General features: G+C 35.5%; 3 protein-coding genes across 3 annotated transcripts; 2 read left to right on the plus strand and 1 right to left on the minus strand.

Moving 5' to 3' along the window:
- Positions 1 to 2,553: 2,553 nt before the first annotated feature.
- On the plus strand, positions 2,554 to 207,596 carry LOC129237458 (uncharacterized). The gene is made up of 21 exons (XM_054872231.1): positions 2,554 to 4,236; positions 46,519 to 46,630; positions 77,290 to 77,521; positions 77,816 to 77,984; positions 100,639 to 100,760; positions 102,268 to 102,425; positions 117,916 to 118,008; positions 134,231 to 134,457; positions 147,220 to 147,880; positions 153,173 to 153,388; positions 155,928 to 156,697; positions 160,302 to 160,514; positions 172,860 to 173,025; positions 182,890 to 183,045; positions 183,840 to 184,025; positions 184,964 to 185,200; positions 188,087 to 188,281; positions 188,623 to 190,094; positions 195,044 to 195,236; positions 197,615 to 197,764; positions 202,664 to 207,596. The coding sequence occupies exons 1-21, from the start codon at positions 2,855 to 2,857 to the stop codon at positions 205,523 to 205,525; spliced, it is 9,972 nt and encodes a 3,323-aa protein (XP_054728206.1). The 5' UTR covers positions 2,554 to 2,854; the 3' UTR covers positions 205,526 to 207,596.
- A 15,950-nt stretch (positions 207,597 to 223,546) lies between these two features.
- On the minus strand, positions 223,547 to 224,992 carry LOC129237779 (alpha-ketoglutarate-dependent dioxygenase alkB homolog 7, mitochondrial). Its single transcript, XM_054872713.1, has 5 exons — positions 224,770 to 224,992; positions 224,526 to 224,701; positions 224,302 to 224,469; positions 223,957 to 224,234; positions 223,547 to 223,884 (listed from the first exon to the last, which is right to left on the minus strand). Exons 1-5 carry the CDS (start codon positions 224,924 to 224,926, stop codon positions 223,767 to 223,769), a joined length of 897 nt encoding a protein of 298 aa, XP_054728688.1. The 5' UTR covers positions 224,927 to 224,992; the 3' UTR covers positions 223,547 to 223,766.
- A 2,348-nt stretch (positions 224,993 to 227,340) lies between these two features.
- On the plus strand, positions 227,341 to 231,461 carry LOC129238468 (pyruvate dehydrogenase phosphatase regulatory subunit, mitochondrial). The gene is made up of 7 exons (XM_054873495.1): positions 227,341 to 228,620; positions 228,690 to 229,262; positions 229,368 to 229,665; positions 229,735 to 229,948; positions 230,011 to 230,164; positions 230,232 to 230,347; positions 230,413 to 231,461. The coding sequence occupies exons 1-7, from the start codon at positions 227,621 to 227,623 to the stop codon at positions 230,851 to 230,853; spliced, it is 2,796 nt and encodes a 931-aa protein (XP_054729470.1). The 5' UTR covers positions 227,341 to 227,620; the 3' UTR covers positions 230,854 to 231,461.
- Positions 231,462 to 248,526: the final 17,065 nt, after the last annotated feature.

Genomic DNA, 248,526 nt, shown 5'->3' on the forward strand with positions numbered 1-248,526 from the left:
AATCGAATGGTGAAACGTGCACTTTTTGTAGCATTAACAATATCTGGAGGAAATCAAATGGTTTCTATTCCAAAAACAAAAACCCAAATTCTTAATATAATTTGAGCACAAAAACCGCGTCTTGAATCCTTTATTAGTCGTAGTAGCTTCTTTAATATGTCACATTTTGAAATTCAGAAAAAATTGCGATATTAAAAATTAAACTCAGAAAAATTTTGATTCAGAAAACATTGAGGAAAACTTTTATCCAAAAAAAATATTTTCAGAAAAAAGTTAGTCACAAAAAATTTTAATTCAGAAAAACTTAATTCGAAAATTTTAAGTTAAGGAAAACAAAAATTAATTTATGAAAAACATTAGTTCGTAAGATATTAAATTTAGATCAAAAAACTGAATGTGGAAAAAAATAATGTTCTCAAAATTTAATTAAGAAAGGGAAATTCAGAAAGAAGTTATTGATGCAAAAATTTAATTCAGGAAAAATGAGTTCAGCGAACATTTAAATTAGGAAAATTATATAAATATTATAAAAAAATAAATTCTGCAAAAAATAAACTCAGAAAAAATGGTCATGGCTAAAAAATTAAGCTCAAAAAAAATTAAATTGGTTAAAGCATTTATTCAGGAAACTAAACTCCGAATTAATTAATTAAAATTAATGCTGTAATATTTGTACGAAAAAGGGGCATTCAGAAAAAATTTACTAATAAAAAAATGTAGTTCTGAAAAAATTAAGTTGAAGGAAAATTTAAATCAGAAATACTACAATTAATAAAACTTAGTTTTGAAAAATATAATTTAGAAAAACTTGGAATCGTTGAAAGTTAAATTCACAAAGAAATAAGTTGTGAAAATATTTAATTCAAATATTAATGAGAAACCAATTCGGAAAACTTACGTTCAGGAAAAATTCTATAAAAAAGCATCAAATTTTGAAATCCATTTATTCAGAAGATTTATTGTCTTCAGGAAAAAATTTTATAAAAGACGGAAAATTCAGAAAAAAATGTTAATAAAAAAATTAAGTTGAGAGAAGATTTGAATGAGAAATAATGTTATTGAAAAAAAATCTGGAAAAGGTAAATTCAGAAAGAAAAAATTGCGACTAAACGTAGCAAAAACTTAAATTCAGAAAAATAAATGTAAAAAAAAAAAACAATGGAGAAAAAATTAATTAAAAAAGAAAATTGTATGTAAAAAAATTGAGCTGAAAAAAGTAGTAAATTCAGAAAAACCAAGAAATAAAAAAAAAAAAAAAATTAAACGAACATTCAGTGAACAGTACACATATTCTGTTTATGTCTGCCAGAGCGTATGAGCAACATTTTAACTGATATGCATTAGAAACTCATTAACTCTGTAATATATGCGAAAGCCCAGGGCCAACGCTTGCCACGGAAGGTCATCAGATTTCAGCTGCTACATACCCATATGAGCGCCATTAATTACAAGTAGCAGAAAATGCAAACCCCAAACAAAAAAATTCAAAAATCCCAATTTTTTGCGGTTTAATGAGCAGTGGAAATGGAATCACGTTTTAGCAAAAATAATTTAAGATTCTTTTACTGCTATTTTTGCACTTTTGCCCAATGTAATTCCCTTATACCTTTAAAAAAACTTTCACTTTATGCAAAAAGAACGGAAATATACAGAATCATACGCAGGTGGCACGTTTTTGCCTACCTGAATGTGAATTGATTTTTAATACCATTTGCGACACAACAACGGCGCGACGCGTATTGCAATAAAAGAAGTATTAACGACAAATAACGCACATATGCCAAATAAAAAGGTGAGAAAAAAGTAGGACATCAACTACAAATGTGTGGCAAGGCTATGCAACTTTTTACAACTGCCACGCCTCATATATAAAACAGATGTGTGTGTGTGTGAGCACTGCATACGTGATTGGCAGACCCAACGCAGCAATACAATAACAATTCTCAAAGGCACGTACGTGCCTTGCAACAATAACAACAATAACGACGTTGAGCACGACAAAGTTAAAAACGATGTAGAAAATTGTTGGAAACGTTGCAAGAAATGTGTTGATGGAAAAGAAATAAAAAAAGAATAAAATAAAAAAATAAAAAAATACAAATAAATAAAGAAATATAAATACAAATACAATGAAACGGGCTGCGCCGGTATGTTTGGTATTTTTCTCCACTTTTTCTCCTTCGCTTTTACTTTTTGTTCAAGTTTTATTTGTTGACTTGCGGGTGTTGTAATTACCGACACATCAAAATCGAAAATTGTGCTGCTTGATTATTTGAGCTGTAGTGTGCTTGCTTGTGTGAATGTGCGTATTCAGCACGCTGAACATTTTTTTTCGGATGAAGCATAGCTAAAAAATTATAAAACGAGCTATTTCCTACGGTATTAAATAGAAAAAAAAGTCACTTAATTTAACTATTGAAAATTAAAAAAAATAAAGATTATAATTTTAGATATAAAATCTCACTTGCCATATTTAACGAACCCGACTTTAGCCTGATTTTTGTATCTCATGCAGCTTTTTTCTCTTTTTTTCTTTTCAGCTCTCCAAGCGCGTGAAATACTGGAAATTCTGATTTCCATATCCACTTTACACCACAAAAATTTCAACTAAAGTCAGATTTGATTTTGGCATACTTACTAAGCAAGCAGAGCTTAAGAAAAAACACTCAGAAATTGTCATCAAACTTCGACCGAAAATTTTCGTAGCAAATGCAAAAGAAGAATATCCCATTTTCAACTCTGTACAGAAACTCACACGTCGATATCTGCGGAAACTTTTCCTACTCTTAACACATTTTAGCCTCTCCGCACTAACCTCACTGGATAGCAGCTAATCATCAAGCACTCGCGTACAATGTTTCACAACTCCATACAGGAGTCGAGACTAAACAATGCGTATAGAAATAAAACGATATCCGCAACAACGACAACAACAATTACATCAACACCACGCACACATGGCAGCAATGCAAGCGGCGATCGAAATGCCTGTCAAACAATCGATATACGCAAGTTGGCAGCAACAGCGGCACAATTAGAAGCGGCCAGTAATGGGCAGCGCAACGAAGCAGCAGCAGCAGCAGCAGCGGAATCGACGTCTCGGGGAGCGTCGAATGCAAATACAACAAATAATTACATCAACAGAAGTGGCAGCAACAGCAGTGGCGGCTATGCAGCAGCAACACGATCAAGGTTGAAAACAGCAGCGCAAACAGCAACAACTACTAGAGCAACAACAGCTGAAACTGTAACAATAATACCAAATAATCTAGCAACAATAACAAGCACAGCAAACGACACAAGAATGGCATCAGCGGCGGCAGCGGCATCGGCAATGCGTCACCGAATGGCGGCGGCGGATAATGGCTTGGGTGGTAGCAGCAGCAATGCCGGTGGCGCGGTTGTGCTCAATATCGGCAATGCAGGCTACCAGCAGGATGCACTGCAGCGTCATGGTAGCGCGCACAGCAATAGCAGTGCCACCGGTGGTGGTCAGCATCGCACAGCACGTGGCAGTGGGAGCGGGCGCAGTCGGAATAAGCAAAGAAAACCAAGTTCCTCAAGTGCCAAGGGTGCTGTTGGCGACAGCACAACAAAAACTACAGCAAACTCAAAACCCATAACATCAACAAGCAGTAAAAATCCTACCAGCAATAAGTCAAGCGCGCCGCCATCAACAGAAGTAATCACAGCGGACAGGACGGTTCAGCGCTCGAGCAGCAAACGCAGCGCTGACAAGCCAGCCAGCAGTCAGCAACAGCAAAGCAGTGGTGCGACGACGTCGCAAAGCCGTTCACCGCAACCAAGTCGCCACACACGCCAATCGCAGTCGTCCTCGTCACGCGAACGTTCACGCTCACGTTCGCGTTCACAACAGCGCAGCGATGAAGAGCGCGTCCCGCGCAACGAAGTTCGAGACGATGCAGCAGTGAATAGCGCTCGACAGCGACGTCGTCACGGTGGTAGTCGCAATTCGTTGGCAAGCGTGGAGCAAGGCCTTACCGGGGATTCGGCTAAAAGGCGACGCCGTGATGTTGAAGAAGAAGGGGACTCCTATACCTCTTCGTCCGGGTCGAGTTGTAATGGCTCGTGCAGTTCAGATGATGGCGATTCGAATAGTTCGACGTCGAGTGGTGAACCGAATTTGCCGTATCCAGGATTTCCGGAATTCTCTTTCAGGTTTCTCACGCAGAACTGGGTGTTGCGCAACTGGTGCTTGCGGCTCATCACAAATCCATATCCTTTTCAAAGAAAATGTGCTGTATTTTATTTCTTTTTTACAGAGAACAGCTCTTTTTGCCACGCTGTAGTGCAAGCAAAGTAAGTGTGTTTTTGCCTCAAAGTATGCAATACCATTTTTGTAGTGATTTAATTTATACACTTGCACCCTAACACCGGTAACTGCAGTCATTTTGTTACCCCTAAAAAAACTTTCATATCTGCATGGCAAATATGCCAATTACTTTTGACCCTAGAAAAGGGCGCTGAGTCAAACAAAAGCCAATTCATTCACTCTTCGCTGCGTTAAGAAAATTTTGTGTGCGCAAATTTCGATCTAAAAGCGGCACTTATTTTCCCCCGTTTCTCCTCTGACCAAAACTAAACAAAGGCGGCGTAGGTAACAGCGAATAATGAAATTCAAAAAGAATGCCGAGGTGGAGAACCAGATTCTTTGCCCAATTTAGTTGATATGCCAAAACAAATTTGCTGAGCATTGCTTCACCACTTTTTTCGTTTGCACATCTGGGACGAGCAGTTGGAAAGAAAAGTGCACATAAATCAAATAAATTAAAAGTTAATCAAAAGCGATTTGAGGCAAGTGGCTGAGGTGGAGCAAAGAAATTGTTGGAAAATATGTGGAAACGAGTGAGTAGAAAGCAAAAATGAAGGCAAGAATTTCGTGAATAGAGTGGAGAGATAAAAGAAACGAAAGAACCCCGTAAACAATTTGACTGAGTGAATGTAGTAAGAATGCGTTTTCTGCTTATCAAATCAAAACCATTGGAGAAGAGAGGTAGGTAGGAGAAGAGAACAGTCCAGGGAAAATTATTGGGAAAGCTTTGGGTTTTAATAACAAATACTGAACGATGTGTATTTGGAAATTTTTAATATTTAATAAATGTACCTCTTCTTCTTGGCGATTGGCACGGAAACCGCTTACATGATTTTGGCAGAGTTTAACAAAGTGTGCCAGTCGTTTCTTTCTCGTGCTAACCGGCGCCTGTTGGACACGCCAAAATCCCTCTCTACCTGATCTTTCCTACGAAGAGGAGGGATTCCTCTTCATCTGCTACCACCAGCTGGTACCGCATCGAATACTTTCAGAGCCGGAGCCTTTACTTCCGTCTGCTAAAACTCGTTTAGAAATTTCGGGATTTTTCAAACTTTAAAAAGACGAAGATTGTGAAAAAAATTATTTTTTAATGCCAAATTTTCGGGACTACCTTATGAGATTTGGCAAGACCTCTCAAAATTTAGTAGCTAAAAGAGATTTCATTAAATAGTAAGATTTAAAAAATTTAAGAAAATTTTGCAAAAATTCCGAGAACCACTGGCTCTGCTGGCGTTAATAGAAAGTTTTTTTTAATTTTATTTATTTAATTTGTACGTAATATTTTGGAAAAAAAGTATTTTTTAATTATTACTTACGGGATTTTGTAAAACTTTTTAAAATTTAGCACCTAAGTGAGATTTTATTGAATAGTAAGATTTAAAAAAATTAAGAAGATTTTCCGAAAATCCCGAAAGCCACTGGCTCGGTTAGCGTTAATAAGAAAGTTGTCTCTTAATTTATTTCATTTAACTTCTACGTAACATTTTTTAATAATTTTCGGGACTACCTTACTGGATTTTGTAAAATCTCTCAAAATTTAGTAGCTGAGTGAGATTTCAAGAAATAGTAGAATATAAAAAAATTAGGGAAAATTTTCCAAAAATCTCGAAAAAAACTGGCTCTGCTGGCCTTAATAAGAACGTTTTTTTTAATTTATTTCTAATACTACGTTCAACGATAACTCTAAATTTTCCCAAAAATTCTAAAATTTCTAAAAGCAAGCTTTGTTACTGTCAGACTGCGCAGTACACTTTCGTTTTTGCGTAAATTTACACAAAAGTATTTTCGATTTACTCTGCTGAGGTGAGACGATTTTCGTGCAGAGTCTTGTTGTCTGGTTTGAGTTCGTCGGGAAATGTCGGTAAGTTTTGTTAAACCCACCAGCTGTGGCTGGAGTTGAGATATAACTAAAAACCCTCTTTGCGGTCCAATGTGCCACGTTTTCGGCATCGGCTACAAGAAAAGAAATATGCTTGCAAAAATATGTGGCTAACCTGCTAGGTGGCACTGGTTTCGAGTTGAAAGAGAACGTAGAAGAGAAAAATGAGATCCAAGGCTGTTAATAGGTTAGGTTGAAGCGGTTGTCCTGCAGGACACACTCAGGCTCATAGCTCATTGTGATGCCGCAAGGGGAACTTGAATAAGATTCTCAAGTATCTGCATAATACATTACGCACAAAAATAGCTCCTCTCTTATGTCTCATCTCATCTAATCTATCTTTACTCGCAGGAACTCTAAGCAATACCGCCAAAATAGTCCGTAAATCGAACTGCGAGTAATCATCTTATTTCTCAAGGAAATGTTCATAGTACGATAATTTCTACTCAAAGGGATTTAAGAATGGTGTTTAAAGCCCTAAAGACGGTCCTAAAGAAGGCCCCAAAGCAAGGAGTGGCAGCCTTTTGAGTCGGAAGAGTAAAAAAACACAGTTGATAAAATTGCTTATTAATGACGATATTGCTTTGGAAATTGAAAATGAAGTAGTTTACCGCTCTGAATATCTTCTCCAAACAGAATAAATGCTTCCTAAACAAAAAAAAACAATTCTTCTATCAAAACATAGGCTTCCCTTTCCTTGTAGCTTTAGGTTCAGCGCATTTAATTTCGCAGCGATATCCACCATAAAGTAAAATTTTTGCAACCATTTGACGTTCTCTAATTCAGAGTAATTAACGCTTTTTTCGTTTAGGAATGAATGTATTTATTTCATTCAAGCGCACCTTACCTTTGGAAAGTCATTGCATTTTATTGTGAACAAATAGGTTGGAATACTTAGTCCCCATTTCGTTTAAGAATTCCTTGCAGTCGGTGACTGAAAGATAGAAACAGTGCATAATCCTCTTTAATCTATTCAGAATGATTTTTAAATGTAATTTTCCGTTTTTATAAAATAAATAATATTTGCGTATGGAACTGAAGAGCCACAGCTACACATCCAAAGACCAGTTTGTGGTCCGCGAAGAGTGGGTTGCCAACCCCTACTCTAAAGTAATCTATAACTGCCAAGCCACCTTGCCTCGTAAAAATCTCATAATAGTAAAATTGTTGGCACTAAAGGAAAGTAAGATTTCATCTCAAGAGCTGTAAAGCAGGAGAGAAATTGTCTTTAAAACGAACTAGGAATAGTCTTAAGAGTTTCAAACAGATTTCAAAACAACACGTAAGCCAAATTTATTTTTATTTATTTAATTGATTTAAGTTGGTAACAAATATTGTTTCTGGTTATGCGCTCTCCGAACAATCTTATTTGAAAAAAGTTTCACATCACATTCAAGCTTGAGCCACCATTTCTGGCGCATTATAGACTATTTTTTTCTCTTATGTTCCAGCGCCAACTTTCGACTTTGCAGCATTACACGCTTGACATATTTAATTGGTTAACGTAAGTCACTCATAGTTTGCAAGCCAAAAAGCTTAAAAAAGCGAAAAATGCAAAATGTTTGCGAAAATGAGAGGAAAAGTAAAAATAGCTACCAATGCAAAAAAAATTATATACAATATATTATGTGTATATGTATGTGTACCTAGGCAGCTAGACGCCTGAAAGATATACAAATTTTATGCTAACTATAAGAATACATACTTGTGTATGTATGTGTAGGTATGTAAGAGCAATGCCAGTAAAAAAATTTGTTGGTAAAGTGAAAAGCGAAAAATAGTAGCAGCTCAAAGGATATTTGTTGCATTTCAATAAAGTGAAAAACGCTTGCCAATGAACGGCCATGGCAACCACACGTACGCACACATATACACATATACAGTGGCGAGTGCATGATGATCTTTTTTTTTATATTTACAATGATTTACAAGTAAAGTTTTTTCTTACTTTGTATATTTTTTTTGGAAATATTGTTAATTATTTAGCCACTAAATAAGACTTTTAAACTTTATACAAAATTTTAAAAATATCAAAAAAATTATGAAAATTTCATTTAGACCATTTTCGTGAACGCAGTAATGTGACTCATGAAATTTTAGTCATCTCCATCATCTTGGCGTTACAGTCCGCCATTCTTCTCGACAGTCCGCTTTCGCTCTATGTTGTGAGATTTCAATATTTCGTATATCGTCTTCCACGTCTTGAAACCATCTGCTCCTTGGCCGGCCTCTCCTTCTTGCTCCTTTAAGGTTTGCTTCAAATACTTTTTTGGTCGTTCTTTCGCTGTTCATTCTTAAAATATTTGTGAATTTATAAAACGCGTTATATTTCCTCCCGCGATTAAAACACTGAGCGCGTGGTTATCCCGTATACGGCGTGTACCGTCTTTTAATCGTATAGAGCCGAATATTCTTCTAAGAATTTTTCTTTCAAATCGCATCACAAAATTCATGTCATTAACTTATTATCGACCTTGTTATAATTATGTACATCTGTCGTTTTTTTTTCTTTGATATCAATGAAGATTTCAAAAATTTGATATAGTCAAAATATGCTCTGTTAGCTGCCTCAATTCGGTCTTGTATAAATAAGGGCATATCGTTATTTATGCTGAGTACTTTGCCTAAGTATTTAAACTCTTGCGTGAACTCAAAAACATAACTTCTGATTCTGATGTGACTAATGAACGGATCGTGTCACGTACTTCGCCTTTTGTTCATTTATGAAATGTTAGTAAAATAAGTAAATTTTAGTAAAAGAAGCAGTCGCAAAAGCGTTTGAATTATTAATAATTTTTTAATTAGTTTCTTGTGAAGAAAAATGAGAAAAGAAAATTTAAAAGAATCAGCTCCACTTTTTATAAATCTTAAGACGACCGAACTAATAAATAAATACCAGCAATTACAAGTACACCTCATCTGGGTTGGCAAGTCGCTGAGCCTCAGAGTTGGTATTTTTTCGAGCGTTCGTTAAGTGTCATTGAGCTGTATACATCATCGATTACTAAAATGCGAAGGTAGCCGTTGTGCTATTTTTAGAGTCCGGAAGGTCAGATGCGAGAAGCACATAGAGTACAGGTCCAAGAATACTTCCTTGAGGAAGCCCGGAATTTATTGGCTTAAGGCTTAAATAAGTTCGATCGCGCTTGAAACATCTTTTGTTAAGATATGAAGCTAAAATGCCCAAAAATTCTTTCGGAAGCAAGATCTTTAGCTAATCGAGTAGTCCTGCACGCCATAACTTATCAAAGGCCTGAGCAACATCGAGAAATATGGAAGAGTATATTTCCTTCACTTCGATTGCGTCGCCTATTACGCTTGTGATGAAATTCAAGGAGTAAAAAAAATTACTTAGTGCCATACAGCAGGTGTAACTAATAAAGAAAGCCGCAAAAAAAAACAATTTCGAAATTCAGATGAAAATTTTGTGAATTTTTCAAAAAAATTGTGAAACGTTTCAAAGTTTTATTAAGATGGTTTTGGTTGAAAAAGTAAAAATATTTGAAAAACAAAACAAACAGTTTTTTTTTAATTTTAACTCGAAAAAATTTGAGTTGTTCAAAAAATTTTAGAACATATTAAGGTTTTATTAAAATGGTTTTGTTTGAAATAAAAAAAATGTTAGCTCGAAAAACATTGTAAATATTAAAAAAACAATCGTGCTGCCCACTGTCTATATATACATATATACGTATTGTACCAACACTTTTTTCGGTCATTTCATAAAAAAACTTACCAGCACTAACAATTTGTGTGGACAAACTAGCGAGCTGGTAACTGGTCACTGGCAAAGATAAGCGCTTATGCAGCTGTATGCGCTCATGTGTACTTGTTTGTGTATGTGTGTGTGGTTGTGTAGGAGTATGCGCGTCTGCTGACAATAAATGCCACTACCAGCTACTGATTTCCTTGCAATTTGTTGCTGCTTTTATTGCTTGCACCGTTGACTACTTGCTGCTGGCTGCTGGCTGCTGACTCCTGGGTACTCAAGTTAACTAAAATTAAGCAACAACAACAACAACAATATGCCTCACCATAAACTCCAGTTTTGGCTTGAACTGCTCTGCAGCCTGTTTGTGCTTTGTTACACATAACTGCTTCTACTTTTTATGTGGCGGAAGCGGAAATAAAAATCAGCCATAGTGGAACATATTCCTTTTTTTGTTTGCTGCTTGCGAGTGTGCAAGTTCACTACAGCGTAAATATTTTGCTAGCGACAGCACACAGATTTTTCAATACGTTCACATGAATATGCGAGGTGGCACCGCTTTTACTTACCTGTTTGCACTACGTACCTATGCAAGACACGACATGTTTGCTGTTGCATACATTTAGGATGCGAAATATTGTTCACGTATTTTTAACGAGAAGTTTTTGCCGTGGGTTTTATTTTATTATACCTTTTATTTATAGCATTTTCCAGCACATTTAGCTTACGCTTTCCGTTTTTTTCATTTTTCCACTTTTTTATTCATTTATTTTTCCTATTTTATGTTTTCTTTCATATGCTTCGCTTTTATTTAAATCGTGTTTTTCGGTTTATTTTATTTCAACCGTTTCCTGCCAAGGCCACTGCGTTAATTGGAGAATCTGTTGGGAATATTTGTTTACTCTTGGCATTCTTTTAGTTCATTTAATGATTTCATTCGTTATTTATTACAATTTTATCTTTGACGGCGCAGGATATTAAATTAATTTTTTTACACCCAGTGGTGGTAGAAAGTGTTGAGCGTTGAATGCAAAAGAAGAGTAATATTCTTAAAAACTAAATAAAAACTAAGTTAGTTTAAAATAAAGCATGCCCAGTGACGGGCATCTCAGCGTTCTCTGTCCAATTCACAAGAAAGGGGGCACACGACGGCGCAAACTACCGGGGGATAAGCCTCCTCAGCGTCGCATACAATGGAATGAATGGACGAAACACTCGTTAACAAACTGATTGAGCCTTATAAGTTTGGTTTTAGGGCTGGTAAATCTACCATCGACCACATATTCACATTACGCCAAATCCTGCAGTGGACCCAAGAGAATCAGATGAACACCGATTACATTTCGTCGATTACAAAGCTGCATTCGACAGTACGATAGGGAGACATGGAGTATGGAGTATGTCTCCATGTCTGAATTTTGTATTCCCGTAAAGTTCATCCGGCTTTGCAGGATAACCCTAACAAACACCACCAGCGCAGTGAGAATTGGCAATGATCTTTCGAAGCCATTTGAAATGAAGCGTGGTTTCAGACAAGGCGATCTCTTATCATGCGATGCTTTCAATTTCATGGTGGAGAAAATTGTTTGCGCCACAAACATCGACATCTCAGGCACTATTTTCTATAAAAATGTCACGTTGCACGCTCACGCTTATCATATCGACATTGTTGGCATTAGTCAGCGGGCAGTCATTGTAACTTTTCCCAGTCTTGAAAAATAATCCCATCTAGTGGGTCTGCGGCAAACGAGGGCAAGACAAAGTAGCTTGTGTCGACAACCAACAAGTCAACGCGTGTCGGACAGCTGGTTACGGTTAACAATTACAAGTTTGGTGTAGTCAAGGAACCAGCATAACACCAACAACAACGCCATCCAAGGGATCCAGCGAAGAATAACTCTTGCACACAGGTGTTACTGTGAACTGGGTAGGCAATAGAGAAGCAGAGCCCTCTCTCGATACACGAAAAAAAGCTCTACCAATCGCTCATCCTCTCGGTTTACTATACGGCGCTGAGTTCTGAACATTAACGAATACCAATGGATGGTTATTAGGAGCTTTCGAAAGAAAAATTCTTCACAAGATCTATGGTGCGATTTGCGTGAACGATGCATGTCGAATACGATGAAACCATGAGCTGTACGTGATCACGATATCGATTCGATCGATGTCGAAGGTTGCTCAGCAACGCTAACAGAAGATAACAGAAAATTTCCCAACAAAACGTCCAGTTTTTGGTCTGCCAGTATATCTCCCTTTTTCTCACCTCGACAGAATCAGTTTCTTGAAATCTTGTCGCCAATTTTTGAATTTTCGACGATTATTTCCTTCTCTGAAAGGCTCCCACAGCTTCTGGAATGAGGATTAAATCGTAAACTCAGCTTTTCTGCGTGTGTGCTGATCGTTCAATGACCGGTAAACAAGGCTGCCAGTATAGAAATTTAATGGTGAATTGAACTAATTTCCATAAGTTCAACTACTAAGCTTGTGAAGTCTGTACGAGCTTCCATAGGTACGAAAATTGAGATGCGTATTTGAAAGATTCATTTAACTAATATTTTATTGCATTTATGGTTCTGCGTTTCATTAGAAATTAGTGCTACTACCATAAAGTTAATAAAGAAATTTAAAAGAAAAATGTAAAAAACGAAATACTACCAAAATTTTAAATATTTTCATCCAAAAATGCTTACAAGCGTAAATTATGCATATTAAACTTCTCAACATCTCTTGCTCTAACTGACTTCCGTGATGCACTTTCGTAAATGAGTTATATACCAGAACACATACATGTACAGTGAGCGTCAAAATACAGTGTACACTATATGTTGATAAGTTTTGACTATATATGTCTTATATAGGGTTTTTCAGTAAGAGCGCTTCAACTTTTGAACTTTTTTGAATAAAACACAAACGGTTTGACTTTTTTAACTAATTTTTTTTTATTATCGAGTTTGAACATATACATTTAAGTATGAAATTCGATTTCTTTTGCATGACCACCGCGTGCACGTTTTACGAAGTCCAATCGTTGAACCCAATTTTCGACCACTCTTTTGCATAAATCGGCCGAAATTCCAGCACTTTCGCGTTCAATATTGGCTCTGAGCTCACAAATCGTCGCCGGCTTGTTACTGTAGACCAATGACTTCACATAACCCCAAAACGGGATGGCTTGTTAAATGGACCGTAAAATGGCCGTAATGCTCTTAAAGTAGCAGCAACAGAACGATTATTTTCATAAAAAATTTGCACGATTTGCAATCGTTGCTCAAGTGTGTAATGTTCCATGATGAAATGTATACTAATGAAGTTTACAAATGACAAGCGAAAAGTAAAAAATATTGCGTCGTTCGCCCTCCCTATCGGAAAAAAGTTGAAGCGCACCTATTGAATAACCCTATATTAATTTATTTTGTAATTTGAATTATCTTTTCATAAAAATATAGTTCATACTACAACAAGAACCATATAAAGCAAAGTTTTGAACTTTGTATAAACTTTGAAATTCGCCTAATTTAAAAATTGTAAACATTTTACACAAAAATTTTAGAAAAGTTTCAGGTGAGCAATTTTATAGCTCATGAAATTCCATTCAACGCCTTCAAATTTATTTTCATATGAAAGAAAGCATCCAACACCCTTAGCAGAAAAAAATGCCAAAAATTAACGCAATTTTAAAACTAGTTGAGACTGAAATTCAATGGGCTATAAAATTGCATACCTGAAATTTTTCTTAAAAAGTTGTATGTAAAAATGTTGAAATTTTCATGAAAATTTACCGAATTTTCATTTTATATAATATATTTTTTAAGTTTTTATAAAAAAAAATTTAAATTACAAAGTAAATAGTCAAAACTTATCCATATTTGGTGTATACTTTACTCTGTCGCTAACAGTAAATGTATATATAAGCACAACTACATTTCCTACATGTGGCAACATCATTTTGCCATTGCGGCACTATTATTCTAGCATCATGTTGCTTTATTATTACTGCTACAACGGAATTTTGGAAGTTGTCGGAATTGCATGTAAATATTTTCAAGCGTAATGCGCTGAGACTCACTCTCGCACACACACAAGCACAAACTTATTTACCGCTTCCAGCAGCGTATGTGGGCTTGTGCGCCTGTGTGCGGCTATTCTTAGCACACGTAATGTACAAAATTTCAATTTGCTTGCAACAGCTGTGTCACATGCAGCAACATACAGCATACAATCTCGTATTAACAACAATTTAAGTGGCAGGCGAGCGAGTGGATGAGGGAGAGCAGGAAAGATTTATGTGAAAGACAGTTGCATGCTAACGGTAATATGAGTAACTAAGCATGTGCTTAGATGGCAGCATAACAACAACAACATCACTTACATGTACCTATTTTACAATAAGTAAGTAGTGGTGCTCAAAGCTTTATGTAACAACAACAAATCAGCGACTAAGAAGAGCAACATTTGTGATTTGTGCTGCACTGGCGATGAAACCTTGTCGCTCTTTGCTAAGCGTTTAACTCGAAAGATAACAATAACAGTTTCGAGCAACAATTTCGTCCAGCATTTTCTAAGCAACATACAACAGTGAACAACTACAATAACAACAACACGCAAAAATCTCTTGAATGCCACTTGTGTCGCAAACAATCTGGCACAAATGAACTAAACGAAGTGCAACAATTGCACATTGTTGATTTTGTATTGTTTTGTTTTGTTGTTGTTGCTATTGTGAATTCATTCTCTTCAAATATATTACATTCATTGTGGGTCTCTGCTGCTTTGTCATTCTCTAACAATTCAAGCAATTTTTCTTATGATTTTTGCTTTGCTTGTTATTTTGTTACGTTTGATGTCTGTTGTTGCTTCATTTTTGGTACTAACTGAATTAGACTGATTAATTTGTTGGTATGCTGAACATATTTAAAAGAAAAAAATTTTGACAGATATTTAAAATTTAAAGAAATAAAAACAAAGTAAAAAGAAAAAGCACCTGCACTATTTTTCACGCGCCTCGCACGCGTTCTTCAATTCTCAACGGGATTATGATATATTTTTTTATTTGCCGGACGTTTCAAGCAAGTCAAACACATAAATAATAAAAAAACAATACATGCATAAGCGAGCCGGGCTATTAATTTGTGCATTCCTCCTCCATAATCACTGAAAATCTCAACTGTCTTCTGAAAAAATTAAAAAAAAATTTACATTTGAGTTTATTACGATAATAATCCTAATTATTAATACTATAATTAGGAATAGGCTGTAATTCTCAATAGTCTTCCGAAAAAATTCGGATTTTTGTTTATTATGAGCAGAATAGGCTAATTTTTTCATTCGCCTTCCATACCCATTGAATTCTGAACAGGCTTATGAAAAAAAAAATTTAGGAAATTTTATAAGTTTACTCGTATTATAATTTTTTCTGTTTTCATTTGTTTTCCCCAACCACTTGAATTCTCAATTGGCTTATGAAACACTTTCTTTTTATCAATAATGAAAAACTGCGAGCTGTGCTATTGCCTCTTCTTCGTCTTGCACAATCACCACAACTCTCAACCGGCTAATGAGTGAATTTTTCCATGCCGTAAATATATTAGTTTGGGGAATAAGTTCGTGGCGTTTTTACCGAAGACTTATTTAAACAAAAAAAAATAATCATATCAAGAAGTTAATCAATTATATATTCGACGTTGCTTTTTACAACCTCCTCCCACCTCCCGACCAATTTGTTGATGCAGTTCCATCAAAAATCGCTTGGTCTGGTGTCAAAAAAGTTGTTGCGCCAGTTTTAAAGACTTCTTTGTTATGGAAGATAACGCCCTTCAAATGTTTTGACAGGGAGCTGAAATGATGGTAATCGATCGATGCAGGGTCCGGAGAATACGGTGTATGCTGAAGGACCTCTCGGTCGAGCTCCTGGAGTGCGGCTTTAACGACTTGTGCAACATGGAGCCTGGCATTGTCGTGAAGGAGTATGATTGGACCATGTTGATCAGGTCTTTTCTGTCAAATTCGTCATTCCCGCGGTGTATCTGGGCAATGTAGAGCTCTTTGTTAGCCGTGACGTTCTTTGCGAGCATTTCCCAGTCCCACCAAACAAATATCATAATTTTCTTTGGATGAAAATCTTGCTAGTCTCTCGGCTTTGGCGTATCTCCTGGAGCCACCCACTTTCTCTGCTTCATACGGATATATAGGTATGATTTATTAACTCCCGTGGCGATTCGATACAAAAAGCGCCGTGTCGCTCGATGGCATAAGAGATGCTGAGGAGCAATTTGAAGGCGACTTTCTTTGTTTTTTTCGTTGAGCTCGTGAGGCACCTAAAATAAATAAATAATTGGCGCGTACACTTCTGTTAGGTGTTTGGCCGAGCTCCTCCTCCTATTTGTGGTGTGCGTCTTGATGTTGTTCCACAAATGGAGGGACCTACAGTTTCAAGCCGATTCCGAACGGCAGATATTTTTATGAGGAGCTTTTTCATGGCAGAAATACACTCGGAGGTTTGCCATTGCCTGCCGAGGGGCGACCGCTATTAGAAAAATGTTTTTATTAATTTTGCTTTCACCGAGATTCGAACTAACGACCTCTCTGTGAATTCCGAATGGTAATCACGCACCAACCCATTCGGCTACGGCGGCCGCCTCGTGAGGCACCTAGGCTCCCAATTTTTCGGTAAATCGCATTGAACGAAGGTGATTGAGATTCGTTTTATGATCGCAGTTTATTTTTTTCGTCAATTCATGACAGCTTTGGTGACCGTTCTCCTTCAAAAGTGATTTGAGACGTTCTTGATCGAATTAAGAAGGCCTTCCGCAGCGAGACGTGTCATCGATATCAAAGTCGCCATTTTTGAACTTTGCAAACCATTTCCGGGATGGAAACTCGCCTATGACATCTTCTTCATACACGTCGCAAATGTCCCGGGCTGCATCGAGAGCTTTTTGACCTCGAAGAGAAGCAAAGAAGAGCAGATGTGGAAAATGTTGATTTTTTCCCCCTGCACGAGTATATTCCATTTCTAAACCTCAAAATTAATCAGAAATAATAGGACTATGAATAAGTTCCTTGCGGTTTTACAACAGATGGCGTAACTTGATTATTATTCCATCGATCCACATTTCCAAACATTCATTGGAGAGCTACTGTCGTAAGGCACAAACGTCAGTATAAGTTTTTTATTTGAAGCGTAAACAACAATATTTTTACCACACTTGAAAATGTCGAATTTCGTGCCAAATAATGTGTTTTTGCGGGGAATTCTTCTTCATTATTTTAATATGAAGAAAAAAGCAGCCGAAAGTCATCGTATCTTGGTGGAAGTTTATGGTGAGCATGCTCTAGCTGAGCGAACGTGCCAGAAGTGGTTTGCACGCTTTAAAAGTGGTGATTTTGGCTTGGAAGACGAAGAACGCGAGGGTGCGCCGCCAAAGTTCATGGATACCGAATTGGAGGAATTGCTCGATCAAGATCCGGCTCAAACGCAAGAAGAGGTTGCAAAAACTTTGGGAGTTGATCAATCAACCATTTCCAAACGTTTAAAAGCCATGGGAATGATCCGAAAGGTAGGCCATTGGGTGCCGTATGAATTGAAGCCAAGAGACGTTGAACGCCGTTTTATGGCATGCGAACAACTGCTTCAACGGCACAAAAGAAAGGGTTTTTTGCATCGAATTGTGACTGGCGATGAAAAGTGGGTCCATTACGACAATCCAAAACGTCGGGCAACGTATGGATACCCTGGCCATGCTTCAACATCGACGTCGGCGCAGAATATTCATGGCCTGAAGGTTATGCTGTGTATCTGGTGGGACCAGCTGGGTGTTGTGTATTATGAGCTACTGAAACCGAATGAAACGATTACGGGGGATGTCTACCGACGACAATTGATGCGTTTGAGCCGAGCACTGCGAGAAAAACGGCCGCAATACGCCGATAGACACGACAAAGTTATTTTGCAACATGACAATGCTCGGCCACATGTTGCACAAGTGGTCAAAACATACTTAGAAACGCTCAAATGGGATGTCCTACCCCACCCGCCGTATAGTCCAGACCTTGCGCCATCCGATTACTATCTCTTTCGATCGATGCAACATGGCCTGGCTGACCAGCACTTCCGTAATTACGATGAAGTCAAAAAATGGATCGATTCGTGGATTGCGGCAAAACCGACCGAATTTTTCACAAAGGGAATCCGTGAATTGCCAGAAAGATGGGAAAAAGTAGTAGCAAGCGATGGACAATACTTTGAATATTAAATTTGTAACCATTTTACGTCAATAAAGTTTCAAATTTCGAAAAAAACCGCACGAACTTATTCATAGTCCTATAGAAATCCTGAGAAATACAAATAACATTGTTTTGTTGAGCAGAAAGAATTCTATCTCATTAATACTTACCCTTTGCCAAACAGCAAACAAATCGTTGTAAAATAAAAGAGAATATAAAAACGAACTTATTATATAAATATAAAAATGAACTTATTCCCCAACCCAATATATACTCGCCTGATTCACTCTACTATACTCCACCAATATATTTGGTAGGCAGTAACTCTTTCTACTTCTTTCCTTTGGACTTGCATGGTCGTAAAATTTGTAGCGCAAAAAATCAGTGAGCAGATGATGGAATATATTTTTTTATATTCCTTGTTATTTCAATACCTTTTTTGCTTTTAAGTCTACATTTTTTCAACCTAGATTTTTGTGTACACAATTTTAAGCTCTAATATTTTTCAATCCTTCGCCCCACAGTCCCCCCTATAAAAAAAAATATTCATCAATAGAAAATAGTTGTCTACAAAATGCATTTTAAATTGACCTGAAATTGGCTTAATTGCCCAGGCGCGTCAAACCACAAACGAGTTACGGAGAGTACGAAAACATCTGATGAGAATGAGAGTAGGCAAGGTGGAAGCAAGAGGATACTAATAGCAATATATAAGTACGTATGTATGTATGCATGCATGTGTGACAGCACTGAATACAAGTGAGGAATTTAGCGATAAATAGGAATTAAAGACAAACCAAGTAGCAGTGGAAATATTAAAATTAAAAATGCGAGTGAAAGCGTAAAAATTATATTGTCAAACGGACCTTTACCTCACTGAGCATGTCAGCTTTGTACGCCCATACATATGTATATAAGTACGGGTAATAAAATATCGATTTGCAACGGCATAGAAACAGAGTTTATATTTCGTATTCAAGTGTGAACACACACACACACACATATATATATATATGGGGCATTCTTCGCCAACCGGACACCCCCATCTGCCCAGAACAGTTTTTATAAAAAAAAAAGAGGTTGTCTGCAAAGTCGGTTTACTGACGATAGTTTAACGTGATAACGTCATAAGAAAATACTGATTGAATGGTTGCATTTTTCAAAAGAAAATTTTAATTTTATTTGTTTGATACATATTTTGTATGGATATAGAGAATGAGTTAACATTAACATAACATAAACTTTAACATAACATAACATAACATAACATAACATAACATGACATAACACAACACAACACAACACAACACAACACAACACAACACAACACAACACAACACAACACAACACAACACAACACAACACAACACAACACAACACAACACAACACAACACAACACAACACAACACAACATAACATAACATAACATAACATAACATAACATAACATAACATAACATAACATAACATAACATAACATAACATAACATAACATAACATAACATAACATAACATAACATAACATAACATAACATAACATAACATAACATAACATAACATAACATAACATAACATAACATAACATAACATAACATAACATAACATAACATAACATAACATAACATAACATAACATAACATAACATAACATAACATAACATAACATAACATAACATAACATAACATAACATAACATAACATAACATAACATAACATAACATAACATAACATAACATAACATAACACAACATAACATAACATAACATAACAAATTACCCCGTATTAAAGCACTTATCAACAGCTTTCATTTGATACCCATATTGTACATACACAACCAAAGGTTACCCGGGTCCACGTTTTGACCTATATCTCGAGACCCCAGTCACGGAGCGGCATGAAAAATATTCTGTACTAAAGCATTCAGCAACAGCTTTCATTTGATACCCATATTGTACATACACGTCCGAAGGTTACCCGGGTCCACGTTTTGACCTATATCTTGAGACCCTATCTACCAATAGGTATTCAAACTATGCGGAAGTCATCTTCAATACCTCCTTAACAATGTGTGTAAGTTTGGTTTAATTCGGTTCAAAGTCACGGTGGGTCCACGTTTTGGCATATATTTCGAGACCCTAGTCATCAATAGGTATGAAAATTACCCCGTATTAAAGCACTTATCAACAGCTTTCATTTGATATCCATATTGTACAAACACATTCTAGGGTCCACGTTTTGGTCTCTATCTCGAGACCCTAGTCACGGAGCGGATGGAAATACTCTGAACTAAAGCATTCACCAACAGCTTCCATTTGATACCCATATTGTACATACACGTCCGAAGGTTACCCGGGTCCACGTTTTGACCTATATCTTGAGACCCTATCTACCAATAGGTATTCAAACTATACGGAAATCATCTTCAATACCTACTTAACAATGTGTGTAAGTTTGGTTTAATTCGGTTCAAAGTCACGGTGGGTCCACGTTTTGGCATATATTTCGAGACCCTAGTCATCAATAGGTATGAAAATTACCCCGTATTAAAGCACTTATCAACAGCTTTCATTTGATATCCATATTGTACAAACACGTTCTAGGGTCCACGTTTTGGTCTCTATCTCGAGACCCTAGTCACGGAGCGGATGGAAATACTCTGAACTAAAGCATTCACCAACAGCTTCCATTTGATACCCATATTGTACATACACATCCGAAGGTTACCCGGGTCCACGTTTTGACCTATATCTCGAGACTCTATCTACCAATAGGTATCCAAACTATACGGAAATCATCTTCAATACCTACTTAACAATGTGTGTAAGTTTGGTTTAATTCGGTTCAAAGACACGGCGGGTCCACGTTTTGGCATATAATTCGAGACCCTAGTCATCAATAGGTATGAAAATTACCCCGTATTAAAGCACTTATCAACAGCTTTCATTTGATATCCATATTGTACAAACACATTCTAGGGTCCACGTTTTGGTCTCTATCTCGAGACCCTAGTCACGGAGCGGATGGAAATACTCTGAACTAAAGCATTCACCAACAGCTTCCATTTGATACCCATATTGTACATACACATCCGAAGGTTACCCGGGTCCACGTTTTGACCTATATCTCGAGACCCTATCTACCAATAGGTACCCAAACTATACGGAAACCATCTTCAATACCTCCTTAACAATGTGTGGAAGTTTGGTTTAATTCGGTGCAAAGACACGGCGGGTCCACGTTTTGGCATACATTTCCAGACCCTAGTCATCAATAGGTATGAAAATTACCCCGTATTAAAGCACTTATCAACAGCTTTCATTTGATACCCATATTGTACATACACATTCGAAGGTTACCCGGGTCCACGTTTTGACCTATATCTCGAGCCCTATTTCCAAAATAAAATATAATCCATGTTACTCGTGATGTAGCTTTCGAATGGTGAAAGAGTTTTTAAAATCGGTCCAGTAGTTTTTGAGCCTATTCATTACAACCAAACAAACAAAGTTTTCCTCTTTATAATATTAGTATAGATATGGTAAATATTACCATACATTTTTTCCTTCATATATAATAAAAAAATTAATAATAATAACATTAAAACAACAGGTATTATTAACAAACTTGGTTTTATTTTAAATTCTTCAAGTATATCAAATTAATAATAATCAATAAGAAGGCATATGCAAATACAAATACGTGAATTTATATATGTACATATGCGCATATACATACATATATACGCTCACTTGAGTAGGGGAGAGCAAGATGTCGAACGTTGCCGTTCGTTTGCTTTGTTTGCTTTGTCGTTCCTTCCGCGCTTTCGCTTGCAGTTCATTCAATGCAATGAGCAAGGTAACACTAATATGAGCAAGGTAACACTAATGAGCAAGGTAACACTAAAGAGCAAGGTAACACTAATATCAGCAAGGTAACACTAATGAGCAAGGTAACACTAAAGAGCAAGGTAACACTAATGAGCAAGGTAACACTAAAGAGCAAGGTAACACTAATATGAGCAAGGTAACACTAATATGAGCAAGGTAACACTAATATGAGCAAGGTAACTACATATGAACAGTAATGAGCAAGGTAACGACACATTTTTTTGTGCGTGCAGCCTGTTAAATCGAATTATAAGACGTTATCACGTCAAAATTTTTCCCTATGCCGAAATAAAAGCTTATGTCAGTACTTTAATTTGTCATGTGGCACTTTTTAAATATTCAAGATTGACCTACTTTTCTAAAGGGATTAATACATCGATCTCTTCTCGATTTTCCCGACATTTTTTAGGCGATAATAGTTCTGAAAAGAACTGTTTGACAGATTTATTTTTAATAGTTTATTCGTTTAGAATTTTCTATAATTTGTTCAAATTATTTCTGTACCGTTTGACATGTGAAATACATCAAGAACTAGTGCTGTTAATGAAACAGTCGAACGTTGCACCAGAATCTCTCTCTCTACTTTTCTTAACAAACTACTTCATTTTTTTTGGTGTTTTCCAACATATTTGTCAATATTCGTCGTCCATCTTGAATATTTAAAAAGTGCCACATGACAAATTAAAGTACATGACATAAGCTTTTATTTCGGCATAGGGAAACATTTTTTTATAAAAACTGTTCTGGGCAGATGTTGGTGTCCGGTTGGCGAAGAATGCCCCATATATATGTATATATATATAAACATGCGTACTTAGTTACACCCACATGCACACTTCTCAGCTAGCTGATATTGCATCAATCTCTTGTATATATACGAGCAAAACTGCTGCATTTACATGAGCTCAATATCGTTTGGATATTGTAAGCAATATGGGAATGGCATTGCCCTGCGGTTCACTGTGCATCAATGAATGTTTTTATTAGCGCCAGCATGACGGCGAAAATTTTATCGAAACGCACAAAGATAATAAGGTGGCATGGGTATGCACGTGTGTGGGTTTTCTGCTAGCATGTGTTTGATCTAATACAGGGTGCTTATGCACGCACATAGTGGAATAAAATATCTTCAACTACCTTAAGAAATCCAGAAAAGTAATTCGTGAAATAAAATAATAATATTATAAGAAAAGTATAGATGCATCTCAAAAATTTCTTGCACAAATTACTACACAGCATTATTTAGCTTTTACCTGCTGATTACCTACTCGAAGTTAAGCTTCTTGAAACTCCTATGTCGATTTGTTGCTATCCTATAAGTGCACCTGGCTACGATCAGAAAGGCCGCAAGGTACTTCAGGTCAAAATTTAACCAGAGGTGAATGCTATGCTCAACTTATCAGAACATCGTTCCTAAAAAGAGAAAATATCGCATAGGATTCCACGCAATCAGACCCAATACTATCCCTTTAGCATTTGTAAGGCATCTTGAAAGTAGAGAAGTTAGTAAAATTGAGTCAAAACATCAAATATTAGTCTGGGGGAAAAGAAATCTATTATTTTTGTGTAACATTTTTGCACAAATGGTTTATGGTCGATCTTTAGCTACTGGTTGATGCTACGACTACACTTCGATTATTTTTGTGATTTTGTTGACATTATCGACATTTTTTTTACATCAAAAATGCCAGAACTGAATCGACGAAATGGTTTTGGTCTTTCACACAATACGCTCGACAGAAACATGGAGGTAGTCACTGATTTTAAAAAGCTCTCACGGTTTTCATACAGAGTGTTATCTTGATCACCAGGAAACTCACTCACTTTTGCATATCCCAAGAACATCTCGTCCCGCTGATCTACAGCTAGCAGATGGCCTTGAGTTAGCAAAAACAATACAAGTACATATACAGTGATACGAGGCCCTTATCCGAGGCTGCTTTTGATTTTTCATTTGGGGAATTTTTCTGTGGTGGATCCCAAACTATACGAAGAACCATTTATGCCGGTTCCTTCGCCTTCTCACATTAGCTCACTCTCACACGCGGAGTTACCCAGAGGATACTCAGAGTAAGTCCGGAAGTTTCGAGCTGCTTGGATCATGTGAAGAAGAATCTACCTGGCCACTTCCAAGTGAATGGCGATCAGGAACTTTCTCCACTTACGTGGACTTCTGGAATCATCCTCCTGTGCGTATGTTCAGCGTACTCCAGTGTGGAGAAGGAAGCAGAAAAAGTGGGACTTACGGTGCCTGCTGTCAACATACAAAGACTCCTCTCGTTTTGGACAAGACGTCACTGTTGGCAACTGCGAATTTGATGTGGTGAAGGACTTTGTTTATCTAGAAACCAGTGTAAACAGCCAGAACGGCATTAGCATAGAGATTAGACGAAAGATAACTCTTGCCAACAGGTGTGACTTTGGGCCCAGTAGGTAATTGAGAAGTAGATCCCTCTCTCGAAACACGAAAACAACGCTGTACAAAAGCCTAATATCACCGTTCTTGTATACAGCGCAGAAGCTTGGACAATGACAACAACTGATGAGAGAGCACTGGGAGTGTGCGAGAGAGCAATTCTCCGAAACATCTTTGGTCCTCTTCGCGTAGGCGACGATTAGTTCCGTATCCGATGGAACAACGAGGTGTATGAGCTAAACCCAGACGTGGACATAGTGAAGTGTATTAAAATACAGCGGCTGCGCTGGTTTGGCCATGTGTCGAGGATGAACGAAATTGCTCCGAAAAAGTCCTTTGAGACCAAATCTCCGTTGGGGAGATCAAGTGAGGCATAACCTGGGAGCACTCGGTATCACCAACTGGCGCCAGCAAGCAGCGAACCAAGCTAGATGGCGCAATATTTTAGATTCGGTTGTAGTGCCATGTAAGTAAGTAAGTGCATATATAGCGAAACCCCCCTTCGGTAAACAGTCGCCATTGTTAGCTGCCCGTGAGAGGTGCCCACTCGAAAGACAGTGATTTAATCCGACAAGTACAATAGAATATGGTATAGCAAAATTGTTCGCCCACGGGAAGGGCCTATAAAGAGAAGTCGCATTGTAATGCTTCGTTAAATATTATCAGAATTTGATCGGTTCCATATTTGTGCAGTAAGGTGTATAAATAATCATACATTTCGACTTAAAGCATATCGGCTTAAATCCCTTGTAAAATTTCATATGTCATCGATGACGCTATTTTTCGTTGCTGGTTTCGATGTCATAAAAAGAGCCACCAACAAACCGATGAATTTATGTTTGTGCAGTCACAAAACAAGGAACAGATAAACAGACGGTTAGCTATACAATTTTATAAGGGTTATTATAGGCGCACACATACATATGCACACATTCATACACATAAGTGTATTTGGCTTCAATATTTTCCACCTTCCGCCGCCTATCTATCGTTTTATGTATTTGCGGGGGAGAAAGTAATCAATGTGTGTAATTATTAACTGGGCAAGCTTTGAGTGCCTGAGCAAACGACATACATACATATACACATGCGTATGTGTGCTTGGATTCGCATAAACTTAGCTTGTATGTGCGCACATTGCATTCACAATAAAGCCGTTGGGAAAAAACGCAAGCAGCGGTATAAATTGTATAGTTAGAACGCAGTCGGGCACGACGCGCAGATCATGACAAATCGGCATACGTATGTGGAATAGATAATGATGCATGGGGCTTGCGCAAGCAAAGTGGAAATACAGAAAACAAACAGCAGTATCTCCAGTTTTTCTGTTGCCAATATGCCAAGTGCTAACCAACATTGAAATGTGGACTGAAATCGTTGATTTTTAGCATGGGAAGGTAATTAGACGCTCCCTGGGGATCTGCTAATGGAGAGCATGAACATTTTTGCGAATTGTGAAATGTGCAATGTGAAATGTGTGCGTCACGGAAACCATGGAAAATTGGCTGAGTTGCTTATATTAGCTAATTGGCCCCCTAGACGTATACTTAATGGCAACTTAATTTCTTTGTGAAAAATATACAGAGTGACTAGAGTGCATAGAAAATGAAGGGAGGTCAAAAAGCTTAGGGAACGAGGAGAAAACAGGGTCGGAACTTTAAAACGAACCAATTTCCTTATTTCAGCCTTATTTCGTGCCAATATGCTTTGCAGAGATTATTTAAGATCTTTAATAAAACTATATGATGGTCACAAAAAAAAAATTATAAATAAAAATAAATACAATAAATGTTTAAAAATCGATAAAAATCATAGAAAAACAATTCAAGTTATTAATATCGATGGCTTAAATGATTATTTTCATTTTCGGAAACGACTAAAAAAAGTCTGAAGTTGTGTAGAGAAGGTGAATAAGAAAGGTGAATAAGAAATCTAGAAGAGAGGAAGTGAATAAACTTTCGTTTAATTTCAGTGTTGTTAATGGCAACGTTGACTGTCCAGTTTTACTTGAGTGGATAAGCCTTAATGTTCCACAAAGAAGCTTTTTTACAGGGAAAACTTTAATACTCAATTTGCAGATAAGGCGCCCAGTGCCAGCGTATTAAGAGGCGATAATTTATTATCCAATTCTTACTTGCTTGATTTTGCTCCATTTAAATCTAATTTTCTAAGAATTTTAAATTTAGTTGCTTAGTATTAAATAAGCAAAAAATAGATAAATGAAAATAAATAAATAAAATTAATTAAATACATAAATTAAAAATAAATAAAGGGAACGTTTAAAAATCAAAAGGAATCTTTATATAACTTCACATGCATATCTTTATCGCAAACATTTTATTTAAATAATTCAAAAGTTAAGTTTTTCATTATTTTCTAACATTTTGCATTTTACATTTTTTCAAATACACCTTTTTTAATTAATATTTTTTTCTTATAATTTCCAAAATAATTTTTTTAATTGATTTCAAAACTTTATTTTTAACATAATTTTGAAACAAAATTTTTTCTAATAATTTCCAAAACCGACTTTTTAAAAACTTTCAAAAAAAAATTAATTAATTTCAAAATTTTCGCTTCTTAAGTTTTTACATAGAGAAACTCATATATATAATTATTTTGAATAAAATGTTTCTTTGATTGCAAGATTTGGCTTTTTACATAATTGCTGGTTAAATAACTTCAAATACAATTCTTATGATCGTTTTTTTTCTTTTCGACGTATGTTTTCTGCCTTAAGCCTAATACAATTCTCAAGCCGCAGAGCAAAGTTAGTGGAAATCGTAAGCAAAAGAGGGTTTAAAAAAGAGAATTTTAAAATGATTTCCGATAGTCAATCAGTCCTCAAAGCCTTAAAAAGCTTTACATTCAATTCAAAGGTCTCTATAGAGACTGAACAAACTTAGACACCTATTCAGGTTTCCCTGATTTGGGTACCAGGACATGAGGAATACGAGAAGCGCATGAGAATGCAAACTTTTTTGCCAAAAAATGGGGTGGAAACGCCATTTATTGGGCCAACCCCATTTTTCAGGTTTAGCCAAAACAACCCAAAATAGGAAATAAAAAAATGGATTCAAATAAAAATCAAAGAATGCTGGAACGGCATTAACGACACCTCCTCAAAGTTCCTAAGCTTTAATAACAACCGAGCAAAATCTATTCTAAAACCTAGGCAAAAAGGGGCTCAAATTACTCTGTGGAGCATTTAGAGGCCACTTTGCCTGCAATAAACATTTCACTACAATTTCAAATCAAAGTGGAGTGATGAAGTGGAGTCCATGTAACCCTTAATAACCAATTGGGAAGTATTAGGTCATAGGAGGCACAGAAACCTAGGCTCGTACCTACTAGAGGACGAAGACTTACAAATGCTCCCTCCTAAGAAGTTGGTTCGATTCCTCGCAATACGAAATAATTAAAATTAGGCGCTTAGGGGCGCAGAATAGATTAATCTGGTAGCAGTGCGCAAAGGCTTTAGCCTAACCCGTGCAGCCATTACCATTACCATTCTCAGATCAAAAAAGTTAAGGTTTGTTCAAACCTTCAAAATAGATAGGCAAAGTCAGCCTTAAGTTTTCTCCCATAATTCGTTTTTCATTTTGGAAATAGTTAATAAACTGAAGGCTTTGAACTAAAAAATTAAATGCATGCTTGTCTTCAGGCAGTTCTAGTAAGTAATTTTTTATACCAAAAACTCTTGTATTTAACTGAATCATAATCTCTTTCTCCATGCAATCATTTCATGGACTAAATTGGCATTCATTTTTGTACCCTACCCTCGAAAATTTTACTTCTAACACCGTGAGTTGTGAATTTTTGAACTCCCCTCGCCCGCATACTCGATTGCCCTCATGCTTGTTAAAGCAGAAAGCGTGTTAGTTAATAGCGGAATGATGTATTTGTTATGGCCACATAAATATGTTGCTTTTCCGCAACACTTCACCACTGACCAATGGCGGCCAATTATTATTCCGGCCTGGAAACATTTTCACATATGTTAAAGTGCATGTATTACATAAAATGTGAGTAGCGCGCTGAAATGCCGCATATGTGTGTGTTGCATAAACCAAAACACATATTCTTCACGCAAATACTCAAAGCAATCGTACTCTCCACCACCAACTACCAGGCTCGATATTTTAACACTCAATTCGCTGTACAATGTAGTTTAATCACCAGGTTGGAAGAAGCAAAGCTATAAAAATGTGATAAATTCACATTGAGTTGATGAATTTGTTGGCGTAAAAACGCGCATGGTGCTGGTGGCAGCAATTGAGAGTAGATTATTTTTTATGCGAAGCGATATAAGAAGAAAGTCAACATCCCATACTTTAATGTGGTGGACCTCAAGCTCAGTGAGCAACCTAAATTTATGATTTTTACAATAGAAGGACAAATATTTACAAATATATGGCGATGCTCATATATTAAGAAAGACAACCGCATATAGCCGCATCTACGGCGGAATACCAATGAGCTCAATAAATCGGACTTCGCCTTCTCGATTTTAGCATAGCCTCAAAAAAATACAAAAGTCAAAGTGTAACGTGAAATTTAATGCTAAATATATAGCGCTATAAATTTAGTACCGCAACTTTACTGCTAAATCTAATAGCTTTAGAACCTGGTAGTGCAAGGCAGTATAAGTAATGTAGTGATGTACATCTGCGATGTATCATTAGTTGTTTTATTTAGAAATTGTGAAAGTACAAATGTAGGTAAAAGGTAAAATTTAGTTTGTATTCTTTAGAAAAAAACTGATTGATTTACCACTCGTCGCTTTCGTCTTCTTCGTTCGGCGGCGAAATGCAACTTCACTTTCCCTGTTGCTGTTCACCAACAGTGATGCCAGACCCCTTCCCACAGTTATACTGTTCCTTTACTTACTTTCTTTAAGAAATTGCTTGCGAACAAATCTAAAAATAAGCTCAAGGAAGTTCAAAAGTCGAAGTAAATAAATAATTTGTTCCAAAGTTTATATGCACTTAAAATTTAGCACTTAAAGGGATAGTACTTTAGAGGCGCTTCATTAGCGCTTACACCTTTTTTAGGTGGCCGATCTCCTATTTCTATTTGTGGCATGCGTCTTAATGTTGTTCTACAAATGGAGAGGCCTACGGTTTTAGGCCGACTCCGAACGGCAAATGGTTTTTTTTGAGGAGCTTTCTCATGGCAGAAATACATTCGGAGGTTTTTCATTGCTTGCCGAGAGGCGACAGCTATTAGCAAACACTTTTTGCTGATTTTTTACAACGGGCACACCCTAGAATAAATGCAAAGTATAGACCAAATTAGATTTAGTACCAAATATTTATTTCTAATTTTTTTTAGCGCAAATTCGGTGTCGGATGTGTTGAGGGAGAGAGACTCCGTCGCCAAGTACTGTCGTTCATTCCGGTGGACGAGCGTCTCGAAATAATCCGCTTCAAAGCGCGATTTTTCAACATTTCGCTAATTTGTGCCCACGCCCCGACGGAAGAGAAGGACGATGCGACCAAAGATTCTTTCTATGAGAGCCTGGAATATTCCTATGAGCGCTGCCCCCACCACGACATAAAAATCGTGCTTGGTGACTTCAACGCCAGGGTGGGCAAGGAGGGAATTTTTGGTCCCACAGTAGGAAAATTCAGCCTGCACAACGAAACATCCGGTAACGGACAGAGGCTGATCGACTTTGCCGGGGCCCAAAACATGGTAGTCTGCAGCACCAGATTCCAGCATAAAAAGATCCACTACTTGGCTGTCCCCTGATCGATCGGGCGCAACGCGAAACCAGATCGATAATGTTGTGATAGATGGAAGACACGCTTCTAGTGTATTAGATGTACGTACGATCCGAGGACCCAACATTGACTCGGATCATTACCTTGTTGCAGCCAAACTGCGCACACGTCTCTGTACAGCGAAAAACGTACATCTACCTACGCAAAGAATGTTCGACATCGAAAAGCTGCAATCACAACAGACAGCCAGAAGATTCGCCACTCGACTCTCACTCCTGCTCTCAGAGAGCACTGCCCAACAAACCGGCATGCGCGAGCAATGGAGCAACATTTCTTGTTCCCTACGTACCGCCGCCGATGAAGAAATCGGATTCCGGCGAGCCCGAAAAACAATTGGTACGACGAGGAATGTCATGCTGCCGCAGAAAGAAAGGATGCCGCCTATAGAGCCACACTGCGATCGGGCGCAACGCGAGCCATGTGGGATAGCTACAGAGAGCTAAAAAAGGAAGAGAGACGTATTATCCGAAAGAAGAAACGAGAGGCCGAAATACGTGAGTGCGAGGACCTTGAGATGCTGGCCAACAGAAACACCGCCCGAAAATTCTGTCAGAAAATTCGGCAGCTTACAGAAGGTTTCAAGACCGGGGCGTTTTCCTGTATGAACAAAGACACTGATGATGACTGGTGACTGACATCCAGAGCAATCTTAAATTATGGAGGGAACACTTCTCGAACCTGTTAAACGGTGACAGCTTCGCATGTCATAGAGAATGTGAAGATCCTGATACCCCAATCGTTGACGACAGAATTGTCGTTCCGTTACCCGACCATGACAAGGTGAGAATAGCAATATCACAGCTAAAGAACAACGAAGCCGCGGGCGCCGACGTACTGCCGGCTGAGCTATTCAAACATGGCGGCGAGGAGCTGGTCAGGCGCATGCATCAGCTCCTATGCAAAATATCGTCGGATGAAAGCATGCCTGCCGATTGGAATTTAAGTGTGCTCTGCCCAATCCATAAGAAGGGCGATCCTGCAATTTGTGCCAATTACCGCGGGATTAGTCTACTAAATATCGCCTATAAGGTTCTAGCGAGCGTATTGTGTGAAAGGCTGAAGCCCACCGTCAACCAACTGATTGGACCTTATCAGTGTGGCTTTAGACCTGGAAAGTCTACCATCGACCAAATATTCACAATACGCCAAATCTTGGAAAAGACCTACAAAAGGAGAATCGACGCACACAATCTTTTCGTCGATTTCAAAGCTGCATTCGACAGTACGAAGAGGAGTTACTTGTATGCCGTGATGTCTGAATTTGGTATCCCCACAAAACTAATACGGCTTTGCAAGATGGCATTGCTCAACACCAGCAGCGCCGTCAGAATTGGGAAGGACCTCTCCGAGCCGTTTAATACCAATTGAGGTTTCAGACAGGGTGACTCGCTGTCGTGTGACTTCTTTAACCTGATGTTGGAGAGCATCGTACGAACCGCAGAACTTAATCACTCAGGCACAATATTTTATAAGAGCGTACAATTGTTGGCGTATGCCGATGATATTGACATCATCGGCCTTAACAACCGCGCTGTTAGTTCTGCCTTCTCCAAACTGGATAAAGAGGCAAATCGAATGGGTCGGGTGGTGAACGAGGACAAAACGAAATACCTCCTGTCTTCAAGCAAACAGTTGGCGCACTCGCGTATCGGCCCCAACGCACTGTTGACAGCTATGATTTCGAGGTTATAAAAGACTTCGTGTATTTAGGAACCAGCGTTAACACCGATAACAATGTCAGCCTTGAAATCCAACGTAGAATCTCTCTTGCCAACAAGTGCTACTTTGGACTAAGTAGGCAACTGGGCAGTAAAGTTCTCTCTCGACGAACAAACCTAACACTCTACCAGGCTGTCATCATGCCCGTCCTAACGTATGGCGCAGAAGCTTGGACGATGACAACATGCAACAACTGCTTAAGATTTTTTGACCTTTGCACGTTGGCAACGGCGAATATCGCAGACGATGGAACGAAGAGCTGTATGAGCCTTACGACGACATAGACATGGCGCAGCGAATAAAGATCTAGCGGCTACGTTGGCTGGGTCATGTCGTCCGAATGGATACAAACGCTCCGGCTCTGAAAGTATTCGATGCGGTACCAGCTGGTGGTAGTAGAGGAAGAGGAAGGCCTCCTCTGCGTTGGAAAGATCAGGTGGAGAAGGACTTGGCTTCACTTGGTGTGTCCAATTGGCGGAGGTTAGCACGAGAAAGAAACGACTGGTGCGCTCTGTTAAACTCGGCCAAAATTGCGTAAGCGGTTATCGCGCCAATTAAGAGGAAGAAGAATATTTTTTCTTCTATAAATTTAGAACTCAAATTCGAAAAATTCGGGACTCAAAATTGTTGCATGTTTTAAATAAAATTTAGTACTAAGCAACTTTCTCCTAAACATTGAGTACTAAACATTATGTGGTACACATCCCCAACATAAGTTCAAATTATCGACTAAATTACATTTCTTACTAGATATTTAGTACTAAAATTTAAAACTAATAAAATGTTATCATAAATTTTGTACTAAAACCTCAGTACTAAAATTATATTTTCCTAAATTTAGTACTAAAACTTATTACATATTTTTTCACTAAAAATTTAGTACTAAATTCATAACCAAAACTTAATCTAATTTGCTTGTTCTAATAAGATTGTGCTAAGAGAGTTTGTTTTAAAAAGCCTGTTATGTAGGATATATTTTTACGGCATTTTTCTCAGTAAAAGGTTATTGGTAATGCAAAGTAAGTTGGAATATAGTAAAAAATTATATTTACTGCATTTATAATGTAAACTATTTCTCAAATCGATGTACTGCGAGTTTTTCCAAACAAGAAAGTACTCTCACTTAAATATCGAATAAAACTTCCATTTCAGCTACTCCGACAGAATTTTTACTACTACAGCTTTTCACAACCCACATTTAACTTCATGTCATTTCCTTACAAACTTGCATTTACGTGGCAATTCAAATGTTAATAACTGACAATGTGACTCTTTGCAAACGACTATTAACGTCACTCATACGCCCAGCCTGACCACCCCACTTGACAATGGCTGCGTGCAGTCGAGCACAAGTGACACATACGATTGTGTAAACATAAAATCGCCGCGTTTAAGTGGTGTTTCTGAGTTACGAGCCCTGCTATTTGCATGCGGTGGGTGGAAAGAAAACTATTAAAGAGAGAAAATTTTGGTTTGTGCAACAGCTGTAGCAAATTACAACTTTATTGCACACCAGCAGGACTATATGGAAGTGTGCACAAAGAAAGTGCATGTATGTACCTAAATATCGCCATATGTGTATGTATGCTTGAGTGCATGTAAAGTTCAAGCGTTGAAATGATTTGTTACTGCCGCCACAAAAGTCGGAATGCAAATGAACAGCCACAGACGAGCGCGTGCGGCGGAGGTATGCGTATGTGTATGTATTCCACGGGTGGATCTGGAACCGGGCGTTTGCCGCATACAAAATCAATATAAACAAATAAATGTTATAGATGATTGATAGCGTTGCATTCACATGCTACCACGCACACATCTACGTATAAGTACATGCAAATGGATGTGTGTACTACATACGTGCATATGTATGTTGTAGTTGTATGCCCATATATCTAAATACTTAACCTTTTTGTTTGTCAGCAACTTGTTTGTTGCTACTCGGGTGTCATGTTATGACATGTTCCTTCAGCAGCTGCTGCCAACCTTGGTGGTGGTAATTTGTATTGCATTTGCATATTAATTATGGCTGCCACTAAACGTGGCTAGCAGACAGCGGCACAGAGAGTGAGCTGAGGTTGACGTAATTTATAAACAGATTTAATGCATTTAAAATAGTTAATATGCTTTTGGATATTCGGAAGGTGACGAAGAACATTAAATGCAGCTGTCGAAACCGTAAAATTCATTAAAATAACTACGAAAATTCAATTAATGAAAATACTAATAAAAATATAAGCTCATTAAAACCATTTTATAAATTTGCTAACAAAGCAAAAATTTTCAATTTGGTACATTTTTAAATATGCACGTTAATAGCAAATTAGCAAAATAGGAAAGCTAATGGATGGTATTTCAGAGCAAAGTGCATACCTCTTCATAATATATTTTATTATTTTATTTATGTAGTATTGCTACAATTGAAGCGCAGTTTTTATATTTATTTTAAAACAGCCTCATTAGAATTCGTTTGAAAATTGGATTAATTAGATTTTTTTTTTAAATTTTGTACTTGTTTTGCATTTTAAGTTGTGCATGCGTTTTTTTCTTTTTGGCGGTGAGGTTGGGGTCAATATGTTTTCGGCCCATATAGTAACTGCCGTTGCTACGTGTGTGGTGAATCCATCAAAAACATCGTTCCTTTTTTCTTGGATGTTTTGCTCAACCCCAGGACTGCTTCGAGGTAGAGGTCCAAGACGGTATCCTAAGAATGGACACCTTCACTTACTACCCTGTATCCAGGACCGCAGGCTCTTCAGCATATGTATATAAATAATTGTCCCTTTGAATCTAATATTGCGTAACATAATAAAATAAAAATTAATATAATGTGATATAAGTTGTTTTTAGTACATTTTTTGCTTCTAGACAGAAGCCTTATATTTGCACAAATATTTTTAAAATAAGCTTTTCTTTCTAATGTTCGGGGTTGCTGTTATATTATTTTTCGCTGCTTATTATTATTACGAGAATTAAATAAAATTTCATAAGTATGTTAAGCAGAAATTTTGGTGCAAAAATTAAATATAAATCTATAGTACATATTTTTAGTACTAAATTTTAGTGAAAAAATCATATATCATACTGACTTACTTTTCTATGAACTCCCTTACTATGACACACTTGGCTATGTCCGATTTGGAGACCCTACCAAAAGTGTAAGTTGGGTGTGGATGTAAGTTTTATTAATTTTTAGTACTACATTTTTGGACTACTTTTTCGCTCATATTTTTATCACTCATTTTTTGTCAATTTTTGTTGGCAGTAATTTTTAGTAAAAACGCTGATTACTAATTTTTAGTCACATTTTGGGAACTACATTTTTAGCACTAATTTTTAGTTAGCATTTTTAGTACTACATTTTAGTGCTGATTTCACACGTCGTTTGTAGTAACACCAGTAAAGTAAAGTACGCTGAGCAGAAATTTTTGTAAAAAAATGTTCGTACTAATTTTTTTACTTATTTTAGGTACTGCGTTTTAGTACATATTTTTAGCGCATATTTTTTGTTAAAATTTTTTAGAACTAGTTTTTAGTACTACATTTTAATACTTGTTTAAACTCTTGTTTCTAATAATTTTTTTTTGTATATATTTTGAGTACCACGTTTTAGGATACACTTTTAAAAGTAATTTTTAGTACTAATTTTTAGTACTACATTTTATTACTAATTTTTAGTACTACATTTTAGTAATTTCAAACATCGTTTTTAGTAAGGCCAGTAAAGTAAAGTACGCTGAGCAGAAAATTTGAAAAAAACTACTAAATTTTATTAATATACTTATTTTAGATACTGCGTTTTAGTACATATTTTTAGCGCTAATTTTTGTTAAAACTTTTTAGAAGTAATTTTTAGTCCTACATTTTAATACTAGTTTTTTTAGTACTAATTTTTTTCACTATATTTTAGTACTAATTTCAATTGCAGTTTTTATTAGGACCAGTTTGTGTTAATTGAAATTCCGAACGTATGCTTAGGAGAAATGTTTGCAAGCATTTTTAGTACAAATTTTTAGTGCACATTTTTATTACAGCTTTTCAGTACAATTTTTTATTAACCTTTTACATGCAGCACTGATTTTTCGTGTTAATTTGAATTGCGTCTTCATTGATGATTTTTAGTAAAAATTTGATGTCTAATTTTTGTTCCCGATTTTTCGTACTAACTTCAAATAAATTTTCAGCAAAACCAGTCCTAATTAAATAAATAAAAAATAATAATAATAGGTCTATGAATAAGTTCGTGCGGTTTTACAACAGATGGCGTAACTTGATTATTATTCCATCGATCCACATTTCCAAACATTCATTGGAGAGCTACTTGTCATTCCCATGGCTTTTAAACGTTTGGAAATGGTTGATTGATCAACTCCCAAAGTTTTTGCAACCTCTTCTTGCGTTTGAGCCGGATCTTGATCGAGCAATTCCTCCAATTCGGTATCCATGAACTTTGGCGGCGCACCCTCGCGTTCTTCGTCTTCCAAGCCAAAATCACCACTTTTAAAGCGTGCAAACCACTTCTGGCACGTTCGCTCAGCTAGAGCATGCTCACCATAAACTTCCACCAAGATACGATGACTTTCGGCTGCTTTTTTCTTCATATTAAAATAATGAAGAAGAATTCCCCGCAAAAACACATTATTTGGCACGAAATTCGACATTTTCAAGTGTGGTAAAAATATTGTTGTTTACGCTTCAAATAAAAAACTTATACTGACGTTTGTGCCTTACGACAGTAGCTCTCCAATGAATGTTTGGAAATGTGGATCGATGGAATAATAATCAAGTTACGCCATCTGTTGTAAAACCGCACGAACTTATCCATAGACCTAATATTTCTTAATTTTTTTTTAAATGCTTAAAAATAGTTGCTATGCCATATTGAGTTTTCAATTTACTGTTCCATTTTGTTTAAATATTATATATCCTACTAACTGAAAACCTTGAACGTATTTAATTTAAATTTTATGTTCAGACTTCAGTACTACAAATTAATTAAAAATTAAAATTATTACTAAAAATTCAAACTTTAGATATCAAAATGTTTTTGAAAATTTACTAAAAATCACTTTTAATGCTTTCGAAATGTGCATTGAATGGGAACTTTTAAGTACTTTTGATTCCAACACAGATAGTGCACATTTAATACATATTTTAATAACAAAAAATGCTAAATATTTGCTTTCGAATTAAAAATCCTTAGAAAATGATAGTATTTAGTTCAACAGAAAAAGTATGCTAATTTTTAGTGCTTCACTTCAAATCAATAAATTTTGAAAAAAGTGTGAACCATCTATCATTAAAATGGTAGAAGCTTTTAGTACTTATTTTCAACGAAAGTCAATGCTTCCTTCATTCATAGCAAAGCTACCACAATTAAATCACATACTCACATAGCAATTTCTAGTTTGAATTTCTATGATTTCACTAGCGCAGGATCTCCTTTCCACACAGAAATAACAAAAAATGTATCGAAAATAAATTTCGTATGTTTCTATTGGTAGAAATGCTCAAAAAGTTCATTAAAAGTCTAATTGTTGTGCTCACCAATCAATAAGTGGCACACGCAGGGCACCAGCTATTAATAGGTCCATTCATAGCTACTGCCCCAGCTTGACAAAGCTAAGTAAGCTTAACATAAACATAATATAAGTTATTAGACAATTTTCTTATCTAATCAGCTGGCATAAAAATGACCTCCCATTGACATACGCCAAGGCAGTTACACTCAATTAAAGACGATTTACTGTAGATAAGGGCGATGACGGAACGCTACGCTGGCTATCCATCTTTGGCTGAGACTTTAAGAGGTTAACAGGCGCTTAAAGAGGTGAGAGGAGAAGAGAATGTATTGCATAAATTTGTTCAAGGGAGCGCTGAGAGAGTGATATAAATATATTTCAAGTTGAAATGTGTCTTCTCTTCAAAAAGTTCATTAGTGTAAAAATTATATTCTACTACTTCTGTTTGAAGCAAAAGTCAACACTGAGGGTTGAGGTCAATACATTTACGTGTCACACAAGACTAATACCCAATTGCCTGCTGGCTGGTGGCCGGTAGCTGATGCGCATATACAAACCACACATAAAATTTATACAAATTTACCCAAAGTGTTGAATGTTGCACTAATACATGGATTACTTAGCAGCTCATATCATTTTGTGGTAACCTAGAAAAGACACTTAGAAAGAAGCATGGAAAGGATATGGTGAGCGGAAGAAACTGTTAATTTGGGGAGAAAACGGAGCGCAATAGCACAAACTTCGCTACAAAATATTTGCTAGAAAATGTTGTTACAAACAAAAAAAACAACACACGATTACCCCAACCAACCACTTATACAAATACATGTAAATGGTTTAATGCCTTGTTAACAGGCAATCGAAAAAATTAAGAAAAGCTAAAAAGGAACTAGGGAAGCGAAGCATAAGTAATACAAGTGAAATACAAAGTAAGCGAAAATTCAAAGAAATGTGTGGTGTTAAAAGCAAAAATGGCAATGAAGCTGAGAGAAACATATTTACAACGTCCTTAATGGCAAAAGTGAACATTAATGGACCAATTAAGATGCTGATATACATTTTACAAGAAGGCAGTGCTAACGACGCATGCAACTACAGAATTAGTCACCGCACCGAGAAAAAATGGGTGCGCCTTAACTTTGCTGCCACGAGATAAAAGTGAAAGTAATTTGAATATATTTTCGAAATTGCTAAAGCAATGGTTAGAATTAGAAATGTTTGAGGTCCATCACGCTGACAGGACCGTAAAGGTCGTTGAGAAAGGAAAAACAACTATTTATATACTGTAGATACGCATTCGCCTCCTCCAAGGCGTCTCAAAGGGCGTTACACAATTGACTTAGTTACTTTTGCATATACAGCAAGAAAGAGGCCTATAATAAAACCGAAATTGCTGAGCACGCCTTGCTGCCCCTTTTTTCGCAGAATCTTTTACGACCGCTTGCTTATTGTCATTATTATTGCTTTAACCGCTGTTTTTTTTTTGTACTTGAGTTGTTATTCTTCTAGCTCTTGTTGTCACATTCCGCTACGCACTACGCACTTTTACTGTTAATGCGTTAATTAAGCGTGCGAGGTAGCGCTAATACGTACGTTCTTTATTACATATTTTGGCGCAATCAACATGGCGAGTACATAACTAATTGACTGTTGGCTAGACAATGAGCTTAGAGCGTTCGGGGCTTCTAAAGCTGCTTAGTGAGTTAATTAACCTCTGTTTTCTTCTCTATTGGGGTTCAGTGGGAAGGAAATCCGCAATTGGCATGCCTCAAATTAAAGGCGGGAAAATGTCGGCTGAATTATTCACAATCACACTACTTATAAAGTGGTGTATTTTTGTTTGCGGAAATGTGTTACCATAATATGATAATTTGTAGCACATGAAGTTTATTTTGAATTGCAATATTAAAAAGTGTACTAACAGTTGAACTTTGATTGTACTCAAGATTCGTAAAAGATGCGAAAACAAGGCTTAGTACTAAAATTCATGATGTTGAACTAATGAAAATGGTTTATTTAAAAAAAAACCTTACCCTAAAGCTATGTATTAAAAGTGTTTTAACGATGTACTAAAAATGTACTAAAGACTTAAAAAAAAAAAATAAAAATAATTAACTCTTGTAAGCAAGAATTCAAATTCACTCAAAATACCTTACACTTTGAAAATCGGCTCATGGTTTGGTAGAATTCCTCGAGTATTAAAATCATTTGCGCTTAAACTATGCTATAATTGATTTTTTAATGTAAATGAGTGCTTTAAAAATTTGTACTAAAAATGTACTAACGCTTTTTACAATGAACATTCAGGATAATTGCACTGAGTATATTTCTTCCTTGAGGGAGATTCCCCTGCGGGGACAGATATGCATGTGCTTAAAAGACAGTGCTAAAATTGTACGAAACATTTTTGTTTAAAATAATACTGAAAACAAGCACTTTTTGTGCTTCACTGGGCTCCACGCAGTTTTTTATTAAAAGTATATAATTAAACTTATGTACTAAACATGTTCTAAAAATGTACTAAACATTTTTTCTAAAAATCATCTTAAAAGCATTAAAAGTGTATACTCAAACATATATACTAAACATGTTCTAAAAACTTTTGTTCTAAAAAACAGGTAACAAGCATTAAAGATATACACTTAAACGTATGTACTAAATACAATATGTTCAAAAAATATACAAAAAATTGACTAAAAACTTTTGTTCTAAAAGGCATCGGTCTCCTAAGATTACTTACATCTGTATTTTGTGAAATATATATATTGAGCGCTAGCACTTTTTCATCATCCACTAGACTCCACGCAGTTTTTTATTAAAAATATATATTCAAACATAGGTATTAAACATGTTCTAAAAGTGGACTAAAAAAATTTGATCTAAAAAATCCCTAAAAATTATTCAAAATATATACTGTTTAGTAACATGTTCTAAAAATATAATAAATATGTACTAATATAAAAATCTTTGCTCTAAATTAAATCTGTGTTTTGTAAAAAATATATACACAGAAAAATAAAAATAAATTTGTTGAAAATGTGTACTTAAAACTTCTTGCTCAAGAAAAACAAAATTTTTTGTGTTCAATTCCATAAAATCTATCACTTATCTAACAAAACCATGTATCAAATCAAATGGTCTAAAAATGCTCTAAAAACATTTCTGTATGGATATCATGTACGGGCATTTTTTTGTTATTACCACAGTGAACAGATCATAGGGGAATCACTTGTAGCCGAAATAGCTTAAAAATTAAGTAAATACTTCGTAGTCCCCAAACGACAATAACAATTTTTTAAGCCTACTTTTCGAACTTGAAAAAGTTGTTTAGCTACTTTCGTTTTCCAGTTTTATTTCACTACAATTCGTTACTAAACTTCGTGTACTATTACTGTTGTTGTCGCAACTACAGTCAGCTATTGTTTTAGCTAGCAAGCTAGCAAAAGGGGATACGCATAAAAAAGAGAGCATTTTAGAAAAGTTTTACATTCAACAAATAGATTTTAAGCTACCACTTATAGTTGTTCTTCGTAGTTTCTCTTTCCCACTTTCGTCTTTGAAAATAGCGCAAAACTTTTGCAATACAGGTGTCAAGGGGAGAACGTAATTGAAAACTTGTTGCGCTCGACAAACAACAAAGCAGCAGCAACAAGGGCAGATAGTGGCTAACAGGGCAGCCGAGATAGCTGCTCGTACTACTTTGAAGTAGTTTGTAATTTAGTGAAATGGAAACAAAGAAAGTTAAGTGGAAAAGTGAAAGTAATGTGATAGCAAAAGAGATTGGCACTCGAGCAAAGTGGATTTGAGCGAAGAAATAGAAAAACTACTTAAACTGAGCTAAGACATCGAGTATTGAAAACAATGGAGAAGTGGAAAATAAAATAGCAAAAGCGACATATTTATTTGCTTAGCAACACAAAAACATACCAACCATACCATTAGGTAATTAGCGGCATTTGAAGACGCGCGTCGCATAAAGGATTATCCAGCTAACGTGACATACTCGTACAAGTGGCAGGTCAACACAAGCACAAAGAATGAGCGCTGCAAAAAAGCCACCAAGCAATTATGTAAGCAGTAAACAAAAACGACTTTATAGACAGGGAAATACGTGAATAGACCCAAAAGGTTGTTTTACAATATAAAATATTTCCGTCTTTCTTCACATGATAAAAATTTAAACAAGCAGTAAATTTTTTTACTGAGCTTTTGCTGAAAATATAAAGAAATCAAAGTCGATAAAATCAAATTTATGCCACCATTGCTGTGCTTTGTTTTGTTTTTTTGGTTCTTATTTTGATGAGCCGTGGGATGGAGCATAAAAACACACACGTGAAAAAGTGTGTGTATGTAGTGCAAAGACACACATTTATTTGTATGTATTTATAACTGTATACGTGTAGAAGTGTGTTGATTATTCGCAAATAATTGCTTTGAAAGTCAACAATTGCGTTGAACTGTCAATATCGACATCAATAAAATCAGATTTGCGGCAAGTAATAAAATAAGTGTGCAAAGCCTAAATGTATGGAATGAAATGGAAATTAACGCTCAAAAAATGTGCACCTAATTCTTTGCCAATCGAACTCTAATCGTTAAGAGTTTGAAAAGCAAATTAAAGCATTGAAGCAAAAGAATGTGCAAAGCAAATCTGTAAAGCAAAATGTGGAAAATTCATTTAAATTTTTTCCAAATTTTTAAATCTTAAAGCTGAAGTTTATACTGTAGTGAATTGGTACTAAAAAATTTGGTATCATTATGAGAAGCCCTTTCATGCCAAAAATACACTCGGAGGTTTGGCATTGCCAGCCGAGAGGCGACCGCTATTAGAATAAACTTTTCGTTTTGCTGGTTCATACACGGAGACTCCAACCAACGCATCAACCCATTCGGCTACAGCGGCCGCTATGAGGGTTTATTGTTCCATCATTTATATGATGGCACGGTTATGCCACTAAAGTGGTGTGTACCTGTCTTGCCTAATGCAGGACCTTCACAAAAAATGTGTTCTAAATTTTTAGTGTCCACTTTACAGAAACGACAGATGATGGTCTCAGAGCGACCAGTTTTATTTAAGCGGTATTTCAGGCTAAGTGATATCATAGCTTACTGACCTGTAAAGTAACCAGTTAAAAGCATTAAGTCAACTCTACTGAGCAAAAGTAGCTTATTAGAAATTCCTCTGTCCGGCTTTATGAATTATTTCGCTTGTCGCTGGCCGATAGAATTTCATCAGTGTTCAATTTCTTAGAAATTCGTTAATGTAAACCCACAGTAAGACTCAGGGCCAATAAGAGTGATATATATTACAATATGTACTTGATAACAGACCTCCACCCCATAAGAGTTTTACAGTTCCTAGAAAATTTTCTAGCGTTAGATTTATATAACAAGTCTTAGGTAAGCTACAACGCAGCTCGATTGAATACAAATCAGAACTGTAGACATTTCAGATTTGTACAGACTTAAATTCTAAGGGATATCCATTTAAATTCAAGTCGCTGAGAAAAGCGAATGCAAAAGCTTTACTTAGTAGTAAAGTTCAGTGATATCTTGCATCGGAGCAGCTAAAATGAAATCTATACAAACATTTACTGCCATCTCTCATCCGAGAAGCGAATGTAGAAATATATGCAGAAATCTACTGCAAGTTTCTAAAAACAATCTGTAAAATTTATCTCAGCCATGAACATATCTACCATATACGGTATCTGCGTCCATCGTTCATTTAATTTTGCTAAAAGCATTCATAACTCAGCGTTCAGTGAACTCTTAGCAGCCAATTTCCAGTGCTACGCCAGGATATTTGCATACATTGGCGCCATTCAAATGACACACATTTATAAACGGTAAAAAACAAATACCGTTACACATACATACATACTTATATACGAATATGTGTGCAAATGAAATTATTCCGTATCACATTTATTTGTTAAGCGACAACTTTATAACGCATAAATTACGAAATGCTCGTAAATAAATGAATCGTGATGCTGATATTTTGGCCAGAAAAGCCGTAAAAGATACACGAACAACGGAAGTGAGCAGTAAATTACGCACACATATAATAAAATAAGTCAATCATTTGTATATATGTGTGTGTGTACTGCTGGTATTCCTATATTTGAAGAACTCATCTGTGGCAGTCAAGCAAACCCAAAAATCATATTGAAACGATAAAAGCGTAAATGACACCAAGTCTCAGAGAGCTTTGAAGCATGGCGAACGAAGTGAAGAAGGCAAAGTGTGTACGGCGAGGTGTGGCTGAGAACTTGAGTGGTGCTAATAAGCAATCGAAGGAGCCTTATATGAAGCTAATGTGGTTACGGTATTTCTTGCTCTTTTTGTGTTTTGCTGTGCTGCTGATGGTTTTGCTACTTACTGGTGCTTGACGGTTTGTGGTATGATGGTTTTCTGACAAGACGGTTTTAGATGATATACCATTTTATATAAGTATTTTCTAACGTGGTTATTGTAGTTTGTCGCTTTGTTCTAATTGAGGCAGTTTGCGGATAGTCTTGAAAATATTAGCACAATGTACGAAATGTGGGTTTCTATGCCGAATTTGTTGGCCATGTTTTCCATGTGTGAATTTATCATAATTACTTGAAGTCCTGCACTAAAAATGTGTTATATTGTGTACTAATAAGAGCTTAAATATATTGACACTTAAAGTGTTACTAAAACTTACTGAAAAAAATAGTAATCAAAATTTAGATACATAAATTTTTCTTTTAATTAAATTGTTTAGTACTTTAGTACTAAATTAATAAAACCGGTTTTTATAACCTTTAGTACTAGATTTTTTAGGTCTTAATAATGATTTGATAAACATCAAGACGCACACCACAAATAGGAGAAGGAGCTCGGCCAAACACCCAAAAAGGGTGTACGCGCCAATTATATATATATATGTATCTATGTATGTAAGCATTGTTCTTATTTTAATATTGAAATGTTATAAAAAAAAAACTTCTCACTATTCAAGTACTAAACTCCCAAAAAAACACTGTGAACTGAAATTATCTATTATAACTTTTGCTGCTAAAACTTGGCTCTAGTACTCAACTGAAGTTTAGTACTCGAGTACTAAATCTGGCATCAATTTTTATCTGCGAGTACACCAAGTACTAAAATTTCTTTTATTTTACTACATTTTTAGTTACAAAAGCTTTGTACTAATATAAAAGTATTCGCTAAGTCCTTTTTTCTAAAATATTTATATGCAAAAAATTAGTACTGAAAGTGTATCTTAAAATATTGTATACTAAAATTTAGTCTAAGCACTTTAGTTATTCATGTTTGGGTACCAAGTTTTAAAGGTACTAAGAATTGGGGCCAAAAATGTGCACCTGGTATTCGTGCTGCATCTTTTAGTACTCAAGTACATACGAATAAAATATTCTGTTATTTCTCTTTTTTTTAATTTTTTTTTTTTTTGTTTTTGTTTGTAGTAAAATATTATATATGTACCTAAACGTAGGCAATATAAAGTTTTTTCATGCATTTTTTCTTAAAACCAAACCAAAAATAAATTAAGAAAAAATACACAATGCTCAGCATTCGAAAAATCCACTCCCAGCCACTCGGCGAACTCACAAAAACAACCTTGGGCAGCAAACATTTTAATCGAGAGCTGTACGAAGGAATCTGCGGTAGCAAAGTGAAAAATTTGTTGGAAAACTGGCATCAAAAAGAAATCTGCTACACTCAACAAAGCCCAGCGTACAACAGATTGCAACATGCCGCAGGTGATGCGTGTGCAACAAACTCATAAAGTAGTAAGAGAGGGCGGTGGGATAAGCACAAAGGAGGAGTGGGCAAATCAAGTGCAATGGAGGGAACGAATTGAGGAGGAGATTGAGCCGACAAGAAGACGAGAGAAATGTAAAAATGTGAAAATGTGGCAGCATTTAAAGTTAAAACAGCAGCACAAATAGAAAACCACAAATGGTTCGGGGGGAAAAATAGTTGCAACTTGCTACTGGCGCTTTTTGCTGCCTTATTGCAGCTGCAACTGTTGTTATTCCTTTTCTAGTTGCTCGCCACTTTTCGCTACTGCATTAGTTTCTGCTGAGTTGTTATTGTTGTGCGCCTACATGCAGTTTTCGAAAATGCATTAACCACAACGGAAGGAAACATGATGAAGGTTGTATTGCAGCGGCACTTCAAAACGACTACTCCTTCGCACTTCCGTCAGCCCCGTCTCCATGCCCACACAATGCTAGTTGCAGTTTTTTTATTATTCATCGTTTTTGCGCTTTATTGCGGTTATGTTGCAGCCATCCGTTGTTGCCATTAGCGGTCGAGAGTACAACGCAAAGCAAAAAACAACAATAAAAAAAGCATCTGCGATAATGCTTGATTATTTGCCCGCCGTAGCCTTTCAGCAGGCGTATGCAGTGCACAACAGCAAAATGTAACAAAAAATGTTTCGCTTCGTGCAGCTGTTCACACGGGCAACTTCGCCCGCGCGCATGGTGAAGAGTAAGAGAGCTTACTTTCGAGCGCACAACGCATTAGTCATGCCTCAAGACGATAATTACAGCCTGTACCGTCAAGTGGGCTTACGCAGCTGCTATGTGGGCGTATGAAATTTTTGAGCTTTTAATGGCCTCACAAGGTGAAAAAATCAATATGAGCGCAAGAAATCAAAAACCTTCGTTGCATACTTTTAGACACATCAGTTGGGCTCAATGCTGGAAACTGTAAGTAGTAACGGTATACCTGTAGTTGTGTACTAGGTGGCAAGTAGGAAAAATACAGCCTTGGAAGTGTTAAAACTCTTACACATTCTTTTTTGTAAACTAATATCTCTGTTGCATACTTTCAGGTGAAAAACACGCCACCCCAGCTGTTCCGAAGACGGCAAATATGGGCTGACATCAATAATTATTTATTTCTAATTGACAAACTCTTTATATCTTGATCCAAAAGTTTTCCTTAACTCAGTCAATTGCAATATTTTTTCGCTTGCTTTTGCGAATTTTTTCTTTTTTCAAAATTTTGCTGTTTTCCAACTATTTTCTGACGCCGCTACACATGGTTCGAGCGCATCTCCATACTGGTGATTCTCTTCAACTGCGTGACATTGGGCATGTATCAGCCATGCGAAGACAAAAAGTGCTTGAAACCACGTTGCCAGGTATTGCAGGTGAGTGTCGACCACTAGAAGTATTTACCAGTTTATTTGAAATACGAAATCTATATTATATTAATTATGAAATCACCATTGCCAAATCAAAGCAAAATATTGGTCATATATTGTACATATACACAGCTTTAATGGAAGTTAATTGAAAAATGTCATAATTAATGCAGCACATTTCGGAAATTAATTAGAGAATATTATATTTGTTATCGATCATCGAGTATTGTTTGCATATTGAAATAATCAATGGCCAATTTAATTGGAACATTTACAAAGACCAATGCGTATACATGCATACGTGCAGACCGCATTTTTACAACAACAAATAACTATCTCTGTGGGTTCTGTGAACTTTCACACAAATTTAAACTACAGCTGCCAGAATCGAATGAATGACCCGAAATGCGAATTGCAAATATCAAAAAGGCCTGCACACATACATGCATACATGCATGTCCATGTAAGAGTATTAGCAACTGCATTTGATGACCCTTTGGTTTGCATGCCAAATTAAATAATAGCCATGCCGCTATGTGGTGGGTTATTATGAAATTTATTGTACTTGTTGCGTTTGGAAATGGCCGTTTGAGCTGGCAGGGGGCAAAAAAACGGCAGGCGATTTGCAAATTTAAGCGTTGCAAAGGAGAAAGCCTTATGTTTCATGACCATATAGCAAATAGTGCAAAAGTCAAAACAGACTATCCGATTTCCATTAAACTTGCTTGTAGACCTACTTAGGCAAGGGCGATAAAGCACTCCACTCTTTAGTGCATAGAAACATTTTAAAAAATATTTGTGTTGAAAATTTAGATTTTTAATTCAAGGAACAATAATAATAGTTAGGAAAATAAATAAATTTTAGCAGACCAACCTCTTTGTTTTTCTTTCGAAGATCACAAGGCCCGCTGTTGAAATTTCTGAATACAGTGAATGCGTGTAAGAACTTTCACTTTACTCTCTTGGAAACTATACTCAAATCAAATACATATCCTACGCTTTGAGCGAGATATACTGAGGAAAATATTCTGATATTATAGACTTAAATTAAAAAAATTTAATAAAATAAAATACAGTAAGATAAAATAAAATAAAATATTTGGTCTAGTAGAAAAAGCTGATGGGGCTTATAGAATAATCGAAATCGAACAACTAATAACTACCAAAACATGGCGCGCTTTGCTAAGGCTCTGAGGTTTGTGCATCTACTCATTGATTGATTGATGAAATCCAAGAATATCTACAATGCATAAATGCTAGAAGGAGCCATGCAATGCACCGAGACATATGGATAAGTTATGGAAGCCCTGGGTCACATCGAGATGTAATTGGCGTGATGATGATGATAAAACGATATGAAATTAAGTAGCATATAATACCGAAAACTTCTACATTCAACAAAAATTTAGCTATAAGTCTTGCCTGTGAGTCATTTTAAAAATTCTTTTGGAAAATCTTTGTGAGAAAGATTTTTTTTTTCTTCTTTTCGGGCCAATTTTTGTAGATTTTCGATTCACAAATTATAAATTACAAATCAAATCCTCGAACATTTTAAGAACTTTTTTTATTTCTTTTTTTTTTTGTTTTTGTTCTTTTCAAAATTTTGTATTATTGGCTTTTGGCTTTTTTAATGATTTATTTTGGTTTTTTTTTAATTTAGTAGATGCCATTTTCCTAAATATTATTTACAATTTTTGTGAGGAAATAATTATCTTTTTCTTTGGAGATTTTCATTTTATAAATTAAAAATGATAAATAAAATTCTCAAACATTTTTCCGAAAACAAAAATATTTTTTATTGCTTTTTTTCGTTATTTTTCTAGTTTAATTTGTGACTTTGACGAAATTTAAGATTTTTTTTTTAATTGTTGTGAGCAAAGAATTTTTTTACTATATTCGTTTTTTTCGTTTTACAAATTAAAATTGACAAATAAAATTTCTCTTTTCTCTTTGCGAAAAAAATTTTTTTTTTGGATTGGTTTTTTCGTTTAATCTGTGACTTTCACTAAATATAAAAATTTTTATGAAAATTATTGTGACCAAAGAATTTTTTTTACTACTTTATTTTTTTTTCATTGGAGGCCAATTTTAGTAGATTTTCAATTTAAAACTTCAAAATTACAAATAAAATCCTCGAACATTTTTGTAAGGTAAGAATATTTTTTAATTGCTTTTCCTTTTTTTTTTTGTGTTCTTTTTAAATTTTGTATTAGTGGATTTCGCCTTTTTTATTTATTTATTTTTATATGAAGAGAAAATTTTCGATTTCCGTGATCATATTCATATATGTATTTAAAATTGTCTAGCATACCAAAAAAGTTCATTATTTCCCTGAGGCAGTTATTCGTAAAAACATTGAATTTTAAAATTTAGTAAAATGTGAAAAGAATATTCTAAAAGATTTTAGGTTCATAAGCATGAAAGTCATAGCTGGCAGAAAGTCCTATGAAAGCACCATTATTCCACGATCGAGAGAGTTGTATTCATACATGTTTTTCATACACAAAAATTTTCCAAGCAATAAATCACTACTACTTTGTAACTTTCTTTATCTGACTATTTAGCAAACAAATACGCACGCCATGGCGTATACGTATCATTACGTCCTATATATGATAGCATTGTTTGTTCTCGTCAACTGCAGTATGAATGTCATTAATTTAACCAGAGAATTTTTACCACATTTTTATAGCAAAAACCAAACATACATACACATATACATGCAAACCACCGAAAACAAGACAAAACAACGAAATTAATGACACATAAGCAGTGACTGGCTAGAGATTCCCATGCTCACTTCAAGGGCGCCCTTTGTATGGAATCCCATATCTATAGTGTAGTTGTGCGTGCAGTGAATGACACTTCCGCCTGTCTGGTGCTGACGCTACAAAAAACACTTCAGCTCATTAGACACAGGATAAGCGCACAAACAAGGCAGTTAAGAGCGATCTGATTAATACCAAGAGAAGATAAGGAAGGGGCAAACAAAAGTGAAAGTGAATTTTTATGCACGGATACATTCACATAAGTAGGCGCTGAGTTTATTATTGTTAATTTCACTACGAGTCTACTTAGATTTTCCGTGCATACGACTTGACGCTTTCAATGCAATGAGGCTACCAAAGTCCTAAGCTGAAGCTATCAATGAAGAAACAAATTTGCTTTTACTCTGACATAACTATTTGATTTATTTTTTTCCTTTGTCGATTAACTTCGTTCAACTTCACACAACTATAGTTGAACGAATGAAGTGTTGGCAATTGCATGAACTTATTATGACGAAATAATAGTTTTCAGTATGTGTCGGTGCGTGGTTGACGTCGAAAATATTAGGAGCACAGAGCAATTACTATACTTTAAAGTGTGTACAACAGGCATGAATGAATATTATATAAGTAACTAGCATTTCCCAGTGGGCTTCGCACCACCATACATAAAATGTTTTTTTTATATCGCAAGAAATTTTTCATATTATATTAAGTTCTCTTTATTGAACTCGTAAAATGTGTAAACAGTTGAATTAGTTGATTTTTTCATTCAACATACTTTCTAAAGATGTCACAATAGCCTTTTCTGTACTTTTTTAAAATTTGATTGTGGTGGTCACCTATATACAGGTAAGGTGAAAGAGCCGATAAAAACTTGTAATTAAACTTTGATTCTTTAATTTCCATTTCAATTCTTTACGCTAAATAAATTATGCTAAAATAAATAAAGTTAAAAATGTTTTTCCAGTTCCTTGAATGCTCCAGTTTTTATTATATTTTCGTCCAAAATTAATATTAACATAATACACTTACAACCACAACAGTACAACAGAAACGCTCATAAGCGGCTGTGTATTTGTTGTTGTTTTTCCCATACAGGCATTTCGTATGAGAGGAAACCATTACTCACATAAAATGTCATAACTCAATCAAACTTCACACAAACCACCTCCTCAAAGATAGAAAAGAACTCTGAAATTTTTGTGTTAATCAGTTTGGCGGTTCTTGAGTTATAAGATTACCAAGGAAATGTAACTTCTTTTTATATATACCATATAGATTTATTAAATTTTAAGTAAATAATAAATAATTTAAAAAATAATAAATTACTCAGGACTCATACACCAAAATTATGTACATATATATATATACATACATATCTTGTGCTCTAAACATTATGTATGCCATATGTATCTTATATATTATGTCTTCCATGTGTTACGTCTTACATCCCATGTCTTACGCCTTATGTCCTATGACTTATGTCTCATGAGTTATCTCACGTCTCATATATTATATTTTATGCCTTATGTTTTATGTTTTATGTATTAAGTCTTATGCGTTAGATATATATTAGGAGACCGAAAAGACCGTTAATTTATAAACTTCAACAGATGGGAATATCTAGCAAAATAACAAACCTGATTGAAAATATCTACGAGAATACTAGATCTGCTGTTTGGACGGGAAAAGAAATATCCGACTATTTTGAAACATGCACTGGTGTGAAACAATGATGTCTGTTGGAGCCATTGTTGTTCACTTTATACCTAAACGATTTGCACGGCTATTTGGAAGGTGGACTAATAGTGAAGGGCATGAATATACGTCTTCTCCTTTACGCCGATGATATTGTTCTCCTGGCGTTGAATGGAATATGGAAGTAAACTCAAATAAATCGGAGATGATGGTCTTTAGAAGAGGTGGACGAGTTTCCCAGGCAAAAAAATGGTGGTACCAAGGTGAAGAAATTAAATTGGTGGCGTATTATAAATATCGGGTTGGTGTCGAAATTCTGTATGCACAAAATTCTAAAAACAAAATTCTGCTTTTTAAAAGTCTGCTTTTTTAAAATTCTTCTTTCTAAAATTCTGTATTAAAATATAATGTTAACAATGTTAAAGAGGTAATGTAATTATTTAATTTATTATTATTATTATTTTTTATCATTATTCGAGATATTAAATAAAAAATAATAATAATAATTTTTTGTTCAGTTTCGATAGAATCCACAGAAAAATAATAACCCTCATCAGTCCAACTCCGGCTACGCAATCCACCGTATTTTTGCGTAGAACTCCTTTTCGCGTGGGCGGCCTTCGGCCGCGCTTCAAAAAAATAACCCTCATCAGTCCAATTGCGGCTACGCAATCCACAGTATTTTTTCGTAGAACTCCTTTCCGTGTTAAAACTATTGAGGCCTTCCAGCCTTTTTTTTATTCAATATCTCGAAAACTAAGCGAGATATCAAAAAATTTTACTCATTCATTTCGTTTTCTTTTCTCGAGTTCTATAAGAATCCGCCATAAGATTGCGGCGCCACAGAAACAGCAGAATCCCCTCGTACATATGTATGTACATACCTACATTAATTATAGTTGATAACAGTTATACATTGGTATGTACATATGTTTGCAATCAAATATTACCTGGATGAGAGTCAATTCTTGTATGACGAAAATCACAAAACTTGAATAAAGCAGAATTTTTCGCATTAAACATGCAGAATTTTGAAAAAGCAGAATTTTAAAAAGCAGAATTTTAAAAAAGTATTGTAGAATTTTAAAAAGCAGAATTTTTTTGAAATTTACAGAATTTTGTCACCCAGAATTTTGTAATACAGAATAATGACACCCTCCCTAAATATCTTGTTGTATGAAACGTAACAAACAATGAACTGAATATTGTTGACAGATGACAGACGAAAACAACAAGACATTTGGAAAGGTTTAAAAATACTCCTAGCGACATGAATGAATAAATGAATTATTGTATAAATTATTGAAATGTAACATGCAATATTTATAAATGAATAAAGAATTACTATAACTACTACTACTATTATCATACTAATATATATTACGCAGATTATTCGTTCGAAATTACATTAATTATTTTGGTTTTTTGGAGCAGCTTAAAAAATAGCAATTTAAGATTTTTTTTAATACATAATTATTTTTTGCCTGCGTCCATCTTTTACTAAAAAAACTACCCAATAAATAAATCCGCAGCTCACTACGTGGATTGGTGCACCGTCTGCCATACTAAAATTTTAATCCGCGTTACTGCCCCCTGGTTAGATGTTATGTGACTGCACTATTGGTCACCTAGTCACTTAGTCACTTTGCATGAATTGTGGAAATGAAGAAGAAATTGAGTCGGTGCAACACCGCCTCTGTGAATATCCTGCCCTTCAAAGAAGCTGTGCCAAATAACTTTCCGATTATTTCTTTGAAGGCCTGGAACACTTTTTCAAAATGTCTCACTGGAGAGATCAGGTCTTAAAAAAGTCTAAGTGATTTAGGCAGGAATCACAATGGGCCTTACGGCCACCGATTATTTTGTCTTAAACTAACTGCTCCGGTAATCGTAATTAACGCCACCGTCTGTCATTGCTATAAGACCGCCATATAGAAGTTCAAAAATCGTATCTTCCTCTTCTTTTTTTCTTCTTAGGGGCACTCTTCCCTCTTTAATATTTTCTGTTGTAAGCACCTTGATGATGTGAAGCATTCACAGCACTCGCTTGAAACGCGATTTTTTTACACTTGTGCTGTTTATTCCACTTTGACCCATCACTCACTCATTTCGTTATAATATTCATCATACAGGCGTTTGGCATGACACCGCCTGACAATTTATATATATATTTTAGAAACCATTATTGGCGTTCTACGTAACTTTTTTTTGAGCGGTTAGTGGGAAAACAAAAAAATGTCAGAAACAAGCAAGTTACTGACTGACACAACAGAGTGTCATAGCCTAAGTTATTATCAAGCGAAATGTGGTGGATGGTTATGCGAAAACACAGAAACTAAGGCAAAAACATATTAAAGAAGGGCAAAAAAAACACACAAAAGAGAAGAAAAAAAACAAAAAATTGTTGGCAACTGCAGAACGCACTACTCGTTTCATATCACAGAACTCACTTGCCATATAGTTTGCGTTCAACCATTACCAAAAAATGCTCACACACATACACAAATGTTATACCTTCCCTCCATTGGCATCTACATGTAACACAAACACAAGTACATAATTTGATTTGTCTGTTATTATATTTTAAGGCCTGTTTGTTTAGTACTTTTTTAGTACGCATTTTTTCTTACTCTAAACATGTTTACAAAAAAACACTCACTCAATCTCATTTCAACACTGGAAATCTGTGTATTTTTGTATATATAAGTATATAGCTAATTTGTGCGCACAAGTCAAATGAGTTCATGTAAATGTTTTTTTTTTTTTGTTAATGCTAAGTATTGTCAGCAGCATCTCTGCACCATAAAGTAGACAACAGTTGTATGAAAGACTGACACATGCCAATTTAATGAGACGTACGTATATATTTTTTACTACAATACATACACATGCATATGTACAAGTATTCAAGTCTTCGCCTTGCCAGGCAGGCCTGCATTGCCTTACTGAAACCTGGATAGTAGATAAAATCGCCTGCTTTTCTGTCCACCAGCATTCGCCTTAACGACAACTCACTAAGCCACTGCTATTCTACTAATTACTCAACTTACTTAAACAGCCATCCTCACATTATTAGAGTGTGGAAATATAATATAGACTTCATCTTTATTTCGTTAGCTTCCTTAGGAGAGAGAATGCACAAGGTTAGTCAACTCAAATTGACTGCTTTGGAAAATTACTGAAACGCGAATTTTTTATGCTCACTTTTGTCATTTAATTTGCAATTAAGCGTTGATAGCGTAATTTGATGATTTTTTTTAAGTCAATGAGTGCGCGTAATGTTTGGAATATGTCAGATATGTACGTAGGTGCTATGTGTATGTATACAGTGAGTGTCACTGTGAGTGTCACTGAAAATCGTACATCGCTTTGCTTGGCAATGTCTGAAATATTTTCAGAATTCACTTTTTTGTCAATCGTAGACATAAAAATTAAAGCTGTGTAATTAAAGGGCATGCGATACCCCTACAGTTCAGCTGCTGCTCCTCGTTAAAACATTTTGCTTTAAACGCAAACCCATTGATCTGGCTAACGCTTATGTATATCCCTAAAGTTACCAGAATCATTCAAAAACGGTTTTTCAAAGTATATAAACCCAATGGCTTGCCATGCTCTACAGTGACAGAGAAGATGCCTGGCAGATCCTTCATTCCCCTTATTCTTGCGGAGACAGTGGCCTGTAGTTCACACGGAGACGGTTTTCCTTGACCGATTAAGTAGCGCCATTGAGCTCCTGACGTCCGATTTTGGCCAAATTCTTTTTGTAGCATTACATGTCAGACTATCAATCTTGAATAGGCAGGGGTATACCTACCTATCTACACAGTAAGAGGGAGGCTAGTGGTAAATCCCTCTCTCGCTAATTTGTCTGCTTTACAAATACATGGCACTCACATAAAATGGCTGCGAAAAATATTCCACCATCTCGTTAAGAGATACCCGGCGTTTGCGAGCAATGCTAAAATTAGAGACGTCCCCATCGAGGGATTTAATCGCTGCCTGAATATCAAAACAAATATAGATTTCTCTAAAGGAAGTACCATTTTTGCCAAACCAGACAGCTCCCCCATTTAAGGCTAGAATTTCAGGCTGAAATACATTACAATGATTAGGAAGGCGAGCCGAAATACTTACTTTTGGCTTCTCACAATAGACACCAAATCCAACTTTATCGCCAAATTTTTAGGCATCAGTGAAGGTAGGTAAAATGGTTGAAGAGCCAGTGTGGCACTAAAGCGCCGTTTTGATAACATTATCAGACCTTCCACAGACAGATATCTACAGCCAGCCAGAACTGATGATGCAATCGAGAATTAAGGTTTGCGCACTGCCCCTCTCCTTCTCTGAAAGGTCCTCACAGCTTCTGCAATGGGAGGGGTTAAATGGCAAACCTAGCTTTCCGCGTGTATGCCGATCGTTCAACGTTGTACTTGGATCAAAAGGTTTTCGAAATAGCACATGAAGAAATGGAACTCCATCTCTACTGCGCTTTTCTGAGAAATAAGTTGTGCAATTCCCCTTCAACAACAATCAATGGGATGGCGATGACCGGGTAGGCGGTCTCTGAGACCAATTCAATTGCCTTGCTCGCAAAGCTTCATCAGCAATTTTCATTTCTCTCAATGTTCCTATGTCCTGAAACCCAAATCAGAGAAATTTTACCTGCACATCCAAGAGATTTTATCTCTTCCTTATAAAAGTTGACTAGCTTGGAATTACACCGTAGCGTCGTCAGAGCTCTGTTCGCGGGTTGACTATCGGAAGAAATATTAATACTTCTCTCGGTAACACGTTCCCTAAGCATTTTGCATGCCTGCAGGATCGCAACGACTTCTGCGTGAAAAATACTAGCAGTATTCGGCAATTTTAAGCAAATAATAGGACTATGGTTAAGTTCGTGCGGTTTTTTTTCGAAATTTGAAACTTTATTGACGTAAAATGGTTACAAATTTAATATTCAAAGTATTGTCCATCGCTTGCTACTACTTTTTCCCATCTTTCTGGCAATTCACGGATTCCCTTTGTGAAAAATTCGGTCGGTTTTGCCGCAATCCACGAATCGATCCATTTTTTGACTTCATCGTAATTACGGAAGTGCTGGTCAGCCAGGCCATGTTGCATCGATCGGAAGAGATAGTAATCGGATGGCGCAAGGTCTGGACTATACGGCGGGTGGGGTAGGACATCCCATTTGAGCGTTTCTAAGTATGTTTTGACCACTTGTGCAACATGTGGCCGAGCATTGTCATGTTGCAAAATAACTTTGTCGTGTCTATCGGCGTATTGCGGCCGTTTTTCTCGCAGTGCTCGGCTCAAACGCATCAATTGTCGTCGGTAGACATCCCCCGTAATCGTTTCATTCGGTTTCAGTAGCTCATAATACACAACACCCAGCTGGTCCCACCAGATACACAGCATAACCTTCAGGCCATGAATATTCTGCGCCGACGTCGATGTTGAAGCATGCCCAGGGTATCCATACGTTGCCCGACGTTTTGGATTGTCGTAATGGACCCACTTTTCATCGCCAGTCACAATTCGATGCAAAAAACCCTTTCTTTTGTGCCGTTGAAGCAGTTGTTCGCATGCCATAAAACGGCGTTCAACGTCTCTTGGCTTCAATTCATACGGCACCCAATGGCCTACCTTTCGGATCATTCCCATGGCTTTTAAACGTTTGGAAATGGTTGACTGATCAACTCCCAAAGTTTTTGCAACCTCTTCTTGCGTTTGAGCCGGATCTTGATCGAGCAATTCCTCCAATTCGGTATCCATGAACTTTGGCGGCGCACCCTCGCGTTCTTCGTCTTCCAAGCCAAAATCACCACTTTTAAAGCGTGCAAACCACTTCTGGCACGTTCGCTCAGCTAGAGCATGCTCACCATAAACTTCCACCAAGATACGATGACTTTCGGCTGCTTCTTTCTTCGTATTAAAATAATGAAGAAGAATTCCCCGCAAAAACACATTATTTGGCACGAAATTCGACATTTTCAAGTGTGGTAAAAATATTGTTGTTTACGCTTCAAATAAAAAACTTATACTGACGTTTGTGCCTTACGACAGTAGCTCTCCAATGAATGTTTGGAAATGTGGATCGATGGAATAATAATCAAGTTACGCCATCTGTTGTAAAACCGCACGAACTAATTAATAGACCTATTATATAAATTGGCTGTTTTCGGGAAAACCCGTGCTCCGACTACCTATTGCATTTTGGAGCCGTCAGTGGAGACAGAGGTACCAGCTTCGGTGCAGATTTTCGCTCCTGCCTACTGGGAAAGATTGCTCTGGCGCGACCCTTTTCTGTTTTTGTTTTGGTTCAGAAAAGTTTAAAATCGAAAACGTCAGACACATCATCAAAAGTGCCGTCACACCATTGGTATGTGGGGCACGCTCTCAGTAACCCTATAACATTCCTCCCCTCTCGACTGATTCTACCCTGGGACTGCTAAAAGTATTTCGTCAAGATGGAGCCATGGTTATGCCTTTCAGATACACCAGGCACCCGCGTCCAGGTTCCTCTCCTAATTGCTTTGTGACCAATGGGGTATCGGAAAATTGCAATATCGTTATTTGATATCGACTTGTGGCTGCTTGAGATAATCTTGAGGCTTTACCTCACGCGTTCATGCTTGTCGTATATTCGTGATTACAGTCACTCCCACAGGAGATCTGTTTCAAAATTGCTTCTTTAGGTGACGCATCTGTGGGGTGTTCTATATCGGTCAAATTATTCGGAGTTTTTCGCAAGTTTCGGAGTTTTATTACTATAATTGCTGCAAACTTGTTTACTGTTTCCCATTTCTCTTTACGAGTTCAGCATTTGAATTACAAGATTACCTGGTGTGACGCCGAAGACATTTGCGAGCTCGAAACGATCTTCATAAAATATTACGCAATGAAAATTCACGTGTTCTGCAGACTCGTCTTCGTCGTGGCACTCAAGGGAGGTCGAATTATTTGCTGGATTAAAACAGCGGAGGTACGCAAGAAAGCAACTATGTCTGCTGAGAATTTGGGTTAGATAGTAATCTGCTTCGCCGTGTTTTTATCTTATCTATTCCTCTAGTTCATGGCGACCGCCATGGCCGTGCGTTCGTGCGTGACCACCATTCGGAATTCACAGAAGAAACGTAGGTTCCAATCTCCGTGAAACACCAAAATTAAGAAAAACATTTTTCTAATAGTGGTCGCCCCTCGGCAGGCAATGGCAAACCTCCGATTGTATTTCTGCTATGAAAAAGCTCCTCATAAAAATATCTGCCGTTCGGAGTCGGCTTGAAACTGTAGGTCCCTTCATTTGTGAAACAAAATCAAGACGCACACCACAAATAGGAGGAAGAGCTCGAACAAATACTCAAAAAGGGGTACGCGCCAATTATATATATATATACCATATATATATATTGTATATTCATCTAGTTTGGGGTCCAACTTATAAGCCCATCGGTCTTTGGAAGAGCGGCCCTCAAACTATAGTTTGCGGATAGAGAGATCTGTCCGAAGTTCAGAGAAATACGGTGTTAACTGCTCAAAAATGCTACCAGGTCACTTGAAAGACTGCCTTCAGAGACTAACCTCCTTTAACTTGATATCACTTTGAGCAGTGATGGAAATAACGTAAAAGCCGATGCGAAGCAAAAGCAAAACGGCATTCAGGGCGGAATGGAGAAAAGTTCTAAATGATCCGGTGATGCCAACACATGCAGTCCTTTACACCTCCCCCAGAAACAGTTCTGCACATAAATAAATATATAATAATAATTGCATAAAATAGTATAAACTCTCCTGAAGTGAGTATAGGAATTTCGAGGAAAAAATGTAGTTTTGAATTTTCATAATTAAAAAAAAAATAATATTCTTTCCATACCATAAAATTTGGCTGATGAAACAAACTTTCAGCAGTTTCAGGGTTTTATTTTCTGGCATGTATTTAAATTTTTTCCATAAAAAAAATGAAAAACCCAGCTAATGGAACTATTAAAGTTTGGTAGTTAGTAAAATAAATATGCAAAAACTGTTGCTACTCTTAAATTTCTTGCACCGCTCTGCTTTCTTTGTGCATATTTGTGCTACAACTTTTACCCTTGAATAAATTTGCATACCTTTAGAATCAAAACCCCACAACACTTGTCACTCAAATCGCCAACCAAACAATGGAACAGACAAAATCTTAGACCAAAAACTGGTAGCCAACACTCAAAGTAAGTAGTAACCACCACAGCAAACAAGAACAGCAAAAGAAGTAACACAACCCTACATAAAACAACAACGTTTACAGTAACAAAGTAACAACAACAATACGAATAATAACGTTCGCTTCGGCAAGCACAAAGTCTGCTAGAGAAACACTTGAAAACCCACAAATGACTATTAGAAGAAACACTTAAAATACAAACATACATACACTATGCACCAACAAAAACATGCAGTTGTTGTTGCAAAGCAAAACAAGAGGTTGGCAAAACACAAAGAAAAACTGTGCAAGTGCGTCGAAGACAAGGCAACGGCGACTGCTAAGTGAATGAGTGCAGAGCAACTGAAAGTAGTCCTCAGCGAGCTGTTCTAGTCAAGCTGTGGAGGGGTATTGCAAAGCGACAGCTACAAATACAACAAAGTCTAAGAGTAATAAGTGCGCCAAACAATGACAAGGACAATTCAATTGCAATTTCAATGACAGTGTCACGTAAAGCGCGCAGGAATGAACACAGAGAGATGTGAAGATGCAAAGGTTTGAAGGTACAGAAAGAGTAGAATAAATAGTAAGCGCAGTTGTTCTGAGTATTGATTATGAATGAATTTTGAATTTTTGAAGGGCTTCAGTAAATTTTAGCTTTATTGTGGGCTTTTGCAGGTGGTGGAGTACTTTAAAAAAATATTTTTGCAAAAGAAAATAACGGTAATCCAAAAAACTATTTACCTATTTCAACTTCTATTGCAGTGCAAGCTTAAAAAATTGGATGTGCGACAGTAACGGTGACATGTCTTGCAGTTAGTCTGTGCATGCTGTATTTCTTAGCTTTAGAAAAAAACTGTTTTTCTAGCAAAAATTACACTGTTGCAACTTCTATTTCACAGTAAGTTTACAAAGTTGGATATGTGACAGCATCGGTGACATGTCTTGCAGTTAGTCTTCACATGTTGTGCGCTGTTTGGTTGCAAGGAACTCCGCCGTTTAGTTATTAGAAGTAGAAGAACTCAAGGCATGTTGAAAATGGTGCAACACATATTAAGCACTTAAATAAAGGGTGATCAATTTAGAGGTATTGGACTTTAAATTGAAATAAAACAATCAAAATTCAAACTGATTGGGCAATTTTTATTATTTTTGAAAAGAAACATTCATGGCATTCATTTTTTCAAAATAATCGATTTCAAATGTTAGCCGCCAATTTTTAATGACTCGCTGGAGGCTGGAGGTCTGCGGTCGGTAACTCAAGAATAACTTTAGTAATGTCGGTTTCCAATGTCTCAATCGAAACTGGTTTATCCACAAAGCACTTAGACCTTTGCACGTTGGCAACGGCGAATATCGCAGGCGATAGCACGATGAGCTATATGAGCTTTACGACGACATAGACATGAGCAAATAAAGATCCGCGGGCTGTGTCATGTCGTCTGAATGGATACAAACGCTCTGGCCTTGAAAGTATTCGATGCGGTACCGGCTGGTGGTAGCAGAGGAAAAAGTAGGCCTCCTCTGCGTTGGAAAGATCAGGTGGAGAAGGACTTGGCTTTACTTGGTGTATCCAAATGTCGCCGGTTAGCACTAGAAAGAAACGACTGACGCGTTTTGTTAATTAAGAAGAAGATTTGACTTTACTTACCTCCACTAATAAAAGTCCAAAGGTTTTATATCACACAATCTTGGTTGTCAATCCACTGGTCCGAGACGAGAGATAAATTTCTGAGCGAAACGACGACACAGTGAATCCATTGTTTCACGGGCTGTATTGCAAGTAGCGTCGTCTTCTTGGAACCAAATATTGTGGAGATCACGGGCTTTAACTTCCGGTATCAAAAAGTCGTTTATCATGGCGCGACAGCATTCGCCATTCACTGTTACAATGTCGTCTTGGAAGAAATATAGGCCGATGATTCCTTCAGCCCATAGGCCAAACGCTTGTTTCAATAGTTGTAATGCCTGTTCCTGAACGGCTTTGGGTTACTCTTCAGCTCAGATACGATAATTTTACTTATTGACGTAGCCATTAAGCCAAAAGTGGGCCTCATCGCTGAACATCGCTAAGTTAGATTGAGTGCGCAATGAACACTTTTCACAGGGCGTTGATTTTCGTAATGCAATTGCACGAATTGTAAGAGTTGTTGAGATGCGAGTTTTTCCTCCATGAAATGTCAATGAATACTAAAAAAATTATGCATTTAGTTTGACAGGACTCAGTTTGATCTGTCAAAACACCCTATTGGAAAAAGTACCTCCAATCCGATCCCCCTTTACTATGTCCCTCACAGCGCTTGTCCAAGTGTATTTGTCCAGAAATAGGTATGAATGATGCAGACTTTTTTTGCTAAAAATTATTTGTATGTCATATTAGGGGTTCCTAATGCATGAAAAAATGGCGCACAGTACAATTTCTCACTGGCATCCTATGAGGGCAAACACTAACACAGTCATTTAACTGTATACTTAGTATACGCTTGCATATTTCAAAAATTTATTTTTCACTCACATTCATGCACATATCCAGCACAAATTCATAGATATACATACACATACATACATGCTTACATTTATAAGTGCGTATGTCTCAGCAAAGTTAATGGTATATAAAATACATTTTGTATATAGTAAAGTGGAAAAGCTCGTGAATGGTTTCGTTTGTGGTTGAGCTTAACAACCAAAAAGTACAGTTGTAGCACAACTCACAAACACATGCGAGGAAGAAATGAACTTAAGTGCATATTCTTTTATGCTATTATAAGTTGCATTTTATTTCAGCGCCCATTTGTGTGTGTGTGTGCGTGTGTGTGTGTGTGAATGTGCACTTTTGGCACAATTGAGTTTTTGCGTATTTAGAAAATTTTATTATTTTCCATCTGTTTATTTTAGAAATGCACAATTGAATTGAAGAGGAATTTATATTAAAAGCAATTGACATTGTGGCGTCTTTTCAAGGGACTCTGTAGTATCATTTTGCTGGGTGAATGCAAATAGCTTTAAAGCTTTGTTTATTTAAAATGAAAGTCGAAGTGACTTTATAGAAATGCACGTAATTGCCACTCGAATATTGAAATTGATTACGAGCATTTGCAAAAGGTTTTGCTGAAATTAGAAATTTATATTAATAAAAAATATTTCTAGAATTTCAAAAAAAAATAATACCAAAAAATATGTTGAAGCAGCTTTCCCCATATATGTAAGAGAAGTGTTTATATTACTACAACCACAACAAAAAGTACAAATTTCTCAACGAAAAAAGCTTCACAGTTACTTGAAATCTGACCAGTTTTTACATACAACTCATATTTTTTTACATTTTTGTTGCCTCTAACGCTTTAAAATTTAGCAAAACAATAAAAATAAAACTCAAAAAGGTGCTAAATTATATATAAGTGACAGGATATATGTATATATCTTAGAATATTTATTTATTTATTTACAAACGTGGTATAATATTATAATATAATTATTTTAACACGACAATAGGAGCACTGGCTGCCAGGACCTTCGGCTCTCTGATTTGTTATAAAATGAATTATGAATGAATTACAGGCAAACTAGGTAAAATTATAGTAAATTAGTTAAATAAGTTTCTTTAAATCGGCCTGTGCTAAGTAATGTGATATTTTTATAATATTTTCGTAGCATATATTTTTTAATAGTGATGATGGGATTTGGTCCCCAAAAATATTGCTCCTTACTGTGGAAAATTGTGTGCAATTGTCGAGAAGATGAATTGATGTTAGTGGTGATGTAGGGCAGTGCTGGCAGTTTGGCCGGTTAGTTCTGTTGAATATATAGGAGTGGCTTGCAATCGTGTGCCCAAGCCGTACCCGAACAAACATTTTGACATCATTGCATCGGCAGTAAGATGGATAGTCGGGTTTTAGCCTGTTTGGATTAAATGTAGTGTATTGGTGCTGTGTAGATTCCCATGTAACCAATTGTTTTTGATACAGGTAATTGAGTACATACCTATTTATTGAAGTCTTTTTTCGAAAACTTGTTAAATGTTTTGAGCGGTTCCATGGCGGCTAATTTAGCTCGTTCGTCCGCTATTTCGTTCCCTTTAATGCCTGCGTGGCCTGGTACCCACATTAATTTTATGTTGTTGTTATTGCCGATCAGTTTGCGAATTTGGGAAATAACAATAGTTTTATTTCTTATATTCAGTATTGACGCTATTGTTGATCTGCTGTCCGTGCATATAATTGTTTTAAGATTTGAGTTTTCAACAGAAATGAGCTCGTTCAGGATTGCTGTGGCTCCAGCTGTGTAAACAGAGGCAAAATGGGGAAGGATGCCTGCTGAGACAGTGTTCCCCGAAGAATCCACGACTGCGAAGCATGTACTTGTCTCAGTTTTTGATCCATCAGAAAATATCATGTTCCATTCGCCAAGTAGAGGGTTAGTGAGCTCTAAAAATAAGCGTTGATAGGTTATTGGGCTAGTGCCACTTTTATTGGATTTTTCTAATTCCAAGATGAAAAAAGATTTGCTTATGTGCCAGGACCGGAAGTCTTCTTTTTCTGAGATTACTGGTGAGTATATGCCAAGTTCTTTAGCCAAGTCGATGATAAGTCCAATTGTTGATTTCCGTTTTGGCGTTTTTTTCCGCTGAAGTTCGGTTAATACTGTTTCATATAAAGTGTTGCTATTGCACAGAAATAACTTTGGATAATTCTTCTTATCTTAGAATAACTCTCAAAAAATTTAGCGCTAAAAAACAAAATTTTCCATATACCAACTTTCAGCATTTTCAAATTACAAAAACAAATTCTACAAGCTTATAACAACGCATCAAAATAAGTATTTTTAAAACTTTTCGAACAAAATTCCGTAAATTGAGAATATTTTAGGTATAAAAAACAAGATTTTTCCAAATTTGGCGATCAAATTTAAAAAATTCGCCTGGTATTCGTATCACAAAAATTAAAAAGAAAATGTATTTTCAATAACCATAAATTAGGCCCATAGCCTTAGCTAATGTATTCAAATTATTCATTTTTATATTTCCAAGGAATGAAGAAATATATAAAATAAACAATATAAATAAAATAAATTAAAATAAAATAATAAAAAACTTGAAGAAGAATGACCGCCAATACCTCTTAGAAGACATGCAGAAGTCGACCATACTGGACACATGTGCAATTGTTCGTAGATTTTTAAATATTTAAGCAATAGTAATCGCATGGGCGTAGAATTTGGACTACGCTCCACCAAAGCACAATCCCTTGAAAATGTAATCCGGGATGTGTAATCTCCGGCAATAGCCGAGATGGATTAAGCTCAAATAAAATGAAAAAATAAAATAAAATAAGAGCTTTTATAGAAATCTGCAACAAAACAACAATGCAGAACCTCAGACATCATATCCACAACAACAAGACTTGGAGCAGTTTTGGGAGAAAATATGGGCACAAGCAAAACACTTCCATGCTGATGCGAATTGGTTAGCCAAAGAAACAGAAAAAGCAGATAACGTAGCACCAATGCACTTTTACGACATAACAGTGGAAGAAATAAAGAATAATATATGTACTTCTGCTAACTGGAAATCCCCTGGCCTAGACCAGCTACACAACATCTGTCTTAAGAAGCTCTCAGTAATGCATGAAGCACTCGCAAGATGCTACAATGAGCTACTGAAGAATATAGCTGCCATCCCAGAATTTCTCACCGCCGGAGTAACCTATCTTCTTCCAAAGGACGTACCATCTGCTGATCCAACAAAATACCGCCCAATTACTTGCTTGAGCACGACATACAAACTCTTGATGAAAATTATCGCTAACCGAATATATGAACACTGTGAAATTAACAGCATTTTAAGTGAAGAACTGAAAGGTTGCAGGAAGCGCACAATGGGCTGTAAAGATCAGCTTATTATAGGCACTGTAATCACAGGAGTAGCTCTGAGAAGAAGGCGGAATTTAAGCGTCGCATTTATTGACTACAAAAAAGCTTCTGATTCAATGCCGCATGACTACCTATTAGACATATTAAGAATATACAAAATCGATGCTGCCACTGTTGCCCTCTTGGGCCGCATAATGAGCAAGTAGAATACAAAACTGGTTCTAAATGGAACTGTTTCAAAACAGATTTCAATCAAACGTGGTATATTCCAAGGGGATGCCTTAAGCCCCCTATGGTTCTGCATTGGTCTCAATCCACTTAGCAGGCTTCTCACACTTAAACAAAATGGCTTTATTCTCAAAACGGAAGTAAGAGAGCACACGTTCAACCATCTTCTGTTTGTTGACGACTTGAAACTGTACGCAAACAAAAAGCATAAGCTTTATGAGCTGATAGATGCCACTAAAGCTTTTAGCGATGACGTGGGAATGGAATTTGGAACAGATAAGTGCAAAATAATACACTTGACCAGAGGTCAGCTTGAAGAATACTACGCAGTAGATCAAAATATTATTATAGACAACTTGCATAGCAGCGAATCTTATAAATATTTAGGATTTCTGCAACTTAAAGGAATCAACCACACGCTAGTAAACCAAAACCTCATCAACAAATTTGAGGCACGACTGAAAGCTGTATTAAAAACTAGTCTAAACAATGGAAACAAATACAAAGCAATTAATACCTGGGCCATACCTCTTTTGACATACTCGTTTGGAGTAACAAAATGGTATCAGACAGATATCCTTCGGATTGAAACGCTGATACGCACCACTTTTACAAAGTTCCAAAGTCATTACCCTCAAAGCGCTGTGGAAAGAATATCGCTTCCTCGAAACGTTGGTGGGAGAGGAATCATCAATATAGCCCGTCGACACTTCTCGCAAACTTTAAAGCTACGTACATATTTTCTAAGCAGCGAGTCTCATCTGTTTAAAGCTATCGCTATGGCAGATAATGGCTTTGCCTGCTAAGTCTGATGGAGCAGGATTTCCCAGTACCTGAGGGGGTTAAATCCCCAGCAGAAATGATCGCAGCATGGAAGGCAAAAATAATACACGGTGCCCATCCCCATGATCTCGAAATGGAATGGATAGACGCACAATTATCCAATTTATGGTTGAAAAGAGGAAAGCTATTTTCTGAAACAAAAGGTTTCGCAATCGCTATCCAAGACCGAGTTATTCCAACACGGAGTTTCCGAAGGTCAATACATGGCAAGGCAATAGAAGATAGGTGCCGAAGGTGCGGCATTTACGGTGTAACAATCGACCATTTAATTGCTGGATGTAGCGTACTTGCCCCCCGTGAATATGTCATGAGACATAACAATATAGCAAGGATCCTCCAACAACAACCTGCGATAAAAGACGGTCTCTTACAAGCAGAAGTCTTGTATTTTAAATACGAACCAAAGCCAATATTGGAAAATGCGAGTTTTAAACTGTACTGGGATAGATTTATATCAGCAGATCAAACAGCAGCTGCCAACAAACCTTACATTATCTTGTTCGACAAGACAAATAAAACGATCGAAGTAATCGATATAGCGGTGCCCCTTAATCGCAACATCCAAAGCACATACTCCACCAAAATATCGAAGTATGCAGCTTTGGCCATAGAACTGAAACGGATGTACAAAGCGAGGGAAGTGAATATAATTCCAATAATTATATCGTCCCCTGAATTAGTGCCCAAGCATTTAATAAAAAACTTGAAGAAGTATGACTGCCAGCACCTCTTAGAAGACATGCAGAAGTCGACCATACTGGACACATGTGCAATTGTTCGTAGATTTTTAAATATTTAAGCAATAGTAATCGCATGGGCGTAGAACTTGGACTACGCTCCACCAGAGCACAATCCCTTGAAAATTTTATCCGGGATGTGTATTCTCCGGCAATAGCAGAGATGGATTAATCTCAAAAATAAAATAAAATAAAATAAAATAAAATAAGATAAAATAAAATAAAATAAAATAAAATAAAATAAAATAAAATAAAATAAAATAAAATAAAATAAAATAAAATAAAATAAAATAAAATAAAATAAAATAAAATAAAATAAAATAAAATAAAATAAAATAAAATAAAATAAAATAAAATAAAATAAAATAAAATAAAATAAAATAAAATAAAATAAAATAAAATAAAATAACATAAAATAAAATAATATATTGAAAGCGATGGTCCAGAAACGAATGAAGAACGGGAGGTGAAAGATATTTTCCTTAATTATCTGGCGAATTATGAAGGTATGAATCCTTTGCTAAGACCAAGGATACCCCGATTAGGCGAATCGGAAAAATTAAGCGAAGTGGTTAAAACTCTTAACTCGAAAATTCTGCCAGCATATGTCGCCAATAGCACCAACTTGGAATATGTTAACACTCTCTTTTATGTTTCTGCTCTTACTACTGCACGATTACTGGGCAAGCACCCAAAGGTACAGACATTTAAAAATAAAACAACGCAAAAAACGCCAGTAGTCCCCAGGTGGCAAAGAAGACTCGAAACACGAATTGCCGGTCTAAGAGAATCTATAGGGAGGCTTACTTCATTTAAAAATGGGGCTAAGTCTAAAAGGTTATTAAGGCATGTATCTAGAATCATCACGCCGCTTAAGCCTCAGACTGTGGGTCTTGACCAATTATCAGAGATAATTGATAGGAAAGTACCCACAACAACAAGAGTTAGAGCAGTTTTGGGAGAAAATATGGGCACAAGCAAAACACTTCAATGCTGATGCGAATTGGTTAGCCAAAGAAAAAGAAAAAACGGATAACGTTGCACCAATGCACTTCTACTACATAACAGCAGAAGAAATAAAGAATAATATATGTACTTCAGCTAACTGGAAATCCCCTGGCCTAGACCAGCTACACAACATCTGGCTTAAAAAGCTCTCAGTAATGCACGAAGCACTCGCAAGATGCTACAACGAGCTACTGAAAAATATAGCTGCTATACCAGAATTTCTCACTGCCGGAGTAACTTATCTTCTTCCAAAGGACGCACCATCTGCTGATCCAGCAAGATACCGCCCAATTACTTGCTTAAGCACGACATACAAACTCTTGACGAAAATAATCGCTAACCGAATATATGAACACTGTGAAAGTAACAGCATTTTATGTGAAGAACAGAAAGGTTGCAGGAAGCGCACAATGGGCTGTAAAGATCAGCTTATTATAGGCACTGTAATCACAGGAGTAGCTCTGAGAAGAAGGCGGAATTTAAGCGTCGCATTTATTGACTACAACAAAGCTTCTGATTCAATGCCGCATGATTACCTATTAGAGATATTAAGAATATACAAAATCGATGCTGACACTGTTGCCCTCTTGGGCCGCATAATGAGCAAGTAGAATACAAAACTGGTTCTAAATGGAACTGTTTCAAAACAGATTTCAATCAAACGTGGTATATTCCAAGGGGATGCCTTAAGCCCCCTATGGTTCTGCATTGGTCTCAATCCACTTAGCAGGCTTCTCACACTTAAACAAAATGGCTTTATTCTCAAAACGGAAGTAAGAGAGCACACGTTCAACCATCTTCTGTTTGTTGACGACTTGAAACTGTACGCAAACAAAAAGCATAAGCTTTATGAGCTCATAGATGCCACTAAAGCTTTTAGCGATGACGTGAGAATGGAATTTGGAACAGATAAGCGCAAAATAATACACTTGACCAGAGGTCAGCTTGAAGAATACTACGCAGTAGATCAAAATATTATTATAGACAACTTGCATAGCAGCGAATCTTATAAATATTTAGGATTTCTGCAACTTAAAGGAATCAACCACACGCTAGTAAAGCGAAGCCTCATGAACAAATTTGAGGCACGTTTGAAAGCAGTATTAAAAACGAGTTTGAATAGTGGAAACAAATGCAAAGCAATCAATACCTGGGCCATACCTCTTTTGACTTACTCGTTTGGAGTAATAAAATGGTCTCAGACAGACATCCTTCGGATTGAAACGCTGATACGCACCACATTTACAAAGTTCCAAAGCCATTACCCTCAAAGCGCTGTGGAAAGAATATCCCTTCCTCGAAACGTTGGTGGGAGAGGAATCATTAATATAGCGCGTCTACACTTCTCGCAAACTTTAAAGCTACGTACATATTTTCTAAGCAGCGAGTCCCATCTATTTAAAGCTATAGCTATGGCAGATAACGGCTTTACCCCGCTAAGTCTGATGGACCAGGATTTCCCAGTACCTGAGGGGGTTAAATCCCCAGCAGAAATGATCGCAGCATGGAAGGCAAAAACAATACACGGTGCCCATCCGCATGATCTCGAAATGGAATGGATAGACGCACAATCATCCAATTTATGGTTGAAAAAAGGAAAGCTATTTTCTGAAACAGAAGGTTTCGCAATCGCTATCCAAGACCGAGTTATCTCAACAAGGAATTTCCGAAGGTCGATACATGGCGAGGCAATAGAAGATAGATGCCGAAGGTGCGGCATTTACGGCGAAACAATCGACCATATAATTGCTGGATGTAGTGTACTTGCCCCCCGTGAATATGTCATGAGACATAACAATATAGCAAAGATTCTCCACCAACAACTTGCGATAAAACACAGTCTCTTACAAGAAGAAGTCTTGTATTTTAAATATGAACCAAAGCCAATATTGGAAAATGCGAGTTTTAAACTGTACTGGGACAGATTTATATCCACAGATCAAACAGCAGCTGCCAACAAACCTTACATTATCTTGTTCGACAAGATAAATAAAACGATCGAAGTAATCGATATAGCGGTGCCCCTTAATCGCAACATACAAAGCACATACTCCACCAAAGTATCGAAGTATGCGGCTTTGGCCATAGAGCTTAAACGGATGTACAAAGCGAGGGAAGTGAATATAATACCAATAATTATATCTTCCACTGGATTAGTACCTAAGCATTTAAAAAAAAACTTGAAGAAGTATGACTGCCAACACCTCTTAGAAGACATGCAGAAGTCGACCATACTGGACACATGTGCAATAGTTCGTAGGTTTTTAAATATTTAAGCAATAGCAATCGCATGGGCGTAGAACTTGGACTACGCTCCACCAGAGCACAATCCCTTGAAAATTTTATCCGGGATGTGTAATCTCCGGCAATAGCCGAGATGGATTAAGCTCTATAAATAAAATAAAATAAAATAAAATAAAATAAAATAAAATAAAATAAAATAAAATAAAATAAAATAAAATAAAATAAAATAAAATAAAATAAAATAAAATAAAATAAAATAAAATAAAATAAAATAAAATAAAATAATATAAAATAAAATAAAATAAAATAAAATAAAATAAAATAAAATAAAATAAAATAAAATAAAATAAAATAAAATAAAATAAAATAAGCAGCGAGTCCTATCTATTTAAAGCTATCGCTAGGGCAGATAATGGCTTTACCCCGCTCAGTTTGATGGAGCAGAATTTCCCAGTACCTGAGGGGGTTAAATCCCCCGCAGAAATGATCTCAGCATGGAAGGCAAAAACAATACACGGTGCCCATCCGCATGATCTCGAAATGGAATGGATAGACGCACAGTCATCCAATTTATGGTTGAAAAAAGGAAAGCTATTTTCTGAAACAGAAGGTTTCGCAATCGCTATCCAAGACCGAGTTATTCCAACAAGGAATTTCCGAAGGTCGATACATGGCGAGGCAATAGAAGATAGATGCCGAAGGTGCGGCATTTACGGCGAAACAATCGACCATGTAATTGCTGGATGTAGCGTACTTGCCCCCCGTGAATATGTCATGAGACATAACAATATAGCAAAGATCCTCCACCAACAACTTGCGGTAAAACACGGTCTCTTACAAGCAGAAGTCTTGTATTTTAAATATGAACCAAAGGCAATATTGGACAATGCAAATTTTAAACTGTACTGGGACAGATTTATTTCCACAGATCAAACCGCAGCTGCCAACAAACCTGACATCATCTTGTTCGACAAGATAAATAAAACAATCGAAGGAATCGATATAGCGGTGCCCCTTAATCGCAACACCCAAAGCACATGCTCCACCAAAGTATCGAAGTATGCAGCTTTGGCCATAGAACTGAAACGTATGTACAAAGCGAGGGAAGTGAATATAATTCCAATAATTATATCGTCCACTGGATTAGTGCCTAAGCATTTAATAAAAAACTTGAAAAAGTATGACTGCCAACACCTCTTAGAAGACATGCAGAAGTCGACCATACTGGACACATGTGCAATAGTTCGTAGATTTTTAAATATTTAAGCAATAGCAATCGCATGGGCGTAGAACTTGGACTACGCTCCACCAGAGCACAATCCCTTGAAAATTTTATCCGGGATGTGTAATCTCCGGCAATAGCCGAGATGGATTAAGCTCAAATAAAAAATAAAATAAAATAAAAGAAAATAAAATAAAATAAAATAAAATAAAATAAAATAAAATAAAATAAAATAAAATAAAATAAAATAAAATAAAATAAAGTAAAATAAAATCATGACCGAACAATTTTAACAAGAGACTACAAAAGGCCAGATATTTTCCTGATTGATAGATCTCAGCGACTGGTTATATTGTTGATATTGCTGTTCCTCTAAACAAAAACATGCAAAAACCAAATGCAGAAAAAATATCCAAATATTCTGACTTAGGCATTAATGTCAAACGCCAGTGGAAGCTAAGGAAGGTGCACATACTACCAATTATCATCTCAGCGCACGGACTAGTGCATAAAAACTTAGCAGACAACGTGAGAACTCTTCAACTCCCAGAATATTTAATTTTCGATATGCAGAAGGCAGCTTTACTCATTTCTTGTCATATAGTCAGAAACTTTTTACAGTAAACGTTTTTCTTGTTTGTAAAATTTTTAACTATTTTATATAATATTTATAAACATTTATTTAATTGTAATATTTGTACCTTTTATAAATTATTGGCTTGCAGCAAAGCTGTCGCCAATTAATGTAAATCACTCCTTTCTTGGGATGAAAAAAAAGTAAAATGAAATAACATAAAATAATATATAAAAAAAAAACTAAAAAAAAAAACAATTAAATTAAATTCAATTTAATTAAATTAAATTAAATAAATAAGCATAAGCCACGAAATTAAAAAAAAAAATTCTCAACAACAGACCACAGTCCATTTCGGTCTTTATTAAAAAAATATATAAAATTATAAACGTAACGTGCAACAATAAAAATAAGAAAAAACTAGGAAGAAACCGATACTATTTACAAATAAAAAATAAAAAAAAAACAACTATGGAAGTAAAGCTGAAAAAAAAATTATCTCGAAAATTGTGAAAAACAAATATAAAAAAAATCTGGAACAAAGTCTTAAAAAAAACTATCTCAAACATTTTCTGAAACTGAAAGAATAAATTATAATAATAAAAGGTTTTCCAATAACAGGTGTTATTTTGAAGCTGCCATTTTTTGATATTTAACAAGTAAAAACTACGCCATTAATAAAACTGGAAAGATACACGTTTAAACAACACATTGAAATTATTAAAATTCACTATAAAAATGGTGAAAATTTGGCAGAGATGGTTCGTAAAACTCGAACATTTTTGGGTCATCGCGAACTGTTGGGACAAGTTAGTGATGTGAACAGCCGAAAATATTGCTGTTGTAGCCGAAAGTGTTAAAGAAAACCCAGGTTTGTCCATTCCTCGTCGTTCTTTGGAATTAGGCGTTCCACAAACGTCATTGCACCGTATTTTACATAAATATCATCAACAACGTCGGGGCTTGGCTGATTGGGTCATTGAAGTGCATGAAAATGATTTTGAGTGATGAGGCTCATTTCCACCTCGATGGATCTGGGGCTCAGAAAATCCAAAAGTTATTGTTGAAAAGCCTCTGTATCCTCAACGTGTGACTGTTTAGTGCAGTTTATGGTCCGGCGGAGTCATTGGACCTCACTTTTTCGAAAATGAAGCTGGAGCAACAGTTACGGTGAATGGATTGCGCTATCGAGAGATGATTAACGATTTTTTATGGCCGGAATTGGATGGTATTGATCTGGACAACGTTTATTTTGAACAAGTCGGCGCTACGTGCTACACAAACAACGAAACCACTTTTACGGGAAAAGATAATACTGTGGGCAAAAAGTAAGGTGAATTTATTTGTCAAAGTTCGCGGGATTAAAATTTCGATCTAGTTATTTTTTTCATGAGTTGACAGCATTGTTAATAACATCTGGGCCAACTTTCATGTGAATATATTGTAATTATCAGCAATATATTTACGCTTGTGTTTACCAAACGACCAAGCGTGCATTTTTCGATTTTTACAATGTCTGATTTGATTGAGCAGAGAAGTGCCATCAAATTTTGTTTGCGGAATGAAATTTCGGCTGCGGAAACATTTAGCATGTTGCAGAAGGCATTTGGTGATTCGACCATGTCGCAGAAAAATGTTTATAAGTGGTACAAAGACTTCAAAGAGTGTCGAGAACGTGTTGATGACTTGGAGCGCTCCGGACGACCATCGACGTCAACAGATGACCAACACGTCAATAAAGTGAAGGAGTTAGTGCTCAAAAATCGTCGGTTGACTGTTAAAGCCCTTACTGATATGATCGGAATATCAGAAGGATCTGTGAAAACCATTTTGAAAGACCATTTGGGCCTACGAAAAGTCAAATCTCGTTTGGTACCGAAAACTCTCAATTTCTTGGAAAAAAGTCGTCGCGTTGATATGTGTGAAACAATGCTTTCAGACTATCAGGAGAAGCTCAAATGCATCATTACGGGAGATGAGACTTGGATTTGTGCTTACGACCCTGAAACAACCGACCAATCAAGCGAATATCGTGCTAAAGGCGAGGCCAGACCGAAAAGAACACGTCAAAGTCGTTCAAAAATAAAGGTCATGATAACAGTTTTTTTCGATTTTCGTGGCGTGGTGGACTATGAATTCCTTCCACCTGGCCGAACTGTTAATAAGGAATATTTTTTGAGCGTTATGCGTCGTTTACGTGAAGCAATTCGTCTAAAAAGACCAGAATTATGGGCCAACAACTCTTGGTTTTTGCATCACGATAATGCACCGTCTCACACTGCACTCGGTCTTCGTGACCATTTCGCCAAAAATTCCACGCATATCGTTCCGCAACCCCCATATGCGCCTGATTTGGCTCCGTGTGACTTCTGGCTATCCCCAAAACTCAAGAGACCACTCCGGGGAACGCGTTTCGAGTCAATTGAGGAGATAAAAGCTGAATCGAAGAAGGTGCTGATGGCTATACCGGAAATGGACTATTTGGCATGTTTCGGGGATTGGAAAAACCGTTGGCATAAGTGTATTTGATCGAGAGGGGATTATTTTGAAGGGGATGAAATTGATTTACAAGAATAAATAAAGATTTTTCATTTTACAACCAAATTCACCTTACTTTTTGCCCACAGTATTATAACACCACTTATTGGAAAACCCATTAAATGCTTGTTTTAAAAAAAATCAAAAAATAACAATAAGAAAAACTCAAAAAAAATTTAAAAACAATCTGGAATTAAATGACAAAATTTGAAAAACATGTATACTTCAAACCTTTTTTGGAAACTGGAAAAAAATCTGGAAAAAAATCTAAAAAAGATATTTCAAAAATTTACTGAAACTGAAAAAAAAAATTATGGATGGTTTTAAACAAGCCAAAAAATAAAAATAAGCCAACAAAAAAGACAAAAAAAATTCGTTTCCACGACAGTCAGTTCTACGTTACTGAAACGACCCGGATTTATATCCGGCCAAGGACTGTCACTCCAGCAGCATTCCCCATATGTAAATATGGGGAATGTTTATGCTGGTTGATTGGTTGGTTAAAGTGGTGATTCTTCCAGAATCCAACTAGCGCTTTCGCGCCATTTTGTTGCCACATCCTCGTTGCCAACTTGTTTAACGGTTTTTTACAGCATAACTATATCCAGTCTGTGCGGTTAAGGAACCTTATTAGGTTGTTAACGTCTAAGCCAGATACTTGTTCGAGATTCTCGAACAGTGGTTGGCCCAGGGTTAACATTCTGTCCTTCCATAGGGCAGGGCATTCACAGAGGAAATGGAAGATTGTCTCCTTTTTCTCCGGTTGTTTACAACTGTGACAGTATGTATTGTGAGGGATACCCATTTTGGCTGCTTATTTTCCGATAGACCAAAAGCCAGTTATGACTGCCGTTAGTCTCCAGACGTCCCGTCGTTTCATTCTTATTAATGCCGACGATTGCTTGAGGTTATAGGTGGGCCATAACGTGCTGCTGATTTTGCATTTCGTCTGGACTTTCCACCTACAGTCAGCGACTCGGAGGTATTTTTGGGAAATTGTGCTCTTGACTGCACCTAATGGTGTGAGTACCGATTCTGCACGAGCGTTATTCATGGCAGATCCCCCTCTTGCCAGTTCATCGGCTTTTTCGTTACCTTCAATGTTCCGATGTCCCGGGACCCAGATTAAGGTAACTTTATGGTTTTCACTCAAGATGGTGAGGCTATTCCTACTTTGTTCCACCACTTTGGAGGTTGTTGTGGCCGAACCCAGTGCCTGGATTACAGCTTGGCTATCCGAGAGAATAGCGATATTACCCTTAAAAGAGAAATCTGCGATTAGTAGCCTGCAAGCTTCCCCAATCGCCAGTACTTCCGCCTGGAAGACACTGCTGGTATTAGGGAGACGCACAGATTTCTCAATTTTAAGTCTGTGAGAATATATACCAGCTCCAACACCACAGTTCATTTTACTTCCATCCGTATTGACTGTGGTGTCGAAGTTGCTTAGAGAGAATCCCTTATTTCATTCTTCCTTAGTTGGAAAGAGAGTGGCAAAATTCCTATTGAAAGTTACCATCGGGACGATGTAGTCAGTTCTCACCGAGATTAACTGAATTTGTCGCAATAATAGACTAGCATGACCATAAGTTTTTTCTCTCCAGCGACCCGCTTCGTTTAACCTAAATGCACTCACGGTTGCCGCCTTCTTAATATGTAGGTCTATTGGAATAACGTGTGTCAGTGCATTGAGAGCCTCTCTAGAACAAGATCTTATTGCACCGACCGTTATTGCCCAGGCTGATCTTTGTATTCTGCCGAGTAGTTTGGTATTGTACTCTCTCCCTAGAGCCTTCCACCAAACTACCGAACCATACGATAGAATAGGTCGTATAACCGTCTTATACAGCCATAATGTATGCTTAGGTTGAAGACCCCATCTTCTTCCAAGCATAAGTTTACAGGCATATAAAGCAATTTCCGCCTTCCTTACCCGTTCTTCAACATTTAATTTCCAGCTTAGTTTGGAGTCCAGAATTACCCCTAAGTACTTTGCGCTGGGTGATAGTGAGAGAGTTTGTCCGTTAATATTTGGTGGGGTAGAAGGTGGTACCTCATATGTTTATGCTGCTACAACAACAAAACTTAGAAGCAACTCTGAAAAACAAAATATTTCGACAATTTTCTAAACTTGAAAAACAAATTTCAGAAAAATCTGAAAGAAAAATATAATATACAATATTTCAAAAATTAAAAAAAATCTGGTAGTAAATATGAAAGAAAACAATATTTCGAAAATTTTCTAAAACTGAAAAAAAATGTTAACACATCATTTTGCAAAAACCAACAAGCCACTCAGGTTTTCACGTGACATACCACAAGAAAAAATGAAAATACTAAAAAGAAACCGGGATTAATTATAAATGAATAAATCTGAAAAAACAATTAATAAAAACTTGTTTTTAAAAACACCGAAAACAAAACAAAATAATAAAAAATAAAAAAACTATGCAAGTACATCTAAAAAAAAATCGAAAATTTTCTGAAACAGAAAAAAAATTATTATAGAATAATAAATGTTTATTTCAAAAGAACCAAAAAACCAATCCCATTAGCTTTTAGCGTTGAGCTTCTGAAAGCTAAAAATTATTGAAATATTCGAAAAATTACTAAAGTTAAAAAAGTACTAGAAAGTAAACAAACTTTCCACATACACAACCTCCGCATTAAAAATAAAAGTTCTCACTTATAAACAATCACTTATCGAAATAATCTTAAAAAAAAAATATAAAAAAATTGCATCACTTTTTTGCAGATCTTTGATGACATGATTTTGGTTTTCTTCACAATCGAGATGCTTATCAAGGCGATAGCGATGGGCTTGTATGGCAAAAACACCTACATGGCAGACTCTTGGAATCGACTCGATTTCTTTATAGTTGTTGCTGGAATAGTGGAGTCTGTTACGAATGTGGATAATTTAAATTTCACTGCAATACGAACGATAAGAGTTTTGCGACCATTGCGAGCGATTAATCGCATACCAAGTAAGTACAGTAGGGAGAATCAAAGCAGCAGAAAACAAAAATAAAATGAAAAATCGTAATGCTACTAAAGTGCCAGAGCATGAAAGCTCATGCTTTATAGTAGAATTCAGTTTCACAAGCATTGCTATAGCAAAAAAAATAGTTCGAATTTGTATTGCAGAGCCACAGTGCGTATACGCAACATTTTTTAGCACCCAATTTGTGAAATATTAAAGAGTTTGTAGCATGCAAAAAAAACTTGAAATTCAGCTTCGTTTTGAACATTCACCTTTTACTTCCTTTTTCCCATCTTAGGTATGCGCATTTTGGTCATGTTGCTGCTGGACACGCTGCCTATGCTCGGCAATGTGCTGCTGCTTTGCTTTTTTGTCTTCTTCATATTCGGCATTATCGGCGTCCAACTGTGGCAGGGCATATTGCGACAGCGTTGCTGGTTAGACGGTTTACCTATTGACAAATATCCGTAAGTACTGTATAATTGCAGATGCTCTCCATTTTCAATTTAAATCTACTAAAAAGAAAACAAAACTGAAGCAATAATGATTTTTTCTCTTTCCGCATTGCTACTTCTCTGCAACGTTCGTTTCTTTTTACTAAGCTTTAGTTTCACTTTCTATACTAAAAATTTGCTATACAAATTCGTTAAATTATTTCCTCATGGCTTAGTAATTCTTTATTTTTACAATTTTTTTTCTAATTTTTTAAAGGCTTCTGAATGTATAGTTTATAAAAATCAAGAACATCTTTTATGTAGCATTTAGCTTAGATTTTTTCGGAAGAATATTAAACCAAGTAATTAATTTGCAGCTGCGTTTCATGAAAATTGGAACCTAACTACTTATATATATTATATTTCAGGAGTTGTCATAAAAAAGAAACTAATATATTAATAAAAGTATAAAGGTCCTAAATTTCTGTTTTGTATATGAAAAAAAAATCTCGTAATAATTTTACTTATTTTAAATTATTATCTAACAAAAGCTTAGGTTAAAATTCTTTGTGATTTTCTATATAAACAGGCCTGTTTTGCAGTTCGCTTCCGGGAAACTTGTTCGATATTGAAATTAATGGTGGTCCTCATTCTGACGCCGACTAAATTTTTGTGTTTAAAAAGTATGATCCCCAAATCGTCGGTTTGAAAGCAGTCAATTCAATTTTGCTGTAATTTGTAGATATTACTATTGATTTTTGCTTTTTTGAATCAGAACTCAAAGCAGGCTTGTATATCCCTCTAAGAAGAAAACAGTTTATTTTTTCTTCTTAAATACGTTTTTTTTTTCTTCTTCTATTTAACTTATATTGAAATTTTAAAATAATATTTCGGCTTTTCATTAAAAACAGAATCTGTTTTCATTGATTTGTTGCTATTTTGTATATAATTTTTTATAGTCACGTTGAACCACTTCAAACAAATGTAAACTTTCTTCAAAATTCCTGCTTAAAGTTTGTAGTTTTTATTAATCTGATTTATTCAAATTTAAGTTTTGCTTATTTTTTATTTTTGTTTCATATTACTTTATTTTATAATATAGTTTCTTTGTTATTTTTTTTTATTAATTTTACTTGTTTTGTTTTAATTTATTTTGTTGTTGTTTTTTTTTAATTCTCTATGGTTTAGTTTTCATATTTCTTATGTTTTCCTCTTCATTTAATTTTTTTATATGCTTTTGAAATTTTCGATTTCTTATTTTTTTTTATTTATTTAATATTTTTTGTTATTGGCTTTTTCGAAATGATGTATGATTAACTATTATTATTATTTATTTATTAAATTATAACAAAAACCATAAATTAATTTGCTTACAGCACTAGATACCAGGGCTATTGCCTACGTATGATTTAGTTTTTAATATTTCTTACATTTTCTACTTTCGCTTAATTTTTTAAAATTATTTTGAAAATTTTTATTTCTGTTTTATTTGATAATTTTTTCCAATATTTTTTCTTAATTTTTTTAAATGTTTTTTTCATTTGTTTTTTTATATAATTTATATTCTTATTTTAGTAACGTCTCAAATTTATTAATTTTTTAGGTTTTATTTGATTTTTTTTTATTATAAAATTTTTTTCGTAAATAATTTATATTTTAGTTTCAAATTTTTGATTTTGCTTTTGAAATTTTTTATTTTTTTTTTTTTGATAATTTTTTTTTTAATTTTATTTGAATATTATCTTAATTCTGTCGGATAAATTTTTTTTAATCATGCTTCTTACCTTTTGTTTGTTTTGTTTTTGTAATCATTTATATTTTAGTTGTAGTAACGTCCCAAATTTCTTAATTTTTTATGTTTTGTTTGAATTTCTTTTTAATTTATAATAACTTTTTTTTCGTAAATAATTTATGTTTTACTTTCATTGATTCTTAAATTTATTCGCTTCGCTTGATTTTTGATTTTGCTTTTGAACTTTTTTATTTTATTTGATAATTTTTTAAAATTATATTTGATATTTTTTTTTTATCTGATACATTTTTTCTAATTTTAGTTTCTTAACTTTATTATTTTTATTTTTTGTTTTTGTAATAGTTTGTATTCTAGTTTTAGTAACTTCCTACATTTCTTAATTTGTTACGTCTTTTATTTATTGTTTGCTTTTTTTTTGTATTTATTTTTTTAACAAACTTTTTCGACTTAAATTTTTTTTAATAAGCAAGCAAATAGAAACTTTAATTTGTTCAACAGAACTTTTCAAATCAAAAAAAAATTATTTACAGAAATGATTTTTTTTTCGAAATAATTTTTGTTCTCTTGCCTTCATTTTCATTTTATTAATTTTTTGAACAGCTTTCGTATTAGATTTTATATTTTCCATAAAATATAAAAGTTCGCTTGCTATTTTTCAATTGTTTATAGAGTTAAACAAGTAATTTCCTTATCCAGAATTTACTAGACTTATTTTTTCTTCTCTTCGGTTTCTTCTCTTTAATTTTCTGAAAAAGCCTTCCCACATCTTTTTTTACATTTTTTTAAGCTCAGTTTTATAATTTCTTTTTTAATTTTTGTTATTCTTTTGCCTTAACTTTTCGTTTAAATAAATTTTGTGAGCGGACTTTACAGTATTTTTGTTTTAATTTTTAAAGTGTACCTTCAATTATTTTCCTCCCTTCTTCACGAAATAATTTTTTAATTTTTATTTTGTTAATTTTTTTTTTAATATATTTTTTTATAAACCCAATCAATTGTTCATTTTATTTTGTTTTTTGCAAAATTTTCATTATTATTTCTTCAATTATCTTCCACTGCCTTGAGTTTTTTCTCCATTTTATTCGAAGCTTTATATTTTTCATAAATATTTTTCGTTATTTTTCTTAACCTATAATTGTATATGTACATATGTATATATGTATTCATGACCAAAAAGTATAAATTTGTGTTAATTAATTAACCTAGGTTGCGTTTCTTGCCATCGAGCTTTCGTTGAGTTTCAATTTTTGGTTGCCAATTCTGATCGCGCATACATATGTATATAGACATATACATACGCAATATAAATATGTAAAAAGTGTAAAGCAGTAAAATATTAAGGGCAGCGTAATAATCCTGAGAGCTTTTTTGAGCTTTATATGAGCTTTTTTAGCGTGAATAATTGTATTTTGTATAAAGCTTTGCAAGACCTTCCAGTGAGTTTGTTCAGTAGAAAGTTTTTAAGTAATTTTTTTTTATTCATTTCCAGTTTTTCTTTACCTTTGTTTTTTTGCAGTTTTATGTGTAGTTGAAAATTCAGAAAATTTAAAACTAAAAATATTTTTTGGTGTTTGGCTTTTATATATAGCTTTTTTTACTGTTTTGTGATAAAAAAAACTCTTGCTTTATTATTAACACTAAATAAACTTCTTTTGATTTAAAATTTTTGTAATTTTACTATATAAGAAATTTGTGACACTATTTATACCAAATTGTATTTTTGTAATTTAAAATTTTTTAAGTACAAGCTTTTTAACTTTTTTTCTTTTTTTCTTTCGTGGTGTTTTTTTCTGATTTTTCCCGACATATAATTTCCTTTTCTCGTAGAATTTTTTTTTTTTTTTTTGGATTTTTCCCGATATATAACTTCATTTTTTCGTTGATATTTTTGGAATATTTTCCGAAATAATTTCTGTTTTATTATAAATTCAACTTTTGCCATATTATTAAAAATAAGATAAATTTTTTTATTTAAATATTTATTTAAAAAAAGTTGTATGAAATATTTTACAATTTTTTTTCTACGTTCAAGAACTTAAAGTTTTTATGACATGATTTCTTTTTTGTTTTATCGGAAATAAATCTTCTAAGCCATTATTTTTTTATTTTAGCACAAAGTAATTTTTTTTGTTGTTGTTGTTTTATTTTTTAAATTCTGTAACCCGTTTTGATTCAACCGAGATAAAGAAAAAAGCATAAATAGCAAACAATTTGCAAAAAACTGTGGAGCATTCCCCATGCCTGAGCATACCCCTGAGTATTATTGACTGCTGCATTTAATGCAAATTTCCACAACTACAATTCTCTACTGAGATGTCAGCTGCCTGACTGTCATTGACTCTAAGCTGCAGCGATTGCTGACTGCTGCTTGCTGACTCCCGGCTGCCGTCTGACTCAACGCAGCGTGTTTGAGAATATTTAGAGCAGTGCGAGCAACTGGATGCCATGTGGCATGTGCTGTGCGCTCGGTGTCCCACTAAGCACGTCTGAGTCACTTAGCAGACGTGTTTGCAATCAATGATACGCTCTACATTTACGACATTTGCTTTTTGCGCAGACATGTGTATATCTTCGCATTTCTCGTCTCGTTTTATCAGCTTCAATAATAGCTTCAAATTGTCATTTAAATGCGACATGAATACGAAAAAATGTGAAATAAAACTTGCAATAGAAAATATAATGACTCAAAGCTAATCGCTATTGAAAGCAGAATTTTCTGCCTCCTTTCCCTAGCTTCTGTCATAACTGTCTTTAATATGCAAATTAATTGCTGACTTCTTTGCTGCTCAAACGATAGACAGCAACCTCCGTTGGTTGCTGGCTCTGCTTGTCTGTCTGCCTGTCTGCTTGCCTGTGGTGCCTGTGATGCACATGCCCACACTTATACAACCATACCAATTTGTGGATATATGCACATGTACAAGTATAATAAATCATGCCAACTCGCTCACATAGCGCTCGGTAAACATTGTCTATCTGAGCAATTGCAGATTTCAGGCGCCCAAGTAGCGATATTTCGTCGTCTTGTCATACATGGCGTACGAGTACTTAGCATTTATTATAGACACATTCACATGTCTACTATACGCGTGTGTGTAGTGCACTTATGTGTTTACTTAAGTACAGTTTTCGGTAAACACCGAGCTTTGTAGGTAACTGTGTGGCAGTTGTCAGGAGCAGCAAGTTGTTGCAATTATTTTGGGCACTGAACTTTTTCACAATGCCACGTTGAATAAATAAATATAAGCTTTGAGAAAATAGCTGCAAAAATGGCAAAAAGCGAGTAAAGAAAAAAAAAACAAAAATTTAGGTGCTCGTGGATGGATTTCTTATTTTGCTAGTCGGTAACCAAGCTGTGTGTATGTATGTAGTATTCCCAATGAAATATTTCATAGGTAATCTACTTTTCCTCTATTTAATCTAAAATTTTAAATTTATTATTGATTTTTAGACTAGTTTTAATTTAATTTTCAGTTTACTTCTCAACTTTTACATTTTGAATTTTGATTATTTTCTCTTAGTTGAAATTCTGAGCATTTTTGTGCAATTAATTTTAATATAATATTTTGATATGTTGAAATTTTTTTATTAAAATTCCACTTTTTAGTTACTTTTCTACCCCAAATAATTTTTTTTTTAACATTTTTTGTTGTAATGTTTTTCTATCAATTTATTATTATTTTCTTTCAAATGAAATTCTCAGTATTTTTATTAATTTACTTTCTTTTATTAAAATTCCACTTTGATTCACTTTTCTAGCTGAAATAATTTTTTTTCTAAACATTTTTTGTTTTAATATTTTTTTATTAATTTTTACTTCTTACTTAATTTTTTTTATGGTAACTCAACACAGGCAGTTTTAGAAATGCAGTTAATCTAAGAAACTCTCGCAGTTTTCCTATGTTTAACTCTCTGATTTTGATTTTTGTTTATTCTCTCTTGATTGAAGTTCTGAGCATTTTGTGTAGTTAATTTTAATTTAATTTTTTCATATATTGATTTCTTTTTTTATTAAATTCCACTTAAATTTACTTTTCTAGCTTAAATTTTTTTTTTTTCTAAACATATTTTGTCTTAATACTTTTCTATTAATTTTTACTTATTACTTAATTTTTTTATGGTGATTCAACACAGGCGATTGCAGTTAATCAAAAACACTCGCTAATTTTTCTTATTTTTTAGCTGTCGGAATTTTTATAATTATTATTTTTTATATTTCTTTTTTAGTTTTTATAATAAATTTGATTCGTTATGATTGTGATTTTTACTTATTTATTTCTATTGCATTATTTCTATTTATTTCATTTATTTATAACTCTCTTTTTGCCTATTTTTGCCTCACTATCTTTTTACGTTTTTTAAGTTTCTCGTAGTTTTTATAATATATTTGAATTAATAATATTTATTTTGTTTTTGTAGCTCTTACTATATTTATATGAATACATATCTTTTTTTTTGTAATACAATAAATAAAATAGATATCTTTTTAATTCATTTTTATTTATTTTTGAGGCAACTCTTCTTTTTTATTTTTATTTTTTATTTTTAAATCTAACTTTTTTTTATTTTATTTACTTATTTTTATTTTTATTTTTTTATATAAATTTGTTTATTGTTGTTCTTATAGCCGCACAAATATTCCCCATACAATTATGATAAGTGTTGAGGTATGTAGTAGCAGTCCTTGGCCGGCTATAAATCCGAGTCATTCGGGTAACGCAGATCACACTGTCGACCTGTATAGTTCATCGAAAACCAAAATGCCTTCTATTTTTACTTTTGAAATTTTAATTTTTGTCTTTGTATATTTTTTGAGTTTGCTCTAGTTTTTTTTAGATAAATAATGATTTATGCCTATTTTGTACAACGATTTTACAGAATGCCTAGGAATCGTTAATAAAAAAAATTATCTTTTTTATTTATAGTGTTTATTTAAATTTTTTATTTTCTTCTTGAGTTAATCCTTTTTTTTTATTCTGTATTTTTTATTTTCAAATCTAAAATTTTATTTATTTTATTTATGTGTTTATCTTATTTTTGTTTTTTTGTTCTTATTTTAATGTTTTTATAAACATTTGTTACTTGTTGTTATACAGTCCTTGGCCTGATATAAAACCGAGTCATTCCGGTAACATATAACCGGAAAAATTACTTATTTTCCTCTATTTTTGCTTTTGAAATTTTAATTTTCTTATTCTTTTTTCATTTTATTTCAGTTTTTATATTAATATTGATTAATGTCTACTTTGTACGATGCTTTTAAAGCATGTCTAAGAATGATTAATAAAAAAAATTAAAATTAAAAACTAAATTTTTTTATTGTTATAAACTTGAAATTTTTTTTAATGTGTTTTTACTTTATTTATTTTTAAATTTATTCTAAGAATAGTTAATAAAACAAATATAAGAATTAATGTAATCTTTATTATTATTTTTTATTGCAATAAACTTGCATTTTTTATTTTTTTATTTATTATTCTATTTTATTCGATATAAATATTAACTTTCTTTGTTTTGGACAATTTTTTTTAAATATATACACATATAACTTTTTTTATTATTTTTTAATATTATTTTAGATTTTTCATTAATAATGATTTATGTCCACTTTGCAATCGTATCGTAAAAATCGTTACTAAAAAAATTAAATAAAAAAACTATTTTTAATTTTTTTGCTATGTTTTTTTTACAATACGTTTGCATTTTTAATTTAGTTTTTTTATTTATATTATTCTGTTTGTGTTTGTTTTATTCTTTCTTTTAAAATTTTATTTTAGTTTTTATATTAATATTGATTTATGTCTACTTTGGAAAATACTTTTAAAGCATGTCAAAGAATCGTTAATAAAACAACATAAAAATAACAAAAATTATATTTTTCAATTGTATTGCTTTTTATGACTTTTCTTTATTGTTATAAATTTGTAATTTTTTTAATTTGATTTATTTCTTAAATTTGTTCTATTTTTTTTCAAATAGGTCAGGTTATAGTGGTCCGCATGACCAACTCACTTAGACCTTTCCGGCCCGTTGTCATACCACTGAGCGACGTGGAAACTAATTTATTTTTCTTCGTGAAACCATTTTGTGGGTCTTATGAAGGGGAGGCAGGATTGGTTCCATCCACACGCCAAACAGTTCCATAAGAGAATTAAAAAATATCTGCTCAGAAAACTTGCTCTGATTTTAGCTAAGGCTGGATAATTGCACAAGAAGCGCTCAACTGTTTCTTACTCTTCCTCATCTATACAACTTCATGGGAGAAAACTCCTTGTCTCAAAGAATACCTGCCAAATAGCCAGTGATCGGTTATGTAAGCCACGACCTTCGAGATATCTGCTCTTGAAAGGCTAAGCAGTTCTTTTCACCTTTTCCCAATGTTTCTTCTATCATCAAGCAGTTGAAGAGTAGTACATTTCCTGGCAAGTTCATCGCCTTTCTAATTTCCCACAACATCTCTGTGACACTTAACCCAAATAAGACTGACTGACTAGTATCATTTGGGGCTGCCCGGCACTCCTGTGCAATCTTTGATCTTAGAATAGCCGCCTGCATTGATATAATGGCCGCCTGGTTGTCCGAGAATATATTTATAGTATAATAGTTTTTATTACGATATGCGCTTGTAGATATGCCGCCACTTCTTTCATAGCTAGAACTTCTGCCTGGTAAACGCTGCAGTAGTCTGGTAGTCGAAAGCACAATTCAAGTCCTAATTCCTTCCACCCTCTCCATAGCCAAACTTATTATCTACCTTGGAATCAGCTGAATAAAAATTTAATTTCCCCCTTTTTCATAGTCTTGGTGTTTACCACTCTCCTCTGAGCAGTTTGCTTACCTTGAAGAGTCTGTCGAATAGAGTAGTCCATTTCTTGTTTATAACTATTTATTTACATTATAGGTATGAATATTTCTTTGCACCTACTATGTTTTCATTAACATGGTTTGGAATCTAAATAAGTTTCACATAGGATAGGCTTTTTGATTTTCTCTTTTCTTATACATTTATTGGATTATTCTATTTTTTTTTTCGTTGCCTTTTTTTCTTTTTTTTTTAATATTTTACTAAAATTATATCTTATTTACGTTCAAGCTTTTCTTTCATTTTTACGAATTCCATTTTTTGTTTTTATTTTAAAAAATATTTTTATTTCTTTTTATTTTTATTTATTTCTATTTGTTTTTTATTTATTTCTTAACGTTGTTTTTTGAGTGATGCATATTTTCGCTAGAAAAACAAAAAATCGGTCTGCGTGGCTTCAGCCACCCTGTATAACCTAACCTAAAGTTGTTCAGTTTTATTTCTAATTCCTCTTTTTTTGTACACATTTTGGCCACGCAAATGGGTTTGGCGTGGTTAACCTAAGAAGTTTTTTTTCTAACTTACACCAAAAAGAAGGAAAAATAATTTCTTGTGTTTTATAAGTCTGCTGTTTGTAAATCTGCTTCCTTCTCACTTTCGCTGCAAAAACATTCGAACACAATCGCAAATTTGCCAAGCAATTGTAAATACACTTTTGTGATTGAGAACTTAGCGAGAACTTTGTAAACTAATAAATTAAATTAAATTTTAGCTTAAAAATACTTTTCGCACAAAACTAAATTTACTTTGCTAAAACTTGCTTTAAATGCAGACACGCGCTTACTCACCAACGCTATGCACAGCAAAAATGTAAAAACAACTGCAATTTTATGAAATGAAAAAACTGAGTATACATATTTTTAAGTATTTAAACATTTTCTATTAAAATCAGTAGAGTAAGTAAATCAAAGCAAAGAAAAATAAAAATAAAAATTTTAAAGTAAAAAAAAAAAAGTTTTGCTTTTATAAAAATAAAAATAAAAATTAAACGCTTTTTCAAATTAAATTTGCCGAATGAAGACAATTAAAAATTTCAAAGTAATAAAAAATATTTTTTTTATATTAATAACCGTGAGCAACCCACTACACGGATTTCTAGTGTTCAAGCGCATTACTTTCTCAAAATTGTTCCCTATTTTTTTTACTTTACCTATAATTCGTGATTTTTTATTTTCAAGTAATTGTATTTTCTAAAAAATTGTTAAATAATTTTAAATCTGCTGAATTATTGAAACACTTCACAAATCGTTTTTCTAATTATATGTATGTAAAGTATTTGTATATAGTAGTATGACTTCCTCAAAACCCAGTCCTCAGTTGCAGCTACATATGCTTCATGATTGCATTTTATATACCGTTAAATGCAATTTGCCTCCCCATAAGCCAGTCTATTATTCTCTATTTGCCACCCTTCTTTTCATATCAAACGAACTGCGCCCCTCATTCTCGCCCTCTCTCGCTCCCTCTCTCACTCTCGCCAATGCAACTTGCAACCTAAGCATAGCATTATCCACTTCAGCCATCCCGCATTCGCCACCCTCTCACACGTTCTCGCAGTAACATGCGTTTAATCTCCCAAAAACATAACCGAAATTTGTGCTCTCACTGTCTGTTGCGCGCTCTCGCTTTCTCTCTCTCTCATTTTTACCACCTTTTGCGTATTATTTCGCTCCCTTTAAAGCCTATAGATACACGATCAAAGCGCCCTATGTTCCTCTCTTTCTTACACACGATCTGTTACTCCTTCATTTCCCACTACTCTCTCTTTATTTCATATACAAAAACAGCTATTTCTACTCCATTCTTTTCTCTCACCGTTGTTCGCTCCCTCAATTATTTTCGCCCAAAATTATGGCCCTGCCTATATATGTATATGTATGCATACTTATTCATCTATTTCGGAAAGAAAAACATTATAGCTAAATCCTTTCAATCTCTTCCCTCAAAAAAAAAACTACCAAATAATACAACTACAATTACAATACCTTAACTAAATACTTAAACCAAGTAAAAAAAAACAAAAAACATTGAACTACACAAAATTCAAAATCCTACGGATTTTTTTGTTTACAGGGACCTACCTCGAGAGTACAGAGTTCGAGTCCGTGTTAACTCGTAAGATAAAATCCATTTCTTTCTTTACTTGTATTTATGTTAAACAACAGAAAACATAAAAGTAAATAAACAAAAACAAAATAATTTTACAAAAACCATGTACTAAAAAACAAATAGTATGAAAAATATTGCAGATGCCTTTTAGACTCAGCGTATTTTCTCTCTAAATAGTACATTTTTGCTACTACTACTAATTCTCCTACCACTACTACTACTATTACTACTACTCGTACTAAAACTTAGTTGCTACTAAAAGAGCACTCATGTATTCTACTACTATTAGTGTTTTGTTTACTTATTACTCAATACACATTTCCAATACTTATCTAGCTAATTTCACACTACTAGTAGCCTTACTACATAAATCTAATGGACTCACCGAAAACATACTAAATACTCAATAATGCATATTAAATACTACTGTCTCACTCATCATGGATATTATAACTTAGTCACACTATAGGTTGTTAGTTACTACTCTTTGTAGCATATTCGTATATGGAAAATCATATTCAGTGTTGTTTTTATTAAGGAATGTAAAACTTTAATATTCCTATTAGAGTTTTGCATTTTCATAAGATGTACGTAGTTATAAATGTGTGTGTATGTGTTTTAGTAACAAAAGCAAATGGAGTTCCCAACAAGTTATTTTATTATTTGCAAACGTATTTAGTACTATTTTTAAAACATTTTGATTGCCAAATAGGTACACTTCCCACACTGACACCATACTTTTTAAAGCTTCACAGCCCGACCGCTACGATTTCTACTACTTTTTAACACTTTATTCAACAACTAGCAGCTCTTAATAGCTACTATACTACTTTTTAATAAAACTTTGTTAGGAAAGCATTATTTTGTTACTTTTCAGCTCCAACAGCCACAACTCTTAATGCCCTCTTTAACACTTTATTTACAAACTAGTAGCTTTTAATTCTTATTATACTACTTTTTAATACAACTTTGTTAGAAAAGCATTATTTTGTTACTTTTCAACACTAACAGTAACAACTTTTAGTGCCCTCTCATACTCTCATACAATACAGCTTTACTAGGAAATTTTTATTTGGCAGGGGGTACTTTCTCTTAACTGTTTTATAACTACTACTCTTTAGCTTTTCTGTTAGTATTTTCTGTACCGTTAATTTTTTTATTTCAAATCAAATTTTATTTCAACCAAAATCTCTTTTCAAAACTTTCACAGCTTCAAGTTCCCTTTCCTTCACCATCACTTGCGTCTTCTTTCATATCTGCCTATTTATTCAATTTCACTTTTATTTGTGATTAATTGATAGCCATTTATGATTACTTGGATTACTCAGTCATGAGATTAGCTTTTAGTGATATTCAAAATAAAAAATAATTTTTGAATAATAGCGAATTTTTGAATCAGTAAATCTGGTGTATGGAATATTTAACTTAACTTATGACTAATCGTAAAAGAAGTGTTTAAAAATATAATTGACTGCCTTTATGATTAATCGTGTCATAGGTACATAAAAAAATAGCCAAATAAAATTATGATTAATTTCATAGCTCGACCAATCGAAATTGACTTATATTAGGCTGAGGAAAAAGAAATCCTTTTTTTTGTGTAAAATTTTGCGCAAATGGTGTAAAACTGTTTTATTGTCGATTTTTAGCTCCTGAGCGATGCTAAGACTAAAGGGTTTTTCAATAAGGGCGGGTAGATGTTGAAATGGAATAAAATGGCGTTTGCTGTGTGGCACGTAGCGCCGTCCTGCTGGAACCACATGTCGTCTAGGTCAATATGGTTCAATATGGGCCATAAGAAATGGGAAGGGCCACCACGTCTACCGAAAAAGGGGCGCAATGCGCGCAACGTTTGCGTTAATGAACACTCATTTTGATAATAAAGTTTTATCATTTGAACGTGCTGTTCAATCGTGTAACTTGCCATGATGATTTGGCACAAACCACTGAATAATAAACAAAATGGCTGCCACAGGGCGCCAAAATCGACCCGCCCCAATTGAAAACCCCTTTACTAACATGCGGATCAACTTTCTGTCATTTTATCGACTTTTTCGAATTTTTTTTTTTAACATCAAAAATACCTGAAGGGAATCGATGAAACCAAAATTTCCCGCAATTAGCTGTAGTATCGGCACCATAAACACCATTCGCAATTTCAGCGACGTGGCTTGTATTCTCGCTTTTCTCAAAGCAAAACTGTAAAATGTACCGAATTTTCTGTTTGTTGGGTTCCGTTGTTAACACCCTGTACCTCACAACTGAATGACACAGACAAAAAACAAGAAAATACTTGTTTAGTGTGAAATGTCACAACGAGCATAAACTGCAAATTGTTTGATCGATACTTTACGAGATATCGATCACCACAACCATCACCGAGAAAATAATGGATGATTTCTTCTTCACCAAACTATTATTACGGTTAACTGTATAACTGATATGCGGAAGCAGTGGTCCATCCAGAACTGTCATGCTAAGAAAGAAGAAGAAGTATAACTGGTATATCAAATATTTAAATTACCAAAATCATTAGATTAGTCGCATAACTGGCCCTTCAGTCCCATTACTAGCTAAAATTAGGATTAATAGTTCAACCAGAATATATGTTAGTTAAAGGTAAAAAAAAATCTGAAGTTCCTCAAATAAATAATTGAAAATTACAACGATTATTACAACTCATGTATCAAGAGTTGGTTACGAAACAGTCGTACATAACGTCAAGGAGATCAATTCACAAATGTTAGTCAAATGGAGCCTTGTGGCTCTAAAATTTATCCCAGCTGGCTGATGGCTTTAAACAACCAAAACGAATTTTCGCCTCTATTCACATAAACAGAGCTTTCCTTAGTCACGCAATCGAAATTGGAAGATAAATACAGAGAAGAAATCCGGAAAATCGCCAGTATTTTCGGTACTTACAAAGTATCTGAGAAGCTTAAGAAGCGCATAGGAATCGCCAATAGCGCGATTGTTACCTGCGTGACTTCGTTTTATGGCTTAATTTACTTGAGGTTGAGGTTTGTTAGGGCACACCAATGTGGTTCTTATTTCCATTTCCATTTCTATTTTTATGCTTATTGCCATTCCTATTCTTATTGTATTTCAATTCCTGGAATCGAAAGGCCAAGCGTTCGAAATGCAAGCCGCCATTAAATCGATTCCTATTCATATTATTGCTCCTACTCCTTTTTCCTTTCTCATAATCCCATATCTATTACTTTCCCTATTTCCAAGCATATTTATTTCCTTTTCTTAAATCTATTTCTATTTATATACCTATTCTGAGTGTTAATTTTCATTTGTACAAGGCGGCGCAAAATTAATCATCAAATTTTGTTTTTGAATAACGTTTTTATTAAATAATTTTTTTTTAGTGATAGAAATATTTATTTTGATCTTTATGCGCTCCAGTCCTTGTCTATTTGTATTATAAACTACAGCAGTCTAGCTCACAAGAGTTAAATATGGTGCACATACGAAGCCATTTGCAAAAATTATATATCTTTCGATAGGGTGATTAATTTTGCGCCGCCTTGCATTTCTTCCCCGCTTTTGACTTCCCTTATGCTTTGCCTCATCTTTTGATACTTTTAGTAGTTTCTCCTCTTTTTTTACTACCTTCTCTTCCCTACAAATAAATATTTTCAATTTTTCATTTCTCTCTGTTCATTTTACTTCTTCACCTTCCCTTTCCTTTTCCGTGGTTATACAAATAAATATCTTCAATCAGGAAGTATTTAAAAGAAGTAGTTTTGTGCATATTATCATCATATTCTTGATTTTTGAAGTACTGTGAGTGGTATGCCCGACGTCTTCTTTTTCTCTTACTTTGTGATTTTTCTTAAATCTCTGTGATTTCTTTTCTTAGATCTATTCTTCTTCCCATTCCATTACTCTTTTCCATCTCCTTTTTTCTAATTTTTTTTATCTAACATTTTTCTTCTTAAGACCCTTCTGCTCTCCATTTAATGATTCTTTTCGCATTTCCTCTTTTGCTTATTTTGTTGTTTTGTTCCTAAATTTCCGTCATTTCTTTTTTTAGATCTATTCTTCTTTGCATTCCATGTCTCTTTTCCATATCCTCTGTTTCTGAATGGTGATTTTTCTTAAATCACTGTGATTTTTCTTTTTAAGATATCTTCTTTTTTTCATTCGATGACTTTTTTCCATCTCCTCCTTTTCTGATTTTTTTTTATTAAATTTCTGTCATTTCTTTTTTTTTTAGATCTCTCCTTCTTTGCATTCCATAATTCTTTTCCATCTTCTTTTGTTCCACTTTTTCTTAAATTTCGGTCATTTTTCTTTTTAAGACTCTTATACTCTCCATTTAATAATTCTTTTTCATTTCTTCTTTCTCTCATTTTGTGATTTTTCTTAAATTTGTGTCACTTTTCTTTTTAATATATCCTCTTTTTTCCATTTCATGACTCCTTTCCATCGTTGTCCTTGTCTTGGCATATAAGGCGAGCACATGAAAAGATCTTCCACAAGTTCATATTTCTATTTACGTTTCGCTTCCTCTCATTCCATAAGTGAGAGCAGCTGTTCCACAAGTGCATATCTTACTGTACTCTTCTTTCTTCTTCTGCTTTCAATTCTTGAAATTATTGCACTTTTAATATAAGAATTTTTAAATTTTTCATATTTTCATAAAATCCTTTCCTTCATAGTTTTGTTTTGCTAAATCAACTTTTTTTGCAATATTTTCTTATGACTATTTACGCCCGTGGAATTAAACTTATTTATTATCAAAATATTTTTAGGACACACAATTATTGGATTTTCTTAAAAGAAAAAATATACAATGATAAAATATTCAAGCTAAAATGCTAAAATAGTATCAAACCACCACAAAAAAATGTATAAAAAATATATTGATTAGAAATATTATCTAACCATTATTAGAAATCACTCTATTAATTAGCACCACATAAGTGGATGAATGAATATAAGTAGTTTCAGGTACGAAATCTCCAGACCTATGCCCACAAATACTATCAAAATAAAAAGCTGAACTACACAAACACTTCCAAATAGTCACCTTTAAAGCCGTACACCCTACACCACCCTCTTAGCTGCCACGCCCTTGTATGCTCCATTTGTTGTTCATAGGCTAGACCCAATTCGTTTAGCTTTGTTGCGTTGTGTTTATATTATTTTGCTTAATGCCAAAAGCACTCAAATGAAAGCGATTGTTCTTTTTGCAGGAAAAATCATCATTTTCTCTTGGGAAGGTATTTAAAGCTACCTCGAATATGAATACGAAATTAGAGTAGTGTGTCATTGCACAAAATAAGAATATATGCCCCCAAAAAACCAAAAAAAAATAAAATATTTCTGTATACCCAATAACCACTATGAGCTAACCTCAAAAATAACTATTTTAAATAGCCAACAAATATTTAAAAATCCCACTGAGAATAAAAACGTATTTAGCCAATTGATACTAAATAAAATCTCTAATTAAAACCCTTAAAGAATTTTCGGCATAAAATCAACAAACAATTGTTATTATTTTATTAAAAATTAGCCAAAAAAAATTCAAATTATTGAAAATGATTACTCAAAAATATCATCGCATATAAAGTAGTTTTCTAGAAATCTTTTAAACGCTTCATTTCATTTTAAAAATATTTATGACATGCTTATGTAAGTTTTAATGCAAATAGATTCAGATTTTCAGTCAAAAAATATTTACAAAAATTCATCTCTTAGATGCCGTACCAAACTCACATAATTTTAGATCTTTATTGGTTTCTAATTATATTAAGTATAATTTTTTAATATTATTAATTTCCCCATCTTCAAATTTAAAGCGATTTTCTCAAAAATATTCTTCACAATTTCTAGGAATTGCAAGCAACAATAGCTTCTTTTTTTGGTCAGAACAACCAGCAAATACAGCACTCAGACAACATTAAGTCCATTGTACTACACTCGGCTTCCCTTTTTTAATTTTCTTTTAATCTACCGACTCCGAAGAAATCTGAGTAGATCTTGTAGTGCCAAGGAACCAAAATGGTCGCTTCTTAACACATCAGAGCCAAAGACTTTAAGCGTGATTTGAGCGAAGGCCGGGCAGACACAAAAAAGTGGTCCGCCGTCTCATCCTCCTCTCCACATGCCTGGCAGAGTGCACTGTCTGAGATGCCTACCGTTTCCATGGGCTCTAGAGGTGCTTTCGCTCATTTCCACCCCTTCTCTTTATCTTGAAACCAGCCTTTTTGCTTAATATAATGTATTTGAGAATATGTATTTTTTTACCATCGTTGGTTTAATGTGTGTAAGGTTGTCAGCGCAGGTCTTGCAAAAAACTGTTCCATAAGTTCAGATGTACGAATTATGTTTTCTTTATTTACCTTTTGCTCATCTATCTGTCTCTCTCTTCTTATCTTTTGCGCACCCTTTTGAATTACCTCTCCTTTCATTAGCTTACAAAAGGCATCTAATTTGACAATCTGCTCTTAGTTCACTCACACAAATCTCAACTAAAATAACGAAGTGACGCTCAATTCTTCCACTTGAAGCTGTGTAAAATATATTTCATTATTCTTGCAGAATATCTGTTCCACCTAATATAACTTCCATTCTTTCAATTAGATTCCACCAATTATCAAAACTCAAACTTCTACTGAAGGTTTAGAAAAATTTTGGAAACAGGAAAAGATCACTTCAATTTTGTTAAATTGAAACCGAAAGTCAAGGTATTCTTCTTACAATAATTTTAGATGGAAATTATTTGAAATTTGATTATAAATATTTGGGGGCAAAAATTTAGGCTATGAAACTTTTTGTGCATAAGGGGATACCAAAACAATAAAGCATTTCCTATTTTCATTTAAGAAGTTACAATATTTCTTTGATCTCCAGTCTTTTTTTTTCACTTTTTCTAAACGGCGAGCGATAGAAATCAAGTGTTCCTCAGGTTCAGTTGTTATAAAATTAGTTTTGCCTTTTCTTAATTCAAGCCTAGTTTACTAGTTTAGCACAAATTTTCAGTAAATAAATTTTATTCCTTTAAGCAAGTTTAACTCTCTTGAAACGAGCAAATGCTCACAATGTTAGCATTTCTCTCTCTATTCCACTCTATCTTTACATTTCACCTTCGCTCCCTCTGTGTCTATCAAAGGTTTCCTATAAACGTCTGACAAACATATTTTTAAAAATTTCACAACACAACAAGGGAATTCCGCTTTAGACGCAAATTAACATCTGCGTTCCACAAGTCTAACTATGATAATGCCACTTCACTTGGAGATTCGGCAGCCAAATTCTATACGATCATTTCACATGCATTCACACACTCGTCCAATAAGTCGTAGTTCAGACGGCAACGAATAGTCATTGGTTGATTTTATTCGTATCTCACCAACACAATCTCAGTTTTTTTGTAAACACACCCCAAGTGACGTCAGGCTATCAGTTGATTCTGTCAAATTAACTCGAAGCCGAATAACGTTCGTACGTAAGCTCATCCTTAAAATATTTTCATCATGCTTTCTTCCATATGTTTGCCCTTTTGGCGTTCTTTCATCTAACTATCGTGCGAAATTTTTCCGAAACTTCCTCTTTCATTCTTCTTATTACTCGCCGCCTACTTTACACTCAATCTTTACCTTCTACCCTCTCCTCGCTAGCTTACCAGTGAGATCTAAATAGTACCGAATTCCAAACTCCTTTGCTTTCAATATTTTATTGCTCTTAATGTATTTTCTCTATAAATTTGTGAAAGTGTTAGCCTCTTTTTCATAGCTCTATGCTTTAGCCCTCTTTAACTTCGCTTTCAACTGAAAAAATGCTACCAATGTATTTATCTTATTGTGTGTAAATCTGTAAGTAAATTACTACGAAATTACCAGAGCGAAAAATAATTAAATTAACAATAAATTTTTGTATTTGGTTCTCTTGATGTGCTAAGCAATATCCTCATTATTCTTACTTAATATTTAGAGTCATATTTAGTACTTATGTTTTTGTTTTCTATAACTATTTCGTTTTTACAGATTCACGCAAAACCTCATTTTAATATTCTCTTCCTTAAAAAACTATTGTCATTTTGCTATTTTACATTTCCTTCCTCCCTTTCCTTTCACTCAATACTTGGTGTGCGCTTATGTTTGCTCCGCTAATTACTATATCAATTAACCTACCATTTATTTTGTAACTTTTTTACCAGTTATTTACCAGTTACTTCATAAGTTACCTACCAGTTATACACCACTTATTTTACCAGTTATTCACCAGTTACTTAATGAGTTACCTATTAGTTTTATATCAGTTACTTTACCAGTTACACTACGAGCTACTCCGTGGACTCTTATTTATTTTACCAGTTATTTTACGAGTTACCAGTTACATATATACCACTTACTTTACCAGTTACTCCTTACCTTATCATTTATTTTGTAGTTTATTTCACCAGTAATTTACCAGTAACTTCATGAGTTACCCACCAGTTGCATACCAATTACTTTGCCAGTTACACTACGAGTTATACCTTGGACTCTCATTTATTTAGTACTTTATTTTACCAGTAACTTCATCAGTTACGTAGCAGTAAAACACCACTTACTTTACCAGTTACTCTATCAGTTACTCCTTAGTTCTAATTTATTTTGTAGTTTATTTCCTCGCCCTCTCTCTAACTCACTCTTACTTTTGTTTCTTTAAAGCCGCAACAATTTATCTACTCGTTTCAATTTATCTACTCACCCTTTTTTTTGGTTTTGTTTTTTTTTTCTTATTTGCTTATTCACCAATTGTGCTATTTAGGCTCTCTCAAACTTTTTAGTATTGCTAATCGCTCAATTACTGCATAAATTTATCACTGTTTTAGCGCTAACCCATATTTCTCTCATTTCTAATCTTTGCCGTATACACCGAAGCTGTAGATTTAAAAAATTAGTTTAAAATACTCTTTGAAATACCGTAATTGCTGTATGCGCTCTACTACTCTAACTCTTACTCAGACACTTACGCAAGAAAAAAAAACAGTATCTCACTCACATCCAAATTACTCACATTTGTTTTAGTAATGAAACAGTCGTCATCTTTTTTACTTTACACAGTTACTTCATTGCAACACTCTCTTCTAACAGTTATTTTTTTATTGATTATCGATTTTCAATGCATTCTTCTTCAGTCAATTCATTTCCTATGCTCACTCATTTATTCAATTACTCCATTTGTGCCTCATTATGGACTAGTAAACTTATTTTATCAGCCACTGATTTCGTCTAGAATTTATTATTAGCTCGCGTCTCAGCATTTTCATTCATTATTTTCAAAGTGTCCCCACCTCAGTTTAGGCTTATTTTTGCAATTGACTCTTGTATGGCCCCCAACTCATTTTTTTCGCAAATCTACTCTAATCACTAACTCATAGTTGAGGATGGATTCACTCACTTTGCTTAGTATAACTCAATTAATCTCTCAACTATTCTCCAACCCATTCTTCGTTTGCAGGAAGGGCTCGGCTGTTTTGACAATTATTTGTACTCATTTCATTACTTATTATTTTATGCATTAGTTTCCTCAGTCCCCCCGTCACTAATTGCTCTCAGTAATTGTGTCACAATAACCCCAGCAAAAACACAAAATGTGAACTCATTCTAACACATCTGTTTCTCCATCGACTTTCTCAAAAATTTGAGTGATTTTGACTCTCATTTATTACTCCCTCAAAGTATTTTCTCATTCATGTACACACACTCCACCTACAAGGTTATTAACTCACTACATTTCACTAATTCGATTAAGATTAAGTTTTTTTTTCTTGATTCACCAACACTCACTCATATTTGTTTTTGTAGACACTCGTTGGTTATTTATCTGCTTAATTTAAATTCACTCAAAAACACTTCTTTTTCCAGCACTCACTCATTTTTTGTTTTCTAGTCACTCGATGTTTCACTTATTTACTCAATTTGCATTCAGTCAAAAACTCTTTTTTTAGAATCATCCATTTACTCACGCATTCACTTGTTGACTAATTGTTTCGCTTTGCATCGGTTAAGTCATTTCTAGTGTACTCAGCCTACTTTACTTTTTTATGTAATAAGCAAAACTTCTTCTCTCACTCAATCTGGATTTCACACTCTACAGAAATATAGAGAAGCATATTCCACTTTGTTTTAAAATTTTCTGAGTACACCTCTTTCTTTTACGATGTGTTCTACTAAATCCATGAATTTGGCTTACTTTGTTTCTATTGAGCGCTAAATTTTTCTTCACTTATTTTAGTTACTGTTTTTAACCATTTTTGATGGATTACTTAAAACCATTATTACACACTGACATTTTATTTTATTTTAATAAACTTCTATTTATTTTTTATTCAATTTTGATACACTCAAAATCATCACTGTAGGAATTGCCCACTTATCTTTTTTTATGTTCTCTGTTTTAGTCTCTCTATTCTGACTATATTTCTCTCTCTTATTCTACTCACTCAGTTATGAACTTTTCAATCTCACGAATTTCACACTCATTAACTGAGACATTTATTCCGCTTTCTAAATATTTTTGATTTAGCTCCTTTTCTTTTCTTTTAACAAATAGTCTTTCTTTGGTCTATGAATTTAGTAGGACTTATTTTTATTGAGAGCTTCCTTTTACTCACTCATTTTACTCACTTAAGCTGGAGCTTTTCTGGCTCATTTATTTCTAACTCATTAACTGAGATTTTTGTCCCATTTTCTAAATATTTTTGCCTTAACGCCTTTTCCTTTTCTTTTCACGAATCGTCTTAATTTGGCTTAAGAATTTAATAGGTTTTATTTTTATGGTGCGTTTTTTTTTTTGCTCACTCATTTGACTAACTCAATTTGAAGCTTTTATTCCATTTTCTAAATATGTTTGACTGAGCTCCTTTTCTTTTCCTTTGACGAAACCCCTTAATTTGGCCTACGAATTTAATGTAATAGGACCTATTTTTATTGTGCGTTTATTTTGACTCACTCATTTTACTCAATCAGCTGTGAGCTTTTCAGACTTTCTGCTAAGTGACTCAGATATACACATCTCTCTGTAATTCATTTGAAATTGCCCTTTTTCCTTTCATATTTATTTATTATTTCCAACATATATTTATTGTTTTTTTTTTTTGTCTACGCACTTAGTTGAGTTTCTTTGTATTGAGCATTAATTTTTTCACTCGTTTTGTTCACTCATTTACGATGAGCTTATTTGTTGAGCAATCATATTTTTTAGCTAATTTTGATATCTCATTTTTGGTGACTTATTTAAACTCATTCATTTTCACTACTCATTTTCTCTTTATTTTTTACTCGTACTGAACTTCACTCTTTTTACATTTTATGCTAACATTTGGCACTTTATACACTTTTTTTAGCAAACACCTTTTGCGTGTTAAATTTTTTTAATATTTTTTTATTCATATTTTTTTTTAATTTTAGGACTACAGCTTTTTATTTTGTATTTCCTCGTATCATATCTCTTAAACTTTTTTCGTCTTCTGATTTCGTCTATCAAATTTCAACTTCGCTCAACGCTGAACTGCTCGATTTCCACTCATTCATATTCAAATCTCTAAGTGTCTGAATAAATGTTATGAAATGTCTTGAAAATGAAAATTTTATATATATTGTGATTTACTAAATGTCTCTTTTTTTGTATGTATTTTTTCTCTTCTCTCATTCTGATCTCATTGACACACACTGCATATAACCAAAAAAATAATAACTATTATTATAATGCAACTGAATTGCTGTAAACCACACGAAATTATGAATTAATTTAAATTTAATTTTTTTTGCAAATATTACACTAATACTAATAAAAATTAACATAAATTTTATACTAAAAAACACACAAAAAAATCTGAAACAAATCATAAACAATCATTTTTTTGAATTATTTAAATTCGCAAACTCTACAACAACTCTACTTCCCCTCTGAAAAAATTTTAACAAAAAACAACAACAACAACAAAACTCTAGTGTCTCCAACTACTACGAATTCTCCAAGGAGCAGGACTACATTTGCTCGAAGCCTGGCGACTCCGGCATGCATTTATGTACGGATTTTCCACCCTATAAAGTTGGCGACATGATTTGTACGAGTAAGTAAGCGTACAGCAACAACAACCACAACAAATTCTATGTTTATTATTATAATTGTATGTAAGTAGCAAAAAATTAATTAAAATTCCATAGCATTTAGTTGTTAGCAATCGGCCTGAATGAATGAAGTAATTCAATTTTCGCACAACTCAATTTCAAGTAGACATCGCTGCCGAACGAAGAAGGGTAGTAGAGCACAGTGCACAGAGCAGAGAGTGCCGAGGCAGTAGAAAAGTAAAGAGCAACGCGGGTTGGCACTTGACTAGTCAACTGACCGTAGCTGCATAAATTTGTTGCTGCTCATTAAAAATCAACGGTATTCGAGTGTTAGCCGGGAGTAAAATTAGCACGGCGGCCGGACGAGTAGAAAAGTGGAAAAGCGCGGAAATGCAGCAAACTTAAATTGCTACTTGAGTGATTTTTCATGCTGCCAATTTATGTTGCTGGCATATTGTTGGTGTAATTGGTCACTAAATGTTAATGAGTTTGGTCGACGATGACGGCGCGCCAATGCGCGTGCTGCTATTTTTATTGATTCATTGTTGCCTTTGTTGTTGCTGCTTAAAATGCTAGCGCAAACTTTAATTATGATTACGAAACTATACGAGTGAGTTGCGCGATAACAGCAGTTCCTCCCCCGATGAGTTAATTTTTAATTAAAAATTGTTGCAAATATAGCAACAAGAAAAGTAAAAAGGGGAAAAAATAGAAAAAATTAAAACAGGAATAAATGAAAAAATTATTAGCATCAAAAATGCAGCAGGGTTGGATAAATGCGATGTAAATTGGTGATTTTATTTATTTTTTTCAAAATGCGTGGAATTAAATGGAATGTGATGAAATGGGCAACTCTATCGTATGCATTTATGTTTGATTGAGGCAATTCCGATACTTTCAGTGAAACATAATGCGGCACCACGGCTGAGCAGTCCATCTGAAGCCCGTAAGTCCGTAGTATCTTTGATCTTGTCGTTGGTGGAAAACATAAGTAAATAAATTCCAATGAAATTCAAGCATAATTACAAAAGTGAAATGTACGAAAAGGTATTTTGCGAAATGCAAGCAAACAACAGAATACACTTTCAAAAGATCAAAAACAAGAATGAGAACAAAGCCAAAATATATTGCAACCTCTCAAGTCCACTTAAGTGAACCATAACTTTGGACCCCCTGGCGATCAAACAACCCATCAATGACGCTATAGTATGACAGCAAACGTTCTCTGGCTGGCAGTGTACAGTTTTTGGCCCATGTTTTCTGTCAAAGAAAAAATGTGCGCCTAAATTTAACACTTGATTAAGCAAGTACAGAGGCTGCCGGAGAAATATCACAGGAAGTCACTAATTGAGGTGAATTACAATGGATTACAGAGGTTATAAATAATTTGTGAGGAAAAATTTTCCAGACAAAATTATTCCTTTTTTCGAATTTTTTATATTATTAGTAAAAAATGCAATGAAAAACATTGATCAATAAAAAATTCTTAAGTCTTTTTGCCATTTGCAGGGCTGGCATCTGCCAACTATGAGGACAATCTACCGACAAATGAGTCCTGCGTCAATTGGAATCAATATTATACGGACTGCAGGGAGACCGCTCATAATCCATTTCAAGGGACAATATCGTTTGATAATATTGGAATGGCGTGGGTGGCGATATTCTTGGTAAGTGAAATATAGTAATAACTCAACAACATACAAGTGTAAAAGCTAAATAGTATTAGTAGAGGGACTCATAAGAAACCAAAGACGGAGGGAAAAAGTAGAGATGTGAGGATGTAGAAGAAGAAAAGATACCAATATAAGTAAAGAAAGCAGAGAAAAGCAAATTAGTAAAGTAAGTACTTATAAGCACGCAAGCTGTAAGGTGGGCGAAGTAAGCTGAGAATATTCACAAAACTAAAAAATAAATCTGCATGCAGCAGCATATTTTCTTGCTTCCCAGAAGGTATACAATAATTGAAAAAACTGTTGATGTAGTTTTTTTCAGAGTTCATATTTATTCATAAATTTACAAAAATTAAAGTCCCTTGGTTTATAAAAAAAAATATTTTCTAAACAACAAAAAATTGGTTTCACAAAAAAATTCTACATTTTGCGTAGAAAAACAATTTTTTCATTTTAAAACTAGCTTTTTGAATACTTTTAATATTTAGTAGGTCCACCACCCTTATCAATCACTGCTGGAAGACATCACGGCATTGATGCAACCTACAGTTGCGTAAGCTCTTCCTGCGTTATTCGGTTCCATGCCTCCATCAACTCTTCTATCGATTTTACGTCAGTTACTATGCTTTGTCGAATTTTTCGCTGTTCCAAAACATTTTTATAAAGGGTTTTTCAATTGGCACGGGTCGATTTTGGCGCCCTGTGGCAGCCATTTTGTTTTGATGACATCTGGCAAATCTTTTGTTTATTATTCATTTGTTTATGCCAAATCATCATGGCAAATTACACGATTGAACACCACGTTCAAATGATAAAACTTTATTATCAAAATGAGTGTCCATTAACGCAAACGTTGCGCGGATTGCGCCCATTTTTCGGTAGACGTGATGGCCCTTCCAATTTCTTATGGCCCATATTGAACCATATGGACCTAGACAACAAGTGGTTCCAGCAGGACGGCGCTACGTGCCACACAGCAAACGCCATTTTATTCCATTTCAACATCTACCCGGCCTTATTGAAAAACCCTTATTGAAAAACTCTTTATTTATCGGTCCTTAGTACCTTCCATAAAGGTCATATCTCCGAAGCCAGAACAGCTATACCTTCCCAAACCATTACGCTACCACCGCCGTGCTTGATAGTAGGTAAGAAATTTTTCATTTCCATATCCGCATTTCTTCTCCTCCATATTTTAGTCCGGCCATCACTTCCAAATATATTGATTGAACTTCGATTCGTCAGTAAATAAAATTTCAGACCAGAAATCCATTTTCTTGCCAAACTGAAGCCGAAGGCGACGATTTTTTTCTGAAATCAGAGGCTTTTTACGTGGTGTCCTGCTGATATATCGACTATTATTAAGATAAACACTTTTTCCGTATGGCTCGATGATATGAAAGAATTGCAGAGCTACCGACCTCGAAGACTGCGTAGTGATTACAAATAGAGGGGAACAGAACCGGTAATGGGGGAAAAATATGAATTTAGAAGCGGAGCGAGCACTGAAAAGATAAAATGAGTTGCACTTCAATGCTTCAACTCCTTTCTTGCCTTAATCTAATACTTTTTTTTTTAATTTTTCTCTCGCCTCATTTGAAATGGTGTATTTTGGATGATTCTTGAAAAGCGTGTAAAACGGAATGGAAAACAATCTTTTATTTCTGTTTCCAGTATTTTATTTTTTGATTTATTGTTACAAAATAAAAAATTTTTGGCCATACAAAGTTCGTTGAAAAAGTTGTCAGCCTTCAAAAAATGGTCTTCCAAAACTAGCTATGTCGCTGGCGACACGGATTCCAGAACTCACAGGGGTCTGAAATCAAAAAGATAAACTGGTTTTTATTCAGTATGAATGTCGTTATCGTATGAATTACGATCTTTAAAAACAAATAAAGTTTGACGAAATGATAGACTTTCAAGGGTTAAAATCGATGAATGAAAAACAGTTTCTTGACCCTTTTTTGACTTTAAAGGTCCGAAAAAATACAAATTTTTTTCATTCAAATCGGTTCAGTAGAACCGGGCATATCTATGTCCATTGTCCATGTGAAGACCATTTTTGAAGGCTGACAACTTTTTAAGCGAACCTTGTAGGGCCAAAAAAGTTTTTATTTTCTAACAGTGAACTGAAAAATAAAACGCTTAAAACAAAAATAACAAAATTTTTTTTCATTTCTGTTTTATACGCTTTTAAAATAACACTTATTTAAATGAGGCGAGGGCCTTAAGCCGTCTCCGTACGATAGAAGATTTCTTAGGAGCAGCCTTTCCATTGCCTGCCGAAGAATGACCGCTATTAGAATAAACTTTTTCTTAAAAATGCATCCTTTCCCAATAACTACGCCTCGCATAACTCTTTTAAAACGCCCAAAAATATAAAATTTTGCAAGATTGGGCTACTTTTTCATTTCAACTAAGTGGCCTTCATTTTGGGGACCAGAAGGAAATTGTATCATTAAATGTTTACTTTAAAATAATGTTTTTTAATTTTACGTGCTCGCATACTGACCAAAATACACCCCAAATTCTTTTTTATACAATGCGTTTAGGGGCACCTCGGTTTTTGGCATCATAAGCCTCACCAAAAAACAAAAACAAGCTGTACTCGCCAATTAGCTCTCTATACCATCCAAAAAGCTGCTACCTACTCACATACAACCACATTCAATGCCGTCCCAGTATCCCTTACATGCATAATTACAGGCGTCCCAATTTCCGCTTGTCTGCTACGTGACACCTTCAGCCATTTGTTTATAGCAGCGTTTTTGCTTTTGTTCTGTCTGTGCAAACCCACACACGCACACAAACGCACACTCATCCGCTTATGCATATTTGTCCTGACACACTTATTTGCATAATTTGCAGCAATCAAATGACGCTCCTATACATTTTACTTTATTACAGCCATGTGCAACGATGCGCACTCGAATTTGGTGTTGCTCGCACTTTAATTTCCCATTTCCCATTCGCATTTGCATTTTCGCCCAAAAGCACATAATGTCATACACTAACGCATACGCACACACGCACGCAAAAGGGTAACGATGCAGGCAAAAGCAAATAACAAACAAGAGCGTGTAAAGGATACACAATAACGACAACAACAACATAGAGACAATAATTAGAAATTCGTTATTTGGGCAACCACAACAAAAGCAGCTGCTATGCAATAAAAACCCACGGGCATCAAATTGGGCAGGAAGAGAGTGAAAGGGGTTTTTTGAAGTTGTACTTGTTGTTTCATTGTTGGTGTCGTTGTCATGTCTTTGTAGCTTATTCTGCATATATTTATGTATGAGCTTTAGTTCCATAGCTGAAGAATTAAATGTTTACTTTAGACTTGTTGGATGATACCGCAAACGCTTTGCTTGTCGCGTCTGGGATTGGCAGGGAATTGAGCGCCCTAAATAAATAAAAAACAAAACACCTCGTTTGGCTGTTGAGTATACAAGTAATAAATATTGCATGAAAGGAAAGGTTAATACAGCAGGATGGCATACAAAATATGGGCCGTGCCGAGAGTGGAAAAAATTTACCTGAAAAAACTCACTACGCTAAGAAGACTCGTTTCGCCAGTGAGTTGGCGTGCTTGAATCAAAAATTATATAAAAGTAATATAGATTACTTGAGCGTGATTTACTAGAGCGCACGAGCAGTATTTAGCATTTCAAAGCAAATTAACTTGCTTAATTATAGGCGCTATGCCTTCTGCTTGGACTAACCGATTGGCATTGACCTGTTATTCAGTGCAAAAATATCGACAGGAATAATCATATGCGCCTAAAATTATGCATTGAAGTAGGAAACTCCTCTCTTCCCTGCTTATTAGCGAGAATGGTTTCCATTCAGAATTGAAATTAAGTAGGTTCACAAATTGTAGAAAATCTGAGACTTTTAACTACCACTGGAAAACGCCTCAATGCATGCATACGATTTGTATGTATGTAAGTTTAAGATTCTACGCAAACGAGCTGTGTAGAAAAAAATCTCTGTGTTAAAAAAAAATCTCTGATTTCAAAGCCGAAACATTAATTATGCGAATGAAGCCCCTAAATGCATACCGCGAAAAGTGAATATGAAATTATTCCACATCAGTGAGTCCAACATCAAGACGCACACCACAAATGAGAGGAGGAGGAGCTGAGCCAAGCACACAAAAAGAATATAAGCGCCAATTATATATAAATACTTCAGCCCAAACCTTGATTAATTAATTACAGGATAAATATTGATATTCACATTAACTTTTTTATCAGGTCCATGGTTACAAAATATTACAGATTAGATATAGAGAAACTTTTTAATGATTGTATCTTAATGCTTAAGTACACAAAGTTTAGAGTTATGTACTTATTGCCTTTATTGTTCCCATAGACGCTTTTTGTAGCATGCATTTGGGCGATATGTGCCGCAATCTCTAAGCATGATTGGAATAGAAAGCCTAACACGCAATTCTCTGATAACTTTCTTGCAATTTTGATAACACTTTTAAACTTTTATCAATAAAAAGGGAAGTGCCTAATGTAGGCAAAAAATAATAATGCAAGAAAAATCCAGAAATAAAGTTGTGTGACATTGCAAAAAATCAGCATATATTCAGCATAATTTAATATTTTGTAAAGATATTGTAAATTACACACCTAAAAGTATGCAAAGGAAATGCATACAAAACTTTTTCACAATAAATGATTGGAGTAAAAATTAGTATCGATCAAAGAGTTGTCCTCTGTTGAGTGAATTAAAGAAAAATTAAGCAAGTAAGCGTATAAATGTATTCGCTAAAATTAACAATTAACAAATATAACCAACTTTCAACTATAAAAACTCACCAAATTTCAAACAATCAACTAGTAAAGTAAAGTAAAACTAAAGTTTAGTTCCCTAAAAGTATGCCGCCAGAATGACATTAGGTTCGCGTGCGATTTGCAAATGAACCTCAAAAGCATATTTTTGGCAAAAATGTTTATATAACATGTACATGGAGATACTTCCTTGAAAAAGACGCCTCAATGTATGGCTTATTAATATGGCAACAAGTAGTATCTCATACAATTTTATAAATTGCGTTTACTTAGGCCAAAAAAGTCGAGTAAATTTTGAACAGTTAAACTCCAGTTAAAAAAGCTTACAAATAAGCAACATAAAAATGTGAAAGCGCCTAGGTATAGGCAGTACTAATGCACAAATAAATAGTATTTATAATAGTTTACCTTTTTAGTCTCTTCCACAAAAATTTACTAAATTGCAATTAAATAAATTGACGATAAAACGCATAAAGCCTAAAAGTATGCATTGAAGATACGTCGAAATTGCGCTGTACTGCCTCATAAATTCAAAGCAGTTTGAGAAATTTGCAATAGAAAGAATTTAGTAACCGTTAGTTAGTTGGCGCCCGAATATATGCTATAGTGTATTGAAAAATGATGCTGAATAAGCCGTTAACGAATATTTTAAATCAATTTTTACCTGATAAATATGTTTTAAGATGCTATTAAGCTAAATTAAACGCCTAATTGTGTGCAGCAAAAATCATTACCCTTAAAATGTCTAGTTTTAAGCAAATTCTTTCCTACGCAAATCAAACAACTCCAACGAACTGTGGTAAATAAGCGCTTAACAAATATTTTGATTCAATTGCTAACTTAAAAAATATGTTTTAACCCTTTCAATACGGATTTTTTTTTAAGGGGAAAAAATATTTAACCATGAAAAGTTATTACTAGTGATCTAAATTGTATAAATAAAGAAATTATTTCTGGGAATTGAGAAAATGTCCTGGGAAAACATTGTCCCACCCGTAATGAACACTCAGTAGATCTATAATTGCCGTTTTTCCACTTACTGACCTAGCACGTGCAACGATTTAACTACGACTGCAAAACATATGTAGAGAAAAATACAAAGTATAACGGGTCATACGGAGCATAATTGATGATATATCTCGTAAAAAACTGATGGGAAGAAAATACACAGCGATGCAATAAAATATTTGGCATTTAGTAAAACGAAAACACTCATTGGGACGTATCTGTCCCGTTAGTATTGAAAGGGTTAAGATACTATTAAACCAAATTAAGCACCTAATTGTATGCAGCAAAAGTCATAACCCCCAAATTGTGCAGCTTTAAGCAAATTCTCTCCTACGCAACTCAAATAACTCCAACGAACTAACTCGAAAACAAACTATAGAACAGTTAGCTCGTTGTCGCCCGAATATATGCTATAGATTTTTTAAAAATTATGGTAAATAAGCACTTAACAAATATTTTTATTCATTTTTTTGCTTGAAAAATATGTTTTCAGATACTATTAAGCCAAAATAAAGCGCCTAATTTTATGCAGCAAAAATTATGACCCAAGAAAAGTAAGCTAATTCTTTTCTATGAAAATGAAACAAAGCTTCCAAGTGCCGAAAAATGCGCAATTACAATTAATTTAAATAACACAAAAACAGATTTTCGCACATTCGCACCATCTTCAAGTCTACAAGTTTAGTTTACGCTACACCACTCTACTTTCTGTGGCTATGTTTCATTTAATTGCTGCGCGTCGACGCCTAAAACTATGCAGCTCCATTATATGAAGTATACAGTATGCCAGTTTACCGCAAGTGCGCTGTTTTGCCGCGCGAGCAATTGTTGACAGTGCCAACAACAACAACTACTCTGATGACTGCAGCCATATCGATGTGCTATTATCTGCTCGCAAATTCAATTAACGCCAACGGGGCGCTGCGAGCAAAACAAAATAGTCGGAGGAGAATAATAGCAACAACAACTGTCAGGTATAAACGCGTACAAAGGTGAGGAGCAGCGAGTATGGTTGAATGGCAGCAAGCATGGAAGGCTGCGCGCTCGATTGTCAGCTAGTTGGTATTTACCTTGCCATTCACTTGCCTCCGCGTCGAACCAGCCATTCATTTCTGTCTACTTCTCTCTCTCTCTCTCTCTCTCCCCACACTGCCACTGAGTCGAGGGGCAAATTGTTAATGCAAAGAGCCATGGCAAATAAGCTTGAAAGCGCTGCATGGCCCTTTCACCCCTTCACCCTCTCAGCCAATAGTCCGATTATCTGGCGCGCTCGCTCACTCGCTAATATATGCAAATTGACAGTTACAAATAGACAGGCGAACATGCACCTACCCACACATGTGCACTCTTGAGTGTTGCTCACGCTGCACACCCTTTCGGGTTGGCTACCCCTTTTTGCACCTCAAGTCATACTCAACTTTATTTGCCATCCATTTAGTAGCGGAAACATACAATGATAGTTTCCCTGCCATGACAACCTTTCGCCCGCATGCCGCCTCTCTTACACATGAGCAAGCAATCGGATATCCAAATACATATTTGACTCATATCAACGCCAAATTCATAGCAAAAACGGCGTGGAGTGTGCAACAGCTGTGTGCAAGAAACAGTTAATTGACAACAACGTGACGTCGAAGGTCAGTGGCGATGGTGTGGCAAGGTGTCTATCGCTGGTTGAAAAAGTACTCGTATTTTCCTGAGGCATGGCATCTTTGTGCGCTAGGTACCTATACACTTATACCACATACATGCATGCATATGTGTGCACATGTATGTGGTGCCAGTCATCTTGCGTCTGCTCACTTTCGAACGAGCATAATATCTCCAATTTCACAGACTCATTTTGACATTCGCAAATATGCTAAGTTATTTCTGTCGTAAAATTTTTATTGCATACCTTTTGGCGGGAGTGTTGTTGGAAATTAAATTAAGCTCAAGGTGGGTAGTGTATTTGCTCTTTATTACATTATTATTTTTAATAGCCGTCTGCTTGTTATGGAGTCTGTTAAGGAATCGAAGATAAACGAATGAATGTGCCTAAAAGTATGCAAAAGTAAGCACATGAAATATAGGTATTTCATTTCAGTTTTTTGTAGTATTTTTTTCCTTTTTTGTACAATATTTTACAACTTCTTTTATTGCTATGTGTCTGAACTTATCAATCTGTCATATATGCAAGTTTTTTTATGCCTAAAAGTTTTCTCATTTTGCGTACATAGCAGCAGAAACTGATTTGTTTTTCATTTAGCAGATTCGAGTCATATTCTTGTACCCTCGGATAGCCTACATTTATTCAGCTATCAACCCTCCGTTGGGCACCTTTTTTGAAACCTTTGGTCGGGCACTCGGGTCTGGCCTGTTTTCGTTCTGTTCGAGGACCCTTTTTAAAAGGTTAAATCCATAAATCGATAGAAAATTAAATTTTAAGCTCACGACGTTAGCTATAATAGAAATATGTTCAAATCGCATCTGGCCAGGCTTGGGTGCCCAACGGAGGGTTAAATTACTATACTGCCTAAAACTATGCAACTTTTCTAACATTTTGTATTTTTCTCTCGTATCTCTTTTCCCTGATTTGTTTGCCATGTCTAATGAAAAAGTTTGCGCTTCTCAAAGAAAAGTCATTGCCCCCAAAAGCATGCAAGTACGTAATCTAGACCCAAACTGGTTGTACTTGTATAAAGCATTTCAAAACACAAAAACAAAAATTAAAAAACAAAGAAAATATATACTGTCAGCCAGTTTTTCCAAAGAACGCCTAAAATTATGCTTTTCGATTTAGTTCTATTGAATTAAAAATATTTGTTTGCTCATTTGAATTTTTCACTTGCTGCAGAACGACGGTAATTTATTAAATTATTATTTATTTTCGCTATACGCACGCTTTTTATGCCTTTGCGCCTAAAAGTTTACTTGCGATTTGCACTGTATGTGTCCGAGTTTGCGGTCGCTTAGCTCTTCAACTTTTCTTACTTACCAAGTTTATTTATCATAATTCGATTATTTTCAGCGCAGAAAAGTATGCACCAATTATTGAGAAGCTTCTGAATTACTAAAAATACGCAATTTCTGAAGCATGCCTAACCACTGCCATTCAAATACGACTAATTTATGCACATAACTTGAGTTACTAATATAGTTTACGTATTATAGAAAATGTACGCCTAAAAGCAGGTATATGTAAATTCAAAAGGCTATTGCATTACTTGCTGCTGAAACAAATTTTGCGTTGAGTTATGCTGAACTATTCGCATAAATATTTATTAAATAATCAAAAGTCGTACACGAATTTATTTGCACCTCTTTGTTTCCACGTTAATGCGTCGAAGTCGCTAGCTTGCGAAAAAGTAATTATCTTGAAAGCGTAGTTCTTCAAACCGAAACTAACTCCCTACACTTTCGACATAATTATATTGCATACTGCCCGAAAGTAGCGAGAATAGTAAAGTAAAATGAGAAAGTATTTTTCAATAGGAAGAACTCAATTAAAACTTTTCGTTTGCCATTTGCCCAACATACGTGCAACACTGTCACCTAAAAGTATGCAGTAAAGAGATTGGAATTTTATCGGAAATATTTGCAAAAGATTGTTAAATTTTCTTACAACTTTATATGAACAGTTAGCACTGCAATTATAAATTATCTGCCACTGTACGCCGCAAGGTATGCCACGGTAAATTTTAATTTAAGCGCAAATTTGAGATGTATGCGTGTTGCGGATTTTTAACGACTGTCGGGACTTAATTTGGTATGGGTGTTTAGCTATTCAATTTCCTGAAATACAAATAATTTAATTTTTTCCACCGGAACCTCTAAGCGTGTGCAAGCAAGAGCTTTAATTATTATTTTTTTATGATTACCGTTGCATGTTTATTAAAATTTTTCTTATATTTACTGTGACTACATTCTATCAGACATTTTTTTTCTTTTTGAAGAAGTATACATCTCAATTTTAATAAGCGCAGAAGAGTGGCAAAAACTCAATTGCAAGCTTTCCGTTTCAGATATTTTCTAACGTCTAACTGCGCTGCACCGCAAAGCACCTAAAAATATGCACCAAAATTTATTTAACACTAAAACCCCAAAATATGGTTGGTAGTTACCGACAATGCACGATTTGTGGCTGCAAACCTACACATAACAACTTTTAGATTGCACGAAACTTTTCAATACTTTCGTTTGTATGTAGACTAGCTAGCGAGCGAGCGAGCTTATAAAGTGTAACAACACCAACAAGCCCGAAAGTATGTATGCTACGCGCGCACAACTTTTTCCATCATGCCATTGCGAAACTAAGTAAAATTTAATTTTCCACGTACTTTTGCCGGAATACAAAGAGGCGGGTGGGCGCAGCAGTCGAACCATTAAAGGCGGCAGAAACTGTTTGTTTGTTGTTTGTTTTGGTTAGAAAAGTCGTCAGAAAATATGCTGCTTATTGAAAAGTTTGCGTTAAACACTGAGCGGTAAAAAAGGGAAGGGAAGGGAAGGAAAAATGAAACGGAAAAACGAGGCGAGAATGAAAATAGGAGGGCAGGTTACAAGGGAAGCTTGCGGAATTAGGGCAAGGGAATGCGAATGGTGCGGATGAAGATTGAGCATAAGTAGGTCACGAAGTGTAGAAATGTAAGAATGGCAGTAAACACGGGACAAAGGCACAATAAAGGGATTATAAGCTGAAAGCTTCAGAAATATTGCAATGAACTAAACAGTTTATTCAACAAGTGCTGTGGCACATGCGGTTGTCAAAATGAGGGTGGGAAAAAAGTTTTCGAAAATTATATTTTTCACTTATTCTTTCAATTACTTTCGCGGCCATGTTAAAGTAACTGAAGCTGCAGGTGAATGGCAGGTATTGTATTGCATACACGATTTTCGGCAAAACAAAAGCTTGCTTACTACATATTGCATACGCCACCGAGTTGGTAACAAACTTTCGATGGTATGCCATTGACGCCACCCAAACCTCAAAGAAAGTTACGCATACGCGTATGAGAATTCAATTTCGTCAAGCAACTTGGCACGGACTGGGTGCAAACAATTGAAACAACAATAAATTTTCCAATACCGGCAACAATATTGTTAGGTAATCAATTAAATTCGTGAGTTCACAGCACCTACTCGTCGCACTGCGCGTCCTTGGCGCGTCACCAGCAACATTTGCGAAACCACTCATACATACGCATGTACGCAATCAGCACAAGAATAACTTAATTATATAGCGATTGAAATTAGCAATCTGGCGCCTGGCGCACCAACCACGCTACCAAACCACAAATGCCCAAACCCCAGCCGCTACCACCTGAAAATATAACTCATCTTGTGTTTTATTACTGCCTGCTTGCCGTGATGAAATTTATGAGCAGCACAACCACAACAAAAGCGATTAGCAGTTACCACCATACCTGGCACAACTACAGCAGCCGTCCATGCCTTCGCATGGAATTCGCTTTCCCTCCAAATATCCACCCGCATTTTTTGTGAATTCGCGCCTCATAGGTCAACACAATCGACGGCTAGCTACAGCTAAATTAATTAAAGACCTTTTATACGCAATTCACCATATTCATTGCATACTTTTCGGCTTCATAATGCACATGCTTCTGAAATGTATGATTATGTAGACATTCACACAAAAACTTGCCTAGCAGGGCTATTCAGGGAAAAGCAAATCTACAGTGATATTAATAATAAATTAGTTTTATTATAACAATAGGTAAAAGTATAATTGCAGGCGCATGCACGCACGTAGCACGCCAATTAACGTTGTGGTAATGTGTAATTAGCGTGTGATCACTAACATTGTCGAATACATATTAAAACAATTTGTAGTGAGTTAATGGGTTAGTGCAGTGCATGGGATAGTGCAATGAATTACGCTAAATAGAAAATGTTGCATAATTTTAGGAGTGGCGATGCCAGTCATTTACGCTGCTTAATATTAGAAAAACTAAAGCCTAGAAGCACTTCTCATAATAAAGGGTTTTTTATAAGAGGTTTTATTTTGATATTCAAAGAAAAATGCTATTTTTTAATATAAATGATAGGATGTTTATTTCATTATAAAGAGGAAGGTATGCCGTTAATAGTGGAAAATAACATGGGGCAAATGACCACCCCGATCATGCTTACAGGACAATATCCTTTTCGTGAAACTTTCCATAAGCGAATTGCGAAGTAGCTGCCCTAAGTCCTTGATAGCCTCACGAATTCCATCTTTCAGGTCTTGAATCGACCCTGGACTGTTGGCGTAGACTTTCTCTATCACTTGGTCCAAAGTAAAAAGTCACAAGATTTCGGTGGCCAATTGTGATCACCTCCTCGAGAGATAACACGGTCCGAAAAGTTCTCCCGTAAATATCAATGGTTTCGTTGCTAGTGTGGCACGTAGCGCCGTCTTGTTGAAAACAAAGATTGTCCAGATCAATACATCCAATTCCGGCCATAAGAAATCGTTAATTATCTCTCGATAGCGCAATCCATTCACCTGTAACACCTGTTATTAGAAAACCCTTTACTATCAAATATTAAAAGAATTCAACATTTATTGTGTGTTTTTAGGGGTAAACCTATGAAATTTGGAAAAAAACACAAATTAGAAGCACTTCACATAATACTGTCAAATCCTAAAAGATTTAAAAATTTATTCCGTGCTTTTAGGCGTAAAACAATAAAATTTGGAAGATATTATGGAAAATTTGAAGCTATGATAGGTAGTAAACTTAGGGGAAAGTACAAATAAATAGGCACATGATTTTCTAGGCTTTATGTTGGGTAAGTGGTTTTTTACAAAAACATTTTTTTCCTGAAGTGTGAAAATTTTAAAATTTAAAATTTGCAGTTTTGTGTCACAATAACTCTCATCAGCTATGCAATTGCAATACTTGAGCTATAAAATACACAAATTTTATTTTTTCATAGCATGCTTTCAGGTTAATAAACATTTCACAACAACATATGTGTGTTGAAAATGAATTTCTGAATGTTAGCATTCGCACTAGTCATTCAAGTGTTAAATACACAGAATTTTCAAATATTTGTAGTATACTTTTAAATGCAGCATAAACTTATATTTTAAAAGGGATACCAAATAAAACAAAATTCCAAAATGTTGAAGAACTCGCTGATCAATGTCGCTAATATATATGGTTTGCTTCAAAAATTAATTTAAAACGGAAAATGTTGCATAATATCAGAAGTTTAAAACTGATTTCTAAACAAAATAATTTCAATTTTCAATATTTTCGTATCAACTTAAAAAATATTAACATTCGCACTTATCATAATCAATTAACATTTTCTATAATGTGAGGCATACTTTTGAGTGCAGCATTTATATATGTTTTAAAAGCGATGCCAATCAAAAAATGTGCAAAATGTTGCATATTTTTCGGTGCAAAAAATGCGTAGACTTGAAATACGATATTAAGTATGTGCATAAAGTGAAAAGTAGTTTCAAACAGCCTACGGCGGTAAATTTAAGTAGTTTAAAAATAAGCATCAGAGAATGGGTTAAGAAAAAATATAATCTATCTACAGGCGTGCGCAATATAAATTATTCTCTTACTCGGAATAACTTAGTGGTGCAAAAATCGAATGCAGCAAGCTATATAAAGGCTTAAAATACTAATCAATGTAGCATACATTTAAGGGCTCACTGTATATTTCAGTGAAAGAGGGAAATTCAAATATACACTGCAATTCATTCAATGAAAAAAAAATAAAATTCACATGCAAGCAAGTAAAAAATAGAAAATTATGTGCAAGTTTGCTGCATATTATGATATAAGGCGGTTACACATTTAGCAAATGCAAACTTAAAAATATAAAATTTTAAAAGCACAAAAATGTTATGTGAAAGCGTTAGTTATAGCTTTGTTTTTATACCAGTGCAAAAAAAAACTTAAGGTAGTAAGTAAACACTTCAAAAATGAAGGCCATACTTTTAGGCGCATAACACGGATTTTTTATTAATTTAAAAGTAAGCCGAGTATCTACAAACTACATTCAGGTCAGTAAAAATTTGTTTTTAAGAAGAAATTCAAGTCTAACCTTAGCAAAAGTACGGCTTGCCATTAAGTAAACATTTTAAATCGTGTCAAGCATTCTTTTGTGCGCATAGAATGCTTGTTTTAATAAAATAGAAATTAAACAGTATATCAAGAAACTACAACCTAGATATGGAGAAATTTGTTTTTAATAAAAAATTAGCGTCTGGCCTTAGCATAGATACGCCTAGAAGTGTGCTACCCAAACATAGAACTCCAAATATAATATACTTTTTCTTAAAAGTGACCAAAATTTATAGCTACGCCAGTAAAACTAACTTACAGTTGGTCATTTAGTACACATTTGTAAACATAACAAGAACACTTTTGGGCGCACAGCATGAGTTTTTCTTAATAATATTTAAATTAAACAGAATATCAACAAACTACAACTTAAAGATATCTGATATCATGGTTACTGGAAATCATTTTTAATAAAAAAGTTCAACTTCAACCTCAGCATAAGTACGCCTAAAAGTGTGCTACCGAAACAAAGAATTGCAAAAGGAATAATATACATGTTTTGTAGGCGTGACGCGTCTTCATTTGAGCTACTGTCACTTTATTCATTAACTCAACATGCTGCAACGCTCAAGTCGTAACGCCTTAAAGCATGCTTCCGAAGCATAGAACTTCGCTGGGAATAATATAGGTTTTTTTTCTTCAATGGAGTGTCACTTCCTCATTAGGCTAATATCACTATACTGATCCACTCAACTTGCTGCAACGCCTAAACCGTAGTATATGTACGCCTAAGAGTATGCTACCGAAGCATAGAACTTCGGTAGAAATAATATAGTTTTTTTTCAATGGGGGTCGCATCTCAATTTCAGCTAATATCACTTTATTCAATAGCTCAAGATGCTGCAAGGCGTACATGAATGCTCCCAAAAGTATGCTATCAAAGCATAGAATTTCGCTAGGATTAATATAAACATCTTTTTTTATTTTTATGGAGCATCGCTTCTTCATTTAATATCTCACTTGCAACAACTAATACGAACCTGCTGCAATGCCTAAAAATTTACCACGAAACATTTTGGCTAATCAATATATTGTTTTATAAAAGTTACACTGAACGAAAGTGCATTCCCACAATTATTCTGATTGGTGGTGCAAGATGAGCCATACTATTATGAGATAATGCAAATATAAAAATGAAAATAAGTTTGTATTATTTCACATACTCGCTTCAAGGTGAAATCAGCTTACATTAATACTTGGATTTGTTTTTGTTGCTTGTTTTTATAAGAAATGTTGACTGAAATTGTTGCTTAAAAGACTATGGCATTTTTTTTTTTGGCGCACATACTATTTGGCGCCAAAGCTAAATACGAACACACTGTTTTTTTTTGTTGTTTTTTTTGTGTTCGGTTTTCTTCTTCTTTTGTTTTTTTTTTTAATTTTTTTTTTTTAGAAGAAATGTCAAAAATATGGTTGCTCAAAAACCTATGGCATATTTTGGGGTGTAACTGAAACATTTCATATTCTAAAGAAAATTTGTTTCCGGTATTCCAGGCGGTGCTCAAAACAGAATTTCTTTTTTTTTAATGTATGTTGCAATCTTTTTACTAAAGTATTATTTTTCTAATTTACGCCACAACTTTTCTTTCTTTTCCACACCAACAGGTTATATCACTCGAGGGCTGGACCGACATTATGTACTACGTACAGGATGCGCACAGCTTCTGGGATTGGATATATTTCGTGCTATTAATTGTGGTAAGTAAGCAACGTAAATGAACTAATAGGTTTTTCAAAGCAATAAGGCGGTAAAATAAAAAACTCAGCTACCACGTTTACCTACATTTAGGCGCTTGCTTTGACTTCAAATACTTTTTTCCTCTTATTAAACTTATTTAGCGTCCGCCGTAGCCGAATGGGTTGGTGCGTGATTACCATTCGGAATTCACAGATGGAACGTTGGTTCGAATCTCGATGAAACCAAAATTAATAAAAACATTTTTCTAATTGCGGTCGCACTTCGGCAGGCAATGGCAAACCTCCGAGTGTATTTCTGTCATGAAAAAGCTCCTCATAAAAATATCTGCCGTTCGGAGTCGGCTTGAAACTGTAGGTCCCTCCATTTGTGGAGCAACATCAAGACGCACACCACAAATAGGAGGAGGAGCTCGGCCAAACACCCAAAAAGGGTGTACGCGCCAATTATACGAGTATATATATATAAACTTATTTTTAGAAAGGAGCACATACTGGATGTGTAAAAACCGTATGCTACTATTTTTCATTGAATAGGTCGCATGGTCCCTCAGCATTTCATCGCATTTTATTTCAATTGAGCTAAATGCTTATGAAAGAGACCACAAAAACGTGAATTTATTTTATTTCAGTTAATTTTTCTTTTTTCGCTTTTTTTGCGCCTTTTTGTGGAATAAGTACACATACATATACAGGTAGAACCACCCTCTCTAGCGCATTTGAACGCAATAAAAAAGGAGTAGGAAAAAGGTGGCAAAAAATCAATTTACGCATAGTTTTGCTAAGGGACTACAAGTGGTCCCAGAGCGCTTTCAGCACTAAGCAAGGCCAAATGGCCTAACATAAGTAACCTAACATGAATTCCCACAAAAACGTGTTTCCGGTGTATGTATGCATGCGCGTGCTAGCCAACAGAGCGTAGAGATTTACTGATATGGCGCTCAGCACTGCTCGCCAGGCATTGAAAAAGTGGTTCACAAGCAAAGCAAGCATAGGCTTACATGTATTTGCACAAAAACTGAACTAACCAGCTAAGATGAGCAAAGCAAAGGCTTTTTTGAACTAAACTCAGAAATTTTACCTTTGTTTTCTCGCTGACTGCCCTCTTATTGTGCTTTTTCCTGACTTTCAAGCGCCTAAAATGTGTTCGACCGAAGGCGCGCATTTCAAACGGTTTGTTCTTCTTTTTGAGCTACGCAGCCTACTTTTCCGCCAATCAAATAAGCAGTCCGTCGACGGAGTCTGAGTCAGCAAACAAACAACGCCTAAATCTATGCTAAATAAAATGCTGCGCACACACACGGTTAAAAGGCTAGAAAGGACGGCCGGCAGCAAATCAAGCGTAAAAATTTAATATTTCATGTGCATGAAAATGCTTAGAATGGTTAGACGCCCAACCGAAACACCAAAAACACAAAACAAAAAAGAAACGGCAGCTGAAAAAGATGAATACTCTTTTTGGTGCTCCACGCTTAGCTGGCAAGTTAAGCAAGCGCTTATGCTGTAGCCTGGACTTCCTTCCCTGTAACTGTTTTTTTTAAATACCCAATTTGGCGCTACTTTTGGACGCTGTAGGTGAAATGTGTGTGTGCACTCAAACCTTTTTTCTTAATGACCCTCTTTCTCTTTCTCATGTCCCGTTTCTATTTCACTGGTATTCACTCAAATGCCGACTGAGCGCTTTCTGTGCGCTGATTTATTGATATTCAATATTTCCGCTTAGATTTCAATTGATTTTTAACATTTCACTTGACTACTTCTTGGTGTGCCCAAAAGGCATTCAATTTAGCTTATGCGTAGCATACTTTTTGTTGCTGTATTTTTACAGATTTTCTACCTACGCAGTATTTTGAGCATATTCAGCAAATATTTACAGGAAATGAGCAGGAAAAGAAAAATCGTGTACGCCGGCAGCAAACAGTGAATTTTATCAACCAATTAGTGAGTGCTGTCGTGTGTGCCGTTCATGCCTAAAAGTATGTTGGCATATTTTTTATATTTAAACGTGCGAAGTACGCTAAGAAGAGTATTTTCAGGGTACTTGGCAAGGAATTGTATTTGAACAAAAAATGCTAACGTCATTGAAAACGAAGTTCCTGCTTCACATTCAACGGATTTTTATTTTTAATTTTTTTTTTTTTGGGAATCATGCGCCTCAAAGGATGCCAAATTAATTTAAACAATAATATAATTGCAATTAAATCAAATTTTTGGTAAGAATAAGGAAATAAAAAAGCTCTTGGATGTTCTCTCAGTCGTGTTACGCCTTAGCCAATTGACCTAAAAATATAGCATACTTTTAAGAGATACAGTGAAACAAGAAGGCTGAGAGAGAAAACACTTTGGAGTAATAGAAATTTTTAGAAATAAAAAAAATAAAAAACAACAAATCCCTCTTTAATACGCACGCTTGCCTATCGCCATTAAAGGCAATAGAACTACGTACGAGAAGATCTACTTCTAGGAGTACCAGGAGACCTATTTCTAGGCGTATCATATACCCATTTATAAATTTCTGAATAAAAAATGCTGCAACCAACTATAAGTGAAAATAAAAAATTGGAAAAAAAATGAACTCCATTTAATAGGTCTGAGTAGCGTACCACATTGAAAGCCTATTTTTAGACGGTGACACCCATTATTTTCTAATTCCTAAATAGCATAAGCCGCGAATAACTCGCATACTTATACACATGCAAATTTATGTTCAATTTTGTATGCTACGCAATTTGAATAATTGCCTAAAAGTATGCAAATAGGTGAATGTGCTAAATTAAATAATGATTAATGTGACTCTGTCTGCTCTGTTATATTAGTACAGAGACATTCAGAAACAAAAATAAAAAATGCATTTGCTTGGACAGCTAATTGATTTCTAACACGCTGAGAAATGTGTGGCACATGCAACATACTTTAAGGAGCGTAAAAAATTTTATTGACAGCTCGGTGGAAAGTATGAAAAATTAAGTTACGTGACAAGCAAAGGAATTTTAGCAATGAAATCCCCAAGAAATGTATGAATAAGCGCAAGAGCGCCTAAAAATATTCGACGCATATTAATGTAACTCACACCTAAGTACTTTGTAAAGCATCAAAGTAAATTTAAATTCACTTAAAATTTGCATACAATATGTGACCGTCAAATAGAATCCCTGGAATGTTGTGAAACAGCGCTGCGCCTAAAAATATACCGCGCTTTCAGTTACAAGGTAACCAATTTGCGCAAAACATTCAGCTGATGTATATGCGTTTGCCTCGACATTTGTGGTACATGTAACATACTTTGAGGGGTACACAAATGTTGATTGACAAATTTATAACAAATTGAGGCTTTCCAACTTACGATTAAAAATGAAAACCAACGAAATGTTTGCTGAAAAATAAAAACATATTTACGAATAATTACCCGGGCGCCTATAAATATGCTATGCATTGTCGCAGAGGTCATTTGCAAGTCACCGAAACACTCTTACTCTGGTTTTAAATTTTCATATGAAGCACTCACTATGCAAAGCTGCGGAGAGGCACTACTCCCAAAAATTTACCACATTTTAAATTGTAAGGTAACTAATTAAAACAATTTATTCATCTGCAGTAAACTATAGGGAATACAAAGCCAATTGTCAACAGCAAGTAGGTTAATTTAATTGCAAAATGCCGAGAGTGGAGGGGCAAATGTAGCATACTTTAAGGAGCGCAAAAATTTCGACTTGCGCTTATACAGGTTATAAATGAATAGTAAGTAATTATTGCAGACATTTTACAAAGAATCTGCAAATAAGCGTATTAATGCCCAAAAATATGCAATGAATTTTAATATTTTGCGCAGACAAGTGCTATGGTATAAACAGCATCTAAGTAGCTTGGAACTCATTTGCAATTTACATATATTATTTTTGCCTTGCCAGGGAGTCTCTTGAGCGCATAAAAAATGTAAGGCGCCAAAAAATATACTGCATTTTGAGTAGTAAAACTCCTTAATTGAGCAAACTCGTCAGCTGAAGCGAGTTGTAGGGAATATACAAGACAAGATCTCTCAGATAGATTTAATAGCGATGACTCACTTTGGGAATATATTTCAAAAATTACTTGAATATGTGTACATGCGCGTATATGCTCAGAAAAAATCTCTTAAAAGTCACACCTTTAATATCCGTTTAAGAGCATTCAACTAAAATTCACTACACAAAATTCACAAAACGCACATATTTCTACATAAAAGAACACATCCAAGTGAATTCATGAGAGTATAAGCACGCAGCTGTACAGGTGTATGTAGTTGTATATCCACATTTATTTATAGTACCTTTACACCACTTGTGCGCCACAAACCAAAATTTTTATATACACACCCATGAATGTACGCCTGTGTGTGGCCATAGGTAAACCCAGAAAATGTTCAAGTGTACGACAACAAGTACTTGTTTAGGGATAACAAATTAAATTTAGTTGTTGCCACAGAACATGAGAACTGAAAATAAATGACAGCCCCAATGTATGATGCCAACAAAGCAAACAAAGCAAACAAAAACTAAAGAAAGGCAAGCCGAAATTCTCCTCAGTGTATGTGGAGCAAGTCTGATAATGATGGAGAGATTTGTAAGAAGTGAAACACAAATAAAAAAATTCTTAAATCCCAGTATTTAAAGGCTAATTTAGGATTCAAGCAGCTTATTCCTATGAGTAGCTCGAATGGGCTATAGCGCAGAAAGGCACTTCAATAGTAACTGGCTATTCATAAATTCGATTAGCAGCACTAAACGAAAGAAAATTCTCAAATATAAACCCTTAAATAATGCAAAAATCATCATGAGATCAATTTCGTGACAAACTAGTTTTGGTACCTTGAGAAAGACTTAACTTGAGTTCTCATGATGGTGTGATTGAATTCTGGTCTGACTGGCACAGCTCAGACACATTTATCACAAAAGATGTCATTTTGGTACACAAGTTGTAGAGCCACTGCTTTTTGTTAGTCGAACCATCTTGATTTGTCTACGAATCTGCCTATGTTGTCTATTTTCTTTCCATTCTATGTTGTAGAGCACCAAAATTTGGGCACCCACACAGATAGTGAATGACGGTCTCCATAGATTATTTTTGATTGCTTCTATATCTATCCTTGTACGGCCATCCCATCTTCCTCGCTTGTCCCCCGAAAGTCGCGTGGCCGGTTATTGTTGACGTAATTCTGAATATATCTGCTCCTATTTGTTTAGTTATTTTGGATATCCCTGTTAGTCAATTTGCCAACGGCCTGCTTCTGAATAGCGGGAAGATCTCTCTTATGCGGTCGCCTTGGAGACAGCCTATTTCTATCGCTTCGGATTCGTTATAGGATAGCACGTGCCTTGCCAGTTCATCAGCTTTTTCATTTCGTTCGAGCGCGCTAAAGTACTAAGTTCTTCATTCCATTGTCTGACGATTACCACCCACCACACACAGCTCAGTCACATGAAAAAAACAAGAATAGTAGGGCAACCAAAACCACACGTGTGTCAACACGGCAACTTGTGGTTAAGCGCCGTATGTAATTTTGTTGCTTAAAAATCACAAAAGAGAAGTGCACACACATGCAAACGAAATTCGATGTGGGTGAGCGGGTAAAATGTACAAAAACTTCCACGACTAACTTAGATTTTTTTTTTTTTGCATTTTTATACTTCTCCACTTACTTTGTTGTTGCTTTCCACGTCTCGTTTGGCCTCAAACTGTCATAATCTGACTAAGTTGCCACTTGCACAAACGCAACAGGGTAAAAAACCACTGTTTTATATTCAAACTCGACCGCGCCGGTGCTTGCACCTTGAAGTATGCTGCTTTGTCTGTGTCTTGTGGTTGCCTCCACAGCGTCTGCGACTGACAATGTGACAGCTACAGGCAGAACTAATATTTCTCAACTTTTTTATATACTTTTTTTCATAATTTTCGCTCAAAACTTCACTTTCTTAAGAGTGTCTCACTTATGCTTTTGTCGCTTTTTGTAGCAGCAGCTGCTTTTGCTGAATTTTCATTTCAAACTTGTTCGCTTTTCGCCAAAGTGCCACGACAGCACATATGCTTGTGTTAGTGTGAATTTAGTTGTTCTTCTGAATTTTTTAATTTTATATGATTTGTTTTATTTGTTGTTGATTTTCTGCTGTTGATTTTTTACATCCTCTTATATGTTCTCAAATAGAGCGAACCAGCTGAGCTCACTCACCAATTCTGCTGTATTCTGGAGATCCAATAACAGCTGCAGGTGCAAACCCCAAATTTATTAAGCTTTTCCGAAAAGCAACACAAGTACAGCTCTCCACTGCCCACCACCTCCATTTATGCGCTTTAAAGGCATCTCTCTTGCTGGCAGTTACCCTCATTGTGACCTTCAGAAAATCAGCAACCTTACAGCCAAGGCAGAAACGAGGCAGAGCAAGCAAAATTTTTGCTCCAAAGAAGAAACACCAACTGCAAACGAAACGGTTTGAATTGAGCTACTGCAAAAGCGCAAGCACCGTTTATTGCTGTCCCCTCTATTCTTCTTTTTTTACCACGTAGCGTGGCAATCTAGAGGGTCTACGCGGTCCGCTTTTTTTATAAACCCTGAAAAAGCGATAGTACCAGGTATTCGCGTTGAATTTTAAGTTTAATATACTGATAGATTAAAGCTGAAGAAGAGCATACTGGAGCGAGAACATTTGGTGCAGGATTCCATAAAAATAATGTCGGGAGATGGCAAGAATATCCAGCCTAAAGCTGCAGCGAAATCTGCAAATAGTCACACACCCAACCATCTTCCAGATAGAACTTTTCGCAATCGAAATCTGCACCCACGAATGTGCTCATCACTGATAGACATCAACAGAGTGTCGGATAGTTTGGTGTGACAGAGCTTGCCTTCAACACCTCAGACTCAAAATATCCGAGCTTGTGAAAGACTGCAAAACTCTTCTATACTAAATGAAAACCCATATAAAATAAGAACGTAGTAGATTCCGCAGCATGAATGACCTGTGACCTCTGCCTGGATTTTCTGCAGAGAATTCATGGATTAAATATAGCACAGAGCCACTAAGAAAATGAGAGAGATCTCAGTTACTCGCCCGCGGGCATAAGTTAAAGTGATAAAAGGGATTGAAGAGGTGTTTGGTTAAGTAAATTCTATGAAATGATTTGGGCTGGATGAGGTTGGCAAGTTCAAAGGAAAAGTTTAAACAAAGAGGTGCGTGGCTCCTCTGTTTCAGAAGATCTCGAAAGGTTTCTAAGCACTCTTTAAAACGTACTCGAGCCATTACTTCGTTTCCCCTTTTCAGAGGGTCTCGCAAGGTCTTTGAGCGATCTCTAGAACTTTCTCAAGCGATTACTTCGTTTCTTCTTCTTAGAGGGTATCTCAAGTTCTTTGAACGATCTCTATAACTTACTCGCGCAACCCACAAAACCTAAAGAAAAAACAGAACACATTCTGAAGTGATGCTTCATAATTTTTGGAGTGCAAAGTAAGGGATACACAACCTTTCTTTTTAAGAGTCGACACCCTTCTTTTTAAGGGTCAACACAAACCATTTGCTTAGGACACAGTGCATGTGTTGCGTGCATAATAATAATAAAAGGTCGAGTATAATTTAAATGCAAGATTAGAGCACAGAATGTCGAAGAAGGAACGTCGGCTGGGAAGTACCGGCCTGCTAGTGCGAGAACTAATTGAACCATACAATCAAGTTTCAAGTGAAATCAAGCTTCAATGAAACTCGAACACTCTCTACAACAGAAAGCAGTTTTCGAAAAGGATTCCGATATATGGCGCTGCATGCGTTTCACGCGAGCTTGCGGATTGTAGGTTGTTCTAACCACAAAGATTTAATTTCAATGAAGAGTATCTGGTGCCCTGTAATCCAGTCTAACGCCTCTTAACTGCTAACAACACTAGTAAAAGCGTTCGCTCTTTGAAATTTGTCTGCCACCCATAATAATTTCCTGCGTCTCGTACTGCATGCCTTTGTCAACCATTTCCCAGCTGCTCCTCCTTCCAAAACCGCAACTCATTTTCCTCTCCCTTTCGCATTCAGTTTTTTTTTTTTTTTGTATTTGCATAATTCAATTTCATCTCGCGCAAGATACTCTGAAATATTTCTACTGCCATCTCTTTACTTAACGAATTTTTATGCTTGTTCTTGCTGCGTTTTAGCAACTTTTTGGTGATTTTATTACTTTTTATTAAATTTACGTTCGTCGTTGTTTTCTTTGTCGTTGTTGGTTTTTACTGTTTTTTATCAAAGCGAGTCAGAAAAGTTCTTGCGGTTGTCATTTAGCCACTCTGGTGCTGATTTCAAATATCTTATCGGCAAATGCGCCCCAAAGTAGGCTTTTAGAAAGTGCTTTTGATAGAGAAGGGGATAGAAATTAGCAAACCTTATTTGGAGTATGTAAAACATTGTGACGTATATATATTGAATCAGTGTATGTATGTACGTGTTGCGGAAAAAGTTGGATTGGATAATTATACAGCATGAGTTAATATTACAGCTGGTGTTCCCTAAAATTTTTGAAGAAATTTACGGAACTTTGAATAAAAAAAATTTTCTTAATTTTATGTATAATAAAGTTACTGTTCCGTTATAAAAAAGGCAAATTATTGAAATTCTGCACAAATAGTTTATCAAAAATAATTTCGAAACATTTAATTTTTATATTATATATATATGTAATATATATATTTTTTTTTTTTTGCTTTGAGAATTTTTTATAATATACTTGCTTTAGAAGAAAATTCTTGAGCATTATTTTCGAGAGTAAAAGATATTAAAAAACGTTTATTTTTATTCTTTTTATATAATTAGCCCTTAAAAATTTGTATTTTCTGTTACTTCTCATATATCAGAATATTTTAATTTAATTTTTCGATAAAAATGAGTTCCACAGTATGATTTCCAAGTATCTTTTTTTTCATGAAAGAAATAACTTTGAATCAAAAATCCGAGGGTTTGGACTAAAACTGTAAACCACATTGCTACTGATGGTATTTTTGCTTTTACTTTTGATAAAATAGTTTACAGTGTTTTTTTGTTCAAGACTTTTACTAAACATCTAAATTTAAAAATAATTATTTGATTATTTTATTTTCAAATGAACAATATTTTCGGAACATAAAACATATAGAACATAAAAATTAAGACTGCTAAGTAACACTTTCATATTAAACAAAAAATTTGGCAATAGAAAAAATAAAAAATTTAATTAATTAAAAAAAAATCTTCAACTGTTATTACTAATTTTTAAGAAATATTTTTTGGTTACGTTAAATTTCTTGTAAAAGAAGGACTTCTATGTAATTTGCGGGTATTTGGAATAAAGCAATAAGAATTACCAATTTTTTTTACCAGCGAAAGAAAGTTTATTTTTTTTAATGAATTTAAAAATTTGTTTAATTTTTTTTTTAGAAAAAATTTTATTTCTTTTTATAATAGATATTTGTGGTATTACTTTCGATTTTTAAGAAATTTTAGAGAAAAACATTGTTTCAAAACTTTTCATATTACTGATTAAAAAACATTAACACAGAAGCAGTTCTTTTTTATTTCTGTGACATTTGGATAGAGAGAAAAAATTATTTTTAAAATTTTTTTTTTAAATCCAATTTTATCTTTTTTTTGTTTTCAATTTTATCTGAAAAAAATTAATATTTATTTTATAATTGGTATTTACGTTTTTACACTTGATTGTAGGGAAAATTTAAGAAAAACATTGTTCCCCGACTTTTCATATTAATTTAAAATTAAAACACATTAACTTTGAAATGAAATTTGTTTTCTTCGTTAAATTTGAATATTTTTCTTTTCTTGTAACATTTTGAATAGAGAAACAAATTTGATTTCTAAAATTTCTTTTATTTTTAGCTGAAAAAATTTTTGCTGTAAAAATTAAAAGCAAAAATTTATTTCAATTTAAATACAATTTTGCTGCTAAATACTTTTTATAGTTGTGTTTTTATATTTACTTTGCATAAAAAAATTTTTTAAATCTTAAAATTCAAATTAAAAAAAGTCCTCTGAATATTTTATTTCGTAATATTTACAATATATGATTTGAAAACAAAATAATTTTATTTTTATCGCAGTTAGTTTGTTTCACGACTTTTGATATTAATTTAAAATTAAAAAACATTAACTTTGCAAGAAAATTTGTCTTGTATTGGTCAAATTTGAATATTTTTCTTTTCTTGCGACAATTTGAATAGAGAAAACAAATTGATTTTCTTAAATTTCTTTTATTTTTAGCTGAAAAAAATTTTACAGCTTAATTTTATTGAATTTTTTACTTTTTATTTCAAAAAATTTTATTGTCTACCTCAAAATAAATTTTTTTATTGTATTTTTGATACAATTCCGCTGCTAACATGTTCTTATAGTTAGTGTTTTTATATTTACTTTGTATACAAAAAAATTTAGAAGTCTTAAAATTCAAATTTAAAAAAGGTCCTCTAAATATTTTTTTTTCTCAATATTTATGTAATTTATAAAAAAATATATTCTTTTTATCGGAGTTCGCGAGTTTTCACAAAGTCAAACATCGTACAAAAATTCATACCTTTGCATTCTTGAATAACGGCAAAATATATCAATTACTCCGATTCTTACTCTTCATCGCTGCATACACAAAAATTTTCAACCACACACAATTTCCTCCAACAAATTCGCAGCTAAAAGTTGTATAAGAGCAACGAAGATTCTTCGAAAGTGCAAAGATAAAAGTTGAAATCAGAATAAATACGCAACTCGAGCCATGCATTCAGCCAATGAGTCAAGCACTGAGTTTGTGTGGCAATCGATGTGCTCGTCACGCATTCTATCGGTCAGCGCACTTCTTACGCTGGCAGTCGATCACTCCGCTCTGCCAGACAACTAAATACACGCATAAGTCAACTGAAATAAACTTTACGGCAAACTTCCCCGCAAACACGCAGTGATAAGTACAAAAACAAAATTTAAGTTTTATCTAAAAGTTTTTCTGCCACCAAATGTTTATTTGTCGCATACGATTATATTTCTGTTCAATTCGAATGTACTTCTGCTCGCATCACTAACTTATCTGGGATTTTGTGGTATTTGTACGCAAGCTTTTCATGGCTACTGTATTTGAAAAGTTTCTCCTGCACTTTTGTGAGTAGTTTTCTTATGTCGATAAAAATAAATGAAAAAAGCAAGGTCATCATTTATTTTAAGATTGAAGGATTTAAATCTAACGAAAGTTGAGCATTTTATGCTTCTGCGGTGGAATTGAAGACACAAATTCGGAATTTTTTAATTATACAAGGAATACCCACACAATTTGGGAGGGTGCAATTACTCCAACTCGAAATAAAACTACTGGATCCATATTTTAATAAACTATGTTTTGCCTTTTGCTTACTTAAGTAAACTTTTTTTGTATGTTTCAAAAATGTGAGAAAAAGTTTAAAATAATTGCTCGTGGGGAATACCTAGTGTGAACCCATAAACTACATGAACCCATCTAAAACATGAATAAGAATAAAAAACAATAAGAAAATTAGAATAAAGTTAGAAAGAATAGTAATATAAATTTTAATATAAAAAATTGATATTTTGAATTTAGTAGACGCAAGAGGGTTAAAATGTTTTACAGCATTATTTTTTGAAAATTTTTACTAAGGGGTTCTCAGTCAAAAACAAATGCATTAGGTGAATGTGAAAGGTCACTAGAAAAAATTCACTGCTAATCTTCTCAGAAAAATCGATAGAAAAATTAATTTGGTGGGTTGGGAAGATCACTGGATTGTCAGAATGATTTGAAAAAAATTTCCTAGAGATCTTCTCGTACAAAGAAGAATTTGGTGGTCGGAGGATTAAAATTACGAGCAGCATTATTTTTAGAAAATAGAGGTCTTCTCAGACTATATCTGTATGCGAAGAAAAGAAATTTCATTGCTCAAAAATCGATAGACAATTTAATTCGGTGGGTTTAAAAGAATACTGGAATGAAAAAGTTTAACTAGAGATCTTCTCCTACAAAATCTATATACGAGGTTACTAGAGGATTAAAATATTCGGGAAAAGTATTTGGTGTAAAATTTATTTATTTACTTAAGGGGACAGATACCTATAAATGGCCATATTTTCCCTGATTTTCATTAAAATTATTTAAAATGAGGAAGTCAATATATTTTTTTCACAATTGGCATACAGGTTATTTATACAATAAAGTAGTATAAATTTTTTTTATTATTTTAATCATTTAAAATGGCGGATGTACACTCAATTCTTCCAGAAAGGTCGCAGCGGGGCTTCTCAATCGGCGGGCATTGTAGCATCGGCGTTAGTGAGCTGAATACAAAAAACCAAAAATTCTTTTGTTTATTAATGTAATAATTTCTATATGAATTAACAGTAAATGGAAAAAACATTCGCGGAATAAAATGCATAAGAAAAATGAATTTTGGGGCGCATTTTCCCACTAGTTTTGCTTCGAAAAAAATTATTTTTTCGAAAAATTTTCGAAAAGTTGAAACACATATAAAGTAACATCATGACAAAGATGTATGCAAACTTTCAGGGAGGTCGGTCAATAACTTTTTGAGTTATCGTGTACGCCAATTCGAAAAATATAGTTTTGAGAAAAACGCATATAAAGTTTGAATACTTACCTATACCTCTCCCAGCGGTCGAACGCAAAGAATAGAGTCGTCACGGTTGACGATCTAAAATATAATAAATACTTAAATTTACGTTCTAAACATTTTTGGCATATTCCTAAAGGATTATATTAACATTTTATGAAAACACAAAAATTTGTTTCTCGAAATTTTACGGGTATCTGTCCCCTTAATTTTTCACATTTATTTATATTTTAATCTTTTATTTCAATTAATAACCTACAAATCAAAAATGTTGACTTCCTTTCAAAAAATTATTGATTTATTTCAATTCACTTAGCCTACTCCTTAAATTCGACAATATTTTCATATCCAAAAAATATTTGACAATCCTACGCAGAAGTCCTGTTTTACTAAGAAACCTAACCTAACCTAAAAATATCTAGTTTAAAAACTAACTGCACTTAAACAAAATTTTTAAAATTAAAATGTCTTGAAAAAATATTATTTGACTAGACTAGGCGTCTAGTAAAAATGTTGCCCCAGCTTTTGCTTTAAAGAAAACAGCAAAAAAAGTAGTTTTCCATGAAAACCACATACTTGGCAATCCTCTTTTTTTATAGAAAAATTAAATCAAAAAATTCTGATACATAAGTAGTAACAGAAGATACGAACGAAAATAATATTGTAGGATTTTTTTTTAATTATCTTGTAAAAAATTATAAAAAAAATATTCCAAATTTTTTTTCGAAATTATTTTTGGTAATATATTTGCCCAGAATGAAAAACAGGTCTTCTCGAATAGCGCAACAATAAATTTCTTATACTAAAATTATAAAAAAGATCCATATTCATAGAAAAAGTTTCGCTTCAGGAGTTTTCTTGAATAACTTTATCGAAAACCAGCTGTTATATTAACTTATGCGGTATAATTACCCAATCCACATTTTTCCGCAACATATACATAAATACACTGATTCAAATGTATAACAAATTTTTTTAGACTCCAAATAAACTCTGCTTCTTTTATTTGTTTCATTCTCAATAATCAATTCACGTGCCTATTCTCATTTTCTTTTGCAAATATGAAAAAGCACCACAAGGTCTGCGCTCTACCCAAACTTCAAATAAATCCTCTGAATTACTTTACTCGTACTTATACAGCCTAACTGAGAATTTTTCTGCCCTTCTATATCAAAAGCATTTTCTAAAAGCCTACTTTGGGGCGCATTTCGCGATAAGACATTTGAAATCAGCGCCGGAGTGATGAAATGACAACCGCAAAACCTTTTCTTAAACTCGTTAAAATACAAGCGAGAAAAGGGTGGGTTTCTGTTCTCAAATTTAATATTGGAATCTGAAGTAAAGCAAGGTATTCTAAAATGGTGCAAGAAATTCATTAAAACTCCTAATGCAACCAAAACTTTATCGATTTTCATGAAATACTTAAACTTTTTAAGACTTCTTAAGGACTTACCAAGGCCTTCAAATAAATTTACAAAATACTCTTCAGTGAAAACTCCTGTGGTAACTACAAAATCATGCAAACTTTCTGGCTTAACTCAACTTTTTACTCTCCAACTGATGTAAAAATAAATTAAAATAATCCGTAAAATCTTCAATTGTCAACAACACTCTTGCATGCGTAAATTTTCGTAGCAAAAGTTGAGAAAAGAATACATGCCGCAAACATAAACAACAACACATGTCTTCACTCACACTCAACGCTCTCAACTCAAAACAATATGTTGCGTATACGACGTGTGTCACTTTAGGAGCAGCAACACGACAAGGAGACACATTCAAGCACACAAACAGGCCTCACAATTGGCAAACAATATTTTCTAGAAAGTTTTCATTACACATACTAGTACAATGTATGCAAACAAACGCACTCACACATGCGCTATAGGCTGTTGAATAGTTTTACGTGAAATGAAAGGAAAAAAAGTGACGTTTCTCTGACCGGCTGACGAACTGTTCGACTATTGCATTGTAAATTAAAAAGTTGTCGCCATGCAAAAATTGCATTGCCAACTTTTGTCACAAACTGCAATTGTCCGTAATTTCTCAGCATGTCAACAAGCTGCATGCATACTGCGCCGTAGGTGCAGATGTATGTTGTGTTAAGGAGTCTCAGCCTACTGGCGAATTCAAATGCAAAAAAAGTCACGCTTCTCAAAGCTTATAAGAAAAATTTTAATTTTTAATTTTTTCGTCAAAAATTTTATGACTTCCAATGAAATATTTCGACTCCATAGAGCGATACTGCTGAGTTCGTCTCAGTTGATAGCAACTCTAAAAATTGAGTTTCCTAGGAAAAAAAATGTATTATCAATCAAGAAAAAAACGATTGGACACAAAGGAGCTCAGCTGCTAGAAAATTGGAAACTTAAAAGACTTGCATAAAATTCAAAAAACAATATTTTTGAATAAAAAAAATAATTTTTTTTTGATAGAGATATTTCCAGAATAGACTAATTTTCGTACAAATCCCTTAAGCTAAAATATTTTGGTCGAAATTATAAAACAAACCAAACCTTCACTTGAAAAAGCAGCCCGCTCATTTCTACGCTAGCACCTTAATGTACCGTTATACGAGTATGCGCACACAAATCAAGATAAAATGTAAATTTAATAACTAACAGAGAATAGAATTTGAAAATCTGTTGCAAATTTTTGGGCAGGTAGTTCAAGGAGAAAGTTTTCGAATTATAAATTCGTTATTACTCACACACTAACATATTATACACATATGTAGTATAAGCCAGTGCACATATTTCCAAAAACTTCACCCCGCCCGACTCCGCTTCGCACTGGGTCTCCTCCGTCAGGTATGCTCGGCATACTTTTAATCTCCTTGCAAAGTTTTGTCTGCATTGTCGCTTTTACTGACCGAAAGCTCGTGAAAATTTTATTCCCAACCATATGGTAGGCCATGCGCCAACAACAACAACAATAAACACTACAAAAATTACAAGAAAACCAGCAATACAGAAAGTAACATCTACAACTACCTAGCCTAAAACAATTGCCGGCATTGATTCAGCAAACATACCATTTGCAGATTGCAGCTATTAAAAGTTTTGAGCTGCAACCACAAAAACAACAATTACTTTACAAATGTGTTAATATGTGACAAAAAGTTCACGAACACGCACATATTACGCACTACAGAATTTATGGGAAGCGAGCGAATTTGTTAAATAATGTGAAGTGCATGCACGCCTCGAAGCGCCTAGAAGTATGCATACCAAATTTACAAATAGCTTGGGTTGTTATTTTGTGTTGCGTAAAATTATTGGGAAGCTGTTAAAGTATAAAATTTACATGCAAAGGCTCATAAACCGAAATAACAAACCCCCCAAGCGCCTAAAAATATGTAATGTGAGTGAGAAAGCTACAAGATTTTGTATTAATTATAGTCGCGCTAATATACTAATTCAGAAATTTCCGAGAAATTTTCAATTTATGCACTCTAAGCGCCTAAAAGTATGCACTAATTTTTAAGCAAGGCTTTTGCTGCATTCATAGCCGCCTTAGAAAGCTGATCAATCCAATACCAATAATAAAATATTTCCTCTTTGCTATTTCTCTGCTAAACTTTTCCTTTTTGTCTCTCTTTTTCTCTTCATTTAGATTGGTTCCTTCTTCATGATTAATCTCTGCCTCGTCGTTATCGCCACCCAGTTTTCCGAGACGAAAAAACGCGAAATGGAACGTATGCGACAGGAGCGCGCACGCTACACTTCCACCTCTACGCTGGCATCCAGCACCAACAACTCAGAGCCGGCCACCTGCTATGCAGAGATTGTCAAATATATAGCGCATCTGTGGCGGCGTTTCAAGCGGCGCATGTTAAAGAAGTACAGATTATATAAGTATGATAATTATAGTTTTGATTTGATTTTGTTTGTTTCGAATACTTTCAGTTACTTACAGTAACCCCCACAGAAAGAAAAAAACATATTATGAGAAGAATATACTCGTATACATATAAATAATTACGTACGAATCATTTCGTTAATGAGTGAGCCAACAAGTTAGACCCCACTAACAAACCTAACCCCCTTAGAGCGATATTAAAGCCTTGTAACGTTACAGTAGCAAACCAGACCCCTTAGCTTAAATAAATTCATGAATTTTAAAATAATATTAAACGCTGAACAGAACGTTCAGCTCGTCGAAAAAATTTGAAATCGTGCAAAAAATTAATTATTATAACTCAAGGAAATATTAAGCACAAATTTGCGCCCAAAAGTAGACTAACAACATTTCCATAAGCATTTCGCAAGACACTTTCATAATAAGAAACCATCTGCATAGAACTGAGAATGTGCTAAATTAGTTCGAAAATAATAATGCATATAAAATCTTTCTTCACTCCCGAAAATAGACCTCTGGAAAGTAATCGCATACAACAAAAAAATGTTCAGTCAAAAATCTATTTTACTACCAATAAGATTATTAATTGGAAAATACCCATAGAAGTTCAAGCTAAGCTCAAATATGCGCCCAAAAGTAGGCCAACAAATTTAAAAAACATAACAAAGTCACTTTAATAATAAGTAACAACTCAGGCTTTAAACAATGCTAAGTTTTCATCGAGTTCCATTTAAAAGTATTTTCGACGCCGAAAAGTATGCTGCAAGTATTTACTCTTTAGTTTTAAAACCCCCATCTATGAAAAATAATCGCATTCAAAAAATAAAACTTGTGATCAAAAGTCCATCTTACTGTCAATAAAATTATTCATTTGAAAACAAAGTTAAAAAAAATCGAACTTAAATAAGTTTGAGCCTAAAAGTAGAACAAAAATTTTCAAAAATATTTTTCAAATGACTTTCATAACTCAGATCTTAAGCCAAGCTAAATATTTATCAAAGCTCATTCAAAATTATTTTCCATGCCGAAAAGTATGCTGCAAGTATTTACTTCCTAATCTTAGAACTCCCCACCTCTGATGTGTAATTGTATACAACAAAAAAATTCTGAGTCAAAAGCCCATTTTACTACTAATAAGGTCATCTATTTGAAAAAAATGCATGAAAGTTCAAACTGCGCTCGAATATGCGCCCATAAATGTGACAAAAAATTTTCTAAAATACTTTTCAGATCTTAAGCTGAGCTAAATAGTTATCAAAGCCCATTCAAACTTATTTCCGTCCCCGGAAAATATGGTGTATATATCAACTTTCAATTCTAAAACCCATACAATCAAAAAATTTCGAATAACAGTTCATTTTACGGTCAATAAAATTATCCGTTTGGCAGTGAAATTCAAAAACTTCAAACTAAAATAAACGTGCGCCTAAAATTAGATCAAAAAATATAAAAAAAATTTCTCAAGACACTTTCATAATAAGCAGCAACTTTCCGCGCTGGAAAGTATGCTACAAATATTTACTTTCCAACTTAAGAACTCCGCACCTATGAAAAGTAATAATGCACAATAAAAAATTTTCAGTCAAGAGTCCATTTTACTGTCAATGAAATTAAGCGCTTGAAAACGAAATCCGAAAAAGCAAACTAAGACAAAACATGCACCTTAAATTAGACCAACAGAATTTCCATTCAAGGTTTTAAATTCACTTTCATAACTGAAAGGGAGGTTATTTTTTCAAATTTGACGTAAAATCCTTATCGGCCCTGAAAGTATGCTGCAAATAATAGAACCACTTTCTACTTCTAACAAAATAAATAATAATAAAAATGAGGTACTACGAAACCAGAAAAAATTACAAAACCAATACAATTGTGAGAGCAAAAAATGCGCCTTAGATTATATCGCACAAATCTATCACGCTGAAAAGTATGCCACTAAGTAACGCTTTGCAATAAATGCTTAACATGAAAATTCAAAATAAATATATACTATATTTTTCCCCAAAATCTTCTTCAGACACTCATAATGGCATAGCTCAACCCTAAAATATGCTATTACAAATTAAAAGAAAAGAATGTAGAAGGAAATGTGAATAGACTCGCATTAACTATGAATGCAGTAAAATAACGCTTATGCCCAAAATTATTATATGTTATAGAAATATCGCATTGGTACTGAAAGAAGGGCTTGGAAATCTTCAAATGCAATCTACGTAGTTGCAATTTAATATCAATATTGAAAACCCCTTAAATTGTTTTGTCAACAATTCTAAAGCTACCATATAGAAGAAAGAAGACGAAATCAACCATGAATTCCGTATTGAAAAATTTAAAGTTGGCATTAGAATGAATTTATGTAAGGAAAAATTGAGAAACGATGTTAAAAAGATCTTGAATCAAATTTCAAAGTACACATCCTTATTTGATTGAAAGTGAACATATCAAATGCGCCTAAAACTGTGTTACGCAAGTAACATTCTACTCCAAAATATTTAGAAATATTTAAAAAATATAGTGGAAGCAATGGTCTGCACAAGACTGTAATGCTAATGATGATGATGATTTAAAATAATAAAAGTTATCATATTTAATGCGCCTAAAACTACGTTACTCAAGTAAAATTTAATTTTAAAATATTTTAAAGTATTTGAAATATTGTTTTTCGCCTGAAATTATGCTAAACAAAGCAGCTGTATTAATATTTTTCAAGGAGATCTGATCAGAAGGCGCTTTAGAGCCACTGCATTTTCCATAGCAGATCACATAGAATTTTTAAGCATTCTTAGCTTAATCCCAATACTAAAAAGCTAGCTTATAATGCCTTTAAAGCTCACTCTTCTGCTACAAGCGAGCAGCATTTTTCTCTTCCTCCTCCTCTTACGTTGCTACTTTAATAGTTACAAAAAAAGTCGGTGAAATCGCCACGAATATTTTAGAAAAAAATCGCTTTAAGCACCAAAAAGTATGCTTATAAAAATCAAAAAACTTCCCACTGCTTTGTGTGCACCCAAAGTTCAATACTGATTTTCAAAATTCAAGGATATTTGAATTTCTGTTCTCGTTTTTTTCAGCATAGCATTTTAATTAATCGTGCATCTATGCAAACCTAAATTGTGCGCCAAAATGTAGGCAATTTTTCACCGTTTTATTTAATAAATCCTTATTTCTCTAAACGCAATGCGTGAATTTGACTGGGTCCTTCAGTCGTAACAGTTTAAAAACAAAAAATGCGCTTTGTATTATTCATTCGCCAAAGTTTATGCCATGAAAAATATGAAGTTCTGCCTTAACGGCGCTTAAATTAGTGGTTTGAATATGAAAAATTAATTCCACGAATCAAATAGCAAAAGCTTTATAAAAAGCTTTATAAAAAAATACAATTATTTAATTTTTTTAATTTTACTTTGGTTTATATTTTTTACAATTTCTTTTGCTTACATTGCAAAATGTTCTTTCATTTGGTTTGTTCCAGTTAATTGAAGCTATTTGCTTTTTGCTTAAGTACACATATTTATTACTTTTTGTTTACTTACAAGCTTAGTTATATACATATGTATATATGTATGTCTGTTGAGAAACAAACGCACATTGCATGCAGTTTGCATTTATTTATTCATTTGTGGTCCTTAGTTAGTGAGTTAGTTAGCAACAGCAAATAATTGATTTAGAGAAATATTAAGTGAACATTTTTTAATAAACATTTTTTGCATAGGATTTTTCAATACACGCTCATGCTCATATTCACACATTCACATGTACACATTTTTTTAAAACCAACATTAAATGTTAGTGTATGTGAGCAAGTGTGTAAAAAATGAAAGCAAATTTAAATTGAAACAGAAACTTGGCAAAAGAGACTTTGCAATATTTTTTATTGAAACAAAAAAATGTGTTTGATACAAATTCAGAAAATTTTTATTTTTTTCACATATTTTTCAAAAATAAAATTTGCAACTTTAAACATACATATATACATATGTATGTATGTGTTTAGTATTAACGTTCAAGCGCTTGCAATCCAACTATTTATAAAATATTTACTTCCATAAGCATAACTTTCCAACACACAGAAAAATATGGAAAAATAAAATTCCTCACAAAAATCGCATACACAGCACAACAAATTTTATTTCATGCAATTTCTTCATTTAAAATCTGAAATTAACTATAAAAGCGCTTAGAAGCTATTATTTTAGCCGAGTACGGGCCCACTATTTGTTTGATAGACCTGATGAGAATTTGAAGTAATTCGAAATTAACTACAACAGCCCACCGAAAACTGTTCTTTAAGCAGAGCACAAGCCGTCGTTTATTTCAAAAGTCTATTGGAAATCTTAAATATAGAGCCAGCTAATGAAGTGGTAGAACCCGAAGTGGCTAACTTCCACCTTCTCAAAAAATTTGCGTTCTGTGGTGCTGGCACCCTGTGAAACACTTTCTTCTCACGAAGAAATAACAACCTCCCGAGGTGTTTTATTCAAACGAGAGGCTAGCAGAGTAGTTCTGATGACTGAGGCAGGCGAATAAGCAGTAAACCCAAGTAGAAACCAGCTAATTTGTACTGCTAGCTATACAGTATTCGTCGTCACTTAGTACGTCCCGGGATAAACCAGTGCTTTTTACGATCACTTTCATAAATTTTCTGAAAATCTCTTTATAAATCTGACAGATACCAATCTACACTTCGGGTGCCCCTGTCGAGCTCCTCCTCATATTTGTGGTGGGCATCTTAATGTTGTTCCAAAAATGGAGGGACCTACAGTTTTAACCCGACTCTAAATGGCGGATCGTTTTTGTGATGAGTTCTCTTTCATGATAGAAATACACTCGAAGATTTGCCACGGCCTGGCGAGGAGCAACCGCTATTAGGCAAAACTTTTTCTATACTTTTACTGTCTCATGCACGGAGAACCGATTCTAAGGACAACCGAATGGTAGTTACGCACTAATCCGATGGCCAAGAATAAAAAATACAGTCTCTTAGGCTCAAAATATTTCAATTTGAGATGTGTTGCTGGGGTTTTCATAGAGGTCATCTGCCATTGACTGCGGTCCGGCTTTCAGAGCGGATATTTCTAGCTCATTTCGGATGCTTTACGCCATTCTTTAGAGTTGAATTTAGTGCCAAGCTATACCTCAAAAGTTGAGTTTTGATGCAACTTTACGATCCTGCGGCACTCACACAGAAGGATACAACTCCTTTTTCATCTTAAAAGAGCTACGACAGAGATCTATTTTTTCTGTTTCCTACTGATATTTCCGCGGTGGGGTTGTGTTCATCTCACTTGATGTGCTGTATAATCCCCGTGCTGAGCTTCTCAACGCCAGTTACCTCCACACTAATCGACGACTTAGAACTTTCCTCAACCTGTTTGTTCTCAGCTGCATTAGATGTAGAGCGCTGATATGGCATACCCAGGCTTGGCTGGCACCCCACTCGCTAGTTACCTACAACATACGCGGTATTTCCAAATACTAGTGCTGGCTGTTGAAGCTGATATGGGCGCGAAATTGAAATTTGAAAAGGTCGAGCCAAGGAGCACCAGGAGATTTGGTAGCTCCTAAAACACTCAGGCTAAAAAGGCCTTTGTATTTAAGGCTCTGGAAAGGGGGTAGATAGTCAAGGAGGGAAGGAGAAAAGTATCAGAGACAGAGATAGTTAGTTCTGTGAGAATTTTCCAGATTCTTTGGCAAATCTGTAAATATCCCCCAGTTTTAGAGAACGAATATTACTCATTCTCATGACATCGGAACCCAATACTTGTAGCCGTGCTCTAGCAAAGACAGGACAGTCACAGAGAAAGTGCTCAGTGATATCCGCCTCCTCCAAACATGACAGGCATACCGGGTCCTTGATGATTCCAATGGTGGTCATATGCTGGCACCATGGGTTTCGTCCTGTAATGATGCCGACCATCAACCGAATGTCTTTCCTTCTAAGTTTTAGTAGAAAGTTTGACAGTTTTCTGTTCGGACTTGTCGCAAAACACCTTGCAGTTCTGCAGCGTTCTAGACCGGACCATCGCTCTTTATGTAGATTGCCTACATAAGCGCTGATCCAATTCTTGATTCCTGCGGAACTGGTTCCGATTATTGGCTCTGGCCCCTATGGGGGCACCGCTCTTCCACGGTTAGAAAATTCATCGGCAATTTCGTTTCCTTGAACACCGGAGTGTCCCGGAACCCATATAAGTACAAGCCTGTTTTGTCTGGCGACAGAATTAAGCTTCTTCTTACATTCTTGAACAATCTTTGAGGTTTGCTTCGCGTTCTCCAGGGCATTCAGTGCAGCCTGACTGTCACTGAAGACTCCAATCTGTTTCCCGCTCCATCTCCTCTCGATTATCCATTCGGCTACTTTCAGGATGGCAAAAACTTCTGTTTGAAAAACGGTTGCCATTTCCCCCATAGCATAGTGATACTTACTACTATCGTTTAAGTACCATCCGGCTCTAGATCCTATTTCATTCTTGGACCCATCGGTAAAGAAAATATCCGTCAAACCTCCCTGCATGCATTCTGGAATGCTACATTGCTCACGCAATGGAAATCTGACATCAAATTTCCTTCCAAATGAAACTGTGGGTATCAGGTCATCTTTAGGTGCCAAAAACAGTGGATACTGCTCCGATAGCAACTTAAAGATTTCTCTGTGTCCCGAAGTTCCATCTTCGTGCCAGAAACCATATTTATGGAGTCTACACATTGCTTTTATTGCTTCCTGTTGTATCTTAAGATCCAGGGGGAGCAAATCAAGCTTAGCATTTAGGGCATCACCAAGGGTTGCACTCATGGCACCCGTGATGCATAAACAGCCTGTATAGTTCCCGGATTGTGGACTTAACCATGCTCCGTCGCCACCAGACCACAGAAGCGTAAGTGATGATTGGTCTGATAAGTGCTGTGTATGTCCATAGGACCACAGCAGGTTTCAGACCCCAGATTTTACCAAAGACTCTACGGCATTGCTGAAAAATCTTGAATGAACGATTCACCTTCGGTGAAACGTGTGTCTCCCAAGTCAGCTTCTTATCCAAGATTACTCCTAGATATTTAACTTCATCGGAAAGACCAAGTGTCACACCTTTCAGTGTAGGAAGACTGAGTCCATCCAATTTCCGTTTTCTCGTAAACAAGACTATGGTTGTTTTGTTCGATTTTGTCAAGAATCCTCTGCACTTTCGTGCAAAGCCTCCTTAAGGGTTTATCCGATGTTAGCGCACGGACATCGTCCGCATATGCTTGGACGTGAAAACCGGGTTCCTGCATCTCCACTAATAGAGAGTCTACGACGAAGCACCACAGCAGCGGAGAAAGAACACCCCTTCGGGACATCCTTGCTTGGCCCTGACTGTAATTTGTTCATTACTGCTCCCACCAGTGGTTAACAGCCTCTCAGAGAGCATGGAATATATCCATTTTACAATGGTTTAATTAACTCCGTGTCGTTCGGCAGAAGAACATATGAAGCCGAAAGTGACATTATCAAATACCCCCTCAATATCCAAGAATACGCCCATTGTGTATTCGTCAGCTTCCAGCCCGGCTTCAATCTTGCTAACAAGATCGTGTAAGGCTGATTCACATGATTTTCCACTCTGGTAAGCGTGTTGATTTCTACTAAGAGGGCTTCTCGGCAATACCCCCACTCGAATATGTTTCTCCACCACTCGTTCCAGACTTTTCAACATGAACGATGTCAAACTGATTGGTCAAAAACTTTTTTCTAGGGAATAGTCATCTCTTTCTGGTTTCGGAATAAATATAATACTACTCTTACACGTCGCCATTGGGATGGTATATAACCAAATGCAAGACAGGCTGTGAAGATCCTTTTCAGGGCCTCAATCAGCCTGTATCCTCCTTTTTTAAGCATTGCTGGATATATTCCGTCAGGTCCAGGGGACTTAAAGTTCTCAAAGGAAGACAAGGAAAACCTTATCAATTCCTTTGTCACTATCCGACTAGCATTGTACCAGCTGTACCTAAAGGTTCCACCGTTGCTACCGTTATTGTTCATGCCACTCCCTACTTCAGAGAGAGTTCTACTACCCGGAAAATGGGTTTCGAGTAGAGCATTAAACGTTTCCGATTTGGAAATGGTATACGAACCATCAGGTTTTCGAATGGAATCCAGCCTTACTGAGCAGTCCAAATGAAGGACCTTACAAAGTATCTTTGTTTCCCTCATTTCTTCGACGTTACTGCAGAAATTTTTATAGGATTCAAGTTTGGCTTTCCGTACTTTTTTCTTATATTCTCTCTGTGTAAGTCGATGATTAGCCCAGTCCTCTTCTGTTTGGGTCTTTAAGGTCTTATTAAGAAGTTTTCTGGACCGTACACGAAGCTTCGACAGTTCAGGGTTCCACCAAGGAACCGCTTTCTCCTGTCTGCTTTGCCTGAGTGGGCATAGTTCCTCAAAGCAATTGATTAAAGTACCTTCTAATTTCTTAGTAGCATCTTCAATCATTTCTGCTGATTTGAGTTTTTTCAGGTTTGGTAATCGCTCTGTTACAAGCTCACCATACCTGTCCCAGTCCACATTTCGAGGATTCCTACCGGAAGGTATTGATATTGTATCAATTCCCAGTAACTTGAGACCTCTGGGGTTGCATTTGCTGCTTCCCCACACAATGTTGTGTGGATTTGCATCACAGCCCACTATTAGCCCCAGATTATTGGATTCTGCATACTTGACCACTTCTCTTAGCTCCCTCGAAGGAGGTGGCTGTAAAGAGTCGTAGGGTAGGTAGGCCGAAACTATGATAACTTCGACACTGTACCCACTTTTCAAGTACTTTATTTTTGCAGCAACGATATCTCCGGAGCATAACTCTTTTAGCATCGTGTGTTCGATCAACCTCGGCATGATAATACATGCTCGCGGTCTCACATTCCCTTCACAATGAAGTATTTGTCCCCACGACATAGCACCTAGGCCACAGATATGCTTGTGACATACCCATGACTCTTGTATTAGTATTATGTGTGGGTTTGTTTGCAGTTTTGCATGCCTACGGCACAGGAGCGCCGTAGACGCTTTGCTATGCTGCAGATTTATCTGTGTAATATTACTTCAGTCATGAGACTGAGTATATTTACGCTTTGTCCTCCACCCTATCCTGGACACGGAAGTGGATTCGCCCCAGATGTAGGTGAGGACGGCACCCGTACTTCGACTTAAGAACCTTGAGGGACCCAAGATCGATACCCAGTACCAGGTGGGAACCCGCCTCCGAAGTGGTAGCGGATTTCTGCCTGGTGCACGAGTATACTCTCCAGAGAGTCGTGTCAAGATCTTTGTTCTGAACACGGATGCGTGTGAGGAGTTCTGCTGAACTACAGGAAGGACCCGGAATCCAGACACTCGCTCATACCAGCCTTTCTTTGCTACTCTCAAAAAGTATGAACTTGCTGTTTTCGCAAGCTGGAATTTTTGCTATCTCTTTTTCCAGCCATTCTCGGGAAAAAGCATTGGAACAATACACCTTTACGATGCCGTCCACCACGCTTTTCCCCTCGAAAGTCGGCGCGTCTTTCAACTCACCGATAGCTTTCCAAAGATAGCTGCCAAGATAGTATTGTTGCCCTTTGGACAGTAGACCGTCTTGTTTGCCGGTATGTATCTCCACCGTCATTGCCTTCGCTGCCATTCTCGCGAATGATTCGCCAGACGTTGACGGAAGAGTGTCATTCGACATTTGAGGTCCCTTAGACTTTGCCTTGTCAGGCAAAGGTTTGTCTGCCTTGGATTGGGTCGAGGATGCAGGCATTACCGAATTCCGTCTCTCGACTTTCCTCTTCTTTGCCTTTCTTCTCTTCCCGGTCGTTGGCAGACCCCGTTTCATTTCCGGAAGAGTGCAACGCGACAGAGGAATCCTCTGTTTTGCCACGCTTTCCCGTTTCCATTACAGGTGTCGAAGTTAACGGAGCTTGAGTACTTGCCTTAGCTAATGCTTCGGCTTGCTTCGCCTTCTGTCTTCTTCGTTTGATCTGCCTTGCGGATAGACCAACACTTGCGTTCGACTCTCCAGTAACTTCAGTCTTTTTACCGGTACTTACCTGATTCGCACCAGGTTTAACCGTTGTCAAAGACTTACCGAGTAAGATATGAGTCTACCAGAGATCCATCTGAGTCTACTGAGAGACTGTCCGCCATCTCCACATCCTCCACAACTTGTTCAGTTGCTTCAGATCGTTTCGACGACGGTGTATCGCTCACACTCACTCGGCTCTCCATTGCCATAGCCAATGTGCCATGTTTCACCACTAGTAGTGCGCTTCCTCCGGAGCCCTGGGTGTCAGTTCCGGTCATAGGGGGCTGTGGGGTTCGGACCTGCACATCCGATGCCCGAGCCGTCGATTCCTCGACGGGAGAATTTCCCGAAGGTGGGTTACCTCGGGCAGAGAGATCCTTGTTTAGCCTCCACATTGCATTTTATACCTCCTGCCAGGTTGTCGGTGCGGTACTCTCCACATAGTACTTGGGTGGCCACCAATTCCACCGTTCCGCGGATGAGTGGATACCCAATTCCTATATGGAGCTGCCCTCTTAGTTCGTGGTAAGTTAATCTCCATAACATGGGGTTAACTCATCACTTAAGCCTCATCCCCGCGGCAAGGAGACCGACATGACAAGGATATGGGCGTAGTGTGAGCATTATCCGAATTGTGTTAGTAGTTTCCGAACCCTGTTATTCTTTTTCATTAGAGATACACCCGATTACTCGATATTGACTGAACTGCAAAACGCGCACCAGTCGTTTATTTTCCATACTAACTGCCGCTAGTTGGACACACCAAGTGAAGCCAAGTCCTTCTCTACCTGATCTCTGCAACACAGACGAGGCCTTCCTCTTGCACTGCTACCACCAACTCGTACCGCATCGAATACTTTCAGCGGCAGAGTATCTATTCGGACGACATGGCCCAGCTAACGAAGCCGCTAGATCTTTATTCGCTGCGCTATGTCTATGTCGTCGTAAAGCTCATACAGCTCATTGTTCCATCGTCTACGATACTCCCCGTCACCGACGTGCAAAGGTCCAAAAATCTTCCGCAGAATCTTTCTCTCAAAGAGACATTTCATCGAACAATGCTGGTGAAGTTTATTTACGCCTTATCCCGTTTCGGGTTTTTTATCTGCGAACAGAGGTCCAGGATCTGAATTTCAGCTTTTTTATGGTTACATACTAGGCCGGCAAACGTTTGGCAACCGAGTACAAATTTGTATGGGAAAAGGTGATCAGTCACAGTAGAGGTCTATACTGCTTAACGTTCACAGTTACTTCCGAGGACCAACAGGTATCCAAAAACTTCATTAAAATGCAGTCGGACACCCAGATTTTATGCAGTTCAATGGGTATGGAAGAGTAGTTAGCTTTGTTGAAGGAAATGTCAAAGTGAAAAAACGATACCAAATTGTGGATGCCTTGTAGAATGAAAACAGATCTGCTCGATGGTACGGCTTGATACCAAAAAGCGCGCACACTGCAATCTTTATGTGAGGGAGGCTCATAGTTCCTGCAAAACCTACACCAATACTTGACTCTGGTCTCATTCGAAAGTAGCAGCTTCACAGCTTCAATTTATCAATCAGTTCGGGGCTCTGGACACCACAGTGTTATTGTCTATACGTAACTCAGTCTCAAACTATCTTTTCCTTTCCTACGGAACTTAGGCTCAACTAAGATTACTAGATACGAACTTCTTTGTAGACTCTTCACGGTCTACAGATAATTCTCTTTGAAGAATCTCGCAGCTGTTACAGTAGACTCTGACTTCGCTGATGGTGTATGTGTCACCTAGTCTCAATTCTACATTTCGCTGCACAGAGTGTTACGAACTTTTCTTAGAATAGTTTAAAATAGTTATATTTCAGGTTCTTTGGCCGAAAGATGTTTGGTTCAGAGTTAGAGCTGATTACCTTAGCTTTCGACTCAGCTGACGAATCAGCTGTTACCGCACAGGTCATACCTCAAAAAGTTCTACAGCAGCCAGGGAGCTTCTATGACTGTTGAAGCTTGAACCTTACGCAGAAAGCCGCAGCCCACACTAATTCAATTATTTCAAATCTCCCTGTATAGAGTTCTTTCCGGTAGCTAATCAGCTAATTTATCCTAGCGCTTGAAAAAGATTCATGATTTTCACATTTTTAGCACAACAACCATAGCAACAACACAGGCACATTGTTAACCGCATTCTTCTCGCATCTGCTTATGTGTGTTTGTATGTATGTGCATCTGTCTATCACTCACCTCACACGCATAACTCTCATACAAACTCACAACCAGGCAAACATTCCACACATAGCATAGCCAAATAGCTAGACAGTCAATCAGTCAGGCATGACATAGTTATTCATTCAAATAAAAAAAAACAACGAAGCAAAATATTAAATATATTGTCATATACAACTTGACACTAACATTTACACTCTGCTCTCTATTTATGCTTCTTTCATTCGAAAATCGAATCACATCGACATTGACAAATACAAACAACAATACAACCAAATTGGCATATAACTGCTGCTGCGTACGCGTGCGTGTGCGTGCGATAACAATGCACAATGAAATCATGAATAAATGGCACAACGATACAAATTATTCTACTGTTAAAAAATGGCAATTGTCAACTCAAATGTCACTTCAACACATTCGCACACACTCATCACTTGTCAACTGTCATCCGCCAACTGTCAAAAATGTCGACTACAAATTACCTACAAAAACACCAACCAGATACCAGCAACAGCAACGCAAAGAAGGTCTCCTACCCAACGCCGACAATTTGACATTCTCGCCATCGCGCATCAAATGCCATCACCCGAAGTGTCCCAAATATGGAAATCGGAAGCCGTCGAGTATACAGGATCAAATGATCACCGTTATGGTGCCATTAAATTCGAATAATAATAATGTGAACAACAGCAGCAACAACAATAACAATGGCGGTGGTATGAATGGTGGGCGCAATCAACAAGCGGTAACAACAGCACCAACAACTACTTCAATATTGGTGCCAACGTCCCAAAACACGACAACAGCCGCAGCACTCACTTTACCCATTAGCGCCACAACAACAACAATAGCAAGCACAATACTAACAAATGGTGGTCAGTCAACCAACACTGGCTTGCCCAACAATATCAATAGCAACAATGTGAGCGTTGTCGGCCAACAGCAGCAACAACAACAACAGCAGCAACACTCCTCTTCAGAGAATTCTGTGCAATCATTGGAGCATACAACGCGTAATTCAAATTTGAAAAAATCGGCAAATCATTTGACACCGGATGCGGCAAAACAACAGACCCAGACACAGGGACAGGGTCAGCAATCGGGTCAACAGAAGACAATTTTGCTGAAATTCCCCTCGAATGTTGATTCGGAGCAATTGATTGTAAGTTTTGTTTAGCTGAATAATATTTATTGTTGTTGTAGATGATATAACAAATACTATGTGAATTCGATAAGGCACGATGATTCAATGGAATGTCCATTCATGCGTAATTCAATTAAGACCGAGCATGCCAAGAGAAAATTCGTGGATGTGGTAAAAACGAGTATGGGTCTCCTACCTACAGAGATATTTCCAAAGCTCTCTTCTTCTTCTTGGTTGGCGCGTTAGCCGCTTAAGCGCTTTTCGCCGAGTTTAACAAAGCGCGTCAGTCGTTTCTTTCCCATGCTACTCGACGCCAATTGTACACACTAAGTGAAGCCAAGTCCTTCTCCAACTGATCTTTCTAACGCAAAGAAGGCCTTCCTCTTCCCCTCCTACAACCAGCTGGTACCACATTGAATACTTTGAGTGCTGGTACTTTTGTATCCATTCAGAGGACGAGACCTAGCCAACGAAGCCGCTGGATTCGTAGTCGCTGCGCGATGTCTATGACGCCGCAAAGCTCATACAGCTCATCGTTGGCGATGGAGGATTCTCGTCGTTGCGAACGTGCAAAGGACCAAAAATCTTCCGCAGAATCTTTCTCTCAAACACTCTAAAGGATGCCTCGTCGGATCGGCATCGTCGAAACTAATGCGTCATACGTTAGGGCGGGCATGATAAGCGCCTTATAAAGTGTTAGTTGTGTATGTTGAGAGAAGACTTTACTACTCAATTGCCTAGTTAGTCCAAAATAACACTTGTTGGCAAGGGAGATTCTCATGCACTTTTAAATTCTGATTCTTCTTAGTCCTTACCCATAAAGTTTGGTTAGTTTAGTTTGGCTGATCAACAATGAATTACGCTTCTTGTCCCATAACTTGTCCCAAATGTTACATAGAGAGGGTGAATGCAGGCGTCGGTTTCAGATCATACTTCTGTGGCATTCACGCTCTATTCAGGGATATCTTTCAATGAGAGGAGGATCACAGAAACTAGACAGCTTAGGTGCGGTATGTTAAATGCAGTACCACTTAAGATTAGCTTCATCAAAAAGGTTTTACTTTTTCTCCGTGATATGGTGTAAGACAATATTCCCAACCACTAATCTGCAATCCACCATTGGATGTGTCGTCAGTTAGTTGGTGATTTTTGCATTGCATCAGCGAAACGTAAGCGAATCCCTCCACATCGTTGGCATATCAAGCTCTATTTTGATATAGCTAAGAGAGTGCAGTTTTGCGTCATGTTAGCCAATAATATACTTTTATCTAGCAAATCGAGCCTAGTACCCGAGCTCATACACGTCTCCCCTTAACCGTTCATTGCGCTGCAAAACCATAATCACATCTGGCGTTTTCCTTTATGTTATTCAGAGCCAATCCCTTTGTTGGGTTTGGAGTCGAAAAGTCCTGGCTGACCCGACTCTTGCTAGTTGTCTACTTTTCCTTCAATATTCTGATGTCCCAGGACCCAGATTAAGGTAACCTTATGGTTTACGCTCAAGGTGGTAAGCCTATTCCTGCTTTGTTCCACCAGTTTAGAGGTTGTTTGTAGCCGCATCCAGTGCCTGGACTGCAGCTTGTCTGTCCGAATGACTAGCAATATTGCCCTTAAAAGAGAAATCTGCGATTAGTAGCCTACGAACCTCCCCTATTCCACCTGGAAGACACAGCAAGTATTATATTAGGAAGACGCAGAGATTTTTCAATGCTAAGTCTGTGAGTATACATATATACCTGCTCGAACACCACAATCCGTTTATGAACCATCTGTAATGGCTGTAGTGTCGAAGTTGTTATGTGAACGTCCCTTACTCCATTCCTCCCGAGATGAAAAGCAGGTGGCAAAACTCCTATTGAATATCACCGTTGGGACGAGGCGATGTAATCAGCCCTCCCTGAGGTTTAGTGAGTTTGTCGCAATAATAGGCTGGCATAACCATAAGTTTTTTCCTTTCAGCGACCAGCTTTATTTAAGTGGATCAGCCATCGCATGGCTGTCAATAAAACTATTTTTTTGTTTTGTTTTTCCGAACAAACTAGGAAGTACAGCACTGAGCCAACGTTAAGTCCATTGTACTGCACTCAGGCTCTCTTTTTCTCTTTTTCTTTAAATCTACCCGACCTCCAAAGAAATTTGAGTAGATCTTGTGGTGCCAAGGAGCCAAGGTGGTCGCTTTTTAACACATCAGTGCCAAAGATCTCAAGCCTGTTTCAAGCAAAGCCCAGGCAGATGCACAGAAAGTGGTCCGCCCTCTCATTCTCCTCTCCACATGCTGGGCAGAGTGCACTGTCTGGGATGCCTACCTACACTGTCTGAGATGCCCTACAATCCCTTCTGTTTAATGACAGGAGGATCTGCGACAGTCGGTCAAATATGACCGATCAGTTTTGTCCATAAAGATAGTTTGGCCAACCGAGCCATTTTAATTTCCGCGCAGCTGTCGAATGCCGTTATAATGAGTTTTAGATAAATGCTGAGCTCAATACCTGAACAACCCAGAGTTGGCGTATGGCTAGGAATGTTTTTCATCCGAAAAGCACGTTAAAAAGTTGAACATTTTTTAGAGCAAAATTTTGGTTTAAAAACGATTTTATAACCAAAACTGAGTTTTCAAAAATAAAGTTTTTGTGTTTTCATAAATTTCCGTCACATAATAATTCTTTTATTGAACCATCGTGCCTTCGTGTTTATTCGAAGTTTCATCAATTACAAATATATTCGAATACAGCAAAAACCTATGCCGAAAATATTTATACACTCTTTGAAAGTTAGGTTACGTTTTCCAAAACTCTTTTAAACACTTATCACCTTCCATTACTACTTTTGACGAAGTGTACACTGAAAATCTGAACTGAGAATCAAAGTAAATAATTTTTATATGCATAAAAAATACAAAACTGCAAACTGTTCTAACAAATAAGAACACAATAGGTTAGGTTAGGTTAGCCTGGTTGGCAATAAGCCACGCATAGACCTTTTGGTCCCTAGCGATACCAGATGGAGACCGACCTCTATGAATACCTAAAGTAGACATGATGTAGGATGTCGGCGCTTTTGGCGAATCTAAATAAGGCTGGGAGCTCCGCTTTTGAGACGTCTTCCAGACCCTCAAACAGTGGGGCTCCCAGGCATCTTAGTCGCGTTTTTGATAATGCCGGACAAACGCACAGAAGGTGTTCTAAAGTTTCCTCAACATCCTCTCTGCATTTCATGCATTTGTCCGTGTTAGCGATCCCTATCTTGTACGCATGTGCAGCCAATACGTTATGACCTATTAGCATACCTATGATAGTTCTGCATTCCTTTCGCGAGAGCGTAAGTACGAATTGAGTCAGTTTTTTGTCGTTAGTTCTACACATGACTTTAGCTGTTTTGCATGTGGTCAGGTTAGTCCACCTAGCTTCCACATGCCTTTTCATGTGGTCGTCCATTTCCTTGTATATTGTGTTTAGCGGTTTTGGTATGTCATTATCTTACTCAAATGGTAGTCTAACAGCACTTTTTGCTATCTCATCTACTATTTCGTTTCCCATAATGCCGTTGTGACCAGGTACCCAGTAGATAAGCAGCCTACAGTTTCCGGCTAGCCTTTCTATGGCCTCCCTGCTCCGTCGAACATTTTTGAATTTAATACAATATGAGCTTATTGCTCTTATTGCTGCTTGACTATCCGCGTATATATTAATTGTTGAGTTCTTTCTTGTTCTAGTGTAGGCTAGCTCCGCGGCTTTCCCCACAGCAAAAACTTCCGCTTGGAAAATACTGCTGTGGTCTGGCAGCTTGATAGGCTACCTTATTCCTAGTTTTGAGCAGTAAATACCCGCTCCCACTCCGTCTAGAGTTTTAGAGCCATCTGTATAGATGTGAAAAGTTCTATGGCCAGGCTTCATGCCTTTGTGCCATCCCTCCTCTTCAATTGTAGTGCGAAACCTTCCCTCCCAATTAAAGTACGGAGTCATGTAGTCCGTGCCACTTTCCTATTGAGCTGTGACCGAAGGTTCTGCAGGTGAATACCCCCGCAGCCATTAGCCTCCTCGCGGACTTCGCTGCCAGGTTTTCCGCCATGAGGTCAATAGGTGGCATGCTGAGTATCATTTCCAGCGCCGCCGTTGGAGTGGTTTTCATCGCTCCTGTTATGCACAGAGCAGCGAGTCGTTGAATCCTTTCCAGTGGCATTAAGTATGCCTGTTTTCTTGTCGCAGTCCACCATACTAAGGCTCCATACAGCAATATCGGTCTAACTACTGCTGTGTAGCACCAATGCATCAGAGAGGGGGATAGACCCCAAGTAACGCCCAGCATTCGTTTACATGCGTACAACGCATTACTGGCCTTTTTCACCCTCTCCTCAACATTGTGCTTCCACAGCAATTTGCTGTCCAATATTTAAGAACACAATAAAGGCCCTAAAATTTTATAAATATGCAAAACAAACAGAAAAAAAAGTATGCCAAAACACTATCCAAAAGTAATGAAACTTTTACTAAGTACTACAGTTACATAAAAAAGGCACTCAACAAAAATTATGCCAGCCCTCCATGCTACACAAACACGCCCCTATGTTCCATTTTTGATTTATATTTCAGTTTAGTGAATTCTAAATCTTTTTCTATAAACTACTTGTATCGATTACATACCAATTTAGCTGCAGTTGGGCAACTTGGGCAAGGTATAGATATCATGAGTAAATTTTTGAATAAGTTTCTATTTAATTTTTTGTTTTGTTCTTTGCATTTTCTTAACATTTTTTTTACTTTAACATTTACTGTCGTAAAATATACTTTGTAAAACGAATGTAAATACATATAAATTCAAGTTATTTTTCCATATAAAAATTTTACTTTCAAATTTATCACCATGTTTTGAAATGTTTGTCACGTCACCAAAGTTTTTCCAAGTCCTAGCGGAAAATAAGCAAAAATTGTATATAGTAAAAATTGCAAAAAAAATCATAATCCGCTGGTCTTTGTCTGCTTATATACGTATGTAATAATACACCCTCAGTTATGAACAACCTCGAAATCCACTTTTTAATCAATTTACTATAAGTATGTCTAAGTATAGCATTAAATATTTACATACCTTTAAAGTTGTTGCTACCTCCAAAAGCAAAAAAAGGCATCTCGAAAGTTTCCATTTTTATTGAATTCTGTTCGCTATGGTTGCTTAAAAATTTTCCTATTATTTTCTTCGACTAAAAATTATCAAATTCATTAACCTGTTTTTTCTTCTCCATACCTTCACTTGTCTTTTTACCTTCTTTTTATGTGATTTTGTTTATCCACCATTCCCATCATCCCACCGCAGAGTAATCCCTGCACCTCGGGCTTCCTCAGTCCGCCCACATCGGCTAGCCGCCGTCCGTCGGTGATGTTCAACGAATATGTGCTGCTCCATACACCACCCGCAATTAGTGAAGCGCTAACGGTGGCCGGCACAACAACAACAGCAAATGTGGCGGAGAAGGGCGCTGTATGTTCGTCGGAGAAAATGACGCAGGCCGGTGATGGCAGCATTTGGCAGGTGAGTGTATAGGGAAATTCTCATATACAAAAGTGTCTTTCATTTCTCCGAAACGCCTCTGTATACAACTTTTTTGGGTTACATTAAGTTTTGATGCATTTATTTTTCATTACAATTTTCGTTTGCTTTTCATTACAATTTTCATTGGTTTTTCATTACAATGATACTTTACTTCTACCATGTTTCAATTTCGCTTCGTTTCCTTGGCTCAGTTATGCTTTTTCCTTAAAGTTTACACCTCTTTTAAGTTGTTTATATCTGAATTTATTCTATGCATTTTAGTATGGTTCATTTCATCCTACGTTATTTCATTCCATTTCGTTCCTTGTACAAGTACGTATATATATTCGAAATTACTTATTGAAATATTAACCTTATCTTTCAAATTTAGCTGTATCTTCCTTGATTTGCATGCTAATATTTTATAGTTGCTTTGACGTTGTTAACCTTTCCCCTATTTCGTTCCATTCCATATTTTCCCTTGTACTAATTTTGTGTGTTAAATGCGTAGTTTCTTTCTTTCACTTCATTCCGATTTCATATAGTTTAGTCTCTGTATTTAAACATCTCATCTGGCAGCATTTAATTTCATGCATGCCATTCCGTTTATAATTTTTTAAATTTCATTTTAATTTACATTTTACTTTACATTTTTTTATAAAATTTTAATTAAGTTTATTTTATTTTACCTTCGTTTCATTAAATTTATTTGAATTTTTTTATTAATTTTATTTCATTGGGCTTTGATTTTTTTTTAATTTCTTTTATCCTTTTTTTATTTTTATTTTTTTATTTCGTAAATCTTTTATTTTCTTTATTTTATTCTGCTTTTATTTATTTTTTAAATTTACTTTTATTTTTTTAAATTTGTAATATCTGTATTATTTTAATTTATTTTGTTATTTTATTTTTATTCATTTTATTTTATTATATTCGACTTTATTAAGTTCTTAATGCTATTTTGTTGTTTTTTTTCGAATTTTTTGTGTCTGTGTAGTTTACTTTTTTACATATTTATAACATTTCTTCCTATGCCAATTAATAAATTTTCTTCATTTCTGTATTTTACTTTATTTAATTTGATTTTTTATTTCTAATTTTGGAATTTACTTTTTTTTACTTTCTCTCATTTACTTCGTTTAGTTTTACCCAATTTTTTTTTCTCATCTGGCAGCATTTAATTTCATGCATGCCATTCCGTTTATAATTTTTTAAATTTCATAATTTACATTTTACTTTACATTTTTTTAAAAAATTTTAATTAAGTTTATTTTATTTTACCCTCGTTTCATTAAATTTATTTGAATTTTTTTATTTATTTTATTTTATTAGGCTTAGATTTTTTTTTTAATTTCTTTTATCCTTTTTTTTATTTTTATTTTTTTATTTCGTAAATCTTTTATTTTCTTTATTTTATTCTGCTTTTATTTATTTTTTAAATTTACTTTTATTTTTTAGTTTTACCCAATTTTTTTGAATATTTATATTTTATTTTCTTTTTTTTTGTATATTTAATTTTAATATACTTCATTTTAATACAACCTTTTTCCTTCTTACTAATATTTTTACAATTTATTTTCTTCCATTTTCGTTTTGTTTTCATTTTATTTTCTTCATTTCTTAAATTTGTTTGATATTTTTATTCTACTTCGATTTATTTTATTTTTATTTATTTATTCTTTTTTTCTAATTATTTGTTTATTTTTTCTAATTATTTGATTTCAATTAAGTTTTAATACAACTTTTTTCTGTTGTTAATTTACTTATTTACATCTTATTTTTGTTTTCATTTTTTTTTATTTTATTTTATTTTATTTTATTTTATTTTATTTTATTTTATTTTATTTTATTTTATTTTATTTTATTTTATTTTTTTTTTTTTTATTTTATTTTATTTTATTTTATTTTATTTTATTTTATTTTATTTTATTTTATTTTATTTTATTTTATTTTATTTTATTTTATTTTATTTTATTTTATTTTATTTTATTTTATTTTATTTTATTTTATTTTATTCTACTTTGTTTTATTTTTTTTTTTTTAAGTTTATTAATTCCTAACTTCCTACACTTTTTCACTTACTTTATTTATATTAATTTTACTTTTTTTGTTTTTATTTAAATTTTTTACTTTTACATTTTTTCTTTTTAATACTATTTTTTACTCTTTTAATGTTTTTTTTATGTAATTCACTGTTTCCATTTTCTTTTTGTTTTCATTTTATTTTCTTCATATTTTCTTTTCATTTTATTTTCTTCATATTTTCTTCTTATTTACTTCATAATTCTTAATATTTTCTTAATTAATATTTTTTCATTTCCCTTTTATTTTACTTCTTTTATTTTATTATATTTTATTTACTTTTATTTCATTTCATCTAATTTCTTTTTATTTCATTTAATTTTAATTTATTCCATACGTCATACCCTTCTTCATGTATTTCCCTCTCGCTCTCAATATTCCCTTCCATTTTGCCCACACCCACATTAATATCACCCTCTCACTTTACCATTGTCGCTCTCTTTCTCTCATCCTTAAGGTCAATCTCCCCCAAACGATCAACAGTGGCGGCAGCACAATCACCAATCCCTACGCCGATTGCTCCGAACTCGGTATACACGACGCGATGACATGTCAAGAGCTTTTAGCATTTTCTGTGGCCTTTTCAGCGGCCCTGCCCACCGGTCAAAGTACACTGGAATCGTTTTACACTTCGTTGGCGCGTTGCGATCCGCACACCGCCGAAGCGTTGAAAAATCAGCACAATCGCCAACAGACACAGCTAATGAAACAACAGCAACCGAACTCGTTGGTTATCAGCGAACGACAGTGTAAACGATTGGATAACAACACCACCGCCTTGGCGGTTACTAGCAGTGCGGGCAACAATACCGCCACTACAACTACGGGTCACTATATCGAAGACTATTCATGCTGCTATGATTTATACCAGAATGCTTTGTCCCCGCTCGGCGAGAAGAAGCAACGCTCGAAAGCGATGAAAATTCTGATACGGATTTATCGGTGCGTAATGCGTGTTTGCGGTGTGATGCGACGTTACATAAAGTTGCTAGTGGAGCATAAATACTTTCAGCAAGGCATACTGTTGGCCATTCTCATCAATACACTCTCCATGGGTATCGAATATCACGATCAGCCCGAGGAATTGACAGCTATTGTGGAGAAGAGTAATGTTGTCTTCTCGGCGATATTCGCTGTGGAGATGCTGTTGAAAGTGATTGCCGAAGGACCGTTTCGTTATATTGCGAATGGATTCAATGTCTTCGATGGCATCATCGTAATACTAAGGTGAGTTGACAGTGTAATATTATAATTTCTATTGCTGGTTTCAAGAGGTGAAGGTCTTTCGAGGGCCGTTCTCTCACACTCTCTAGATTTACTACCTCACTTAATTGAAGGTTCTGTTGATTTGTAGTGCTCATGAGGTCGATAAGAAGGGCTCTCTCGAAACACTTACTACATGTAAATAGATGGTAGAATTTCCTATAACTAGTCTCCTCTTTATGCCTGGCCGGGGAATATCAGGCTTGCTTTTCCAAAGCATTTCAATATTGCTCGAAACTTTAGTGCTGGCTAATCAAGGTGCCTTAATGGAGCTACTACGATGAGGATAGCAGAAAATAGGAGAAGCACCATCGAAAAACTTTTGGTTCCAGTTCGTAGGTATCTGTGACGGACTTCTGAAGCTCCACCCGCTAAGTCTGCGAACTTCCACTAGTTACTTGTTAAATTTTTCTGATACAGTGCACTACAGATTTTATGGGTTGGCATCTTGAATGCTAAGAAACCTGCTATATGGTGGCCTATTTAGTGTTAATGAACCACGCAGTGACTTGAAGTTTAAATTTTCTAAAAACCAAATATGTTTTATTAGAAAAAAACTAAAATACTCTGCCACCTGCCGCTTACAGTGCAAAAATTCAAATAGGTTTCTACTTTACAAATCGCTCGCATAAATCAACTAACTTGTGAATGAGTTTCACCGTCAAAAAATATGTATTCATGTATGAATTTCCCTTTCTATGCTCAGCAATAAATTTCAAGGCTATGCAAATTTGTGAAATTGCCGTCGACACAAACACCATCACATGCAAGTACGATTTGCTTGCAATTCTCGCCTTAGTGCCAAACTAGAACTACCAATACACAACACATACTTACCAGTATGTAAATATATATGTATAAACGTACATATATATGTATGCACGTATGTATCTATGCTGACTGGCGGAAAAGCGCACGATTTTTCCCAACGCCACAATGCATTCTGCTCATGCAAATCCTTGCTGCTTTGGCGTGTTGAAGCAGTGATAATTTCACTGTTGACATACGATTGCCGAAGATTTAAATTGTTGTGGCGTGAAGGGGTTGCGGTGTGGCAGAAAATGGCATGCACACACGCACATACAGCGTTACTCTATAGCGATTCTCTTTACTGTCAAATGTTGGCTAGCGTGTTGCTATTGTTGTTGGCTTATGTGCTAGTGTGAGCAACAGGCGGATAGTAAAATGTAGAAACTAAAGTCGGAAAAGAAATAAGAAGAAAAAATTACAAACGAAGCGAAGGCATTGAAGCGACGCTGAATGTGAAAATTGCGCTGCATTGTGGGGGCGAGGCTGTGTCTGCGACACTAATATGGCTCACTATAATTGTGAATGTGTTTGTGTGTGTGCGCAGTGTCACTGCAGTCAACAAGTTGAGAATATGCTGGCTTCGCTGGCGATAAATTGGTTCACATTGCAGTCGTCGCCACACCGCCACGCCATGCAAAACATGCCACTACCATCATGCAACATGTTGACCACCCAAGGTGCAGGCGACGACAAGCAAGTGACCAGGATAGTTTATATATATACACATACACATGAGTGCTCATACCGAACTTAAAGAAGAGGATGGAAGAATTTTTGTTGGAGTAAATATATAAATATATAAGTATTAGGCCGGGTCGATTTGTGGGGACGCAAAAAAATCGCGCATTGCTCTGTGAAAATCATATTCTAGGAATCAAAATAAGAAACTTTGCCGAAGGAACCATAGCTCTAAAACGAATTCTGATGTCCCCCAATTTGGGTCGAACTTTTTAGTTTCTTTTCTCATGTAAAGGCCAAAAATGGTGATATTTTGAAATGATTGTAAGAGGAACCCCCAGGGGAGTTCCAGGAGGTGTGCCACTGGCATGGGTGGATCGGCCGTCCAAAGTTAGTGGGGATCGGTCATACATTTGAACTCGATTGGAGCACTCTAAATGGGTCAAGGTGGGATTTTTCGTTCGACCCAAATTGGGGGACATCAGAATTCGTTTTAGAGGTATGGTTCCTTCGGCAAAGTTTCTTATTTTGATCCCTACAATACGATTTTCACAGAGCAGTGAGCGATTTTTAAATCGACCCGCCTTAATAAGTATATATGTATGTATATTATTTGCGGCTGCTTTGCTCAAATTTACTTGCATTCGTGTATGTGCCTCGGTGAGCTGCTTCGGTTTCAAATAGCTCGAATTTTTCACATTTCAAATTAACTTTGTGCAAATTGTTTGCATAGCGTTGAGCTATGCAAGTTATTTGGTCAGCCACACATGGCATATGTGTAACATTTCAGTTGACATGTCTGCATACGCAGTTAAAAACCGAAAAAGTTAGAGTGAAATATAATTCGTTAACTAGTATAGAGTGAAAGTGTATGTGTTTAGCTAATAAATGCTTTAAAGAAGCAGCTTACATACATACATTTAATTGGTTTCACGTCTTGCACGGAGTCCTTGTACGGCGTTTTAAATGGGCATAGCCTAACAGGGATTGTCAGTGGTAAATGGATCATATAAGGTTGGGCTAGGTTGCTTGTCTAAGACAAGGCTGTGTCTCTAAGGCCCATTGTGATACCTTCAATTGATTACCATCGCCTCACAAACTTCCTTAAACCACTTAGATCTTTTTAAGAAGGTGATCGGTCCCTCCAGTGAGATAATTTGAAAATATCCCAGTTCTTCAAATAAATAATCGCCAAGATATTTGGCATGGCTTCTTTGAACAGCAGGACATTCACAGAGGAGGTGTTTTACCGACTCCATTTCGTCGTCATTTCCACAACTACTGCAGAAGTCATTGTGAGGTACACCCATTCTATTGGCTGGGATGGCGTAGCGCAGTGACCCGTTATTATGATTTATTTCGTATATTATCAAAACTATCTCAATTTTTCGTAAACAAGCCACTGTCATAACCCCGGTTACGACAGCCAATCAGCTGATTCCTTCAAAGTCACTACTAATCGAATCAACTAAATGCTTCAGAGGTTCGCCAATGCTTGCCGATGGTCGACCGGTATTAGGGAAACTCTATCTGTTATTAAATGTTTCTTATCCATAGTGGGTTTTGAAAGTTAGCCAACCACCTAACAGTCACGTGCAGGCCCCCCATCTGTGGCGACCTTACTGACACAAAGATCCTAATTTTCTTAAATATTATGCAGATTCAATGTTGCCAATTTTCTTAAATCTTGTACTGATACAATGTTACCAATTTTCTTAAATCTTATGCTGATACAATGTTAACAATTTCCTTAAATCTTATACTGAAACAATGTTGCCAATTTTCTTAAATCTTATACTATTACAAAGCTGCCAGTTTTCTTAAATCTTATACTAATACAAAGTTGCCAATTTTCTTAAATCTAATACCGATACAAAGTTGTCAATTTTCTTAAATCTTATACTGATACAATGTTGCCAATTTTCTTAAATCTTATGCTGATGCAATGTTGCGAATTTTCTTAAAACTTGTACCGATAGAAAGTTGCCAATTTTCTTAAATCTTATGCTGATACAATGTGGCCAATTTTCTTAAATCTTATAAAACGTCCAATAAATTTTAAAATCCCATCCTTTTTCAGCGTCATTGAAATTTGTCAACAATTTCGAAATGGTAATGGTGGCGGAGGTGGTGGTTCGGGACTCTCGGTATTGCGCACATTCCGCCTCTTACGCATACTCAAACTGGTACGATTCATGCCCAATCTGCGACGGCAACTATTCGTGATGTTGCGCACTATGGACAATGTGGCTGTGTTCTTTTCGCTGCTCGTTCTATTCATATTCATATTCAGGTAAGATTTTGTTATTAGCGTAAAAAACTTTTAAAAAACTAGTGTTAGAATTAAATTATTTAAAAATTAGTTACTAAGATACTATTTAAATACTAATGAAAAAATTAACACTTTGGAAATCAAAAACAAAAGTTAGGCGGATTTTATGTAAAGGAGTAGAGGAAAAGAAAATAAAAAACGTTTACGAATATGAGGTAACGCGCTCAATACACTATAAATACGTACACTAACTCAAGTTATGGGAAAGTAATAATTTTATACAGTAAATGCATCAAATCATACAAAATATTTATTTTGTACAAATTTTAGCAAAAATTTGTTGAGGAAAATTTCATTTCGTTTAATATATTCAATAATTATTATTAGGTGTAAAAAAAACTCATAGAACTCAAAAAAAAAATTACGTTTTCGACCAACCAACTACTCAACCATGCCCTATTACAACATATCACATATACTTTTTTTATAATTTTAGTTTTTTGCTCTTTTACAGCAATGGATATTTCTCCTTCTTCTAGCCCAGAAATAAACATATTTAGCCGCCTCTTTTTATTTGCTTATAGACATTTCGCTAATTCCTAACCTCTTTTAAATAACGCTTCCGGAATTTCTTTCCATTTTTATTTAATTCAATGCTCTTTATGAACTCCATAAGTGCCCTTTCACTTCTCGCTGTCTTCAAAAGTAAGATGCCCTTAGAAATTGTAGTCCTTCTCACGCACTTGTTCTATTGAAAATACCCCTCCTTACACTTTCTCCAAGTAAAGCTTTAGCACTCACTTCTTTTACTACCTATTTTACTAAACTTGCCAACTTTACCCACATAATCGTCAACTCATTGAAAAAATACCAATTTTCATTTTTAAAAAACATTTTGTAGAAGATTTTAGATAAACAAATTAAAGAAAAAGTGAGTTTAGAAAATTATCAAACATCTTGTAAAAAGTTTATTATCAGCATTAATTCACATCTCAAATTATTTAGAGATGCTTTAAAATAAGTAGTGACTCTACAGTAAGGTCATATCGAAAATGAACAAATTATAATTAAAAATTTATCTAAGACAGACTACTCATCCAACCTCCTACATTTTCATTTGAGTAATTTAGACCAACCACACTCCATACCGCACATCAAAGATAGTCGCCATATTAAGTTTATTGAAAATCGTGTTTCCTTTGATTAAGTTTAGTTGCAATCTTATATTTTACTTTTCAATTTGTCGGCCCTGTTGCGACGTTGACACTTTTCTAAAAAAAATGGAATATTTTTCCATACTCACTTATTCAAATTTCCAGACAAACATTTTTTCGGCGCTTCGTAAAACTAAGACATGCACCTAAAATTAGAAAGTGTTGTCAAAGTGTCAAGTATTGTTTAAATTTAACGCAACTTCTACGCATTATTGTCAATTTTCGCTCAAACCCATGCAAAGAATGTAAGTTCCGAAACTGTTGTAACTTCTGCATAAAAAGCCTTCTAAGCACTGTTGTGAAAGAAACATGTTTTAACAGTCTTTCATTTTCGCTTTTCAATCGCACTACTGCCATTTTTCGTAAACTGCAATACAGCACTGTTGTCAATTTTTATGCGAAAATAATCGAATTACTTAAAGTAATCAAGTGAAAAGACACAAAAAGGTACGTATACACAAGTGAATAAATATATATAAAACGCTGCTGTCACCTATCTCACAGCGTGAATTTTGTTGCGAAATAGTTGAAATATTATTTTGTAGAATAGGCACTCACAGCACTGATGCTAAATTTCATTGCCGAAATACTAGTCAAGAATTTGTTGGCGCTTCAAACAGTGTTGCGAGTTTTCTCCGATAGTATATATGCACAGCCATTACAATGTTGCCAATTTTCAGGCATACATGCACTCAATTAATTTCAAAGATTTGAATAAAAGTGTTCAGAAATAAAACATAGAATATTCTTTAGAAATAAGATTTTTCATAACAGAAAAGGATCGAGTTAATGGCTTATTATACTGATTTTCAGTACACATGCGTAAAAAATCACTTTCTGCAACAGGTTTTTATTTGCTAAAATTTCATTAAGAGTTATTAAACTTTTCGTTTTTTTATGAAAGTTAGTATGTGGACTTTTTTACATCCAAAGTGTTTTCGAAGTCTGTACATTTTTTTGTTTTGCTTTCATTGTCATGTTTAAATACGAAATTATTAGGTTTGTTAAATTTGTTTTAGAAATTTATTGCGGAACCTTTGGTCACATTAGAAATTTACACCATTTTTATATTATTTACTGGTATTATCATTCAAATAGAAAATTTTAAATTTTACCTGCTACCAGTTAATCACTACTTAAAGTTTTACTGGCAGACTCTTGTTTAACAAAATAATCAACGTTAGTTCAAGAAATATTCAATTTATTCCATTCATTTATGAGCAGCGAGTTAAAATCCAATTTTTTTCCTTTTAGCAATTTTGAAAATAATATTTTACAACGCCGCTAATTTATAGTAATACAGAATAACAGTAAAATATTAATATTTCTCAGTGGACTGTACGCCAAAGTCGATCAAGTTCTTTCGCTACCACTTTCACTTCTTAGAAAAGTTATTTAAATTGTAACGCTTTGCCAATTACTGCCGCAACGTTTTGAAATGTTGCACAGTTTCTATCAATTATTTCTTGACTTATTAAGAGAATATTTTACACCGCTGCTAATTTTTAGTAATTCAGAATAACTTATCCGGCAAAGTCTTGAAAAGAGTCTTAAAAAATTTACTAAAATTGTAACGCTTTGCCAATTACTGTCACAATATTTATCGATGTTGCCAGTTTTCTGTATCAATTTCTTTCTGACTTATTGAGCTGAATATTTTACAATACTGCTAATTTTCGTTAGATAATAGTAAATTAATACCCTATACCTCAATGGGCTTTGCAACAAAGTCTTAAAAGGTGTATGGAATTGCGACGCTTTATTAATTACTGCCACAATATTTTGCGATGTTGCCAGTTTTCTATATCAATCACTTTGTGTCTTATTGAACAGAATATTTTACAACGCCGCTAATTTTTAGTAATTCAGAACAGTTAATGGTATTAAAAGTTTATAAAGTTGTATTGCTTTATCAACTATTGCTATTTACTTTTTTACTTTTTGAAATAAGAATTTCTTTATTACACTTTTAAAAACTCCGAAATTTTTTCAAACCAAACCTTGTTTAAGAAGATTAATTTCCCGCATACTATCTCTAACTACACTAAGCACTGCCCCCCCTTTCTTGACAAAAAGTATTTAGTAAAAATATCTATTCCATTTTTCAGCGCATCATTAGGAACGAATTTCAATTATTTCTAGAACATGCCCTTTGTTTTTTAAATAAACTCCCATTGTTCGAAATAAATACTTTTGTTAATTTTTAAACACATGCAGTTTTTTTTTTAATTTTTATATTTACATTAAATACCTTCACGAGTAAATACTAAAAGGGGAATGCTCAGACAGGTTTAAGATTCTTATTTTTATTTCGGTTTTTTTTAGTTATCGTTAGTGTTAAAAAATATTTTTAAACAAAAAGCTTAAACTTAAAATACACCGATTTCTCACTTATCATTACAAAAAGTGCTCATACATTTCTCGCCCTTTAAAACCAATTCGCTCATGCTTTCTGTCCTTCTTCTTTCCACCTCAACAAACGCTTATCAATCAATGAGCTCAATGAAAGCCTTTCACAAACAACACAAAACGACTTTAGTACTCGTACTTCAATATTTATTACAACATATTTTTATAGTAAAAAATTAGTAAAAATATTAGTTAGTTTGACAATCGCTGTGTGTACTTAGTCGAATTAGAATTTAGTGTAACTAGTCTGTTTTTTTTAGCCATCCAATCAAAAGTTGAAAAGTCTCGAAGAGTTCATTTATCAAATTTCGAAATTTCAATACTACTCTACTAATCTACATACTCGTATACATGGTTGTAACTCGACTATTTACTTAGTACAATTATTCATGCAATGAATTGGTACATCACTTTTACTTACACATACAATCTATATATACTCATATGTGTACGTATATATTTACAGTATAACTTTACGCCTAATTGTGTAGTTAGTTAAAAAAATTTCTTGGATTTCGCCAGTTAGTTAGTTTCATTGTTGCCTCAAGTAGTTAGTCAAACAAAACCAATAAAAAAAATATATAATTTTTTTTGTCAAAAAGCAAACTCTATTTGGTATTAATGTTTTGAATTTTTTCACAAAATTGCTTTAAAACTATCCAAAATTTCTCACTACAGATATAAACATAAAAAATATATCTAAAAAATAGCTAAAATAATGCTAAAAGTAACTAAACTGATGTTTAAATATACAAACATACCCATAGCACACATTCACATATTCCGCAATAAAATGCAATGCTCTCTCACACATATACATTTGTATCCATTCACTTACACATAATCAAACAACCACTTATGTTTAACAACAAAGCAAAATAGTTTACATTTTTATAAAAAAAACCGCTAATTATAAAAATAAATGAATTATACTAAATGAGTGATGTAAAGTGGACTATTAGCTTTAAGCTTTCCATAAGACTTTTTAAATATTTATACATTTATTCTCTCAATTCTTCTGTCAACCATTTTAAAGCTATTTTGAAACTTTCATAGACCGTTTGCGCCTTAAGTCTGTCGTTTTACCCCCATTTTTGCTTTGCAATGCTTCTAAAGCAGCATTGTTGCCAATTTTCAAAATAAGTTTTCTTTAACAAAAATTTCATTTTTTTTTTATAAAAATTTTGTTTATTTTATTGTAATGGTAAATTATCTTATTTAAATTGGTGGAAAAAAGTATTAGTTGAGCAAACCATTATTTAGCAACCGTTCAACTGAAAACTTGATGCAAAAAACCATAATTTGGGATACGCGTTATTGCCAATTTTCAGTTGAACAATTGTTAAATAATGACACTAAGATTGCAGACGTGAATACACTGTTTCCAATTTTCAGCTAATAGTGCTTCAGAATACATTGTTGTCAATTTTCAGCTAATAGTATTTCAGATTACACTGTTGCCAATTTTCAGTTAACAGTGTTTCAGAATACACTGTTACCAATTTTCAGTTAATTCAGAATACACTGTTGTCAATTTACAGTGAAATAATTACATACTATTGGTACTAATGTGGAGCTTACAACATGGTACATTTGGAAAATTGTGTTAAGTTAAAACATTTTGAGTTCAGGTTTCAATAACTGTTCCATAACTGTGCTTCAATTACTTTGCTTGAGTATACTATTGACTTTTTTTGGGCAATTTTTTTCATCGTTATTTCTGCCATCTTAGGTAACATTATGACTAAGTATTATATTAAATAATAATGCTTCCTAAACCGAATTTCTGTTTAGTAAATTGGCAATAGTGCTGCAGATTGCTTTTTTCTTTAACAATATTGATTAGTTAAAATAAGTAATTAGCATTGCCATCGAGAATGTAGTAAAAAATGCAAATGCTTAATGCAACTATTTTGAAAGATAACTACTAAAATTTGTATCAGCCAAACCCTAACCTTTCGTGCGGTTATACCTTTTAAGCGCCTTTTTTAGCAGAACACGACTTTTTTTTGAAAAACCACGTATGAATAAACCTTTCTAATGTCCTTTACTTACTTAGATGTTGTTCTTAAGTCTTATCTCTCCACCACTTAAGCAGCTTTCAGATACATCTAATTTTTGACTGTATTCCTCTTAAGTGTTTCCCTCTTCAGCCCGAACCACTTAAATACCTCTGAATAAATAATTGGTAAATTATTTATGATGCAAATTAAAGTCATACGGTTGCATTTCAAAAAAATTATAAAAAAATAAAGTGGAATATGTATACAATTGACTCGTACATCTTCTATTAAATATTTGGCCGAACTTCTCCTCCAATTTCTGACCTACATTCTACAGTTCATGAAAACTTCAAATGTCAAGTGAAGTTTATGAGAAGCTTTTTCTGCTTTTTCATTGCAGAAATACACTCAAGGGTTTGCCGTTGCCTATGGAGTTAATTACTTTCTCCCATATTTCTTAAGTGCTCTGCATGCCGCAAATTTCATCGAGTACCCAAACAGTTTAAACACCTCGCATAATAATATTTTTTAATAGAAGTGGTATAGTCCCAAAATCAAGATACGCGCCTTAATTCGAAACTTTATAGCAAATAAAAGGCGATCAATTTAGAGATGTCGGATTTTAAATTGAAATGAAACAACGAGAATCCATATTGGCCAATCTTTATTATTTTTGTGTAGACAAATGCTTTTCAAAGATAATCCTTTTCTTTCTAATTCGGCCATCTATAAAGACCAATTTTGAATGAATCGCTGGGGATTGGGGAACTTCGGTTGGTATCTCGTGAATAACTTTAGTGATGTTGGCTTCCAATGACTTAATCGAAAATTATTGTTCCACGGACTGTATGGCAAATAGCTTCCGCCGTCTTGTTAGAGCCATGGCGAACTTATTGTGGAGATCACGGACTTAAATTTCTAGCATCAAAAAGTCGTTTATCATGGCACGACAGCATTCGCCATTCATTGTTGCATTGGCGCTAGTCACGTCTTCTAAGAAATATGGCCCCATGATTCCTTAATTTCTCCAGTCCTTAGGCCGTACCAAACGTTTGTTTTCAATGGATGCAATGGCTATTCCTGAGCGCCCGATGTACACTTTTCACAGAGCGTCAATTTTCTTCATACAATTCTACGATTTGTAAACGTTTTTGAGGTGTGAGTCTTTCCATGATGAAACTTCAATGGATACTGAAAAAAATTATAGGTTTAGTTTGACAGCAGTCACGCGTGATCTGTCAAAACAAACCCTACTGGAAAAATACCTCCAATCTGATCGCCCTTTATATTTCCCTCACTTAACCTTTGAAGAGTTGGGGTAGCATACGCCTTTCTGAAATGTGCCTACTTTCTTCTCACTGATCCTTACTCAAATCTCCTGTTTTCCCCCCAACCACTTTCTGCCCATCTATTTTTGTCTCTCTCTCTCTCTCGCTCTCTCTCTTGCTTTCTGTCTTGTGCCTACTTTCTTCTCACTGATCCTTATTCAAATCTCCTGTTTGCCCCCCAACCACTTTCTGGCCATCTATTTTTGTCTCTCTCTCTCGCTCTCTCTCTTGCTCTCTCTCTTTCTCATTTATTTCCCTCCCCCCTGCACTCGTCTTGTTTTGCACAATATCACTATCCCGTTCTAATTTCTGCTCTTTTGCCGCTATACTCTATTCTGTGCTCTTCTCCTCACTGTGCGCAATATAAATTTTTAAAATTCTCTTGCTCTTGCTTTTACTCTCTTTTCTCCGTCTCTCTTTCAATTTCTATTTCTATTACTCTCTTTTCGTACACTAACATAATACGGTTCTTGAAATTAATTACGTATTTTTGAATAAACAAAAACAAAAATATTTTTAAAATATCCCTTAAAACTACTAAAACAAATTTATTAAAATAATACTATCAATTATTCAAATATGTCATACATAATACATATCTCTATACTTTATAAATATATATTTACTATATATATAATCTTATATATATCTGAACTCGCCACAAATCAACTTATCAATTTGAATAAATAAATAAATATTATATATATGGAAACTCAATCAAACCAATCGAACATCAATTAATTTAGTATACTCGGCATGAATCTATTCGGATGTCAATTCTGCGAGAACGTTAACGATGAAAAAATATGCGATCGTAAGAATTTCGACAGCCTGCTGTGGGCGCTCGTCACTGTGTTTCAGGTAGAATTGCTAAAAACAAATAGCATTATAACTACTCAATACTTGCTACTACTACTACTATTCTCTACTACTATTACTACTACTAATATAATTTATTTTCAACCAACTAATAACTATTCTTACGGATTTTTTTCTAATATGTATAAAGTTTAGTACAAGAAAAACAAACTCGTATTTTATAAAAATGTTGTTTTACGATGCCAAAAAAAAACCTGAATTGCTGTGTTGTTTTGTGTTGTATCTAAATAGCGAAGTAATTAAAAAATTTAGAACAAAACTGAGGACTGTTGCTGTGTTCATTTCTAGTGTAAATAAGAGTTAATATTTTTATTTCTATTTTTCTTTCAATTAATTTTTGTTGCCGCTCCTTCCTACCTTTTTGGAAATTTTAGCTAATTTGCCTTTAGTATTTTTTTCTTTTTGGTTTTTTGTTTTTTTTTTATTTTATTGTTTTTTTTTATGTTAAACGCTAGTATTTTTTATTAAATGCTCATGGCATACGCAAATTTTGTTTAGAGTTTTTTTTTTTTTTTTGAGAGGAACAAAAATATTTGTGTACAATTTTTTTCTATTTCGCCCTATTTTTAATATTTTTTTCACATTTTTTTCATAGCAGTCATATTTTTTTAAACTCATTTTTACCCTTTCATTGGCTCAACAACATTTTTTTCTTTATAATTTTTGTATTTACCTTATTTGCTACACTTTTTTGCTTTATCTGCGCTGTTTTTCGATCAGAGTTTTGTTGGAAATTGATAAAAAATATTTTTGTGGTGTGTTGAGTCAAAAAAAAATCCAAAAAATTTTATCTAATGTAAACACACTCATTTCAGTAGTTTAAAAAAAAATCTAATCTTTAATTTACTATCCTTGTATGTGTGCATATATAGACAAGTAGAGGAAGCAATGCTAGTAAATATTAAAGTAAAATTTAGTGCAAAAAAAAAATGTTTATAGTAGGACTTGTTCAGATATAGGAAGTTAATAGTATTAGCATACATAACTACACAAATATGTCTAAGTATATACATAAATGTACTACATACATAGTTGCATACGTATGTGTGTACCATACAATAATATCCCACGCATGCCTTAGCTAGAGTGAGAATGCTTTGGGATATACGAAATGCTTGTTACATATTTATTAAGAGGAAAGTGTCTTAAGGCAAGCGGGAAGGCAAATAATTTACATATCACTACAACCAACAGGTAAGCCTTTAACCATTTAACCATTTTTTTAAATGCTCTCTAGTGCTCAATTTTTTTCACTGCTCGCTCAATTTGCTTGCATGCTTCTATTAGGCGATGTAAATATTTCAAGCACTCTCACTCATTTGCCACTCGCGCATTTAATCACATCTCATCTTTCATGCAAAATTAGTACTCAACAGCAAAGCACTCAAATCAAAGAGCGTTCGCAATCAAACTGTACTCGGGTTTAATACGTTTATTAACCGCGTTCTCTTTCATGGCGCAGAGCTTAACTTAACGGTGTTGCCGGCAGCACTGAACTGAAACTGATTACATTATAAGCCAATCAGCGCTTTGTGCTCAATTTTTCACTCAACTCAAACCTTTTTTTATTTATCACTAAATTTTTCTAGGTTTAGCTGCACTTTGTGAGTATAATTCTCACCCATTATGGAAAATTTCATTCATTTCATCAAAGGCGTTCTCAAGTTTCATACTAACTGTCCGTATAATACTGCACATATTTACAAGGCGTATCAAGTTGTGCATACTATTTGATTAGAGAAATGAAACTCACTGAGTCTAGTTTGGGAATTTGTATAGAGGCTGATGAGCTCTTGAAGCTGCTGAATGAAGCCAATACTGTCGAATATAATCTAGTTTCATTAGTTTAATTTTAAGATCAACCGAGAATCAGAAAGTAAGGTCTCAAGATATTCCTGCTAAATCCACCCGGATTTGATTTGATTCATCAACCAGGTTTATAATAAATTATAGTATAAATTCATTTTTGCTAAACTCAACTTCACTGAATAAAGCAATATGACTCCTTATTATATGAGTCTTCCCAAACGGATCTCAACTGCTGGCAGATTTACTGAAATTTTACCTCAACTCTAATTAAGTTAAGTGCACTTTTCACGCATTTAACGCTTTTATGATAAGTCCGAACAGAAAACTGTCGAACTTTATACTAAAACTTGAAAAAAAGGACATTCGGTTGATGGTCGGATTTATTACAGGACGCAGCCCATGAAGTCAGCATATGACCACCATTGAAATCATTGGGGACGCGATTGGCCTGTCTTGCTCAGAAGAGGTAGATAGCACTGAGCATTTTCTCTGTGAGTTTCCTGCCTTTGCTAGAGCAAGGCTACGAATTTTAGGTTCTGATGCCATGAGAATGAGTAATATTCGTTGTTCTCTCAAACTGGGGATATTTTCATATTTACCAAAGAATCTGGTAATTCTCACAGGACTAACTATCTCTGTCTCTGTTTCTATTCTGTCACTTCTTTCGCTCTGTTACTTCTCTACTCTCCTTTCCTACTTAATTATCTACCCTTTTACTTTTCAGAGTTTTGAATATAATGAGCGTTTTAGCCTGTGTTTTTAGAAGTTTCCAATCTCTCGGCGCTTCTTGGCTCATCATTTGCAAATTTCAGTTTCAAAGCAATGTTTCTCAATTCAGTTGTCATGGTTATTTTTTAAGCTAGTTTTGTAATAAACAAGGAATAGTTGAAAATTTAAAAAAACAGGATCTTTCCACTGGCTAACTTAGAACTTGCCAAAACTCGCGTGTTCGCTTTTCTACTCTCTCCCTCTCTCACTCGCGCTGTCTCTTTCATTAACACTCGCAAGTATGAATTAAAAGTTAGCCAATCAGCGTGAGCCACTCAATTCAATAACCAATTAGTACTTACCTCTTCACACTCACTCATTCACCCAACCCTAACACACATTCTCATACACACACACGCCACCGCACTAACACTGTTTGTCATACATTTTAATGCACGCTTTGTTTGTTGTTTTTTGTATGGCATGTTTGAGATATTTTCAAAAATCACATTTTACTATTGCTACCATAATCATTACTTTCAAATTACTGCCAGTTTATGCTCAAAAAGTCTCACACCACCTCACTAACATCACGACTACCTGCTTTCAAAACTTCGCAACTAAGCTCCAAGTGAAACTAAATGCGTTCTTCTAAAAATTATACTCTTTATTAATGCACTTCTTTGTATTTGTTTTTGTCTCTCATTGTTGTAACTAACTGACACTTTTGAACTCTTTCTTACGCTCTAATGAAAAGTTGAAATTTTCATATGACATCTTTAGCACAACTTACGCTCTTGCCTATGTAAATTATTATTAGGATCACTTACACCACTCTTCAACTCTCTATCTCCAACTCTCATAATTGCCACAAGTAACAATACTACTCGTTTAACATGACGTTCTATTTCTTTAACTTCCACTCCCCCGTTAACCTCTACCAATGCCTTTTTCTCACACACACGCACACCACTCTTACACAGCTACAAAACTGCTCTAACTCTTCACATAACTACTCACTCACTCGCTCTGCCTTTTCTCCCGTTCTCACTCTCTGAACCACTAAATCTCTTTGACTCGCTATTAACAAGCTTTTGACAAATTTTAACTCTACTAAAAATACCTAAAGTGAAAATTAATTGCAAACCATTTAGGCATACATATATAGTTTTTGCTGCTATCTACTAATTTTCAGTTTAATTACTTTTATTTGAAAATAATCTAAGGACACTTAAAATTAAATCATCCTTACATTTGTAAATTAGACGCTATAGGGCAATAGCTTTTTGTAAATAACTCGCAAAAAAATAGGAACAATTTTCTCGTATCATTGAAACTGAATTTTTTCGCTTAATTTTATTAATGTTTCGAAAAGCGTTTAATCATGTAAAAAAAAGCAACATAGCTGTAAATTAATATATAAATGTACGAAACTTATGCAACTACAAAAATGAAAATAAAACACAAAAATTCTGTCAACACATACACGCAGTACATAAAAATACCAGGCAGACCCAAGACAAGAACCTTTAATACTGCCGTACTACACAGAGGAAGTCAAACACATTTCCACTGCAAAAAACAATATTATCCTAAAACCCTCCAAAATACTCCTTCGAAAGTATAATTTTTTCAAAAAAATACAAAGAAACTGTTAAAATACGCCATTTTCCGAAATTGTAAATACAAGATTTCCTTCCTGAATTATTTGTCACCAAATTTTAATTAATTTTGCAGACTACACACCATACGCAAGCCAAGCAAATACAACAAAATATACAGACCATACCTTTTATATATAAATATAAATAAATATGTATACAGAAAAACATTACTTTATATAAATACAAATATATATAAATAGCTATGATTAATTCAAATCTACTTACTCTTACAACTACTTTTATACTCTTACTCGTATAAATATATACATACATATAAACCTTCCAAAAAGAAACTTATATATATATATATATATACAAATATATATGCATATACTCGTGTGTGAACCTACAGCATATTGGGCATGTATCTATTTGGCGGTAAGTTTTGTAAATTTGTGGACGATACCGGACTCGAACGTGAATGTACGTGTGACGAAATAATCAGGAAAGAACCTAAATGTGAATGTGATCGCAAACACTTCAACAACATTTTATGGGCCACTGTTACAGTCTTTCAAGTAAGAACAACACACCAAAGTTTCCTACTTAAATACTTAAAAAAAAACTTACCTACCTTAATACTTAAATTCTTCATTACTTAAACAAAAAGAAACTTTACTTCTTGCTATCCACTAAAAAAGAAACATTAATTAAATTAGCTTACTCCCTTATCCACTAAATAGCAAAACTTTGAATTATTTGTATTTTCTTCATATTTTTCATAGAGGTTAGCTATTTTGAAATCGCTGATTGAGTTCATAGTTTACAAATTCTTTATTAGTTATATTTTAAATAAAAATTAAAAAATATATAGTACATTTTTAGTTTATTTAAAAAAAAAAAATATTGAATATTTTTAGTTTAATTTTATCTCCATCCTTTACTTTCGCTAAAATCCCACAAAACTATAAGAATGTTAAGGCTGCCATACGCCATCAGCCTTACATTGCTCTACTACCGATGCTGCACATTTGCAGGAGCAGAGCTTATTCATTAGCCAAAATAATCAAAGCAAGAATACTTGTGTATTTAATATAGATCTCGAATGCATAGAACACCGGTTGTTCAATAAGTTTTGCGGTTAGATAGAAAATTGCATTGACGATTTGGCCGATTGGCACGAACTTCTTGTGGACAACTCCCTTGGAATCGTGAAAACAAATGAGCATCGGCTTGATTTTAGTTTTCTCCAAACGCGATTTTTTGGGTGGTGGTTCGTCTGGGACCTTCCCTTCGGGACTTTGACGCTTAGTTTGAGGTTCATGTTGGTAACGCCACGTTTCATCACCCGTTACAAGGTTTTAAAGGAAGTTTTCGACTTTTCTCGCCTCCTTAATCAGGTCTTTCGAATGTGTAATTCTGAGCATTTGTTTGTCCTCAGTTAACTTGTGTGGAATGAAACGTGCCCCGACCTTTCGTAAGCCCAAAGATCAGTTAAAATGCGATGCATCAATGTTTCGGAGATATTCAACTACAATTCCATGAATTGAAACGATGATTTCGGTTCATTTTTGATTAATTTACGAACAATTTCGATGGAGTTTCTGGTGATTACTGATTTAGGACAATCATCTCTGAAACGTGTAAACCACTCATGAACTCTGGCACGAGATAGAGAGATCATTGCCATAAACTTTTTCCATCAATACAAATGTTTCCGTAACCGTTTTAACAATTTTAAAACAAAATTTGATATTAGTTCTTTGTTCGAAACTCGTTTTTGTACCGATGACACAAACATACTGACACTTTGGACGGAATGATTTCGCTTGCACTGAACCAAATGTCACCAAGCTTTCACTGGAAGGCAGCTAGGAATGTAACTTCCAACACGCTAACTCATTAAAAAGACGGCGCTATAAAAAACATTTTTATGACGCCAATCTTGTTTATTTTGAACTTCACCTTGTATAAGAACTCTTCGCCATCAATTAAAGTATAAAGATGGGTTGCTGAATTTAAACCCGGTCGTACGACGATCCACGTCAAGGACGTCCAAAAGTAGCAACCGCAACAACACCACAAATCGTAGAAAAAATACAGAACATCGTGTTGGAAAATCGTCGAATAACTAAAAGAAATTTAGTAGAAGCCTTAGGCATCTCATTGGGCAGTGCAAGCAATATTTTGACTGAACTATTGGGTTTCAGAAAGCTGTGTGCACAATGGGTGCCACTTTCGCTAACAATGGAGCCAAATCACAATCGAATGCGAGTTTCTTAGCTGCAATTAAAGCGATTTTGAAAGGATAAAGTGGGTTTTGTGCATCGTTTCATCCCTATAGATGAGACTTGGGTCCATCACCATCATCCTAAATCAAAACAAGAGGCTAAAGAGTGGTGTGAATCTAATTCTTCGGCTTCGAAACGAGTTGGTGTTCAGAAAACAGTGAAGAAGATCAGTTTTTTGGAGTGCAAAAGGAATTTGGTTTGTGGATTACTTGCCAACTGGTAAAATAAGAAATTGTGAATATTATTGTAGCCTTTAAAATCAGCTAAAGGAAAAAAAACTGGTGAAAAAAGACCCAGTTTACAAAAGATAAATATTTTCATTTTCATCAGGACAATACACCGAATCACAAGAGCATTTCGACAATGCCTAAAAACTATGAATTAAAGTTCGAATTGTTGTCGCATCCAGTGTATTCACCAGATTTTGTTCCTAGCGACTTCCATCGATCTCCAGATTTAAAAAATTCTTGCGTAGAAAGCGTTTTTCATCAAATAATGAGGTCATAACAACCGTGAAATCATATTTTGCAGCCCTTCAAGATTTTCACTTCTGGGAAGGAGTTCATAAATTGAAGACTCGTTGGCACGAGGGTGTGGCACGAACCGCAAAGCTTTTTGAACTTAGTATTGGCTGTATAGTAATCTAAAGCCTGCTCAATGCGCCCTTCGAATTAATTTATCGCTTATATGCAGAGTCTACCACAACTAATTTTAAGAGATCTTCATTCGAGACGAAAATCGAACTCGTCTTCGCGTTACATGATGAGGCATTAAAGTGCTTCTGGCATTAGGCTTTTAGCGAAAGCAAAAGATGAATGAAATTAGCTTGTTATATTTTAATAATTCATAAATAGTAATCTATATTATATAATATAAAGATTTTAAATTGATATTTTAATTTATTTTTTATTTTATTTCACATTATTTTTTATTTTATTTTAATTCATTTTTTTATCTCAATTTATTTCTAATTTATTTCACCTTATTTTTAATTTTATTTAAATTTATTTTAATTTTCATTTCTCAATTTATTTTTTATTATATTATTTCGTTTCCACTGTAACAACATAAATATTATACAAAAAATTAAGCTCTGAAATTAATAGTAAAAAATTAGTAATTGAAAAAATTAAAAAAAAAAAATCATGTGCCCTAACCACGCTTTATATTTTGGCCTTTTTAAACACATTTACCCATGGTTTCTAATTCTAATCTGAGCTAAATAATGCAAATAACGATAAACATTACACTAAGCATTCGTTTTTTTTTCGTATAATATATGCAAAAAATGCTTTCGGGATTTAACAAACTACAGTGTACTCTCGCTTAGGCGGACACTCAAGGGACTGAAAAAATTGTCCTCTTATGGGAGGTGTCCGCTTATGAGAAAAGTGTAAAAAGAGTTAATAATAATATCATAGGAGAGTTAACGTGTCATGAGATGGTTGTCGGCTCAAGGGAAAAAATTTTAAAAAAATTCTTAAGGATTTGTTATATTTACTGAGAAAAGTGTCCGCGTATGGGAGGCGCTCGTTTGGAGAGAGTACACTGTATTTGAAACACGCGGGTTATGGTTCGTAAATGTAAACTTTTAACATATGTAGCTCGCAAATGAAGTAAAATTGCATAGTCCCGCCATTTCGGGATTTATATAATTTAATGTTATAGGATTTGAAAATCGTATGCTAAATTACCTGTCAAGCGAAGCATAGAAATAAGCAAATAAGAAATGTTTCAATCCCGTTATGAAAAGTCGAAAATGACAAAAAAAATCATCCAGACCCGAAAGAAATTTTACTTAAATTAAAATGTTATTTGAAAATCCAACCGAATTAAGAGCAGATATATTGTAAGAAAAAAAACTTTGATTTAATTTTATTTATTTACTTCCGACGTCATGGCGCGGTGAAGCATCTTGTCCAGATGCAGCCAAGAGGAAGGCACATACGCTCAGTCCAACGCTCTATCTTAAGTTTAATAAGGGCACTGGGTTTCGATGCCGTACTGTGATGAGTAGATGGCACAAAAGACTAAACTCGAAGTGCAAACCTCAAGTCAGACCAAAATCAAATTACTCATTCATTCAATTAATTTATTTTTTAATAATAAATACACGAAAATTTTAGTTTCAATTTTTTTCATCTTTAGAGTCGCCGCACTTTCATTTGTTTCATATACTAATTTTATAATTTGTATGCTATTGTAGTTTTAGAATTATTAATTCCAGTTCAGCTTTTAGTTTTCTTTTTACCAAAATTTAGAAATTTAAAAGAAATTTGTTATGTAATTGTTTTTACGTTCATTTTCTTATTTTTTATTTTTATTTTCTAACAAAATTATTTGCTCAAATTAAATTACAAAAATGATTTTTTCTTTATTCGAATTTATTTTCCACAAATGGAGGAAAAATTTATTAATTTAATAATTTTTTTTTAATAATTTTTTATTTTAATTATTAGTTTTATTTTTAATTTTTAGCTTTATTTTTTTTTTAGCAAAGATTGCTTTCATAATTTTTCAGATTTTATTTTCTAGTTTCTAATCAAAACGTTTTTGAGAAGTATTCACATGAATTTCTTGGTGAGATAAAACTATTATTTAAAAAGAAACTTTTATTTATAGGGTTAAATTAAAAAAAATAATTTTATTATTTTATTTGGCTCGCCATTTAGCCAAAAAGATTTTTTTTATAATTTCCAGTTGAATTTTCTATCAATGAGTACTCGTAACCAGTAGTGACCACTTATAGCTCAAAATTTTGGAAACGCACACTTTTTTTAATTTCTTTTCGCAAAAGGCGTCACAAAAAAGTTTTCCTAGCTTTAGAATTACATATTTATTGAAACCAAAAAACAAAGAAAAAAACACAATAACCATTTTAGCTTCAAAACAATCACTAACACAAATACGAACTCGAAGAATATTTGAAACTAAATCATAGCGCATTGTAGGCTTTGTCCTCTCGACGTACTCCTTTGACCAATTGGAATTCTTGGACAACAACTCCAAACTATCACATCAAAGCCACAATTGTATCATCAAATATCGCGTTACCAATAATAGTGATCTCCATTACCAATAACCAATACATTTTTATTACGAACATTAATTCATAGCTGCCAGAATAATGAATTTTATTGCAATATATAGCCAAAGTAATATTTTTTTATGCCCACCATTTCCAGTATTTTTCGATTTAAATTGTTGTTATTGTCAATTTAGTGTTTCAAATACAATTACGTCACTCATTCGCTTTAAAGAAAGTCAAAACGACTGCAAAGAGTTAAAGTTATTGTTATTGTAATTGTATTACCATCATCAGTAACCGATTGTCACTTTTATCACACTGACTTCCCATTACAGTTACTATTTTCATTAACATTACTAATATCATTACTAAAATGGTTACCCCTTTCGTTACATTTGCCGTTTACAGGCACCATTCCTATTGATATGTTTAATTATTTATTTCAATTACTTTTACTGTCATCCCTTCACCTATATGATAGCGATATTGCCTTCCCCTTAGGAATGCTGTTGTCATTACCAGTAAACGAGACGTCGCATAGTCACTTACTATTTCATAGTAATCGTTACCATTACCATGTTTTCATCATTTCCAATTTTTCTCATCTTTACCATTAGCTCTACCCTTATGGCAGAGATTTTATCTGCCATTACTAAATATTAGAGTATAGAGAGACCATTATCGGAAATTAGTACTCGCAATGTAATTCAAATGCCTATTTAGCCTCTATTTCCGATTTAATTCACATTGCCATTATCAATATCCTAATTATTATCACTATTTGTATGCGGTTATCAGTGTAACTGTTATTATCCATTATTAGTGATTTTACCTGCACCATTACTATTATAATTACCGTTATCATTATAACTCCCATTTTGACTTTCCTGTCCATTAACTTAATAGAAAGCATTACTATCACCATGACTATTACTATTACCATTACCATTACCATTATCATTAACATCATAATTGCCACTACCATTACCATTACCACAACCACTATCATTACCTTTACCACTATGATTACCATTACCACTATCATTACCACTATCACTGCCATAACCACTATAATTACCATTACCACTATCACTATCATTACCATTAAAATTACTATTACAATTACCACTCTCATTACTATCACCACAATTATTACCATTACCATTAACATAATAATTACCAATACCATTACCATTATAATTGCCACTTCCATTACCATAACCACTATCATTACCTTTACCACTATAATTACTATTACCACTATCATTACCATTTCCATTACCACTATCACTGCCATTACCATCACTTCTATCACTATCATTACCATTACCGTTTCTACTACAATTACCACTCTCATTACTAATCATTATAATTAACATTACCATTACCATTACCATTGCCACTACCATTACCATTACTACTATTACTATCACTATCATTACCGTTACTATTACAATTACCACTCTCATTGCCATTACCATTCTTATTTGAATTATCCCTACCATAACCAAGCGCCATAATAATTAACATTACCATTACCATTACCACTACCATTACCATCATCATTATCATTACTCATGTCCTTATGCAATTAAAACTTCCATTAAGATTGCCCATAACAAGCTCAGTAGCAACATGAGTTCATTTATCGTTGCCATTATCGTTAACTTTTCCAGTGTCAGCACCAATTCGTGCCTTAGACAAATACTTAAACGTCACTACGTTCGTTTACCGTTACTTTGTTACGTATAAGGTTTAACCTTCTTTAAATTTACAGTTCATAATTTTAGAGTTCAAAGTTTCAAGTTCACTATCAAAATTTTACCATCCGTAACTGCTATGCTCACAGTTGATCTCAATATTTGAACAGAAATACTTGTACGCAGTGTAAAATACTTTTAAGCAGCTGAGTGTGAAGCTCTTTTCAGTTACGGAAGCTTTCAGGTAGGATAAATCGTTCTATATGTTCTTCAATAAAAAAGGGTCCACAAAAAAATTTTACAAACGATCTATACAAAACACTTTAAAACCCACCTGAAACTTACAAAAAACCACAAAAGCTTACGAAAGCCAAAAAGTTCTACTTTAAGAAATTACAAATAGGAAAGCCAAAAAGCACTATTGTGTGAAAGTTGTAAAACCTATCAACAACTAAAAAACTGTTTTTTTTTTTGAAAATTACAAAACCTTTGAGAAGTCAAAAAAACTTTTCCATTATTAAAAATACTTTAAATTCGACGTATTGTAAGTGACTGAATCGCTTAACTCACTATGCTTAGATAATTGGTCTGATAAGAAATTTCAGCCAAAATCTTAGCACAAAATTTTTTAAACAATCAAGTACACATACACGAATGGATTTCAAGGATAACGAATGCACACACACAAACACATATACAAGTTGCGAGCTTTTGCTCTTTTTTCATTTAATTTAAGTCCTCATTTATGTTTCCTAATTTTTCGTACTTACAAAAACAAAAAAAAACTTCTAAAATTTTTGCATGATTTTTTATATATTAATAGAAACCCCAACAAAAAAATTTAAAGCCAATTTTAAAATTGTACTTTTTTCTCTGTTTTGTGAGCTTTATGTTGCTCAGTAAAACTTTGCGCTTCATCAACTTAGTTCATTTAAGTATATTGAGAAAAATGTATACTCACATAACCTAAAAATATATTGGGCAAGCAAATGTTTTAAGCAAGTATAAGCTTCTTCAAACCACAACTCAAAGACTCGATTTAATTACCTGCATAGTTTCGAAAATTCTGGAACTCGAATTTTTTTAATTATAAAATTTTTCACTAGCATAATTTTCTAAAAACACATACATATATCGGCACGTTTTATAGCATTCAAAATTTATACTCATAGCTGAAATATAAACAATACTTTGTGATGAAAATTATACGCTTAAAACTTTTAGTATTTTTATATTATATATCCAATGTAACACCACGAATTCTAGAATTTTCATTTTCAGCAGACTAAAAAAGTTTTGACGAAATTATTTTCTATTGCTTTTTGGCTAACTTTTGAACTTTTTTTTTGTTTTGCGGTATGATTTCCTTTCTTTATAATTTGTTTACAGCTTTTTATAATTTATTTAAATAAAATATTAAAGTAGTAACAGCAAATACATAAATAGTGCATACCATACATACATACGAGTATGTATGTGCGTATTGGCGCTTCCAAGCATTTTAGGCTTTTTAAGCTTTTTTAGGTTCAAAGCATCGTTTCTTTACCCAATTGCAGCTCGAAGCTTTTTATACTTATACAGTTATTAATTTCTGATAATTTATATATTTTCGGCACTTTATTGTGACGTCTTTTTGTTATTATAATTTTTTATATTTAAGAATACCTGCACATTATTCATTATTTGTATTTTTTGGATTTTTATTTTATAAAGACTTGTCCAAAGCGCAGTGCTTTGCAATGAGTAAATGAACTAAAAAATTATTCAAATGTTAAATATATTTACTTAGATGTCCATGAATGTTTAGCGTTCAAATTTTCGGGACTTTCGAACGCGTGAAAGAAGCTTTCGAATACGCTTTCGCGCGCTTAAGGTGCAATTAGTAGAGACGTACCTAAGCCATTAGCGTAACCATAGCAATCAGCTGTTTTGCTCAAACATATGGACATGAATATAAAGGGTTATAGGTCCCGTACCATAACGCCATAACCATAACCGTAGCCGTATGCATCTATTGAATTTTGGGTTTGGCCCGGAACCGTAAGCCGCTCTGAAATGCTTTAGATTTGTTTTGATATTTGCGATAGAAATTTGAGTATTGAAATAAACGACGAAAAATTAATTGACTTGGTGGAAAATTATCCGTGTTTTTATGACAAAATGTGAATGTTATCATTAAAACTAATTCAATATCAGCTGTTTATGGTGACGGCATGACTAATCGACAAATGTTGTAATGTTGCTGCTATGGTTATGGTTACGGCTATGGCGTTACGGCTACGGCACCACTATTTGTAGCTTTAGTTTCTATGTTAAATTATTTTAAACGAAGAATACCTACTTTTCGAGATTACTTTCCGTGATTTTGCAAAACTTTTAAAAATTTACTAAGTAATTTTTCAACAAATAGTGACATTGGAAAAGAAAAATGTACATTCAAATTTCACAAAAACCCAAAAACTGCAGTTTATGCTGCGCAATTTTCGATTTCCATCGATTTAAAAAAAATCTAAGATGCCCACTCACGTCTGTTTCACGTAAAATTAATTTGGTAAAAATATAATATTTTTCGAACAACGAAATTTCGGGACTAATTTACGGCACTTTAAAAAATATTTAAAATTTGCACTATTGAGTTGAGGTTACACTAAAAATTTAAAATTAATATCTTTCGAATGCCGAACTTTCGGGACTAATTTACGGAACTTAAAAAAAATATTTAAAATTCATACTAAATAAATAAAAAATATTTAAAATTTACACTGTTGAATTGTGGTTATACTAAACATTTAATATTAACATCTTTCGAATACCGAAATTTCGGGACTAATTTACGGGATTTTATAAAATATTTAAAATTTACACTGTTGAGTTGAGTTTATGCTAAACATTGAAAATTAAGAGATTTTTGGTTATTTTTAGTAATCCTGAAAAATTTTTTTTAAGGCTTGCTTATCTTTTTCGTTAAAAGCAACTTATCTGAAAGTTGAATATTGAACAAAGAATGTTTACAGAAAACTGCCAGGCTTTGCTCAGTTCTTTATGAAATAAATTCGATAAATTAAATTAATTTTTGTTGTTCTTTACTCTTTTGTGTTCATATTTTGTAAGTTTTCGTAAATATATTCAATTCTGTGCTTTTATTCAAACCATTTATAGCTGGAGGTTTTATTGTAAATATATATGTAATTTCAAATTTATTTATTTGCATTTTATGTAAGTTATAATTTTTTCCTTTCTTTCATTTATAATATAAATTTATTTATAAATTTTATATACATATTTTGCGTTGTGAAACTTTCTTTGATTTTTCATTTCCTAATCGTGTCTGTTAGTGTTGTTCAATGAAAAAATGCCTACTCTTACACTTTCTAATTCAAAAATTGTTTATACTTTTTCTCCAAATTCCCCATATGTTTCTAGATTCTAACGCAGGAGGATTGGAATGTCGTACTATTCAATGGCATGGAAAAGACAAGTCATTGGGCTGCATTATATTTTGTGGCGCTGATGACATTCGGCAATTATGTGCTATTTAATTTGTTGGTCGCCATTTTAGTTGAGGGATTCAGTTCAGAGGTAGAGTTTTTCAAAAACCAGTAAAAAACATCACAAAAAATATTTAAAAAATAAAATAAGTTTTTTTTGTTTAATTTTAAAATTAAAAAACAAGTAATTCTAAAATATTTTGCAAGTATCAAAAATTGTCCTTTTTATAATTAAAAAAGAGTTTTACCAAATCTCTGGCGCCATAAATAATTTTCCACTCAGTCTTTTGATCAATGCATGGCTTTAGCAAATTTACGGTTAACAAATTTATGCAAATAATTACGCTAAATATTTATGCACTCAATTAAGGTCAATATTCACATATTTAACTATATAAAAATATATTTATAAATAGCATAATCGCCCCGCCCACCTTTTGCCTTTCTCCCCTAACGCACCCAAATGGCACCATAAAAGCATAGTGGAAAATTATTTACTCCAGCCTAGGCATTCATTGTAATATTTCTAACTGCATATCATCAATGACCCAACCGCCGCCGCGGTTTCGCGCCCCTGGGCGTAAGCCACGCCCACACAAAACGCACACACGCTCAAGCTTTTGCTTGAAGCTTGCTTCCTCCTTTAGCTTTTAACATATTTCTAATAATAATATAAATAATTTTAAATGTACATATATGTATATATATATAAATGTATAATAATCATCCCCGCCCCGCCCACACTGGATAAAACAAAAAAAAAAATAATAAAAACACTACCTGCGGCGTAATCGCGTGTGTGCGTCTCTTCTGCTCTTAGCGGCGCGTCGCGCTTGCGTGCGGCTGGCGAAAATTCTAATTCTTTGAATTCTCTGATTCCCTCAGCGAAATGAACGTCGCGAACGTGAGCAACGTGAATTGGTGAAAAAGCTACGCGAAGAGACATTGGCCGAGAATTTCAGTGATGCTATGTACGATGAATCGCGCAGCAGTGAAGCGGATTCATCATCGACAAACGAAAGTTACTATGAGGTACGAAATCGTTGGCATAGCGCCGAGGATGTACGGAAAGTAAGTAGAGTTCATAAGCAGCAGAGTGACCGAAGTGTTATACACAGTGAGAGAGAGAAAACGAGAAAGAAAGAGAGAGTGAGTGAGAGTGTGAGTGAAAGAGCGAGTGAGTGTGCCAAAGGAAGTACTCAAACTTAACAACAAACAGCAAGCATTAGTATAAGTACACAATTGCTCATATGTGCTCACAAGCACTCGCTATCTCAGTTAAAAAACATTCCCTTTCTGATTTTTTCGCGCTTAACAGTTTCACTATTTTACGCATTCTCAATCCAGAATTAGTCTTATTTTTCCAATTACCTACTCAAATACTTTTATGTTCAATCAGTTTTCCTTTTCTGGAATTAAACTCTAAGTAGCTGATTACTTTATTAAACACTAACTCATATTTCGATTCAGTCTGAGTTCTCTCAGTCTAAATTTGGCTCATTGTTTATCACTTTACTCATTTATAAGTGCAGTAATCACTAATTTTACTTATTAAGTCAACACAATCGCTTTCAAATTACCGTAGCACATACATCAGCTTAGTCACTAAATCACTCTACCCGTATTAAGAAGTGGAGTTTGGTCTTGGTATTACTTTGCTCATTTACTCTTTATTATGTTAAGGCATTCATTGAAAACATACCATTTTTTAGTATACCATTCATTTACACTGGTTACTCATTTTAAATAACTCAAAACCTTCGCACACACTAACTCGAAAAACTCACTCAACTCGTCAAGACTCATGCTCCACAAACTCATACGGAGAATGTCTTAATTGCTTTTAAGCAATCACTTTTCAAATACTCACCCTTTTTCATTAACTTCACTCAACTCATTTACACTCGCGTTCAATATAAGCATACGACATACATACACTGAACAAAGGAGAATTACCTTTTTCATACACTTATACACTCTCAATCACCTATTCTCTCACGCTACAACAGCTACAAGACTCAACTGAGCTAATTATGGAAACGAAGAGTAATATGCAAAAGCAACAACATCAACGTATGTTATTGCAGCCCACGCAAGACTATCAGATCAATGAGAGTTATTTGGGTGGTGTTGGTGTTGGTGGTGGCAGCAGTGGTTCGGGTAGCGGCAGTGGGCGTAAATCCAGCGATAAGGATGCTGTAAGCAAATTGTCAATGGAAGATGATAAGAATAAGAATTTAAAAAAGGTAAGCAAATTTTTGTTTGAAGAGAGTAAAGAAAATGTTTCCTCGGTCAAAATATGAAATACAGTGCCAGCTCGCTAATCCGAAGGTGTGTAATCCGAATTATCCAGTAATCCGAATTGAATTTATGACGCATTACGTGCTCTATAGTCCGCATTCGTTGCAAGCTCGCTAAACCGAATTTTTGCTTTTTTATTTTTGAGTCTGTTTTTTTACAAAACCATGAACGGAATTTTAAAACTAACGGGACATTATTGAAATACAGAGCCTTCTATGTATGTAAGTGTGTATTTATCTTGTTGCGAATAGTTTAGTTGTGGTATTAGTCGCGAAAACATCAATTTAAATAACATGGCAAAAAAACGTGCACATAAAACACTGTCATTAACTGATAAGCTTAAAATAATAGAAGAAGTAAATCGTGGACAATCAGGAAAAGTTTTAGCAAAGAAATTTGGTGTAGGAGCTTCAACAATTTGCGACATAAAAAGAAATGCTGAAAATATTAAAAGGTAAAAAACCCGTGTAAAAAATGTATTCTGTAAATATTACTGTACATAGATATTTATTTTTTTATAAGATTTGCTGAGAATTCTGATGCCAAACTTTTAAAACAGCGCAAGACACTCAAATCGGGAGAGAATGAAGAATTAGAGATTAAGTTGTATGCTTGGTTTGAAGAGCATTTCAGCAGAAATTTTACGACAAAAAGCTAAATCACTTCATCAAAAAATGTATCCGAATCAATCATTTCACGCTAGTGACGGATGGTTGCAAAATTTTAAGAAGCGATTTTCTGTGCGAACTTTGAAAATATGCGGCGAATCCTTATCTGGTAGACCTGATCTTGTACCTGATTTTCAAAATAAGCTCTATGACATTATCGAGACTGAAAATCTGATTGACGACCAAATTTACAATGCTGATGAGTCTGGACTCTTTTGGAAAATGTTTCCAGATAAAACTTTAATGCATTGTAAAGAAAAGTCTGCTCCTGGTACCAAAATGAGCAAAGAGAGAATCACCTTCTTGTGCTGTGCTAACAAATCTGGAACTCACAAGCTTAACATTGCTGTGGTTGGGAAATTAAAAAATCCACGTTCGTTTAAAAAACAGCATATTGTTGAATATTACGCATCGAAAAATGCATGGATGACAACATATATTTTTACTGAATGGTTTTTTAAATCGTTTATACCACAGGTAAAAGACTATCAAATTGAAAATAATTTGCCCAAAAAAGCTTTATTGTTACTGGATAATGCGAAGTGTCATGGAGAGCCGCTGGGATCTGAATGTGGGCAATATAAAACTATGTTTTTACCCCCAAATTGTACTAGTATTATTCAACCCATAGATCAGGACGCGATACGACTAACTAAGCTGTTTTACAAAAAAGATCTCTTGTGTGAACTGGTAAGCTCTGTAGCGGATGATTCAGACATTTTTTTGAAACAATTCAGTTTAAAGGACACTAGTGAATTGCTTAAACGATCTTGGGACATGGTGCTCAATTCTTCTATAAAGTCTTCTTGGAAGCATATTCATTCTCAGAGGTGGGCTTCAGATGATAACATCCCTCTATCATTGTTACAACAAGAGTTGCCAGAGAATGATCGTGTTGAAGCAACAGAAGAATTTCGCACAATAACCAACTTATTTCACCGCAACAATGACGTGAATATTTCTGAAGATGAAGTTCTTAGCTGGATTATGAACTCTGAAAATACTTCGTGTAGTAGTTCAGAGTCAGACACAGAAAATGTGGAACCAGAGCCTTTAATTACGAAACACGTTAAAAATCGTGAAGCTCTGCAGGCCTTAAATATTTCAATAGATTGGGCAAAGGAACGAGGTCTGCAATCAGATTACATATTAATGCTATAAGAATTGCGGAACAAGGCTAATCACCACTATCATCACTAATTATAATTAGATAATTATCTACGTTAAAAAAAAACGTAATATGTAAATACATACATACATATGTACATATGTATTTATAAAATTCTTTAATTTTTTCATTGTTGATTAATAAAAATAAAATAAATTTGTTTTGAAATCCTGGCTTTTGTTTTATTTTCGAACATAGTGAATTATAAGCATAATAACAGCACATCCAGTAATCCGAATATCTCGTTAATCCGAATCAGGATCTGCAATCATTAATTCGGATTAGCGAGCTGGCACTGTATTGATCATGTGATGTGATATCCGACCTTGCGATCTTAAATTGAACATCACAACATATCAGCATCACATCGCTTGATCGTTTCACCGTTTGGTCTTTCGTTTTTTTCCGTTTTATTTAATTTATATAGCATCGGTAATTCTTTTCTTATATACATATAAAATATTAGCCATGTGATGTTAATGTCAGATGTGATATCCGATCTTGCAATCTTAAATTGATCATCACATCATATGAGCATCATATCGCTTGATCGTTTATCTTTTGGTCTTTTTTTCTTTTTATTTATTTATTCCAATCGATAATTCTTCTCTTACATACACATAAAATTATGATCATGTGATGTTAATGGCAGATGTGATATCCGTTCTTGCGATCTCAAATTGATCATCACATCATATGAACATCATATCACTTGATCGTTTCATCGTGGTCTTGTTTTTTTTTTTAATTAATTTATATCCCGTCGATAATTCTTTTCTTAGCCTCCAATTGCTTATACATTGATCATGTCATGTTAATGTGATATATCAAACCCGATTTTCCGATATTTAAGTGATCATCACATCATATGAGCATCACAGCGCTTCATCATTTCATCCCTTGATTATACTTTTCGTTGATGTTCATTAATTAATATCCCATTACCTATTACCTTGTAGTCTTCACTTGTTTATTAATACCTTTCCCTTCCGCAGACATATTCTATAAGAGAGCGCCGCGGTGATGGGTCACGCCTGCCACGTATACGCCCATTGCGCGAACCGCCCATTATTACTACAACCGCCGCAACGCCTCAAGATTCGCCCAATACCACACTCGAGGGCGGTATGAGCTTTCGCGGTTGGAATACCCAAGATTTGGAAGCGAACGACGGTGGGGCTGGCAGCCAGGTAAGATCAATGGCGAAGACGTTTAATTGCATAAATTCTTATTTCACAATTAAAATAAACTAAAGTATATAATATTTTGAAGAGATGAATTAAAAAAGGTAAAGTAAAACTTTAAAAACGCTTTTAACACATAAATGCTATGCAATCAATCTTGTTTTCTTGGTACAATTTTTTGGCTATTTAAATATATTTAATTATCTTGCATTTATGCCGATTTGCGTCCTTGCTAGCATACATTTTTGCTCGGCTCATTTTTGTGCTGTTATTAATTTATTTCAAAAACTTCCAATTGCCCATGATAGATGTTTTTTTTCTTCTTTGTCTTTTATTCTCACAAACAGTGCCCGGGTTCGCCGTCACTTCTCAGACCACCGACTATCATAAGCGGCCAACGTTCACTCGACGAAGGCATTCCGTCGATTGATCTCATACCACCATCACCTGTACTAACGCACAAGCCATTGAATATACTGAATGCCAGCCAACTACGAGGAAGCAATACTAACCTAAGCAGCTGTAATTTAGTATCTAACAATAGTAGTTTACTCCCTAGTGCCCTAAGTAGCAATAGTAGTGTGCATAGTGTTGTCATAGATGATATTTCGAAGAATTCCGATGCTAGCGCCTCGGGACCGATATTTGTGCCAACAACGATCTCGACAGTGTCCACAGTCAGCACATCATTACCAGCCGGTGCAAGTGCTGCTGGTAGTAGCGTTATTGTCAATGGTTGTGCTGGCGGCGGCAGCGCCGTAAGTAGCATAGAACTATCGCCACTTGCCGCCGCCGTTGTCGTCACCACAGGTGCTATGTCGCTGACACCTACAGCGACCACCACAGCAGTAGCAGCATCAACAGCAGGAACGGCAGTCCCACCCTCAACCCCCTTACTAGCCAGCAGCAATGAAGCGACGCCGACACTGCCGCCTACAAACGCCTCAACGACAACAACAATCAGCCCTTCGCTAACCGGCATGCAGCGCATACCCAGCCTAAAGCGTTTCCGACGCAGCAGTTCGAAACGAAAGAAGAAGTCTGCCGATGCCGGCAGTGGCGCCGAAGATGACGAACAGCAGCAGCTAAACAATGGCAGCGACAATTCATATCTGCTGGCGCCGCATAGCAATGGTGCTTCTATACGCTCCGACTCATTTCTGAGTCCGGCGCGAACGCCTACAACAAGCGCCGCACTAACAGCTAACAATCAGACTAGTCAACACAAGACGAAAGACACAAACCGTCTTAGTCCGCAAAACTCGATACGTCGTCTCTCCACAACACTCAGCATTGGCAGTATACCGCCGTTGGGTAGCCGTCGTGCCTCCGCTTGTATCTTCAACTCACAGCTGTATCAAAATCTTAATCAGCCGCCCAAATTGTATGCACCCTCAGCTGCCCAACGACGCATGTCTTCATTCGAGTTGGCCTTCAGCAAAAGTTCCCAACTCAATTTGCATAATTTGGAGGCGAATAGAAAATCAATGTCATACACGAACTCCAAACTTGATTTGGACAAATGGCAGAGATCGTATATGAATCTTCAAGAACCAGATATGTTACAACAATACATACAGGAGCGTGAGAAGCGCAAGAGTTCCATTAGTCATTACACGCGACAACAGCAACTGCAACAAAAGCAACAAAAGCAACAAGAGCTCGAGATACCGCAGCAGTCGATGACGGAACAACAATCGATGACACAGAGCTCTGGGCGTATGACAAAGTTGAAAATACTCATCGAACGACTGAAACCGACACACCTCACCGAGAAGAGGGAGACATACTCGCTATACATATTAGCGGAAGAGAATAGGTAAGTGCGAAGCAAAAATAAGATGCGGCCGCAGTCAAATTGTGGGCTTGTATGATCAGAAGTAGAAATATGTGAAGATGATCATAATTCGCTTATTCAAACATGAAGAAAAAACGGCAAACGCGTCAGCAATTAGTGGCTAATTGTAAATCCGGAATGAACTTCTGCTCAAAACTGTACTCGAAATCAGAGCAGTATACCTATAAGGGTCATGATTCGACAGAGTGTCAACTGAATTTATGTAATCCCACGCTTTTATTTCTACGGCCCATGCAATCACCTACTCGGTTTGAGAAGCTCCTCAGATATTCTAATATTTCATTCTGCTCACTAATATACGAATGGGAAGGTGGATCTATAAAGCCTTCACTTAATTGAGGGAGAGGTTTCTAATAATCTTATTCGTTCCTGTACATACAATCACATATCCGATCTTATTACTCTGTGTGCTGAGTTAAGGAATAGTTCCTCATAAAAAAACTAGGCATAACAATGTAGGTCAGTCCATTTGTAGAAAAACATCAAGACGTATGCTACAAATAGGAGGAGAAGCTCGGCCAAACACCCAATAAACCTAACCTAAAACACTACATAAGTTAATTTAACACAACGTTACTTATCTATATGTAGGTAGATGGATATATGGACAGAGGTTTGTAGTTCGATTTTAAGTTTTCGTGTGCCTTCCAGACTCAGTTATTTCAATTATACCAGAATGGCACTGGGCTGGACTGCGCGTATGTGCCTCAACGGCAATTCGCTTAATTGAAGGGCAGTGTTAGTGCCCCATAACTTTATTATTCACACTGGATGCTCAGATTTTTTGCTCCGCATTAGTTTTCATATACAAAAAAGTTCACTTCACTAATGCGATGCAATTTTTTTTAGGACATTCAAATTCCCGGTATAGCCCATTTAATGCAACATTACCTCATATTTTTTTCTCAACATAGTTATTGTTGAATTGGAGCTTTGTAATAACCACTAGACTACAATTACCTAAAGCTGATTCAACACTTTCAGTTTGTAATCCCGCAAAAAAGTAGCGTAATCCATACAACATTCACATACCTATAGTATATACCCTGTGTATGTACTCGATTGTATGTATGTACGTATTTACATATGAATACATTTCAATTTGTACGTACTCACCTGATGATTTTTTCCGCTTCGTCGCTCGCTTCATTCTCCCAATGCCATTGGGGATTTTTGCGCTCACGTAAATACAAAGTTTTGCCTTTATCCTCTTTGCCATGTTGGCTGTGCCCAGTGAGGCATTAAAATCAGCAGCTACTCGTATTTTGTAATGGCGCGTTGCTGCTGCTGCTACTGTTGCTGCTAAAATTGCAATGACAAAAATACAAAAAAGCAAACATTACTGACAATGAGTTAGTTTGTTAGGAAGCTTTAGCATCCTGTTTGCAACGAACCATTTGAACAATATGTAACCGTATTTTCATTTCAAATAGTTTTGTGCACATCTCAGTGTAAACAGAGTTATACTCTAGTAATGCATGCACATATGAGTGTGTGCGTGGTGATTATATGCTACCGTAATCCCAGCAGTATCCAGCTGTGCTTGCAACCGGTCAACAGTCAACTGACCGTACCGACTAGCCACCTAACCACCTAACCGAACAGTCGTACACTCAATAACCAGCAGCTAGCTTATCTAGTCAGCAATTCATTCATTCATTTATACGTTCATTCGTTTATATAGCTCCCATTCGTACATTCATACGAGTGGCGAAAAACCCATTTACTGCTCGACTTATTTGGCAATGTGATTGGCCTCAAGTATTTGAGCAGCAGGTGGTCATACACTCAAATATGTAAACATATTAGCCGCTGAGGAATGGAACTGCTGAGAAAAGGATGTGTGCACTTCGTCGGTTTCGGGTGAAAATGAAAGCCTCCTTAAGCTTACAGACTTATAGATATAAAATCAGTGTCTATCGCACAGTAAGTAATTTATAAAAAGAGCCAAGAGTATATTCGATTTTTTTTTGTAATAATATACGCATATAAAGGTGACTTACTGGAGAATGCTCGCGGTATATTTGCGCCATTATTTTCATTATTCTTCCTATATTCTGAAACTATCACCCCATTCATGAAATCATAAGATAGCTTACAGACTCATCTCTTATCTCTCTTACAACCATACAGAGACAATTACTATAGGCGTTAAGAGCCTCTCAATTCAGGCTGGTAGTCTGTGAGACTTACACCCCACAATGGATGGACTCCCAGTATAACAAACTATCACAAACTTACTCCTCAATTCGGGCTGATATTCCGTTCACTAGTAACATACAACCACAAAAAGAAGACAAGCTGGACTATTAGCACTGTCTTTAATATCCATGTAGGGAGTAATGTAGGGTAGGTGAAATGGTTAAAGTACCAGACTGGCACTCCCCAAGTAGCAATCAAACGTCGTTTTAATACCATTATGAAACCCCCTGGCGGCCGCTGTAGCCGAATGGGTTGGTGCGTGACTACCATTCGGAATTCACAGAAAGAACGTTGGTTCGAATCTCGGTGAAAACACCAAAATTAAGAAAAACATTTTTCTAATAGCGGTCGCCCCTCAGCAGGCAATGGCAAACCGCCGAGTGTATTTCTGCCATGAAAAAGCTCCTCATAAAAATATCTGCAGTTTGGAGTCGGCTTGAAACTGTAGGTCCCATTTGTGGAACAACATAGGAGGAGGAGCTCGGCGGCCAAACACCCAAAAAGGGTGTACGCGCCAATTATATATAATATATATATGAGACCCCCTACAACCCATCAGAGTTGTTGATGTAACGGAGAAGGTTGATAGGACTTAGGTTGCAAGACTATCCCAAGCTGTCGAAGAAAGGAGCACCCAGTGGCTTTAATAGTCTATCTGTCAAACCCGGACATTTACAGAGGAAGTGCTCACAGTGTCCACAGCTTCTGCAATGGGGATTAAGTGATAAACTTAGCTTTTCTGCGTGTGTTCCGATTGTCCAACGACCGCTAAACACAGCTACGAGTTTGGAAATTGAATGACATGGAGTCCGCAGGACTTTCTGCGTTCTGTCATTCTAAATTGTGAAGGTTACACAGTTACTAGTTGTGCAATTCCCCTTTAACAACAGTCAGGCGAATGCCGGTGAGCGAGCGTTGAACTTTGAGACCTATTCAGCCAACAACTTCCTGGTAAGCTCATCAGTAATTCCATTTCCCTCTATGTTCCTATAACCTAGAACCTAGATCAGAGAAATTTTACCTGCACACCCAAGAGGTTTGGTCTCCTTCTTACAGGAGTTGACCAGATGAATATGCACCATGGTGTCGTCAAAGCCTTGACCACTGCTTGACTATCAGAAAAAATTTCAATATCACCTTCACTTCCGCGCTTCCTAAGCATTCTGCATGCCTGCTGAATAGCAAAGACTTCTGCCTGGAAAATACTAGCAGTATTCGGCAGTTTTAAGGAAATAGATAAATTGGCTGCTCCGACTAGCGATTTCATCTTGAAGCCATCAGTGGAGACGTAGGTCACTCCAGCAACTCCAGTTTCAACACCAACTAACTAGTCTCCCAAGTTAAGTCCTTCGCTTTTATTATACCCAATAAATAGCAGAACAAAAGCAATCTTTGGTCGCGGTGCCATTCTCCTCGTCGGTCATAGGATCGTGGGTACATATGAGTGAGATACGGAATATTACTATGAAGCGGATTGTGGTGACTACGCTCATCCACGGAGTGAACGACAGTATAAATAGTTAATGGCCAAGTTTCTCTATCACCACAAATATAGGGTTATTCAATAGGTGCGTTTCAACTTTTTTCCAATAGGGAGGGCGAACGACGCAATATTTTTTATTTTTCGCTTGTCATTTGTAAATTTCATTAGTATACATTTCATCATGGAACGCTACACACTTCAGCAACGATTGCAAATCGTGCAAATTTTTTATGAAAATAATCGTTCTGTTGCTGCTACTTTAAAAGCATTACGGCCATTTTACGGTCCATTTAACAAGCCGTCCCGTTTTGGGGTTATGTGAAGTCATTGGGCTACAGTAACAAGTCGGCGACGATTTGTGAGCTCAGAGCCAATATTGAACGCGAAATTGCTGGAATTTCGGCCGATTTATGCAAAACAGTGGTCGAAAATTGGGTTCTCGTCGAGGTCGTGCTCTACTTTTTATTCGAGGTTGTTTTCTGCGGCAGTTTTCTAGTACGTTCATAAAGTGAGCCACTTGCTCCAAGACAGACGTCCGCCTGCAGCCGGAGCTACTGACGAGCAGACTCTGCATACCTTGGTGAGCACTTAAACTGAATGGGTAGGAGTTGTCTCTTCATGGTTGATCTTTTCACTATAGTTCGCTTGTTTAGTTACTAGCTAGAGCAAGAAAAATCGATTAAAAGATTGCGACATCCCTGAGAGTATTCCTGGCTGTGACGTAACAGTTGAAAAAGCATGAAAGAGAGTGCGATAAATTCGCACGCGATTATCAACAAAAGAGAAAAACAATACAACAGTACAACAGTACAACTAAGGCAACAATACAAATCAGTAGATCCTGTAATCTTTCTGAGGGCGTGTCAGCGGATGTCACCATCTTTTGTATTATCTCCACCGCAAAGAAGATAGATTACAAAGTTTCGGCCATCCGAAGCGAAATTGGGAGAGTAACTTCGGATCCCACGTTATCGGGGCTTCGACAATGGAATTCTGCATACACATTTAGCACGCATTCACACACTCGTCCAATCAGTCATTGTTCAGATAACAGCGTTGTACGCTACTTGAACCGTTGCTCTTTCAAACAAGCATTAGAATGGGTCACTTTCAGTAATCGAAGAACTATGTTTTCCCTTTATTTTTCACATACTAACTTAAAATTTCATTGAGTTACGTTGTTCCATTTACTATAAGTATACTTTTCCTTCTGTATATTCAACAGGTTCCGTGAAATGTGTGTGTGGTTTGTTAATCAAAAATGGTTCGACAATGTTGTCCTGCTGTTTATCGCACTCAATTGTATTACCTTGGCTATGGAACGACCAAATATACCGCCAGCGAGTAATGAACGTTTATTCCTCGCCACAGCCAATTACGTGTTCACAGCCGTATTTACAGTGGAAATGCTCATTAAGGTAAGTCCAACTTCAACAAAACAAAAACACAAAGAGAAGCAACACCATCACTCGGACGCCTCTTGTGACTAAACAAGAAAAATATAAACGCCGTAAATATCTCTGCATACCTGTAAATGTACGACTGCATGTACTACTAGCAGAGCTATGTACTTGTAGTCATTGTATCCTTTTGCTTGCCCATACTACGAGTCCATGCTCAAAACAGCATGTCGCCATTGATGGCAGTAGCTGTTATTGTTCAGCCTTACCGGCAACAGGCATTCTGCTCTAATGATAATGGCGCAACATTTTCGGGATTACATTCTTGTTGCTGGTATTTTTAGTGTATTGCACAGTATGTAAGTGTGTGTAAGGATCTAAAGAGCTAAGGATTTGGTAGTGTTTACAGTGTTTTCCAGCTGCGTTTGGTTGCATAAATGGGAATACACTTGTCTTTGGCATTTAACTCGAGCGCTTTTGATCTTTGTTGGTTTGCATTTGGAAAAATGATGCTTTGGCAGTGGCACTGAAATGAAGGCTCTCTTTGTGCATTTCTAGTTGAATGGAAGGTGAAAAGTTGGCCATAGGCAGAAGTATTTAATAGATGCTATTCGAGCATTGCTGCCCGAAACTAGCTGTTTTTAATCGGACTTGGTTGTGAAAACCAATTGCTGTATTGGCTGTTTAGAGTTCAGAAGAAAACGCCGCCAATCCATAATCTAGCAAAAACTGCATCCATGAAAAGAGTAATAGAAGATAACTAGCGTTTAAGTGAGTTGTGCTTAAAATTTCTTTCGCCCATAAGTGTGAAATTCTCAAATGGTAGTTGCGCTATTGGCTAGTTTTTCATATGACCAGCATAAATATGCACCTCTCAAACTGCTTATGAAATGGTATTTTGGAGGCGTACATTGCTTGCGTACTACAGGCAAAGTCAAAGCATCAACATATTGTTCTCTCTCAAGAGCAAAATTCTTCATAGATAGCTATAACATTTTTATGAATACATCCAAGCTGCCAAAACATCAGACCATTAATCACTACTTGTAAGAAGTATAGCATAGGATAAGGAGTTGCCCACGCGAGGAACTCACTTAGACAAAGAATCAAAATACGTCCATTGTGATGCCATACAGAGGAAGGACAGGGAAAAAGAACCAGACATGAGGAAAAAGGAAGAAGGGGCTTTGCATTGGAGGATAACGACCATCGGCGGCTAATTATATTTCTATGAACTGCTTTCAGCTACTGATGAAATCCACCAGGTGTATGATATTTAGGTGTAGGTGTAGGAAAAAAATGAGAGCCCAGATGTCTTAATCTCAGCCCGACGAGAGCTGGGCAGCTGAGAAGAAGGTGCTGCAGAAAGGACTTGAAGCAATCCCAAGCTTCACCACATGGATACCTAATGGACAAAGGGTACGCACCAAATTTGAGAGCGGTGGCATTGCTAGCCTTAAAAGTTCACTCGAGCGCCCCCGAACTCTCCGTGACCATAAATATCTCACGACTTTGCGCGTTTGCGCACTAACGCAAAGTGGACACAAGCCCATCTTTTCAGCAGTAGGCCACAGGTTCCTAAGGGAGTCCAATCCTTTCATTTCGTAGTGAAACCATTCCAGGGTCTCCTGTCTAGTCAGCTCATCAGCCCAGCAGTTTCCCTCTAAACCACTGTGACCGATAACTCAAATGAGCGTACCAACTGCCGCAACACGGCGCAAACCCAACGCATTATTGTAGTTATTGTCCCGTCCTCTGCCATCTCCCTAATATTTAAATTGCGATTATTGATCAATTTTACCTTCACTTTATTGATGTTTTCCTCAGTATCCAATGTCGACGGCCTGCGACTGCGTTCGTCATCCTCGATGGACTCACAATTTCTTCTGAAGCCTTCATGCCACTCGTAAACGACTGTTTTCTTTGGAGTATAGTTTCCAAACATTTCTAAAGTTTTTCCACAATTTAATCCATTTTGAACACAAAATTACTACAAACTGGTTGTTAGAAATTCAAATCCATTTTTACAACTGTAAAGAATCGAAAACACTCAAGACCGCACAACATTTACAAATGTCAAGCAATGGCGATAATGTGGCAACCTAACAAAAAAAAAACAGAACCCACATCTTAAACTTAGAGCGTCGTCTGAGGTTTTTCCGGGAATCTTTTGACCAGGGTGGTATATACTGCAATCATTCGCTTACGCCTCCCTCTCTTTTAGCGTCGGCATCATTAAGATGTCATTATGGACTATTTCACCTTAAACATTAAGTGAATACGTACTTGATTATATGTGCACACCTATACACACAAATACCTCTCGTCCTTCATTTTACTTTTACTTCCTATTTAAATGATTTGCATTTTTCTTTTCTTACTCTCGTTTCGACTAGGTGGTGTCGACTGGCATGTTTTATGGCACCGATGCCTATTTCACATCCGGCTGGAATATTATGGATGGCTCATTGGTTATTATATCAATCATTGATTTATTAATGTCATTGTTTAGCCAATCGAGTTCAAAGATATTTGGGATTTTAAGGGTAAGTAGCGGGCAAGTATGTTTGATAAATGGTATTTGGTCACATACACAACTATGCCTATATACCTACATACGAGTACTATGATGATGAAAGGTTTAAGTTGTGACATTTTTGAGCCGCTGGTATGAATTAAAAGTTACATTGAGTTGAACGGTGGGTCTCAATGTTGTTGGCAGCTTTGAATATAAAATGTCAAGTCATATTCATAGTCAGTATATAAGAAGCAAAAGGGATGCAGGATCGAGAGCACATTTTTCTGTTTTATTTGCTAATTAATTTAGGGACGTGATTCGCTGAAAATTATCGGTTTTAATAGAAGCAATACTTTGGTGAATACGGAAAGCGATTTCTTTGGCGTAATTTTAAATGTTTTTTTTTTTTTTTTGTGTATTAAAAAAGAGAGAAGATATAATTAAGAATGTTCCTAAATCATTTAAAAAGATAATTTCAGTTACGTGAAGTAAAAAGTGCTGAATGTTTTAACGCTAGATGTCTTTTGTGAAGCATATTTCACGTTATATACCCGAAGCATTGGCTATTAGACGTATACGGCGATTTAAAGGTGAAATCACGCTTCAAATTATGTTCTGTGACAGATGTTGTTGTTGTTATAGCAGTTTATTAAGCCCTGCCAGCGCGATGTAGTCACCGATCATCATCGTCTAACTCATCTAAAGGTAGGTCCAGGAAGCGTGCTGCATCGACGAATTGGCTCCAGAGGGAGAGGGCTGTTAGGTGAATGCGTTTGAGAGGCAATGTGGATAGGTGGTTAGTATCATGCGGTGTATCTTCACATGCCGCACATATATTGTGTATGTCGGGGTGTATTCTGGATAAGTAGGAATGTAACCTACCGACCACTTCATCTGCAAAAAGTGCTGGTTAGTCTCCGATAATGGAATTCGACGATCGGGAGCTTAGGAAGGTGGTAGGAAGTGTACACTGTCCAGTCCAGTAGTTGTAGTTGTTTGCAAATATCTGCAGGCGTTATTCTCTTGGTAGCTCCCTAGTAGAAATTAACCGGGAGCATGGAGACCTTATTTTGAAGGTGTTGGAGGGGGAACATCATGAGGCATTCCGTGGCTGTCCTAATTGCAGTATTTTGACAGATCTGAAGCTTTTTCCACTACGTATCACTGGTGTCAGATAACCATAAGGGAGCAGCATAATTCAGAACCAGCCGTCCAATTTTTGGTTTTGTACCTTTGCAGTTCATTGTTTTTGCACCACGTGCTACCGGCTAGAGATTTCAGAACCTTGTTGCGTCTTGGACCGTACTGGTAATTGCGGTTGTGTGCACTGAAAAGGAGAGCAAACTATTCTGTGACAGCTTTGTGATTGATGAAGGCAGTGGTGTATTACAGCTTTCTAAAAAAAAAAAGCAAACAAATAGAAACTTCGAAAAATTCTGCAGTGCCACTAACGACCAGAGTGAAAGTTCGAGGCAGGCAGCAAAAAAAATAGTTTAGTTTATAGAACCAATATAGTATTGAATGCAAAGTGGGGACTTCAGCGATCTTATTCCTCTAATGCTCGTAGTGTTATAGAAGATGATGCACGCGCTGATGAGCCAATGATCGAAGATCTTTACAAAATCATGAAAACCATCAAGTCACACCAACGTGTGAACACTTATCCCATTAGGAGAAGATTATTTAGAAAACTATTTGAAACTAACTGCTTAAACATAACTACTTTAATTTCAGCATTGAAATTATGTAAAAAAAAAAACATTCAGCACTTTTACTTCACCTAATTAAAAAACCTAAACTAATTAAAAAACTGATCCGACTCGAGACCTAATGCACCTACTACACCTAACTTTCGACATACATAAAAATTATTGTATGTAGTAAGAAGTAAATTTAATAAGACATGTTGACTATTTTCTCATTTTTTTGTTATGTTTTGATACTTCTGGCCTGTTTTCTATAAAATTCATTACTATCTAAGTCTATGGAGAGTTTCAGGCAAGGTGCTGGTAAATGAAATAATGCACTTCGTTTGAAACTTAGAAATTTAAAGATATGTAAACGGCGGCCGCCGTGGCCGAATGGGTTGGTGTGTGACTACCATTCGGTAGAACGTTGGTTCGAATATCGGTGAAACACCAAAATTAAGAAAAACATTTTTCTAATAGCGGTCGCCCCTCGGCAGGCAATGGCAAACCTCCGAGTGTATTTCTGCCATGAAAAAGCTCCCCATAAAAATATCTGCCGTTCGGAGTCGGCTTGAAACTGTAGGTCCCTTCATTTGTGGAACAAAATCAAGACGCACACCACAAATAGGAGGAGGAGCTCGGCCAAACACCCAAAAAGGGTGTACGCGCCAATTATATATATATATACAATCAAAGTATACAAAACCCGGCAATTTTAATAGAAGCTACTGTAGCCGAGTGTTGACCCGTTGATAACGGCAGTGGATCGTGTGTTAGATTTCTGCTGCTAACTGACATTTTTTCCTGAAAGCGATTGCCACTCGCCAGGCAATTTCAGACCACGTACGTCCTTATTTTTGTCTTGACAAAAAAAAGGTCTTATAAAAAGCAACTCACATTAGCTTCATTACAAATCAGGCCACCCCATTTATCATACAAAATTAGAAAGTGGAGTAGCGCTTCCCTGGTATGGTGGAAGGTTACTAAGAGCTTTCAAGCTTGGGTGGGGGCTCTCTTGATCTATTAATTGAGGAACCTACTCTACAGAATATTCGGAAACTAGGGAAAGTGGAACTTTAGAAGGGATTCGCATGTGAAATATATTCTCGCATAGGGCGACGCATAATCCACTAAAGGCATTTGGCTTCAAAGCATCTACTTCAAACTCTCTTACAACGTCGCAGCGTGTACACAAGGGCTTAACTTTTGAACATAAGAACTGGATTCCGATAAACGGAAACATCCAAGATAGCGAAAGGGCTGAGGAACTACCGCGCAGGATTCATCCTGTGTTATTAAGTATCGAGGAGCAGAGGCAAAAGTTCGATAACCTTACATCGAGTTATGATTGGCATTAGATGTTTGTTATACCAGCGGTAAACTTTCACTTATTCGCCAGAGGAGCCGAGTTTAAAATCATCACATTTTACTTGAGCTTACCAAGCAAGTGTTTACCATTCGCTGAAGCCTGCTGCCTTTTAAATCGTAGTAACTCACATATTTTTCTCATCTATTCGAAACTGATTAAGCAATGCAGATCTCTGGTTAAAGTCCGATGATAAAGGCAAATAGCTAAAAAATATCAATGTCAAAGTTTGATGCCGCATCTCGCTAGTTTATTGGCCCTACACATCCTTCGATATCGCAATCGTATGTTAAATTTAAGCCATCCCTTTAAAATATGTGAGGAATTTCATTGGATTTCTCCGGATACCGCATTATGTTGTGCCTGTCTCATGCCCTTAGTTATTGTCATCAGTTCCGTGTGAAAACCATTACAAAAGTCGGGGAGCCGAAAGCTAAAAGAGATTCCCAGATAATCGGAACACCTATACACCACCACTCACTTTACTCTCACGCTTTGAGCCGTCTGTGTGTGTATATGAATTGGCCCGCCCCGTCTTACAACTTCTCGTTTCCATACTGCCTTTGAGAGTGGGAGAGTCGTGCGCATTGTGGTGATAATTGGAGGCGGAAGTGCAGAGACCACCAATCAGGGAAGCTCCGAAATACCGGTTAGGACCTATTGAATAGTTATCGACTACACATGTATTTTTAACATAGATCTTCGAAGTCGGTGGTATCAAAATAACGTAGATAAAAGTTTGTAAAACCAAATTTTGGAAGGAAATAATTTTGATTTATTTTTATTTATTTGTTATTTCGAATTATGCTATTTGTGATGCAATTTTTAAAAACCTTGAAATGAACAACTCCAATAGTAAATTTAAAAGGTTATTTGGAATTATTGATTCCAACCAGCTTTATATATTGTATATTTTTATGAAATCGAGTGTGCAAAAACATGTATAAAAAACATTTTCAGGTAGTTAATTGCTTTTGAAAAATATCTTTTGCGTTAATTGCACGTTTCTGTGTTTTCTTTTCGAAACTTCCGTGTTTCAACTTTCTGAAATCAGCTAAACCTAAAATTTTAACCCTTTCCCACACTGAGTTTATGTATTTTCTAAAAAACAATATATTCTCGCTTAGTTTTAAAAAGATGCACTTTTTGTTATCAAAGATCCCTATTAAAGTTGTTGGCTGTAAATAAACGACATATAATATGTTTGTACTTCCATAGGTGCGTTTACTGTTTCATTTTGTTACATAAGTATTTACTTTGTATGTATTTGTATGAATAGTGCATTGGGGAATAAAAAGTAAACTTATAAAAACAAAACAAAAATTGAAAATATCAATGTAAAAACACCTGACCCTTTTTTCGCATATTTTATTCCCTACGCTTGATAGTTTTTTACATTTATAATATATGACATATAATAACTTGAAAACTGTTACTAATTTTTTCTCTATTTTTCTTCCTCACATTTCTTCATGGATATGCAATAATTGGTTAAAATAATTCCCCCATCCCGATTCATAAATTTACCAAAACATATATTCATTCGTTCTGCTAATTTCTTACCTCACTACTTTCTGGTTTCTTTCCAATCCTGCTCTTTCAAATGCCTAATTCGCTTCATTTAAATGACTCGCTTTGTACCCTCACAATATTCATATGTTTTAATCCTCTCTATATCACCTTGCTTCTTACTGTTCAACATATGTCATTCATCCTAACCTTCCATCAATTATTCTCATACCTCATTCACAAATCTCTTTCGATCCCCTGTAACTCACTATCACATCCTTCTTCCTCGTTATCCTACAAATCACTTCGTAATATCCTTCCAACCAATCGCTTCTCCATCAATTTGTCCATTATCTCATTTTAGGTGTTTCGACTACTTCGTTCCCTACGGCCGCTGCGTGTGATCAACCGCGCCCCGGGTCTGAAATTAGTCGTGCAAACGCTCTTATCGTCCCTACGTCCCATCGGCAACATCGTGCTGATCTGCTGCACCTTTTTCATCATATTCGGCATCTTAGGCGTGCAATTATTTAAGGGCACATTCTTCTATTGCGAGGGTGAAAATCTTAAAGGCGTTCTTACAAAGACGGATTGTCTCACACGCGGCTATGAGTGGAAGAATCGCAAATATAATTTCGATAATCTCGGCAAAGCGTTGATGTCGTTGTTCGTGTTGAGTTCGCGCGATGGTTGGGTGAACATCATGTATACGGGGTTGGATGCGGTGGGCGAGGATCTACAACCAGTTCCCAATTACAACGAATGGCGTTTGCTGTACTTCATTGCATTTATATTGCTCGTGGGTTTCTTTGTGCTCAACATGTTTGTCGGTGTGGTCGTTGAGAATTTCCATCGTTGTCGTGAGGAGCAAGAGAAGGAGGAGAAAATTCGTCGCGCCGCCAAACGTGCGTTGCAGATGGAAAAGAAGCGTCGGCGCATGCATGAGCCGCCATACTACATTAACTACTCCCCATCGCGTATGTTCGTGCACAATGTGGTTACATCAAAATATTTCGATCTGGCTATTGCCGCTGTGATTGGTCTCAATGTAGTCACCATGGCTATGGAGTACTACGGAATGGGAGATCCATTGGTGTATACACTTAAAGTCTTCAACTACTTCTTCACGGCAGTCTTTATACTTGAGGCGAGCATGAAAGTATTGACGCTCGGTTGGAGTCTTTACTTGAAAGATAAATGGAATCAACTTGATGTGGGAATTGTAGTGCTCTCGGTTGTGGGCATTGTACTTGAGGAATGGAAGACTAGTAAATTTCCGATTAATCCGACTATAATACGTGTGATGCGTGTGCTGCGTATTGCGCGAGTATTAAAACTACTCAAAATGGCCAAGGGTATACGTGCGCTGCTCGACACCGTGATGCAGGCTTTGCCGCAGGTCGGTAATTTGGGTCTGCTCTTCTTTTTGCTCTTCTTTATTTTCGCCGCCCTGGGCGTGGAACTGTTCGGTCGGCTGGAATGCTCCGAAAGGAATCCATGTCAGGGCTTAGGTGAACATGCACATTTCGCCAATTTCGGCATGGCTTTCCTCACATTGTTTCGCGTAGCGACTGGCGACAACTGGAACGGCATCATGAAGGATACGCTGCGAGAGGAGTGTGACGATGAGCCCGATTGCGTGCGCGATTGCTGCGTTAACATGGCTATAGCTCCAATATTCTTTGTGATATTCGTTCTAATGGCGCAGTTCGTATTGGTGAATGTCGTCGTGGCTGTACTGATGAAACACCTCGAGGAGAGCCACAAACAGATGGAAGACGAAATGGACATGGAAGTAGAGCTAGAGCGAGAACTTGTGCGCGAGCAGGAGTTTGAGAGTGAGCAAAAATTGTGTCAGCAGCTGGAACAGCAAACGCAACCGCCGCCGCCAGCACGCCAGCTGAACAAGATCAAATCGTTGCCGAAGAACTTTACCTACAGCACGCCCTCGCTGGACAAGAAGTTCCCAAGCGTGTTGAGCGGCATCGGTGGCATAAGTGCCGCTGGCATTGGCGGCCGCCGCCAGACCGTGCAATACTTCAATCAACCAAACGGCATTAGTTTGGCCGAACTGGGACAAGGCACACAGGCTAGTGTCGGTGCAGGTGCTGCTGTTGGCAGCAGTGGTGGGTCTGGTGGTGGCGGTGGTGTTGGCGTTGGCGTTAGCGGCGCGCTTAACGCACCACAATCGTTCAACGCACGCCTGAGCACAACAGCTGCGGAAAACAACTTTGATACAAAACTCCAACTTCAACCGACAGCGGGTGCGCTGGGACGGCGTGGCCGTCGCAGTTCGACCGCGTTCCGTAGTAAACGCGGCCTGCTCGCCAAAGAACGCTCCCTCGATGAGCAGGCCATACGCCGACGCACGCTAGAATCAAAGCGCATGAGCTGTGACTCACTACCACGGGGTGGCGATAGCATTGATTTTCGGCGTGGCACAATTTTTGAAAGTTTAGAGTCGGATGGCGCCGGTAGCCCCTCGTCCACGTACGATGTGCGCAGCATACGCAGCGAAGACGTGGTAGCGACAGCAAACGCTACTGCACGCAGTAGTGGCGCCTCGGATGCGCTCAGCATTGTAAGCGCAAGCGTTATTAGTGAAAAAACTACAACACCAATTACTGCACCGTTAGCAACAACCGCTGCAACGGCGGCACTGCCAATCGGCGGTGCCTTAACAACCGGATCAGCGTCACGTCGAACTTACGGACGCTCACTATCAACCGATCAAGCAACTAGCAGTGGACCGAGTAGTGGACGCGGCACCAGTGGTGGATTGCTGTCCGTACCGCGTAGCATGCCACCACGTAGCCGAAGTGGCAGCACCAAACAGCTTTTCAAACAGCAAGCGCTCGACGAAGATCCCGATATGGATGAAAATACGCTGCTGTTGCCGGTTGTCGTCGAGAGTAGCTGTGACGGCAACAACAGTGCCTCCACAACCACTAACAACGGCAATGGCAATGTGCATAGCAACGACAAACTTAACAATAATAGCTGTAACGGTGCCAATAATGCAAATATCAGTGGCAATGGCAATGGCGTTGTCGCTGTCGCTACGGTCATGGATCAGCTTGCGTTAAGCAAATCTGACTCGGCCGATATAATGCGCATCATTTCGGAGCGCAGACTCATGGATCAGCGTGACAATAGTGGTAATGAGGATTCTGACTACAAAGAGTTGTTGCTGGTGAAATCACCGCACTCCTCCGCTGATGGCTAAAAGGAATTAAATACTATAGGCTAAGAGTAGCGTACACAAACAAACTAACTATTATAACTAAATATACTATGTAAATGGAATTATAGGAAATATTTATATGTATATGTATAGTGGTAGTAGAGTTAACAGATTAAACGAACTAATGTTGAACAGCAACACATATTCATACACATAAAAGAATTCAAAGTTGCATAGAAAGATTTGTACATGCCCATTGAAGAAAATAGAAACTTCTGTTTTGTTGTTAAAATTTTTCCACTAACCACTGTAAATGGAGGTGTATCATCGAAGGCTCGTAATTAGAGGGTTTGTGTATTTTTTTCCTTTTCTCGTTTTACATCGAAAGTGCATACAATCTGACGCTGTTTTGAGCAAACCAACGAATAGTGAGCGGTGATTCCTTCAAATTCACCGAACGCCGATTAACGGTTTGATGTCGAACCCATCTTCGCATTCTGTACATCGTGTAGCCAGTAGAATGACAGTCTTCGAATGCACTTCGACGTATAGTTGTTCTCGTGACGAAGCCCCAGAAGACATAACTACTCGTTATAAGCAAGGATGATAGATTACCAGGTTTGGTCATCAGCAGTGGTGAAAAACGAAATGGGGCGAGTGTCTTCGGCTGCCCCCCGGCTGCTACCCGCTCATTTCACACGTATTCACACACTCTTGCAATTAGTCGGTGCTCAGGCAACAACGAGGTAACATGAGGAGTGGCTGTGCTGATTTTTTTGTATAACACCAGCACAATATCAGTTTACCGCTGTCATGACCCCTTTACGTCAGTCAATTAGCTGATGCTTTCAAATGCGTTGAGTGCCGGTTAACGGTCTGATATTGGACATACCGTTTCCCACCATGCCATACAGGCAAAGGCGCGATCAGTTATATGACTTACAAAGCCTTCTTTATCAGGCGCCTAAATTTTACTTAAAGCAGTTATTTTCATAATTTTGTTCCATTATTTTCGAATCCACCATTAGAGATTAAGTGCTACTTCTGGCTTATTTCCTCTCTTCAAAGACCGGTTAATTACTTTTATTATTTCCACTCTTCAAGGATCGGTTAATCACTCAAAATGTGCTCAGAGGTCTAGTCCACATCGTGTCTTGGCAAGCAAACTCCACAGTTGATGGTGGGGGAGCTGGTGGGCAGTCGTTGATTACAACTAGTATACCATTGCTGGCGATACTTTCCACTTGTATATATGTCTACACAATCACTGGAGACTTTTCTTAAATGTTTAAAATTATTTCTGTTGAAGAGATTCCGAAAGCGCTTCGCTGTAAATTTTCCCACACTTTGATTAATCTTGTTTCACAATTCTCATCACAAATACTAACAAACACAACTCTGTAGATACAATCGTGGGCATGTTGCAACTTTTAGGAAATCTTCTGAGCTATACGAAACACTAACAACACAAATGGAATTTTAGCACCAAACCAATTAAACTACATACATTTCAATACCGAAATTCATAGTGAAAATAGTACATTTGAATAAAAATTAAGAAATACAATAGTTTTAGGAAAAATGTTCAAAACTATGTATGTATGTATGCATATTAGACTAGTGCAGTTGTTTATATATTTTTCGGAATTATGAAACAAAAAATTTCATATAACAAATGTAAAAATGCAACACTATAAAGGAACACTGTTAAAAAACTTGTCTATAAAAATCATCAACTCTGTGATTAGCTGTAAAAATTACTGATTAAAAATCATAGCTTCAAAAAGTGAGTATAATTATAAAAAAAATCCGTAGTTACGAAATAATTTTATTTTATTACAGTAATTACTGTAATAAGCAAAATATAGAGAAGTAAGCAGAAAAAACTGAAGAAAAAATAAAAAAAAAACAAGAGAAAAAGTAAAAATTTGTTATCGATTACTAAACGAAAACTTCAACTGGAATAACTGTAATAAACATCTGAGCGCAGAATCTTCCTAACCAGAACTAAGAGTGCAAGTTGTGCAACAATTAGTAAAGAAAATACTATAAAAATATAATATTTTGTATAAAGTAAAGTTTAGTTAGTATGGAAAAGAAGCATAAAAAATTGTTAACAACATAAATTAATTTTACAGTTATGCAAAAAATAAAAAAAATAATAATCATTTCAATTCCCTCTTTATAACGGTGAACCGACAGCTGATGTGTCATTTTTAAATTGGTTTGTGTCTAGGGTAACTCAAATATAATACTTGATATGTGCAGTTGTTGTCAACGAAAAACTCATTAAAAATGATACCATGATATGTATGTAAATATGCAATATTAGCTTTAAGCGGTAAACGATTAAAGAACAAAAGCGACTATGATTCATTTAAGAGTTATGAAGAAATATGAAGCAAAAAGGTAACTCATATAAGACTTTCCTTGGTCAAAACAATAAATCAAACAAAAGAAAATACGGATTTAAATAAAATAAAATAAAAGAAAATAAATTAAAGAAATAAAAATAAAATAAAATAAATTAAATAAATTAAAATAAAATCAAATCAAATCAAATAAAACAAAATAAATTAAATTAAATCAAATCAAATAAAAATAAAAATAAAAATAAAAATAAAATAAAATAAAATAAAATAAAATAAAATAAAATAAAATAAAATAAAATAAAATAAAATAAAATAAAATAAAACAAAATAAATTAAATTAAATTAAATTAAATCAAATCAAATAAAAATAAAAATTAAATAAAATTAAATAACATAAAATAAAACAAAATAAAATAAAAAGAGCTAAAATAAAAAACAAAAACAATTATGTAAACTTTAACAAAATATTAGCGCATCTCTTCTCCCTGAAACGTCTTCCTCATCTTTAAGCAGAAGTGAAATTAATTAAAACAAAGTATATAAATAAAAAAATACTTTAAAAATTTAGTAGGTACTCGTGCTTGAAAAAAAGTTACAATTGTAAAAAACAATGTTTTCAATTAGAGAGTTAGTCGAAAATTTAAACGTAAGTTAAATTACTGTTGTAAAATAAAAAATGTTACGCGCCAATAAAAGCAAATATAATATTGAATGATTTAACGGAATGAAAAAAAAATAATATAATATTTGTAAAAAAAACTATTTGTAGTAAAAAAATTATATTTTTAAAGAAAATTATGCCACAAAAAATCAGATTTATATACAAAAACATTAGAAATTATTATATTCAACACATATTATTATTACACGAAAAAGAAATAATAAAATCAGTATTTCGACAAATGACAATCTGCGCATGCTGTTTTTTTTATTTTGATTATTAATTTGGACTGCATCATTTTTACACACTTTTTCTAATTAAAATCATTTGTTTTGTTCTCTGTTTCATAATTTAGTATTTGTCTACGAAATTTACTTAGAATTTGTGCATTTTTTCCTACTCAATACTTTGGTTTTCTTATAATAGCGTTTTAAATCTATTTTTTATAAATTTGGATAGTAAAAATTAAAAAAAAACACATATATTTTCTTACATGCAGGAAAATTGCCATATTCTAAAAAGTACAGGCAAAATTATTACCTTCAATAACACAAAATAAATTTTACACTATAAGAATATTTCATTTTCAATTTTTCGCCCAATGACTCAAACTACAAACATTGTTGAAAACAATTAATTATTCCTAGTATGTTATTTATAATATACAGTGGCTGAGAAAAGTATGCAGAAAGAAAATTTATGCAAAATGGTAATATTTTTTTTAGATTATCAATTTACTGCGAACACAAGCCTCAAAGGGGGCATTAGGAGCACAACTTACTAGCTCGTCTGTTACTTTTTACCCTATTACAGGCAATTTACTATTCGTCACAGAGTGATTTGAGAGACACAATATTATGGAGTTATGAAAAACTTTCTGATCCAATTGAATTCCCTCTAATCTCCTCCTGAGCGATTTCTTTCGATTTTTTGACTATTTTAGATGTAAACCATATCTACCGGACGTAAGAGGAAGGTAGATTAGAGCGCTTCTCCTATTATTTTGCTCATAACGAGCACTCTCCACAAAAAATGGAGCATTTAGGTCGAACTAGAAAATTTTCAAGCTCATAACTGCGTTAAATTTAACCGAAAAAGATACTTAAGCTGAGCTCACGTGAACTTGACTGATGAAAACTAACCAGAAAACTGGTCGCAAGTCTTACTAACAGCTTGCAGGCAGAGGTATTGCACCCTTACTGTTTCGCGAGTTGACAATACCAAGACGCCATCTGCTTGACTTGGGCCTCTAATTGCCTGTCTTGAGATGGTCAACGCACCAGCTTAACACTTTTCTATATGTCTATGATGGGACGGCTAAATACGTGAGACGATGCCCTGATCTTGCTAAGAAAGTGGCAAACTAATATGAGCACTGGAACATACTGATAACCTCTTGACGGGCAAAGGCAAGGACAAGTGCAAGTGAACGGGAATTTATTTGTTACCGAAAAGGTACAACTCAGCTAAAATAAAATATATTTTGCTTGGCAAATCATGTTGCGTAATGAATACCCCGAGGCGTATCTATACAAGGTGGTGGCGTTCAACCAACAACAACATTTTTAAAATAAGGAACATCAACGGAAAGAAAATAGAAATTGGAATGAATAAAAAATAGATAAAATTAGTTGGTAGCGCATTCATAACACAACAACAACTTTACGTCATTCCGTTTTACTGGCATTTCTAAATTAAAGAAAAGAACTACTCTAATCACATTAGCTTCTTTATACTCGTAAACGCTTTGTGAATACTAGGGGTGGGATTATTTTCGAATAATATTCGAATAAACATTATTCGAATAAAACGAATAATACTATTCGTTTCAAATAATTCGAATAGTTCATTATTCGAATACCTTACTATTCGAATACCTCACTATTCGAATAGTTCATTATTCGAATACCTTACTATTCGAATACCTCACTATTCGAATAGTTTACTATTCGAATAGTTTACTATTCGAATACCTTACTATTCGAATACCTCACTATTCGAATACCTTACTATTCGAATACCTCACTATTCGAATACTTTACTATTCGAATACCTTACTATTCGAATACCTCACTATACATATATTCATTTATATCAGGGAGAAAATGCTTTTAAAAATATAAAAATTACATTGGCCCTTCTCATGGTGCTAATCAGTTTTTCTCGAATTTTGAACATTGTGATTTTTTGATTTGACCGCTTCATGTTTCAATTAGCTAATATGATAATATTTCTTTGGTATTGTTCTTGATAAAACATCGACAGGTATACATACTTATATGTATGTGCATAAAAACATCAGAGCGTTTCTAAAAAAATATTTGGTTTTCCCTCGTAACAATTCTTGTGCTTAGACGCCTTAATATTAGTATTAGGGTGGCCCGCACCGCACTTTTCAATTTCCCATATAAATTCTATGGAGAAATATGATTTCACATTTTCTATGTCCGCATCGGTTTTAACATTCTCGGTAACGGATCGAAATAATGGTTTTCTCTCAAACGATAAATATGGAGCCTTAAAATCTTCTTTTGCTTAATCTACAGATTTAGAAGTTATTCAAGGCCAATAATAGGATAGAATTATATATGTACTTATTTATGTACACATGCAGATTGCTTTGAAATTGGATTGATGCGCAAATGCATGTGTGTATGTATCTATGTATGTATGTAAATTCAAAAAATTACGCTATAGAAAAAATTAAATAAAAATATCACTTACTTTTTGTTGCTAATGTGTGTACAACAGATACATGACAACAACAACAGATACATACATGACATATGTATGTATATGTACATGTACCTACCCTGCTGAGTGGTCAATAGTAGGTAGATATTTCTTTGTATATTTATGTAGTTATAAGACACTATTTGTGATAAATAATTATCATAGTAAATGGTTTTTGAAGTATTTATGTACGTATGCTTTTGCTAACGCTCTTCCTTTTAAAGTAACGCTCTTCCTTTTAAAGTAAACAATTTTTTTTAATTCGATAATAAAATATATATTTTTTATTTCTCTTAAAAAGAAGTCTGAAATAGATTACGTATTTCAGTGTCACATGCAGTTTATTGCCTGAAATGTCCATATACATACATATATAATTCTCATCGCCAGTTACCTAAGCGTATGCATGGTCGTAGGACTGTCTGCACTCGTTTATCGGGCTTAGGTCAGTCAGTAGCAGGTAGAGTATATGGGTATATGTATGTACATATGTGCATATAATAGTACTGCGAAAAGCAAAAAACCTAAAAGAAAATAATTTCATGCCTCAAGCAAGAGGAGTCCGCTAATCTAAGTAAATATTTACCAAAATATGAAACAAAAACAAAGCGCCGACACAATAAAAAGTAGGTAGTATTTTCATTTAACACGTTCCCTGTACGCTTAGCCACATATGGTTCAGTAAACGTGCGCCTGATAAGCACTGATACGTTCCATGTGTTTCAGGAACGTACAGAAGCAAAAATGTCCCTCTACGCTCATGTACCATATGTGTTTCAGGTAGAAATACCCTGCATCCGTTTTTTTTTTGTTTAGTTATTATTATTACTAAAGCTATCCTATGACTACAAAAAAACAAATTTTTCAAAAAACCCTGTTGGACTTGACGGTCAATTTTGCATTTTTGTATTGGGACAGGGAACGTGTTAATATAAGCCTTTGCGTGGTTTTTGAATTTGCATACATAGGTACATGCACTTGTACAGAAACCGATTAGTAGTCCGCTTATCTAAGTAAATATTTACCAAAAATATTCGAATAGTGAGGTATTCAAATAGTAAACTATTCGAATAGTGAGGTATTCGAATAGTAAGGTATTCGAATAGTGAGGTATTCGAATAGTAAGGTATTCGAATAATGAACTATTCGAATAGCATTATTCGAATAAACGAATAAAAAATTCGAATAAATATTATTCGAATTACGAATACCTCTCGAATAAAAGATTTTATTATTCGAATAATTTTTATTCGAATAGTCCCACCCCTAGTGAATACCTATATTTTTAAGAAAACATCATAGGAGGGTCGCCCAAATTTAAAGTAAGACGCTCGATCTGAAGTTGTATTGGATTTAGGGTAGGCTGAATGGACTGTCACCTCTCACGAAGCGTATGGCTAACTGTATGCCAGCAGAGCAAGGCATTTTATATTAAATTTAATTTCCCTATACAGGTCGAATTTTTTTTATTAATATAGATTTTATTTTTATTCGTGCTACCATTCGGAATTCAGAGAGAACGCAGGTTCAAATCTCGGTGAAAGACCAAAATGAAGAAAAAGTTTTTTCTAATAGCGGTCGCCCCTCGGCAGGCAATGGCAAACCTTCGAGTATATTTCTGCCATGAAAAAGCTCCTCATAAAAATATCTGCCGTTCGGAGTCGGCTTGAAACTGTAGGTCCCTCCATTTGTGGAACAACATCAAGACGCACACCACAAATAGGAGGAGGAGCTCGGCCAAACACCCAAAACCGGTGTACGCGTCAATTGTATATGTATATACAATATAAGTAACTCACTCACCGGGGCTCCATTCAGTTCCTTTTATTTCATTTATTATTTTCTTTACTTCAACCAACTCACTTATCCATTCAGCTCGATTTTTTGTTTTGTTTTTTATTTCATTTTTTTTAATTCAACCAACTCACTCATCAGGACTTCATTTAGCTAAATTTTTTTCCTTTTATTTCATTTATTTATTTTTTTTTTACTTCAACCAACTCACTTATCTGGACTCCAATCAGCTCGATTTTTTCTCCTTTTAATTTTATTTATTTATTTGTACTTCAACCAACTCACTCATTAAGACTCCATTCTGCTCGATTTTTGTTTTATTTTTATTTTATTTATTTTTTTACTTCAACCAATTCACTTATAAAGACTCCATTCAGCTTGATTGTTTTTTTTTTTCTTTTTATTTTCTTCTACAACCAACTCACTTCAGCTCGATTTTTTTTGACGTGATAACGTCTTATAATTCGATTTAACAGGCTGCACGCACGAAAAAATGTGTCGTTACCTTACTCATTAGTGTTACCTTGCTCATTTGTCGTTACCTTGCTCATTGCCGTTACCTTGAATGGACTGCAAGCGAAAGCGCGGAACGAACGACAAAGCAAACGAACGGCAACGTTCGACATCTTGCTCTCTCCTACTTAAGTGAGAGTATATGTGTATGTATATGCGCATATGTATGTACATATATAAATTCACGTATTTGTATTTGCATATGCCTTCTTATTGATTATTATTAATTTGATTTAGTTGAAGAATTTAAAATAAAACCAAGTTTGTTAATAATACCTGTTGTTTTAATGTTATTATTATTTTTTGACGTGATAACGTCTTATAATTCTATGTAGCCGGCTGCACGCACCAAAAAATGCGTCGTTACCTTGCTTGAACAGCATGTTAGTTATGTTATGTTATGTTATGTTATGTTATGTTATGTTATGTTATGTTATGTTATGTTATGTTATGTTATGTTATGTTATGTTATGTTATGTTATTTTATGTTATGTTATGTTATGTTATGTTATGTTATGTTATGTTATGTTATGTTATGTTATGTTATGTTATGTTATGTTATGTTATGTTATGTTATGTTATGTTATGTTATTTTATGTTATGTTATGTTATGTTATGTTATGTTATGTTATGTTATGTTATGTTATGTTATGTTATGTTATGTTATGTTATGTTATGTTATGTTATGTTATGTTATGTTATGTTATGTTATGTTATGTTATGTTATGTTATGTTATGTTATGTTATGTTATGTTATGTTATGTTATGTTATGTTATGTTATGTTATGTTATGTTATGTTATGTTATGTTATGTTATGTTATGTTATGTTATGTTATGTTATGTTATGTTATGTTATGTTATGTTATGTTATGTTATGTTATGTTATGTTATGTTATGTTATGTTATGTTATGTTATGTTATGTTATGTTATGTTATGTTATGTTATGTTATGTTATGTTATGTTATGTTATGTTATGTTATGTTATGTTATGTTATGTTATGTTATGTTATGTTATGTTATGTTATGTTATGTTATGTTATGTTATGTTATATTATGTTATGTTATGTTATGTTATGTTATGTTATGTTATGTTATGTTATGTTATGTTATGTTATGTTATGTTATGTTATGTTATGTTATGTTATGTTATGTTATGTTATGTTATGTTATGTTATGTTATGTTATGTTATGTTATGTTATGTTATGTTATGTTATGTTATGTTATGTTATGTTATGTTATGTTATGTTATGTTATGTTATGTTATGTTATGTTATGTTATGTTATGTTATGTTATGTTATGTTATGTTATGTTATGTTATGTTATGTTATGTTAAAGTATATTATGTTAATTTTAACTTATTCTCTATATCCATACAAAATATCTATCAAACAAATAAAATTAAAATTTTCTTTTCAAAAATGCAACCATTCAATCAGTATTTTCTTATGACGTTATCACGTTAAACTATCGTCAGTAAACCGACTTTACAGACAACCTCTTTTTTCTTCAACCAACTCACTTATCATGACTCCATTCAGGTCGAACTTTTTTTTTTTAAACCAAATGAAGTACGTAGATTTTTCTTTTGCTGACTACACTTACACTTCTAGTTGACAATGTGTGGTTTTTGAACTAAAAATGCTGTATATGGCGAGTTAAAACGAGTGAAGCTGAAAAAAGACAAGAAGATAATTATTTTTTTCAGCAAGCTTTCAATGTAAGTTCTATTTTAAATACTAACATAAGTCATTTTTTTGTGTCATTACTTCACTAGAATCAATGAGAAAAAAGAAGCCAGTAGAAGTCCAGGTGAGTACAGGTGGACTTGTACTCTTCTTTCTTCTCATCATTTCTAGCACATACCTAATGTAATAGTTAAGGTAGACTAAGTAATTAAGATATTCATACGAGTACATATATCGTATTTATCGAAAAGAGTTTCGTGTTATTGTAGATATCCATAACCTGTAGTTATACGAAATAAGAAAAATTAAATATTTGGTAGGTACAAAAAAGTAAAGAAATCTAGCGAATTTTCTGCATATTTGAATGTATGTATGTATGAAACCTATATACAACTTACTATTGCCTTTTTCTGAAAAACTTTTTAAAACATGTAGCATAGAATGTGTTTAACACACTAAACATAAAATCTAGCAAAAAAAAACACTTTTTACGACAAAATTTGTAAATTTAAAATCCTAAAACCCTTTATACTCATAAACCAAAAACGACATACCTATGTAGTAGACGATTAGGAAGAAGAAGAGCAAAAATTATATACAACTGTATACTCTATATACTATATATGGCCTATATATAGCGCACTATTCAACGAATTAGAATTTGTAAATTCATTAGAAATATAAAAAAGGAAAACTTCGAAATTAAAACAAAAAAATATTTCAAAAGTTTAAAAGAAAGTTTTAACGAAATGTGTGTAATAAAAATGCAAAAAAGAAACAACTGTCAATTTCTGAACTTTATGATTTTCTCTTAAAGCACGCGTTCACACATTAAACAAATGCGAATGTAAAGAAAACACAAAAACAAAATAATTTCCAATACTTTTCGTACACTGTTGAAAGTGTACTTTCTCACTTGCTCACGCTCATACTTAAACTTTTACTCATATTCACTCGCTCGCTCTCTCTTTTCTGAGCATACTCAGTTAATACAAATACAGCAACAAGAGCACACTTCTCGTGCTAATAAATCATGCATACACATTTTTAATGGAGTGGCTTGGATTGGGCATCGATTAGCGATCTTCCCTTGTGCGATCCTCTTAGTCTGGCGGCACTTCCTTCGAGATGTCGTTCCCAAGCGAGCACACTTATGAGCTTGTTCATATGTTGCCGAATTTTCGAAAAAGTGTTGAACCTTCTTTTTCTGCATATCCAATCAATTGTAGTACCTTTTTTCTTCTGCAGTCAGTCTACACCATCGAGCGAAAACCACTAAATTAAATTTTATTGTAGTTCCATTCTCTTTGAGACAAAATTGAGTAGTTTTTTGAACTCACTCACTCGCTCTTTTCATGCAGAACTACTATTTGAAGGACAAGGTCAAGTTTTGCTGACTACTTTTTCAAGTCTCATGGTCGTTAACGCATATTTTAACAAGCTCATACATTCTCTGCGAAGGAAGCTTCAGCATAGTATACTAGACTGAGTCGAGAAAAAAAGTTCCAAAAATCCACCTCTGTGTTTACAGCTTATGTTGAGAGAATTTCCGTACCACAAAAACATTTTTTTTTCAACCTTCTAAAAATCGCCAAAATGGATTTTTTATTATAACCTGGTTTTTTGTTATCCGATTTTCATAAATGATATGTAATTATTTTAGTACTGAGCGAATTTTACACTCAATGGTTTTTCGAGTATTGGTTCACTGAGTAGTTTGCAGATTTTTTAAAACCCCATTTAATAAGTACTCATTTTTGAACTCAATCACTCTGGCAACTACTTTTTCTAGCAAATGAATTCGGTAATTTCTGCGCTCTATTGGCAAGCGGTAAAGGAAAATAAAATAACACTCGAGCATTTAAACACTCTCTTAATTCAGCGAGCGAATTTTACATTCAAAAATTTTCTGAGTATTAGATCACTGAGTATTTTGAAGCCACTCACTCATTTAATTCATAATTTTGATAATTCCTTATTTGAACTAAGCAATTTTAAGTGCTATCCGCACACTGTCCAAAGGCTTCATAACCTTTTTTCATTCAATCCTTTACCCCAAGCAAACCCAAAACGTACACTTTTCACAAATTAACTTAATTTCTACTCATTTTTTGCGTAACTCATTCACTCTCATTCTTTCTCTTTTTCTACACACACACACACGCACTTTTAAGCTGTGAAGGCTCGCGTTGATCGTTGAGCTCATTCTCTTAACACAAAAACTAACTGCGTAAAATTTAATTTAACGAAAAATAATGTATCAAAAAACTACAAAATAATTATTACAAATGAGAGAAACATTATTTCTTCTGTGCCTTTCTACTCAAAAACAAAAAATATTCTACTAACTATATATACATACACTGAAAACAAAAACACTTTCAAACTCTACAAAGAATTACCTTAAGTGACTTTTTCTCGCCCCTCACTCATCTACTTTGATCTGAATCTTGGTAAATATACTAAAAAGAAAAGTGAAAGAATAAATAAGTTGATAAAAGGGAAATCGGAGTTATACATTTAGCGCGCTGTACAATTGTAAGCAAACATACTAACATGAAGACATAAATTTATTAAAAAAAATAGGAACACTTTATAATTGCCTGTATATGCAATATTTATTTAAGAAAATAAGTGTTAAATAAATATATAAAAATAAAGATAAAAAAATGTTAAAAATAAAGGAAAAGAAAATATAATATTTTTAGCACAAATTGAATATAAAAAGTTTAATGTACTTCACAATTAAGTACAAGTGATCTGGCAACATGGGATTTGTGAAGTATGATAGCAAATATTTACTTTTTGTTGTTGTATTGCAATGGTATTTTGCCAATGCTATGTTGCCAATTTTTTTGCACTTAATTATGAACTACCCGATCATATTTTTAATTTTCAAAATGCATCCATATTTGAAGAAACCGAGTTTAATTATAGTAAAACGCATACAATTTAAAAGAAAACTATAACTACAGATTTTAAAGCAAAGTGCAGATTTATTTATTAATGTTTTTTTTTTTTGAAACCCTCACTTCGTCTTAGATTTGCGTTTTAAGGCTTGTAATGCAAGCTTGCGTTTAGGTCTCGTAGTAGAATCTATGGAAATGAAATTAAAGAATTTTGTTTTCGAAATTCGGAAGAAAGCAAAATCTAATATCTGCTACACGGCAATCATATCGGCTCCTGTGAACGCCCTCAACGAGTGTGAATCCCCTCTATGCAAGAATGATAGAATATAATTAGGTATTGTAAATGAGATGAGCGAGAGAACTAGAAAGGGATTGTCAAAGCAGTGAACTTGCATAAACAAAAATTAAAGTTAGGTTAGGTTAATGTAAGCAAGAAAGATAATAGAAAAGCGAAGTGGGCGAAAAAGTTGTTTGTAAAGAAAAAAATATATAAGCAAAACTCAGTTCAAGCGCTTATTCTGTCAAATCCACTGGGAGTCGATTAGTAGTATACGCCATCTTCTGTATTCTCCCAATTTTGCGCTCTATGAACGTAAATCTCTCTTAGAGAGAGTCTTTTTTTCCACCTGGCATCGAATTCAAATGTGTTTCGAACTTGCGATCTGATTTTGTTCATAAATTCTGAGCAAAAGCTTATCGTTGTTGTTCTTGTTATTGTTGTTGTAGCAGCAAAAACATTCCCCATACATAACAGGGAATGCTGCTAAAGTGACAGTCCTTGTCCGGATATACATCCGGATCGTTCCGGCTACATAGAACCGACTGTCATGGGAGCGGTAAAGCTGATCGTAAGATACATTTCTGTCATGCCAATCTTCCAAATGTAATTGAATTAATTCTATAATTTTAACTTTATAATATCTTTCCGGCAAGAGTGAGGAGGCGCAACAACAAATGCTCCATGATTGGTAATTGAGCAGCGGTAAAGTATTCCACCGCTTCTGCTCAGATACCTACTGAATCGCAGTTGCCTTCTTAGAAACCAACATCTTCAATGTGGCCTTTAATGTCACGCTGAATACCTTTCTTTGTCGCTAGACTCTTCTTGCCCGCAGAGAGGGTTTGCGCGGAGTAGAAAATAGAGACTCGAGAGTAGAGTCCACAATTAACATAACGCTCATTTTCTTCGGGACAAGACCATCCTTGATCATAGCAGAGAACTTGATTTACTCATTTCCGTCTTTAACTTTATTTTCTTGCTGGCCGCTTCAGAGGTGGGGGTCATATTATATATTCGAATGTTTTTGAGATTTCTAACTCTCGAAATCACATGTCACAAACCCACTTCTTCAGCAGAGCCCTTAAAATGCATATTTAACTTCTTCCAACAGTTTTAGGCGTTTGAGTTCATGCATCTACTTTGACTGTTGTTAATCTCTAATGATCATTCGAATCCAAATGAGCTGACTCAGTGAAAGAGTCCGATCTTTTGCCGCCCTCAAATAATGAATGCATCTGCTGACAGATATGGAAACTCTGAACTTCCTCAATTCATCTGAACTGTCTCATCCGCTTGGCGAGAATCCAAGTGAGGGCACAAATTCGAAAAATCGGGAAACTAGAGCATCTACACCGCTGCGGGCTGTGTTCTCGCCTCCAACGCTTGGGGTTTGCGGGAGTCATACATTTATACTCCTTCGTCCCGCTTCAACAGCCTACTTGCTGATTTTCTTAAGTACCTCTTCAAAAGCTCGACTCCTAGTGTTTAGACATTTTCCTGAGATAATGATGGCCAGGTCATCTGCAAAAGCAGTTAACTTTGGTCCCCCGTTTCTCATTTTAAGTAAGACCCTGTTTATTACCAGAGTCCGCAGTAGAGGAGAGAGTACGCCTCCTTGTGGTGTATCTATATTAACTCTCCGACACATGACCAAAGAACCCCATACTATTGCCACAGTGCGACAATTGAATAGGTTGCCGATCCAGTTTTGTATCGATGGATGTGTTGAATGCATATCTGGAAGTCAAGGAGGACTTCAACCGCGTATTCACTGTAATGCATTGCCCTTTCTATCTGCAGTACAACCCTATGTAGAGCAGCTTCAGAGTAGCAGCATACTAAACCCTGTCAGTGCAATGTAAATTACCGGTCGTCTTCGTCTAGCTCATCTAACGGTAGGCTCAGGAAACTTGCTGTTTCGACAGGTTGGGTCCAGAAGGGAAGGTCTGTTAGATAAGTGGGTTTGATGGGGCATGTGAAAAGGTGGTTAGTATGGTGCGGGGTGCCTTCACATGATGATATTTGTTTGGTATTTCGGGGTCAATTCTGAATAGGTAACCTGCTACAAAATCCAGAAATTGTGCCAAGGATGTGCGGGTATCTTGGAGTAGCTGGATCTCTTCATCTGCTAAGGATGGTAGACTCCGATTACGGCACTCGGAGGTCGGGAGCTTAAGAAGGTGGTAAGTGCCTCCCGGAGAATGCCGTTGATTGTCTTTCTAAACACTATCTGGTCCAGCAGTTCTCGAATTGTTTTGTCCTGGATCTCGTCGGTGTAATTGAAGAGGTGTCTCCTGACGTGCCTGGGAGGCGTCTGTGGTTCATGGGTTAAACCTGCGTTAGCACCCTAGTAGAAACTGTTTGCTGACCAGCTTGTTGTGCTCCTCCACAGGGAGCATCTGTGCCTCATAATGTAGGTGTTGTAGTGGGGACATCGGGAGGCATCCGTCGCTGTCCGAATAGCAGTGTTTTGACATGTCTGAAGCTTTTTCTACTACGTATCACTAGTTTCAAGCGACCAGACAGGCGCAGCGTACAACAACATTTCTTTGTCTGTGCCCCAAGTACTGCCGGCTGGCGATTTGAGGGCCTCGTTACGGTTTTGGACTTTATTAGCAATTGCGATTGTGTGCGCAGAGAAGGAGAACAAACTGTCGAAGTTTACTCTCAAAATGTTGGGAATTGTTAACAGTCGGAATTGGTGTGTCGTCGACTTTGAGCTTGAGCTGCAGTGTGACCTCCTTTGTCCAGGTGGTAAAGAAGGTCTCCGTGGACTTAGTGGAGGAAAGTTGTAGATTTCTCGCAATGAAGAAGCGAGGAAGGCAGGCGGGTAGTCGTTTATCTTGGCGCTCAGGCCATTGCCCGACGCCATTATCGAAAAACTATCAGCGTGGAGACCAGGAAGACCCCCACTGGTGGCCAGGGGAGTTTCGATACAAGCAAGGGTGAAAGGACGCCACCCTGCGGAACACATTGCTTAATTTTCCTCTCTTTAGAGATGTCGTCTCGAAAGATTACTGACGAGTGCCGCCCACTCAAATAATTAGCGGACCACCTCTTCTGCCCTAGCGGGAGTGTCGATTGTATAATGTTATCTAGTAGCCTGGAATGGCTAATTGTGTCGAAAGCCTTTTTCAGGTCCAGCGCTACTAGGACAGTTCTCTCACAGGGGCGGTTTTGGTTAAGCCCGCGGTTTATCGTGTTCTCGTCTGCTTCCGCGGAAGATGCGGTGTCTGTGATCCCCGTACATCCAGGAAAGTGTATTTTAGTATGGTATCTCGAAAATAAATGATATGCTGCGTATTAAAACAAATTAGCGCCCTTAAATAGACCTTCTATTTTGAATCTTTTTAAGCTTTTTCTGTGCTACATATTTTAAATTCGGTTTTAGCAGCGATCTTTTCATTTTAATTCAAGAATAGAAATATTGCTTTTTATGAAATTTCTTTAAATATGAAAAAAATTGTTGAAACGAGAATAATAAGGAATACATAAATATTCATAAAAAAAATTAAATAAAATTAATAAATAGCGCGAGTTTGAATTCGAAATTAAAAGCTTATTAAATAACCACAAAAATGAACAGCTACAAAATTTCACTTAACCAAAACTAAGTGTTAAATAGAAGCAATAGATTTGAAATTTAGAAGCTTTGAGAGCTTGCAAAAAAAAAAACAACAACAATTGAGAAAACAAGTATGTTATAAATTAAAATTAATTTTGCAAAAATATCACGGATTGCTGACTGGTAAGCGAAATTCCATAAAATGCGAAATAATTTACTACAGTACCAACCCGTTGAATTAAACTTGAAAACAAAGAAAATAGTCACAACATATTGAAGAAAAACAAAAGTAACTGAAATGAACAAGCAAAAAAATGTATGTAAGTAATTTGCTGACTTAGCCAAAGAAACATTTAAGCGTTGCGTTGCAAAAGTTACAAAGTATTAAATTAAAAAAAAAAAAAATATTTTAGTACCATATACAGCAACAACTTTTTCAAACTGCAAGCGCAAAAACAATAAATTGACAACAACAATACAATGAATTGAGACCCAAATACACACACATACACTGACAAGTATTTCAAAAATGCATTTAAGAAGCAACAACAACAATTTTACGAGTTGCCAACTTTTGTGTAAATTGAGTAAAATAAACAATGATAGTAAATTAAAGTATTAAAAGTGCTGAAAATACGCCAAAATACAAACTACACTAAACTACAGTGGTTACTCGATAACTCAAACCTTAACTTGAAGTGCAAGTTATCAAGAATTCACTGTAGTTGGCTTGTGTTGGTCAATCAATAACAAAAACACAAATATTTGAAAAGCGAGAAATACCTTAAATCAATTGGCAGTTCAACATTGCAACAGCGATATATGCAAATAATAAAAAATAAAAAGTTATAAACAAATAAAATTGTTAAATATGTTCAGCAATTAAGAAAATACAAAAAGAAATACTGCGTAAGTTATGTACATTGAAGATAAACAATTATATAAAACAAAATCTATTATGAAAAATATGTTGCAAGACGCAGTGACAATTGGTAAAAATTTAAAAAGTCAAATAACTATTTGAACAACTGCTAAATGCATAAACTAGTTAAAGACAAAGTACATATACATTTAGTAACAATTTAATACAGCAGAGTGCAAGTGTAACCTTAAAATTAATACAAGAAAATATCAACAAAATTAATTATTTAGTTTGCAGTGCGAAAAATAGAAGTAAAACCAATTATAAAGAGTGAATTATTAATAAAAATTAAATAAAAGTACAAACCATTGTTTTTTCTATGCAAATGACTAACTTATTTCAGTTGATATTTGGTAAGCTAATATTTAATATATATTTTTTTTTTATTTCAAAATATTAAAAAATATGTGCGACCAAAATTAACGACAGTTAGCCGCACTAAAATATTATAACAATTTTTTTTCGTTGTTTTTTTTTTCAAAAATAATGTCTGCATTTTATGCACCACCAGTAGTGTTGCTGTAAGCTTTCTATGAAAGATTAAAATTTACTACAGTTAGCCGCGCTAAAATAACTTTTTTTTTTTCAAAAATAATAATTAATTTAATTTAATATTTTTTTATAATATAGTAAAATTAAACGCAGTCAAGTCTGCATTTTATTCACCACCAATAGTGTTGCTGTAAACTTTCTATAAAATCTAATTGAAAAATATTATACAGATATTCACAACAAGCCGCCACTGAGTGGGCTCAGCAGCCCTTCTCAAGCACGCATACGCGCCCCCAAGTTCTTCCAAAATATACAACTTATTGTTGCCAAAAAAATATGACAACAGCTAACTTTCATGGATCATTTCGACAAATAATCGATATGCGTCGATCTTTTTTAATATGCTGCCCCTGAAAGTGTGACACATCGTTGGCGAGTATCTCATGTGTGAAATTGTAACGTGAAGAGTGGCTGTAGATGGGGAAAATTAAAAAGAAATATCAAATTAACAACACCCAAACTACTGGAATGCCGCACACGTACCTCATTATGTACAACGAATAACGACGCAGCAGCACATCGACATAAAAATTATTCTCTAACGAGGTAACCGGCCGATTGCGATAGGCATCATCTTGAAGAGTTGGCGCATTTTGAGTAGCGGCAACGTCCGGTTTACTGTCACCACTGCCATTGCTTACCGTTTCTGTAGACGCCGCCGCCACGGCCTTACCTTGTTGATATTTACGTTCGTCGACGCGCACCAAACGCATAACACTGTCGCTTAACAAACTGATGCCGGCTATTGTATTGCCGCAGTACTAATTTAGGCAATTGGATGTATAGAAGTTAGCAAATATTTTAATTAAAATGTCAGTGCATTCATACCCTTGTACTATCCACGTGCGGTTTGATTACGCCCGCTGCCGCTAAGTCCAATATATGCACATACGGCATAATCTCACCATCGAAGGCTATGTGACGCACACGTTCAAGCACCGCTCGATTATGCGGATACCACTGTTTGCGCTCTGTTTCGCGGAACCCATGTATAGCCTGTGTGGATAAGTAAATTTTAAAAGGTGTAGTATTTTGAAACGCATTTCCATTACATCATCCCAATGATCATATTCATAATGCAGCCGCTTCATGTAAGGTTCAATTTCCTCTATCAACTTAGCCTCCTCTTCGGTCGTTATGAAATTTGTATGCAAGCGCATATCTTTAAGAAAACTCTGTTGTTCCGCTGTTGGCCACTGGCCATGAAACTCGAAATGTGCCGCAGCATCTGCAAAAGTATTAAAATAAATGTCAACGTTATTGTATGCAATTACCTACCATGTTATCAATACTCACCCGTGCGCGTTGAGGTACCTTTATTTTGCTCCCTCACTGGTTCCAGTGATCTTTGCAAGCTTTTGGTGCAGCTTATTTGTCGAATTTGCACTGACCTACTGGCGCTAAAGCAAAGTAAACTTGTTTTTATGCACCTTTGTAGTTGGGATATTTTCATTATTTTACTTTATTATTGCAAACTAATTTGAAATAAATAAGTCGCTGTAATTGACTTTCTTACACTTTTAAAAGCACTGTTGCCACAGCTGTTGTCAAATCAGCTGTTGGTAATTTGATAACAGAACTATACGTTGCCAGACCGAGAAAACATAGCGACAAGAAAATATTTATTTTTGAAACACCAACGGATACAAGACTTCTTCTAATGATAGCCACCTCTCAGCGCGCAGAGACAAATCTCCGAGGGCATTTATGTCATGCCTTGCGGGATCAGCACTAAGCTGAAGTTCCCTACATTTATGGAACTACTTGGAGACGCAAACCATAAATGGGAGGAGAGGCCATAAATGTATGAACTCCAATCTGCTGTACTACATTGTGAAGAGTGTGTCATTCCATTGGCAGGAGAATGCTGCTGAATAGACAGATCACAGAGGAAAATTATGAGTTTAACTGGCAACACAAAAAAAAATGTATTAAAACTTTAAGACCAGACATGGAGGCATTTCCTTTAGTTAGACATTTCAACCCATTGAAAGAGAATACCATCATGTAGTGTGTTGGTATTCACGGACCGTCTTAAAGTCTTAAAAGGATATATAGTGACCAAAGATAAACTGGCACACTTGTTTGTTCTGACTTCAATGCCTTATAACTTGAGAAGGGTTCATTAAATTTTCAAAAATCAAAAGCCAATATAAAGTATTCAATTCAGTATTTGATTGTAAAAAACGAAATTAGTATAATAATATATTTAAATTATTTGGCAGTTTTCCAGTCAGCAAAACAATAATTCAATTTCACAACTTAAACATAAAGTGGAACAATAATGAAAATATGGAAATAAGGGAAAATTGATGAACTAATATTTTGTGCAGTATCCCTTTGCACCAATTTCGCACCTTATGGACGTCGTTGCACGGAGTCTATCATAATTTTAATGACATCTATTGAAATATTTTCCCCATCTTTTCAATTACTGATTTTAGGCAATTTTTACAACGAATCAGTCGTTTGCGCAATTCTCTTTTAATGTGAGCTCACAAGTGCTCAATGGGATTTTTATTTGGGCTGGGATGGGGCAATACTGTTTTCACATTTTAAAGCAACAATTCTCTCACAATCAACGCAGTTTGCTTTGAGTCGTTGGCGTGCATGAAGGTGAACGTTGTTGGTAACTGTCATTTTTCGACAATTTTGGGGGAGCATATTCAATATTTCAATAAGTTGAATTTAGACTCGTCTGTGAAAATAACGTTTCTCCGAAATTCCTTCGGCTTGCTAACGTATTCTTTAGCATAGTTAAACCTTTTACTCGCATTAATCCTTGAAATAAGTGGCTTTTTTTTTAGAAATGTACGCTGTAATTTGTGGGTGATAGGGTGCGTGATAAACATCCACAATTGATGAATTTTTAAGTGATTTAGAAATGTTACTTGCCGAAATTTTCGGGTTCTCTTTTATTAAATGTAAAATCCTTCTCTTGGTCACATTTGAGTTTATTTTGGAAAGTCTTCCAGTACTACTCTTTCTAAGAAAATAATGGTTTTCATTATATTTTATATTATATATCTATATTAAATACTGTAGACATAGGCTTTTTCGAAATTTCCGCTATTTGAGCCACACTTTTTCACTCTTGAAAACTTGTAACGTCAATGGCAAAATATGAGAAATAAAATTAACTTTTGCATTTCCATTGTGAAAAAAAAACCAAACACACATAGCTTTCTTAAATGTGCTAAACAAAATTAGGGCGTCCACTTTTTGTTTGACCTTGAAAACGTATGCTATTGCGGTTATTACTTAAATAAACGGAGTTACCTTTAATATTAAAATAAAAATTATGCACATTGAATAGTTAAAAACGGAATATATTCAACGCAAATGATTTCTTAAAAATCTGTGAATAATTTCTTTATTTATATAAATTTGAATTTTTTGAATATTGATGTCCCAGTTGTTTTCAGTTCATTGCATATGTAAAACTTGATAATGATGCAGTACAAGATTAAACAAAATAGAATTGAAAGGAAAATAATCGAAATAGTCAACAAAAAAGTTAGGTTAGGTGTACATATGCAAACATTTTATTGAAATAAAAATAAGAGCGCTAAAAATCTGAGAGACAAATAACGGTCCTTCTAACTTCCCTAATGCCTAAACTGAGTGGAGGTCCTGCTAAAATTTTATTTTCTTTTTATTCACATCTAAATGTGTGCGCACCACAAAGAGTAGAAGGAACTCGACCAAACATAACAAAAGTGTACGCGCCAATTATTATTATTAAATGTATGCATACTGGCAACACTATATATAGCCGGTATAGAAGCAACTCTCTCTTCTACTTTTTTCTCTGTTTTTGTTTGTACTGTCACAACAAGTATCAGCTATCAGCTGTTGAAAATTTTCTAATATTTTAGTAGATATAACGCAAAAATTATATAGCATATAGCATAATTTGAAAAAATTGTAAAGTTTTTGAATTTTTCTACTTTTGTAAAGCAAGAAAAAATCGAAAAACCAACCACTCAGTATTTAAAATAGTAAATAGTCCTATTGTCAGAAACATTTGCAACTTTCTTGTATTTACTGAAGAAAAAGAAAACAACAAATGTGAATTATTTGCGTGTCGCAAATTAATACAAAAGAAAATTACTAAAGGCGAATAAACTCCTGAATCTCACGCGCTATGCTCCATTTGCGTAAAGGACATAATGTTGTGGCGAAAGTGCCCGATTTGTGGAGAATACAACAGCTGTTAGCATTTCGGGCAACGCTCTCCACTAGCGCCTATGCGCTGCAACAGAAAACTGACGCTGGTGAACCAGCGCAAGCGAATGTTCTGCGAAAGCGTAAGTTCAAGCCACATGAACCTGAAAGTTCTGAATCTATCATCAAACTACCTGAGCAGGCACGTGTCGTAATCTGTGGCGGTGGCACTGTGGGTGCATCGGTCGCCTACCATTTGGCGCTACAAGGCTGGGGCAAAGACACTTTGCTTATTGAACAGGACAATGTGGGTGGTGGCAATCCCTGGGCAGCTAGCGGCTTGGCTGGGCGTTTTGAGCCAAGTTACACAGAATTGCGACTGGCCGAGTACTCAATTGACTTGATCAAATCCTTAACAGCGCAAGGACTAGCCACGGGTTGGCAGCCAGTCGGCAGTTTAAATTTGGCGCGTACTTTCGATCGTATGACGGTTTTCCATCGCATGCGTTCTCAGGGGCGCGCTTGGGGCATCAATTGCGAGATACTCACAGCCGAACAATGCAAAGAACGTTGTCCGTTGATTGAGACGAGCGATCTGGCTGGTGGATTGTGGATTCCCGAAGATGGCGTTTGTGACCCGCATAAAGTTTGCATCTCGTTTGTTGAGGAAGCGCGTCGTTTGGGTGTGCAGGTGGTAGAACACTGTGCGGTGCTAAAGATTAACAGTGCACATGGAAAGGTGAGCCGCATCGAGACTTCGGCGGGCGATGTGCTGTGTGACTATTTTGTGAATTGTGCGGGATTCTGGGCGCGTGGTGTGGGTACACTGTCAACGCCGCAAGTAAAGGTGCCACTGAAGGCCGTGGAGCATCATTACTTGCATACCAAACCTATTGAAGGGCTCGACCCGATGACGCCATTCGTACGCGACTTTGACGGGCGCGTATATTTCCGTGAGAAAAATGGGCGCATATTGGCGGGTGAGTGCAAGAAAATATTTTTATTGCAAAAAACTAAAAACTTATAGATAATAATAATTTCTGCATTAGGTGGTTTTGAGCGCGAGGCAAAAATGCTCTACGAAGATGGCGTTATACCGCTGTCGCAAAAAGAGCGCGAGCAGCCACCAGACTGGGATCACTTTCACAGCCTACTCGATGAGCTGCTGTATCGCGTTCCATTACTGAGGTCATCGTTACTTGATCGACTGACGAACTCGTTGGAATCGTTTTCGCCAGATTGTAAATGGATTTTGGGTGAAGCACCTGAAATTCAAAATTATTATGTGTCAGCGGGCATGAAAACAATAGGTGTTTCGGCCGCAGGTGGCATTGGGCGCGTCATCGCCGATTTAATAGTGAAGGGTTCAACGTTTCTGGATTTACATATATTGGATATAAGCCGTTTTCTGGGACTGCATAACAATCGAAAGTTTCTGCGTGATCGCTGCAAAGAGGTGCCAGGCAAGCACTTCGAAATCAATTATCCATTCAATGAGTTTCAAACAGGTCGCAATTTGCGTATGTCTCCAATCTATCCGGCGCTCAAGGAAGCAGGCGCAGTATTTGGACAAACAATGGGCTATGAGCGACCAAACTTCTTCGATCCGAATGACAAGATGGGTGAGTTGGAATAAATGGCATACCAGAATGAGAGCAGATTTTAAGCTCACTGTAAAAAAGGTAATTAAATAAATAATTAAAAAAATAATCTCTTATCACTTTCAGACGAGTTTGGCTTAACACGCTTTCGTACTGCCGAAACGAAAACTTTCGGCAAGCCGCCCTGGTTCGATCATGTCGCCAACGAGTATAATGCCTGTCGTGAGCGTATCGGCATCGCCGACTATAGTTCGTTCACCAAATACGATCTATGGTCGAAGGGACGTGAAGTAATCGATTTGTTGCAATATCTCTGCTCCAATGATGTCGATGTGCCGGTGGGTGCAATTATACACACGGGCATGCAGAACCATTTGGGTGGCTATGAGAATGATTGCTCGATAGCGCGACTCTCCGAGCGACAGTGAGTACTGGGAGTTAGGTTGAAATTCGAAGATTTACATTATCACTATTTGTTCTTTTATAACTTCAGCTATATGATGATCGCGCCAACCGTGCAACAAACGCGCTCAATCACTTGGATACGCAAACATATGCCAAATCATTTACGATCCGGTGTAAACGTAGCCGATGTGACATCAATGTACACCGCCATTTGTATACTCGGCCCATACACACGCATTTTGCTCTCCGAATTGACGGACACCGACTTGACGCCGAAAAATTTCCCATTCTTTACATATAAAGTAAGTATTGGAGGGATGTGTGTGTGGATTAGCTAGTCATGTACTGGTATTTTCCTATGCAGGAACTCGATGTGGGCTTGGCTAATGGGATACGCGTGCTAAATATTACCCATACTGGCGAATTAGGTTATGTTTTGTATATACCAAATGAATTCGCGTTACATGTTTACACACGTTTGTATCAAGCTGGACAAAAATTTGGCATACATCATGCAGGTAGGTAATCAAGTTTTAATTTAATTTTATACAAAGTTTATGTCACCTTTGTCACCTTTCTTTGCAGGCTACTATGCCACGCGCACATTGCGTATTGAAAAATTCTATGCCTTCTGGGGTCAGGATCTGAACACATTTACCACACCGCTGGAATGCGGACGTAGCTGGCGTGTCAAATTGAATGTATGTATGCAAGTTTGGCATATTTCATTAATTCATAGTAACTCACTCCATTTTTCCACACACAGAAACCCATCAACTTTATTGGCCGCGATGCGCTGCTTAAGCAACGCGAAGAGGGCGTCAAGCGCATGTATGTCCAGCTGCTACTTAACAATCACGATCATGAAGTGGATTTGTGGTGTTGGGGTGGTGAACCCATCTATCGTGATGGCACATATGTAGGCATGACCACCACCACCGGTTATGGCTTCACATTCAAGAAGCAAGTTTGCCTCGGCTTTGTGCGTAATTTCGCCGAAGATGGCACGGAATTACCGGTGACAAATGAATATATTCTTTCCGGCCACTATGAGGTGGAAGTAGCGGGCATACGTTTCGAAGCGAAAGTCAATTTGCATTCACCCAATTTGCCAACGAAATTCCCCGACAAAGAGCGTGAGGCCTATCATGCGACACGGGACAAGCAAGGGCAGGCGGATTTATTGTCCTACGAGACGAAATACTGAACGAAATGAACTAGAAGCTTAAATGATTAGAGAAGGCAGAAAATATATACGACAAGGGACACTGTGTCGCTAGAACTGGTTATTAGTTTATTGTATTGTATTATTGTATATGAATTAATTTTATTTTCATTACGACTTCCTTAATTTTAATTTTTATCCTGTTATTGCCTAGTTTATTTAGCAAGTTTTAGTAATTTAGTGTTTATTTAGCCAGGTATGACTTGTTCCTTATAAATTTTTATTTACGCGCCTTAGGAATAATTAAATGTTATATTATATTATGAAATCGTGTTGATATTTTTAAATCTCAAATATACTGATTTACACATCAGTTATATACTTATACAGTTGTTCGAACTAACCACCCAGATTTTTTTTTTTTTAAGTTTTTAATTACTTCAAAATATGCATTATACATAAAAAATTAAGACATTATTGGAATCGAAAAAGTCTGCTACGAGCATTTCATTTACGAAACAACAAATCGAAATTTTTTCCAAAATATACAGTCTAGCAATTTGTAGGCTTAAATTTGATATTAGCAATTATATTAAAAAAAAACTAATACTGCAGCTCAATTAATTACAAAAGACCTGTTGAAACATTTTGCGAAATGATATACAAAACAAAACCAAGTGTGCTTTAGTTGAATATAAAAAATGTACGAAAATTGTATTAAATTAATAAAAATAAATGCAGTTCTGCACAGCGAAACACCTAAAATTATATTTTCTACCTAATAATATGGAATAACTTACTTTAATCTAAACAATCTTTTTTTCTCAACTTATCGTACTTTTATCCAAGGCTCATTCATTAAAGGTGGTAGCACTAGACCAACAACAATATTTTGTACGTTTGATTGTCAAAGCAAAGTATTGGAAAAGTAGTAATCAAAAAATGAATTCGCCTTGATTCGTTCTGGGCTGACAACCACATGGACACGGTGAAAGAAAAAACAAATCAGCTGATTTGCCGATACCACCTTTAATAGATTCGCCTTGCTTTTATCTAAAAACGATTGAGAAATCCAAAATAACAGAACGTCTTCAAAAACCTTTCTGAAAGTATTCATAAACTTATTAATGTTTGAATAGTAAAATGTAATTATATGGCCTCTTGTCCTCAGATATTTGCTCAATTATAATTTTGAAAAGAACTTGTAATTAAACTTGTAATAAATGTAATAATGTAAAGTAAAAAAATATATATTCTTGTGCTAAAAACAATAGGATTTAAAAATGAGACTTTTTCAAAATTCTTTTATTTTTCTAAAAATTCTTTATTTCTAAAAATTCTCTCTTTTATTCCCACTGGGATGCCGCCAATTGAATTTCGAGTTATTGTTGTTGTAGCAGCAACATTCCCCAAACATATACGGTGAATGCTGCTGAAGTGACAGTCCTTGGCCGGATATAAATCCGGCTCGTTCCGGTTACGTAGAACCGACTGTTGTGGGCGCGTGTCATTTTATCTGTTGTCTTGCACTTCTAAATTGAATTATTGGGTTGGGGAATAAGTTCGTAGAATTTTTACTTTTATTTAAAAATTAAACAATAATTATATCAATAAGTTAATCGGCGAATACCGTTGCTGTTTACAACCTCTCCCCACCTCTCGACCAATTTGTTCATGCCGCTCTTGTTGAGCCAGTTTTTAAGGACCTCTTTGCTATCGAAAGTAACGCCCTTCATATGACAGGTTTGACAGGGAGCGGAAAAGATGTAAAGAATAATCGGTCGTTGCAAGGTCCGGAGAATACGGCGGATGCTGAAGGACATCCCATTCGAGCTCGCTCTTGGAGTGCGGCTTTAACGACTTATGCAACATGCGGCCTGGCGTTGTCGTGAAGGAGCATGGTTTGATCATGTCGATTAGGTATTTTCACTCGAATAGCCTCATTCACGTGGTGTAGCTGGGCAATGTAGAGCTTCTTGTTGACCGTTGCATTCTTTTTGCGCATTTCCCGGTGCATCATGCCCTCCCAGTACCACCAAGCACATATAATAATCTTCTTTGGGTGAAAATCCGGCTTGACTCTCGGCGTTGGCGTATCTCCTGGAGCCACCTACTGCTTTCTTTGCTTCATATGCTAATATATAGGCACTATTTCTCATCTGCCGTGACGATTCGGTAGAAAAAGCGCTGTTTATTTCAAGGCGACTTTTTTCACGTAGAGCTCGTGAAATACCATTGAAGGAAGGTGATTGAGAATCGTTTTATGAATGCATTTCATTTTTTCCGCCAATTCACGACTGGTTTGGCCATCGCTCTCCTTCAAAAGTGAATTGAGACGTTCTTCATCGAATTCATCGACGTGAAAGTCGCCATTTTTGAACTTTGCGAACCATTTCCGTGCTGTAGACTCGCCTATGACAGCTTCTCTATCGACTCTTCATTACTTGTTTGTATTTTTTCTTTACTGCTTTGCCATTCTTTCTCCCGCAGTTCCTGTAACGCCTTCGTGAACCATTCTCTCCTCTTGGCTCACACCAGCTTCGACTGCAGTGTGTGATTTACAATAATGCCTGTGGTTACTCTCTTTTATTATTTCCTCGATCAACATTCTTTCAGGTACGTATCTCGGGCAGAAGAAGAAGATATGTTCCGCGTTCTCACTACAACTGCCGCAGAACGAGCAGTCGGCTACGAAGTCGTGGCCGAGTCTTTGAAGATACTCTCAGTAGCATCCATGTCCCGTCAGGAATTGTGTGAGGTAGTAATCCGTGTCACCATGTCTTCTTTCTACCCATACCTGTACGCTTCTGATGAGTTTATGTATCCACCTCCCTTTTGTCGCTAGGTTCAAACGAATTTGACTAAGAGCAAAATAGGTTATGCGTACTTGATTCAAAGGCGCCAAATACGTGCCGTAAATGGAGTGACACATAACACTGAATCTATATTGCTCTCAGGCAAATTCGTTGCCGCAACGGACCCATTGTGATAGGCCTTCAACACATTGTTTCGTCGCCTTTATTTGCCGTCGCCAAAAATACAAGAGAAGAGGAGGGATTTTTTAGTGGAATCACCACACACGTAGCAGCGACGGTTACTATATGGTTAGAAGGCATTTTTAACTTAACCTCACCGCCAAAAAAAAAGATCTTCAAAAATCTTCCGCAAAATCTATCTCCCAGACATTCCGAGGGGCGCTTCATCCGATATTGTCATCGTGCAAGCTTCGTGAAAGATACACCACTATTAATTTGGCGCTGGTATTGTAATGTAAGTAATGTAGTATTTGAGAAATAAATATTTGATTAATTGATAAAATAGGGGCGTGCAAGGATTTCAGCTTACGGAATCCCCGGGCAAATATTAAATCAAACAAATTCAATTTATTTATGCGCGTATACATACAAAAATTAGACCGCGAATACAATTTAAGGTCTAACTGTATTTATGTAAGTGTGTATGTATCTATGAATATATAGCATGATTATGTATTATAAAAACGTAACATACAGCTTCCACAAATATCCTTGTGCCACAAGTGCCCCTGTCCTAATTTGACGCGTCACTGCAGTGTAACAGATAGCAACAGCAGTGAATGCACCAAATATTCTCTAGCGTATAAATACATATAGTTTGTATGGATGTATGTATGTACATATAAGCAAAAAACTGAAAACAACAACTTTGGAATTCTGATGTACATAAATACTTATTTAGGTATCCATATACAGGTGCTCGCAGCCTCGGTCAGACCCGGAAAAATTCTCTACACCAACGAAACCAAACAGGCGCTCCCCCACCCAATGGCAATGAGATAGACAGCCAGGTCAACCAGCTAGCTGTATGTATGTGTATATTGTGTTCAGCTCAGCGACCTGCGAAGCCACATGCGCTCCACTTGCATGTACATGGCACAATTGTAAATAAACATTTACTTATTTGTTTATATTATGTAAAATCCAAAGCAATGAATACGCGCCAAAAAACCAGAGGGATTAAGCATGTATACCTAGAAATGTTTATCCATATATGTATATTTATGTATCAATGCAAGTCCTGATGTATGCACATATGTATGTATACCAATTCATTTATATTCACCTATGTATATAGCACATTCGATGAATTACGTGAAATACATAAGCGTGATATTCTTGTTGGAGCGCAGTCTCACTAGGCAGGAGAAGTGGTGGTGGAGTTGATGTGCTGAGGGTGTGGAGAACCATTGAAGCGGGCTGGCGAATGCTTGTCTATAAATAGAGCCCTGTTTAAGGGAAGGCACGTAGCCATTGTAAAAGGCACATATTTACATTTATAGCGCACGCAATCCATCCACAACAAAATGCATACGTTTTATATTAATGTTTGCATGTGTTTATAAACACTAAGCTTGAAAAGAGCAAATTAGACTGAGATTATACATACAAACTTCACTTATGTACATATTTTATTTCGGTAAGAACTTCCACTTTTCGCTCAAAGATCGCTATAAAATTCGTCTAAACTACCGGCTCAGGGTTGTTTGAAAAGTAAGCGGAAGTGCTGCCATAACGGTAAGTAACGACGGTTAAGGCGGTAAATACAGGAAGTGCTGCCAGTTTGGTTAATGCGTTTAATTTTCGAGAGTGCACGTTGGGTATTATACACGGCGAATTCATTCAAGGTGGTTGCGCAAGAGCGGCTGATTTGGCGATTTTGAGTTTTGAATGGTCAAAGTAGACTGGTTCTTTTTATTTGTTTTGTTACATTCTCACGGAAATTTTGGGATTCAAATGATATTTGTCAAAAATGCAAAAACAAAATGCGTGTAAATGTTGTTGTTACTCTAGTGCTACCACCTTTTATAGACTCGCCTTAGTATAGGGTTTTCCAAACAGAGGTGTTCTTTTGATATTCAAAGAAAAATGATAGCGCAATCCATTCGCCAATAACACCTGTTATTGGAAAACCCTATATAACAATTTGAGTATTTCTCGGAATATGAGAGAAAATCTAAGCTCACTTTGCATACTCTGGGCGCTATTTGCTGGCTCAGACTAGACTTAAAGGTGACGATTTGTGTGTTCCTCTACGAGTAATACAATCTGGCAGCCTTAAACAAAATTGTAAATGGTATAAGACAGGAATCTGGTAACTATTGAGAAATACTATACAGTGAAACCTCCCTTGGGCGGACACTCACCGTCGGCTGATTTTTGTCCGGCCAAGAGAGGTGTCCGGTTATGGGAGTGGGTAGCTATTTTGTGAAGTTTTGAATTTTTAACTAATTAAATGCTTACCAATTGCTCATTTAAATAAAATATATTCATTAGATTGCTCACACAAAATTTGTGTTTATTAATTCCAAAATTCATATACATGCATACATATCTCATATAACGTAATAACAAAAATAAAAATAAATATTCCACTCCAAAGCATTTTTGTTTGATTATTTAAAAAACTGGGAAATTGTCGAGTTGCGTAAATTTTGTTGTTTATTTACAAGGAAAATATTTTGCACATGGCTCTCTAATTCTTGCAGCAATTCAAAAGCAACCAGGTCTTCGCTGCAAAATCTTTTCAAATTTGAAATAGCCCCCAAAGCAGTTTCGTTTGAGTTAATTGGGTTAGCTTCTTCGTGAACGCTCACAGTATCAGTATCATCAATCGTTTCAAAACTTTCAGCTATTACAACGTCCAGCTCTAACTCAGAGCTCTCGGTCCATACATTATTATCAATCGCTACGAAGTCATCGCAACTTGAGTGACTAAACTCTCCAACGGTTTTTGATAATTCCCAAATAGAAGCAAGCGTTGCTAACGGCAAATGATCTTTGGGCTCGAATTCAGCTGGAACATTTTTATTTTTGTCAAAACCTGCTTTCTGGAAGCAATTTTTCACGGTTTCCGGTTGAACCTTCGCCCATGATTCTTTTATAAAATGTACCTATTGCTTCTAAAACATTTATATTTTTGTTTGGCAAACCTGCCTCCATGCTAACCAAGATATTTTTTACTTGAAACTTTCGATAATGAAGAAAATAGTAGTAGTTATCTATTTTGCATTTTTTTGTTAAAATCTGTCAACCACTGTGACATCACCTCACGGGTCATCCATGCCTTCTTATTTGAATACCAAAGTACTGGCAGTTTTTTAATATCAATTGATGCAAACGCTCTCGGCCGTGCAGCTTTCCCAATAACAAGTGGTGTTTCTTTCTCTCCTGCCATATTAGCACAAAATAGGACAGTCAGACGATCTTTCGAAAGTTTGCCTCCTCGACATTCCTCATTTTTTAGAGCCAACGTTTTGTTTGGCAAAGCTCTAAAGAAAAGGCCTGTCTCATCAGCGTTATAAATATCCTTGGGGCCATATCCAATTAGCATTGATGGTAGTTTTTGACATTAGAGCGATGTTTTTTTTTTAGTAAATCTTACCTTTTGGCTAATGCTCGTGCGGACATATTGTTTTCCTCACTAGCGATTATGATTGCAATTTTTTCTTTCAAACTCACATTCGACCGCGACATAGTTTTACGTCTTTTTACTTTCACTGAACACACTTAACTGAGCAAACCTAACTAAGCATGCGCTTTAAAAAATTTTTCAACAAACACGGGCGTCCCCTTTTTTTATTTACTCACATCGTATGTTTGTACACAACCACTATGACGTTTTTCAAAAGTCAGAATACATAATTGTAACGAACGTTTTGCATTGTTATGTGTGTAAAGTTTTGTCCGCTCGGGAGTTCGCGTCCGCTCAAGAGAGGTTTTTCTCTGATTTAATATGAAACGAAATCTCTTTGCCCGTTGACAAGAGGTTCGCGTCCGCTTAATAGAGGTTTTTAGTCTAATTTTATGACAAATCACTGTCCGCGTCCGGCCAAGAGAGTGTCCGGATAAGAGAGGGGCATTTGTTCTGAAAAATGCACTTAAAACTTGGTGCATGAAAAAATGTCCGCCCAAGGGAGGTGTCCGGTTATTAGAGGTGTCCGTTACGAGAAGTTTCTCTGTATTACAATAATTTCAAAAATCACAGAAACAGTTTGAAGTAAAATGGAACTGCGTCTTTAAGTTGTGGTCTAATGAAATTCCTTTTTAGTAACGAACGGTTGCTGCATATGGCGGATGGACTAAAAACAAACGTTTTGGTATCAAGTAAGTCCAATTCGTGGGTTCATCTTTTTTTCGCCAGATGCGTTATTTGGATTTTCGGCTCGCATCCAATCTACCATTTCGAGATTCAATAAATAAGTGTATTACTACACGTCCATGAAGGGTGTTTTTCCTAAAACGGATAAAATATGCTCCAGTAAGTAATGAATAAATCTGCTATGTGGCCACTAATCCTTGAACGGGTACAATAAATATAGCTAATTTCGTTAATGTGAACCCAACTATAGCAGGGGACATCGAAACTTGTGTGAAAGTCACGAATGTGCATGCATAGATTTTTTGCTCGAACTAATGGAATTACATCTACATATGTAAAGCGTTTTTCAATAAGGGCGGGTAGATGTTGAAATGGAATAAAATGGCGTTTGCTGTGTGGCACGTAGCGCCGTACTACTGGAACCACATGTCGTCTAGGTCCATATGGTTCAATATGGGCCATAAGAAATTGGAAGGGCCACCACGTCTACCGGAAAATGGGCGCAATGCGCGCAACGTTTGCGTTAATGAACACTCATTTTGCTGTTCAATCGTGTAACTTGTCATGATGATTTGGCATAAACAACTGAATAATAAACAAAAGATTTGACAGATGTCACCAAAACAAAATGGCTGCCACAGGGCGCCAAAATCGACCCGCGCCAATTGAAAACCCCTTTATGTTTATAATAATTCATATTCGCTTTACAAAGTAAAATTTCGAGTGGAGCTTTTTACTATTTTTATACTCCTGTAGATACCTTCCTCCTAACAATAACACACCCTTAATCAAATACACACACATCTACATATGCATATGTAAGTATTTATTACAGATGTATGTATGTATGTCAGCATAAATATTTCCATATACAACACGCACGCTTTCTGTATGTGTAAGCTCCTTTTTCAATTCACTTGTGTGCGTTTCAGCTCATAAACTGTCCCAGACCATGGCCAACTTTTTCCGCGAATACAAAATAGCAAAAACGTAAAAAAGGACTAACGATCGATATTTCCAGCGAAGCAGAACGCAACGAGAGCTGCAGAGTAACGACTTAAGTGAAATAATAACAAACAGCATGCAAAGATTTCTCTACCTGTAGAGCAACTACCTCCACTGCACAAGCAACCCCCTTTCGGGCAAGCGCATGCGCTTCTCATGAGGCGCACTTCCGGTGCCAGCGTGGGGTTGGCAGTCATGTTTTTTTTTTTTGTTTTCTGAGAATGAGTGCAAAGGGTGATTTTCGACAGTATACAGAATTTTTGCACGTATACACAACACCAACAAAGTATGAGAGTAATGAAAAAGGCAGTAGGTATAGTAAAAATATGTAGTAAAAACGGTGAAGAGAGAAGCCAGAAGGAAGCTTCATAAAAGCAAATGCTACCGATAACAGATGAGACTTTCGTTTATTTTTATTTGGTAAAGATGAAAGACGTATGTACAATGAGAAAAAAAAATAAAAGAACTACAGGAAGGTACATAGAAGTGTAAAAAGTCAAGGCAGTGGCAGAAAATGTATATCTTCATCATTAGTACATATATTTTTAAAAGAACCAGTTGTGGCTATATTAAAGCCTTGGGTGAGCTAACATATTTGGGACCACGCCAGGCAAAGTTCTTATTGGCAGAACATAACCTCAAAAGTCTTCAACGCCCTATTAACATCCCAAATAATGAACTGGTTATGCTTACAGCCTCACGGGTTACTGCAAACTGTGAATTCAACAGCAGGAAGCTCAAGAGCTGAAATTTTGTCACAGAAACTCACTCGAGCGCCTCCGATCCACATGGGGCCAGAATGATATCGCGGCCTTACAAGTTTGTGTACTTGCCAAGCGCTCGCTGAGTTAGTGTGAGGCCCATCTTTCCAGAAGCACACCGCAGGTTGTCAAGGCAATCCCAATCCTCTCACTTCGCCAGCTCATATGTCCCTTGTCTGGCCAGCCCATCCGCCTCACAGTTTCCCGCAATGTCGCTGTGACCAGGAACCCATATGAGTCTTATACCAAAGAATTCGGATGCAATCGAAAGTGAAGCCAGGCATTCCCTGACCACTTTCGAATGCACCATCATTGAGCCGAGGGTCCTAATTGCCGCAATTACCTTGATGGAATGTGAGTGCAGAATGTTCCGCTTGGACTAAACGAGGGTGTGAATTGGATGACGAAGATAAACCCAACGTTTCTTAGGATACTTGAATGTCCCTACCCCAGATGCATATACTGCGAAGCACCAAGCGATAATGCGAACGTTCTTTAGTTGCAACAAATTGCTCGTGGAAAGAGATGCTCTGAGGGAGCATTTTGGAGACACCGCGCCGACCAATGTGATCGACAAAATGCTTGAATGGGAGGATTACTGGAATGCGGTTAAAATATACGTTGGAGACGCATTACGGGGGAAAAAGATAGTCCTCGATGCAGTACAACAATGCGAAGCCACATAGACATGGGCATAAGAAGACGAGCCTTTAGCATGAAGCTGGCTACCAGCAAGATGGAGCCCTCTATGGGTATAATCCATTTCATGGACGTCGTTGGGGTCCCTCTCGAAGTACTGCAGAAAGTAGTCCCGGGAAAAGAGTTTCCTCAGAAGAAGAGAAGGAATTGTTTTAGTGGCCACACCACTCGACACAGTAGACAACGGTCGCTGTAAGTGCGAAGGCATTTTGAGCCATACCTCACCCACCAAAATAAGAAAAATAAAACCAAAACTAAGATCAACATAGGACTTTGTAAGACTGATCCAATAGCAGCAAGAGGAGGTATATTAATGCCCTCTCTGTCAGATCGTTCTATAAGGAAGATTGTTGATTTATGTCAAACACTATTTTTATTTTTAAAATTTACTAACAACATCTCCACTCCTCATTCAACATTTATTCCTTAGTTCAATGTATAGCCTCTCTTAAAGTCCTTTACCTTTAAAGTTAGTAGAAGTGACGATCGCTTGAGAAACGAAACTCTACACCGTGATCCCAGCTTTATTTTGTTCGTCTTGGCGCCTGGTCCACTTCGCATTCATTTATTTCATCCGATCAACGGTGTCCTGCTGTTTAGATGAACATATGTAAGAAGGAAATTTTTTTTAAATTTAGTCAAGGCGAATCAATTAAAGATGGTATCGGTATATCAGCTGATCTTTTTTTTTTTTCTTTCACCGTGTTCATGTGGCTGTCAGACCAGAATGAAACAAGGCGAAATCCATATTTGTTTTCTTCTTTCCCAATACTTTGCTTTGACAATCAAAGGTAGAAAACATTATTGTTGGTCTAGTGCCATCACCTTTAATGAATGCGCCTTGCATTTAGTTTTACTAAATTTCTTTTCTTTTTGACTTTATTTTGCTACATTTTAGATAATATAAATATTTTGTTATTTATATATTGATTTTCCCCCCTTCTCTGTTATCTTAACCGGTCCTCGAGGGTCCGATAGCGATCAGCAAATTAACAAACATTCAGGAAAAACTACAACAAAAATTGGAACTGCCAACAAAAACCCACCGAACGAGCAATTAAGTAACAGATGGGCCTACAACAAAAAACAAAAACAATCAAAACCGCCACAACAACATGGCACAACAGCCATAATACTATTGACAGTAGTTGGTGCATTCAAAGTGCTCCACCAGAGAGTGCTCCAACCAGATACCAGGCTGCATATGTATGTAGCTACAATTAGTTGTTGTTACTGGTTGTTATACATACATACGTACATTGTTATTGCTGCTTTCGTAACCACGAAATACTCTGGAGAGTGTATGCAGCGAAACAATTTCATTCTTTATTCGTTCTATGCCTCTGTTACTTTCGTGTTTCTGCTGCTGCTGCTGCTGACATTCTAGGGTAGATGAACTTGTACTTGCCGTAGTTGGTTGGTATGCAAGAGCAACAGCAGCAGCAACTACAAATTAGAAGCAATTTTCACAGCAGCAATAAACACTTTAATGCCAGCAATTCATTGCTGCTCTCTCCCTCTCCCACTCTCTCTCTCTCATACTTCGTCGCTTTTTATGCTGCATTTTACACAACGCTGCTGCCATTATTTTGGATGTGTTTGTGTAGATAAGGGGTCATTCTGTAACCAGAAACCCCATCACGCTCAATTTGTATGGCATAACTCAACTACTGAATGTTCGAGTTGGAGTTGTGTATATATTCATTAAGGTAAAACTGCAATGGGCATGTCTGCGCTTATACCTTCTGTTGTTGCTTTTGTAACCGATAGCTTAGCTTTCATGGCTGCACGGCTTTACCTAAAGCTTTGGCTTTGCTTAACGGTACTTTTTTTATTATTTTACCTTCGCCATTGTTCTGAAGGTTTGACATTGTGTTGTGCTATGGATAACCGTTATGTGTATCTGGTTATTGATTTATATAATATATTATAAAAAGAATAAATTTGAAATAAAACAACAGCTACTTCAAATTAATTTTACTTAACGTGAAATACCAAAGGGCTCAAGGATGTGAGCACCCAACGTAAATGTAAAATCTCTATTATACGATTACTTCTTGATCATAGAGTTCAGCTAGGACAAAAAAAATTGATTTTTGACCAAAATTTCGGTCTTAACCCTTTCGCGATATTGTTGCCATATGGCAACAGTAAACTTTAAAAGGCCGTCAACACTCTCTTGTAAAAAATATCAACTTTTTTGTTACATATTTTCAAAAATTGAAGTTTAATGGTTAAACAGAAATAAAATAAATAATAACCGCCCATTATATATAGGTAATACAACATTTTTAAAGAAAGCCTTCTGGCATATAGCACTTCACTCTGAAATTTGTATTTTGCATTTTTAGATTTTTGAGGCATTTTGGGCAAATGTTTTCAACAATTTTTGAATAAAGTATATAGAAAAATGTTCAATCTGTCATTTGGCATATATATATTTTTTCGCTCGCAGCTTTAAAAGCTGTGCTAATTTTTAAAACTAAGCTTGTTGCCATATGGCAACAAATTTCTCGTAAGGTGTTAACTTGCATTAGATTGCAGAAGAAGTTTATTTGCGATTGAAACTAATACAAAACATTTGTTGCCATATGGCAACATTAAAAAAAAACACTTAACAAAAAAAAAAAAATTTATTTGTATTGTTATTGGTCCTAAAATAAATACTCAGACAAAAATTTGGATTTTTTGGATGGCGCAATAAAAAGATGTAGCGAAAGGGTTAAACTGTTTCTAAAAAAGAAAATATTTATCGATGAGAAAGAATCATTGATTAATTACTAAAAAAATTTAAGAAGCTCGTGTTAAAATTTGAGACTATCCGGTTTAGCCGTTTTCTAGTAATGTTGGTCACCGACTTTGAAAACACCATTTTGAGAAAAACGCGTTTAAAGTTTGAAAAGCACTTTACAAGCACTCTGAAACGCCTTTTCATATTTGCATGTAACTTCGAAAATATTCTCCGGAACGATATTAAATTTTTTGTGTGTATTCTTAAATATATGTACATTAAGAAAAAAATAGATTTTTTGAAAATTCTAACTGTATATAACCCCTTAAGAATAAGACTTTGAGAACACTACAAAAACAAAAACCCTTTAAATTATGCAACAAACTTTGAATACCCGCATTCCTTCAACTGTGAGACAAACCTTAAGTATCTACGTAATCTCAATAAACCTCTATAAGCAGTGAGGCAAATCCGGAGCATCTGTGCAATAACCATTACGAGACATTCTCAATGACCGTTGATGTTGACGGAATATATGGATTAGCACAAGGCTAGATCCTGACACCACTTTTTTTACAACACTATTCATATAGCATTCAGGTCTCTTTATTCCCAATATCCATATGTCAAAAAAGGCGTCTAGAACTTATTTTCTCGTACGTAGACAACTCAACTAAAGTTTAACTTTTGGCTTATAAATCCTCTGTTAGAAATATAAAAATTTACAGCTCAAAGCCGTCTTCGAAAGGCTGATGATTTATATGAGAAGATTTCTCATAGCAGAAATGTACTGCGAGGCTTGCTATTGTCTGCTGAGAAGCGATCACTATCAGAACAAGAAAACTTTCCATCCCTGGATGTTTCATTCACACGGTGCACACCGAACCCAGCGTGTCTCACGCTTATGCGCGCTCAGATAAGAGGGTAGACTTCTGTCTCCAGCAGTAGGCGAGGCATAAAGATCATCTAAGGTAGGTTGCAGAGCCTTTAATTTGAACTGAGATCTATGCAAAAATGTGGTTGTTTACTTGTTTCCACGTCGCACAATTCGCGAAACCCTTTCTCATTCTCCAAGCATTAGTAACTAATAAGCACATACATACTTAGTAGCTCAACAGAAGTCAGGTGTACTCTACACTAACTCTGACGTCACTGTGCCATTTTTGGATCAAATCGCTCGTTCGTCCACATTGTTGCTAGTTTACTATACGTAAGTATGTGTATAACAACCTGCTCAATCCGCATATCATAAACTGTCGGTGAATAACAGCTCCACTTACTCACTAACTGACTGTTAGTCTAACCATATTAAGCGAATTAAGCGAGCGTTTAAGCCGTTACGTACTCAAGGTCTCTGCAGGTAATCGAGTTTATTTTTCTGTTTTTGTATATACATATTTACACAGGTGCAAATAAATATGCATATGCGTATGTGTGAGTGAGTACTGTCGACACACGAATTTGTAATTTCCCACTGTGCAGCGACGTGCAACTAAATTGAATTAGAGAAATATATTTTGTTGTTCTTGTCGTTGTTGTTACATACATATATGCATATTTTACTCGTAATGGTAATTTTTGAAGTTTCAAGGCCGATTACTTAATTGACGTTAAAAAAAATAACAGTTAATAGCTGCTATTTCGAAGACCATTTCAACTCCCTATCAAACTTCCTTCTCTACGATAAAAAAAAAATACTTCCGCCCATGTCTGAGCCAATACTCTTGCATTCAACCTATTTTAATCAAGTGCGAGTGCCAGTCTCCAGCAGTCGGCTCTGCGTTACCGGAACGCATTCCAATCGAACGGCCCGGATTTATATACGGCCAAGGACTTCAGCAGCATTCCAGGTTATTGCGTGGGGAATGTTTATGCGCGTACAACAACAACAACAACCAATTTCCAGCTTTACCATATTTGCTTAATAAATTAAACACATTTTTGTAGCATATAGTGCATACATATGTATGTAGATAACGGACCTCTCACTGAATTGTTTAATTTATTAATGAATTTTTAAATTTATTGATCTAAAAATTGTTAAAATGTTAAATCTAGTGATTAATCGAAGAAATAGGCAAAATAAATTTTTTTTTTGACAGAATGACGAGTTCTCAAAAAAAAATCGTTTTTTGATAAAAATTTTGGCCTGAAATTATTTATAAAAAAAATATTTATCGGTGAGAAAAATCTACCATTAATTACTAAAAAATATATTTAAGAAGCTCGTGTTAAAATTTGAGACTAATCGGTTTAGCCGTTTTCGAGAAATGTTGGTCACCGACTTTGAAAACACCATTTTGAGAAAAAAGCATTTAAAGTTAAAGCACTTCCAAGCACTCTGAAGCGCCTTTTCAAATTTGCGTGTAACTTCGAAAATATTCATCGGAACGATATTTACATCGATTTTTTGAAATTTCTAACAGTATATAGATAACCCTTTGAGAAAATATAATTGGATTTGGATTCAATTTCTCAGGCCCTCTCTCAAAAACTTTCATCGCGCAACACCTGTCAGCTCCCCACTTCCCGGAACAACACCATATGACATGCTTCAGTCCAACGAAGTGTCCTCCACTGTTGTATGTCTCTTCCGAAAGGCTGATAGCTTTATGAGTTTCTTTTTCGTGGTAGAATCGCGCTCGAAGGCTTTACCTGTAGAGTGGAGACCGCTGTTGGAAAACTCTTTTTTGTATTTTACATATACATGCATATATGTACGTCCGCAAGCGACAGCCACTTGCCATCCTTTTCTATCTTACAGAAAAAGTTTTTTTATTTGAAGTGCAAAAACTTTTTATTCGGTCCGGTTGCAGCTAACCTTTCAATTTTTCACGCGTCTTATCCCAGTCTCCGATAATTTATACAGTCCTTTTGGATTTTCGCATTTACACTTTGCAGTCAACTGTTCAAAATACTCGTACATATCCAATTGTTATTTTAATGTTAGAAAAACAAATTTGTGGTAACAATTTATATTATCACTATTACTATTTACTCCTATTGGCTTTGCGTTTCCGATTTTGTGGTTGTAAATTATCACAAAACCTCAAGATTTACACTCAACCACACACACACACATCAATGTGCTATGTACAAAATTCCTCGCATTCCCACCTACTTACCAGCACCCACAGCTAACGTTCATGAACATACATACATACATGTACTATATATGTATATATGTGTGTGTGTGTGTGCATCGTCTCTATGCTCATTCGAACTTGCTGAAGATGTTTCCAATCGGAATTATTTTACGCTAAGCCACTTTCCGCTAACGTTTCCTTGTCACACCAATGCGCCCACTTTTCCGCTTGCAGCAGCTATAATCGTTGTTTTATTTAATGTTATACTTAACGGATGCTCTCTCGCTTATACTCTTCGGCTCTTTGTTGTGTTTAGAATTATTTTTAAAATTTTTGTTTTGCTTTCTATTTTTCTCTTTTCAATTCTACACATTTTTATCGATTTCTGGGATGTGCGCATTCGTGTCCAGTCAATCGTTCATTGCCTCGTTACATATACAAATTCAAGCAAATCGCGCCCATGCATACACATAAATGTAAATACTAAGCGCACGAAAAGTGATTATGACGCGGCGCTCCTCGTACATACATATGCACATATGTATGTATAAATTATGTATGGATATGTTTGTATACATATCTCCATATACACATATAGATACACGCCAGCTGGCTTTGATATAAGTATGAACAAACCACATTAATTAAACTAATACAAGTGTGCGTCCGCATATGAAAACCAGTTCTCTTCACAGCATCTTTTTCACTCAACTATTTGGCGTCGTCATCACCGAAAACATTGCATATGTACACACATATATTGTATGATCATTTTCCACGCACGCATGCCTTTATCCACCAGCCTGCCTGCCAATCTTTCCTTCCTCCGTTTATTCGCCCACCCAACCGGTCCAGTGCTCATTTTGTACAATTAGCCTGCCTACCGCTCTACTTCAACTATTGACGTCACAATACCCGCTGGCAAAACTGGTTTTCATTCCAATGCTAAATGCGCATTGGCAGTTGTTGCGTGCTCGTAACACTCTCATCAACGCTACCAATCGATAAAATGATATTCAAGCTGAGTTTCATTGTTTTTTCTACAAGGTGGTTGATTATTTAGTATTCCTATGGCCGGTTTGTTAAACTGGTTTCTCAAGCCTGAAATATGTATACATTTGTGACGTCACTGAACAGAGCGCGCATGTCACAGCCGTTTTAGCGGCGCAGTTAAGGCGAGTAAGCACAGTGGGTCGAATAAGACTGTAAGAGAGTTTCGGCTTCAATGCTAACGAATTCCTTCAATTTTTCTCGGATTAATATAATTATTTAACTTTGAATTCCAAGAAATCCAAAGGTAAAAAAAAAACAATCAAACACGTTCTGCTTTCTCATTGATTGTTCATTACATAGCACAGAAAGGCGGAAGCTTTCTCGAGCAAGAAACTACTGCAGCGCTTCATTGAACTGGAACAAAATTGCTGAGGCGATTACGACACTAATCAAGGGATCTATCTTGTTTGAGGCGACTACTTTTTTCTTTAAATCTTCCATCTTAAATGTGGAATGGTATGAAACGTTTTAACAGGCTTTAATTGCCAATAAATATGATGTAGGGCTCTTATATATAAATTATAGAGAATTAAACCAGCATTGAGCTACTGTTGAAGTAAATGAGAGTATTGCATTTCATATTTTATCGCAAGTACCATCTGATCGATCACATCTGTGATAGTGAGACACCAAACCAAATCACAACTATGTTGTTCAAGTGCTAAAGACATATTTCATTCATTACCGGATTTGGACAAAGAGCGAAAGTGCTAACAAAATTAACATGAAACCTCTTTGACCAGGGATCATATAGCTGTCGATGTAGGAGCACGTTCTAAAGAATAAGTAACCGACACAAAATTTCGCCTATAGAACCACAGTGCAGTAAGAACTGTACTTAGTATCTTAAGAAGAAACACGACCATGCGCAAGTTAGCATACAACGATGCAAACATCAAGAGAGTGGCACAGCTGCAGGAGGCGCGCACATCCACATAAGGCCACACGTAATTCCAACACAATTACAACGATAGAATTTGAAACATGGTACGGATGGGGGATAGTTATTTGCCACGAAAGTCATACACAGACAATAATCACTGTATCAGCATTTTACAGCAATAGTATGCACCAGAGAGGGTCTTGCTAGGGGCGTTATGAGTATACATACATATTGAACGTAGCCAAGCGTAATTGCTATACACTCGAGTGATTCACAAAAATGATGCGACTCGGCGACTGCTCAAACGCACCACCCCTAGAGCGTCCGGCCCCTCGCTTGTTCATTGCGCTGCTGCAGCTG

Source organism: Anastrepha obliqua, chromosome 2 (genome assembly GCF_027943255.1).
Source record: "Anastrepha obliqua isolate idAnaObli1 chromosome 2, idAnaObli1_1.0, whole genome shotgun sequence".
NCBI classification, from domain to species: Eukaryota; Metazoa; Arthropoda; class Insecta; order Diptera; family Tephritidae; genus Anastrepha; species Anastrepha obliqua.

Excerpts from the sequence above, each read along its gene's own strand:
- LOC129238468 (XM_054873495.1), top strand. The coding sequence starts at position 227,621 with ATGCTCCATTTGCGTAAAGGACATAATGTTGTGGCGAAAGTGCCCGAT. Across the intron at positions 229,263-229,367 it reads CGATCCGAATGACAAGATGG|ACGAGTTTGGCTTAACACGC; the intron begins GTGAGTTGGAAT and ends TATCACTTTCAG. Across the intron at positions 230,348-230,412 it reads GCTGGCGTGTCAAATTGAAT|AAACCCATCAACTTTATTGG; the intron begins GTATGTATGCAA and ends TTCCACACACAG.
- LOC129237779 (XM_054872713.1), bottom strand. The coding sequence starts at position 224,926 with ATGAAAATATCCCAACTACAAAGGTGCATAAAAACAAGTTTACTTTGC. Across the intron at positions 224,702-224,769 it reads AGGTACCTCAACGCGCACGG|ATGCTGCGGCACATTTCGAG; the intron begins GTGAGTATTGAT and ends ATACTTTTGCAG. Across the intron at positions 223,885-223,956 it reads TATTCGTTGTACATAATGAG|CCACTCTTCACGTTACAATT; the intron begins GTACGTGTGCGG and ends CCCCATCTACAG.
- LOC129237458 (XM_054872231.1), top strand. The coding sequence starts at position 2,855 with ATGTTTCACAACTCCATACAGGAGTCGAGACTAAACAATGCGTATAGA. Across the intron at positions 160,515-172,859 it reads CTATTCATATTCATATTCAG|CATATTGGGCATGTATCTAT; the intron begins GTAAGATTTTGT and ends GTGAACCTACAG. Across the intron at positions 184,026-184,963 it reads GCGCCGAGGATGTACGGAAA|CTACAAGACTCAACTGAGCT; the intron begins GTAAGTAGAGTT and ends ACGCTACAACAG.